Source organism: Pipistrellus hanaki (genome assembly GCF_964339955.1).
Source record: "Pipistrellus hanaki genome assembly, chromosome: 1".
NCBI classification, from domain to species: Eukaryota; Metazoa; Chordata; class Mammalia; order Chiroptera; family Vespertilionidae; genus Pipistrellus; species Pipistrellus hanaki.
In genome coordinates this window covers 44,547,302-44,790,659 of record NC_140503.1, presented here as the reverse complement: position 1 = coordinate 44,790,659, position 243,358 = coordinate 44,547,302, and the positions used below count along the sequence as shown (strand labels likewise).

The 243,358-nt window shown below is 44.6% G+C and overlaps 5 protein-coding genes and 1 long non-coding RNA gene across 10 annotated transcripts; 4 read left to right on the top strand and 2 right to left on the bottom strand.

Moving 5' to 3' along the window:
• Window positions 1-22,357: 22,357 nt before the first annotated feature.
• LACTB (lactamase beta) lies at window positions 22,358-40,769 on the top strand. 2 transcript variants are annotated; one of them, XR_014795274.1, is made up of 6 exons: window positions 22,358-22,811; window positions 23,246-23,312; window positions 24,949-25,139; window positions 25,409-25,760; window positions 27,467-27,628; window positions 35,932-40,769. XR_014795274.1 is itself a non-coding variant. In XM_084887214.1 (6 exons), the coding sequence occupies exons 1-6, from the start codon at window positions 22,440-22,442 to the stop codon at window positions 36,461-36,463; spliced, it is 1,680 nt and encodes a 559-aa protein (XP_084743340.1). In that variant the 5' UTR covers window positions 22,361-22,439; the 3' UTR covers window positions 36,464-40,769. The 2 variants fall into 2 exon arrangements, 1 of the variants encoding a protein (XP_084743340.1); XM_084887214.1 differs by having other exon boundaries at window positions 22,361-22,811; window positions 27,463-27,628.
• Window positions 40,770-42,338: 1,569 nt separating this feature from the next.
• LOC311624781 (small ribosomal subunit protein eS27-like) lies at window positions 42,339-45,460 on the bottom strand. Its single transcript, XM_084888398.1, has 4 exons — window positions 45,248-45,460; window positions 44,373-44,481; window positions 43,633-43,743; window positions 42,339-42,538 (listed from the first exon to the last, which is right to left on the bottom strand). Exons 1-4 carry the CDS (start codon window positions 45,251-45,253, stop codon window positions 42,510-42,512), a joined length of 255 nt encoding a protein of 84 aa, XP_084744524.1. The 5' UTR covers window positions 45,254-45,460; the 3' UTR covers window positions 42,339-42,509.
• LOC311624843 lies at window positions 45,302-71,175 on the top strand. 2 transcript variants are annotated; one of them, XR_014795390.1, is made up of 5 exons: window positions 45,302-45,401; window positions 49,815-49,987; window positions 58,927-59,050; window positions 68,434-68,657; window positions 71,110-71,175. It is a non-coding gene; the product is annotated as an uncharacterized lncRNA (long non-coding RNA). The 2 variants fall into 2 exon arrangements; XR_014795391.1 differs by lacking the exon at window positions 71,110-71,175 and having other exon boundaries at window positions 68,434-69,354.
• A 1,584-nt stretch (window positions 71,176-72,759) lies between these two features.
• RAB8B (RAB8B, member RAS oncogene family) lies at window positions 72,760-133,914 on the top strand. The gene is made up of 8 exons (XM_084890837.1): window positions 72,760-72,993; window positions 114,017-114,077; window positions 116,832-116,892; window positions 123,059-123,136; window positions 124,056-124,145; window positions 125,399-125,464; window positions 128,641-128,691; window positions 129,677-133,914. The coding sequence occupies exons 1-8, from the start codon at window positions 72,870-72,872 to the stop codon at window positions 129,767-129,769; spliced, it is 624 nt and encodes a 207-aa protein (XP_084746963.1). The 5' UTR covers window positions 72,760-72,869; the 3' UTR covers window positions 129,770-133,914.
• Window positions 133,915-137,831: 3,917 nt separating this feature from the next.
• On the top strand, window positions 137,832-172,474 carry APH1B (aph-1 homolog B, gamma-secretase subunit). 2 transcript variants are annotated; one of them, XM_084894240.1, is made up of 6 exons: window positions 137,832-138,015; window positions 139,272-139,442; window positions 150,963-151,033; window positions 152,119-152,241; window positions 164,457-164,584; window positions 169,225-172,474. In XM_084894240.1, exons 1-6 carry the CDS (start codon window positions 137,903-137,905, stop codon window positions 169,390-169,392), a joined length of 774 nt encoding a protein of 257 aa, XP_084750366.1. In that variant the 5' UTR covers window positions 137,832-137,902; the 3' UTR covers window positions 169,393-172,474. The 2 variants fall into 2 exon arrangements, with proteins under 2 accessions (XP_084750366.1, XP_084750367.1); XM_084894241.1 differs by lacking the exon at window positions 152,119-152,241.
• Window positions 172,475-178,968: 6,494 nt separating this feature from the next.
• CA12 (carbonic anhydrase 12) lies at window positions 178,969-234,126 on the bottom strand. 2 transcript variants are annotated; one of them, XM_084889318.1, is made up of 11 exons: window positions 233,875-234,126; window positions 228,054-228,074; window positions 199,645-199,824; window positions 198,696-198,838; window positions 195,996-196,091; window positions 194,878-194,941; window positions 194,547-194,704; window positions 193,746-193,872; window positions 184,246-184,278; window positions 183,313-183,400; window positions 178,969-182,143 (listed from the first exon to the last, which is right to left on the bottom strand). In XM_084889318.1, the coding sequence occupies exons 1-11, from the start codon at window positions 233,957-233,959 to the stop codon at window positions 182,068-182,070; spliced, it is 1,071 nt and encodes a 356-aa protein (XP_084745444.1). In that variant the 5' UTR covers window positions 233,960-234,126; the 3' UTR covers window positions 178,969-182,067. The 2 variants fall into 2 exon arrangements, with proteins under 2 accessions (XP_084745444.1, XP_084745445.1); XM_084889319.1 differs by lacking the exon at window positions 228,054-228,074 and having other exon boundaries at window positions 233,875-234,106.
• Between the last annotated feature and the right edge of the window lie 9,232 nt (window positions 234,127-243,358).

Below are 243,358 nucleotides of genomic sequence, written 5' to 3'. Positions count from 1 at the left end.
TTTTGTCTTCACTTTGCTGGTTTGGAGATTTCCCCTCAATTATCGGCTGAATCGTCAGCAGTGGCCTACGCACGCATCAACAGACTGTGGGTTGAGCACCAAATCTGCGCGCTCTACCAGCAGTGTGGTTCTACGAGGAAGTCTTGCTTTAAGAGCCTTTATGATTTTTTTGCTTTTCTAACAGTGAGTTCTAAATTCCAATTCGTCTTTATTTCCTCAGACTTGGAAACTGAAAATATCCTAGGCTGTTTGACTTGAAGCAAACAAACAAACAAGGTTACAAGCACTGCTAGTTGGCCAGACTGGTGCTGCAGGGAGCAGAGGGACATCCTCACGAGAAGCAAACATGGTAAACTAGAAAGAGCACACATTTGGATGCGGGGGTAATAGTTTCACTGGAAAGTATTCAGCATCTCCGTAGCTGCTCTTCCAAGCCTTTCCATCAGGTGTTTTCACAGAAAAAAAAAAAAAAAGTGTAAGGTGAATAAACGCTCTGAGTCTCAACCTTCCCACCTCTTCTCCACCCAGCACTGTAGGCTTCCCCCTGCCAGTCCTCACTAGACACCTCTGCCTACCCTAGTCAAGGCCTTTCCTAAACCCAGCACTCGCACTGTGGGAGCCAGATCCGGCTTCCTCTTTGCTAGCTGCTCCAGCTTGTCAAGTCCCTGGATCTGAGATTCTTCATCTGTGAAAGGGGAGATGAGTAGCTAGCTAGCTCTTTGGTGATTATTGTGGAGTTGGAATGTATAGCCCATGCAGTAATGTGCACAGCACAGCCCCTGCGCCTGCTTGATGACCATTAACTGCTGCTGTCCTCAGCCTGCCATGTCGGTAGGCCTCCACAAACGGTATTTACTATTCCTACTTGGTGAAGCTGGGGCAATGCCAACCTTGCCCCAAATGACGATGGGTTTTTGTTGTTGTTCGAGTGGAAGGAGAAGGACAGAGAGAGACATCGACTGGTTGTCTCTTGCACTCACCCAAGTACGTGCCCTTGCCTGGAATCAAACACGGGATCCTTCAGTCCATGGGCTGATGCTCTGTCCACTGAACCAACCCAGCGAGGGCCAAATGATGGTGGTTATTCATGCTGTCCTCAGATACCATGTGCCAGAACCTGTAGTGAGCACCTGGCAAGTGTTACTTCAGCTTCACATCTGTCCCCACTTTACTACCAAACAGGTTCGGGGAAGCTGAGGGAACCTACTCGGTTCCATAGCTCACACGTCGTGGGGTTGGGTTCCAAACCCAGAGCTGTGTGACAGCAAAGCCCCGGGGGGATCCTTCCTCTCCTGGTTTCAGACGTCTTACAGCAGAAGAAAAGCACCAACTAGACATAGAGGCAGACGAAGCAGCAGGGATAGTTGGGGGAGGGGGAAGCAGTGACCACACGTGGGTGGTTGAACTTCCTCCCTGGGTCCCAGGGCTCAGATGAAATCGATTAATGAAACTTCATGCCATTTCAAAGAATTAGTACCTGATCTTCCTGATAAATAGAAAAGGGAGAACACCCTGTCTCCACATGACGCACACCTTGGGTCTGACCCAGTGAGATAAATGGAACACGCCGCTCTGGGAGGTCAGGGGGGAGAGATTAGGGCTCTTCAGCGTGGCCATGCCAAGGCTGGGAGCCCGCGTGGTCACCTTTAGAGAACCATGAAGTACAGAGAAGGAATTCGGGGTTCATACTCGAAATTCCTTTGCTGAAACCAGGCAGGCCCAGACTTCAGTACGAACAGCTGGAAGGTGCCCTGTTGAGAGTAAAACACTGTGGAACTCTGCAGAGAAAGGCTTAGGGGAAGAACCTAAGCATCTTCTGAACGTTTAAATTTGTGATGAGAGTTCTGCAATCTGTTGTTAAGGATGAAAGAAAAGGGCATTTGTGGATACAGTCTGAGACGCATGGAAGAGAACAGTTCCCCCACTTACTGATCCTAGAGGTGCTGGTAGCGTTCACTAGTACCGCGTTTCCCCGAAAATAAGACATCCTCCGAAAATAAGACCTAGCGCATGGAAAGATAAGACATCCCCTGAAAATAAGATCTAGCGCAACTTTGGGGGGAAAAATTAATATAAGACACTGTCTTATTTTGGGGGAAACAGGATATGTATCCTCTAGGATTTAGTACATTTAGCTTGTCTTTTTTTCCTCCAGAAAACAGAAAAGTCTTTTTTTTCTTGAACAAATATTTGAGTGCATGTTAACCATTTTTTTCTACTTGTCAACACGATTTGTAGATGTGACTGTTTTTTTCAACCTACAGTCAGTTGTACAGAAAAAAAAATCTGAATTACCCAATTTAAAAAAAAAAAAAAAAAAAAAGGTGCTCAGGGAGCCATCGTTTCCAGAATTGGAGACGGGGGTTGGAAAGAAATTAGCAATGTCGGGCAGTGCAAGAAATGTTCTTTCCATTATGTACACGTTTTGACACTGAGGGTTTTCAGAGCTCCATTCCTCCAGCAGAAGTCATAAATTCTGTGTGTCAAACCGAGCATGCAGCTATGCTGAGGTTTCACTAATACGAATGCAACGTTTGCCAAGTTTTTGACAAATGGGTATTGACCTGGAGGGTGGAACTGGTTCCTCCTGCCTGTGAGTTTTATTTGCCAAGGCCGTGGGGAGCAGAGTGGAGTGCAGACCTTATCAGGGCCTGCCAGAGCTGATGCCTAACTGAAATGCCGATTCAGAGTGGGAAGAAGGCTTATGCTCATCGAGGCCTAGAGATGGTTAGCTGGTTAGCGGCTTGCTCAAGGTCATTCAGCTGATTGGGACAACCCCATGGAGTTCAGCTCTCCTGAGGGGCAGGCAGCCTCTGTGGGGGTTGGCAAGCAGAGGGGCCAGCTTTGAATCCTGCCCCAGCACTCACTGTGTGCCCTCGGCTCATTTTACCGTGTGAGCAGCAAGTTGTTTATCCTTAAAGGAGATGGGTGGTTTGCCTCATCACATGCTTGTGTGCTTCTTCGAAAGGCTAAGAACAAAACGAGGTGAGGTGATATGAGTAGAGTCCCTCTTCCCCTTACTCTTCCTCCACTTCCTTTCTGCTCCTCCACCCTGAGCCTTCTTCCCACACTGCCTTGGGTCTTTAGGGAAATTGAAAGTAACTTTTCCTCTTAAACGTGAAAAATCCCCAGTACTATTCCCCCAGAGTGCACTCATTGCATTGCACAAATTCAAAATACATTGGTCGCTCTGACCAGCTTGATGCAGTGGATAGAGCATCGGCCTGCGGACTGAAGGGTCCCAGGTTCAATTCTGGCCGAGAGCATGTACCTTGGTTGCAGGCACATCCCCAGTGGGAGAAGTGCAAGAGGCAGCTGATCGATGATTCTCTCTCATCGATGTTTCTACCTCTCTATCCCTCTCTCTTCCTCTCTGTAAAAAAATCAATAAAATATATTTTTAAAAGAAAAAAAACCTTTAAAAGAATTATTGCAGCACACCAGTGTGCCATGACACAGGGGCTGCAAATCACTGCTTTAACCTTTTAATCTGCTCACTTCCTCTTAAACACAAAAAGGACTTTCGTATTGTCTTCTAGTCACTAGAAAATATATGGAAATTAAGAATACAAATGATTTGGCCCATGGGACTAAGAATTAAATTCTAGTTCCACTTAAGAAGCACATTATGTCAGTAACTATAGGTTTGGGGTTGTAGGACAATATAGAAAAAGCATAAAGTAGACTCCTTGCCCTCAGGAGACTTATAATCTAGAATAAGCAATACACACACATTAAAAAATAGCAGAACATGTATGATAGCATGGCAAGTTGAGAATCAATGACACAGGAATACATTGGGAACAGACAGTGTGCCCCCTTCCTGGAAGATTTTTAACCACCTGAAGTCAATGGAAACACTCTCTTGGGCATGCTGTATAATTTTCTCCGGAGTCTCTAGCCACGGGTCACTCTCAACTCACCCTTACCTGTCCAACCTTCGAAACAAGATCTCTGCTGGGTAGTTTGGTTTTGCTATTTACCCTAGCCCACCAAGCTTTTTGTTCTTTTTTTTTATGTTTTTATTTTATTTTATTTTTTAGAGAGGAAATGAGAAGGAGAGAAGTAGAAATACCCATCCGCTACCTCCTGCACACCCTGCACTGGGGATCGAGTATGATGCCCGGGCATGTGCCCTGACTGGGAATCGAACCAGCAACCACTTGGTACATGGGATGACATTCAATCCACTGAGCCATTCCAGCTGAGCAAGCTTTTTGTTCTTTATTGTAGGTTTCTTCAGCTGGCCTTAATTTAAGATTTCTCCCCTCCTACCTCTCCCCACCCCTTGTTTTATGCCATTTCATTGGGGGGTGGGGAGGAGATCTTACTATATACTTTTGCTTTTATTCTAGAGCACCTGTCAATCTTCAGGGAAAAAAAAAGAGTAGAGTGTAATAAACAATTACATAGATGCTGAGAGACTATAAAATCTGCCTTCTACTCCCCCAGGGAGGTGGAGGAGCTGAGAGTCACCTCTACATGTCCACCCTGGGTAGACTTCCCTGGGTTCTTTCTTGTCCTTCGAGAAGACAGTGGCCTCATCGGCTGGGTCACCAGACTTCAGCCTCCCTAATGTAAGGAGCCCTGGGGATCTCCCGATAACCCCTTTTCCAGCCTTCCAGGAAAGATGAAAAGTGAGGTGGTGTGCCAGACAGAATTGGGTTTCACGACTGGGTAGATAGGAACAGCCGGGGCTGGCGAGGTCTTTTGCTTTTCTGGTTTTGGTTCCCACCCAGGAAAGATAAAGTATTACTGATAAATGTAGCACACTAAAATTTGGATTGAAAAAAACTAACCTGGAGGATGAATTTCAGTTTGTATGACAGCAACAAAGATGTGTTAGGTAGTTAAAGGAATATGTAAATTTCATGCATCAATTTGCAAGTTCAAATGAAAAGCTCTTTGGCACATTTGGATACAGTGTTCAAAGTAAATAAACTGAAATGTACACATAAAGTACCAGCCACCATACCACGATATAGCTGAGTTTATGTCACAAAGCATTGTAAAAACAATAGAGAAAATCTTTAAAGTAAAAGGTCACTGATGATCTCAGCACAATTTAAAATATTTCCCATGGATTTTGCCTGTGTGCAGAGCTTTTTATTGTAACTTGATTTTTTTATTCAGAAACTTTTGCATAAGCCCTCCCTTTGTTGCTAACTTAGTGGTATCATTGTATGATATTCCATCTGGTTACTGTGTCATAATTTTTTCTCCTATTTTTGTTCATTTAGATCATTTCTGACTTATGGCTTTCATAACAAGAACTGATGTGAATTCTTTGTAATTTGAATATGCTCTGACTCATAGGAAATGAAAGCATACATGTTTTCTAAAAAAGTTTTTTTTAAATGTAGGCATACCCTAAATATAGGGTGGGGCAAAGTAGGTTTAAAGTTGATCGTATGGAAAATAATACAAGAATTAATAAATAATACCAGAATAAACTCTGTGGTTTGCAAACTCACCACTGTACGCCTACTTTTGTCCCACTCGGCACAGTGCTGAACTCAAACTGTGTAGAGATTCCTGCTCCATCCTGCACCCGACAGCCCATTTGATTTCCAGACTTCGGGTTCTTTAAAACAGAAACAAAAAAGCTTTCTCCGAACTAGCTGAAATAGAGATCTTTAAGAAATCTCCCATGTTGTCCGTTCCTCCCTGCCCCCCTTCCTCCCACCGACAAAACACACAAACCTGAACTTCAAGACCTGCTTGCCCAACAGCCAGCCCCCCCTTTCCTGTACCTCCTGTCTAGACCCAGAGCTGACAAACGTGAATAATGGGTGTGTGGGCTCAGGCGTGAATAATGGGTGTGTGGGCTCAGGCGTACTGCCCAGGGCCACTCTTGCCTGGGTTTTGAGAAGACCCTTCATTAGTGGTAATGAGCAGTGACCGAGGGAAGAAAAGATAAAACAAGCTTAGGCTGCTCACCGGCTAAGAGAGTGGTTAAAACCCCAGGCTTTGCAATAGACCAGCATTGGAAAGCCGCCTCTGCCACTTACTGGCCGCCTGACTGTGCCTGAGCTACTTCCCTGCCTTCCCCCATCGGCCAGAGGAGGACGGTGGAAACAGGACCAGTGTCCGGGGCATGACTGACGGTGCGTGGACGGTGTTCAGTGCCGGGTCTGACACAGCCAACTCTCGAGGACGGACAACTTCTTTTGTTGCGCTATTGTTTAAACACACCTGGGTCTTGTGTTCTTGAAATCTGCCCTTAGACCACTCCTCCCCAGGCTTAAAGAAGAGGCTGCCCTTTGTTGCTTCCAGCCTCACCTGTGAAGCGGCTGGAGGGGCTGTCTCTGCTCCCTCAAAGCCGCCTCTGATGTTGGCGGCAGCAGGAAGGTTCAGGGCCCGGCACCCAGATGGATCTCCCCGGTGAAACCACCAGGAGGCGAGGCTTCACGGCCCATCGGGACTAAAAGCCGGTGTTGGTGAGCGGTGAGAACAGCCCCTCCAGCGGGGAGGGCCCTGAGGAGGCTCTGACGGATGGAGGGGATGCCCCGCCATGGCCAGCTGCCTGGGCGGCTTCCAGTGGAGAGTGCCAGCTCCTGGGTCTCCCCCAGGGCAGGGTGGAGGTTTGGTTTCCTGGGGACTTCTCAATGACACTGTGAAAACCCAGCTCACCTGCGTGGCGATCCTATTCTCAACACAGGACGGTTACCTCGGGCCCTGGGCGTTTTCTTCAGACAGTAACAATGTCCTCCTCCTCCTCGGGTGAAATCCTTAGCATCCGAGGTCCTGCTTCATGGTAGCCTCTTTGGGGATGTGGCTCGCTCCTGCCTCTGAACCTTAGCCTTGAAACCTGGGGGGGAGGGAGGGGGTGTCGGCAGGAGGAAGGAGGCCGGGAGGACCTTGTTTGTCAGAGCAGGTCCTGGATCCAGCGGGAGCCCAGCTGCATAGCTGTGCCTTTTGTCCAGAGGGGTCCGGGTGTGGGGCCAGGCACAGGGGCCCAGCCAACACCGGGAACAAAAGCCAGGCACCTGCTCTGTGCTTTTGGATCTGGTTGGTCAGGATATCCGACACCGGGGGAACATCTTTCCTTTCACTCTATTGTCCTGAGGCTTCAATTACATTCTTGACTCGGAGCCCAGGGAGGGGATAGCAGGCACTCCAGAAATCCTCAGAGCGGGGACTCCCTGGAGTTCTCAGCCGCCCCCCTCCTCACCACCTGCCTCCCCCTGGTCTTCCGGGAAGAGGGTCTCACGGCCGCCTCCGCAGAGCTGGGTGAGCATCTCTCAGCCTCAGAGCCGGCACTGAGCTGGTCCCACGGGGCCGCATACTGAGTGTATCAGCAAAAGCAGGGCGCCCAAGAGAATGAGGGGGAAAGATAGAATTGAATGTTTTACATTTCCAAAAAAAGTATTGAAGTCATCATTAGAAAAACAGCTGAGTATCCTTGCTCTACTTCCGCTTATTTTATAGTGAACTTTTAAGTTTTATTTTGAGTTACAAATGTGTAAACAGTGTCCCTAAACAGACTGCAAAGCTCATCAATGCCACGGCCCGTCTTGGGAGGGGCAGAGCCAGCCCTGAGCGCCCTGGAGTTGTGTAATTCCAGGAAAGACCCCTTTCCCAGGACCCTGCGGGTGTGAAGCTCAAGACAGCAGCAATGGAGAGCAGTGGGGGGTTGGAAGAAGGTGTAGATTTGCACTTCCCACACATAAGTGGGCGCAGGAATCACCTGAGGGTCTTGTCAAAATCTGGTTCTGACTGTGGTGAGGGCTGAGGGGCAGGCTTGCAGTTCTGTTAGTCTTACTGGACCCCAGGAGTGCCAAGGCTGCTGGTGCGGGGACCCCACGGAGAAGTGGGGCTCCCCTCCAGGGTGTGTCTTGGTGTGTAACACGGGCACCACTCAGAAGCTGGAGCTGACATGTAGGCAATAAGAAGAAACAGAAACCAGCCCAATTCAACTCAGGAGTCACAATCCAGAAAGGGAGCATGAGATGCCCACACCAGCCTGGGGGAGTTCAAGACAGTGAGAAAGAAGTTAAGCCATTTTTGTGGGTGTCTGAAAGCATATGGGCCGTGGGCATCGTGCCTCCTGTGCCTGATGGAGCAGTTGGCCCTGACGCCCATTCTGCACCCTCTGCTCTGTCTCTCCCACCAAGGCCCCGTTTGCCTGTACCCGGTATTTGCTGAAGGAAAGTCACAGAGCAGTGCATTTCTTCCCTGAAGACAGCCAAGTAGTAAAGACAGCTGCAGGGGAGAAGAGTGGGGAGATCCTGAGAAAGGCCAGGAGCGGCAGTCCAGAGGCCTGAGTCTCAGGTGGGACATTCCCACTTGACTCCTCAGTTGTCTAGGGAAATACAACTCTGCCTCTCAAGGGTATATTGAAGGTCAAAGACGCCAGAGGCAGGACAAGGAGCAGAAGTGAAGTTTCAATGAACTAGAATTGCCACTGTTCTTATTACATGCTGACAAAGACAACAAGCCAAAGGCCAGCCAAAGCCTTGACCTGAAGGGTGGGGAGGTCCCCTTGCTGGGATGTGTCCTGCAGGGGCGCCTGCCCGGTGCTCTCAGGGAATTAGTGCATCAGATAATGCTGTAGATCAGTGTTTCCCAAAGTGTGGTACGCATACCCGCAGGGGTAGGGGAAGAGTTTGGTGGGGGTACGTTGCACCGGAGTTTGGTGTGGATATGCACTGCACCGTGATTAGCTGCGCCTAATTCTACATTCTCATGAGTATGAAGGGTACTCAGCGTTACGAAAATTATAGAAGGGGTACACATATGTCAAAAGTTTGGGAAACACTGCAGATGGAAACCATTTCAGGGTGTGGGGAGTGTGGGCATTCCTGGCCTGTCTGCTCTTTGAGGGAGAAGGAGCCAGAAAAGGGAAGGGTCACTGGGCACAGGCTCCCTGGAGATCAGGTGGCCACGTGCTGGCACGGTAGTTTGGAGGACATGGGGGGAGTGAAGGCGGGTGCTGGGTGGAGAAGGGTGGAGGCAACCGGATGGCAAAAGACTGTGAGGTGATGAGTGACCTCTGTCCATGGCCCTCAGCTTGTGTCCAGTTTCCAGCGCGCCCAGTGCGGTTGGGTATTTTGTAGGAGACGGTGAAAGCGCTGAGCTTGGGACTGTGTTGGCACCGGCTGAAACCAAAACATGAGCACCTGTGCAGGAGCAAGGAGTCAGCACGACACTGGAAGCCAGGTGAGCCCGGGCCCAAACCTCGGGAAGGGCTCTCAGCAGCCATCTGGTCGGCAGCCCCACGGCGGGGCCTCCGGCGCAGGAGCTCTCTCCAAGGCCTGTGAGAACACGTGTGATGAGAAAAAAAATTTTTAATGGATCTAAAACACAAAGAGAAAAGTAATACATTTCAGTTAAATGTCTATAAAATACATAATGATGTCAACTTCATTTTAAAACGGTGTTATGAAATTTTTATATTTGGAAATAGTACTACAGTTTGATTTTCTCACTCTATAAAACTTCCTACGAATTCATGATGACAGCCCAGAAATCCTAGCCAATCGTGGAGTCCATGAGTGACTGGTAGCTACATAATTTCAAAAGCAAAATGTTATACTTGACAATTAAATATCACCGCAAAAATGTGCTGTGTAATGTGACATATGGGTTTATACTAGTGTTTTATATAATGTGGAATGTGGACACCATAATTAAAAGACTCTGGGGTGAGAAATGATCTGAAACCAACCCTATTCACAGGCCCTGGGATTGGGGTGGGGGGAGGCCCACGTGAACCCAGTCTCTGGGGGGTAAGACAGGGACCCAGCTGACATCGAAAAATAGCTGAGTCGGGTGAACTCAGAACCTCCCAATTCATAGTCTCCTGCACACAAGGGCTTTCCACCCTGACGGGCTGCGCAGATGTTTTGAGAGGAAGGAGCACCGTACTAGTGTAGTCAACTGCTATGTCACATCTCCACCGTGAAAAAGAAAGTGGGCAGAATAAGTGGATCACTGCTGGGCTGGTGGTGGTGGCCTGCCCAGGTCAGGGGGCCTGGGTGTGAGGCCAGGCCGCCTCAGCCTCGTTTAGCAGCGGCAGGTCTGGTGGCAGCTGAAAAGTGCTGTCATCTACTCAAGCGCTAACAGCTGACGCTGCTCACACTAATTCCTCTTTGAAGGACATCTTTTTTCCCTAGCGGATTTCACTCTCACGCTTGAGAAAGGGGAGGAGAAGTAACATAGTGCTCCCAGTCATCTCTCTCTTCCTCATGTTTTGCCTCTGGTCCTGTCCCCAGGTTTATACCATTGCACGCCCTCCACTGTCACACTCAACTGTGTGCTCCCGTCTTCCCAGTCCTCCCAGTCAGATCTCTTTGAATTCGGGTTTCTTTCTGTGAGGCAGCAAGAGCAGCTGGCAGACACGCCCTCAGAACCCTCTCTGGCTGGGTCAGAGCTGTGAGTGGTGGACAAAGGAGAGGCCAGGCTGAGGAGGAGGTCACAGCCTGGCTGTGTAGGCCCAGGAGTGGCTGTGGGAGAATCCAGACTCCTGGCGACCTCAGCCCTGCAGTGACCAGAGAAGAAGTATGGCAAGGCCACTGGTGTTTGCCTGCTCTCCGTTGACTGTTGACCCGGGGGAGGCAATCTGCTAGGTCTGTGTGTCTCTCTATCAGAGGTGTCAGTGACCGGAAAGGCAGAGGCTAAAGAGCAAAGGAGAGGAGTGACCCTGCGGGCCATCCTGCCCCAAGGAGACCCCGCCCCCGTCCAGTACTCCCTGCACTGCACCCACAAAGGGTCACTTCGAACCCTGAAGTCTGATAGTTTTAACAATAATGAGCTTACATTCATCTAGTCTTCCCTATTCCCAGAGAGTAGCTACATATTTTATTTGATCTTGACAGCGATGCGGGAAAAGGTAGGCTTCAGAATTATGCCAAATGTATTGATGAAATAGTTCAAGGGCAGATTGACAGACCAGCGCTCTGCAGCTAGTACTGTGTTTCCCCGAAAATAAGACATCCTCCGAAAATAAGACCTAGCGCATGGAAAAATAAGACATCCCCTGAAAATAAGACCTAGCGCATCTTTGGGAGCAAAAATTAATATAAGACACTGTCTTATTTTCGGGGAAACAGGGTAGATGCGTGAGCCAAGGAGACAGGAACCTGGTTCTTTTGATTGCAAGCCTATAGTGTGTGGGCTTTGACCTTGAGCCAACAGGAAAGCACTAACTCTCACTTAGAAGCCAGCCAGGCTGTGAGCATGGATTTGGAGTAAGGGTACTCACACAGTGAGTATGAGTGTCACAAACGAGAACCAGAATTGCTGTCGAGGCTCTTTAAATGCTGACATCGGGTAGTCCTTGATCTTCAAAGGAAATATCATTGCGTTTCTGGAAAGATGTGATACATTCATTCATTCATTTATTCATTTATGTATTCATCAACTCAAGTAGATATATTGAGGACTATCCCATGTCCAATAGATGCAGGGCAATTTGCCAAAAATCAGTGCACCCCAAAACCAATGTGCTAAGTAATTAGTTCACTTAATTTATCAATTTGTCAAATGATTAGTTTATTGCTTTTTAAAAAAAAAATTTTTTTATTGGTTTCAGAGAGGAAGGGAGAGGGAGGGAGAGAGAGAGAAACATCAATGATGATAGGGAATCACTGATTGGCTGCCTCTTGCACACCCCGTATTGGGGATCAAACCCCCAACCCAGGCATGTGCTCTGACTGGGAATCAAATCATGACCTCCTGGTTCATAGGTCAACACTCAACCACTGAGCCAAGCCGGCCAGGCTAGTTTACTGCTTTTACCAAATTTACCATTGTAATTAAAACAACTTTGAACATTAATGTTTTAACAATTAGATCGTTTGCCAAACAGAAATACAATATGTAACAAGTCAAAAACTTTCCCCCTCAAAGTACTACTTTGCCAGACAAAATTCCAGCCTCTAACTATGTGATCAGATTGTTTTGGCTACAACTGGTTTCTTTATACACTTTTGAATGTAAGTGTGTGTTTTCAAACTTGAGACATTTGAAGGCTTTTTTCACCAGTTTCTCAAAAGGGCTTTAAGCCTGAACTTTACAGAGGCAATGTAAGGAGTGGCCACACACCAAAGCCAGGACCCGGAGCCAGTCTCCAGGTGCGTGAGCCCGGCTCAGCCACATTCTTTAGAAGCAGCACCTGGGTCAGGTTACTTGTTCATGTCTGATGTGATCTTAGCCCTGTTACCCTCAAACATGGGGCGGGGGGACAACAACATCCCAACATAATTCCTGGGCGGTAGGAATTTTACTTGCCTTTCTTATAACGTTTTTATATGTCTTACTTTAAGACATCGTTTTAGAAATTGTAAGTGTTCACTATAGAAAAGGAACTACACCAGATGGTCTCATGTACGTTATTTTATTTACTTCTCATAATAAATGCACAAGTTAGATACTATCACCATTTTACAAAGAAACCGAGGCTTGGAAGTATTAAGTAACTTGCACGTGTCCCCCCCACAAAGAAGTCTGACTTCCAGTCTGCTTGACTTCAAAGCTCATGCTATATTGTTCTTCCTCTGCCTCAACCTAAGAGTCCTTTTCTGTTGAATCGGTGTGATATCTGCATCTCAGAATATGTGAGGATGGAATGAGGTGGTAGGTATGAAAGCCCACTGCAAAGGAGAAAGCTGCTATAAAGACTGATACCACAAGTAGTATGGGTTGTACCCACTGTGCTAGCCAAGGGTTTTGTGTGTATCATGTTCCTTCAGTTATCTCAATGACCCCGTGAGGCAGGCAGTCATTATTACCACCATTTTACAGAAAAGCTATTGAAGAATACAGATGCTAATATGCCAAGGTCACATCACTATACATGACATTAATTATCTAGATGGGAGTCTTTCCATTATGAATGACTTAAGGGTCATCTTTCCCAGTCTTCTCCCCAAAGCATTCTTCCAGGAGACACCCTACAGGAAGACAGGCAGTCCCCTGGATCAATAGGGAATGGATGCGGGGTGGGAGACAGGTTAGAGATCAGAGGTCAGGTGTTAGATCCACCCCTTTCCGGGTACATATTGATCTTGCTTTCTAGGGACTGTAGGGTTCAACCTCAAACTCCAAGGACACTGCTGCCACCTGCTGTTCACACATTCTCCATCCCAGGGTTTCTCCCAATGCCAGGCCATTTTGGGGCAAGGCCTGTTGCTTTCTTGAGTCTGTCTTCATCTGTAAAATGAAGACAACAGTAATATCTACGTCAGACAGTTGTCTTAATGATAAAATAAGATTATATTTCTTTCTCTAAAATCTTCTTTCCTAGCAGAAAAAAGTTAGATATGTAAAAGGCAAGTTAGGATGGGAACAAACATAAACTTCTGTTTATATTAACATTTTTAACAATTATAAAACATTTTTTCCTAGTAAAGCATTTCCCTTTATATTTTTTTATTGATTTTGAATTTTTCGAAGTTAAGTCTCAAATCACTCTCTGTGCATTTTATTAAGTGTTTGAACCAGAATATGAAATAGTGAAAAGGGTATATAATTTTTTTTTTTAACGGGAAAAGCTTTCAAGCTATAATTTCCCCTTGCATCTGAGGCTGTCAGAGCTATTTCCAAGATTCCAGTTCACAAATTTCACATTACTTTTTTCAGGTAAGGCATCCAGCAAAGGGGCAATATTTGATACCTACCATTTATTCCATTTGGCTCCCAATGGCCTGAGTCTCATTTATGCTAGTCTCATTAATTTTGTATCTATGTCTTTTTAATTCTCACCATCCAAGGAAGTGGTTAATTATTTTTTTTTTTATGTTTTACAGATAATATTAGATAATGAATTCTTCAGATTGCAGACTCAAAAGCAGAAAAGCCCAGAGTTCGGTGGTCTTATGTAAATCACTTACCCTTTCTGGGCATTAATCTCCCCATCAGTAGAATGGGGATCCCATTAGTTTCTACTTTACATTGCTTATGAGGATCTAAGTAGCTGCCCAAACCCTTTCACCCCCCCCCCCCCACTTACCTCCCATGGGAGGTGTAGGCACTGACCAAGTGGGTCAGAATCAAGAGCTGGTTCCTGGAAGCCAGGATTAGGGAAAGCCAGAAAGGAGGGAGCCAGAGGGGTGAGTGTCCATGTTTTGAAACAGCATAAGGTTCCAGTGCTAATACAAGGGTTCGGGGACTGGGCTCAACCAGGAAACACGTGCAGGTGCCTTGTTGTTATTGTCATCTGAACCAGTAGAACAGATGACAGAACTGAACGGAAGTGACCACAGCTTGCCATATGGGCCATCAGGTAAAATACAGATGGAGTGAGTTGGGGTGACTCACATCTCATGTGGTAATGAGTGAAAATCTTTACTCAAGGGGTGTTTGCTTTTTAACACCCCTACCCTCATGATGTAGATTGAGAATCACAGAAGTTAATGATGAAGTAGAGGGTGTGGTAGGGGTCAGGGGTCAGGTGTGCATAGATCTCAACTATGAGATGCTGGAGCCTTACATGTGCATTTGATGCAATAGTTGAAATTAAGCATTAATTTGCTTTCCTCATTCCTTCCCCTTTTTATAATCTGTAATGGAACAAAAAATGAATAAATAAATAAATAAATAAATAAATAAATAAATAAATAACGGCCCAGTTCAGAGCTCACCAGCCATGCTCCGGGTCTGAGAGCCTTCAGTCCTCATCCCAGGGTTCACACGCCTTTCCCCACTGCCCCCTGCGGAACTGGGAGGCCAGATCCCTGGCCCTCAGGTAGCAGAATCTCACAAGATGTTCCAAAGGACCCATTTGCTTTAACCAGTGACTTCAGAAAATCCATGTGGTGCCACCCAGATACTTACCGTGTTTCCCCGAAAATAAGACATCCTCCGAAAATAAGACCTACTTACAGGTTTCCTTCTGAGTGAAATATAAGCCATCCCCCTGAAAAAAAAGGCCCCCCCAGGCTCTGTCTCAGAATGCTATTGCTAAACATGAGAGATTTGGTCCACTGATTCTGAAAGAAATGGAGTCACAAGAAATTCACCAGGAAATTCAGGAATTGGATTGTTATGATGATGTTCCAGAAGATGATGACATGATTATCAGTGAATAAATGAGTAAATTCTTGATACTGTAGGATTCACAGTTTGTCTGGTTTGTGTTGACAACTACCATACTACTGTACCGTATACAGGTAATAATCAATAAATTTCCTTTATTTTCATTTAACAATAAATGTGTACCGTATTCTTCTTCATGGAAAAATAAGACATCCCCTGAAAATAAGGCCTAGTGCATCTTTGGGAGCAAAAATTAATATAAGACACTGTCTTATTTTCGGGAAGACAGGGTAGGACTAGAGACTCAAGTTTCAAAGCTTGGCAACTCACTTCCAACGAAGCAGCCGACTGCCTTGAAATAGAAAAGCATGCTGAGAAGAGAAAATGTTTATGCAGATTCTCATTATCCCAGAGAGTCCATGCTAACTGAAAAGAGCAAGGATTCTGAGACATACCCGTTCAAGACATCTAGTCTGAAACAATGAGGCAGAGAGAGTTCTAGACTTCTTTGGCTCTTGCACCCTAGAGTTATTTGGTTTGAATGGCTGCCAATACTAACGTTCAAGAGATAGTTGCAAGTGGGAAAAGGAACCAGCATTCTTGAGGTTGGATTCCCCAAATTCTCCAGTTTATTGTAAGCCTCTCACTCTAAGCCTAGTGGTTTGGCTTTAGAGACAGCTCCTCCTCCTACTAGGAAGAATGTCTCCTAAGCATCCATCTTTGCCTGCAGCCACACTAATTCCAACTTCCCATCTCTCCCCTCCACCCACCCAATGATCACAGTTCAGATGGCACTTCCAAAGGAAGTTTCCCTTAAGGACCCCAATCTAGGGCAGATCTCATTGTTCTAAGTTTTCATTAACCATTTTTCTTTTCCTAAGAGCAATTACCTTCATTTTTAATTACACATTAATAAGTGTGATTATTTGATAAAGATCCATCTTTCCTACCATTCTCTAGGCTCCCTGAGAGCAGGGGCAAGTCTGCTCACTATTATATCACCCTTTCCCGTGCCGGGCACACCACCGAACATTCTTGGAATGGAATGCAGAGAGGTAGATACTAAGTAGGAAACAGACAACTGTGAATCCGAGGGGTTTTGTTTTAAAGATCAGCACATGTGTCGCTAAGGTAAGTTATCCCCCAAACTTGAAGACAAGGTTCCTCATTAAAATCAACACACATGGGTGAGATCTGTGCACGGAAGGCAGAGGAAAAGCAGTCCTAACATCTTGTCAAAGCCACAGAGGAAGGGCAGAGCAGATTCTGGAACCTGGAGTTAAAATTGAGAGCAATAGGGAGGAAAGGGAAAGGAGCAGAGAGGTCCTGGGTTGAATATTGTCTCCAGAGACTAAGGTGTAACGTGGTCTGTCAGGCCACATTAATGGGCACAGTTAAAGGGGAGGTAGGCTGAAACTGGTTTGGTTCAGTGGATAGAGTGTCAGCCTGCAGACTGGAGGGTCCCGGATTTAATTCTGGTCAGGGGCACGTACCTTGGTTGTGGGCACATCCTCAATGGGGGGTATGCAGGAGGCAGCTGATCGATGTTTCTCTCTCATCTATGTTCTGATTCTCTATCTCTCTCCCTTCCTCTCTGTAAAAAATCAATAAAATGCCTTAAAAAAAAAAAAAAAAAAAAAAAGGGCAGACAGATCCCATCAAGCAACCATGAAAGATGATTTGTACATGTGCCAGGGGTAGGGAGTTGGTAACCCCAAAATCAGTAAATAAAGAGCAGTAGCTGCCTTACCAAAATGCACGTCTCCACAAGAAGTCCCATTGCCTGTCTTGGGATGCAGGGTTGGTGCCCAGCCAGCGCACAGTCGACTGATGACCCTGTCCATGGAGATCTCCACACCCTCTGTCTGGCCCCAGGTTCCCCAAGCAGCCCCTGACCATGGACTGGCCTTACCCAAAGTCTTTAGGGGAGAGAAAAAAATTGGCCAAGTGTGGTAGGTTGAATAATGGTCCCAAAGGTTCACACTTTAATCCCTGGAACCAGTGGATATATTACCTCACATGGTAAAAAGGACTTCGCTGATGTGATTAATAAGAATGTTGAGCCCTAACTGGTTTGGCTCAGTGGATAGAGTAGGGGTGTCGAACTCAATCAGAGAAGGGGCCAAAATCTAAAATCCAGCCTAAATCGCGGGCCGAATGGTTTACTGAACAGTCATAAACTAACAATGTCATAAACTGACAGCGGAGTGCAGTGATGACAGCGCGGTGCGGGCCACATTGCAAGGCCTGGCGGGCTGGATTTGGCCCGCGGGCCTTGTGTTTGACACATGTGGGATAGAGTGTCAGCCTGCAGACTGAAGGGTCCCGGGTTCAATTCTGGTCAAGGGCACATGCCCGGGTGGCGGGCTCAATCCCCAGTGGGGAGGTGAGCAGGAGGCAGCCAATGAATGATTCTTATCATTGATATTTCTATCTTCCTCTCTGAAATCAGTAAAAATATATTTTTTAAAAAGAAAGAAAGAAAACAGAATGTTGAGACCGGGAGATTATCCTGTATTAATTAGATACACCAAATGTAACCACAAGGGGGAAGCAGAAGAAGAGAGAAAGAGGGAGGGAGGGAGGAAGGGAGGGAAAGAGAGAGAGAGAGAGAGAGAGAGAGAGAGAGAGAGAGAGAGAGAGAGAGAGAGAGAGAGCGCGAGCGCGAGCGCCAGCGCGAGCCAGCCGTGCTGCTGGCTCTGAAGACCGATGAAGGGGCCGGAGCATGAGGGAGGTCTCTAGATGGTGGAAAGTCAAGGAAGCAGATTCCCTTCTAGAGCCTAGAAGAAGCACAGCCCTGTCCATGCCTTGATTTTAGACAAGTGAAACGGATTTCAGACTTCTGATCTCCAGAACTGTGATATAATGGATATGTGTAGTTTGAAGCCACATGAATCTCTGGAAATTTAGTTGTTTTCATACAGTTCCCCTGGGTCAAATCATTGCAGGGGGCATAGATCAAATTTCTGGATCGGCTGAGAACCAGCGTGGCTGACCTCAACTTTCTTAAAGGCCATCTACCTGGGAAACATGGCCTGGCCTGGAGAATTCCTGTTCCTTTTCCAAGACCCCCTGAAATGTGCCTCCTCTCTGTCACTCTCCTGAACTCCTTCCCTAGGCAGACTCGCCTGCTCTCTCCTCCCTTCACGTAACTATTGCTATCTGCCTCTATTATAGCACTCACCTTACTGTGTTAATGAGCTCTAAGTCTGCACCTCAGTCCAGGACTGCTAGGCACACACATGGCTCCTTTGTGCTTGTTAGAAAACGCTCTCCTTCTTCCAGAGGAAGTGGATTTCAGCCCTCGAGTCCCTCCCCCGGCCCCCTCCCAAGCACCCTTGAGCTTGTGCAGGGCTTTTCCACCTGTCTTCTCTGCTGTGAGCTCCTGAGTGTTTGTTTGTTCATCTTTGTGTGTCCCCAGCATAGAAACCAGTCCCCTTGGTGACTCTCTGTAAAAGGTTTTCTAAGCAGAAATGAATTGAATGCAGCCTGTGAGCACAGACAGGGTTGCTCCACCAAGAAGTCATCACCTGCTGTGAGCTGCCGACGGTTCTCAGAGCAGCAGAGGCAGGAAGAATAATGTCATCTGTTCTGCTCTCCATGGATTCTGGATATTTTAACATCTGCAGCTGGAAATTGTTTAGGGCTGTGGGACTAAAATAGATGCCTATAGCATTCTGTTACCTCATTCTTTGCTTTTGAGACCTAAAATCAATTCTTTTCCACTTCCCCAGGATGCTAACCTACTTGGGGCCAGTTGTTGTTAAGGCCACAAGAGAAACTGTCTGATTGAAAGGCCCTCTGATGGACCCCTTCTGCTGCACCACTTGCTCATCAGTGAAGTGTGACACCATCACTCTCTCCTGGCTTTTCCAGGACACACAGTCAGCTGCAGCAGCAGAGCTAAAAGCAGTGTTTCAGATTCCCTGTGGATCTGCAAAGATGTGGCAAGGGAGAGCCTCAAGGGTTTGGTTTGGTCCAGTTCCCAAGAATTAAACATTCCCATTGCTACAGTGAGAATGCACTCATGTATGACTTGATCGCCTTCTTTCAAAAGGTCATTCTGACATTTCAGGGCAGGACTGTTTGTGAACTTTGCATCGGTCCCAAAGCAGGACAGGCACAGACTGGCTCTTCAGATGACTGGAATTAAATTCCTATTTTGTCTTATTCACTGAGGCAGTGACCAAACAAGTTGACAAGTTTAGGGGAAGAGATGTGGGGAGGAAGACAAACTGTACAGTATAAACTGGAAGATCGTTACCTATAGCAGGAAAAGAACTAGGGACTTTAGTAGTTGACATATTGTTTTTTAACTGAAAATATTATTAGAATGGAACAAACAGCTCTAATCTCTACTCCTACTAAGCCAGAATATTCATTAAAGTTTATATTTTTACAGATTGAAGCACACTTAATCTTCACAACAAATCTTTGATGCCTTTATTATTAGTCCTAATTCATCACCCAAACCCATCAGACAACAAAATAAGTCCTGAGCTTTGTATATGAAGAACATAAACATGTGTAAAACAAAATTATGTCTTCAATAGTTCATAATCTAAATTAGTATAAATGGGAGAAACCAAGATGGCAGCATAGATAAACACCTGAAATTGCTGCCTCTCACAACTACTTCAAAACTACAACTAAAAGACAAAACAGACATCATCCAGAACCACAGGAAGGCTGGCTAAGTGGAAATTCTACAACTAGAAGGGAAGAGAAAAGCACACTGAGACTCAGAAGAGGTGTGGGAGTAAAGGCAGAGGTACAAAGGCACACTCGGAGAGGGCTGGCAACAGAGTACACGGCTGTCTTTTTCAAGTGAGAGGGAGACAAAAACTCCTGACTGCAAGAGGCTGGACTTGAGTTGGGCTTTGGAAGTTGTGCTATAATCCCATTCAGGAAAAGACAAGAAAATGTTCTGAAGGTGGCAAGGTTTGTTTGGTGTTTTTACACAGTTTGTACCAGAGTAGTGATTTGAACTCATTTTAGTACTCATCGCTATTTTATTTCTACCCTACATTTTGAAACAGACTATTTTCTAGAGCTGCTTTAGGCTTACAGCAATATTGAGCAGTTACAGAGATCTCCCTCACTACCCCTGCCAACACACATGCATAGCCTCCCCCACTATACATCCCACACCTGAGTGGTACATTTGTTACAATTAATGAACTTACATGACACATGATTATCACCCAATGCCCACAGTTTACATTAGGGTTTACTCATGGACAAATGTATAAGGACATGTATCCACCATTACAGTATTATATGGAGCGGGTTCATTGCTCTAAAATCCTCTGTGCTCTATTCATCCCTACCTTCGCTCTAACCTCCGACAACCATTGATTTTTTTTTTTTTACTGTCTCTGTAGTTATGCTTTTTCCTGAATGTCATATAGTTGGAATCATACAGTATATAGCCTTTTCAGGTTGTCTTCTTTCACTTAGTAATATGCATTAAAGTTTCCTCAATATCTTTTCATGACTCAATAGCTCTTCTTTTTTTCTTTTCTTTTCACTGCTGAATAACATTCCATTATCTGAATGTACCACAGTTTATGTATTCATTCATCCTGTTTGCTTCCAAGTGTTGGCAATTATTAACAAAGCTTCTGTAAACATCATGTGCAGGTTTTTGTGTGGACATAAGTATTCAACTCCTTTGGGTAAATAAATACCAAGGAACATGACTGTTGGATCAATGGTAAGAATATGTTTAGTTTGTAAGAAATCACTAAGCTATATTCCAAAGTGGCTGTACCATTTTACACTTCCACCAGAAAAGGATGAGAATTTCTATTGCCCCATAGCCTCACCAGCATTGGTATTCTGGATTTTGACGACTATAATAGGTGTGTAATATTATCTCATTGTTGTTTAAAAAAATTGTTTTCTATTAACTCGTCTTTTTGTTTAGCCAGGAAATGGTCTCTTTTTTTTTTTCCACTTTCCTATAGATTGTCCTACTGCTTTCCTTTGTCTAAAGTGATTTCACTTTTTGATTATTGATTTTGTTGCCAATCTTCCTTAGAAATATTTTCCTTCATATGTTTTGGAAATTTATAGAAAAATACATAAAATATCTATGTACAGTTTTAAAAATAATGATATAGTCAACACTTATTATAAGCACCACTGGCTGTCTTCTATATTTTTCTCTTTAATATTTTCTTTTCTTTCGCTATCACGTGCTTGGAGTAGAGGTTCCTAGAATAGGAACCTCTAATATTGATACCATTCTGACAGAGTGCACTTGTCCACTCAAACAGCAGGTGGTGCTCCAGAGACCTTTGTGAGTTCCTTTGCTAAATTCTCTGAATCCTAGGAGACCCTGATCTCTTGGGGGCTGTGGCCTTTGTTATTACTTCACCTCCTGACTAGGTAGGTGTGATTACCATTATTGCCATTTCCTCCAGTTAAACAATTAGTAGCTCAAGATGTTCACAGTTTTCTCTCCTGACAACAGCTGTCAATTCAAGTCTATAAACTCTCTATATATTCCAATTGCAAGAAAAGACAGGATCATTTTATATATTGGGTAATAGTGCCCCAGTACCTACGGCCAAAAGCTTTCAAAAATCTTTCAGAAACGTGTGTGTGTGTGTGTGTGTGTGTGTGTGTATCCCAAAGTATAAAGATAAAATTGTAACATTGGAGTGGATGTTTAATCACCTTCAAAATTAACATTATGTCACTGTTTAGTTAGGATTATACACCTTTTACATTTTGGAGCAATTTGAGGTTAGAGTTCTTACTTCACAAGAATATCTGATCATCTCCAGATGCCAGAAACCATAGCTCATACATTATATGAGTTATTTTGGATAAAAATTTTTCAAGTGCAAAATGTTTGAATCTTTTTTTCCAACAACAAATAATGTAAGGCCTGGATATAACTTAACATATTTGATGTGTGGCGCTAGACTTCTGGAAATAAGAGATTTTTTACAAGAGACCTGTGAGCTGAAATGAGACACAGAATGTGGGGAAGGCAAGAGAGAGGAGAGGGTTCTGAGGGAAAAGGAGGTGCGATGCTACCCCAGGAGCAGAGGACCGGGGGTCCCTGCCTAGTGAGGGCTCAGGTGGGTCCAGTGAAGCAGTGTGAGGTGGTACTGTGCGCCCCGGCGTCCAGGGGAGGCGCGCACTCCGAGGGAACAGGGACTAGGAAGGCTTCTACGAGGAGGTGACACTGGATCGGAGAGGGAAGGAGGTGGAGAGGATGACACATCTAGAGACACACCCTGGGGAGGGAGGGAGGGGAGGAGGAAGATCTCGATGCGCTCGGCGCTCCGCCCTCGGGCGTCGACTGCTCGGGCCTGAGTGCGGTCGCCGCCCTCCGCCCGGCCCTCCGCCTCCCGCCCATCCCTCCCTCCCCTCCCTCCGCCCCCAGCGCCTCCGCCGCCGCCCGGCCCGCGCGACCGCCGAAGCTGCGGGTCTCCGGAGACGCCATGTACCGGCTCCCCTTGACCGTGACGGCCCGGGCCGCGCCGCCGCGGGGCTGGGCCTGGGGCTGCGGGCGGCGCGGAGCCCACCATCGCGCGGGGCCGGGGCTGCCGCGGCTCGGGCCCGGCTGGGCCGGGGGCCTCGGGCTGGGGCTGGGGCTGGCGCTCGGGGCGAAGCTGGCGGGTGCGCTGAGGGGCGCAGCCCCCGCGCCGCCCCCCGCGGCCCCCGCCCCCGAGGCGCCGCCCCAGGCCGAGCTGCCGCCGCCGCCGCGGGAGCAGCCCCTCGCCCCTGCGTCTCCGCAGACCCCGCCGGCGTCCACCCCCGGGCGCTACGCCAGAGCCATTGACAGCAGCCGCGACCTGCTGCACAGGATCAAGGTGCTGCGACGGGGGGCGTTGGCGGTGGGACCCCGGAAGGGGGCCCCTCGGGGGTCATCTACCCGGGCCGGGCCGACCCCAGCCTGGGCGGTGGGATGCCCACGGTCAGCTCCCGAGGAAGACTTCCCGTTTCCCGACCGTCTGGCCGTGGTCAGAAGCTCTTAGGGGGTTGCCCAATTCCGGGAGGAGGTCACGCCCCGGCTTGGGGGCCGCCCTTTCCCTTTCGGGGTGCCAATCCGTCACACCTCTCCGGGTAGAGCAAGATTGCAGCCGAGGTGGGCGGGGCGCAGCCAGGGTGGGCGGGGCGAAGTCAGGATGGGCGGGGCGCAGCCGAGGTGGGCGGGGCCTGGAGATGCCCGGGTGACAGTGCCCATGGCCCCTAGAGGTGTCTCCGCGAGTCTCTGAACTGTCTGTGCCTCTCCCCTTGCTCTCAGGATGAGGTGGGCGCCCCTGGCATCGTGGTCGGAGTCTCTGTAGATGGAAAAGAAATCTGGTCAGAAGGTAGGCTCAGAAAAGGGTCAATGAGTAGCTTGTTTTTTGGCCAGTTGGTGAATGAAATCTTGATGTTTTTCCTGCTTGGAGTGAATCTCATGAAATGATGCCCTTCAGCTTACGTGAAATTACCCATGTTGTGGAGGGGGGGGAAAATGTGTCCAACAGAAGAATGTATCGAGTTTTCTGTCCGTAAGATTTGAAATGTAACTAATGAATAAATCGGAGTCTTCAAAATGGCTTATTTCTATACCCACTCTTAAAAGGACTGAATTTGTTGTTCTGAAAGTTGTGTATAGGACAACCTGTTGCCTGCATGTTTGTAGATAACCCTTATCCTCCTTTCCTATATAATAAAAGGTAATTAATATGCAAAATGACCGAAGCAAAGGAGCAGAGCTGCCCCCTGGTGGTCAGTGCGCTCCCACAGGTGGAGGGCCGCTCAGCCAGAGTACCTGAGCCAGGCTCACAGCTGACGAGCCAGCGCAGCATGGATGGTGGCAGGAGCATCTCCAGCCTCCACCGGGGACATCCTGGACTGTGAGAGGGATGTCCAGCTGCCGGCTTAGGCCGCTCTCCATGGGGTCCTGGACTGGGAGAAGGGGCAGGCCAGGCTGAGAGCCGCCGCCTCAGTGCAGGAATTTCGTGTACCAGGCTTCTAATGAGTAGGTAAAACGTCAGAATTTTGTGTTTTTCTTTTTTAATTCAGTCAACAATTTGAGTCGCCTATTCTGTAAAAGGCACGTGATTCCTGTCCTTAATGAGTTTATGATCTACTTTATTACTTTTTTGAGTAGGTAGACATTTAAATAAAGTAGTACTTATTCACTCTTACTATGGGAAGTGAGTTAAAAAAAAATGATTCTTCCTCCAAATATAAGTACAGCTTAATCTGAATGCCTAATTTATGAAAAATATTGTAACAAAAGTTATATAAACGTTAGGTTTCTGGGTGGGGGCTTTGTTTTTATGCAAATATTTTAGTATAATCCCTTTACGATTTAAAAAAGGTCGTTGTACCCCCTTTTTTCTTTTCAGATTTCAGTTCTTTATGTGTCTTAGGATTCCACTTTCAGCCTGTCCAGAAGATGAAATCAAACTTAAATTTTCTCTAGAATGAGCTTTAAATTGGTGGTACATTATTGTGGTGGGTTTTTCCCCCTGATTTTCTGATTTGCAGCTGAATTGAATTGATAGTTAGCTAAAGTGGATTTGCAGGACCTCTTTTCACTTGTTTTTAATTGGATGGGTATTTTAAGGAATTCAGTGGAAACTCACTCAAGAATAAATATAATCTAAAGAACAACAATGATGTTTTCTTTAAAGAATGTAGAATAATTTATTTGAAATTTAGAATAACCAAATTGCTTAGATAAGCTGAGAAAAATTAGTGTTTGAATCAGATGGAAAATTACTATTGTGCACAAGGCACAATTCTGTTTAGTTACAGGGTTAAATTGTTAGACTTACTGTTATCCATGTTAAGACTTATCCCTTGCATGTTCAGTTTTCATTAACTTATAAAAGTAGAATGTCTTTCCTTCAGATGAATATACAGGAAATTTTAAGATAGTATTATTTCAGTTTTTCAAGATTCCTTTCACCTTGAAGGTTATTAATGGTGACTTTTGACTTTTTTTCAAAGGCTTAGGCTATGCCGATGTTGAGAACCGTGTACCATGCAAACCAGAGACAGTTATGAGAATTGCCAGTATCAGCAAAAGCCTTACCATGGTTGCTATTGCCAAATTGTGGGAAACAGGAAAACTTGATCTTGATATTCCAGTACAACATTATGTTCCTGAATTCCCAGAAAAAGAATATGAAGGTGAAAAGGTAATGAAACTCACAGTTCATATTACAAATGGCACGTTTAATGGCTTAAAAGGTTGCATAGTTTTCTTTGGTTTGTTTTCAATTATTGTTAATTTTTTTTATCTAGATGATAATCGAGATTTTCTGAAATTTAAACCTAAAGATGTCTATATTACATATTTTTTCAATAGCAGTTTAAAATGGAAAATATTACTGAGTCATTATTCTGAGGCTACTAACTTTCTGTTATAGTTCAGTAATGTAATTAATTTTCATGTTTTTACAATTAGGTTTCTGTTACAACAAGATTATTGATTTCCCATTTAAGTGGAATTCGTCATTATGAAAAGGACATGAAAAAGGTGAAAGAAGAGAAAGCTTATAAAGCCTTGAAGATGATGAAAGAGATGATGGATTCCGACCAAGAAAAAGAGTTAAAAGATAAAGGAGACAAAAATAATGAAAAGAAAGACTTTGCTAAAGCTAAAATAGAGCAGGATAATGAAGCTAAAGGCCGGAATGCCAAACCTGTCAAGAAAAAAAATGATTTTGAACAAGGTGAATTGTATTTGAAAGAGAAGTTTGAAAATTCAATTGAATCCCTAAGATTATTTAAAAATGACCCTTTGTTCTTTAAACCAGGTGAGTGTTAATTCCCTCTCGTAACAAACTCATCATTATTGAAGTGTTAATTTTCTGAAAATCGAGAATAGCATCCTGAGTGCTTTAGGTGTGGTAGATGATTGTGGCACGGATCTTGTTGACAGTGCTTGCCTTTCGTCTGCATTTCTTAAGAGTAATTAAGAGCGCAGAGCATAGTTCCTGCCGAACATCCAGGCAGCTACTTGTTTAGGTTTAGCTCATGGAGGCTATCCAGTCATTTAGTAGATTCTAAATATCAAAATATTTGTGAAAGATTATGGAGAAATGTTGGAATAATAGTTCTCCAAACAAAATCTAGTCCAAAGTGGATGTGATAATGTATTGCTATTATTTTGGTTTTTTAAATTAGACTTTATTTTTTAATATATCTTTTTGATTTCAGAGAAGGGAGAGAGGGAGAGAGAGAGAGAGAGACAGACACATCAATGATGAGAATCATTGATTAACTGCCTACTGCATGCTCCCCACTGGGGATTGAGCCCAAAACCCGGGCATGTGCTCTGACAGGGAATCAAACTGTAACTCCTGGTTCATAGGTTGATGCTCAATCACTGAGCCTTGCCGGCCGGGCTTAGTTAGACTTTAAATTGCTCAACTTATTTTGTGCCTTCATTTCTTAAATCAGTGTTCATCAACTTAATTTTATTTCCAAAAAAATTAATATATAAAAATAACTCCCTTCGTTTTTGTATATTTTTGTATGACACCTACTGAAACCACTTCTTATCTTTAAACTTACCATAGATTTATTTTTTATTCCATTTTCATATTGAAAGATGCTTCTACCATTATACCATTATGTAGGTATAATCAGTATTGGCAAAGAAATGTGATTATGGATTTTGTCTTTAAAAATAAGGTTCTCACCCATTTTTAGTACAGATGGTACAATCTACATTTCCAGAATCCACAATGAGATAAAGGTATATATTTGAATGTGTATTTGAATATGTATTTGAAATAAGGTTTATATATTCCTGCACCTGTGGGGTCTCTTGGCCTGGCCTGTGTCCTCAGGGGATGTTGGAGAGCTGGTTTTAGCCTGATTCCCATAGGCCAGGCTGAGGGTCTCCCACTGGGCCTCTAGTACACATATAAGATCTTTGGTTAATCTCTTTCTGCCCTCTCCCTACCCCCTTCCCTCTGAGATTCATCAGTTTGTTCATGTTCCCATGTCTGTGGTTTCCATTCCTGCATTGAGCGTCTGCCCCCTGGTAGTTAGTACATATCATAGCTACCGGCCAGTTGGCCAGTCAACCAGTTGGTTAGGCTTTTATGTATATTTAGATATGTTTTATTAAAATAACTTGTATAACTACTTATGCCATAAGCAACTTGTATAACTACTAATGCCTTAAGGTACATTAGAAACAAGATAGTTGACTAAAGAATCCAAATTTGCTTTTGTTTCTCTTCCTAGTTTGTTGCCAGTTTGTAGAATTTTTATGTTTGAGGTAGGATCATTTGTTTACTTTTTTACAATATCATCATTTTATTCATGTTTTAGGCACATGGAATAAGTAGGGCCATTACAGAGCTGAATAAGATATCATCCATGATCTTTTATAAATGCTGAACTAAAATATTCCAGTTTTAAGGTATATACCAGTTTTTAATGGAAAAGTATTTTACATGTTATGAATTATTTTCTCTTTTTTCCTCCTTGCAATGATGTCTCAAGGTAGTCAGTTTTTGTATTCAACTTTTGGCTATACCCTACTGGCAGCCATAATTGAAAGAGCTTCAGGATATAAATTTTTGGAATATATGCAGAAAATATTTCATGACTTGGATATGCTAACAACTGTGCAGGAAGAACATGAACCAGTGATTTACAACAGAGCAAGGTAAATGAATATTTTTTGGTGTGTCTAGCTATATCACATCTTAATACTATGTTATCAATTAAAACTCAAATTTTATCTTCTTTACAAAATCAACTTGTGTGTCACATTTTGGAAGCTTTTCTACATATCTGTTTTTCCATTTATAAAGTGTGTTTGTAAAATATTCCCAATATTCTTAGATGAAAGACAGCAATAATAATTTAACCACATGAATAATTAAACCAAAATTGCACCCCTCTTTGGCATCTATAATTTGCTCTTCAACCATCTCTTTTTCATGTTTATAAACTAATGTTTTATTTATCGTTTGTTATTTTTAATTGTTTTAACTTTTATTTTGAAATAATTTTATACTTATAGAAATGTTATTGATAAGTTATATAAAGAATTTCCATATACTCTTCACCCAGATTCTACAAATGTTATCATTTTACCACATTTGCATTATCTATCTACTAGAGCAGTGTTTCCCAAATTTCTCTCATGATGAGAATCACCTGGTGAAGTTGTTAAAATACAGATTCCTGAATCCCAACTAAGAAGTGCTAAACTAGAATTTTTAGGAACATATAGGTAACAGTCCCCCCACCCTCCTCCGCTGGCCTGGTCACCCCTTCCTGCATATATTCCAACTTAACTAGTAGTTAAGTATACAATTTTACCTATATGTTCCAAAAAATTCTAGTTTAGCACTTCTTAGTTGGGATTCAGGAATCTGTATTTTAACAACTCCACCAGGTGATTCTCATCATGAGAGAAGTTTGGGAAACACTGTACTAGAGGACCGGTGCATGAAGTTTGTGCATGGGGGGTAGTCCCCTCAGCCCAGCCTGCACCCTCTCTAATCTGGGATCCCTTGGGGGATGTCTGACTACCGGTTTAGGCCTGATCCAGGGTGGTAGCAGGAGTAGGGGGTTGCCAAATTCGGAGATGGGGCCTAAACCGACAATCGGACATCCCTCTCATAATTCGGGACCGCTACCTCCTAACTGCTCACCTACCTGCCTGCCTGATTGCCCCTAATTCCCCTCCCCCCCCCCAGCAGCTTGATCACCCCTAACTGCCTCTGCCTGCCTGCCTGATCACCCCTAACTGTTCCCGACCACCAGCCTGCTCACCCCTAACCATCTCTGCCTGCTAACCTGGTCATCCCAACTGCCTCCCCACTGGCCTGGTCGCCCCTAACTGCCCCCCCCCCTCTGCTGGCCTGGTCACCCCTTACTGCCCCCCTGCTGGCCTGTTCACCCCCAACTGCCTCTCCACCAGCCTGGTCATACCCAACTAACCCCCTCTGCCAGCCTGGTCACCCCTCACTGCCCCCACTGTCGGCCTGGTCACCCTCAACTGTCTCCCCCTTCTTTCCACCCCCTCCCCCCCCCAACCTCCGGCCTAGTTGCCCCATGCAGCCTGCTGTTCAGTCATCCACTCAGTTGTTTTGGCAGTGATGGCTCCTGGTGTTTTATATATTAGGATATGTTTTTGGTTTTCTCTTCTTGAATCATTTAAAAATAAGTTGCAGGCATGGTATTCCTTTACTGGTAAAGATTGAAATGTGTATTTTCTAAAAACCAGGATACTAAGGAAATTAACATTGACACAATGCTTTTATCAAATCTACAGACCTTATTCAAATTTTGCCAATTATCCAAATAATGTTCTTTATAGCAGAACTGTCATGATATCAGTTTGCCCCATTATTGGTGATGGCAATTTAAAAAAAAAATTTTTTTTTAAATATATTTTTATTGATTTTTTACAGAGAGGAAGGGAGAGTGATAGAGAGCTAGAAACGTCGATGAGAGAGAAACACCGACCAGCTGCCTCTTGCACACCCCCTACTGGAGATGTGCCCGCAACCAACGTACATGCCCCTGACCTGGGACCTTTCAGTCTGCAGACCGATGCTCTACCACTGAGCCAAACTGGTTTCGGCAGTGATGGCAATTTTAATTGCTTTGTTGAGATAGTACCTGCCAGTTTTCTGCACTATAAAAATTTGAAAGTAATTTCATTGAAATATAGAAAATGAAAAATTTATTGTAATGTTATTAGTAACCTGTAAAGGGGCATTGAGAGAACGTTTTGAAGCTAATGACTTTTCCATTTTACTCTAATTATTTGATTTGTTAGAAAAGTACACTTTAATCAACTGTTGCCTATTTCCATTAGTACATGCTTTATTTAAATGGTTTAATGGCACTTGAAATAGATGAATAGTGGAATATTTTTAGCTTTATCCTCCTATCTCCACATGAGTTTTATTTAATCTCCTGTTGTATTTAGTTAAATTATCATTTTAAGTTATCAGCTTAAAGGACTTAAATGTGCATTGCTAGTCAGACTGAAGGAGACTTTTTTTGGACCTAAAAGAATTTGGGTTAGTAGCAAGCAATGAATTTTAATTTTTTTAAATGGCCTGTAGTTCTCAACCAGTTCAGAGACTCTTAGTGTTTTTTTTGTGGAGGTTTTTTGTCCAACATTATATATTACTGGAATACATAAGAAAAATTGACAAATGCCATAGGTTGTCAATTGAATCTAAAAAAGATTCTCTAATAAAGATGGCAGAGATGCATGACCTTATTTTGATTTAGATTTTGGCATTTAATAATGAATGCCTAGACTTTTATATAAGGGAGAGGAGAAAATTATGTGTCATTGGGCTTCTTTTATAAACTGAAAATTACTGATCTATGATTGTATAGACTGCAGAGCAGCTATCATTTGTTTAATGAGTGATTAATTTATGATGAGGCCCAGTACACAAAATTCGTGCACAGAGGGAGAATGTCCTTCAGCCCAGCCTGCACCCTTTCTAATCTGGGACCCCTCAAGGGATGTCTGACTGCCCATTTAGGCCCGAACCACCAGGATCAGGCCTAAACGGGCAGTTGGACATCCCTTTCACAATCCAGGACTGCTGGCTCCCAACTGCTCACTTACCTGCCTTCCTGATTGCCCCTAACTGCTTCTGCCTGTCAGCCTGATCACCCTCTAACCACTCTGCTGTCAGCCTGATTGATGCCTAACTGCTCCCCTGCCAGCTTGTTTGCCTCTAGCTGCCCTCCCCTGCAGGCTTGATTGCCCCCAATTGCCCTCCCTTGCAGGCCTGGTCCCTCCTAACTGCCTTCCCCTGCTGGCCATCTTGTGGTGGCCATCTTGTGTCCACATGGGTGCAGGATCTTTGACCACATGGAGACAGCCATCTTATGTGTTGGAGTGATGGTCAATCTGCATATTACTCTCTTATTAGATAGGATAGAGGCCTATTGCATTTGTGGGGGCTGGCTGGTTTGCCCTGAAGGGTGTCCCAGATCAGGGTGGGGGTTCCCTTGGTGTGTGGGGTAGCTTGAGCGAAGGGCCTGTGGTGGTTTGCAGGCCAGCCATGCCCCCTGACAACCCAAGCAGAGGCCCTGGTATCTGGGATTTATGTATCTTCTACAATTGAAACTTTGTAGCCTAGAGCGGAGCCAAGCTTCCTGCAGCCATTTCTGTTGGAATTTGTTTACCTTCTATAATTGAAACTTTGTAGCATTGAGTGGAGGCCTAGGCCTACAAGGGCAGGCGGAAAGCTTGGCTTCCTCCGTTGCCAGGGAAACCCAAGCCTCCCTCCTGCTCTCTGTGGCTGTAGCCATCTTGGTTGGGTTTATTTGCATACTTGCTCTGATTGGCTGGTGGGCATGGCTCGTGGGTGTAGCTGTGGTATGGTCAATTTGCATATTACTCTTTATTAGAGAGGATGAGACCAAAACCAAATAGAATGTTTTTTGAAGTATTGCTGTATTTTGACAGTATCGATATGGCCTTTACTTTCTGGTATTATCTTTTTTTTTATTATTATTTATTATCTTTTATTTTCTAGATTATCTTCTAAAAATAAGTCTTGCTTCTTATGCCTTCAGCTGACAGACTCTAGTAGTAGATTCAATCCAGATGTTAAAGCTGAATGTTAAAGTGGGATCGGTTTTTTAATATGCATTTTACATTCTTTGGGTTTTTTAACTTCTCATGACAATAAAATACAAAGTTACTGCATAATTGTTTCCAAAGGCATTTAAGAAGTATTTAAAAAATAAAAGTCTTAAAATTTTTAAAATATATTTTTATTAATTTCAGAGAGGAAGGGAGAGGAAGAGAAAAATAGAAACATCAATGAAGAGAGAGAATCATTGATTGGCTGCCTCCTGCACACTCCCTACTGGAGATCAGGCCTACCACCCGGGCATGTGCCCTTGACCGGAATTGAACCTGCGACCCTTCAGTCCGCAGACTGACACTCTATCCACTGAACCAAATTGGCTAGGGCAAAATAAAAGTGTTCTGAATTTCTAAGTTTGTAGGTGTAGATTTCTGTGGTTATGTAATGTTCTTGTGTGGAAGCTAGAGGTTCTTAAGTAGGATGAGGCTGCTAGTCACCTGGCATCATTCCATCAGTGATTCAGTTACAAAGGTGTCCCAGTTACTGACTAAAGAACTTATCTCTATCCCACTCTTTTTAAAGCAGAAATTCCTTAAGAAATTAAAATAAGGTTATCCAGCTGAACAAATTACTTTTATGAAAAGCCATTAATTTTTCCTCTGTGAAAAGGATTCAAGGGATTAAAGTCTAAAATCTATTTGAAGTTTAAAATTCTATAATAAAGTCTGGAATTCTCCACAGTTTTGTATTTTAAAGGATGAATGACTGAGAAATTCTTATTTCCAACTTTGAAATAAGTGGTTTGAAATGCTTTACACAAAGCTGATTATTAGCCAAAATATATTAGTACTTCTCTCCTAGTTTACAGACTTGGAGCTCACTCTAAGAACTATGCTTCTCAATAAGAAAATGTATTTCTGTTGCCAGTGAGGAGCTTTTCATGTCCCTATCAGTTGTCCCTGAAAGTGGGGTTCTTGCGATGTCACAAGAAAAGGAATTTTCTGAGACTTGCACAGGAGAATGAATGGCATTTATTTGCATGAAATTACATCCCTGAGTTTCCAAGGCTCCATTTCCCTTCGTCCTGCCAAGGAAGAAGTCCAGCTGTGTCTTTAGCAGGGCTGAGATCAAAGCCGTTGCCCAGAGTTTCCGTTCCATATTTGCATAATCCAATCCAGCGTTAGGCTAGTTTAGCTTGTGTTCCCAGCTGCAGTTCATCAGTCCATTGAGTTTAAGATATCCATGGCCGCCGAAACCGGTTTGGCTCAGTGGATAGAGCGTCGGACTGCGGACTAAAAGGTCCGGGTTCGATTCCGGTCAGGGGCATGTACCTTGGTTGCGGGCACATCCCCAGTAGGGGGTGTGCAAGAGGCAGCTGATCGATGATTCTCTCTCATTGATGTTTCTAACTCTCTATCCCTCTCTCTTCCTCTCTGTAAAAAATCAATAAAATATATTTAAAAATATATATATCCATGGCCATGGGCCATGTGGCCTGTAGGACCACATGGCTATGGAGGAACACTGGCAAATGCAAGGACGCAGGAGCAAAACCAGAGGAACAAGAGAGCCACAAGATCTAAGAGAGAGAGAGAGAACTCCTTTGTCTGGGGGTTATGTATTCCCACATTTTCACAGGCTTGCATAGGCTCCATCTCCTCTAGCCAATGATCTCTAACAGGCACCCCAACTTACCTTCGCATGCATCCATCTCCCCTTTGCCCAGTCTCTTCCCCCGGTAATCTGCAGGGAATGGGCCAGATGGTTCCCTGGGGAATACTAAGTTGCAGCTTTCTGGTGAAACTGCCCAGATGGCCAAGCTTATAACGTCTGGCCTTTCTTTTGCTACTTTCTAATATTAATGACTAGGGACCCAATGCATGACATTTGTGCACTGGGGGCAGGTCCCTCAGCCTGGCCTGTGCCCTCAGGCAGTCGGGACCCATCAGGGGATGTCCACTGGCTGGTTTAGGCCTGCTCCCAAGGGGTCCTTAGCGCTGCCAGGAGGTAGAAGAGTCTCCTGCCGAGGTACCTCCCCTGCGCTTGCCAGCTGTGAGCCCAGCTCAGGGCTTCTGGCTGAGCGGTGCTCCCTCCGTCGATTTGCATATTAGCCTTTTATTTTATAGGATTAGCTAATTACAGCAGTAACATTTCTATTATTTGGCTTTCTTTAGATTTGATTGGCCTGGAATTTCAAGTGTAATCAGTGTTTAGGCCGAATGTTAGAGTTTAGCTTCTTATTGTATATAAGAGTTGAGGTCAAGAGAGTCAACCAAGATTTTAATGGAGAGGAAAATATGAGAAGGTTTGGAAGAGATTCACTTGGTTTAATTCCTTTTGAGACATGAAAAGACCACATATCAAGTTATTGGTTCTCAAGAGAGCATATTAAGATTCTCTATAGACTTTTTCTTTTAAAAAAAAATATTTTTATTGATTTCTGAGGGGAAGGGAGAGGAAGAGAGAGAGATAGAAACATCACTGATTGGCTGCCTCCTCAGGTCCCACACTGGGGATTAAGCCTGTAACATGGGCCTATGCCCTGACTGGGAATAGAACCATGACCGTCTGGTTCATAGTTTGATGCTCAACCACTGAGCCATGCTGGCCGGGCTGTAGACTTTTCCTTTTAATCTTTAAAGCACATACCTATGGCCACCCCTGCTTCACTCAATAGTATGACTTGGGCTTTTAGGGGACATATAAGAATCTTGAAGGAAGAAAGAGGAGTTACTTTTAAAAGTATACCCACAGTCCCTCCGAAGTTATGAATTTTTAAGGGAGGGGAATAGAGGGAGGACATAGAGAGCAGGTTCATTGGAGAGCTGGAAGAATCGAAGTCCTAGGAAAAAATTTCTGAATCTGAGACCTTAGAGATAAAACAGTTCAAAGTAATGGTGAGATCCAGGTCTGACAGTGCTTTTGCATAGCCAAAGTAGAATGAACACAAAGATCATTAGAGTGAGACAGTTAGGATACTAAAAACCTAAGAGCATCATTTTATTATGAATCTTGAAAGAAAGGATTCTCCTGAACCACATTCCATTTTTTGTTTAATTATTTTGTGATTTCATTTTATTTACCTCATTTATGTTACAGCCTCCTCATATTAGCATAGAAACCTCATGAGGTCAGACACTGTCTCTTTTGTTTAATGCTTTATCCCAGCATCCAAACAGTCCCTAACACAGAGTGAGTGCTCCATCAATAATTGTTGAATGAATGAGTAAATAACAACCATCATCTATTAAGTACCTGCCAGAAATATGCAGTGTTTAGAATACATATATTCCTAACTCTGCAAATAGATATTTTTGTCTTCATTTGACAAGATAGGATGCTAAAGCAGTGAAAAGAAATGCCAGACTGCCTGGATTTAAATTCAGTGTGCCACTTACAAGCTGTGTGAATGTGGTATAAGCTATCCTATATAATAAAGCCTAATATGTAAATTGACCAAACAGCAGAACAATCAGTTGCTATGACATGCACTGACCACCAGGGGGCAGACATTCAACACAGGAGCTGCCACCTGGTGGTCAGTGTGATCCCACAGGGGGAGCGCTGCTCAACCAGAAGCCAGGCTCACAGCGGCGAGCCAGCGTAGTGGCTGTGGTGGGAGCCTCTCCTGCCTCCGCAGCAGCACTAAGGAGCAGTGAACTGAACTGTAAGGAGTAGTGAGCAGGCAGGCAGTAAGGAGCAAGGGGTCCTGGACTGCGAGAGGGATGTCTGCTAAGTGCTCCTGGACTGCAAGAGGGCACAGGCCAGGCTGAGGGAACCTTTCCCTCCATCCCCCCTCCCCCGTGCACAAATTTTGTGCACCAGGCCTCTAGTGAGAGTATAAGCTATTTATACTCTCCATGTCTCTTTTTTTTTAAAATTTATTTCAGAGAGGTAGGGAGAGGGAGAGATAGAAACATCAATGATGAGAGAGAATCATTGATCGGCCGCGCCCTGTGCACCCCCTACTAGGGAACAAGCCTACAACTCAGGCACGTGCCTGGACCAGGAATCAAACCATGACCTCCTGGTTCATAGGTCAACACTCAGCCACCGAGCCATGCTAACTGGGCATGTGTAATCTTAATCATTACATTTTTTGCAGTTATTTAAAGTTTGATATACTCAGTAAGGACAAGCGTGAAAATGGAAAAAACAACCCACTTTCGATGCTTTAATTCCCGAGGCAATTAGAGTAGTTTACTCAGTTATTTGTATTCATTAAGATCTGAATCATACTGAAAATTAGTGGTTAGTTCCTGCGAGTGTATGATTACTACAGTGAAATGCAATCTGTCTCGTGTACATTTTCCTATTCGTTTTCATGTGTAAAGTCAATGATAGAGCATTAAATTTTTTAATCACCATTCTTATTTTATTTTAGATTTTACGTTTACAATAAAAAGAGACATCTTGTCAACACACCTTACGTGGACAACTCCTATAAGTGGGCTGGTGGTGGCTTTCTGTCTACAGTGGGTGACCTTCTGAAATTTGGGAATGCTATGCTGTATGGTTACCAAGTCGGGCTGTTTAAGAACTCAAATGAAAATCTTTTGCCTGGATATCTCAAACCAGAAACAATGGTTACGATTTGGACACCAGTCCCTAACACAGAGATGTCTTGGGATCGAGAGGGTAAATACGCAATGGCCTGGGGTGTCGTGGAAAAGAAGCAAACGTACGGCTCCTGTAGGAAGCAGCGGCATTACGCCTCACATACTGGGGGTGCTGTGGGGGCCAGCAGCGTCCTGCTGGTCCTTCCTGAAGAACTGGATGCAGAATCTGTACGTAACAAGGTTCCTCCAAGAGGAATAGTTGTGTCCATCATCTGTAACATGCAGTCTGTTGGACTCAATAGCACTGCTTTAAAGATTGCTCTGGAATTTGATAAAGACAGACCAGACATGCCTTAAGGTCACAGGTGCAAAATGAACTGTTTTGCTTTTTTAGACATTAACTAAAGTTCCAAAATACATGAGGTTTTTAAGAATAAATTTGTAACATAGTATAATTGAATGCAGAAGATATGTACCTCTAATTGTTTAATTTTGTAATTGTCTTTTATTGTAGGGTAAGTTAGTTTATACTCAGGGAAGTAATATTGTATTTACTTTTTGAAAAAAAATTCTTGAAATAAAATATTCTGATGAAAATATATACTTTTTGAATGTGTAAAATAGAGAAAATCTCATTTAGTAGGAACCTCCAAATATTGCTGTTTTTTTTCCCTTTTTTAAAAATCCATCCCCTCACCAACTCCTCTTTGATAACCATCATCTTGTTCTCTATCTATGAACCTGTTTTGTTTTGTTTATTAATTTGTTTTGGTTGTTTTAGATTTCACATAAAAGTGGAATCAAATAGTGCTTATATTTCTCTGTGTGATTTATTTCACTTAGCATAATACCATCTAGGTCCACTCTTTTTTTATTGCTGCATAATGTTCTGTTGTATACATATGCCACTTCTTTAGCAACTCATCTATCAATGGATACCTAGATTGCTTCCATATCTTGGCTATTGTAAGTAATGCTGCAATGAACATAGGAGTGTATAGATCTTCTTGAATTAGTATTTTTATTTTATTTGGGTAAATACCCAGAAATGAAAGTGCTGGGTCATATGGCAGCTATATTTGTAATTTTTTGAAGAATCTCCATGCAGTTTTCCATCTGGGTGCACCAATTTATAATCCCACAAATAGTGCACAAGGATTTTTTGTTTTGATGAAAGCTATTCCAACTGCTTGAGATGATATCTCATTGCTTTTTATTTGCATTTCCTTGATGATTAGTGATGCTGAGCATCTTTACATATGTCTGTGGGCCATGAGTATGTACTCTTTGGAAAAATGGCTACTTATTCTACTGCCAACTTTTTAATTGGATTGTTTGGGGGGAGGGGATTTGGCATTAAGTTGTATGAGTTCCCTATATATTTTGGAGGTTAACTCCTTATCAGATGTATCATTTATGAATATCTGCTCCTATTCAGTAGGTTGTCATTTTTATTTTTGTTGATGTTTTTCTTCACTATGTAAAAACTTTCAGTTTAATGTAGTCCCACTTGTTTACTTTTTGTTTATTTGTTCACCTTGCCCGAGGAGACATATCCAAAAAGATATTGCTAAGACCATCAAAGAATTTACTGTCTATGTTTTCTTCTAGCATTTTTATAGTTTCGGGTCTTACATTTAAGTTTTTAATTCATTTTGAGTTTATTTTTGTACATAGTGTAAGAAACTTGGCACTATTTGTTCAGTTTTCACACTGCGACCTATTGAAGCAACTATCTTTACCCTAATTGTATACTTCCCTCCTTTGTTGGAGATTAGTTGATTGTATCAGTGAGGATTTATTTCTGGACTCCCTATTCTAGTTCATTGATCTATCTATTTTTATGCCAGTACCATACTGTTTTGATTACTGTAGCTTTGTAATATAGTTTAAAATTAGGCTTGACTGGTTCTGGAGGATCTGATTCCAAGATGGCTCATCCATGTGGCTATAGGCACAAGGGCTTACTTACTGGATTTTTGCAGAAGGTCTATTTTTCATCACATGAGCCTCTCCAGGGTATGCTTGACTATTCCATGGCTTCCTTCAGATTGCATGAAGAATGAAAAAGGCAAAAGCCACAATGTATTTTATAATCTAGACTTGTAAATCATATACCATTATTTATGCCAAATTCTGTTGGTCACAAGACCAACCCTGATTCAGTTTGAGAGACGACTACACAAAGGCTAAATACCAGAGGTAGGGATCATTGAGAGATATCTTGGAGACTGGCTCCAAAAATAGCTTATTGTAGTGTGGACATATGGGAAATTTTGTTGTAACAGCCATACATATGTATATTGGAAACTAAATTGAATTCAAAAAATTTCAAAAGAAAATTGTTTTTTATACACTCTAATAAAAGGAAGGTTTTCTATCATTCTGAACCCTAAGCCTGTTTCTTCACTTTTCACTTCAGTATACAAAGGTAGATGGACATCTCTAAGTTGATTGAAATATGAAAAAATCTGCTAAAAGATCCATTTCACCTTTTTTCTTGCTTCTCCTGATCCACAGATCTTGTATTCATGTTTGTAAACTTTTTCAATTCATGCTCTCTTTGATAAATATAAAAATGTCATACCTATTTTTTAATGTTATTTTAAATGTTAAACATTAGATATGTGACTAAAAGCAAATCAAATATAATTTTTTTAATTTATTGGGTAACACTAGTCAATAGGGTCATACAGGTTTCAAGTGTACATTTCTTTTTTTTTTTTTTTAATATATTTTATTGATTTCTTTACAGAGAGGAAGGGAGACAGATAGAGAGCTAGAAACATCGATGAGAGAGAAACATTGACCAGCTGCCTCTTGCACACCCCCTACTGGGGATGTGCCCGCAACCAACGTACATGCCCCTGACCGGAATCGAACCTGGGACCTTTCAGTCCGCAGACCGACGCTCTACCACTGAGCCAAACCGGTTTCGGCTCAAGTGTACATTTCTATGATACATAACCTATATATTGCATTGTGTGCCCACCACCCAGTCAAATCATTCTCCACCACTATATATTAGGCCTTCTTTATCCTTTATTCTCCCCATCCCTTTTTTCCTTTGCAACTTGATTTGCTGCTCTTCCCAACCAGTGGTGGAACCTGTTTGTCCACGCCCTTGAGTCTGGGCTGACTGTGTGGCTTCTCTGACCCACAGAATGTGGTGGGAAGGGTGCACAAGTTCCAGAGCATAGGCTTTAGGAGGCCTTCAAGCTTGTTTTCGCCCTCTAAGAACACTGCCCCGGGGCTGCCATGGAATACAGAAGCTCTAATAGCTTCCTGGGACATGAGAGGCCACCTGGAGAACTGAGGTGCCCCAGCTGCCAACCAGCACCAGCTGCCAGCCAGCACCAGCTGCCAGCCATGTGACTGAAGCCATTTTGGACCTTCCAAAGCAGTTAAACCTCTAGCTGAATGCAGCCACGTGAGTGAGTCCAACCCACAGAATCATGAGAAATAATAAATCATCCTTATTTTAAACCACTAAGTTTTGGGGTGGCTTGCTTTGTAGCAATAGTTAACACAACTATACTCTGGTGTGATAACAGGTGTGTAAATAATTTGGGAGAAAAAGTAGAACTTGAGAGTACTTGATAAGATCTTTTTATTTAAATAAACACTTAAAAAAATTAATCCTCACCCAAGGACATGCATAGAGGAGAGAAGCATCCACATGAGAAACACCAATCTGTTGCCTCCAGGAATTGAACCAGCAACCTAGTTATGTGCCCTGACCAGGAATCGAACCTGCAACCTTTGGGTGCATGAGACAACACTCAGCCAATTAAGCCACCCTGACCGGGCTAAATTCTATTAACAGCACTCTGTGTCAGGCACTGTGCTAAGCATTCTGTATATGTTGTTTCATTGCACCTTCAAAACAACCCTATAAAGTAGAAATTAATAACATCTTTTTGCCCAAGATCACATAACCATTGACCATTTGAACTTGTTTCAAACCCAGGTATACCTGACTCTAAAAATTGTTTAACCATTATCTTGCCTTCCTATAAGATAGAAAAAAAGTCTCAAAAAATTAAATGAATGGAGCAAATTACAAATGGGCACTGTACAATTTCTCAAAAAATTTACAGATCTAATAAAAGGCAAAAAAAATACGTATTGGGATTTTAGTAAATCTGGCTGCAAATTTTAAAAATTGATACCTTTTACATTAATATATAAATATGAAGGATGACATAGTAGTCATGCTTTTATGCATCCACTCTTTTAAATACATAGCATGATCTATAAAATGGGAAATAAGTGCCTGGCCAGGTGGCTCAATTGGTTGGAGCGTTGTCCCATATACCAAAAAGTCATGGGTTCAATTCCAGTGAGGACACATACCTAGGTTGCGGGTTTGATCCCCAGGGAGGGCACGAATGGGAGGCAATGGGTTGGTATTTCAATAAATAGGTGAGGATTAAAATGTGAAATAAGAAAATGAAAAAGAACTGAGCAGGACTAAAGCTAATGTCTGCTGAGCTCTTGGTCCAGAAGGCAGTGGCAGCTCCCCCCCACACCCCCTTCCCCGTGACCAAACCTCCACAGGCCCCTCGTCCAGGCCATCCCATGCCCCAAGGGAACCCCCACCCTGATCAGGGACACACTTCAGGGCAAACCAGCTGGCCCAAACCCGTGCACCAGACTTCTATCTAATAATATAATGATATGCAAATTGACCATGGTTGATATTTCAATAAATAGGTGAGGATTAAAATGTGAAATAAAATGAAAAAGACATTTATGGACTTAAGAATACAAACACAAAACACAAAAGAATACAAATACACAGGTACAAATACCAACACACAATATGGCTACCCCCATGTGGACACAAGATGGCCAGCAAGGGAGGACAGTTGGGAGGAAACAGGTCTGCAAGGGAGAGCAGTTGAGGGAGATCAGGCCAGCAGGGGAGGGCAATTGGGAGGAACCAGGCCTGAAAGGGAGGACAGTTGGGGGCGATCAAGCCTGCAGGGGAGGGCAGTTAGGGGTGACCAGGTCAGCAGAGGGAAGTTGGGGGCAACGGGGCCTGCAGTGAAGGGCAGTTGGGGGGACCCAGGCCTGCAGGGAAGAGCAGTTGGGGGGGGACCAGGCCTGTAGGGGAAAACAGGCTGGCAGAGGAGCAATTAGGCATCAATCAAGCTGGCAGGGGAGTGGTTAGGGGGTGATCAGGCTGGCAGGCCCAAGTGGTTAGGGGCAATCAGGAAGGCAGGCAGGCGAGCAGTTGGGAGCCAGCAGTCCTGGATTGTAAGAGGGATCTCAGATTGGAGAGGATGCAGGCTGAGGTGAGGGATCCCCCCACCCCCACCCCCTGCACCGGGCCTCTAGTTCAGTAAATAATAATGTATAGGGGGAAATCATGAAGTTTGGAAAATTCCTAATGTTCCATTGAAATACTCAATAGTAATACTGTTTAGATTAATAATGAAGTAAAAGTTAATATGCCATTCAGTTCCCAGTACCAAGTATTTCTATAACAGCCCTTAGATATTTTCTTTAAAATACAGTGCTTTCCATCCTGATACACCAAGGTCTTGGCTTTGATCTCCAATCAGGGCATAGACAAGAATCAACCAATGAATACATAAAGTACAGTCCTTTCTTTCAATACTTCCACTGCTCCTTCTAGCCCAACGTTCCCAAATTGTGCACACTGAGGTGCCTGTGCACCCCAGAAAAAAAACTGGCACTTGATATCTTTTGAATATCATGCAAAATTCTAGTTCCAGGTAGTTACATTAGTTGCACTACATTCCCTTTGATGACATCATATCTCTGCGAAGTTGGTTTGGAACCATAGCAGTGATAAAAACTATTACACAAAAATCAGTGTGGCTGAAACCGGTTTGGCTCAGCGGTAGAGCATTGGTCTGCGGACTGAAGGGTCCCAGGTTGGATTCCAGTCACGGGCATGTACATTGGTTGTGGGCACATCCCCGGTAGGGGGTATACAGGAAGCAGCTGGTCAATGTTTCTCTCTGATAGACGTTTCTAGCTCTCTATCTCTCCCTTCCTCTCTGTAAAAAATCAATAAAAATATATTTCAAAAAATCATTGTGGAAGAAATGAGGATGGCTGTGTCCAATCTGATCCCAATTTTGAGAAATTGTACAGTGCCCATGGTAATTATTTAGCTCCATTCATTTAAGCCAAGTTAACAAAATATATATTAATGTAGAGCATGCACATATACTTTGAAAAAAAAAGGAAAAAGAGGTAATTTTCCCATAATCAAAACTTTATTGAAAAATTGACACCAAAATAGGAGATCACTGTTGTATACTTACAAAATTAAATGTAATTACATTATCCTGGTAGATTAACTAGAATTACTAAACTGATAAGGCTTTTTGTGATATAACCCAAATTCAGGAAGCTGTGTAGATCATTAGTGTTGCTTTCTTCTAAATGAACACCCTGCAATGGAATTACAAAAGCATATTAAACACAAGTCTGTTCTATCTTTGGTATACTTTTTTGTTTGTTTTCCTTTGGTACAGTTTTAATCGCAAAAAACACAAGTAAAAACATATTTTAGGAATATTACATTAATATACATATTTAGGTTATTTATCCTTTTATACCAGAAATTTGCTATAATAAATCATTTATATTTGAATTTCCTCTAATATAACTATAACTGTCACTCCTGTTTCTCAAATGCTATAATGGAGTCTATTTAAGACCAGGAGCTTGAATTTGTTAGTTAAAACTTTAATATTGGCATGATATAAAGGTTTTTGAAAATCTTGCAAGTATGTTGACTTCATACTTATTTATCTTACCAGATCATATCATATAGATCTTGCATCTGTTGCCAATCCACTTATAACTCTTCCAGTGAGAATAATATAGAATTCACAGCTCCCCAAAATATCACAAGCAAATTTCAAGTATCATTAAGAATGCTAAGTCTACAAGTTGTACTACAGAAAACTATGTAATTATTTTCTTACTACATGAAAATGAAAAATGATTAAAATTTGATTTTCTTATATCAACCATTAAGTACTCAGAGATAGCATTTATTATCTCTTACTTAGCTAGCAATAAAAACTGTCTTGAGTCTTATGTACCATATACATATGAAACAAAATATTTACAAGAGAAATCAGTCCATGGGCCCACACTATCCACTGAGCCAAATAGGCTAGGTGGGCAACAGAGAAAATTTTTATATCCTGTTTTAAAAAAACCCCATGTCCTATTGTATATACTTAGTATTTTGCTCCATTTATGTTTAATATCCCAAGTTAGGCAAACTAAATGATTAAATATAGCAAAATAAGGTGTTCTATCCTAAAAAAAAAATAATAATAATAATATTCAAAGGAGTTCTTTGCAAGGTCAAATTGAAAAGGACACCCTTTACTGAAAGAATACACAATGAAAAGACAAAATTATTTTGGTAATCATAAATTTGGGTTTCTTTTAAATTGGCTTTTAGTAAAGATAGAGACATTTACAATCATGAAATCTCATCACGGGTTAGAAAATCCCGGGTGATATACCTTCCGTGAGTCTAGCCTTTCCTCCTGTGGGCTGGCACAACACTGTGGAACAGCCTACGCAGAGAACCACTGTCTGGGCATGGCTGAAAACCGTGGTGATCTTGTAGCAACCTAGAAAAAGGGCACTGTTAGAAGTGAAAAGCAGAGGACTACACAGCACTTGTTCAACTTATTTCCAGTAAAGACCTTGTAAAAGATTACTTTAATGCTGTGCAATAGCAAGCCACATACCTAACCAACTTTTCTAGGAGCCACAAACTTGTTAAATATTATCATTTCAACATGTAACCAATACCGTGGGGGGAGGGAAGCTACACCTTCAAAACCTGCTGTGTATTTTGCACTTATAGAGTATTTTCATTTTGACTAGCCACATTTCAAATGTTCAGTAGCCACATCTATAGCTAATGGCCACACCACTATACTGGGCAGCACAGCTTTACACTAAAAGAATCAACATACTTTTCATTGCATGATGAAAAAGAAAGCTCATCATGCAATGAAGACTTAGTAAATCAAATGTCATATTCCCTCCGGAGTCCCATCTTCACCCCTCACCCCTTAATACCCCCTCCCCCCAATGTTTCCACAGTGGTCTGAATACGTTTATTATGAAAATATCCAATTCTGTAACCCCACTTCTACTCCACAGAAGGTCCTAAAAGTATCAAGTATACACTCCATACCGGTGATTCCCACAGAAATTTTCATTAGGAAAAGAATTAAATTTGAAACTTTACCTGGGCATTTCACATCCATAAAGTAAGAATTTGGACTCTGAACTAGCCGCTTCTTTTTATGTTTTTTCTTTTCCTCTTCCAAGGACGGATGTAGCAAGTCTCTAGCCAACTGGAAAAAAGAGCATATAGTGTCACTACTAGAATGAAACGCACAACGCTGGCAGATGCGACCATGCGTGAACTATACATGCAAAAAATCAGTCATGCTCAGCAGAGGCCACGCCTCGGGTGTTATTTTTTTTTTAAAGGTCGTCAACTCTCATCAGTACTTTCTGACACGTTTGCGTCCTCCCGGTGCCGGAACCGCGGCTCTCGGGCCATCCGGAACCATATGGCAAGGTTGACCCGGTTCCTCTGGGCTCAACCTAGTAACAGTCCCCATAAAAACACCCTGCGGTGCTCAGTGAGGGCGTGACCAGGGCCCGCCGAGGGTCCGAATCGCCGAGGGTCCGTGGAAACCGGGGTTCGGCATCTGACCCGACAGGGGCCCCGCGTGGCTGAGGCGCGACCACCCTCGGCGGAGCTCGTGGGAAAGGCAACAACAACCAAGTTCGGTTTTACAAGGGAAACGGGCAGAAAATCGCTTCCGAGACGAGGCAGCGGGGGCGAAACCCAGAGACATCCCCGAAGACTGCGCAGACACAGCCCCGCGGGCGCCCACCCAACACCCAGAGGCTGGGCTCCGGGAGCGGCCGATCCCCGCGCCTCCCCACCTCCCCGCCCCGCGGGCCCGACAGGCGCGCCGCCCCGCAGGTCCCGGCGAGTCCGCCACGCGCGACCCGGGCCGCGTGGCCGCCAGCCGCCGGGAGCCCCGGGCCGCCCGCGCCGGCCCCTCGGCCCCCGGAGCCGCCCCGGCCCCAAAGTAAACAGCTCACAGGCATGGTGACCCTCTCGCAGGCGCAGCCCGGCCCGATCTCCGCGGCGACACCCGGGGAGCGGCACGCGATCGCTGGCAGCACCCACTTCCGGGGGAGAGGAGGCCGAGGGGGCGGGGCGGCGCGGCGTCCGCTCTAGGCGCTCCTCTCGGTGGTGGGTGCGCCCGGCCCGCGGTCCCGGGCGGGGGCTCCGAGCACAGGGCCAGTCCGCGGCCCCCGGCTCCGCGGACCTAACGGGCCCAGCGGCGCCGGGGTCGGCCAGCGGGGTGTGCCCGGCTCAGAAGCCCCTCGGGCGTCGGCCGCGGGGAGAGGGGGTACGGGCGGTGGCGCGGAACCCCACGGGCCCGCCGGGGCGGGCAGGCGGGGCCGCTGGTCGCTAGGCCGCCCTCCCCTGTTGTTTTGTGAACTAAAAACAGTATTATCAATTAAAACTATTACCCTGCGCCAGCGGGGTTATGCAAGAGGCTCCTGTACTCGTGCATCCGGCTTCCCAGGCGCCGGGTACAAGTTCGTTGTGGGAGGAAGCTGTGCCTTGGGTTTGCTCTGCCCTGGAAAAGTTTTTAAGCGCGAGTTGCTGCCAGTTCGCTGCCCGACTTTGTTCACTAGACTAGAGGCTCCTTCCTGACCCCTGGAGGAGCATGCACTTTCCAGAGCGGATAACTCCAGCCTGAAAAAAACACACCAGGCAGGGGTCACGATATAAAATACTAGAGGCCTGGTGCAGGAGGAGTTGGGTCCCTTGGCCTGGCCTGTGAGATCACCTGAAACCAGCTCTCCAACATCCCCTGAGGAGTCCCAGATTGCAAGAGGGTACAGGCCAGGCCGATGGACCCCACGGGTGCACCATGGGGCCAGGGAGGGGTAAGGGAGGGCTCCAGGGCTTGTTAGGCCTCTCTGGCTCAGCCCCCATCCACCGGATCCCAGCAGCAAGCTAACCTGCCAGTCAGAGCATCTGTCCCCTGGTGTGGTCAGTGTACAGTCATAGTGAGAGGTTGAGTGGCCTTAGCATATCATTAGCATGTTATGCTTTGGTTGAATGGACAACTGGACACTTAGCATATTAGGCCACTTAGCATATTAGGTTTTTATTATATAGGATTTTTGATGAGGAGGACAAGCTTGAAGGATTGAGTGTGAGGGAATGTTATTGAAAGCTAAGAAACCAGGGAGACGCTTGACCAGAAAATGGTCCTAGATACGTGTTCTTAATCACCTATTTCTCTATTTGCAAAAATAAAATATAATACACATTTTGGAAAATGCAGAGAAACAGAAAATTAAAACCACTGTGCAGAGATAAACATCTTAAACATTTTGACCTATGTCCTTTCAAATATTTCTTTATTCCCTTACAAGTAGGTTTGTTTTGGGTTTTATTTAACATAATTGATAGCTTGTGCATATTCCCTTTTAGACTTCATCTCCCTACACTTACTGTATAATGAACATTGTCCCATCTTACTACACATTTTCCTAATGATGACTCTTAATAGGCACATAGTATTGATCATATGAATATATATCCTCCTTTCACCCATATGCTAAATTGGAATTAGGTTGGGTTTTTAAATATTTAGTATTTTAAATATTAATAAATATTTTCAGATGGATAAGTATCCCATATTATAAAAGGTTAATATACAAATTGTCCCCTTGACCAAGAGTTCAACCAGGAGTTCAATCTGGAGTTTGACCAGGGGTCAGGGCCAGCCAACCAACCACCTGTGGCCCCTCTTCCTGGCCAGCCCCATGCCTGATCGGCCCCCCACCCTGATTGGGTCCAGCCCGATTGACCCCAATTGGGGTAGGCCAGCCAGACCCCACTCGTGCACAAATTCATGCACGAGGCCTCTAATATAGAATAATACAATTGAGTAGGCCAAATCGTAGCACCCAAAGTCTTCAATGTCCTAATCCCCAAGATTTATATCGATAGTTACACTAGAGGCCCAGTGCATGAAATTCATGCACAGGGGGGGTCCCTCAGCTTGGCCTGTACCCTCTCCAATCTGGGATCCCTCAGGGGATGTCTGCCTCTTGATATCCTAGACCGCTGTCTCCTAACTGCTCACCTGCCTGATCACCCCTCACCTCTCTGCCTACTTGATCACCCCTAATCACCTCTGCCTGCCTGCCTTATTGCCCCTAACTGCTCCCCTGCTGGCCTGATCACCTCTAACTACCTCTGCCTCACCCTGTACCCAGGACCTGGGTTTCCCTTCCTCTGGCCAGCCACAAGCACCCAGGACTCAGGCCAGCTTCGCCCAGGCCAGCCACAGCTGCAGGGGACCGTGGGCACCCAGGATTTCAGGGAGGGCAACTTGTCCCTTTCCTGGCTGCTCTACATTCCTCTCTCCCCAGTGTTGAGTGTCTGAGCCATTATGGCATGATGCCGTGAGGGCATGAGGACATGATGACTGAAGTACAGAACTGTAAGAATAAATTTGCATTGTTTTAAGCCACTAACATTTTGGTAATTTGTTATAGCAACATTAGAAAACTAATACAATAATGAAGACCCATGTACCCAACACTCTGTCAAATCTTTATTTGATTTTTTACAGAGAGGAAGAGAGAGGGATAGAGAGTTAGAAACATCGATGAGAGAGAAACATCGATCATCTGCCTCTTGCACACCCCCCACTGGGGATGTGCCCACAGCCATGTACATGCCCCTGACCCGAATCGAACCTGGGACCCTTTAGTCCACAGGCCGACGCTCTATCCACTGAGCCAAACCAGTTTCGGTTCTGTCAAATCTTAACAGTCAAGACAACCGATCCCCAAGTTTTCACTATTAAAATAACACTGTGGTAAACATTTCTGTAGATTAGTCTTTGTGCACATCCTTGATTATTGTCTTAGAATAAATTTCTAGAAGAGGAATTGCTGAGTTAAAAGTTATGCACATTTTAAGGTTTACAATATTACCAAATTACCTTCCAGAAAAGTCAAACCAATTTATATTCCAGATGGATTGAAAATTCCCCTTTTTTACACCCTTGGCAATATTGGATATTATGTTTTTTCTCTATCTCGGACAATCCAGAAAAACTATATGGTGTTTTGCCATATTTCACTGTTGTGTTAATTAATACTTCCCATATGCTTATTGCTCATTAGCAGTTTTCTGTCGGAATGATCATTTATTTCCTCCTTATGTGTTCTTCTATATTAAGGATATTAACCAAATATTTTCCCAATTTATTTTCTATTAATTTTATCCTATTTTATTTTTGTGTGATTTAAAAATCATACAATAAATTGTAATTGTGTATGCACACACACACTCACACACACACACACACAGTATAATGCAGGCATACCTCATTTTATTGCATCTTGCTTTATTGTGTATCACAGATGTCACATGTTTTATAAATGTAAGGCAAGACTCTCCACCAGCAAAAGATTTACATATGTCTTTAATGCAATACTTGCTTTATTACAGTGGTCTGGAACCAAACCTGAACTACCCTGTTTCCCTGAAAATAAGACAGTGTCTTATATTATTTTTTTCTCCCAAAGTTGCACTAGGTCTTATTTTCAGGGGATGTCTTATCTTTCCATGTGCTAGGTCTTATTTTCAGGGGATGTCTTATCTTTCCATGTGCTAGGTCTTATTTTCAGAGGATGTCTTATTTTTTTCAGGGAAACATGGTATCTCCAAGGTTTGCTGCATATTTTAAACCTGTTGGGTTTTCCTTCACAGACAGGCCTTGGACACCTTAGAATTGGCTAAATATTTGCCTATATTTTCTTCTAATTATTCTTTAACTTTTTAGTTAACCTGGAATTTATTTTGGCACTTGATGGCACCTGAACTTCTAATGATCAGGCCTAGTTATTGCTTCCGTTCCTTAACCAATGCCCAGTACAGTGTTGAAATCCTCCAACTTCTGAGAAGCTGTGATAACATGAAAAATAAAACTCTCAAGAAGACCTGAACTGTATTTATAACTCTGCCTCCCCCTCCAGAGCTCAGTTTTTCCTATAATGTCCCCTAGGCCCCTTGCACTGATGGCAGATGAAGGGACCTGGAGTCCCTCTGCCTTGGTGGCCTATTCTCAGGCATCCTGCAGGAGGAGCGCCCACCTGCTTCCCAAGCCCGAGAACAATCCAGCTGTCTCTCCAGGTCTAAGAAAGGGCTGCTGAACCCCCAGTCAGCACCTGGTTTGCTTCACCTCAGAAGTGCAGTCAGCTCCTCCCTTTCCCCTTTACCAACTTCCGAAGCTGGGAAAACTCACAGCTGTTTGGGATAAGCCAGGAACTCAACCCGTGCTAAATTTCAAGCCGGCCAAGACTGGTTCTAAATAGGTCAGCTCCCACTTTTCCCTGGGTCAGAGTTCCTCAGGCTCCTACCTTTCTTTCCCAGAAAGATGGTCAGAGGTTTTGTTTTTAAGCAACTTGGGGTGAGAGGTGGGGGCCTAAATAACTTTTCACACTCCTGCCTTTCTGAGTATTTTTTTTATTCTAAGAAGCTCAGAGAAATCTGTGTCATCAGCAAACATAACAAGGCTGCATTCTTTTTTTTTTCTTCTTCCTTCTATTGTCCACCTGTTGGCAGGTTTCAAAGCACATGTGACTTATTCTCAACACATTCCCGAAATCAGCAGCAACTTCTGAAAGTCCACATCTTCTCTGCACACCAGTTCAACAGGGTCACAACCGTTGTCCCAAAAGCTCCATTGTAGGGGTTCAAATCCATCTGTCATTCATGAAGACGTTTGACACTCTCAGGTAAGCTCCCATCTGTTAGGGGTAAGAGTCCCAGATGCAGGCTGTGCTGTCCTTTTCTTTATTTTCCGTACCAACCTAATTTCTGACTGAGGCTGAGCCCTTATTGGGCTGGTGCTATAGACTGAATGTTTGTGTCCCCACACCCCCAAGTTCTTATGTTGAATCCTAACCTCCAATATGATGACATTGGGAGGTAGGGCCTTTAGAAGGTGGACAGGTCACCAGGGTGGAGTCCATCAATGGGATTAGTGCCCTTATACATGAGGCCCCAGGGTGCTTCCTTCCACCTTGTAAAGACTGAGAGAGACTGTCACCTATGAACAAGGAGGATGGCTCTCTCCAGACACAAAATCTGCCAGTGCCCTTGATCTTGGACTTCCCAGTCTCCATAAATGTGGGAAATAAATAGCTGTTGTTTAAACCACCCAATCTGTGCCCAGAAGGCTGACTCTGATGGGCTATGGCAGCTGGGTTCTCTTGCCCTCTGGTTTCTAGTTGGTTAGGCCCATGGGAGGCATCAGTAGGAAATCATGGGGTGGGACAAGAGCTGAATTGGAGTATTTATTCCCCAAGATTATCCTGGACAGGCCATTTTCTCCCAAGTGGCCCTGTTTCTCTACAAATAACAGTGGTTTCAGGTGTTTCCCACAGCTCTCATGGGATTCCAGTCACTACTCCCTCCCCTTCTGCCTGAGAGGTGGTGCCTCAAATTTTGTGTTGGTTTCTGCTAACCCTGCCCCAACCTTGTACATCGTCCCTGTAGGATTGAATGGGCAGTCTGTAATCTGCCAGGACCCGGACATGGGCATGCCCTGCTGGGATGTGCTCCTTTTCATTTTAGCCTGGAAGGCTTTGCAGATGCGCTCCATCTGCTCCTCAGCCATCAAACCCGGTTACCCCAGGGATGTCCCTTGTCCTTGCCTGCGGAACCCTTTGGGTTTAACAGGTCATGGCTTGAGATGAATATGGGAACATTAAGGGGTCCTAGCCATGCAGATCTTTGACACTCTGTGGAACAGCAGCCCTGGGAAATCCTAGAAACTTTTTGGAAACGCAGACCTTCTGAGTCAGAATCTGCATTTTAACAAGATGCCCCGGTCATTGGTGTGCACATCCCAGTGTGAGAAGTACTGGCCTAGATTCTCCGCACTGCCATCTCTCTGGAGTCCTCCTTCCAACACCTGTGGGGCTGTCAGGAAGCCGGAGTCCAGATTCCTACTGCTCCAGGGTAGCAGGTCAGGGCTGTTTTTCTAAACTGGACAAGGAAGCACCCCTTCCCTTCGTCTCAAAGGCATTTTATTCATTGCAGCAAACCTCATTCTCTCTTGTGTCTAGGAACCCTTTAAATCAGTGATACGTCGACTTGGTTGCACATTAGAACCCCCAAAAGAACATCCTAGGTCAAGTAAATTAGAGTATTTGGGGGTGGGACCCAGGCAGCAGAGCTTTTAAAACTCCCCAGGTGGCATCACGAGGAGCCAAGTTGAGAACTACTGCTCTAAGTTCTCTCGAGGCCTCAAAATTTTCAAAAGCAAATCCCAGGAAGAGCCGGGACCGGTTTGGCTCAATGGATAGAGCGTTGGCTTGGGAACTGAAGGGTCCCGGGTTCGATTCTGGTCAAGGGCATGTACCTTGGTTGCGGGCATATCCCCAGTAGGGGGTGTGCAAGAGGCAGCTGATCGATGACTCTCTCTCATCGATGTTTCTAACTCTCTATCTCTCTCCCTTCCTTTCTGTATAAAATCAATAAAATATATTTTAAAAAAAATCCCAAGAAGAACTACAGTCCATTCCTGCTTCAAGGGAGAGGTAGGAAAAATGCATAGAGGAAGAAAAAACATTAATATCCAGCCTTAGTAGTCAGGTGAGATCTCCCAGCATTGTCTTGGCTGCCTTGACGATCAGCTCTCTGGTCTCCTCATCTCTCCACCTATTGCTTCTTGCAAATCCTCTCACTACCTGCCTGAGTCTCCAAGGAAGAGTGAGCTGCTCAGAGGCCAGATACTCTCTCAAACTACATTGTCTTCCCACCGCTCATAGAGAAGATGTTTTATGAAGATGCTGAGGTAAGCAAAAATTTATACAAATGTAATTAATCTCTCCTACTTCTGAACTCCTGCAGCTCTTACATTCATCATTGCTTAATAATCATTGCTGTCTTGCGTGTTTTTCATTTTATGCCTTTGTACTGTAACTTCAGCTTCTGTGTCTATGGTTCTATGTCTTCTCTTCCCTAAAAGTCCACAGGCTTCTTAAGTTGAGGATTTGGTTTCATCCCCCCACATGCCTAGTGCCATGCATAGTACGTTCAGGGATGTGTCCACTGAGTGCCATACTCAATGTAGCTAACTGGATGGCCATTCTTTAAGGACTGTTGCACCGTGAGTTTACCTACACCCTCTAGTTCAGTTGTAACTTCACTAGGTTCTTCATGATGCATGCCTTTGACCTTTTTCCTCTGCCACAACCTGGTGTGATGAAAAGACCACTTAATTCTGGCTAAGCCTCAGTTACCTTGTTTCTAAAACTGGAAAACAATCCTAAGTCATTTTGGGGTTGGTCAGATTTTAAAGTGAGCTCTTCCCTTGGAACGAGTGTACAGGCAAAATAAGTGAAATCATTCTGTTTTACCATTAGATGAAAGCTGGTTAAAAGCCTAATGAGCCAAAAGAGCTCAAAATATTAAGAATGGTATTTTATTTATTCACATTAAAGAACTTATTCAGCTATTTATGAAATGTTTGCTATATACAAAGTAGGAGGTAATAGAAATGTTGTTTCTTAGGAACACAGAAACTTTTTAATTCTAACATCCACGTAACCCCTTTAAGCTGTTTCTCCATCTGTAAAATGAAAATATTTATACTGGTTTCATAAGGTTAAATGAATATAAAGAGATAATACTTGTAAAGTGTATAGTATGCTATAAGTGCTCAATAAATGCTTGATTGTAATTGATAGAGCTTGTTGATAATATAAACATCATTTGGCTCTGGGAATCTTGGGCTGATGGTGATTTCCTTAAAAGCAATTGGTAGAGCTGAAATCAGTTTGGCTCAGTGGATAGAGCATCGGTCTGCGGACTGAAGGGTTCCAGGTTTGATTCCTGTCAAGGGCATGTATATTGGTTGCAGGCACATCCCCAGTAGGGGGTGTGCAGGAGGCAGCTGGTCAATGTTTCTCTCTCATTGATGTTTCTAGCTCTCTATCCCTCTCCCTTCCTCTCTGCAAAAAATCGGTGGAATATATTTTTAAAAAATAATTGGTAGAATGCAATGTTTTTTTTACAGAAGATTGTGTATACATTCCATCTGCAGAAAGTTTGCAGGAGTCTTACCTTAGACCAAATGCTGAGAGATTGCGCTTTCAAAATCCAACAGGTGGCACAGGAGGCACTTGTGCAGGACAAGCGCTGGCCTTGGAGAGCTGTACCTCTCTGCTTCCAGAGGGCCTTTGTCTTGGAGGTGTCTTCCTCGCCTGTCACATGGTCACTCTGAAAGTAGCTGTGCAGACCGTGATTATTTGGGTTTTCCTGAAGGAAAAGGGTGTGGCCTAGAAGGCAGTGGAGAGTGAGACTAGTCTTCCACAAATATTTTCTCCTAAATATTCCACTCATCTAAAACTAGTTAACTATATTTAACTACTTACATTCCAAATTACCCTTACATGAAGTAAATACCATTGGCTCTAAATATATTTTTTATGGAAACATTTAGTCCAAAATATAGTACAAGGTCTGTCTTCATTATTACTCGTGCCAACTTGGTAGTCAGTGGGTAGCAGAGGCTGACGCCATGGAGCCCTGGGAAATGAGCTGGGGGGAGAATTGTGCTACTGATCTGCAGTGTTTGCTAATTTCCATAAATGTTGCCACCATGGCCAAAGTCAAGTACTAGGATGAAGTTAGTTTACACGGAATGGGGAAGAGATGAGCAGAAACTCCTCTTTGGGTAATGCCAAAGTGTTATTTTAGGAATATTGCCGTTATCATCAGAACTACTGATAAAAAAAAAAAATCCATATTGACAATTTTGGGCTTTCTTTTCTCCTTTTTTGGGTCAAAAATCAAAGAATGGGAATGAGAAATATGAGAGAGAATAGACTACTAGACAAACCCAAACTGGATGACCTTGAATAAGGAAGAGTTGACTTACTTTATCATTTTGCCCACCTGAGCACAACATATAATAGAGTAAGAGCTCTCTAAGATGTTGCTCTTTGACTTACAGATAAAGAGATTTATATTAAATATAGAATTTCCGGTTAGGAAGGAACAATTCATTCCAATTTTAGATAGCTCTAATTGTTCCTTAAATCATGTAAAAATCTGCTTTTTAACTTAAATTCACCTATTGAGGTTCCGGTCCAGGAAGGGAACATGGAAAATGCCTTCATTTATTTTCCAAATGACACCCCCAGCACTAATTGAGGATGGCTTTACTTCTTTGGGATGAATATCACAGGCTCCTGCTCTTTGCAGTTTCTCATCACCCTTTTCATGTTTCTCTGGACATGCTCCAGTTTGTCCATATCTCTCTTAAAATAGGCCCAATGACTTAACACATTGCTAGCTCAGAATAACATGGCGCCATTGCTTGTCTTATTCTGCTCATCATATCTGTGTCAATATACCCCAATATCACATTAGCTTTTTGGGCAATGCAATGGCACCACATTACTGATTTACATAAACATAAAAAAAAAAATCCTTAATTTTTAAACTGTTGCTAAATCTCATGTCCCTTATGCTATAATTGCATTTTAAGGAATCTAAGTCCAGGGAATATACTAAAAACCATTGAAGTCTACCCTTTAAACCAATGGGTTGAATGATATGTGAATTATATCCCAATAAATCTGTTAAAAAACGTAAGTGCAGGAAAAAAAAAAAAGGCAGATGTATCTTATTAAATACTAAATTTTGTATTTTATTAAAAAACTAATAAATTTTGCCAGATACATTATCTTATATAATCCTTTCAACAATCCTTTGAGTTCTAGCAGAATTAAGAAACTTATGCAAGTGAAGGAGGAAGGATTTGAACCCAGATCTACTCAGGATGCCCATGCTCATTCCACCACACCACACTGTCTTCCTGTCACCCTGCTGTGAGGTAGGCTTTGTAATTGGCGCCCAGTCCAAGTGGTGGGCAGAAGCCTGCCAGGCACACAGAGCTGCAGGACCATGTGGCTCCTCAGAGTAGTAAAAGGTGACATGGTGATTTAGATCTGGAAGGTAGTAAAAGGTAGATGTCTCATAAGTGGAGCAAATATGATTTTTGGCAGTGGTGAAGTGGGGTGGTGGAATGGTGGGGAGATATTGGGAAGAATAGTGTAAGTGACCCAGACTGGCAGTGTGGATCAGACAGGACAAGGGACAGGCAGTAAACGCCCTGCTCGGTCTGCATTTCAGATATGTTATGGGGAAAATAGATGTAATCAAACTGGACTCCTGATTGTGAAGAGACCAGGGTTTTGGCCAGGTCATGGAGGCAGGGGCGGAAGCCCGAGCAATCAAGGACTCAGGTCCTGCAAGAGGGAATCAGAACTGAGACTGTGTCAGGATAAAGGAAGAAGCCCAGAAGCCAGAACCAAATACCCAAGCCCACCGTATTTGGTCAGAGCAAGACAAGCCACAGGGAAACCTAACTGTGTCCCTGAACTACTGAAACAGCTCCTCAAAGCCTTCAGCCGGAGACAGGATTTGTCGCTGACTCTGGTGCAGGGCCAAAGCTGTGGACGAGTGTCAACTGGCCCAGCAACAGGGACTGACAGATCATTAGAAGAGACCAGTGCCTGTCCAGTGTTTTTGTTTTTGCTGCCACGGCATGACCAATGACAGCCACAGACACACATACCTCTGTAGAAAGATTCAGGGATGACAAAATTCTGGGTGTGCTATCTGTACTGCCACCTATTTACCTTACTATACAAGAAAGTATATCAGGAAGTGATTACGAGAGAACTTTCAGGAATTACTCTGAATCTGTTCCATTCAATTTTATCATCAGCAAAAACTGCTTGTGTGCATGTCTGATTCTGGCAGGTCAGTGTGAATGGACCATCTAGATGGTCCTCATCAGGCAGACCCTGCTTGTGAAACCAGAATCCCTGGCTTTTTTTTTTATTTTATTTTTTTATTTTATTAATTTTTTAGAGAGGAAGACAGAGGGATAGAGAGCTAGAAACATCAATGAGAGATGTTTGATCAGCTGCTTCCTGCACACCCCCCACCGGGGATGTGCCCGCAACCAAGGTACATGCCCTTGACCAGAATCAAACCCAGGACCTTTCAGTCCGCAGGCCGATGCTCTATCCACTGAGCCAAACCGGTTTAGCGCCAGCTCACTCTTAGCCAAGGCTCCTTGGGTTTCATGTAACAGATACACCTTAAGCTTGCCTGAGCTAAAACGGAGAGTGCACTGGACCTGGGCCAGGACAGGAAGGGTAGCCGGGCTTCCTGGGGGTCAGAACAAAGCCCCGAGCGGCCATGGGAATGGAGATGGCTATTCTTTTGCCACTGCCCTTCTGCCCTCAGGGGTGACCTGGTTTCTCATCTCTACTTCTCCCTGACACCATTTCAGTCTCCTTTCTCTACATCCCAGTTTGTTCTGCCTCCCAGAACACACAGTGAGAATGGCCATGCCAGCTCCCTGTTATATGCTGTCCTAGTTCCTGGGCCAGTAGTGACTGACCGAAAGGCCCGTGTCCTGATCCTAGATACTGTGGAAAAGACTCTGGTTGTCTCAGCGTGGGTCAGACGTATCTATTCTAATAATCCATGGGATGATAGTGACTCTTGGGGCCCGCCCCTGTGGGCGGGACTGGGGAAAGCTCTTAGAAAAGGAAGCATAGACTGAATGGAAATCCTATAGGTGACTACTCCCTCCAGCGGTCTAAGTCTTCACCCTTCTCCCTGAAACATTGAACATTAACTGGACATAGCTTGATAACTGAAAACACCTTCGTGAGTGTCAGCAAATCGGTGATGAATATATGCAACAAAAAAACTATTTTTTTTTTCATGTAGAATAATCAAATCTAGGGAACACACGGTGAGGGGAGAAGCCAGTTTAAACTAAAACATACGAAATGTATTGGAACTGAGCCTATTTACAAGGATCCACATTACCTAACAATATACTTTACAAGCAACAAAATTACTTATGCATAGACACAAGTAATTAATTTACAAAGTGCCTTTTTAAACAGCCTTCAAACTATGTCTGAATGAAAACTGTCTTATACTTTTTAAATATATATATATTTTATTGATTTTTTACAGAGAGGAAGAGAGAGGGATAGAGAGTTAGAAACATCGAGAATCATCGATCAGCTGCTTCTTGCACACCCCCTACTGGGGATGTGCTCACAACCACGGTACATGCTCTTGACCAGAACTGAACCCGGGACCTTTCATTCCGCAAGCTGACACTCTATCCACTGAGCCAAACCGGTTTCAGCTATACTTCTTAATTATCCAAAGAATAAAATCTGAAATCAAGGGCTAGAAGCAGAAAATTTGGAGGTTCTGACCTTAATGGATCGTGCTTCAGATTCATAGGTGGCAAGAAGGGAGCTCTGGGGGCAGGTTGTTAAATCTGAAGGCTTACTCTTAGCCTCTGAGAGCAACCCTACAGCCTGTGATGACCACAATATCATGAGTGCTTACTTTGTGCCAAGAACTGTGTGAACCACTTTATGTGGATTATCTCATTTACTCTGTACAATGTCTCTATAAGATGAATAGTAGTATTACCCTCATTTTACAGATGAGGGGACTAAGGCACAGAACCATTCCCAATGTCACACAGATGGTAACCTGCTGAAGCAAGATTCAAGTCTAAGTCTGGCTGAAAACCTTTGCTTTTAATCAATATAATATACTTAGATCTTCCCACAAGATATTATGAAATATTTGAAAATGAAGCTCCCTAATGGGCATTAGACCTTCCTAATGTACGGATTACTCTGCACTTTACTCCCATTATCATTCCTGCTATTGTTCCTCACTCATTAGGTCTTTTTATTTTAAATGCATTTGAACAAGGTTTGTGTGTGTGTGTGTGTGTGTGTGTGTGTGTGTGTGTATGTGTATGTGTATGTGTGTCCTATAAGGAAGGCACTGATGTCAAGGGCAATGAGAAAATGATTAAGATCTTGCACTGATGTCAAGGGCAATGAGAAAATGATTAAGATCTTCTCAGGGTTTTCAAGCAGCTCAAAGTCATCTAATATTAAGGAAGAAGCTGTACAAATCTATATATATAAAAGGCTAATATGCAAAGGGTCCCCTCAGAGTTCCACCAGGAGATTGGGAGTTTGATCAATTGCTATGATGTGTGCTGACCACCAGGGGGCAACATGAAGGGAAGGAAGGCCCTGATCAACTCTGATCACCAGCCAGACCTAGGGACCCTACCCATGCATGAATATCTTGCACCGGGCCTCTGCTATAGTTATAACATAATATGAATGTTATGCCATCCTAGGAACACAAAGGCTCCAGGAGATTAAGGGAAGCAGAGATCATGTCTACTAAGTATATAAAAGTTATGATTTTCTGTATATGAATGTTGTTAGATGAATTGTGTGAGAGAGACAGAAATCCAATATTAGCCAAAGTAACCAAGAATTCTTAGGTGTGATTCTCACCAGGCTGGGTATGACTTCTGGTGGGTCATATAGCCATGTCTTTAAGTGAACTGTGGAATGTTCCCCCTAAGGATAAGACAAGCGTGATCCACACTGCTGCAGAAGAAAACACCTCTAAGGTGAGCTGTCCGCCAGCAAATCACAGCAGGGAAACAGGAAGAAGCTCAGCCAACACCTTCGGATAGAGATCTCCCTTCAGTGTGATACTTCAGATCTCAAGGATCTTGCCAGGACAATGCCAAGAGTGAATGGGTACACACCTATTCTTTGTACTTTGATTGCAGAAACCATTCCATCACCTGCCACCAGCTGGACCCAGTGGATCCTGGTGCCACCAGAAATCTGAACTGTGCACTGCTTACTCACTCTGTGCTCCACTCCCATTACCAAACCCTGCTTTCTGTCCAGGTAACGTGAACCCAGGCCTGCTTTTCGGCACCCCTGAAGGCTGTAGCAGTCTGTGATCAGAACTTAGGCTTAACTGTGGCCGTGGAAAGCAGGATGCACTCCAGACTTGAGATAATATGGCTCCAGTGCTGCTTTTCATGTATATACAACTTTACATTACAAAGCCTGTCCCCATCATCATTAATTAAACCTGCCACTCTGCGGGAGGGTCGAATTAATCTGCTCATTTTACAGCTGATAAAACAGACAGAAAGGCTTAGGGATTTGCTGAAGTGAAGTGGCGTTCAATCAAGGACGCCTGGCCCAATTCCCTTTCTAGTTTCTCTTTTTTTCGCTTGGAAGAGGCCTTCAAAGTGCCCAGCTCTTAACTCCAAGCAGCTTAAGGAAGTCAACTGGGAAGAGTTGCTCAGCAGGGAAACAGCAATAAACTAAACCATGTGGGGTTTGAATTATTTCAAAATAGCTAAGTCATATTTTTCTGGTTCTTAATGGATGTTAAACACACACATGCACAATACGCACACACATACACATATGCACATATAAGCACACATATTATTTCTCCCCTAAGGCCAGGGAACAGGGCCACTGAGACACAGTTGGAACATTGCTTGGAAGCTGTGCTACATTTGACCTAGTGAAAAGCAGCCCACCCACTACTCACACTTCAACCCTCTGTTACCAAATCCTTTATATTATATTATATCAGTGCATGAAGTTTGTGCACTGGAGGGGGGCCGCTTAGCCCAGTCTGCACCCTCTTGCAGTGTGAGACCCTTCAAGGGATGTCTGACTGCTGGCTTAGGCCCAGGGGACCAGAGCTCTCACAGTTCGGGACCCCTTTCTCCTTACTGCCTGTCTGCAGTGGAGGTGGGAGAGGCTCCTGACACCACCGCTGTTCTCGCCAACCATGAGGTGCTTGGCTGAGAGGCGCTTCCCCTGTGGAAGCGCACTGACCACGAGGAGGCAGCTCTTGCATTGAGCGTCTACCCCCTGGAGGTCAGTGTGCATCATAATGACTGGTCGTTCCTCCATTCAGTTGATTTGCATATCAGGATTTTATTATATAGGATGTTAAAATAAACTCAAAATCAAACCTATTCCAAAAGCAGGTCTAGTCTCATATTTATGAGGCCCAGGGCAAGAATAAAAATGGAGGCCCATATATCATGCGTCTAAATACTTAAAAAATTGTAGCTGGAGCTGACAAGCTAATCTCCTACCTTAACAGAAAACAGGATGTTTCAAAAGAATATATATACACTTTAACAGCTGATAGCTCAATTTTGAAAATGAAATGTATTTTAATAAACACTGATTTTATAATTAGTCAAAGTGTACATGCATTTTTGGGGGACCCTATATGTTTATAATGACCTAGAAAATAGGTTTGGATTTAGAGTTTTCTGGCTCCTCAGAGCTTCACACCAGAGTGGGCTGGTTTGTGCAGAGCAGTCCTGGCCCGGACCTATGTCCTTCTTTCCCACTGCAGACCAAGCCGACATCATGACAGGCCTCACACACACACAATGAGAGCCCCTGCCCATAAGCTCAAACTCTGGCCACATCACAACCTCTTTGGCCACTGCTTGGGCCTGTGGTGCCAAAGCAATGACATAGTCCAGCCTTGGCAGGATAGATCAGGGTAAGAGGCCCACATGAATCTTGGAAGCAGGGCTTTTGGCAGGAATTCTGAGGTCTGAATTCCTAGAGTGTGGCCGAAGAGGGGGGCATGGCTCTGAGTAAAGACGTCCACCTGGCCTGTGGATTCCTTGCCCAGTGGGGAGGAGTGGCCAGAAGAGGGTAAGGGTGGGGTCTCTAAGGAGGGGGCCTTGGGAGAAGGATTCTTCTTGCCAAGACCTAAGAGCAAATGATATCTGGCCAAATAATAAATAAGCCAAAAGTGTGAGTTAATCCTGGAACCTGTACAAATCTGGATAGCATAAGTAATTGTTCGACTGTAAAACACAGAGGCAGAGCTGTTTCAAGTGTTTTGTTTGCTGCCTTTCACAGATAACTTTCTTATTCTGAGCAGTAGGCATGGTCTCTAGTAGGTATAAGGGCTAGAACCCAAATGAATAAACTCCATACTTAAATATTTTACTGGAGAGGTGGAGCTTCCATGAAAAACCAGATACCAAAGGTCTAGATGGTGATCCTAGGGTGAGTACCCCTGCTGGTGTCTCCCCAAATGGGACCAAGTGGGAGGAAGGAGAAAAGCATGACTCTCTGGGCCACCAGGTGGGCGTGTGCTGCCTGGCCTTTGTGGAGGGGGTCCTTGCATCAGCCACGTTGCAAGGAGCTATGGGACAAACCACTCCTTGTGTCCATAGCATTCCCCTCAGAATCAGTCATAATCACAGTCCTGGCTTGACGTGCAAAGAAGTTAAAATTATGAGCTTCCTTATTAACTCAATTTTTAAAACAATGATTCGCAACATTTAATTTTAAAGGAACTATGGCCACACACAAAAATTATATTTTATCATCAATTCTCAAGGCAAAAATGTCAATAGGGAAAGGTGTAAAGTGTGTACTTTGATGCTAATTTGTTGTGTTATGCTAACTTGTGTTTATGTTAACGATGCTAACAGAATTCTGGTGGCTAAGACCAAGGCTTTAGTCCCACCTTCTCTGACAGCATTGTTGCTAATATATAAAGGAGGCATTTCCATAATGGTCTTCACATGTTGGTTATATAAATTATTTCTTTACGTTTTTCTTTTTGCTTTTTAAGTGGAGACAAAAATATGGGCCAAATCAGAATAAAAGAGTCAACTCCCAACATCAGGTGACTTCCAGGGTGTGGAGAGACAGGTCTTTCTCCTGCCCCCATAGTCTTTTCACCCACAAATTCCTCTCGGTTCGGTCAAAACCACTCTGCAGAGACAGCAACAATTTGTGTGCCTCTACTGACCCCATTTCTGGTTATCACTTGACAGCTTAGCCCGTCTACTACTGCATTACTGCCCACACAAGTATCCAGCTTCCTGAAAGCATACCCACAGCCTCCTCCCCACAATTCAGGTTCCCATGTCATCCTCTTTGCCCATCCAGTTCAGGTGAGTTGTATGTCCACAGTAAGGGACTTAGTGCTGGTCCATAGATCTTGCTAGGACAGTCCCGTCTTGCCATGGCTCTTGATGGTGCTGGTGACTGCTAGTAAAATCTAATATCACTGATAGCCAAGTGATGTAACCTTCTGTTTATCCAGAGTAGCTAAGGAATGGGGCGTTCTAATACACTGGGTAATCTGCTTAGCTGTAGACTACCAGTTTTGTAAGAAAAATAAACTAATTTGAAAGAACCATAAACTAACACAATAGCACATTACTTGCCTATCCTAATTTCACCCACCTCTCCTTCCAGAACACAGGCTTCTTAAGGGATGGTCTGTATAAATCTCATCTTTATTTCCTTATAGTACCTGGTGAATTGCTCTAAATATTGTAGGTACTAAAAAAGTTTTTATTAAATTAATGAAAATATAGAATACAAACTAATTTACCAACATGACTTTATTCGTCTTTGATGACTCAGAAGGCCCTCCAGGATCACACATTTTTTCAGATTCATGATTATGTGCAATGTCTCTGAGGATGCACTGCAGTCCAAGTGGCTGAAAGGGGAATTCTACAATGACTGGAAGTTAGGACTTGTTATCTACTGGCTCATTCCAGTTAGAGGTCTGTGTGCATGTGTTTAAAAGTCAAATATTGACGTGAGCTCATTTATTGTTACCTAAAAGAAACATCACATCACAGTTTATTGTTTATTAAAATAAAAGATTACAATAAGGAGTATTAACCAGTTTATAAATCTCAACCAGGTCAAGGAATTTATTTTTGAGATTTTTTATTTTATTATTTATTTATTTATTTATTTATATATATTTTATTGATTTTTTACAGAGAGGAAGAGAGAGGGATAGAGAGCTAGAAACATCAATGAGAAAGAACATCGATCAGCTGCCTCCTGCACACCCCCTACTGGGGATGTACCCATAACCAATGTACATGCCCTTGACTGGAATCGAACCCGGGACCCTTCAGTCCGCAGACTGACGCTCTATCCACTGAGCCAAACCAGTTTCGGCAATCTTTGAGATTTTTTATAAGGTAGGATATCATTAATATATTATTATCATTATTAAAGTTGAATCATCAGATTATACTTTACTAATTAATGCAAAAATATTTACCACCATGTGCGTAATATATGCCAAGCCCTGTGTTAGTCATTAGGTATATAATATGAATATAATCCATGCCTACAAGAAATTGAAATAGTTTATCTTGAAAAACATTTTATTGTGCAAATCATTTTACAGAAATTACATGTCACTCTAGGAAGTTAGCCTGGGTGTGATGTGACCCTCTAACATCCTACAACTCATTCAAAATACAGACTAATACAAAAATATTAGCTTAATTACTACATTCATGATATTTTGTTTTGTTTGTTTTTTTTCAAACAGCATCCAGAATGTTCATTTAAGAATCTAGTTGTTTTGCACTTTCGGAATTCTGGGTGAATTTGCCTCTGCACGTAAGATGACTTTCACTTCAGTTTAAAACAATGTCTGCCAGTCCCCCAGGACTTGGGGGTAAAGCAGCTGCCCCAGGTAGGGAGGAAACAGCCATCTTGTGCCCGACCACCTTGGCTGATGGCTCTGTGGACGTGGTAGTGACAGAAGCTGCACGAGATTCAGGAGAAACCCGGGAGGCAGGAACGGGTGTTCTGGGTCCAGTAGGACTTCACAATGTAGACCTTCGTATCTAAAACGAAGGGTTTAGATCAAATCAGAGTTTCTCAACATATATTCTGCAGGATACAGTCCCATAAGATGCTCAAAAAGGGGCCTAAGGCAGGAGTGTGGGGAGAGTGCACACCACACCTGGTTGTGTACACACTGCACATCAACATATTAAGGGTTCTGAGAAGTTTACCATCAAAACCCTATGGTAGCAGCATTTTCCCAAAGAGTTTGGCCATGAAACCCTTTCTTCTAGTTTCACCTACTAATATCTACTGACTCACTCAGTATGCTGAAGAATGAACTTTGGAAACATTACAATAAACGATCTCTATATTTATTGGTTTTATAGCATCTGAAAGCAGAAGCTAGTCTTAGAAATCAGAGGCCCCTGAGGTAGGATCTCACAGCTGGTCTAGCCAAACTAAGTCCCTTTCATTTGTCAATTCCTTACAGTCCATATGTTTAATAACTCCAATGAATTAAATTTTATGGTGAGGAGGGCTAGAAAAGGCATCAATCATAGAAATCTACAGATAATCTGTAAGCTCCAGGATTTCTACCTTTGGTTAAACTCTGTCATTTGAAGGTACTTCTGATTAAGCACAACTAATAATCTGTATCCATAGGCTAGTGGAGATGTTACTGAGCAGAGAATTATCTACAATTCAAGAACGGGGGAGGGAAAAACAAATGGCACAGAGTCCAAAGCCCAGGTTATTAGCTCCTGGGTGATTAATATGAACTTACCTTTTCTTTGATACTGACTTCAAGGAAATCCTTTAATTATTTTTTTTAAATATGTTGAGTCATATATTTCTTTGTTCCGGTCTCAGAAAAGAGAAACTGATGCTTGGCGAAACTGGCCTTAAAGTCCAGCGTCCTAGATAGTGTCTCTCTAATGACATCTTAAAAAAATCTCACATATCACTTCACAATGGTCTTTGCATTGGGTTAAAAGGGCAATGATGATATTAGGCTTCCCTGTCTTTTCATGTCAGTTGCCTGTAAAGAATTCTTTAAGTTGGTGCCTAAGCAAACAATGGTATTCTCCCAGTAGTGAATTGACTGGCCCACAGTCCCAACTATCACATAGCCTAACCTCAAAGTAATTAAAGAACCAAGCGATTTGTATTCTTTTTCGACAAAACTATTCTTGAGTAGCAGATAGCAACCACAAATGTTTTGCTCTAGAGACATATGGAAACCTCTCTGCTTCATAAATGCCTTAACGAATATTAAATGTCCAGTGATGTCACTCATTGCAGAAAAGAGATGTTGTGATAATCCCCCAAACAGGTCCCGTTAGACCATCTAGCTGCTTCAGTTTCAGAAAGCAGTAAGTGGGAAATTACCATGTGATTGGAATTTCATTAGCAGTCTTTCTTAACCTGAGCATTCACCCTCACCCCAAAGAATCACCTATTCTGCCTTATTTGTTCAATATTCTATTAGGTTGTCACCATCATGTATACATAATTGTAAATCTTAAAAGTGAGCAATCAAAGAGTTCTGCTTAACTTCATATTAACTCTTCAGTTCTGCCTGAGCAGTGAGAGCAAGGAATTTCAAGAGAGAGAGTGTGTGTGTTTTATCCTAAGTTCTGGGTACTCAGCCTGCTCTCTAATAAACTCCATCTATAAGTCCTTGATGTTAAATTGCAGGCTATGTTTTAAGATGATTCAGGAAAAATTATTAAGCTCAAAATACAAATCAGAATTTCATTTTTCTCTTAACTCTATAGATTGGCAATCCAATGAATTGTTGTTGTCAGCAGAGAGGACTAAAGCTTTGCATTCCTCCGAAAGAGAGAAGTGCTGGTAACTGAGTCATAGGGCGAACTGAATGCTATTTAGAACAAGGAACTGGGTGTCTTGGGCTCCTTTCCCAGCACCACACCCTGCCTGGCCTCCTGGGATCCTCTAGGCCTGGAGGCTGTTGAAAAATCCCTTTAATTCACCAGAGTGTTTTGGTTTGTCTGTAAGACTAGAAATCCCATGGCAAACTTAAGTGACCTGTTATGGGAGCTTAGATTCGAGAGCCAAAGGGTTTTATAGGCAGAAAAGGATTATCTAACCCAGTTCCCTTCCCCCCATTTTACAGATGAGGAAACTGAGGCACAGAAAGGTTGTTCTTTTTTAAGGTCACAGAGCTAGTTAATGGCTGAGCTGGGAACTGAACCCAGGTCACCAGATGCTTAGTCTACTCTTCTTTCCATTGTAGAATCTCAGGGCAGACTTGACAGAGCCTGATAGTCTGCAGGAGATGTTGTTCTAGGCTGCAGAAGTGTTTAACCTTAGCTGGTGGCTGAAGTAGGGTAGGAAAGGGACCAGGTGTCTAAGCGCTTATGTTAATTCTAGCTTTGGACCACACCTCCTTTCTTTGTAAAACAATGTTTCTTTTCAGCCCCTTCTTCCCAGTTTAAGATTTGTTTTAAGAGAATGACAAGTCAGAATGTTCCTGTATTCAGCTCCAGGACTTCTCCAGAAATTTCCACATAGCCAACCATTTAGCAGTACTTGGTACAACTATCCATATGCACTTGACACTGAAACAGGTGGAGGTATTCATTTGTTGCCTCTGAAGCCTTGTCTCCTCTGTTTCTAACATAACCCAGTGACTCAGGGTGAGTCTGACGCCACACTCAGCTTCAGTGGCTTAAGCCAATTGGCCTGTGCCCTCTTCTTGGACCCTGGGGTTGGTTCACAGAAGGGCAGTCAGGGCCCAGGGAACTTAGGTGGTTCTAGGGTACTTATTTGAACTCTTGAAAAAGAGGATGCTCTACATTTTGCTGTTTGTATCTGGAAACAAGGAGTCCCAGGAGTTTCAGAAAGACATTTTGCAACCACCTGGGGCCAGCCTGTTGAAATAAGTATTACTTTGAGGAAGCATTGCTAAGAAACCAAAAGAGAGACACCGGGTCCCCTGCATGTCATTTGAGCTGCTTTATTACTCACCTGTCCCTAGCTCTATTTTTTATTATTTCAGAATGTGATTAAATAAATAGTTTTACTAATTAAGCCATTTAGTGGTTTATTTACTATCATATGCTTCCCAATACCTGTTATGATGCTGATTGTGAGTTTTGGCACATTTTGACTTTACCATTGGGTCAGTGTCCATTTTAAAGTTGGTCCCAAGTCTTTTTTTAATAACTTAAACTTATATGAAACTATACTCAAAACTCCTAAAATTTACTGAATATCCCCTATTGGACACAAAATCCTATATAGCAATGCCGAGGATAATGAAAGGAATGACTTTTACTAACAAATTTTATTGTCAGAAACTTTATTATCAGGGAAAGAAATAATATAAGAATGGCTAATTCCCATCCACCCTTTAGTGGAATAATATGCAGGCTAAGCTCTACCTTCCCTTTCTGTGGATTGGACCCTACCCAGAAATGGAGCCACCCAGAATATTTCTGGGTAGGAAATATTAACTTGCGTGGTTTCTTCTGTATTCTGGATGATAAGGTACCTACCCCCAAGAAAATAATTTTACCTTCATCTGGGCATTGACCATGGCCTTTGCCTATATTCCAGGGCCCATGCCATAGATAGCCTCCCATTCAGTTATGTTCATTAACCCAGGTCTGAGGGAGGCAGAATGTCCTTACATCCTCTCTATGCCTTGCTGACTTTGTTACAAGAAGTTAGGCGTAGAGAGATTTGTTGCTCAAGTGGATTCTGTACTTTCATGTAGCATTTTTTTTTTTTTGTATTTCCATGCCATTTTTATTTAACTTTTACATCCAGAGGGTGATAAGCAAAATGTTTTACTATCAGTTTTGCATGAACATTTGGCCAATCAGATTGGAAGTCTACAATCATAGCGTATGTGCAAATAATTAAAATGGATACCCAACTAATCCGAATGAATGCTTAATCAATCTTAATTAAAACCAACCAATCAGAATGGACACCTGACCCACCAGAATAAATGTAGTGTGCACCAGACAAATATCTGCCTCCCATTTATCATTAAACTTTTCACCTGTGTGTTCTCAATTAGCTGGGAAATAAACTGAGAATAGGGACCACGTGATAGATCTCCATATCCTCCAGGTGGCCTAGCTGAGCTGGCTATATAGCGTGAGCTTAATGAATATTTGTCTGAATGGACATTATTCACCTAGTGATTACTTGGGAAACATCAGTGGGCAGAAAGAGTATAGTTTACCCCTCCCTGATAAAGATAATTACAGAATTATCCATTGGAACATCACTAAACAAATAGCATGTTTTTTGATGACACAAAGGTGATAAAGAGAAATTGATGTTTTTGAGGAGTTATCATTCAATATGATCTTGACAAGCTAGAGAAATAATATATAATAACACTAATTTCTTAAACACAACAATGAATAGTGTACTTAATAAATACAAGCTAGAGTACATACAGAAAGGTATTGGTGAGGCCAAAAAATACCCAAGTCTTGTGGCAAATAATAAACTGACGGTGTCCCAGATGTTTTTAAAATACCTTGACGGCTGGCATGATAGTCAGTTGTCCATCCATTCAACAACTCAATTGGGTACCTAATGTGTGTGAGGCATCATGCTAGGCATGCTGGGAACAAAGTGAAAAATTAGCAATGTCTTTTTTTTTTTTCCCCCATCAGCTCAAGTTTTAAGGGAGAAGACAAAGAAGCACACAAACTATTATTAGATAACAGAGAGACAGCTTATTCGACGGCTGAGTCACCAGTCAGTGAAAATAATCTCCGTGAAGGACATCTTTGTAGCCCACCGGCACAGCTGTGCTCGACGGATGGCAGAGGACCAGGACTCAAGAGTGGCTGGACAGAAGCGTCAACACTGATGGGTGCAGACTGATGGCCAGAAGGTACTTCGCCCCTAATTTTTCAGGACCACATAACTGCCGGGACTCTTGTAGGATATAATTCAAGGGAGTAAAAATCCCAATGACACCTGCTACCAGTTGTGCCAGCCCTTGACAAGTAGGAGTCTCAGCCAAATATAATTTCATTTAAGCAATTAAGAAAGGTGACATTTCTTGCACTCAAGTGTCATGGAGCAATTTAAACCAGTGAAAGAATGCCTGAATTGATTTGAAAATTTGCCTAGAGAACACATCCACCCTCATGAATATGTTTGTAGATGCTTGGAGGTCTTTAACCTCCTAGATGAATAAACTACTGTAAGAAGTGAATAATGCCTTTGGGATTGTGCAACATATCAGTCTTTCCTGCTATCATGAGTGAAGCTAGCCTGAGTAAAAACTAAACATATCGAGGAGGACAGCAACAAGAGACTACAGAAAAAATGAACTAGAGTCTGATAAAAAAAACAAAAACAAGAACGAAAGCTCAAAGAGACCTTACTCACACCTCACAGACTTCCCTTCTGCATCATTAGAAAATTCACAGGGAAGAACTCAAATTAACCCAGCCTGGTCATATGCCCATCTCTGTGGCTGGAGGAGTAAAGTACCATGATTCATAGTCACCAGTGGGGGAGGAGCAACTTCTAAAAAGCAGGAAGAAAAAGTGCTGGCTTGACAAAAAACACAGAGGGTAAACTACTTGGACAACTAGATTTCTGTAAGTCAAGCTGCCATGTGCAAAAAGCTTCAATAAACATTTCCAAGGTCAAATGGGATGTGCTGGTCGGCCTAGTGCTCTGCAGTGATGTAGTATTTCAAGGGTAGACTTGGGTAACTATCACAAGAGTGTTGATGTGGTTTCCTTTAGAAAGAGATCTGAAGATGCCATTTGGAGAAAGAAAGTGGTGGCTGTCACCTTTGGTACCCTTACATCTACAAATAGATTGTCCAGTCTTTTGAGCAAAGTGCCTTGATTCAATAGTATTGTTACTACCACCAAAACCTCATTTCTAAGTAACATGCTGTTGTACAAAATATGAAGATTAACAATGCATAAAAGAAAAAAAATGGGATTCTTCGAAGCAATATCAATGCATCAAAATGCTTGAATGGGTCAGTGGTGGTGCACAGACTTACCTGTTAGAAGGTCAGTGCTATATACACTTGGTAGCAGAGAAAAACCAGGGAAGTGAGAATAAAACAGAATTAAAAAAAAAAAAATCCCATCAATTATCAAAATTCCCCTAAGGAAATTTAGGGACTTTAAAATTTCTAACTCTAGCTTCTTTTCTGACCTTAGGTATTTTTGGTGCACGAAATTCATGCATGGGGCGGGGGAAGGAGTCCCCTTCAGCCCAGCCTGAACCCTCTCCAATCCGGGACCCCTAGGAAGATGTCTGACTGCAGGTTTAGGCCCTGTGGGATCGGGCCTAAACTGGAAATCGGACATCTCTCTCACAATCTGGGACCACTGGCTCCTAACTGCTCACCTGCCTGACTGCCTGATCACTACTAACTTCCCCCCCTGCCAGCCTGGTTGCCCCTCACTGCCCCCCCTCTGCTGGTCTGGCCACCCCACACTGCCCTCCCCCTTCTGGCCCGGTTGCTCCTAATGCCTTCCCCCCCGCCCCCCCCCCCCCCCCCCCGGCCAACCTGGTGACCCCATGCAGCCTGCTGTTTGGTCATTTGGTTGCCCCTCACTGCCCCCCTTCCTTGCTGGCCTGGTCTCCCCACGCAGCCTGTTTGGTCGTTTCGGTGCGATGGTTGCTTAGGCTTTTATATAGAGAGATTTTTTTAAATTGTCACCTTAGGATACATTTTTATTGATTTTAGAGAGAGAGGGAGAGAGAGAAGGCGAGAGAGAAACATTGATATGAGAGAAACATGAATAGGTTTCTCTTACACACTCCCATACACACTCTAATTAGAGATCGAATCTGCAACCTGGGTATGTGCCCTGACTGGGAATTGAACCCAAGAGGCTTGGGTGCATGGAGGGATCTTTTAACCAATGAAGCCACAAGGGCCAGGGCAGTGCGTTCTTATTCACACAAAAAGAGAATACCAACAGTTGCATGCAGATGGTGGGACTAAAAGTTACTTTAATCAGCACACATTTTATAAAAAAGATCCCACTGATCTTGGCAGTTTTTTTTTCTTTTCCAGAATAAAGATGAACATGTAGAACTGAGTTGTCCACACTTGTTCAGCCTTGGCTCAGGCAATGTTCAAAGACTTGCCCAAGAACTGGCTGGGGCAGGTAGGGTCCACTTGGGGCAGAGGTCAGAAACTATCTCATTAGGCAGCAGAAATTGTGACTTTTGACCTCCTGAGAGCTTTGTTCCCATGCAGTGGGCTGTAGGGATCAGACTTTAGATTGGCAGCAACCTTCTGGGTACTATATGACCAATAGGTGAGAATTAATGATACATTTCATCTTCTTTCCATGTAGGTGAAAGTCAACACTAGGGCCAACTAAATCTTCCTTCATGTCAAGCCTCAGAATGAAATATCACTGTCATTGTACATGAAGATCCAAAGATGTGTTTTATAAAAGCCTTCTGTCTTGTTCAAATAACTGTCCATGTTTTTTTTCTTATTCCACTAATGGTTGAGTCCACTGGTTCCCTTAGTAACCTCATATGACCTACCAGAACTTGTTTCCTTTGATCTAAGGTAAATGCCTAGGCAAGTTTCTCAAATATTTTGGCCTCAGGACCCTTTTATCCTCTTAAAAATTGAGGACCCTAAGGAGTTTTTGTTCATGTGGGTCTTATCTGATGGTATTTGACATATTATTAATAGAATTAAAACTGAGAAGGACAAAGAAGAGATGAGAGACAGAGAGCCCTGACGGGTGGAGCTTCTGGTGCAGACCTCCTCAGCTGTTTATTTGTCCTTCACCTTTACCTGAGCCAGTAAACACGCCTTTCTGGAGAACCTGGTCTGATGGGGTTTCTGCTACTAGAGAATGAAAGATACCTGAATGGTAGTACATCCACAAAAACAAAGAATAGTCTAAGATAGTAAATAAAAGATTGATTGGGTATGACAGAATGTTACTTCCCCCCTTCATTTGTCATCCATTGAGTGAGGGCCTGTCTTCTGAGGGCTGAAGAAAGGAACATCACTACTAACATTTGTACAAGGCCTTGTGGATTTCAAAGTGTTTTCACATTCAGTATCATTTAATTTTTCCCACAAGCATATGAAACAGTTTGTTTTATACCCATTCTACAGATGAGAAAAACAAGGCTCAGAGAGCCAGTGTGCAATTAGCAAGACAAAATCCAAATAATAGGTTTTAGATTCCCATGGTCATAATTCCTGCTTCGCATGATGCTTTAATTTTTAAGGACATAGACCTATAGCACAATCCTATTATGTTCAATTTCAAGTTTTTATTTTTTATTTTTTATTTTTTTATCCATCCTCCAGCGGGGAGAGGGGAGTGATCTGCATAGCAGATCCTCTAAAATACCCATCGTATTTGGCTTTGGTCTGGAAATCTGAAGAAGAGAACAGGAGTGTGGTTCAAGTTAGAATGGCAATCATTCTTTTCCAGCTCTGTAATTGAAGGGCTGCGGGAGGGGGCTTAGAGGTTGTGCAGGGCAGGAACTGGAGGAGAAGCCAGATAATGCACTGCAGATAATCCACAGGCTGTGCCATTGCGGCGATAAGGAAAGAAAGCATCTCAGCTCTGAGTCCTGGCGGCAGAGCTGCAGGAACCGCGGGGCTCAGATTCCGAGGTCCTGGATTTGAAAGCCGCCCGCACACAAAGAAATGACGAAGTTGAGTACCCGATAATGCACTGCAGATAATCCACAGGCGCGGTACGCAGAGTGCGAAACTGAGCCTCCCTTCCTAACTTGGACGGAAACGCCTAGTCCACCGGGGCGCCCCTCCCAGAGCGGACCTTCTTTTATCCTGCGGGGCAGTCAGCACAGCCAGCAGCCAGACACGCCAGGCACGCCCGAAGCTCCTCGGAAGGAACTACAAGTCCCATGAAGCCCTGGGATTCGGGGCGGTGATGACAAAGCCGCCGCGGATTGGCCAGGCGGGGCGGGGCGCGCAGGCCTTCTCCGAGGGAAGGGGCGGGGCGAGGGGCGGGGCGCGCGGCGGCTGGGCGGGCACGCCCCCTCGCCGCGGCCCCCTCTCCGCCTCGCTCCGCCGCCGCTCTCGCTCCCGGGTCAGACGGGCCGGAGCGAGAAGATGGCGAAGACGTACGATTATCTGTTCAAGCTGCTGCTGATCGGCGACTCGGGGGTGGGCAAGACCTGCCTCCTTTTCCGCTTTTCGGAGGACGCCTTTAACACCACCTTCATCTCCACCATCGGTGAGGGAGGGGCCGCAGCCGGGGACGGGGAGTGAGAAACGGGGGGCGAGGGCGAGGGGGCCTGGAGCTGGGAGGGGGGAAGACTTGGGGGCCCCCGGGAGAGGACCCCCCCCCCTCCCCCGGGGACGGCGGGACTGCGAGAGCAGTGGGAGAGCGGAAAGGGGCGGGCGGAGATGCGAGGCTGGGAGGTGAAGGGGAAACTTGGGGGCAAAGAAAGGGAAAGGGGAACCAATGGAACAAGGACTCAAGGGAGGTGGGGGAAACGAGCGGGTTGGGGGGTGACTGGGGAGGGTCTTAGGGGGACAAAGTGTGTGTGTGTGTGTGTGTGTGTGTGTGTGTGTGTGTGTGTAACACAAGAAATCTCACGGAGGGAGAGAAAGGGATAGTGGGTGTGAATTGGATTAGAAGACAGGAAAGAGGAAGGAAATGTGAAGGGGAAATGAAGGGTTGGGGGAAGTAGAGGAAGAGAAAGACTCGGGGCAAGAATGGTGCGAGTCCCGCCGCGGGAGGGGATGCAGGGGAGTGAGTGGTCAGGAGCGGAGGGGCAGGGTCCGGGCGGAGATGTCCTGGCCGGGGCAGAAGGAAACTGGGGGGGCGGGGGGGGGGAGGAATAGCAGGGTTCAGGGGACCAGAGGACCGAGTGGGGGTACGTGGCGGGGAAAGTGAAGGGGAGCTGGTGAGAGAGAAAAAGGGGGGAAGGAGGCTGGGCACTCAGCAGAGAGGTTGAGCTGCGAAGACAGAGGAGGTGGGAAAGGGGGGGGAGGGTGGGGGAGAAAGCAGGACTTTCTTCAGGAACCGGGAGCACTGTTAGCATTTTCTGTCCTCACTTCCTCTGGATCAAGTGCAGGGAAAAGAGAAAAAGTGACTACTGATAGGATGAGGTCTACTGAGCATTACATTGCTCTGCCAGTGCTAACGGGCATGAAGAGAATGGGTGACTTTGGGGAACGGTGTGGTCAGGAAACTATGCGTCCTTTACTACCATCTCCTGAAAAGCAGCACTTGTCAATTTTTAAATTCTTGGGCTTGCATGTTTAGTAACTTCTCAGCTGCGGATTCTGCCTGGGTCCCTGTATATTTTGCTCTGAATCACCACAAGCAACCTACCCCTGGTTATTTTCAGTTGATTCAGGGTTGTTGTTTTTTTTTTTTTCTGATCTGGTGCTGGCAGCTGTCCTTCCAACTTTTGTACTGGAAGACTTTGTGTTCAAGTAACAAGTCCTCTTAACTTACTGTGCACCGAAGAGCAAATCAAAGCTGGTTTTAAGCTGCCTAACCAAGTGACCTTAACACCCTTTTCCTTGTTAAATAGCTGCAGTTAATTAAGTGCCTTCAGGATCTTAACTTTGGTTGTGGCTTCTGAGAGTAGCTCACTTAAGCGTCTTTCAAGTGAATTCTTACAGCACATTTTACCATGAATTTCTGGGATTACTGGGGGCTAGTGCTATGGTAGTATTATTTGATTATTTGTATGTTTTAAGGATAATTTATTATTATTTTTTAAAGCATAATTGGGTATTAGAGCGCTCTTCAAATCAAGTACCAGGCAAAGCTATGTGGTTGGCTGGTTGGTTCTGGCCTCTTTCATAGGAATTGAGTGGTCTGAAACCTCCCGGGTGTAATGATGTCTGGGCTTAGGGAAGTTTGAGTTGCAAGTTCTTGGCAGTCAGTCTTGAGTGGGACTTTTTCTTTTCTGAGGAAGCAGATTTTAAAATGTCACGTCTCAAATATATTTCCGAGAGATTTGGTTGGAGCTGTTACAGCAACGAAAGGGTGTTAATTTCGATGCTGGTACTAATTTCAAAACCTAGAGTGGCCTTTTTACATTGTTGAGTGTATGCTGCAGTCTAGTTGGCAAAGGACAATTTCTGACACGTTGAGTGGGCAGTCTTTTGTCCATTCTATGCTTCGCGCTCCCAGAAGCAGCCTCCTGCTTTGAAAGTGAGTGAGTCCCTTGGATGCTATTTCTTTTAAGCTCCTTGGATGGCCTTTGCTTATTTATAGTAGTTTTATTAGTTTTCCCTTTTTTTTTTTTTTGCCTTAATTTTTGTCCCACATTTCCTATAAGTGTGACTACTTTCTTTTGGTCTGCTAAAATACTAGCTTTTAAAAATTACTTTTCATTCTAAAGTAGGGGTGTCAAACTCAATCAGAGAAGGGGCCAAAATCTAAAATCCAGCCTAAATCGCGGGCCGAATGGTTTACTGAACAGTCATAAACTGACAATGTCATAAACTGACAGCGGAGTGCAGTGATGACAGCGCGGTGCGGGCCACATTGCAAGGCCTGGCGGGCTGGATTTGGCCCGCGGGCCTTGTGTTTGACACATGTGTTCTAAAGGATTAGAATTCTTTTTGTGTAGATTTTTTTTAATGATTGCAATTCAGTTCAATGGAGGGCCGCAGCTATTAAGGCCTGAAAAACAGTGTCCTGACGCTGTTTGGAACAGGTGGTTAGACAGATAAATGGGGTGAATCTCATGAATAATCTTAGTCTTTGTATTTTCTGTGCGGTGGATGTGGTAAAGAGAGGCGATGAGCTGTGTCTTCGGTTGACATGGAGGAGGGGAAAATCTTCCCTGCCTCTACTTGTCTCCCCCACCCCCACCCCAGAGCCCCAACAGGAAGCGGTAGCACACTGTCTTCAAGCAGTACAAGAGTTTATATACCTGAAACCCAATGCTTTGCAATTGAAATGAAGGTAGCAAAATAAGGTGAATGTTAATACCATCGTAGTAAAAATTTCCACAAGCATGGGTTTGGAGCGTCCACATCCCTAATAGCAAAACCCCACTACTCCCTCAGCACCCCCATCCCACTCCCAGGTGATAGGAAGTTGTTGAAGTGAGAGTTGGTGGTTCTCCTCCCAGTCCTAGGTATTTCTTGATGTTCCTAGGTGCGTAAGTTCCTGGGCTGTTGTAACTGGGCTTTGACGAGGTCTGCCAGCCACAGCGTTGCTGACAAACCTTGATAAGGTCTAGGCCACAGGAAAGACGCATTTCTTAACGCCTGGGGTTTGTGTGCATGTGGTTTGGTAGATAGGTGTACCTTGTGCTTGTTTCTTCTAAAGAGGGGACCTTTTAAGACTTAGTTTTGGTCTGACCAAGTTTAAGTAGTTTTCAAAAGGGCCTCTTGCCATCTTTAGACACTTTTCATGAGGCATCTGCCATCAGGAGAGGAAGGCGACAATTATTCATTTTCATAGCAGTTGTCGCCCAGATACTTTTCCTTACTTCTCTAAGGTCCTGCTATTCTCTCAGCTGTTCTGGCTCCCCTCATTTCCTTTTTGCTCTTTGGGTGGTGGAGGATATGTTTTCTTTCAACTGACTTACCGGGAATCTTCCAGCCTATCAGTCAGATAATATTTGTCAACTATTGAGTAAGATTGTTTCACCCATTTGAAATGATAGGCCCAGTGCCTAGGAGCAGGTAGCTTTCAGTTCAAATATTTGAGAATTGAAAAAGGTTTTTTAATTGGCTTCCCAAACCTCTTACATAATCATAATTAATGCTTAATTAAATGTCTATAAAATGTAACATTAAGACAACCAGGAAACGGATATACAGTTAGCTATGTGTTATATTTCCTCCAGGATGTGGGTGCATTTTAATATTGAAAGGAGGGCACATGGACATATTGGGATGACCTGCACTGAATAAGGTGCTAGTAGAAGAAAAAGAAAACCAGATCCTGTTCTCTAACAAGACAATCTAAGCTTCTTCCTTTGCTTTCTTTCCTCCAGCCTGCCCCCAACCCTCACCGACCCCCCCCCCCCCCCATCTTCCGGTTAGGGTATTTCCTGAGTGGTTTCATTTTAGTATAGACATAGTTTGACAGCAGAAAAAGTCTTAGAGATTATCTACTTTATGCCCCTGCCCCAATTTTATAAATAAGAAAACGAAGGTTAAGTTGACATTGTCAAGTTCACAGCTGGTTGTAACAGAGCCTCCAGAGCACTCCAAATCCAAGTCTGTGTCACTTTTCACAGTCAAGCTGCTGCTATATCTAATCAGTATGACCATCTCCATAAATTTGTCACCACCTTTTCTAGGAAGAAATTAGATTTTGCTGCTTTATGGGGAGAAAGTTAAATATTCCTACTTTGATTAGCCAGATCTGTTCCGGGAAATAGTACATGCCCATACAGTGGTTCAGAGTGCTACAGGAGTGCATACAGGGACAGCTCAGCATCCTGGAGCTGCCCTTTGCTCTGTCTATGGTTTCAGGTTAGGAGATCAAAGGGCACCCTGTCATTAAAATTCCTTCCATGTGCAAAATAACTAATGCAATCATATTAATAAGGGGATGCTGGCAGTTGTTGCTGCCTTCTCTCACCAGAGCACGTTTAGATGTTTTCTTCTGTAACATTGCATTTTTTTTTCTTGGATTCAGTTTCCTCAAAATCAGGGGTTGACAAACTGTTGCCCATAGGCTAATGTGGCCTGCAGCCTGTTTTTTTGCAGCCCACAGTCAGAGTAGTTTTTTACAGTATTAAAGGGTTATTAAAAAAAAAAAAATCAAGCAAAACAAAGACTACCATATGCGTTCCACAAAGCTTAAAAATATTTACTCTTTATATAAAACGTTTGCTGACCCCAACTTTATTAAAAACTGTTTTTCATTGGTAGCAATTCAAAGCTTTTATCAAGACTTATTGACTGAAAAAACAAACTTTGTCATGTTTACATTTTTAGCCAAGATGATATCAACATTTGGCCGAGCGTAATCCAGATATGTAGAGCAAGTTGATTTTAATTTTCATAGTTGTTTTCATTCGTTTCATCCTCGCAAACAAAAATATGCACGGAACATTCAACTTCAAACTGAACATTTTGTACATGAAGCCTCATTTCAACGTCATGTGTTCTTTCAAAGCTGTCAGTAGACTTCCTATCTTTTTCAGAAAAATGTAGAATTTCATACTTGTTAGTAAAGGGTTAAACTCATCTCCTCTGTTTGTGTCCTAGCAAATGAAAAAAAAAAAGAAAAAAAAAAAAGCCACCCAAAAATTAAGGAGGAGACCAGGGAAAGTGTGTCCTGGCTACAGATATTGATATGTCTTAAGCATAAGTGTACTTTCATAAAGAACTTGGCCAGCTGTTCTGCATGGCAGCAAATCAGGGAGGAGATTCTCTTGGCAACAGCACCAAGATTGTTTGGATCCACTGAGAAAAGCTGGAGGGAAATTGGTTTGCATATTGTGGTAGAGGGAAATAAGTCTAATCTGTGAAGATAAGGCAAACCAAGGAAAAAAAATAGCAGCTAGTTTTTTAACTGAATCTGAATCCGAGCAGAACTGTGGAATCAGAAATGGAAGGCCAGGATGCTGCTGGCATGGCCTGAAGCTGGTTCTAGTTTAGGTTTGACTGCCTGCACACTGAGCGGTCCTGGGACCAGCTCCCTTGCATGTGGTGGCATTGCTGCTTGGAAGAATTTGGTAGGAAAGAGTGTTTCATAGTAGGATGAGAAGGACATTGTAGTGGGGATGAGGTAGTAGATTTAGGTTGTGAGTAATCATATTGTGGAACATAACCTAATGTGGATCTTCCGACATGTAAGTAGCCAATGAAGTGGACTTGCTCATGTTTGGTGCTAGGGAAATGGCGTGGCATGTTAAGAAGAGCAATGGGTTGGGAGTCAGATCTGGGTTTATGTCCTGACATCTGCCTTTCCTGGTTTTCTGGCCTTTAGGGAATCAGTTGTCCTTCTCCAGCCTTCGTTTTTTCATCTGTAATAGAATGTAATAATATAGTACCATTTTTTCAGGGTTGCTGTGAATTCCCTAGGGCGGGAATCAAGTCTTATTCATCTCTTAAATCTCCTATGCCTGTATTAAATGACAACTCAATTGGACAGATGAATGACTGGATGGATGAATTGTGAAAGCACTGAATAAGTTGTAAAGCATTGCTTGGATTTTAGTTATTTTCTTTCATAGTTATAGATGATTAGATGATGTCTGAGGTAAGATTAAAAGTGCTTACTATGAATTCTTTACACAAGAATGGTATTTACCCCAGTATAAAATGTTGTATAGCCTTCTATGATCAGTTTTAAAGGGATGTTTTAAAATATGCAAGATATTTCACTTATCTTTCAGACTCTATAATAAGCTGTTTAACACCATGCTTCCAACCCCCCACTAACATAAATACCAAAGAGAAAATGAGTGAAATCACTGGGTTTGCTTTTGAAGAGCCATTTCAGCTTTGTCTCTGCCCATTAGATTCAAACAATGCAACAGATGCCTGTTAACAGTTTTGTGCCCAGTTTTAATTAGCAGATGGAGCTCTGTTTGTGTCTGTGTTCTGCCCAGCACTCGTTTGAGTGACAGGATAGTGAGTGGATTGGAATTCACTGTTTGTGTTGAATAAAGCCAAATTCTATTTTTAAAAGGAAGAATATAAACCTTTATTATATAGAACCACTTGCACATCTCACTGGAATAGCATAGTGTCTGGGCTAGAACTAATGTTTGCAGTTATGTTCTCTGCTCTTATTATAGGAAAACATTACCATTTTATTGTTTAAGTTAAGGTTTTACTATATCTCCAAACTATCAGGAAGTGGCTGACGTTGAAGATCCATTTCAATATTTTTGCGTTGTACGTTGAGGAATATGCAAAGCTGGGCTGAAGTAGGCTTTATTATTATGAATGCCAATACTGACAGGTTGTTAGGGGCCATCTGGAATGCTGTGTTGTATAGAATCCTGAGGTCCTGTCTGAGCTTAGCAAGCTTGAAGAATCACATGGATTCCTGATGTCTGCCGTGGCAGTGGAGGGAGAGAGTAGGTGGCAATATCATACACCAGTGGTCGGCAAATGGTGGCTTGCGAGCCACATACAACTCTTTGGCCCCTTGACTGTGGCTCTTCCACAAAATATGTCTATTTTGAAGAAATGGCATTAGAAGAAGTTTAAGTTTTAAAAATTTGGCTCTCAAAAGAAATTTCAATCGTTGTACTGTGGATATTTGGCTCTGTTGACTAATGAGTTTGCCGACGACTGTCATATACATAAGCTGTCTATTTTCTAAAGTGAGTAGATATCTATCCAATGCATTGTGTCTAAATTTTAATGTCTGGAGATATGTCCTTTTCTCCTTTTCCTACTGAACATAGAAAAGTCCTAAAATTTGTGTTTTTTTACTTTTCTTATTTTGATTTGAATAACAAGAACTTTAAAGGAAGTGGATGCCTGATTGTAGAAGAAGAAATAAGCCTGCTGTTTGTTTTATTTTGTGTTACTTAGTTACTCAGGACTTCCTTTGGGAGGCCACATCCAGTGGTAGAAACAGTTTGGGAACAGATTCCGAAGCAGCCCTGCTTCTTGGCTGTGATGAAGTATTTGCTTGCAGTCCTACCTGTAGCATTCAGCATCAGTTTAATAAGTCACCTGTTGCTGGACATGAATTTTAATTCTTTGCTCCCAGGAGAAAATGCTAAAGCTCTGCATGTCCTTAATGTTCATTAAATATAGGCTTACCATCCCTGAGGTAGACTGGATGACAGCATTGTAGAATTTCAAAGCACTCGTGTTGTGAAATCTTTGGACTCTCTCTTCATCATGATATAAACCAGCCACAAAGCAGTTAAGCAATGTGTGTAGTGTTGCACAGCTTTCTGTTGGCAAAGCTTAGACTGACGTGACTCCCTCCACATCACACTATAATTTTGCCTGTTTTGGCAAAGAACATGGCAATAATTATTTTAACAACTCATAGATATTTTCCTGATGTATAAAGTGATAGAACAATTTCTAAAATATGTGATCAGGTTTTAATATGAAATATAGGTGGTCTATCTAAAAGTTGAATTTTTAGAGTTTTTTTCCTTAGGATCTTATACAATATTTATTTATCTGGAATTGCAGAATTCTAATGTCATACACACTGACAAGGAAAAAAATTCTGAAATGTGCTTGATTAAGTTACAGTGGGCCATAGAGTGAGAGAAAGAGCAGTTAGGCTGTTCATAGCTGTGGCCAGCTAACAAGACTGCTCACATTCCTGAGCATATGTCAGAACTTTGAATTAACATCCAAGTGGCTATTATGTAAAGAGAAGATAGCCAGATGCCATCAAACCCTGGTGCCTTCGCATCTGTTTACACATGAACTTTTCATACTGTTACCCATAACCAATCCAAAGGAGCACTTCTCCCAGAACTAGTCCTGCTTTGCCTTCCTTCTCCCACCCCCTTTATCTACAGCCAAAGTAAGTTCTTTCACAACAATGTACACGTTTCTTCCCCTACTTCATGTATGAAAAGGCTGGCCAACCCCAGGATGGCCAGCATGTTGCTGGTGGTGGTTTAGACTTTATACCCCCAGACCTGATTTTTTTTTTCTTGCTAGCAATGGCCCAATAAACGCTTCCTTTGAAAAGGACTTTTAGCCATGGAAGTTGACATTTTTGTTTAACAACAAAATACACAAAATCCATTACAAAAAAGGGCTTGTGTTCTGAGATGTCAGTGACTAACTCTACTGTAATTTGTTAGTTGCTTATGAATTTGGATTGAGTAGCTGTTTTATGGTTTTCAATAAAGAATATTTAACTTTGTTTTCTTCTGGAGGTCCCTGAATAAAATCTTGAGATGGCTTAGAAAACAATTCTTCCATTTTTTGAATGGCCCAGACCACTTTCTCATTCCACTCTCTTCATTAACACCTCACCCATACCGAGACTTGGGGAGAGGGAATTGGATTGGAAAGAGAATAATGAAAACAACATTGTACTCTCCTCTCCTATTGATTTCTTTGTCTACTTGTTCAGTCTCTTGCTTTTGCTTTGGTTGGCAATTGGAGTGAACTATTGTGTTTAGAAACTTGTGCTTAACGCAGTATGAGAATTAATAATGATTTCTGACTGTATTGCTCTCTTTTGTTGTTTAGAACTAGAAGATTAAAAACTGGTACTGGTACTTGTCTCAGTTATTACCAGTAGCAAACAGTGACGTACTGATAAGGGTGCCAATCAGAAACAAAATACATGTGCCATTTTCTCTATTTACTATTGTTTTGAAGATCTCCAGTTCTTATAGAAGCATGAAATATTCATGGGACAATCTAACTAATTTCTTTCACTTTCACAAAATTTCGTTATAATTAAAATTAAAAAAACACGCATATGCAATATAATCAGAGGTGTGTATCATGGCCCTTTAGATTTTAATTTTAAATATATGTTGTGATGTCACTATATGATTTACCACATTTTAAAATTATCTCTTTATTATTGCAAAATAGAATATATAGCACTCTGAAAAACAAGCGGTGCATGCTTCCAGGCAGTCACGGCACAAGCCCCTCCCAAGGACATCAAACTAGGCCTGCTTTCTCCTCATGCAGGCAAGTGCCGGCTTCTATAGTCTTTCGAGTTTCTTCTGGCCCCAACATTCTGTGAGTCTATGAAATCAAGCAGTATTTGTAAAGAAAAAAGAGTGTGGCCTGCGCCTGTGTAGCTCAGTTGGTTGAGTATAATTCCCTGCATTGAAAGGCCGTTGGTTTGATGCTGGTCAGGACACCTGCCTAGGCTGCTGAGCTCAGTCCTCAGTCTGGTGTGTATGGGAGGTTACTTGTCTCCTTGTCTCCCTCTCCCTTCCTCTCTCTCTAAAAAAAAAAAGGGGGGGGGTTGTACTTTTCATTTTTCAATTAATGATGATGGGCAAGGGTTCTTTTTGCAAGTGGACACTAGCATTTTGATGACATGAAGACGGAAGGAAGAAGCACTGTAGTAGTATTAGTTCATTCAAGCCCAGCCTGTGTTGATCTTGTCAGTTAAACTTTTTGTAGTTCTGTTACTGGACAGGGGTCTTGGCCCTGAGTGGGTCCGCCTTGGGCCAGTCTGTAGTTTGAGGGTGCTTGACTTCGTGCAGAAAAGATTTCACAGCACAAGTCCCGGTGACAATGAGGGTATGTTTATTAAAGCTGGGGAACGTGAAACAAAGAAGGACCTAGCATAGAAGCTACAGGAGAGCTTAGGCTTGGCTGCCTTAGCTCTCTGGGAAGCCAGAGAAAGGGGGCCTTGGAGACAGGGTTAGGGGGTTAGCCTGGGACAAGCTGCCACAGCCCATTGCTCCTCTGTTTGCAAGTTTTGTGGATTCCCTGAGAGTTTTGTAGTGCGTGCCTGTGGGGGACGAAGTCAGGGAAGCAGAGAGAGCAGGGAAAGCCACAGATGTGCTTTCCAGAGGGAGAGCGGGTCAGCGTTCCTTTGATTTGAGGGTTTTTATTTGTCTTGCAGGCAGGGACTGTAGGGGAGGTCTCAAGGGAGAGTTTCAGTAGCATACGCATCCTTTTTCCAGGTGTGCTCTTTCGGGGTCGGGAAAGAGCTATCAGGGCAGGGGGTCATTACTCACTGCAGCTGATCCTGGCCTTGCCCACCTGGCTTTGCTGCTTTTCTGGGCCTGGAGCTGAAATACAACTGAGGCCTAGATGCTATCTCTAGGGAGGTGACCTTCATCTGGCAGTAAACTGCTCAGCCAGTCTGTGCAGCTCTCTGTCTCAGTTTCCCCATTCCACTTGGTCAAGGAATTTTCCTAGCTTCTTACTATCCTGTCTCGGTACTAAAGAAACCACTTAATGTTTTAGAATCTTGTCCTTTAAAAATGCCTGGTTTCAATAATAAAGCTAAATGTCATCAGAAAAATAAGGACTTGAAAGTTGGGAAAATATTACATCAAAGGAGATACATAAAGTATTTTCAAATCATCTTATTTTCTTCATATACAATATGGTGAAATAGATGAAAGATCATCTAAAATAATAGGAAGCCTTTTGCTGCTTAGGTAGGCTGATGCTAAATTTCCCTTTGACAGATGCGGGGCCTGAGGTTCAGAGAACTGTGTGCCTGAGGTCACACAGGCCTGGCCTTGAGCATTGGTTTTCTGAATACTCGTCTCTTTTCTCTTATTCCTCATCTGCCTCCAGTTCTCTTGCCATGAAAAGACGTTGATGATATAGCATAATGTCTGGGCATAGTCAACATTTTGTGGGAGAAGAGTCAGAGATTGAACTAGGAGATATAAGGTCCAAGTACATGTCCGCCTTTGAGTAACCATTTGCTTTGGCCAAGTCTTCAATCCTCTCATGGCCTTTTTTTTTTTTCCTTTTCTTTATTGGACTTTGTTGTTTTAATTGGTAAAAAGCAGAGGCTGGGGAGGGAGCTTCAGTGATTTGTCCAGTAGGTCACTAACTTCACTCATTCAATGAGCAACATTATTTAGTCTTTGAGAGGGGAAAGAGTAACAAGTATCAAGGCAGTTTTAATACAATGATGAAACGGGCCACAAGGGATAAATAGAAAATGATATGAAAGTAGAGAGGAGAGATAGAGGAAAATTTCTAGCAAGAAATGACACCTAATCTAAAATCAGAACCAGAAGGAATCAGTTGGGTAAATGGGCCAGCCAGTCCAGCCTCCAGAAGAATTCGGAGAAATCCTGCTTGGCTACAGCCTCCAGGGAAGGGGGGTATGTAACAGGGGGTAAGGTGGGAGGGTAGTAGAGCGCAGACTGTGGAGAGATTTGAAACCTGTTCAGGATCTGGACCGAGAGCACAGTCACCAGGGATTTTACACCCCGAGACCAGTTAGGAGATTAGCAGACTATCTCAGGGGACCCTTACCTTCACGGGGACCTTTACTGTTTACAAAGTACTTCACTTAAACCTCTCAATAATCCTGCCCATGGACAGATTAGTATCTCCATGTTCTAGACAAGGAAGCTGAGGTTCTGAGAGGGTCATTAATTTGATCGATAGGTAGAGGAGCCATGACTCAAGCCTCACACTTCAGTTCTGGACCACAGTCCGTCCCCGACAGCCTGCCCCTCTCAGAATGGCTCAGGAGTGTGCCGTGGGACTTCGTGCACTGGCACGTAGCCTGTGGTAGCGGTCACCTCCAGGGGTCTGTGAGAACTGTGTAAACTGACCAGGGAACTATGGAGAAGTGTGTTGGGTGGAAAGATGAAATCTGCCTCTTCTTAGCCAGGCCCCAGGAACAGCCATTGCAAACGTGCATCTCACTGCCTGTCAGCCCTAGGAGGTCAGTGGAATTGTGGTTTCAGGTTGTCTCCTGACCTCTAACACAGTCCCCTAGGAAGCAATCAAATAGATGCACAGCAAAATGTGGGCAGGAGGCAACAGCATTTAATTATGAATCCAACTCTCTACTTAAAGGAAACTAATTATATCAGAAATCTCAGCACTGCCTCTCCACATGGGGCCGTTGGCTTGTTAAGCTTGAATGCTGTTGGCCTTAGACTGGAACATCACTAGGAACAGCGACTATAATTGTGAGCCTTTTTCCTTTGGCAAATTAGGCTTACACCTCATGTCAGCTTGTCCTTTCCTTTTTTTTTCAGGGTGAAATTTTCTCTCCACTGGGTTTTGTTTGGCAGAATTTTCCTCACAGTGCATTAGAGACTAGACCAGTGGTCGGCAAACCTCGGCTCAAGAGCCACATGTGGCTCACGAGCTGGAGTTTGCTGCTCTATTGACTAATGAGTTTGCTGACCACTGGAATAGACTAACATCCATTTGCTAAACTTGGGTCTCCAGAATGGTACAGTGAGCCAGAAAGCATAAAGGCCCAATCAGCTGAATTATATAAGTCCATATGCTAAAATTCATAAACTTGTCACAGAGGGGAGACCCTGGATCTTCTCTTAGCTGTTGCATTTTATTTTTTATTTTTTTTAGAAATCTATATAATTTTATTTTTAAAACAAAATAATTAGCCATTTACATGCAATAAAAATTAATATTTCAAGAAAGACAATTTTATATGATATTGCATGCACTAAACATTCATATTTCAAGAAAAAATATTTTAAATATAATAATATTACCAATACTGTACTAACCTAGAATAATATTACAAAAGTTGTAGGAAATATTAAAAATCTGCAAATAACAGGATTACATTCTAAAATATTTTTTTCCTCTGGCTCTATTTTTGTTCATCAGTTTATGTTGTTTGCTATATTCCACAAATGAGTGAGACCATGTGATACTTAACTTTCTCCAACTGGCAGATTTCTCTTAGCATGATGCCCTCCAGGTCCGTCCATGCAGTTGCAAATGGTACATGTTTCTACATCTGTTGCATTCTTAATGTGTACAGTGGTCATTGGTTTCTCTGAGCCCCGAAAAGATTAGGAGCAAGGCTGAGGCCTCCTAGAGGCAGGCCACCAACGTGGGAGAGGAAAGAATAGTGGTGTGCCCCCAGCGATGGCATTTGTCATAGGACTTTGCGCACAGTAGTAAACTTCCTGGGCTTCCATTTCTTCATAAGCAAAAGGGAATGTTGTGCCAGGTTCACTCAAAAGTGAACTCTGCTCCTAAATGATAACCTGTGACTCCCTGACGAAACAGAAAAGTAGAAATAACTCAAAATAGCATTGTATGGAGAAAAGAACCTGGATCTTTTAGATAGAAACTCTTAAATTTGAGTTCCGAGTCTGCTACTTCCTATTTGAGAGCCTTGGTCAGTTTTCCTTATTGACAACGGGAGGATAGTAACTCCCTTGCCAGATTTTTGTTTCATTTTGTTTTTGAGAATGAACAAATTATTGTTTGTATAACATCTTTGGCACATGGGAGATCCCTCTCCCCCCCCCCCCCCAAAAAAAAAAAAAAAAATGCATGTGTGTGTGAACGGATGTGAGTGAATTACTCAGTTCCAATTCACTGAGGGTAAGTCCTGGGCGCTTTATTGTTAAAAACTTGCTTTTAATGACAAGAGCTGACATTTATCGACTGCTTACTGTATACCAGGTACACTTCTAGGCATTCTATATGAATTAGCATTTTTTTTTATGGATTGACTCCTTTGATTCTTACAACAACCTCTTAGGTGCGTTCTGTTGTTATTTCCATTTTCCAAATGAGGTAATTGAGGCACAGAATGGTTGAATACCTTCTCAAGGTCACACAGCTGGTAAGTGGTTGAACCAACTCAGGTTCTTTGGTTCCAGAGTCTGTGTTTTTAACCACTGTGCCTTTCTGTCGTAGACTCAGAAATATTGAAAACAAAAGATGGACTATCGTTAAGGAGGTGGTGTGCTGCAAGGTGCACAATGACACTACTCCTTATCAGCTGGGTGATGTCCCAGCCCCCTCTTCTGCAGAGGACTGTTGCCCAGCAGTTTAAGGAACTGTAGTAAAGCATTTAGGACAGGGCCTAGCACGCAGGCTCAATAAATTGTGAAGGGTTTCATTTATTCCCAGGTAACTTGTTAGAACAAGTTTCATAAAAAAATGCCAACAGAAACATTTTGTTCACATAATAGGACGTGCTTCAGTTTTTTTGAAAATTAGTTCTTAAAGCTTAGGACCATGTGCATTTTACAAAGCTAGAATGAGAAGTATTTGTTTTTAAACTCATTCCCAGAGTGAAGGTGACTGCCGGGGCTCCCCTGGCATAGGAGGTGTCCAAGAGCAGCCCTCCGGCGCAGAATGTTAGTGTAATGTAAGAAGCAAGCTCTCTGCAGCCTTCAGCTGCTGCACACTCTCAGGGCATTTTTAATTCCTCCTTCGGGTGAAAACAAAAACAATAGTGGAGAATGTCCTGTCTAGAAAAGACAAATGTTTCCATTAAAATCTCCAGTTGGATGTCTTCTGTTAGAGCACTGAATTCTAAGTGCAGTGAGTCTCTGCAGGAAGGCTTCTGAATCTTAATGAGTTTGTTTGCATACATGAATTTGAACAATACATTAAATCTTGAAACACCAGACCCTGTTTTAATGGAGTAAATTACCCAACTTGAAAGTTAGTTAATAGGCTTTTCTTTACCTAATGATCAAGATGATGACACTTTAATCTCAAAAAGTCATTAATCATATTTTTATATCGACACATGCTATTAATTTTCTTTTTAGTCACTAAACTGTCTCATCAAGAGAATTGGGGAAATAAATGTATCAGTATAAGCATAAAGCATGTCCCCTTCCCCCTTTTAACACTTTTCCTTTTTGTGGTACGTAGTACATGATGATGATGATTACATGTACATGGTAGGCATAAATCTGAAACTGGGTTTGGTTTGGACCAGGAAGATGAATTGAGATGCTTTGATGCTTTTCACTAGTTTAAAAGTGTTTTTAAACATTTTTTTAACATATATTAATAAGATAGTATAAGAGGTGGTAGGGATGAGATCATGAAGGGCCTTAAAGGTCCATGTGAGGAAGGTAGATTTTATTTGCACATTTGGTTTATAAATTTAAAAGCTGCAATGGTTTTAAAAGAGTTCATTTTGAGGTTGAATGGCACTGAAAAATCATCCATGGAACTCTCTGGTCCAGTCCACTCCCTAAAATTAGGTTGTATCCAGAAAATACGTTGTTAAAAATGTTCAGATGGCCAGACTCTTGCCTTCTAATGAAGCATAAAGGTTGTGATGGTGGGTCAGTTACTGCTCCAAGCAATGCAGCGGGCCCCACTGGTGGGAAGCACAGAAGCATCAATTGGCTGAGAACCTCTGGGGAGCAGAGACACGGTGACGTGCTTCCTCAGAGCTCACTTATCTCATGCTCAGGCACACTGAGTCTGTTTGCGGGATAAATGAACTAACACCATATATTTTCTGAGGAATGGATTGTGGGCTCCTGCAACAGCAATATCTCATCCATGAGCACGCACATAAGCTTCAAAGGATGTGCAATTATCACCTGTTAATGCTTAGGGTCTTTTTCTAGATGTGAGAGCGGTAAAATCAAACTGTTTCTCTTTTACCCAGAGTATTTATAATAACAATTTCTGGGGCACGGCAGGCCCTCAGTAATTGTTTGTTGTACACTTGACGGCTGTTGGTACTCTCCTCAAGTCCAGCTGTTCAGGTCTCACTCAAATCGCAGCAAATGGTTTCCCTCTGCATCTATTTTCCAGAAAAGACCACACAACCCCCTGACAAGAGCTTTCTCACCTTTCTTACTCTCTCTCATTTCGGGGTATTTTCACCTTCTCCCCAAGGAGCCAGTGTTGACCTGTTGGTGGATGTTCTTAATGTGATACCTTCCTACTGTCCCGGGACCCAGCTCTGGCAGTCGTCCCCCTCCTTATCTTCCATCTTCTGGCTTCTCTTTCTCTGCTGGCTCTTCTATTCTTTCAATCCTGTTGAAACTGTCCCCATTCAAATAAGCAGGTCCCTTAAATTCACTGCTTCCTCAAGTCACTCATCTCCCCAATCTCCTTTTCTTTGTTGTTTAATTTCTTGAAAGACAAGTCTTGTCACCTGCACTTTTCTGCTATCTCCTTACTCGTCAGCCCCTTAAAATTCTGTGCTGCTTGCTTCAACATTGCCCAGGTCATCCTGTCTTCACTGCACAGGGCAGTGGCCTTTCCTCCCTACTCACCCCCCTCCTGCCTCCTCCCCCCCTCCACACAGCTTTCCTCTCAGCAGCATTTGTAACTATTTGTTACTTGCTCCTTGAAACTCATTCCCCCACCAGCTTTCCATTCCCCCATCAGAATTGTCTGCTCTGATTTACTTCCGGCTCTTCTAACTGTGCTTTTGTTTCCCCTAGTAGTCTCATTTTGTCTTTTAATTAAAGTCATTTTCCAAGTATCTGTTCTCTATTTTTTCTTCTTTTCTCTTTTAGACTTTAGACACTTTAATATAATTTGTGATCACACTAATCTGTGTGATTTGCTGCTTTAGTGTCTGTGTCTTCTGCCAGATTGCAACTCCATGAGTGCAGGTACCTGATCTGGTCCCCATTGTATCCCTAGCCCCTAGGACGGTGGTTCAGAAGCCCCCAGGTAATGAAAGTAGCAAGCTTGATCCTCTGCAAGCCTCTCACATATGACTCTCCAACTTTGTCTCATCATATTCCAGCCCTTCCCAAAATTAATTCATTTCCTACCCTTATCTAATACCCTTTTGTGATTTTCATATATCTATTAACACTACTGATATATATGTAGATAGATAGATAGATAATTTTTTTATTTACCTACATTCAAAACTTTTTTTGACTTTTTTCCCTCTCCTTAAATCCTACATATAATTTGTTGCCAAGTCCTTTCCATTCTTCTATCCCCTCAACTCCTCTTCCCTAATCTTTGCAGTATCCTCCTTGGTGGCCTGAGCATGTCCAGACATGGGCAGCACTCCTCTCACTCTCCCTCATTCCAGTCTATACACTTTGATCAAATTAGTTGTAGAGTATATCTCTGATTATATATCATAGTCATTCCTTACCTCTCCCCTTAAAAGTCTTGTTTTTCACTTTGGCTAATTGAATATATCTTCCTCAGTTTACCATTCCAACTCCCTACCATGTGGCTTCATCTGTATTTCCTTCTGCTCCTTACAGGAGTCCTAGACTCTTGCCCACAGCCTCCTTAAACAGGTGCCGGGCCAAGTTTTGCCTGACCAGTGTAAGGTTACTAGCTGCCCTTTCATGAAAGAAATGCCATTTTTACTTTTCTGAGATGATATGCTTCTGACATTTTTTTGGAGTTAAAATGTTTCTTATAAAGTGATGGTGTTAATAGATGGTCATTATTTATTTAACTATCATTTGCAACATTTAAGAAATTGCCATAGAATTCTTGCTATTTTTTTTTTTTTTTTTCCTCAGAGGGTATTTCTAGCCTGGTTTTCTCCTAGTAAATTTATGGAATACACAATTCCTAGCCTAGCATATTCCCTCTTTTAAATCCCTTTATTCTCCTCATCACAACCACTTTTTGTTTGTTTCTGAAAATTTTGCTAATTCACAAAGTTTAAAAGCCTAGGGATCACTGTACTAAGAATAATGGTTCCATGATCACACCTCATATTTGCCTGTTGGCATCCTGCCTCTCCTCCCTGATGTTCCCCAGATGTTCCTTTCTTACGATGCCAGGTCAGAGTCTTCTCCTTGCCCCCTTCCTGTCAGAAGATGTGTTCTTTTTCCTCAGTGGCACTTTGATCCCTGCAGTACTTTGGACTTTCGCATGGCATTTCCCATGTTCTTCCTGTGTAAAAGCGGAACTGTCTTCTTCCCTCCCCACCTTCCCTACCTCCTACATGGTAACTTTCTTCAGGGCAAGATTTATTTTATCTTTTATATTCTGTGCATTGTCAAACACTGTAATTGGAACCTATTTGGTGCTCAAAAAAAAAAAATTGTCATTGAACTGAATTCCAGAGTGATACTGATGAAATAATTTGACAAAATAAAGCTTTGGGGGATAGAGTCCTTTAAAGGTACTTGTTTAGAAATCTTTTTCATGATTCTGAAGTTAGACTTACCATTGTTTACTCAAACATATTAAGAATGGTTGCCCATTTATCTTTTAAAGATAAAATAATCTTGGATCCAACTCTAGATATTGGATTAAGGCCAGCTGTGGTTGAGGTGGCTAAATTGAGAAATTACCTTTTTCATTTGAGATTCTCCTGTGAAACCTTTGTTGAAGTGACTTCATTTTGACAGAGGAGGTCCTGAAACTCTTTCCCCAGGTGATAGGCTACAATTTCTTTGCCTTTGGCCTTCTCTTGAGCTGTAAGCACCCTGTGAACCTTGATAATAAGGCTTTCTTTGGGTCTATGAGAAAGCCATCTTTGAGCTATAGGCAGACCTGCCACTTTCATTCTTTTAAAAAAAATTGTGTGTGTGTTTTTGTGTGTGTGTGGTTTTGTTTTTTTTTTTTTTAAATTGCTGCTTTGTCTAGTTATCCCCTCTCCTCCAAAATCTTTCGTTTCTGAGTTTGAATTGTGCAGAAGAAAGCCCGGAAGGGAGATGGTAGCACCACAGCTAAACCCCAGTTCAGTGCAAAGTTACCTCTACTTTTGGGAATCTGACCTTTTGTGGTGAAGCCATTTTCAGCTTCTTCCCCTGAAGCACTGAAGTCATGTTGGACTTGGGGAGCAGGGCAGGGCTTCTGCCATGAAGACTCTGACTGGAGAAGGAAGAGTGTGCCAATGCCTCTTCTGTCTTGTCTTTTCTACTGAAAAGGGGGTGGGGAGCGTGGGGAATAGTGATGGCAGTGGTGGCAGTTGCAGCTGTGAGCAGTGACCAGTCTTGGCCCTTTTCTAAATTGTAGGCTAGTTTTGTGTTATGAGTGACTGGTATTTAAATAAAGGATGAGAAATTGAATTGTCTCTTGAAGAGAATGAAAGCTTAACATTATATACAGTCATTTTCTAACAGCATGCTAACAATACCTACTATGTGGTGTAGTTTTAATTAGCTTTGGAGAACTGGGCCTTAACTCAACCTAAGGAAAGTTCTTTCGTCAAAAGATACCACTATGCAATGACCCATTGGCACCTTTGTAATATCTGAAGATTGAAGCAGGAAAAGAGTTCAGGGGAGGATTCTAAGGTTTGTTTTGAGTCATGTGTCTTATCTGCAAAAGCCCAAATAAAAATGAATGGTCAACTTTGCTTTCATTGGCTTAAGTATTTGCATTAAAATCTCTTTTGGCTTCTCTGACCTAACTTTTCTTTCTTGACAGGGGAATAAATAATAGAATATCCATTGTAGATCGGAAGTATAGAAATTACTGAGATTATGCAGAAATGTCTCACAGATGTTCCCGAAACTGCAGCCAAATTGAGTGAATTCTTGCCCCTTTACGTGTTGGGAGGTTGGGAGATTATTGTCTCACTTAGTGGGATAGCATAACTGTGCTTCATTCCAGGCTGTGTGCACACTGTATCTCTCGTTGATAGCCTAGTTTAACCCTATTGTACCTTAACTATCATGACCATTTGAGCAGAAAAGAATGTGCAAGACTAGAGGGAGCATTGGCTTGAAATTTTCTTTATAAAGCTTCTTTGCACTATATTGAGCAAATACTTCCTTTAACCATATCTTGTTAAAAGTAAAAATGGGTGTGGTAGAGCTCAAAATTAATCTCCAGTTAAATCCAGATATGGTTTTGGCGGATTATTTTATTTTTATTTTTTGCCAACCATCACAACATCCTTACAGACCAATGCACCTCATATAGCTCAGATTTGAAGGCAGAATGCGCCTCGTTGGTTATTCAACATCATTCCAAGCCCTGTCTTCCTAGCACAACGCTGCCTTCTGAGCTGGTGGAGTTGGTGTAGAAGCACCCTTGGTGCATAACAAGCAGAGCATGCCGAACTAGTTCACAGCGAAGACAAACAGCAACTGACATCCAGGTTGTTGTTGCATAGATAGGTCACTGTGTTTATCATTTTTAAACATCCGGGGTTGTGAGATAAGGCTTTTAAGGGAGGGATTTTACCGGCACGTTTTCTGTTTCAGTTCATGTTCAGCTATGACTCATGTTTATTCTAGTCTAACCCCATTTTGTTTGGAAATTTTTGTACTAGAAAATGTCACTTTCAACTAGGGGAAGGGAAATTCTGATTGAGGATCAGAAGAGTCAAGGTATTGCAGTGGCAATTTGGCATCACTTTTAACTCTGGAAAAAAATAGAGAATCCTTACAAAGAAAAGTGTCGTCAAGTACAAATGATTCTTATAAACAAATAGGGGAAAGGAGATGTCCTTTGAACTTTACTGTCAGAAGGAAGATGGGGGAGTCAGAGACACTATTATAAAATTATCATGCACGTTGGAGAGTTAGCCTCTGGATTTCCCCGCCCGTTGCCCTGCTCACTAAAGCAGTTCCAGTAAACTGCCTCTCAATTAAGGTCTGAAGAGAAAGATACCAGAACACAAACTGATCTTGAAAGGCCCACCTTCACATGTAATCACTCACAGATGTCTGCATGTGATTATATATTCCTATAGTGAGGGAATGATAAATGTAAATGAGAATCATGATACAGTTTTGCCTTGCTTGCTTGCACATTTCCAGAATATAATTAAAAGCACATGACACTTTCAATAGTTAGCTATGAGGTTTATGTAGGTTTTTATAAGACTTTGGCAGAAACTAAGGCATGTTTTAGTTTCTAAGTTTTCCCTCCCCTCTCTTTCTCCCCTCCTTACTCTTTCCTCCCCTCTCTCTCCCTCTCCCTTCTTTCTTTTTCTTCCCTTCCTCCTCTTTGGAATCAAAAGGATTTGACTAGCCCTAGCTGGTTTGGCTCAGTGGATAGAGAGTCAGCCTGCAGACTGAGGGGTCCCTGGTTCGATTCCAGTCAAGGGTACATGCCCAGGTTGTGGGTTCAATCCCCAGTGTGGGGCGTGCAGGAGGCAGCCGATCAATAATTCTCTCTCTCTCCCTCCCTCCCTCCCTCTGAAATTGTAAGTAAGTTAACCTATATAATTATATCTTCGAATAAGATCTAATAAGGATAAATGTCTTCTGGGCACTGTTTTGCCAAAAACAGGTGGATATGTGTGGATTTGGGATGTGGCAAGGGAGGCAGAGGTTAGATTAGGGAGCAATCATAATATGACTTCAATCAGTGAATTGGTGCTTAGCAAATCATGTTCCTCCAAATAAACAAAAGAAAAAACAAATTTTCTCTGGTTAAGGGGAATTTTTACATGAGTTCTTTCCAACTGCTTTTGTTTATGACTGTGGAAACTTAAAATGGGTAAATTCTGTTTTCCAAATAGCTTTGTACATTTTCATTTATTCCATATGTCATATCTGCTCTCAAGAACAAACGAAAATGCCTTCCTTCTCTCCAACTTCGTAAAATATAGAAATTTCCAGTGCTTAAAAATTCAAATTGGTCATTCCTTTCCAGATATTACAGTGTGGGAGGTAAAGGGTTCTCTAATGCAGTTATTCAAGAGCTTGCTTTTAGTTTAAAAAAGAGTTCTGCAGGGTGTTGAGTTCCTTGGAAATGGGTGTGCTTGGTTTTGAACAGTTTACAAAGCTGTGCGCCTCTGACAATGTACGTGACTAGGGCGGATTGCCTGCCTCCAATTTTAGTTTGTGTGTTTCATCCCTGGTCAGGGTGCATACAAGAGGCAACCAATCAATGTTTCTTTCTCTAAAAGAGCGAGAGAGAGAGAGAGAGAGAGAGAGAGAGAGAGAGAGAGAGAGAGGAAGAGAAAGAAAGAAAGAGAGAAAGAAAGAAAGAAAGAAAGAAAGAAAGAAAGAAAGAAAGAAAGAAAGAAAGAAAGAAAGGGGAATAAATAGCATGTAACCTTTGGTTGACTTCCAGAATGTTCTTTAGGCCAATGCTTTTCAGTGTGGGCTTTGGGTAATGAAGTCAATTTAGGGTGTGCAGACCAACTTTTTTTTTTTTTTTTTAAATGGAGGAGAAGGGAACAGACCAGAACAAAAGAAAATAGATAAGAGAATCGCATGAACAAAAGTAACAGGCAGTAAGGGTCAAGTGTTATTTTTTGAAACTTTTGTTTCAGTTATTTAAGTATGTATATATGTGTAATGTGCTGTGATATAAAAAAAAAACAACATAGAAAACTACTGCTGTGGCTGGATTTATTGCTGAAAACTTTAAAAAAAAACACAACAATTTTTTGAACCAATTCTATAGAGGCTGTACTTAATGGGCAAATCTCTTTTTTCCATGAAAGAAAACTGGGCCTTTTAATTATCAAGCCCTTGTTGATGGAGGTATTGCTGCTGGTTTGACTTGCTGTGGTATTACTAGGGTCTTTGGGTGTAATGAGCGTATTGTCTCTCTCCTCTTTTGGGTTTCTGCTTTTTCTCTCTAAGTGGACCCTAGATGTTGGGAGCAATGGTAGAAGTTCCCACACAGTGGAGACGTTTGCAACATGAGGTTTTGTGATGATTGCCAAAACTTTAAGAAAATTAGGTTTCTGAAGAAAGTAAAACTCTCTAACCAACATGAAATATCCACTTCTTTTTTCCTCCCCTTGTGGTAGCACTTGTATCGGTCCTCCTAATATAAATACAGAAGTGGCATTTATTTCATTGTGTGTGGATTTTTAAAAATCACCCAGTCTCTTAAGCCTGTCTAAATTAACATGTGATTTTAAGGATTAGATTTGAGACAATGGTAACAGAACCTTTCATTCAGTTCCATGTTGTCTTTTCACCATTCTAAAAGACATTTATTTTACATATGCTTAGTACTGTGTTTTGTAATTTGTTCTCATTTAAATATTTTAGTGTTTCAGATAAGTAACTTAAGTTGTCAGTCATTAAGATGCATTGCAGGATCAGTTTGGAGATACGTGAATCTGATTTTATTCAGAAGTAATTAATCACTGTCAGAAGTGTTTATTGAATGCCTGTGATGTGCTTTGGCAAACAGGAGAGAGGCTCCAAAGGCAGTACTCTTAAGTAAAATATAAGGCTCCTGCTTCTAAAGGACTTATTTGCATTCACTCCTTAAAACATCTATTGAACAACACCTATTTAATCAATGGAATGCTGCGCTAGATTCTCTGCCTAAGTCTAAGTGGGAAGGCAAAACTTACATGAAACAAGAATAATTAAATGCCATGCCTAATGATATTTGTTAAAAGTTCTGCAGGAATTTTGGGTAGAGAGTGAGCAGTCATCTCACTGGAATATCTAGAGGACAGAGGAGGTGGAATTACTGAATCTTAATGGAAGGATGGAGAATATTCCAGATGAGGGGGGAAAGTGGGGAAGGGGTTTTGAAAAATGCTTAGAAGCCCTGGCTTGGTGATTCAGTTGATTGGAGCATTGTTCTTTGAACCAAAAGGTTGCAGCATTGATTTCTGATTGAGCTGCATTTGGGAGGCAGCCGATTGATGTTTCTCTCTCACATCGATGGGTTTTTTGTTTGTATTCTCTCTCTTTCTCTCTCTCTCCCTTCCCCCCCATTTCCTCTCTAAAAATCAAAGCATATCCTCTAGTGAGGATTAAAAAAAAGAGCAGGGTTGGCTATGTTGGGTGGGGCCATGTATTTTAAGGTGGGTAATTGTAGAGTTCTGTAAGCTATAAAGGTACCCCACATCCTTTGGGTGCTTCCAGTCTATTTTGGGACAAGGGTGGGATTATAAATAACTAAGGAGGCTGAACTATGAGTACTGTGATGGAGGTAATATAAGCAAAAAGCTTGGAGTCACCCTGTCAGTGGCTAACCTTGAGCTATATTGATACTGCTCTGGCTTAAGGCTTGGCCACATTGCTGACTTAGTGACAGACTTCCTTTTTGGAAGGCCTGGCTCTGGACTTGCCAGCATATGTATGACACTCCCAGTTCACCAGGTCATGCGTGCTGAACGGCCCAGTTGATTGTGAAGCTGCAAGATAGTCATGGCCAGGGAGGGCTACTCTCTGCCTCTAGCTAGACAGGTTCTCAAAGGTGCTGCTCCTTCAGGGCCCGGCATGGTCAGGGATCTGTACAGGTGCTTGCCCGCTGCCCCAGGCTCCCAAATGGTGGAAATGTTTTCCTCCAAGCAGTTATTGAAAATAATTATTAATATTATTTCACAGTTAATTCTTCACTTATCTGATTTTTCTACCTGCTTATTTGTTTACCTACTTGGTGTTTGTGGCAGTATCTACTAGTCAGCCTTTTGCTGTTACACAGCCCCAAAATCTCAATGGCTTACAATAGTGGCACACATTTAATTCTTGCAGCAAAGGTTAATTGCGTCCTTAGTCAAATTTCCCTCTGATCTATTCCCCGCTTCCCCTGCCCAGATTCCTGGTCAGGTGGCTGCAGACTGTGTTGAGCCTGATTAGGGATACGGGCAGATTGGAAGGAAGGAGAAAGTGAGAAACCAGGGTATTTCTGCTTCTCCCTTTCTGCTTTTAGGTGACTTCTCTGGGGCCCTCGCTCCCACTGACCAGGCCCTCAGTGTTTCCACCCTCTCATCAGGTGACTCTAGAACTTCCGCTCCAATAACACCGTCTCTTTCTGTCTCTCCTAGGAGTGGGAGTGGCTTCCTGCTATTGCTAAACCTTTATTATCTCCAACTTCATGACTGTGTAACCAATTCCCTATATCGAATTCCTTCTGGTGTAAATTCTTGAAGTGGTTCCTTTTCCCGATTAAACCCTGACTGGCTCATTGCTTCAGAAAAGAGTTTTGCTTCTGTCTTTTATGTTGTTTTTTCCTATGGTACAGCCTCAGAGATGGTATCAAACAATCCATTTTATTATCCCACGGAATGTCTCCTAATGCAGCAGTGTGATATACTAAGAAGAGCGCTAGGTTTGGAGCCCCATCCTACAAGCTGATCATATTTTAATTTTATGATCATTTATAGTCATTTTCAATATAATTTCTTTCTCATTATAAACTGAGGATTGGAAGATAGAACGATACTTAGAAAAAAAGCATCCATCTTATAGAGGAAGAAATTTACATGTATTTAAAAGGTATCTTCCAGATGGCCAAGAAGTACATTTGACCACTGATAATACCCTCCATACCCTAAATTTTCCAATAGAATGAACAGCAAATTCCTTGGTGTAAGGTAAGTGGCACAATGTGTGTCTTGCCCCTTCACATGCCCTTCCCTTGCTGGAGCCTTATCCTGGCGGAGAAAGTTACTTTGGTTCAACACAGACTTGTAGTGATGGAGTCCTCCAGTTTGAAAGGTGCTAGGATTATCAGATCTCTTTCAGATTAATCTAGTAGAAATTCTTTATGGGATGGTTCAACTAAGCATTCTGAGAGGATTCAAAGAATCCCTGACATTCAGGTCCACCCAGAGTGGACCCATTCTCCCTTTGTGATGTAGAGATGACCTATAGCTAGGTTCAGCTTTCTGCACTCTGTTGGAAACTGGCTTCTCACAAATCCTTTGTAATCTGAGTTAGTACCTCCAGGGAGGACTCTACAAGGAAATTCCGCTTGAGTCACAGAATTCTCCTCCTTTAGCTAATATCCCAGCTCCGCCACTTGCTAGCTTGTCTTCTTGGACCAGTTAACCTCTTTAGGCTCAGGTTCTTCACTGGTGAAATGGGGATAATGATGACTATTTCCTAGGGTTGTACCTGGTACATAGTGATACACCATAAATGGTAGCTCTTTAATAGGTTTTCATCATGTTTATCAGACAAAGGACTTTGGAGCCTGGGACTCCAGACTCTACACCTGAACTACACTCGCGGCACTCGCTAGCCTTTGCTAATAATAGCTTAACAGTGACACATTTTTAATATGACCATCCTTTTTCAGTGTGATGTTTGTTCATTTCAATTTTCATCTAGACACCAAAGCTTTTAGAGTTCAGAGAGAATTTCAAACTTGATTAAGACAATAGTTTATGGGAATTTGAAGGTGATACGATCATGGGTGCTTAAAGAAAAAAATACAACCTCTTAAATCATAAGCCAAATTGATTTCTAAACAACAGTGAAAAATTGCTGTTAGTTGCTATTTTTGCCATTTGTGATAGACAAATGCCACTTCTTTATTCTCAGCCTTTGGGGAGATAATTATATGCTTGCTTGTGGGAATAACAGAATTAAAGCAGGCAGTTTCTTATCTTAGAAAATCATGTTTTCTTTCCGTTCGTCATCTGTTGTTAGTTCCTGCTCCTGAAGACATTCAAGTATGGTGTAGGATTTTCACGTTATGAAATTTTAGTGACTGTTAGCCTAGGAGCTCCCCAGGGCCCATAACTTGCCTTCTTTGTATTTCTTGGTGCCTAGTACAGGGTCAGGTCTATGTTGGCCTCAATCTTCTTGTGAAATTAAATACGAAAACTTGTTCTTTCATTAGTCAACTTGATTTTCATTAAGTGTGACTATATCTGACTAAGCTGAACCTCATTGCATCCTATGTGGTTGAGAAATCTTCACCCGTTTCTTTTGTGGAGTCCAAGTAAAGCTTGCCAGTTTCTATTTCTCAGTCAGTTCCTGTCTATCATTTGAGAATGGACTGTTACTCGCACGAAGGCTGAAGTTGGTTGCTAAGTTAGTATCATAATCTACAAGCATGGACTTCAACCTTGAGACCTGCAAAGGCTTATCTGAAGTAGATTAAATATCAGTTTTTCTGAGTGTACAATTTTTTTCTGCTTTCTCCTGTCACTTTTCAGAAGTTCATGCAAAAAGCAGCAGCCCAATAGTTGTGATCTCTTCTATGCCCAAAAGGGCCAGGGACATTTTCCCTCACCCTCCTCATTTTACTGACAGACCATCTGGGGTTAAAAATACACAGTCATTGTGTGTCGTGTTTAACTTCTTTGCATCACTGTCGTATGCGTTTCCTGACCTAATGACTGCTCTGTCCAAATTGAGAACATAATGTTGTGACCACCAGATGTGGAAATCCTGCCCTGGGCTTGTCTGAGGACATCCTTGAACTGACAGTGTGTCTGTGAAATGATCATGTGAGTAGGTCATTCTGGTTTTATTTTTCATATTAGTAATTGAGGATTACAGTTAGGGTACTATCAGTATACTTTTGTATCAGTTCAAAAACTGAGTAGATAAACTTAACACTGTAAATTACCACCATTTTGACTGCAGAAGTAAAATTTTCAACTTGACGGTCATTTGTTTTGTTTAGTTCTTTTCTCGGGCAGTTCTCTGGCTCTACTCATTCCTCACACACTTAAGAGCCCAGGATTCTGTACCCCTGAGTTTACTTTTTAAATATATATGCCTGCTGTTTCTCTTTTCTAATCCACATTATAATATGGGTCCTTAGGACTAGAAAGATGAGTTAAAAATAGACAACGCAAATTATTCACCAAGGCCACATTTGCCCTTTGGGTGTGTGGGAATTCACCGGGAGCCTCAGCTGAGCAGCTTCCAAAGTCCAATGAGCTCACTTTATTAAAGCTTGCACTGTTGCCCTCTCCTGTTTTAAAACTGATTAGATTAATTAAATATGACTAATAAATTATAGTATGGCAAACTCAGATTTATCTGTGTTAATTAGGGACCGGGATAGCATGGAAAATACAGATGATGCCTTTTCTCCTGGATTTGTGTTTGCAGATACCACAAAGACACATCCTGTGAAAGCAAGCTCACATTTCTTTATCCCTTTCTTTCTCTTCCCACATGTTCTTGTTCAGGTGACAGCCAATAAACTGGAACTGTAGGAATTAGAGAAAAAGGGAAAAATTTGACAAGCTATTTGGTAAATAATTATTGAAATCTTCACTTAGCACAGGCTCTTTCAGATGGAGTGCATGACCTGTTTGTTTAGTGTGCTTTATCAATGCTTTCCTCCCCATAGAAACAGCATTATACCCAACTAGAGGCCCAGTGCATGAAATTTGTGCATAGGTTCCCTAGGCCTGGCTGGTGATCAGGGCCATTCAGGGGCTTCCTTTCCTCAGCTGCCGGCTGCCAGCCGAAGTCTTGCTTCATTCCATACCGCCCCCCTGGTGGTCAGCGCACATCATAGCAAGTGGTTGAACTCCCAGTCAGGGATAACTTGCATATTAGCCTTTTATTATATAGGGTGATAAGATTTTGCAAGAGCAGTCCCACAAAGCTTCTTTAATCCAGAATTTGAAGTATAATCATAGTGAGTACTATTTCAACTTTAACATTTTCTTCCAAATTGCTTACTGCAAAAATAATAGAAGACTAGGTAAAAATTTTAAGTTCATGATTTAAAAAATCACCTCACAACAACATACCCTAATATAACTACTTTACTGTTTCACATGTTGCTGTCCATGTTCACATGTTTTCTACCTAGTTACAGAGACAGAACACATTGTATTTTGCTTTTATAACATAAATACTTTCTAAGTTTCTATATAATCTTGATATAATCAAGGGTTACTTTTCATAATATTCTTTCATGATGAAAAAGCTGCAAGGATGGTGTGTGTGTGTGTGTGTGTGTGTGTGTATGGGGGGGCGGGGTGTGGTGTGTATTTTCAAGGGAGCATGTCTGTACTTACCTAAGAGAAGACATAGCTCTTGGGCACTCACTCCCAGGTACTCTGTTGAGGAAATACAGGTCACTGCCCTCCAGGACTCAAGGTCAGGTCAGATACTTCCAAATGAGTCTTTTGTATCTTATGTGTTTGGCAGTTGGAGCACTGCCTGCCTGATTATGGTGTTTTAAAAACATTTTGTATTTGTAACTTTGTAAAACTTGCCTGAGAAAGACAGATGCTAACAGTCATTCAGTGGTCCTTGACGCTTCTCCAGGCAGGGCTCTTACCGGCTGTTGATGCTTCTCTCTCTCTCTCTCTCTCTCTCTCTCTCTCTCTCTCTCTCTCTCTCTCTCTCTCTCTCTCTCTCTCTCTCCTCCCCCCTCCCCTTCCATCCATCCCTTTCTAAAATCAACAAACATATCCTCAGGTGAGGGTTAAAAAAAGAAAAGAACTATATGTCTTGAAGGAAGTGGGTAAAGGGGAACATAAGGTGAATGATTTTCCTCTCCAAGATTTGCCCATTCTCAGACAGGGAGCTGAATCCTGGGTAATCTTTGCTGGCTCTAAGCTGTCAGTTAGTAGAAGCTGCATTAAGTGTCTTGCATTAACACCTGAGGCCTCTATCTTGGTGTTGGGAGTGGATGGGGTAAGGACTTAAATAGTATGTTGCACTTTGAACTTGGTTTTATAAAAACAAGCTGATAAAATATAACTTGAAATAATTTTTGCTCAATTTTGGAGAAGTTATTTTGTGTGGCACTGGCTGATTTTCCAGTATCAGGATGGCTTTTAAAAAAAACGGTCTCTTGTCAATACTGTTTAGGTTTTCTTCTTCTCCAACCCCCACAAACACTGGGATTTAGGACTAGGGCGAATAATGGTCCAATGTGAAGTCCACTATAGCATATTTTGACAACCCTCTCATTTTATGCTTTGAATGTAATTATTACTAATTCTTTGTTTATTTAAAGTGGCAGTTAGTTAGAGGACAGTGGGGATCGGGAAAAAAATGAAGTATTCAAGCTCCTTCATTAGTCGGGATGCATTTGAAAGTCTGAAACATAGGTTAGAGAAAATCTTGGTTTTCCCAGCCCAGCTGAAACATTGTATTCAGTTTTACAAGGCAAGTCAAGGAAGTAGTTAGGCAGTGGAATTTTTTATCACCCTTATAAAGTTAGAAAAATGTCTTAAATATTTAGAGGTGGATGACTATATATGTGAGATGCATAACTGGCTTGTGGAAGTGTTAACTGTATACATGAAGGTTATAGAGTGCTGTCAACTTTAACCTGTTGTATTGCAGGGAAATGGGTTTACAGATGAGGATGATGTTATCCTTGGTAGACGTTTTTCATTTTTGATTGGGAAAAACTGTAATCAGTGTCATTTTTGTTGATTTTGGTCTCATTCTTTTACTTGCATACACTCCCATCTGTTTACTTTAGCCCTCCTCATTGGCAGTAGCTTATGATCGTTATCCATCTGTCACCCTGGCTGCAGTGAGCGGTACGTGCAGCCTACTTTTACTACACTTTTTAGTGGCATTGATGTTGCCGCTGATCAAGAAAAGCCTTTTTGCTCACTAGATTCTGAGCACTGTGAATTTGCAGTTATATTTATTTTACTCTCTCTGATGACTTTCCTTTTATCTAGACACAGTCAGCGGGAGAGAAGGGTGGGAAGAGGTGAGGTGGGTATTGCAGGAGAGTCTGACCTAATGAGTCTTCTCTTCCGCACCAAGTAGTTTGTTACAGACACCCCATCCCACCCTAAAAGAAAGTTGATTTGCATTAACTGAGTGAGGAAAGTTGCTAAAATTTACAGCTTGCACCACTATAAGCTGAAATCTTTCTAAAGACGTGATTTGGAAATTTTCCTGGAAAATAATAAGATTGTAGCCAGAGTTTGTTTCAGCCCTCAGTTGCTAACTTTAAGCTTTTGTTATGGGAAAACCCATATGTATTGTATTTTACATTGGTAACAATCTTTTTTGTTTTTCCTCCTTTAAGATGTCATTCTCAAAGGGAAACATATATATCACTTGTTTTTAGTTAGTTGCCCCATGTAGTATTGTTACCTAGTTCTATTACTTTATCGTTTGCTTTACTTTTTTAGTTTTCACTTACCTCCAGATGAATGGAAAACATGATACATGGTCATACTTGGAAGGATCTAGCAGATCAGTTTCACTGCATTTTTGGTGTAACATCATTGGAATGTGGCTGTAATTTTTTCCGGTGGTAATTTCAGTGAGTTAGCAGAATGATTTTCCCTTAACAATAGTTATGGATTTGCCTTTTTATCGTCATCTTTTGAATAACCACAAAATTCCCTTCACCCTTAACTGAAACAGTGTACTTTGACCCTCAGTTGTCAAAGAACAAGGGAATTCCAGGTTTAGGAAGGTGTAGTGACTCATACTGGAGGGGTTTGCCTGCTATGAAGGTACACCTTCTCAGAAACCATAGGTGGAGCAGAGGAGATGCACGTGGTTTCATTTAGGAGCAGTTTGGTTCTTGAGATGATCATGAATTAATAACAGGAAAGAAATGTAAATCTCAGAGGTATTCTGAATCTTTATTCTTCAAGAAAGTTTAGTTAACAAATTAGGCTCTTTATGAAAAGACTAGAGGCCCAGAATTTTCATGCACTGGAAGGGGTGTCCCTCAGCCTGGCCTGCCCCCTCTCACAGTCTGGGAGCCCTCAGAGACTGGAGGCAACCCAGGTGATCAGGGGAAGGTGACAACCCCATCCACCTCTGCTGTTGCCACTGCAGGCAGTGCAAACCTCGGCCGGCTCTGGTTACCTGAACCTTGGGCTGGACCTGGGAGGCTGGGCAGCTGCCATCAGCGGCTTGCCTCTGCCTCAGCCAGCCCTACTTTCCTGAGTCTCAGTCAGTGGGGGATGCAGGAGGACCCGAGGCCTCTGGCAGCAGGAGTGCAGAGCGGCCGGCCCCAACTAAGGAATGGAGGATACATGAGTTATAACTTCCAATTTATTGGACACCATAGTCAGGCTTCAGTTTCAGGGCAGGGAGGAAGAGAAGGATGGACAGCTCATTGGTGGAGCCTGGGCAAGCTGTCAGTCAGTGGGATGTGCAAGAGGACCAGACGCCCCCAGTGGGGCTGAGGGGACTCTGGCAGCAGGTGTGAAGTGCAGCTGGCCCCACCCCCGCTGTGCACACCTCCATCTTGTGACAATGTGATGGTCAATTTGCATATCACCTCTTTATTATTATAGGATTTTATTGATGGTAAAACATTCCCTCTTTGAGAACATTTAGAATCTACATTTTGACAACTTTAAGCACATTGCTTCTTCCAGATTGAGTAACACTTAAAGCACATTTCCGTTTGAAAGTGCAAGATTTGCAAAAGAGACTTGTCATGCATTCTTTTGCCCATTCTCAGACAGGGAGCTGAATCCTGGGTAATCTTTGCTGGCTCTTCAATCAGATTTAAAATTCTCAATGCTTCCTAAGATTGTAGCTGTATTATTACATTTCCTTTGCTATTTCTGTTTTTCTCTCCTGATATTTTGGTAGTTCTAGCATTTTAAAAACCTTTTATTTGTGATTCAAAACATAGTTATATTTTTGGTAGTTTTTTTTAGTATATAATGATTTGTCATTTTGCCCTTTTATTTTCCCAAATACATTTAAAGGGTTAATTAAATCTTTATATTTAAATCTTTAAACCATTGGAGATTCTCAAATATAGGCATTACTTAAAACTATTTTTAACTGTACTATTTTTGTATCTGTCATGCATATGTTTATGGCTCAACTCAAAATTAGTAAATCCTTCCTAATTTCCTGAATTAGTTTGAGTTTGTTAACTTTTGTTAGTGTGATTAGATTTTATAGGTACAGTTATATAATAAAGAATGCCAAGAGTTGAATTTAATTCAGTAAGAATTAGAGTATTCTAAGAGTGTCAAGATGTGCAGCTTTTTCAGCAGGAAGTGGTAATATGTGTCACTTGATTTACACCATAAATGGGGCTTAGCATATCACTTCCTAGTCACAGAATGTACGAGCCAAAGAAATCTGAAAAATTCTAGTTTTCTTTCTGTCTTCTTTGTTTAAAAAGTCAGGTGTCTTTTTTAAGGACAAGTTATATTCAAAGATCACTTGTTAGTTTACTTTTGAAAATTCCCCCTGTCCAATTTTGGATTAACAAATCTAACTTATTTGGTTGCCAGTGATCATTTCAAACTGTTGTTAAAGTGTCTCTTAAGCTTACTTTTAAAGTGTTTTCCCGTCTAAACTTTAGACTTTCTAATTTCCAAACAAACAAACAATAGATTGTAAATTTGAATATAAATAAAACAAAAAATTAAATGGTTCTAACTATATGCCACATAATTGGTGCTTGAGAGGAAATATGCTTTTATGAACTTACAAAATGGGTATTTACCAAAGAGCAATGTCTTGAACTCCTTTTTCTTTTTTTCAACATAAGTAACATTCTTACTTTTATTTCTAAATTTGCATACTTTTTCCAAGACTTTATTTTGAAAAATATGTATATTAAAGCTTCAATCTATAACTCATATTTTTTCTTATTTCAAGAATCTGTTTTTCTAATTAGAGATTTTAGCTAATTACCCTAAAATCAGCTACTCTAAAATTTCATTAATCTCCAATTTAAAAATCCACACAAAAAAGCATAAGCAAAATGTGGGTGTTGAATTTTCTAAACTGGCAAAATCCATCTACGTTATATCTTTATCATCTATATATTATATATATATATATATATATATATATATATATATATATATATATATATAAAAGCCTAAGTGACCATCAGACTGTTTGATTAGTAGCTATGAGGAGCACTGACTACCAGGGGGCAGATCTCAATGCACAGGGATGGAAACATAGAACAGACTGATGAATCTCAGAGGGAAGGGGGGAGGTGGGTGGATGGAAAAAGATTAACCAAAGATCTTATATGCATACTAGTCGCCCGGTGCATGGATTCCTGCACCGGTGGGGTCCTTTGGCCTGGCCTGCGGGGATTGGGCCAAAACCAGCAGCCGGACACCCCCTGAAGGGTCCCAGATTTCAAGAGGGTGCAGGCCAGGCAGAGAAACCCCATCTGTGCACGAATCCATGCACTAGGCCTCTAATTAATAATAAAAATCTAAGTAAGGAAGTGAGCATACCATTTCTTAAAGTGGGTTTTAATATTTAGGAAACTTCTTTCTGTTTCTGGGGTATCTCTGAAGTGTAAATAGAAAAACCACATAACCCACATTTGGATAGCCTGGGGTCACAGATGTTGTTTCCAAATGTCTGTTTGAAACAAAGTACATGTTTTGATTGTAAAAGTGCAGTGTTAACTTTCTGCTTCTTAATGTAGGTCAGAGGGGATCAATAACCTAAGTTTTTTTTTCACTGATGTTAAACTCAGCATCTTGCATTATTGTCATTCACTGGGAGGCTAAATATCCCAGAAATCTGAATTATTTTTTGTGTGTCTCTCCTGACTGCATCTAAATTGGATTTTCAAAAGAATTTCAGTGGGAACAAGGTATTTAAAACATCAGTTGAAGGTCCCTGCTGTTTCTCCACCCCTGATTTTCCTGGGTCAGGCAGCAGACTTTCCCTGGAATAAGCCCAGCAAAGTACACAGGCAGGAGACAGAACTGTGTGTGCTGCACCACCCACAGGGCAAAAATGCAGCAAGTCACAGCTTATGCTGAAGGTCAGGACAACTGGCTGGCCCCAGAGAGTTAGTCTTAAGGCCAGGAAAAGTCCTTCCCACTCTTTCCCACACTGCAGCAATGGTATCCTTTCTTTCATTCATTCACTCACAAACCCAGAGGAAACCTCCCTATTCTCCTGGACAGAAAAGGTTAGATCAGTGGTCGGCAGACTCATTAGTCCACAGAGCCAAATATCAACAGTACAACGATTAAAATTTCTTTTGAGAGCCAAATTTTTTAAACTTAAACTTCTTCTAATGCCACTTCTTCAAAATAGACTCGCCCAGGCCATAGTATTTTGTGGAAGAGCCACACTCAAGGGGCCAAAGAGCCGCATGTGGCTCGTGAGCTGCTGTTTGCCGAGCACTGGGTTAGATTATTAATATCTATTGGCTAATTTGACTTTAGTGTAAAATAATTTTGTGAATCTGTTCCCTTTCCATGATAAATTATATCAAATTTGTGGAATGCCCACTACTGGTCATTCCAAGTTCCTTTTCCCTATTAGGTCTGTTAGTTGTGGGAGTGAGTCTGGTTCTGTTTCTTTCCTATGTTCTGCTGGTCCAGCCCTCCCTCCAGTTGCACCGCAGGTTTCTGAGAAATATCTGATAAGCTGTCTTTTCGTAAGTGCTGACTTCATATCCTTCACTAGAGCCTCACTACCTGGTCTCTGCCAGCTCTTGTTCCTGTGAATCGCCTGGACAATGCGCAGGCCTCCAGTCCAACTTTATCTTCTCCTCAGAGGGGCAGGCAGAGGCCCCCTCTCCCGCTCCCTTGTCCCGGCTCCCTCCTTCCAGCCTTTGGAATGAGAAATCAGAACTCCTTTGTTCCCCAACCAGAGTGCCACTCCCAGCAGTGACCAAATGTGTCTTCTTCCTGTTGCCCTTGGCCCAAATGGAAGCGCCTATTCCTGCAGGCGGGGAAGGAAATGGCCCTGAACCCCTGCTTAGAATCTGAGTAGTCAGCACTTCTTGCTCTAGCACCAGCCCTTGCTCTGCCCCCTTGTTTTTTGAATTTGATCCAGTCTTGCTCTTGATCACAGGCCCTCTTTAAATGGAACAAAGGCAGGAGGCCTGCTCTGCCTCCCCAATAAATCTAGAAGGTACCTTTCATCTCTAAAATTTGGTTTGATTTTTCTACCAGGAGTGAATGAGTGCTCCATACCTCATTTTTCTAGATAAGTAGTCATTGCTTTTTAAAAATTATGAACAATTCTAAGAATCTATACTAATAAAAGCCTAGGTGGCCCTTGCGCCCTCTCGTCATCACAAGATGGCTGTCCCACATGCCATCACAAGATGGTCACCCCCACATTGTTACAAGATGGCCGGCAGGGAAGGGCATTTGGAGACAACCAGGCCAGCAGGGGAGCAGTTAGGCACCAATCAGGCTGGCGGGCAGAAGCAGTTAGGGGCAATCAGGCAGGCAGGCAGGCAGGCAGGCAAGTGTTTAGGAGCCAGCAGTCCCAGATTGTGAGGGGGATGTCTTACTAAACCGGCAATCAGACATCCCCCAAGGGGTCCCAGATTGGAGAGAGTACAGTCTAGGCTGAGGGACACCACCCCTTACCCCCAATGCATGAATTTCGTGCACCTGGCCTCTAGTACATAATATAAAACACTTCCACATCCACGTACCACCATGTAGTTTAAGAAATTATTACAGAGTTAAAGTGCCTTCCTAATCTCTCCTCTTCCATTTCTCTCCAAAGGTAACAGTTATCTGGGTTTTGTTGATAATCATTCTCATGCATATTTTTATACTTAAATTACATCTGGGTATATATAAAAATGATACCTACTGTTGGCTAGCTGGGAAAGCTGCATGCAGCCTAGTGGCTCATGGGTTGTTATGAGTTGAAATGACTCAGGGTCATGATTTTGAACATGAATTATTGTATGATGTGCTGCCAGAAGACAGCCATGCTTTCTAAAAGGCGATTGAGAAGGGCATTTTGGCCCAAAATGTAATGCCCTTCAAAGCTATGTGGTTGTTGTTGTTGTTGTTGTTGTTTTTTTTTTTTTTTTTTTTGAAGTTATATAGTCCTCTTAAATAGAAAGAAAGAAAGAAAAAAAAAAAAAGCCACTCCCTTACTGCAGGATAGGCTGTAATGTAGCTCTTGCTGCTGTTGATATGACAGCCCCTCCTTTGTAGTCTAATCATTTGGGCTGGAGCACAAGCCAGGCCATTGGGACTGACTGTGGGCTCGAGGACTCTCCTGGGAGTGATCACAGTTTAACCACAGAGATGTCGTCTTTGCTCATTGTCCTTTTTTTCTTCATATTTTCTGCTTTGTGGCTGAAGACGAGGTGAAATTACCTTCCGAGAAGTACTCTAGTTCATGAAATTTAATGACATGAATGGTAATAGGGATAGCTGTAATGATTTGTCTGTTTCATATGGCTATGAATATAAAGTATTAATTAGATATATTTGAATATTATTCTAACAGATATTATGACTGATTCAACAGCTTTTCTGTTCTCCTAATTTTAGTAGCCTGTGGATCTGGAGGAGTGACCCAGCTCTGGGGAATGGGACGTGGTTAATCTAAATTTAGGATAGGCTTTGATTAATTTAATCTTGCTAACTGACTAGGCAGTGATTGGTTCAGGAACTCAGCCTTAGTCCCCAGAGTGTGACATGCCCGTGGTTATAAACCCAACAATGAGACTTGAAGGAAAGGTCCCTGGAGGCTTTGGGGAAACAGTTCTTCGCTTTTAAGAAAGAGACACAGGAAGATGATCTCTTTTCTTCTCGGTATTGCTGCTGTGGTCAGGAACTGCTATCAGTCAGAGGATGCAGTTGATACTCCCAGGAGGGGAGAGCCAAAGGAGATGCAGAGAAATGAGCCGGAATTACTGGATCGAGCCATCTCCAAACCCCAACTCACCACCAGGCTTGTTATATGAGTCAACAAATTACCTTAAGATAGTTTGATTTGCGGTTTCTGTTGCAGTAGAAAGCATCCTAATTGATATAATTGTCTTATTATTCTTATGAGTGGCTATTTTTTTCAATCTTGGAGTAGCCTCAGAAAGTTATTTTTCCTTTAAAAAAGTTCCTATATATATATATATATATATATATATATATATATATATATATATATATTTATTTATTTTATATATAAATGTCTATTATATATTCTACTGATATTATTGTCAAACTAAGTGCAATATAAAGATCTTCATTTTTTTTACTGTAATAACATTTCTCAGCATCTTTACTCTTGTTACTGTAGTATACTAAGAACACTTTGGACTTCCATGGTTTTCCTAGCTCTCTCCACACTTAGTAGAATTTAACCTTTCTGCAGTGTTGTTTTAAGCATATTTAACCTTTCACTTAGTATCTACTATATGCATGTTTCTCTGTGCAACCTGGCTGGCAGAGAGGATGGCGCTTTTGCTTGATGTGAGACCAATTCAGAGCATGTTAATAAGCCAAATGACAGGGTTGAATTACTGGCCAAAGGCAGGCCTGGGAGAAGTGATGGACACGGCTGAGTAGACAGCTGGAAGGAGGGAGGGAGAGAGGAACCGCATGGGTGAAGAAGCATCCTCAGAGAAGGCTGCCCAGTGAGGTGGCCACGCACACGCCGAGGGGAGGATGGGTGCACGCCCCTGAGAGGAGCAGAGGCCTAAGGGAGGGCAGCTCGGAGGCAGTGTTGGGAGAGCAGTGTATCCAGTGGAATAGCTGTGTTGCCAGGCTGAGGAAGCTGGAAATTGGGTCCACAGCCTCTTAAATAGTGAGGTGGCCTTACCTCGGGGATTGCTAAAAGTGACTCTTAGTGTGTCGGGCAGGGGAATGAGACCAGGGAGAGGTGGGCACAGCTTCCTGGGAAGCTATTATTATAATCCGTGCGTGACGTGACAAGATCTGCAGGATAATAGAATCTGGATGAGTAATATCTTACACTTATTTTGAGTTTTAGAGTTTCCACAGCACAGTCATACACATTATCTAATTTACCTGTTAGATCCTCTCAATCTCTTTTGAGGATGAGGAGGATATAGAGATTCAGAGCAATTAATCAACCTCCGAAAAGTTGTAAATGACAGGCCCTAACCGACAGTCTGGCTCTTTTAATCTCCAGGTTCTGTGCTTTTCAATAATAAACAACATTTTCCATTTTTAGTGGAATTCAAGTTGTGTTGATTTGACTGTGCTCTCCAGCATTTGTCTGTCAACTGGCTCCTGACAGCCACATAAACAAAAGCTAAATACCAGTTCACAACTCTTACAAACCGCTGAATAGTGAAAAGATGGTTAGGTTTCCCAGATAATGGTAAAACCGTCTCAGATAACAGAAAGGTAATCCTTCTAACAAATACAGAAAACAAAAGGCTAGGTCAGTAGAAAGTTTCCTAAATGTTTTAAATGAATGGGGAGTAACTGAGACGTAAGGGAGCTTCAAAATGGCTTTGTTGAATGAAGGTGGAAAAGTTGCGCCTGAATCCCAACTACAGGCAAAAACAACATTGGAAGAATAGGAGTTACCATCTCAATGAGCCAGAATAAGGAAAGTATTCATATGAACAGGCATTTGATACACATCATCTCACTTAAACTGTGAATGAACTATTAAATGATGGAATGTTGATAGTAGCTTTCCAATTGAGAAAGTTAATTTTCCAGCTATACAATCTATATTTTAAAAGTCATGTGTTTTTTCTTTTTCTTTTTTATTATGGTTTAAACACACACACACACACACACACACACACACATACATACACACACACACACACAATTTTTCATTTTAACCATATTTGTAAGTGTATAGTTCAGTAGTGTACAGGACAGTAAATATAGTCACATTATTGTCAAACAAGTCTTTATAGAGTTTTTATCTTTTGCAAATCCTGAAGTATGCCCATTGAACAGCTACTTTCTTTTCCTCCCTCTCTGTATTGCCTGGGAACTACCACCCTATTTTCTGTCTCTATGAATTTGGAAAACTATGAATTTCTTAAAATGTTAATATCAAGAAACATTAACTGAATACCTGTTGGGCACTGTTCTTAATGTCTGGACCAAAAAACAAAAAACAACCTATAAAAGATAGCTGAGAATTCCTAGAGGGTCTTTGTTACACTGAACTCAGAAATGTATGAAAAGATAAATCACAATAAAAATCAGTGCGTATTAAATCTTAAATGGATGAGGGCCACAGTAAAATCTGTGTAATGCTAACAATAATATGTATGCGGTTTTGCTAAGTGTCGCTCCTGCCACTGCTGACCCTGCAATAGTGAGGTATCCGGAGGAAACATGAGCCAGATAACCGGGGATATTGCGTCTCAGATTGTACTTGCTAACAGTAACGGTAGTTATTAGTGAGGGAAACAAATATTGAGAAGCTGCCCTACTAGATTAGCTTGGGTGTGATAGTTGTCTATTTCAAGATACACAAGAACACCTAAAGCGGGGGTGGGGGGCGGGGAGAGTGCCACACGAAGAAGGGGAGACCCCACTCGGGTTAAGCCTCGGTATTATATGAAGCTGGAGCTGGCAAGCAGCCTTTTGGGGTGCTCTCAATGTTGATATATAGAAATGTTGTGGCAACATAGCCATTGAGGGCTCTCCCCACCGGCTAGATAACTACAGTTAATATGTAATTTAAGAGGATACATAATTGACATGTGTGCTTTTTAAATGTCTTGGAAACCACTTTACATGGTTCGGTATAGAATGCCGAAGAATAGAAAATTTTAAAATAAAGCTTGAGTAGCCAGATAATGAGAGTTCAGCAAACTGCAACCGAGTTGTATTCACTAACAGGCCCCATTAGAGAAAGAGTGGCAGCTTGTTCCTGACAGAGCATGCCGATAATCATCCAGGACTTTGTGGTGATTTGTAGTTGAAACTGCTAAATAAGTATTGAGCCGCCATAGTGGGGAAGAAATAAGGGTTTTTTGTTGTTGTCTTTTAAAGTTTCCCAAGTAATTCGAAATTGCAGCCAGGGTTAAAACTATTTTAGTTATTTCAGCTCTAGCCAGTAAGATGTGGGGAACATTTATTAAAATGTATGTAAAATACTTCTTAACTGTATAAAATAAATATACAGGCTTTCCCATCCCTGCCCTCAGACAAGGTTTTTATTTGTTTGTCTTGGGGTTTTTGTTTTGCTTTTTGCTTAGCCAGTTGCAGATTCTAGAAACACAACTGGAAGGAGGAGATGAGGAAGACATTGTGAAGAGGTCCCATGGCTGACTTTAGGGACAGACCGAGCATGGGGTGGGGTGGGATATGAAACATTGTTTATATGTATTTCAGGAAGTAGAAAATAAGGCATGTTCTCAATCTAAATTATGTAACTTTGAGGGTTGTCATCTATTTATCCTATATAACAAAAGCCTAGGGACCCTACCCATGCACAGATTTCGTGCATCGGGCCTCTATGTGATAAAATAATGACACAAATAAAACATAGCATTTAAATGTGTAGGAATTCTTTGCAGAGTAGTTCCTTTCTTCAGCCTGTATTCAGAGGAAACATACCATTCACACCCTCTTCTGTGTTCACATTTTCCAGGGCGTTGGAGAATTTTTTTTTTTTCAATAGAAATCTTTGTTCTTTTTCTAATAAGACTTGGATTACATTTGAAGAAATTTAGCATGTCTTTCTTTCTTTTTCTGGCAGGAATTGATTTTAAAATCAGAACGATAGAACTTGATGGAAAGAAAATTAAGCTTCAGATATGGTAAGTTAATATATATATATACTATATATACACATAAGAGTTTCTACTTTAGTTAGGAATTGAATGTGAGAATTAAATGTGCATTGTGATAAGTGAGAGCTATTCTGTGATAGCTAAAACATCTTTTCTTTGCCGGAACCAGGGGGAAATGGGTAAGCATTCAAAGGTCTCTCCACCAAGAGTGGGAAGGTAAGGAATGATATCCTCACTAACGCACAGCCAGAAGAGATCTGAGAACTCATTCTTTACAAATGCTAATTTTACCGGGGAGGAAACTAAATTCTAGAGTGTACGTTACCTCTTCACTGTGGTTGTTGCAGCTGTGAAATCAGATAAAGCTTAGTAGTCAAGTGGTAGGAACCCTAAACAGGAAGTGCAGACCGAGGTTCTTGCCAGGACTACCTCTAAATTGAGGACATGGGGCCAGTTGCTTCCTAGGGCCTACTTTCCTTCGTTTGTCAACTGACTGATTCAATTGATGGTGTCTGAGTTCCCCTCCAGCTCTGATATTTTATCATTTATTTGTATATGTCTTCTCATTAAATTTAAAAAAATGAGGAACACTAGACTAGCAATAGGGAGAAAAAGGGCATACTTTTCATCCCTCATGCTGTAATATGCAAGGCAAAGATCTCCTTAAAGACCACTCAAATCTGACTGGTTTATTCCTGAAGAATCTCTCAAACTACAGTGAGTAAATATGGTTCTTCCAGATTGCCAGGTTGAATATTTTATACTTGAAGTCAGAAATTCCTCATAGATTTATTTTTTTAACCTCCTATAAGCTGGTTGAACTTCTTTCAGTAAGGGCCTTCCATGGTGAGCCATATAGAATTGGAGCCTTGGGGAAGGTTCTTGATGTGCACTGGTCTATGGTGTGATATGACAGTAGCAGACATAGCTCAGAAATTGAGAGCTCCACAGACTATACAGGGAAACTAGTAAAGCAGTATATATGAACTTAGGTTTTAGGCTGATTTTCATTCTTGAATCTCAGGATGGGAATAGAATGAGAACACTGTGCTGAAATATACTAGGACCTCTTTTATAAAGGAGGAAACTAGGGTTTAGCGTGGATAGTGATACAGCTCTGACAATAACCCAGATCTCCGGGCATTGTGTCAGTTTCATAATATTAGCGTTGCAGTTCCCAGGACCTGTCATTGGAAAACACTGTGAAGGTAGCCACCGGCTACCCTTTTCATCTATCGGTATTTAGTAAGAAGCCAAATATTTTAAACATATAACACAGTGTTTTAGGGAGAAAGTAAAGAGAATTTCTGATTCTGTGCTTATGGTCCTGATCATCACAATAGGGAGTGTTTCTAGGCGCCTGTGGGTGATCAACAAATTAGAGTTTAATATAACATCAGGGCACTGCTTATAGATACTCTCAGTAAATGGTCTCTATTTACTCTTCACAACCTGCACTTACTATGGAAGGGTTTTCCCTCCAGCCTCACTGCAGAGCTGGTTCTAAATCAGGTAGTGTGTGAGAATCAAGAATATGTTGGTCTGCTCAAAGATGCTTGGCTTGTATTTTCCTTATGACTTCTTTGCCATGTGCCAAACAAGTGCCCTTTATAGGTATTCTGATCAGTGACAGAAGGGTTAGAAAAGATGACTGAGGTGAGGCCCTGCACTAAACAGCCGAGATGTCGGTGGCTTGAGTCTCATTCAAGGGTGTGAGCTGGTTAATGGCAGAACTGGGACCATAGCCCACCCCACCCCATTCCTTCTACTGCAGAATAAAGATGCTGGTAATCACACACACTGGGTTGTAGTGGGCATCATCTGAGACTATCTTCTAAGATTTACATAAATAGTAAGGAATTTTATTAATGTTTTTAGTTTATTATATTTCCCTTGGGCCTTAATCTCTTGTTTGGGTTTGGTATGCATTAGATTTCTAGTGTATTTTCACAAGTGCCTCTGTCTTCCCTACAGTTAAATTGTACAGTTTAGTTTGTCTTAGTCGCACAGGGAGTGAATTAATTCTGCTGGTAAGTAGCAAATGTAGGAGTATTGACTTTCCCAGATACCAAATAAATTTGATCTGCTTTATAGGGACTTACTTCAATAAATGTAATTGGAAACATTTGTGTTTTTTTTTTAGAATGTATTCTAATGGTACCCATCAGCTAAAAAGCAAGACTATATGAAAGCTTATGTAACTTTGCAATGTTGTTCATATTGGAAAGTCTTTGGAAACATTGTCAACCATTATGTGTTAAACTCCAGGTTCCCGTTTAATTACGGGTTCCATTGCTGAGAAAGTTCTTGAAGAGACCCATTTTAGTGTGCTTGGCTGAGCAGAACTTACACAGTAGTGAGTCCAGCCCAGTTGCTTTCTTTGTACAGAAATCAGACTTTCACTCAAGAGAGCAAAATGCCATAATCATTAGGCATTTATTAAAACGATTATAACTACCTCTAGGAGTCCAAGAATTTAGAACTGTTCTGTTCTCCCCAATATGTATCTGACTAATTCAGCGTGCCGGTTCCTAGCAGGGCCTGGGTTTCCCTGTTGCTGCTTTTATCATCAAAGTCCAAGTTCTTCGCACAAGTCATTGTGAGCTCTTGACAGGCTCCCGTGGCCACCACCGCCTCCAGCTCACAGACACACACAGGCTCCCTTTGTCTCCTGTTCCCCTCCCCTGAAACCACTGCGTTTGTGAGAGACCAGAATGATCTCTCCTCAGTGTTGCTGGTGATGTCTTTTAAAACCGCTCTCTGTTTTGTTTAAAACTTTAGGGACACAGCAGGCCAGGAAAGATTTCGAACCATCACGACAGCATACTACAGAGGAGCCATGGTGAGTGTGTGTGGGGGTTTTGCAACTCTTCAGGTGAAAGTAAAACATGAATATTCACTTGTCAAGTTTATAGGATTCAAGCTAAAGTCTAGTGCAGGGGGGGAAATATTGTTTTTATTGATTTCAGAGAAGAAGGGAGAGGGAGAGAGAGAAACATCAACAGTGAGAAAGAATCATTGATTGGCTGCCTCCTGCACGCCTCCTACTGGGGATCAAGCCTGCAACCTGGGCATGTGCCCTGGACCAGAATCAAACCTGGGGCCCCTCAGTCCACAGCCCGATGCTCTATCCACTGAGCCCAACCAGCCAGGGCGGAAAATAGATTTTTTGATGTGAAAAAATGTTTTCTGTTTAGTAACTATATATTTTGCCATTAGTCTTTGTAATATTAATAGGTAATTGGCTTGTAGGTGTTTTAGAACTCCTACAAACATCCTGAGTGATTGTGTTTTTGTGATTTTTTCCTTTTGTTAATACCTTTGCCACATCTTAGCAAGCCACAAGCTTTGTGACTAAGTATTCATTGCTTGCACCCTCTCATCATTCAGCCTTGCCCCATCATTCCTTACCTCTCACCAGGTACCTCCATCCACTCCTAATGGCTTAGCTCTCTGGATGCTCCTCCACCAGTGTTTTGCCAGCTGGCCAGGAAGTAGCTGAATGATATGTGACTCTTTGAGTTTTAGAATCTGATGAATCTTAACTACCAAGTCCTTCTTTTGCTACATAGTAGTCTTATCCTTGTTATCATAACCTCTCCCCTTGACTAATTTCCATCCTAAGGCCTCATCTATACAACCCATCATAATGCTTGTTGGCTCAGAGCAGATTCTGTGTGTTCCTGGAAGTACAGTGGTGAATAAGGCAGCTTAGAAGCAGAGCTATACTGACCAGGGCTTTCCTTCTGGCTTTTAGGCCTAATCCAAGCACTAGTTGGAGTTTGAATTTTGATGAAACTCTGTCCTCAGAGAGTCTTAGAAGGCCGAGTAATTGAGATCATGAAGCTCAACTTAGACAGACTGTGGGGTACCAGCTCATTATCTAAAAGACTTGTGTTCCTGGGAGTAGTTAGGGTGACAGCTGTAGGGGCGAGAGCTGTCCCCTTTTTTAGGAAGATGTGATAGGAATCCACAGATCCCTTTATTATCATGCTGCCCTCCATTCCTCATCCACTGCTACTCACCCTCCATTTGAGTACCAGTAATTCATCCCCACAGAAATATTGGGGATTCCTTTCCAAAGCTTTATCACCTTGACACTGTACACCACTAAGCACCTTTATAGGTATGTATTCCTCACACTTCACCATATAATACTTCCATGATTTTTGTAAGATCATCATTTTAAGAAAGAGTTGTCAGTTACTCTCTATTTTGCTTAGATTATAATCAAAGGGGAGGGACTTATCTTGTCCTGCCAGGAAGAAATTTGTTTGTTGTTTGTTTTCCCCAGGAAGGATTTTAGGAATAAGTAAGAACATTTAGCAGCAATGATTTAAAATAGTTTACAGGTAATTTTGATTATACATACACATACAAGCTTTTCTATTGGCCAATTTGTTCTTTTCAATGAGAGATGCTTGTTTTCACCTGAGAGTGGGCAGGAACTCTTGGAGTGTGGAGCTCTAGTTCCTTGGATGTCTAACTCTAGTTTATGGTATTGAAATGCGTTATTTAATTTAGATTTGAGGATTGCCTGGCTTTTTCATTTATCTGTTGCCTTGTCTTTCTTCACATTACTTCAAATAATTAGAAATTGTTGCTATTCTCAGAATTGAAAGAGGGCATTGAAATGCGTTATTTAATTTAGATTTGAGGATTGCCTGGCTTTTTCATTTATCTGTTGCCTTGTCTTTCTTCACATTACTTCAAATAATTAGAAATTGTTGCTATTCTCAGATAGAATTGTCTTTTCCACTTTTTGAAGGTAGGGATTTTTGTCTTTTTGTTCTGCTGTAATGCCAGTGCCTGAAACATAGTAGATGCTCTGTAAATGCTTGCTGAGGGGGTGAACCAGTGGGAAATTTCAGACCAGAAACAATGTTAGATAAATCTTCAGGGAATTCTGCTGTGCTGAGTCCTGATCTTGCAGGTCATCTGTTGCAGTGGCTTGTGGGGCCATCATGTTCCTGTGGGGGTATGCTCTCATTCCAGCAAGTGGTGGTCCTGGCAGATCTAGTGTGTTGGTTTAAGTATGCAGCATGTTGATAAGCACTGCATCGGAATCTGCCACCATCAGAGATTTTAAACTATTGGTCTATTTCAAACTACTCAGCAACATTTGTAGGCTTAGCAGTAGCCCTGATGGACAATTGGACTTTTGGAGAAAAGGACCATGTTATTGCATTGTCAACACTTCTCATAGACGAACACTGTCCTAAGAACTTAAGGAAACTGTTATTATTATAAGTATACTAGAGGTCCAGTGCACGAATTCGTGCACAGATGGGATCCCTTGGGGTGGCCTGCAGGGATCAGGCCCCAGCTCTCACCCCCAGGTCATGCCTCCAGCCTTACAGTCCCTCAGCCCCGCCTGGCACCCCGCCATGGCCTGGTGCTGTCCCCTCACCTGCTCCACCATCCCACCTGCAGGGTGATTGATCAGGGCCAAGGCCCCCACCCAGCTCTGTCAGTGCCTGGGAGCCAGGCAGCAGTCCCCCCCCGCCCCCCCCCCACCACCACCACCACTGGTCGCCATCTGCGGAACAATCAGCAGGGCATTGGGGCTCCTGCTTTCACCCATCTTGGCCTGGCATCACCACTCACCTGCTCTACCATCCTACTGCATTCCTGCTCTCATTGGGGCTTCTCAGGGCTGGCAGCACCTCCATTGCCACCCACTGCCAGCACCACTGCTCAGACACCTGCCACATTCTACGCCACCCCCTGGTGGTCAGCACACATTATAGTGAGCAGTTGAACTCTAGTCTCTTGGTCAAATGATGGCCCAGGGGACAATTTGCATATTAGGCTTTTATTATATAGGATATCAGATACATAAAGTTTTAACTAGTACATTTGAGTTTGTATTTCCAACTGATTCATAATGCCAGTTTGTTTACATAAGAAATAGCCAAAGGGTTTCTGCTATTGAAACCAAAGATATAAACTAGAAATAGCTAGCTGTCATATACTGAGTCCTCACTGTGTCCTGGGTTCTAGGTTAAGTACTTTATACATAATATCTCAGTAGATTCGCAAAAGAATCCAGTCTGGAAAACATGCTGTCCTCATTTTACAAATGAGAAATGGAGACTGGGGGATAAAATAACGTCTCTGGGATCTCTGAGGAGATGCCTCTGATCAGAGCCTGTTTCTTTAACCACTACACTGTGTTCACACTTCCCGTGCTCACCATCTAGAGTGCCACCGGCAGACACAGGCAGTGAAGATCAAGGTTGCCCACATAGCCCAAAGGGTCATAGAGTGATGGCAATTATTTGGTTAATGTTAATATTATAGGCAGCTGAATACTTTGAATCAGAAATTATTCTGTTCCATTTTGAGGTGGTTTTTTTTTGTGTGTGTGTGTGTGGTAAAATATACATAACATAAAATTGACCATTTAAGTATATAATCCTCCACTTTCATTTTTTTTTAAATTATTTACATTAACAATGATAAAATCTTCTTTACTATATATCCAAGTGAAATATTTGCATTCTAGGCTGGGAGGAGAGAGGGTAGAGGATATTACTGTTTGCCATTTAAATAATAATGTATATTTTTCTGATTATCAAAAGGTTATATGTAATATAGGAAACTTTGAAAATCCCAATAAATTATTCAACATTCCACCTCCCTGAGATAGCTTCTGTTAAAATTTCATTGTTTCCTGGGTTCTTTAATCTTTGTGTATATGTGTGTTTTATATGATTTATTTTTGTATTTATTTACCAAGTTGGAAACCAGACCAGAGCACTTTGCATACCATGTTAAGAAATTTTAGTTTAATTACGAATCCAGTGGAGAGGTCTCAATAAAGTGGTATCTCTAGTGTCCTTATGCAGAATGGATTAGAGGTGATTAAGAATGAAAGCAGAGATACCACTGAAAGACTCTGATAGTAATCCAGGTAAAAGTCAATTGCTGAGAATATAATAAGTGCCACTCATGTGTGTGAGGCAGGGGTGTCATATTCGGGAACCATTGAGGTTGTTGTACCTGCAGGACCAGCTGACTCTGAGAGAGTACTCACAAGGGTCTGCTTGGGCTGGCTGGCGGGATTATGTCACCCTTCATCAAAACGAGAGCACAAGAAAGAAGGGAAATTTGGAGGGGATGAAGACAACCTCGTATTTTACTTAGTTGAGTTTTCAGTGACCACACAGGACATCTGAGAAATGATGCCCAGTTAGTGGTCTCCAAGTCACATCTGACCTCTATTTGTCTATCTCTTTGGCTACATTTTTATGCTCTCCAATAGGATCTGTGGATCTGCGCACTGACTTTCTTTCACTCAGTCCGGTGGGTGCTGGGCCTTCCTGGACAGCAAGATATTTATAACGTTTCTCCTATGAGCCAGGCACTGTGGTCTTTCCCTCTCCAGCCCAGCCTCACACCTTTGGCCAGTCCTCAGACCTTGGCTTTACTGTCATTTTCTCAGGGAAGACTTTCCTAACCACCCCAGCCCATCAACAGATTAGCATTTGTACTGAGCTCCTAGTACTTCGTAGCAATGATCAAAATTATAATTATTTGCCTAATTATTGGGCTATTGTTTTCATGAGAGGAAGAGGCCTTGTCTATCTTGTTTACTGTTGGTAATACTTAGTGTAGTATCAGGCACATTATAGATATCTACTAAATATTTGGTGAATGGGTGGGTCTAATCAGAAGTGTGGTCTGTGATATAGATTTTGGAATGTTAGCATACAGGTATCAGTTGAAACACTTACCAGTAGAAGTCAAACTCTTTAGAAACACCAGCCATTGGGTCTTTTAAAATATGGTGACAATGCCTTTCATTAAACTTGCGTAATAAATTTATTGTATTTTAAATGCCTATGATTTACTTAGGCATATAGTTGACATTTTTAAAAATATATATTTTATTGATTTTTCACAGAGAGGAAGAGAGAGGGATAGAGAGTCAGAAACATTGATGAGAGAGAATTATCAATCAGCTGCTTCCTGCACACCCCCCACTGGGGATGTGCCCGCAACCAAGGTACATGCCCTTGACCTGAATCGAACTTGGGACCTTTCAGTCCACAGGCCAACTCTCTATCCACTGAGCCAAACCAGTCTCGGCAGATAGTGACATTTTGATCAGCTTATGTAAAAAGACATAATTTTAAAGTGGTATGGTTATAATCTTAGAATAGGAGTAAGAAGCAAGGCAATTTCTACTTGAATAAAATAGTACACAACAGAAGTGATTGCCTCTTACTCTCAGTGCTGTCTCAGTTTTAACTTAAACACTCTCTCAGCTCCAGTTTAGTGCTGATTCTTATCACAGGAGGTCAGGTAGAAAGGGTGTATCATCTTCACCATAATCACTAATTCATTAAAGGTTAACAGTGAAAATGTTAAGAGAGTATTTAATTACCTGGTGAGGCAATGGAAGAATTTATTTATTTTTGCTTCTCCAAACTTTAAAATATTATGAAATCTATATATATAAAAGCCAAGTAACCAGAACGCCGGAATGACCAGAACAAATGGAACAACCAGTCACTATAGCGAACACTGCTGCAGCCAACTGGCCTGATCAGAGCCCTTATTGGTGCCCCCCAACCTCCTGCAGCCCCTCCCCCTGGCCAGCCCGGATCCCAATCACTCCCCCCACTATTTGGGCAGGACCAGCCAGCAAACCACCCATGGCCTCTCTCCACGGCCGGCCCTGCCCCTAATTTCTCTCCACCATCATTGGGGGCAGGGCCAGCTGGCCAACCTCCTATGGCCCCTCCACCCCCCAGTAGCCCAGCCCCAATCATTTCCCCATGTCCCCTTCCCCCACCATCACGGCCTGATTGGCCCCCATCAGGGTGGGCCAGCTAGACCCCACCCATGCACTGATTTGTGCGCACGAGGCCTCTAGTATTTCATAAAGACCCAAAAAAGCCACAAACAAAAGCTTTCTGGAGGGGAGGAGTACATTTACACTATATTTTATAACTTTAAATATATACTATACTAAATGAAGATCTGTTTTTCTCTTATAGGGAATCATGCTGGTCTATGACATCACAAATGAAAAGTCCTTCGACAATATTAAAAATTGGATAAGAAACATTGAAGAGGTATATATGGAAAGAGAATGATGGTATTGGAGATGACCATGATGATACTGGAATGATGATACTGCCGGTGCTTATAAAGGCTCCCAGTCTCTGGAAGAGGCAGTTGAGCTGCTAAGAAGTAGGGCAGGGGCAGGGCAGGCCCTCGCTTAGCCGATGGAGGGCAGATCTCCATCTCCAGTCAGACTGCCCTGCTGGGTATGGATGGGGACGGAGGCAGAGGAAGGAGCAGTTTCACAGAATTTTAAACTTGGGCCAGATCTTGGAAGTAATTTAATCTGAGTCCCCATTTTGCACAAGAGAAAACGGAGGCCAGAAAGAAGTGACTTGCTTACGCTAATATAGCCTTTAAAAAGGAGAGCCAGGATTAAAACATCTGATTCCTGGGTTCTATCTGTTCCATCATCTGATTGACTGGCAATAGTAAATTTTTATTCCAGAAACTTATCATTTTGCCCTTCTAACAGTTTTTCCATCTTCAATATTTGAAGTTTGGTTTAATTCTATGTTGATTAGCATTAAGATATTATATTTTTAACATTTCAAAAAGAAATCTGACTCTGAATCCAGAATACCTTCTCCATTGGCTCACTCAGGACCATTTTATTTCTTCTTTGATACAAACTAATACTTGGAAGTTTCGTTGTTAGCTAACCATAAGTTTTATTTCTGTTTGTTCATGTACCAAAATACACGAGAATGACTGTGAGCCTTTGCGAAGAAAGTTTGCATAGCCTCTTATACTATAGTTTTCCCCCTCCTCCCATCTTTTAAAATTGCTCTGAATCATGTCCTGTGTCCAATGAAAGGTGATTAGTCTAATTATTAAATTTCTGGGTATGTTTCTGATAGGTTAAGATTTATCTATTGAATAACTGTCCTTTTCAGGCTGTTTTTATAACTTTCTGTTTTCTTCCTATAGCATGCCTCTTTAGACGTGGAAAGAATGATCCTGGGTAACAAATGCGATATGAATGACAAAAGACAAGTGTCAAAAGAAAGAGGGGAGAAGGTAATTTTGAACTGAATGCACAAAAATTCAAATCTACTCACATTCAACATTTATCTTTTTAGTATAATTATTGATTTAAGTGTTTAAAATATCTATATTTTAATTCTTTAAAAATAACAAAGAGATGTAATCCTTCCTTGAATGGTACGAATTAGTATTCGAGATCCAACTCTATATACTGTGTAGTCATGACTCATTCTTAAAGAATTTGCTCTTTTCTGGGAGATACAAATTGGTTCTTTTTCAGATTCCTGCAGCTTCAAGTTCAGGCTATTTCTTCCATGTCCATAAGTTAAAGTAATTTATTCCCTTTGGAAAAAAATTAAGATAGGTGAAGTTCAACAGTAATTATTCTCCCATTCATTTTTTAAAGAATATTGTACTGCACTTTAAATATAGGTCATATGGACAAACTCCTTATAACTTATCAAGCTATTGATTTCATTTATTAGTCATTTATAGGCATTTCTCTGTTTTGTGTCATGCAAAGCAAAGGAGTTTATTATATATACATGTTTATTTCTGTTTACTAAATTGATGTAGAAGCTTCAATTTTTAAAAAGGCGAAAGATTTATGCGATCTGAAGAGAAACCAGAGCATGAAGCTTCAATTTTTAAGTCTGGTAATTTTGTTTTAGCCGTGTGTGTGTGTGTGTGTGTGTGTGTGTGTGTGTGTGTGTGTTTTCTCAATCTGAAACTTTTTTTCCCTGAAAACATTCTCTTAATCTTGTTGTTATAAATGAACTGGGAACTCTTTGGGAGTAGATGGGAATATGGAATAGTTCACATTTGTCACAATCAATAGAAACCAAAGCAATGAATACTTAGCATTTTAAGCTTTTCTGTTAAGCACCGATTTATTTTTTTTTTAAATAATGAAAAATCAGTGTAGTCGCTGTTGGAGAACTATACTTTCAGAGCAGATAAAAGGGGTGAATGAATCCCAAATTAATGGTAGGGGATGAGTGTCTGTCACAGTTTTTCTTGTAAGTATAGAGAACTAGAAGTGTAACAGGAAAAAAAGAGACATACTGTATTCGATACTTAAATTGTGAATGGGAGTGGTGCCATGTTGCTTATGATGGTTAAGTTAGATCTCAATTCAAACTCAGAAGGAAGCAAAGAGATTTGAGAACCACAAGAGTTCTGAACTAGATACTCTATCTTTGGGGCTTGGAAACCCTAGAAAATGTAAATGTTTTATATGTTTAAATAACTTGCACTATATTTAAATGTTTCTGTTTGCCTTTCAGTTAGCAATTGACTATGGGATTAAATTCTTGGAGACAAGTGCAAAATCCAGTACAAATGTAGAAGAGGTAAGAAAGAAAGACCGGTTTGGTGCCTTGTTAGACAGTAGCATGGTGCTAATCTGCTGATGTCCAAGCAATTCTCAAAGCCTTGTTACTTTCTGACTTAGTGACGCCTGGTGTGAACTCCACCTCCATGTTGTGAACTGCTGTGCTTCTGACTTTATGTGGATCTGATTGTTGAATTTCTAGCATCCAACCTCCACATAGAATATATAGGGTGTACACACTTTGCGTATTATTTATTAATATATAGTTCATTTAAAAAAATCCACAGAAGTGAGTAATGTTTTCTGTCATTGCCTGTTTCAGACTAATGACTGATTCTAGTCCAGGCACTGCTGATAATGCGAAGTAAAGGAATCGCAAACATCAAGAATCATTTTGATTGTATTTGTGTGCCCTTAATTTGTTGCTTGCTTTGGACTGTAAACTTTTATCTTTTATGTACCCATATAAAAAAGTCTAGTGGATAAATTTGTTTTGTTCAAAGCTTGCTTATTATTTCAAATCAGTTAAACCTGAAAAGAAGTGAAAATTAAGTGAGTTATCAGCTGTTCAAGTGTGCATACGTATTTTTGGGACACCCTGCACTCAGATACAGATGTGAATATAAAGATTCACTGAACAGAAGATAGATGCTCAGTTTAAGGTCACTTCTGTCCTGTTTGGGAAGCTGGAACTCCTGCACTAGCTGACAAAATTCAGTGTCTTCCTCTGCTCATCTATCATTCATGTCATACTATAGCGGCCTATAGCAGGCAAGTCTTAATTACTTTCCTGTCGAGAGAGAGAGGAGGGGTGGTGGTGGTGGGGAATTAAACTTAGCTTATTAAACAGATTCCCTTAATGTACAGTTTAAATAGATTAACATGATATATATGATATAGTAATCTGATGGCATTTGGTAGAAGTAAGAAAGTGTGTTTACCAAAGAGTACTTTAATAAAATTTATTAATAAAGTTAACTGTTAAAGAAAATCTAACCATCTGAAGTCTTTTAAGAATAGATTTTCTTTACCAAGGGAAGAATTTTTTTATAATATTTTTGTTGTTGTTGTTAATCTTCACCTGAGGATATTTTTCCACTGATTTTTAGAGAGAATGGAAGGGGAGGGGAGAGAGAAAGAGGGAGAAACATCCATGTGAGAGAGAGAGACATCAATTGATTGCCTCCCAAACATACCCTGACTGGGCCGGGGAACAAACCTGCAACCTGGGTACGTGCCCTTGAATTGATCCCGAGACCATTCAGTGAGCAGGCTGACATTCCAACCATTGAGCAATACCCGCCCTGGTGACAATATTTTCTGTGTAAAAATATTTTAAAAACTGATCATAAAAATATTACATGTAATATGTTTTAATATAGTAATTCACTTAACACAATAATATTGATGATTTAATAAACATTTAATTTCTTAGGCTACTCACTGATCACCATATCTTTCATCATAGCTAAAAATTGAGGTTTAAATGATTATTGGAGAGTGGACAATGATCATAATTTCTTTTTTTAAGTAACTAAAACTCATATTCACGTTGGCTAATGGGTGTGAGGAAACAGTAAGTCTCTGCTGATTTATTTAGATGAGCATGGATAAGCAGAAAAATGCTTCCTCCTGCTTGCCACAAAAGGATTTCCTTCCATCAGAAAGAGGGGAACCTCTTAAGTCGGCTCTAACGGCGGAGGCAGGAGGAAAGCTTGCTCACTGAGCTGGCCCACCCATGGTTTCTCTCGCAGAATGAAGGCAGTACCTGGCTTCCTGGAGTAGCTGGGGTCTCCGTTAGCACCTGTGCCCTGGTCACCCCTGTGGCTTAGAGAGAGCACTGAGCTATGGAAGTGTGGAGCTGGGTGCTCCCCAGTTGCTTAGTCTGGCCCGGTATTCTGCAGGAAGTGAGCAGTTCCCCAGAGCTCTAATTTAGTGTAGTTAGTTAGCCTCATAAAAACTGGGATGGGTTTATTTAGAAATTTAGCCTTAGTAATAGCTAAGTATTGTTTCTGTTTGACTGGACTGGAAATGATTTCTTTTGCTAAATATTTTGGGGGGCATCAAGCATGGTTGGGAACAAAGTGACTGACATAACAGTGGATTTAGCATGGACACAACTGAAGAAGCTTTAAGAGTCTTGGCTCCCTAGAAACAAAGTGGGGATGATAGGGTTAAAAAATGTTTGGATCACAAGACACTAAGCATAAAATGTCACTAAGATGAATCAGATTTGTCCTACCTGCGTTTGAACTGATTTCCATGGTGGGGGATTGAACTGAGTTGTAGGCACTGTTGGGATTTTGGAATGTTACGATTATATAAGGTATAAGAGTGAAAGTGATTTCAAAGAGGACATTGGCAATAAAAGACAGATTTTTGTAAAAATATATTTTAGAGCTAGAGGGTAAAACATTTGTTCATTCAATGATTAAACAGATATTCAGCATCTTCTGGATCAGGCCCTATGCCCTGCTCTGGGTGTGCAGGGGTGGCTTAGACAGAGCTTCTGCCCCCCAGGTGCTGTGGGTGTTCTGAAATAACCAAAAACCTGCCATATTTGGAAGTTGGGCCAGATATTATGTACAGAAAATAGTTGACAAATGAATGACAGTTAGATAACATTGGAAAATGTGTGTGATGTAATTGAAAAATCTATAATAATACAAGTGTAATATGCTAATTAGACTGGACAGTTGAATGACCTTCGGGACATCATTCTGGATGAAGCCATGGTGGCAGGGACTAAGGCAGTTAGGGGTGATCAGGCAGGCAGGCAGAGGCAGTTAGGGGCGATCAGGCAAGTAGGCAGAGTGATTAGGGGCAATCACTCAGTCAGGTGAGTGGTTAGGGATGATCAGGCAGGCAGGTGAGCAGTGAGGAGCCAACAGTCCTGGAGTGTGAGAGGGATGTTTGGGCCTAAACCGGCAGTCACCCCCGAGGGATCATCGATTTCGGGAAGGTGCAGGCTGGGCTGAGGAACAACTCAAACCAACCCCCCCCCCTCCTTGTGCATGAATGTTATGCAGTGGTGCTCTAGTAAGATGTAATAGTCATGATTACAATTATATTCTTTTCTCAATTAAAAGCTTTAAAGTAATATATTTATAATGTAATAGTGAAAACATTCTACGTTTCTATTTTAAAATATATTATAATAAATATATAATAATGCAATTTTTGGTTTACCTTTAGGCATTTTTTACACTTGCACGAGATATAATGACAAAACTCAACAGAAAAATGGTTTGTATCACTTATAATTTTATTTTCATTATACTGTTTGTAAATTTGTGTTATTCTCTGTATTTATATGATTAAAAAGAAGCTCTGATTGTAATATATTCACATTAAGTTTTTTTTTTTCTTGACTCATATAATCAGCTGGTTGAACTTTGATTCTTATTTCTGCTTCTTCAGGTTTCATATTTATTTTTTTTTAAATATATTTTTTATTTCAGAGAGGAAGGGAGAGGGAGACAGAAACATCAATGATGAGAGAGGATTATTGACAGCTTGCTTCCTTCATGCCCCCTCCTGGGGATCAAGCTTGCCCTGACTAGGAGCCAACACTCAACCACTGAGTCATGCCGGCCAGACCAAGTTTCTTATTTCTGAACTGCAGCTATTTCAGTTCTGTCATCTGGCTCTTTAAGTGGACTTCCATTGAATTTTGATCCAAAATTTAAAATAATGCACAAATTAAATTTTTGCCCTAAAATTATCTAGTTTAGTTTTGATGTGACATTTATATTTATATATAATTATGATTTTGAAGTTGCTAAAGTTTGTTTATATTTGAAATTATCTTAGTGATGAATCATTAGGGCAACCTAGATAGTTTATTTTAACCTGAATTCTGAATATAATTATATACCCTATGTTACCAATACTTCTTACCTCTAATAACAAAATTGTCTGTACTGATATCTTAACATTGTTTCCATCATTACCCTTGAAAGTTTACATTCCACTGGCAGTAATTTTTTTTGATCTGGAAATAGGAGCTTCCTGATAGTAATCTGTATAAAAGGTGCTATGCTAAAAACATTTTTCTCAATCCTCATTTTCCAAATAAACCATTAACATCAGAGCTTAATGAGTTCTTCTTCTAATAAAATACCCTGCTGAATGCACCTTTATGATATGGCTTGATATTATTTCTTTTATATAATCGGGGTCAAACCATGAAGCTTTTGTTCTCTTGGTAACTTTGTCTTTTGTTTTTCAGAACGACAGCAATTCATCGGGAGCAGGTGGACCAGTGAAAATAACAGAAAACCGATCAAAGAAGACCAGTTTCTTCCGGTGTTCGCTACTTTGATGAACTTCTTTCTGAGAGACTGCAGCACACCCAGAGGACCCTTTCCTGCTTCTCTGAAAGCACAGGTCACCCAGCCTCAGAACCACACCGCCAGGCTGCTGCTGAGAGCACCACCGAGCCTAGACTCTGGACACAGAACACCTAGTGGATCCAGCCACAGCCTAGCGAGATACAGGCTCCTTTTTTCAAACACAGAAGCAATGAGATGGAGACACATGCAAGACTTGTTTTTTTCTTTGTTTTGTTGCCTTTTGCAGAAGCTGCTCTTTCCTTTTTCACTTTGCACATCAGTGTTAGCCTTTCCCTGTTATAGCACAGTCTTAGATCTCACACGCACACTTTTGTCTTATCAGGTTCTAGACAAATGTGTGCTTTGGGGAGGTTTAAAACAAGAGTAGAACATTTAAAGCAGAGGTCAATAGAACTAAAGTTAAAGGACATTTGGGCTGATGTTCATATGGCCAGATGTTATTGCATTCATGGCATTTATTTTAAGGGCTCTGATTTGTGATTTTCTTAAATAAGAATCATTCAATTCTGATAAAATTTATCTTAAAAATGTCCACCTATTCATCAGAGGCGGTAATTTTTTTGTTTGTTTCTTATTGGTTAGCACTTTGCTTCATTCTTGACTTTTTAGCCAGTCTGGGTAGCTGAAGGAAGTCACTTTTCAGTTGATTCCCTCTGCCTAACCTATAAAAACTGCATTTGGAAATGACCTTAATCTCCTTTTTTCTGGGGTTCATAATTACTGTCTCTTTTTATGTTTGACCTATTGTAATCAGTCAGTCATCTAAAATGTAACATATTTTACCATTGTTATCTGTTTCTAGTTGTGAACTTTTGAGCTGAAATTTTACATGGACAGAGAAATGTACCATTTAGGGTTTTATTTCAGTGTCTAATTGTGGTTCCATCACATGAGCATACATAATATATTTTGTCTTAGGTTTACTCCCCAGATTGCTGATTTCGTTGTAATACCCAATTCCTACCACGATCCCTGTGTACAAGAGTTAATTTAAATTTTAGTTCACAGAAAGCTTACCTAAAGGAAGAGATATGACTTGTTAACATAAATTTAGAAGAAATAGCTCTTGGTAATGGTGAAAATAATTATTTTTGTCCTGTTTTTTACTTGGGTTTTTAAACAAAATAAGGATAAATAGACTTAGTGCGGCCTCTAGGAAAAGTCTTGCTATCTCATTAGAGAAAATATGAGCAAGGTTTCCGTTTTCAAACAGCTACTGTTGAATGGGTAGAACCCAGTTCCATCTGTTCAGGTTTGTTGTTTGAGAACTTTGTCCAGTCACCTGGGCCGAAGCCAACCAAAAGCTTAGCTGTCTTTCTCACCAAACCCTGGAACTGGGGTACCTTTTGTTGATGAAACCATCGCATAGGAAAAGAAAGGGATTTAGTGTTAACTATGTGCCAAATTAAGGTCATTATGTCATTGCTGTTATCCTAGCCTTCAGGGTCATAACACGGAGGGGAGTAACAAAGAGGTGATGAAGGAAATGAATCTTGTTGAGGAGTATTCTTCCTCCTAGGCCTGTTTTGTTTCACAGAGTTTACCATCATGCTTGAAATTAAGAATTGGAAGTGGAAGTGGAAACAGATTGCTTGTTACCACAGAGAACTCTGCTTCAAATTAAGATGTATCATAGAATGCTTGAGCCATTCAGACTTTTTGAAAACTTATGCACAATTTTGCTACGCAAATATAAATATTCCAGAGCTATTTTTGAATGGGACACTAAACACTGTTAACAAATTTTTTAAAAACTTACCTATAGGCTTAACGGCATCTGCTGGTGTCCGAGGATAATCAAGCGGTTCCTTGCTTGAAAGTCTTTTCTAAGTCTACCATCTTAAAATTAGATACATCTTTGGAAAGAAAAACAATTTCTTAGGAACATCTTGTATTTTCTGAAAAATATTCCAAGCAGTTCAGCTTTCTGGAGGGTAACAAAGTCGTTCCTAAAAGGCAAGTGCTATGACACCATGTATGAATGTAATTCTCTTAGTAATTTACCTCTGACTATTTGGTGTCTTAACACTTTGGTTTATATCTCAGGGGTTATCTGCAAACCAAAACTGACATATCCTATGGTTAGCTTTTTTTTTTTAGCAGAATGCTTTGCTTTTGTTTTATTCTTTCTCTCTTCTTTTGTCTTATATGGATTAATAACTAGTCTCCATGAAATTCCTTTGAAAGAGCCGTGAAAGCTAGATGAGTCTAAAGGTGCTCTTTGAAGTAGCAGCAATTTGAGGTATATGCTCTGTTGTATATAAATAAATCGTCCTTGCTATTTTCTTACATTTAGTCTTGCTAAATTGTATATAATTTGAGCTAAGACCATAGGAAATTCACCTTCTGCATGGTAAAATGACCCAATAAATATTCCAGTTTGCTTAATAATGTACATATAGTGCATTATTTTTTCTATTTGTAGATGAATTTAGTGAGAGATAATTGTCTGTTCCCTGCTGAAACTGAAGAAATCTAGTTTGAACGTTTCTGTGGTCTGTGGATCAGGTACATGAAAATTGTGCAGCAGTACCAGTGGCATTCAGTGGCTGCACTTTATTATCAGTGTGCTCATTCCCGCCAGTGATGGACTAGACCTTTTCAAATAGCGTCTGAGGGTATCAGACAATGAAAATGTGCTGTAACTAAGTAGCTTGTAAATCAGTTGATTGTAAAACGTTTCACTGGGAACTTATTTTAGCTCTATTTTACTTCAGACAGATTCTAAGAAAATAACCCACCTGTGCATCAGTTAGGGGGTGCAGCAGGGTTTCTTACTATTTACATGAACATTTTGTGCAGTCTTTGTTATAAATTTTCAGAAGACTATACTCTTTACTTTGAAGGACTATTTTTTATTATACCTCATTAGCTTACTAGTGTTCAAATACCTGGTAGAAAAGCAGTGAGCCAGCCTTTATGCATCCAACACGATTTAGATGATATGTTTTGTTTTGAACTACAGGCATCATTGGGAAAGGTAGGAGGTAGTTTAGAATAGAACATACATGTCATATCCACTAGTGCAAAAAAGAAGTATTATCTCCCTATCTCCATTAATAAATTTAGCTGTGCAATATAGATAAATGTTTGCAGAAATTTCTAATAAGAGATTATAACTCCGTTTTACAGGTTCTAATGTTGGGAATCTGTATTAAGGCTTATATAAAGTTTTTCCTGTGAACAGTAAGTGATACATATAAGCAGACTTTCTTTTCTAGTTTGACTTAGATTTCTCTATAAATTTAGTTCTTAATCTTTAAAGATGAGCTTCTAAGCTTAAAATTTTAAAACAGCACTTCATTATGTTGGTGTAATTGTGTCAGATTGTAAGCAGTCATTTCTTCTGTCAGGTTTTATAATTTTCCTTTTAACAGAAAGTACATTCCATTTTCCTTCTTATAGCTAAAGAAGGGAGAAAGGAATGTCTAAAAACGAAATTCCTTGTCCTAGAGAAACCTAGAGAGACAGGATATGCTAATAAAATTTCAAATGCTAGCACAATTTTACAATAGAATTGGTCTTTTTAAAAAGACTAATAAAATGAATGGTTGTCATGCTCACTATGAAAAATAAATCTAAGTGACTGAAATTTACAGAAATAAAAATTAGCAAACAATTATTTTAGGGGTATTTTCAAATTTTACTTCATTTTTTTGAAATAACTTATATTGTATGTAATTGCATTTCGTATTGCCAACAACTAATAGAACTTTTTTCATTTTCTTACATTTTTAAAAAATGTGAACTTATTAGAATTCATTCCTATGGCCTTACAGATGGGTTTTTATTTTGTTTGCAGCAGTTCCTTTAATTCAGAATATCATAACTCTTTGACTAAAATCATGCCCCAAATGAAAAATACCTAGTTTTTCCATAGAATTTCCCACTGCATATGTTTTGGTGATTTTATTTTTGTTCCAACAGCTTAATGTGAAAAGCTCATGCAGATAAAGTGGGCCTGTCATGTGGTTAGTCTTGTTTAAGCCAATTCATTAACTGTGTACTGCTACTATTGCTGTGTTTTTGTTGTTTTTTAAGTGGATTTTACTCCAGGTGAACTTTTTTTTTTATAATAATGTTCGTCTAAAATAAAAACTACATACTGAAAATATTCATGACTCTCTGAAATGGGTTGCAGATTTTGAAAATCTTTCTTTGAATTTATAGGTGTGTGACTCAAACCATGGCTGACTTGGGATATTTTAGCAAACTTTCTGAATTAGAGGTGTTTAAAATGGCCAGATCGCCTGCTCATACTTAGTTCAGAACACATTGAGATTATTCTGTGATGGCACTCCAGCCCTGCCTTCCTAGTCCTTGCAAGTTTACTTTTTATTGTTTTGTTTTCATTTCCAAATAACTCCGTTCAAGGGCCCAGCTCTACCCATATTCCACCATGTGCTTGAGCGCGTCCCCAGTCATAGCCTTTCCTGCTCCTTCCCACCACCACTCTGACCTTCATTATTCTTCTCACACACCCTGCTTCTTTCCTTTCCCTCTGGTGGACCGACCTCTCCTCTCCTGCCTCACAGGAAAGCATCTTCTAAAACCACCTTAATTGCCTCTCCCTCCCCAGCTCCATGGTCAGCCGTCCTCATCCTCAGCTCCCTCCTCTTGTAGCAGAGGCATTCCTCCTAGTCCATTCTTTCTCTCTGCCTCTTCTCTGGACTCATCCCTCCTGCCCCTTTGTCCTGCTTCTCAGGGAACTCACTGCTCTTATACCTCCAAACGCTTATCCTGTGTGAGCCCTTTCCCCTTAGTATCTAAGCATCCTTAACTCTCCCCCCCTTTGCCTCCTGTCCTTCTCACCTATTGCTCTTTCTCCTCTTCTGGCCATAGCTAAGCTTCACCCAAGGGTTGCCTATACATACTGTCTGCACTTTCTCATTTTGCATTTATTCCTCAGCCTACTCCAGTCTGGCTTCCTCCCTATCACCTCACAGACATCATATTTATAACGGCCTAGTTGCAAAAGTAGTTGGCAGTTTTCTGTCCTTCTCTTAACTAACTTGCCAGCATTTGATGAGTGTATTGCTCCCTCCCAGAAATGTTCTCTTTTAATTTCTGTGACAGTCTTCCTCACTTTTCATCTTTTTTCACAGCTCTTAAATTTGTTTCTGTGGTAGACTGAATAATGGCCCCCAAAGACATCCATTCTAACCTCCCGAACCTGTGAATGTTACTTCATTTGCAGATGTGATCTTGAAATAGGAAATTATCTTGAATTATCCAAGAGGGCCCTCTGTAATACCAAGGGTCTTTAGGAGAGGGGCATAGGAGGAGTCGGAATTAAAAAGTAATGATGTGATAACAGGAACAGGGAGAAAAGGTGTGATGCAGGACTATGAGCCCCACTAAAGCAAGATTACCTAGCAAGACCATAATTTAGAATAAAAGAAAAAAAAAATAAAGTTTCCCAGACAAGAAAAAGTTAAATAAGTTCATCACCGCCAAACCAATATTATAAGAAACTAGAGGCCTGGTACACAAATTAGTATACCATTCGGGTCCCTCGTCCTGGCCTGGGTAATTGGGCCAAAACCGGCTCTCCAGCTCCCCCAAAGGGTCTCAGATTGAAAGAGGGAGGAGCAGCCTAGTGCACAATCAGGGCCAAGGGAGTCACAGGAGGTTGGCCAGTCAGGGAAGGACTGTGTGAGGGCTCCAGGGCGTGTCTGGCCGTCTCACTCAGTCCCAATCATCTGAACCCCAGCAGCAAGCTAATCTACCAGTCAGAGTGTCTGCCCCTTGGTGGTCCATGCACATCATTGTGACTGATCAAAGAGTTAACTGCCACCTGGTGGTCAGTGCATATCATAACAAGCGGTTGAGCACTTCTATTGTAGCATACATTAGCATATTATGCTTTGATTGTTGGATGGCCAACCAGTCAACTGGACACTTAGCATATTAGACTTTTATTATATAGGATGTTCAAGTGGCTTCTTTGAGAAGAAGAAAAAAAATATGAATAAAAATATTGCTAAGAAAATAATTCTCACTGACAAAGGCAAACACATAATAAAAGCAATGAGTCAACCAACACTAAGGCCAAGTAGAAAGGCTCAAAGGCAAAAGTAGGAAAGGAAGATCATGTGTAATTACAACAGTAAATTAAGGGATACACACAAACACACAAGAAAAACATAAACATACTGGTAAATGTGCAGGGGGTGAGTAAAAATGGTAGTGATTTTAGAGTGTGTTCAAACTTAAGCAACTATCAACTTAAAATAGACTGCTATAAACATAGCTTGGTATATATGAAGCACGTGGTAACCACAAACCAAAATCTACAAGAAATAAAGAAAAAGGAATCCAAATAAGACTATAGAAAGTCATCAAGAAAAAAGAGCATGCGGAAACCGGTTTGGCTCAGTGGATGGAGCATTGGCTGCGGATTCAATTCTGTGAAGGGCATGTACCTTGGTTGCGGGCACATCCCCAGCAGGGGGTGTGCAGGAGGCAGCTGATAGATGTTTCTCTCTCATTGATGTTTCTAACTCTCTATCCCTCTCTCTTCCTCTCTGTAAAAAAATCAATAAAATATATTGGGGGAAAAAAAAAAAGAAGAGCAGGAGAATAAGAAAGGAACAGAGCCCTAGCCAGTTTTGCACAGTGGATAGAGTGTCAGCCTGAAGAATCCCAGGTTCAATTCTTGTCAAAGGCACATGCCTATGTTGCGGGCTCAATCCCCAGTAGGGGGCATGCAGGAGGCAGCCAGCCAATCAATGATTTTCATCATTGATGTTTCTTTCTCCCTTCTCTGAAATCCATTTAAAAAAAAAAATTTTTTTTTAAAGAAAGGAGCAGAGAATTACCAAAAAAAATCAAACAATCAGAAAACCAAAAAAATGGCAATAACTACATACTTATAAATAATTACTTTAAGGACAAAGTGCTCTAATCAAAAGGTATTATTATTAATATTCACGTTAAACATGGAGAAAAATCTTAGATATGAATGATCAGAAAACATAACCTTCTGGTTTTAATGTTTAAATATCTTGGAAATTGTTAAATTAATATAAAATAACAAATGTTTGTAAGTTCCACTTTTTAAATTATTTCATTAATCGAACAGATATACTAGGTGCTGAGGAAATAAAAAAGAACAAAACCTCCGCCCCTCCAAAAGTTTATTTTTAAGGGTGGATACCAATGAGCAAGTAAAAACAGAGCAAGGAGATACTGCCCTTACATAGAGTGATCAGAGAATGCCCTTAAAAACAACTTTTTTGAAGAGTTGGAGTGTGGGGTTGGGAAACAAATCAGCTGCCAGCACAACTCCGAGAAGGACAGCATGTTCCACCACTATTTCATCCTTTGACTTATCATCTGGGTCACCACTATCCCAACTTGGGTTTTATATATGAGTGATGAAGCACGAAGTTCCCGCAACTATGCAAATAAAAAAATTTTTGCTTTAAAAAATTCCTTTATTTAGAAATGGAATCCTGTCTTTGTCGGGTACCGTTTTATTTTAGTTGATCTGGAATGTTACCCGGCTCTGGCCCCAAAGGGAACCGGACCTCTCCTGTCAGCCTTACAGCAGCCGGCACCGTTAGACTGATCTCTGTGTACGTGTAGCGAGACCTAAGGGGGGCGCTACAGCTCCGGCACTAAAGTCGCCCTCAATGCAGCTTGGGGCCCAGGTGGGCGGTAGAGGATGGGTGAGACCAAAGCCGGCGTTTAGGACCGCGCCCCTACCCCTGCCTCCCTCCCCTCCCTATTCGCCCCGCTCCTCCCCATCCCCTCCGCCCCGCCCTCTCCCTACTTGCCTTGCCCCTCCCCGCCCCCTCCCCACTCGCCCCGCCCCATCCCCTCCGCCACGCCCCTCCGCCACGCCACGCCCCTCCCCTCTGCCCCTCCGCCCCGCCCCATCCCCACTCGCCCCGCCCCTCCCCTCAGCCCGGCGCCCCCACTGCAGCCCAGCCCGCGCTCCGCCTCGCCCCTCCGCCCCTCAGCCCCGCCCCGCCCCTCCCCTCCATCCCGCCCCGCCCCTCCCCTCCGCCCCGCCCCGCCCAGCGCTCAGCTCAGCTGCGCCCCAAGCTCCCCGCGTCTGTGCCGGGCTCGGCGGACGCTCGGCGGACGCGGTCGCCATGACGGCGGCCGTGTTCTTCGGCTGCGCCTTCATTGCCTTCGGGCCGGCGCTCGCCCTCTACGTCTTCACCATCGCCACGGACCCGCTGCGCATCATCTTTCTCATCGTCGGGTGAGGCGGTTGCGCTGGGAAACCCGGAACCGGGCTCCCCTCTCCCCGGGGGTGTTCCGACCCCAGGCTTCCCCGCCGGAGGGCTCGACCTTGTTGGGCTTTGGAAGGGACCAGGGTTGAGACGGGGAGAGCCGAGACCCGCTCCTCCGGACGCCTCGCCCGGCGGGAAAGGCACGGGAACCCGCCACCCCGCAGGGCAGGCTCTGGGGAAGGAGCGCACCCTGTGGGTCTCAAAAACCCTGAGCCTCGGCTCCTGAGTTTCCGCTTAGGGTCCGTGGGTGGGCTGTGGTGAGTCCTGAAACCACCTAAATTGCATGAAAAAAAATGTGGATACGTTCAAGTACGCATCTTTTATTTTTCTGCAGAGGGGGGTCCCAAGGTAACTTCAGATTATGTAATCCCAAAGGAGTTAAGACCCTGGGCATCTGTGCTTTAAAACACACTGATGCCCAGCCCCTACCCCAGGTCCTCTGAATGGGAATGTGTAGGGGGCGGGGCTCACCTGCCCCGACACTGAAGCACCTGCCAGCGCTCCTCTCCGGGGCTTGGTAAACACCGAACCCTGGCGGTGAGTGTGGTCACAACCCGTTTTCCTCTGGCAGCTCCTGCTGAGGCTCCCCTCATCCCCCTACACCCCAGAGTCTCCCTTGGCACCGGGAGAAACAGCCAGACCAGGCCAGCGATGCCCACTTTTTCTGAGTCTCTTCACCTCACCACTGTATGGAGAGTGCTGCATCCCGTCACCGTTTAAAAAGCGATAGAGATTGGGCAGAGGGTCTGTGAAGCTTGTTAGCATCATTAGAATCCATAAGAATGTTGCAGAAACCAGGCCTGGGAACCTGACCTAGATCAAAGTGCAGATTTCCAACTCCTGGATTTTATACCAATCACTCTATTAATAGAGATATAGACTTTTTTTTTTTTTTCTGGGAAAGACATATTTGCACATCAGTGAGCAAAGCATTAATTGGGAAGAATAACAAATATTTCCAGCTCATCAGTGCTTGATGGATAGTCTGCAGATGTACTTAATAAATAGCAGGGTCACTGAAAAAGAGTGATTGCTAGGAAAAATCCTAAGTTCCTTTTGGTTCACATGTTCACCTCAACAGAGGAAACGCACCACTGACCCCCTGATTAAGGACAATGGATCCAGAGCATCACTTTACGAGCCCTTAAAGTTGTTTTTTTTTTTTTTAATTAATTCTGTACTTATGCTTATGTGTGGCTTTCCCTTCTCTCCCCCCTAATTTCAGAGCTTTCTTCTGGTTGATATCTTTACTCGTTTCCTCCCTTGTCTGGTTCGTGGCAAGAACCGTTGCTGGCAACAGAGATGGACCAATAGAGAAATACCTGCTGATCTTTGGAGTGTTGATCTCAGTTCTCATCCAAGAAATATTTCGGTTTGCATATTACAAACTTTTAAAGTAAGTTAAACATTTGTTTACCTTTTCCCCCAGTTAATTTGGATTATGATTTTAGTAATTTGAAACATTAATGCTGTGTGGTATTTGAAGATCCATGCCTTCCTGCATAGTTTGTAGCCAAAGGATTAGAACATGGCTAACCTGAAAATATTGAGTATTTTAGCTTGTGGATACTCCTTCCTTCATTCACTCATTCAAAAAATATTTTTCTGAGAATTCACTCAATGCCAGGCATTATTCTAGGCACTGGGAATAATACATCATGATTAAAAGACAGTATCTGTCCTCGTGGAAGTTGTATTATAGTGGAAAGAGACAGGCTACGAATGAATAAGAAAGTTCATTGTATATTAGAAGATAACTGCTATGAAGAAAAATAACAACAAAAACTGTTTCATTTTAGAATTTATACCAGCTTTCCTTTGCCACCAACTAAAATAAGCAATTCTTATAGAGATTATGCCTACCATTATTTTGATTGTATTAGGGAAAATAAGGGTTCATTTTGTGATAGTTCATGTGATTTCATATCTGTAATAGAAAAATTTGAAAAAAAAGAAAAAAGAAAAAAAAGAGCTATGGGCACGAGTTCCCTTTAGGGAACTTTAGGCCAGAAAGTAGGTCATCTAGGATTCATGAGGCCCTCACATGAAACCACTGATTTGAAACACAGCTTGACTTAGAATCATGCTTTCTTTCAGGCAGTCATGAGACTGGCTTTGATTATGTAGTAAGATTTAGTAGAACGATAAATATACTCTTCCTCTTTTGGCACATGAGATAGTTAAGCTACTCCATGAATTTCATGGATGTAACCAAGACAGAACATCAACAATATCTCTTATAATAACTTCTGGTAATTTGTTCTTGCCAATATGCTAAGCTTTCAATATTGTTTACTTGTTGCTTTAAATAACAGATATTGAAATTAAATAATGAAGCAATTGATATTACAAATTGAAAACCGTGAAGCCATTGATTACAAGCAAAAGTCATATCTTAGAAAAGGTTTTTAAATATGAAATTTCCATTAGTTCATGGAACTATTAAAAAGCAACCAACAACTGTCAAAGATAAAATTTAAGTTTCCACAGGAATACATTAATTAATCTCTGGTTGTATGGAGCATTTTTTTAAATCTTTATTGTTCAGATTATTACAATTGTTTCTCTTTTTCCCTCTGCATAGCTCTCCTCCACCCGGTTCCCATCCCACCCTCTGCCCTTACCCCCACCCCACTCCCACTGACTTTATCCATAGGTGTACGATTTTTGTCCAGTTTCTTCCCACACCTCCCACAGCCCTTTCTCCCTGAGAATTGTCAGTCCACTCCCTTTCTATGTCCCTGATTCTATTATATTCACCAGTTTATTCTGTTCATCAGATGTTTTATTCACTTGATTTTTAGATTCACTTGTTGGTAGATATGTATTTGTTGTTCATATTTTTTTATTTTTACCTTTTTATTTTTCTTCCTCTTCTTAAAGAATACCTTTCAGCATTTCATATAATACTGGTTTGTCGATGATGAACTTCTTTAGCTTGTTCTTATCTGTGAAGCTCTTTATCTGACCTTCAATTCTGAATGATAGCTTTGCTGGGTAGAGTAATCTTGGTTGTAGGTTCTTGCTATTCATCCCTTTGAATATTTCTTGTCACTCCTATCTGGCCTGCATAATTTCTGTTGAGAAATCAGCTGAAAATCGTATGGGTGCTCCCTTGTAGGTAACTCACTGTTTTTCTCTTGCTACTTTTAATATTCTCTCTTTGTCTTTTGCTCTTGGCATTTTAATTATGATGTGTCTTGATGTGGTCATCTTTGGATTCCTTTTGTTTGGGGTTCTCTGTACTTCCAGGACTTGTAAGTCTATTTCTTTCACCAGGTGGGGAAGTTTTCTGTCATTATTTCTTCAAATAGGTTTTGTTTTGTTTTTTTTTTAAATCAATCTTTATTGTTCATATTATTACAAAGGTTCCTCATTTCTTCCCCCCTCCACCAGGTTCCCACCCCACCCTCCGCCCCCTCCCCATCCCCCATTGTCCTCATCCATAGGTGCAGTTTATGTTCAGTCTCTTCCTCCTTCCCTTTCCCCGATAGTAAATCCCTTTTCAGATAGTAAATCAGTTACTTAGCATTTTCTCATATCAATAATACCTCCACATGCCCAATGATACATTTCACACAAAAGACATTTCCAAATAGGTCAACCAGCCTCATCCAGGCCCCACCCAAGGCACTCACAGATCAACACCCCAGCCCTATACTAACTCAACACATCCAGATCTAAGCCTTCATCACTTGATTCAGCAGACCCTCAAGTTCCCACAAAAGTTTCCAGCCATGTCTGAGAGGCAGCCGTGGGGCAGGGGCAGGCGAGGAGCGAGCCGTTCCGGGCCTGGCTGCTCCGGGCCTGGCCTCTGTTGCTCTGGTTCGTTCCATAACCAGCTGCTCCGGGTCTGGTCACTGCCGCTCCCGACCTAGTTGCTCTGGACTTGGCTGCTGCTGCTCTGGGCCTGGCCGCTCCGGGCCTGGTCGCTCCCAGCCTGGCAGCTGCTGCTCCGGGCCTGGCTGCACCCGACCGGGCTACTCCGGGCCTGGCCGCTCCCAGCCTGGCAGCTGCTGCTCCGGGCCTGGTTGTACCCGACCCGGCTGTTCCGGGCCTGGCTGCTCCCAGCCTGACAACTGCTGCTTCAGGCCTGGCCGCACCAGACCCGGCTGCTCCGGGCCTGGCCGCTCCCAGCCTGGCAGCTGCTACTCCAGGCCTGGCCGCACCCAACCCGGCTGCTCTGGGCCCTGCTGCCCTGGGCCCGGCCACTCTGAGTCTGGCCGCTCCCAGCCTGGATACTCTGGGCTTGGCTACTGCTGTTCTGGGCCTGGCTGCTCCCAACCCGGCTGCTCTGGGCCCGGCTTCTCTGGGCCCGGCCACTCCGGGTCTGGGTGTTCCTGGACTGGCCACCCTGGGCTTGGCTGCCTCCGCCTCAGGCCTGGCTGCCACTGCCCCAGGTCTGGCTGCTCCAGTGCTGGCTGTTGTTGCTCTGGTTCTGGCTGCTGCTGCTCTGGGGCCTGGCCGTTGCTGCTCCGGGCCCGGTTGCCACTGCCTTGTGCCTGGGCACTCTATGCTTGGCCGCCGCTGTTCCAACATTCTGTCTTTTTTTTTTTTTTTTTTTTTAAACGCATATATGTTGCAATGTTGGCTGGTGAGTTGAGATCTGACTTAGTCTTTGATTTTTCAAGATCTTCTTTGTATTCTTTCTTAAGTAATTTTACTATCTTTTGCTCTCACTTGATTTCTTCACATTGAGAACTTCTTTAGTTTCTTCTTCCTTGTCCTGTGAGCTCAGCAGGTTGGCCTGTGGCACCCCTTTGTTCTCTGCGGGCTCCTGCGCTGCTCCAGCCTGTTGCCGGGGTCGGTGCTGCCCAGGAAGCAGCCCACGGCCTTGGCTTCATTGCCCGCGCTCAGCGATCGAAGGCTCAGGGGCACCCCGCCCCCCTGGGGGCCCCGTTGCCTGGCTCCCTGCCGCGCCCGGTTGGCCGGTGTCCGGCAGGGGCTCCTGCTCCCTGTCGCATTCCTCCAGTCTGGAGCTTTTTTTTCTCTTTCCCGCTAGGGGAGTCTAGGATCAGAGTCAACAGACTGTCCTCTGTGCGCAGTGCGCGCGACTCTGGGGGCTCCGCTTTTCGCCACTCCCCTGGGATTCCGCCTCACAGCCCCTTCTGCCCCTGCTCGAGCCTGGGTCCCCAGGGTCTGGTCCAGGACTGGGGTTCAGAGCAGTCGAAACTGGGCCCCAACACAGCCGTGGCTCCGGTTTCCTTCCCTCCAGGGCAATCCCGCATCAGAGTCAACATTCCTTCCCTTGCAAGCAATATGCACGACTCCGAGGGCTCGGCCTTTCGCCACTTACCCAGGACTCCACCTCACAGCCCCGTCTCCCTCTACTTGAGCCTGGGTCCCCAGGGATTGGCCCAGAACTGGGGTTCAGAGCAGTCCGGACTGAGGCTCAGCGCCGCCGGAGGCCCTGTTCCTTCCGGCTAGGGTAATCCAGCATCAGAGTCAACATTCAGTCCTCTGCGCGCAATGTGCACGCAACTCCGGGGGCCCTGCTTTTCGCTGCTCGCCTGGGATTCCGCCTCACAGCCCCTTCTCCCCCTGCCGGAGCCTGGGTCCCCAGGGTCTGGCCCATAACTTGGGGCTCAGCGCTGCCGGTTCAGGGGTTCAGCCCAGGCTGGGGGTTTTATTTCCTTCCTGCTAGGGAACGCCGGGCAGCACCCAGCCCTCTTCTCCTCTCCAGCTGCGACCTCTCCTCGCGCGTGCCTGCGAGCGCGCAGCATGTCTCCGTACCTTAGGCTTTTTTTCAGCTCCTCTGATTTTCCTTCTGGTTTTCTCTTTCCTTCTTGTATAATTTTCAGTCAGTCAACTACCTGTAGCTCTGGGCGATGTCCACTCTACATTTTAGTTGTATTCCATTGAAATTGTTGTGTGCTGCTGCGGTTAGGTGTCTACCCGAGCAGCCATCTTGGATTCTTGTCCATACAGTTTTATAAAGAGAAAATGCTCGCAATAAACCCCAGGGGGAAGCACAAACCTCTGTTTTTGCCGTCCTCTTCCCGGTCTTCAAAACCCACCTATTCCCTCCTGTTCCTCCGGGTTTTTGCTTAGCTTCCCGCCATCTTTTCCAAGCGGGTCAGGTTCAGCGCCCCCTAACCTCCCACCGCCCGCAGGCTGACGGGGCCCCCGCGGTCCTCAGCCTTCAAATAGGTTTTAAATATCTTGCTCTCTCTCCCTTCTTCTGTCACCCCCATAATTCTGATGTTAGTATGCTTGTAGCTGTCCCAGAGGCTCCTTACACTATCTTCATATTTTTGGGTTCTTTTTTCTTTTTGCTTTTCTGGTTGGGTGCTTTTGCTTCTTTGTATTTCAAATCTTTGACTTGATTCTTGCAATCCTCTGGTCTGCTGTTGGATCTCTGTATATTATTCTTTATTTCAGTCAGTGTATGCTTAATTTCTACTTGGTCCTTTTTCATATCCTTGAGGGACTCACTAAATTTATCGGCTTTTTATAAAAAATTCTTGAAAAACATTATAACCATGGTTTTGAACCCTATATTCAGTCGTTTGCTTTCTCCATTTATTTCATTTGTGACCTGTTTCTTTGTCTCCGCATTTTCACTGCTTCCCTGAGTTGATAGAGTGGCTTTGTGTCCTAGGTGTCCTATAGGGCCCAGTGGCTCAGCCTCCCCAATTACCTGAGGTGGACATTATTTATGCATCCCTTTGTTGGCTGTGTGCACAGTCTTGTTATAGTTAAGCCTTGATTGTTGTTGGTTTTACTGGAAGGAATTGACCTCCAGGCCAATTGGTTGTGAGGATCAGCTATGTCTATGATGGGAGAACTTCTGTGCTGGAGACAACCATATGTGGCAAGACTTGCTTCAGTGGGGCTTTGGTGCTCACTGAGTCTGCCTCCTGAGTGTGTCCCTTATGGATCTGAGTAGTTGTAATCTGGATGGCCCCACTCTGACTCCTGGGTACACTGGCTCTTGGATCTCCAAGGAGGTGCTAATTTAGCCTCTGCCTGGGCCCTCCCAGCAGGAGCTACAGAGAGATCTGCAGATTCCTCTTCTTTGTTTGGGTTTTGGAGGTGCCCAGACGAGGCCCAGCTGTGAAGCAATGCAAACTGCTATGGGGCCTTGGAACTTTTTTTTTATATTCTGGGTCTCACTGACTCAGCTGCAGTTTGTTAGGTAAGTTTAGAATTCAAAGGACCAGGCCATTCATATGCAAAAGCCTCTGCACTCAGCTTGGATGAGGGGGAGTCTCAGAGGGGAGCAATCAGCTAAGGCTTCCCATCAGCCCTGCCCTAAGAAGCCCCTGGGTCTCAGTGTCCGTGGTAATCGCTGCAAACCCTCTGAGAGAAAGCCATCCTTGAGTTTCGCCCACTGCCAGACAGTCCAGTTTCTCCCCATATGAATCTGGGTCCCCAGAGTCTCGCCCGGAACTGGAGTTCGGAACAGTTGGGAGCTTTTGTCTCCCTTCCAATTGAGAAAGCCAGCCGGGTACTCAGTTGCCAGCCCTCTCCATGCACATGCCTCCGAACCTCTGCACTTTGCTTCCGCAGCTCCTGTGAGTCTCAGCGTGCTTTTCTCTGTCCTAATTGTAGAATTTCCACTCAGGCAGCCTTCCTGTGGTTCTGGATGATTTCCATTTTGTCTTTTAGTTATAGTTTTGAAATTGTTGTGCAAGGCAGCAGTCTAGGTGTTTACCTATGCCTCCATCTTGGTTTCTCCGAATTTTTCTCTTAATCTGGAGCATTTTAACAATAGAATATTATTAAGGTAATCAAAATCTCCCTCTTCCTGACCTCTGCCCCATTCAAGAAACATACAAATGAAGTCTCTGTCACCTGGTGGTTATCTCTTTCACAGCTAAATGTTCCTCATTTCTTCACCTATTCCTCAGAAGACTTGTCTGTGGCTTCCAAACCTTCTCCAGTCCCTGTTCTCTTATGTCAGTGGATATGTTTCTTTTTGTCAGTGCCTGGAGCTTGCCTGAGCTCAGGACCTGCAGAGCACCCTGTGTGACCACAGCAGTGTGGAGGCCAGTGGCCCTTTCCTCTTTGACTGGGCACCGTTCTCTTAAGAACTCAGCGTCCAAGGCTGCTCTGGGTTTCCTGTCAGCCTAATTTTTGGCTCATGTTGGTTTTGCATTTTACAGATGATGATTCTAATGTTGAAGCAAAACTTTGAGTAGATTTTCACAGTTTAAGACATGGATTAGGTAACCCTTTAGGGACTTAGGGTATCTTATTTCTTTCACAGTTCCTATCTGAAATGCAACCCCCTTTTTTTTTTTTTTTTTTTTAAATAAGTTTTTATTGATTTCAGAGAGAGGAAGGGAGAGGGAGAGATAGAAACATCAACGATGAGAGAGAATCATTGATTGGCTGCCTCCTGCATGCCCCACACTGGGGATCGATCCCATAACCCGGGCATGTGCCCTGACCAGGAATCAAACTTGACTTCCTGGTTCATAGGTAAACGCTTCAACCAGTGAGCCACACAAGCCAGGCGATATGCAACTCTTTATTGTACTAACCTGTGGTTCCAATGGGCTACCCACTGAACATTGGTTGACATTTTTAATGAGGGTAGTGAGGGAATAGGGCCACATGCAGAAGGAATTATGGTTGTCAATCTGCATGCTCTTATGCCAGCAAGTTCAGAGAAGCCTTTTGGCCTTCCAGAAAAAGCACGTTTACTGCTCCAGAAGGACCTTTGAAAATTTGCAAGTAAGATATTAGAACAAATACATATTAACAGGAGCCTTTGTAATGCATCTTTAGCAAGCCTTTGGAATTTTGTACAGTATCTTCCTAGAAGATTCTAGAAATATTGGATGTTATATAGTTATGTATTAAAACAAGTTTGAGAATTATTATGATATTTGATTCATGGCTAACATTTATATAGATGCATTTAAATTCTTCTCTTATGCAGCACTATCTTCAAATATAGGAACTTTGGCTTAATCAATATTTTAAGTATTCCATTGCCAACGTGCATTTTGAACATTTAAGTTTTAAGTATGTCCTCAAATTTTTGTTATCTGAAGTTGATGCCAAGATGAAAATGTGGAGAGTTTGCACTGGTATATTTTTTTCCATTTATGGTTTTGAATCAAAATATTTATCATTGCAGTCTACCTCAGTTTATTTATGGTCAGGTCTTCAGATCAGTACTTCCTCTTGAGTGAATGAATTCTAACTTTCACCCTGGCAAAGAGTTGCACTGTGAATATTGGCTACAAGTGGCAGCACTTTCTATCTTAATTTATTTTTTAAAATCCAAGTTATAGTCCTGTACATTGCCTAAAACCTACATTCGAATTTTTCTTGGGTTGGATTGAAGCTTTTGTAGTTTATTTCAATTTTGTCTTATAATGCAAATACCACAAATATTTGGCAATTTGAGAAAAATTTTCATTTATAAGATAAGTTAAGACAATCATTGCTATAATTTTTAAAAGGCATATTTTTTTAAATTTATACAATAATGTATTTAATTTATATGCATATTCCTTTGTACTGTCCCTTTCTTACACACACACACACACACACACACAGAATCAAAACAAAGGAGAAAGATGGAATGATTTATCAGTACTTTTTTAAAGTTTATATTTTAAAAATCGGGCCTTTTTCTTTATTGTTCTTGGAAACTATAACAAATGAAAACAAAGAATTTCCACTTCAGTATGATGGTCATAAGAACATTGTCCCTTACTTACATCATCAGTCGTGTGTTTTGTCGGGAACACGGAAATTGGCGGTGTTTTGTACTTTCTCACTTCCCACTCTTAATATGAAGAACTATCAATGCCACATACCTTTCCTCCCACAGACTTGTAATATAGAATGAGGAAGTTTATTAACTTCTGAGTTTATGTATTTAATATATTTGGGGTAGTACTTTGCTATTCCAGATAGCAAAAATCTTTTATTCATTACTGAGCAACTTATATAAAACAAAAATCCTCCAAAATTTATTGATTCTTTTATACCATTAAATTCATTTGTTGATGGAGAGTATTACTGCTATGTTTCTAAGCTTTAATTGGCCTTTAACAACATTCCTGTGACACGTAAGTTTGTTGTTTAGGAAAACTGGACATGTTAGTTGGTTATTGCTGCGGAGAAAGAGGTTGACAGCCATTGGCTCCTGATCCTACCAAACGGTGGTTTGGGCAAATAGTTTCTTTTGAGCCTAGAAAAACAAAAGACCCTTTTTAATTCTGCTTATTACTATTTTGGTTGTCCTCTGCATGGCCTTTAATTTAATGATATTTATACTAAATATAACTTAACTATCCTTAAATCAGGATCATTGTTGCAGAGATTCTAGCCAACAAGGGTTAGTAATAGTGACCATAGAGGAACTGACCAGCCACACCTTGCATTCCTAGCACATCGGTGTGGCAGCAGGGAAAGTCTGTGAATTGTGCACAACAGAAGCACAGATGTGATCACTCTAAGGATCGTTTCTTATTAAGCAGTTTTCTAATCTCTCAGGTATTCATTTAGTTTCTTTTCTGATGGTAGCTTTCTATTCTCCCCTGATTATTTTCCCCCTGAAGCCTGTTTAGGGGTGGGGGAGATATGAATCACATATGTAAATATTTTAGAATCAGACAATCAAGTGATTAAATGCCCATATAGGGATCTAGACCATCATTATTGTACATTTAAGAAAAAAGAAGAGATAGTGATTACCAGTCATTCGTAAAGATAGTTTTTTTTGAGAAATTCCTGCTTGAACTAGACTGTGAAGGTCGAATACAGTTGAGGTTCTAAGAGTGGAAGCTAGAAGGGAGGGTGGCAGAGTAAGTATAGCCAGGTGGAAGATATAACAAAGTACCAACACAGTGGGATTGAAGATATATCTCTCTGGGAAAAGGAAAAAGTTCAGTGACAGCCCTGGATGGTGTGGCTCAGTTGGTTGAGCATCCTCTACTAAGTCACTGGTTCCAACCTGCTTCAGGGCACATGTCTGGATATCCAGCTTGCTTACCAGTAGAGAGTGTGCAGGAGGCAGCTGATCAATGATTCTCTCTCACTGATATTTCTCTCTTCCCTCTCCCTCTTTTTCTTAAAAAAAAAAATTAATAAAAAGCATTTAAAAAGTTCAGAGTGGCAAATGCCATAGGATATATATATTCTCAAATTACATTGCTTAATAGAATCATATAGATCTCAAGTGTACATTTCTATGATTCAAGATCTGTATATTGCTGTGTGTGTCCACCACCCAAAGTCAAATCATTTTCTGTCACCAAATCATTAGTCCCCCTTAACCTCCTGCCCCCCTTCAGCCCCTTTCCTCTGGCAGCTACCACAGCGCTATTTGTGTCCACGAGTTTCAGTTTTATATCCCACATATGAGTGAAATCGTACGGTTCTTAGCTTTCTCTGAATGACTTATTTCACTTAGCATACTATTCCCAAGGTCTGTCTAAGCTGTCACAAATGGCAGTATTTCATCGTTTCTTATGGCTGAGTAGTATTCCATTGTGCATATGTACCACATCTTCTTCATCCGATCATCTATCATCTATCAATCGAAGGACACTAGTTGTCTCTATGTCTTGGCCACCATGAATAATGCTGCGATGAAGTTAGGGGTGCATATATCTTTGTGAATACATGTTTTTGAATTTTTCGGGTATATACCCAGGAGAGGGATTGCTAAGTCATATGGTTACTCTACTCTTAATTTTTTGAGGAATCACCAGACTGTTTTCCATGGTGGCCATACCAGTTTACACTGCTCACTCCCTGTTCCTCCCAGCCGAAGGAATTGCCGGCTACTACTGGTTTCCTCTCCTCTTCTGGCCAAGCGGGCTGGCGCAGGGAGCTCCCCTCTGCAGGTGCCTCCATCTGATCTGAGCGCTCCTCCCTTCTCGCCTTCCCATCAGTTCCCATTTGCTCACCTTTACCTGCTTCAATGTGTGGATCTTGCAGGCATGCCTCTTTGTTGAGCAGGAAGGCCTTTGTTGAGTGATAGTCGATCGACTTGTTAAAGTTTTAGGGGGAGAGACCAAGATCCTCTCTCACACCGCCGGTCCTCTGATCACCATAGGATATTAAACTAAGTATTTGCCAATCTCAGGAAGTAGTCAGAAGTATTGCTTTTTTCCTGATGTCTTGTTTACTTATGTTTTTCTTATTTTCCTCTTTTATGTGAAAATTAGATAAAATGTAAAAATGGGTTGGAAATTTTGGTTGGTTTTAGATAATTGCAAAATTTAGAAAAATATATATTTTATTGATTTTTTACAGAGAGGAAGAGAGAGGGATAGAGAGTTAGAAACATCGATGAGAGAGAAACATAGGTCAGCTGCCTCCTGCACACCCCTACTGAGGATGTGCCCGCAACCAAGGTACATACCCGCAGTTGTACTGTTACCTTCTCTGGGTGGTTACCATGACTCTAGCTATACTAGGAGGACTCATCATATTGCTATAGTTAATACCGCTGCGTATTTTTTAGAATTATGTTGTGTGTGTGTGTTTTTTTGGGGGGTGGGAGCTTGTTAATCCTCACATGAGGTTATTTTTTCCATTGCTTTTCAGAGAGAGTGAAACGGGGGGGTGAGGGGGGAGACAGACAGACAGACAGACATAGATGTAAGAGAGATACATCGACTGGTTGTATTCTGTACACACCCTGATTGGGGTGGGGAGCAAACGGCAACCCAAGTACATGCCCTTGACCAGGAATCGAACCCGCAGCCTTTGGAATCGAACCTGGGACCCTTCAGTCCGCAGGCTGGTGCTCTATCCATTGAGCCAAACTGGTTAGGGTGGTAATTGCAAATTTGCTGGGTTTTTGTTTAAATGGATTTTGGATTTAAAGTATAGCTTTTTCTAAAGCCTTATTAAGTGTCTGGATTTTGAAGTATCTCCTGTATTTTCCTGATATACGACTTTTTCTTTTAAAAACATCACCTGTGTGGTTTCATTTTAGAAAAGCCAATGAGGGTTTGAAGACTATTAATCCAGATGAACCAGGGCCTTCCATGCGCCTGCTGGCCTATGGTAAGTTGGAATTGCATGGTGTTTTAAGAAAGAAAGAAAATTTGGCATGAAAGCCATTTCTGTCCTTTATATCTTTGTGGATACAATATTTTATTGCTGTCTGGTCTCTTGGTGTATATTGTTTATTTTTCTAGCTTTTCGGGGCCCTTATATAAAGGGGGAAATAATTGCAGGTGACGTTTATCTGTGTGTCCGTTAAATATTAGCCAGGTTTGGGAGAGTTAAGTGTTGAACACTCCAGTTAACTAACGATTTCTAAATGAGGTACTGTTACCTTCTCTGGGTGGTTACCATGACTCTAGCTGTACTAGGAGGACTCATCATATTGCTATAGTTAATACCTCTGCATATTTTTTAGAATTATGTTTTGTGTGTGTGTGTGTGTGTGTGTGTGTGTGTGTGTGTGTTTTGCGGGGGGGGGAGCTTGTTAATCCTCACATGAGGATATTTTTTCCATTGCTTTTCAGAGAGAGTGAAGGGGGGCGGGCAGAGAGAGAGAGAAACACAGATGTGAGAGAGATAACATTGACACTGCGTACTGCACACACCCTGATTGGGGTGGGGAGCAAACGGCAACCCAGGTTCATACCCTTGACCAGGAATCGAACCTGTAGCCTTTGGTGCTCTGGTTGATGTTCTAACCTCTGAGCCACACTAGCCAAGGCTAGAATTATGTTTTTAAAATTGGATCTAGGTCTGTAAGTTGAATCAGCCAATTTGGCCCAGGGATCAACTCTTACACTGCAGTCACACTTCAAGGACAGTTCCTAGTTCTAAGCCATCAAACTTAGGCTCTGTTATAAACTAAAGCCCGAGATTCAGCATCGTATCCTTCCCATTTCACCTATTGCTTCTGTGTAGATCTTCTTCATTTCTCTGCTACCTCCCACTCTTCATTCCCTTTCCTCTTCTCACTCAATTCATCATTTAGCCAAGCACCTGCCTCTTCCGAGCCAGCTTTCCACTCTTTCCCCAATAGCATGTGCACCTTTCCCCCTTCCACAAAATAGTATGTCCCAGTCCTTGGAAATCTGAAGACAAATCACAGTGTGAAAGGGTTTAACAATATTTTTCTTCCTCTTTAGTTTCTGGCCTGGGCTTTGGAATCATGAGTGGAGTATTTTCCTTTGTGAACACCCTGTCTGACTCCCTGGGACCAGGCACAGTGGGCATTCATGGAGACTCTCCCTACTTCTTCCTGTATTCAGGTATGTGCCTGGTAGCTGTGAATGTTTAAGCTTCTGGTCTAACTGATCATCCTGTTAGAGTTCTCTGGCTTAGGAATTCAAGTGAATAGAAATTTATGTTATATTTTCTAAAGGCAAAATACTGTTAGACATCACAAAATAAAGGATAGGAAATTAAAAACTTTGAGAGGAAGAGATCACACAAAGAATTTGTATGCATACACTAATAATCCATGGGCACAGGCAATAGGGCGGTGAAGGCCTGGGACAGGCTAGAACTAGAACATTAGCAGAGAATGAGAGTCCCATGTTCCTCACCACTCCTTCCTGCAGGTAACCCGATTCTGAATTATTAATTTCCTAGTTTAATCAGGTATGAAAGTTTAACATGTACACATGTTTAGTTTAGAAAGTTTTACCTTCATGTATGTATCTGAAAGAAAGGTAATGTTTTGTTTTCCTATTTTTAGGAAAACACATTTCCAACATTTAAAAATAAATCATACTATATTTTTAAAAAGAAATTGAGAGGAAAAATGATAATAGGTGAGTTGACTTTTAAAACTCACAGATGCAGTATAAAAGGACCAACTCATTTCAAAGAGCTTTTTTATCCACAAGAAAAAAATTGTCATCATGATGCAGTGATCACATTTGAGAGTTGGTAATGTACACAATTAACATAAAATTTCTCCTTAATTTCACAAGAAGAATCTTTTAAAAGTACTTTTTTAAAAAAAAAACAAAAAAAAACTCACCATATGTTTTTTTATCTGCACAAGTTATATCATTGAAATAACATTTCACACATTCTTCAAATTAAATAATTATTTATTGTCTTCCCTGAGGTAATTTCTATCCTCAAGGAAGTTACCTTTATAGTAAGAACAAGACTAAAAAAATGATTAAGCATTTTAGTACAGTTTAGGAATAGAAAAGATATACAGAGGTATGACCAAATTTAAAAAAATATTGCTGCAGAAGTTTAGAGACATTCTGCATGTTGTTGTGATCCTCAAATCCACTGGACACTTGTTCACCATTTCGATTCAGGCCTGGGCATCTCCTGTCTTGATCACTATCATCAACCTCCACTTTCCATGTGAATCTATCCTGTATGCAGCCACCAAACTATAGAAAAATGTGTAATGGTTCCCCAACGTCTGCAGGATAAAGTCAAGGCCCTGTGCATCTGACTACATGATGACGCTGGGAAAGTGGATTAATGGGCCATACTTATTTAGTGGTGCTTCCAACATAGCAAACGATCTTTTTAAAAACATTCCGTAATTAGAATATTTTTAATGATTATAGTACCGAGTGCCAGTTTCTTAGAGTAAATGTGATATTAATAGCTAAAGTATGTTAGGTTCTAATATACTAGTAAAGGAACAAAAGCCAATCAGGAGAGGGTGTTACTGTACCAGTTTTCTATATTTTCTTAAATTGGCCTGTTATAATGCTACATCAACAACCTTTAGATATGAAATAGTGTTCTTCTGCCTCCTTTTCTCACTAGAGGGTGCTAATTCACTTTAGTGAGCTAGGCTGTTTTCCTTGGACTAGCTTTCAGTAATTCTTCTGGGAGAAGGTAAAAGAAACATATGCTAGTAATTTGAGGATTGTATTTGTAATTTCTATAAATTCACAGAAATTTTTAAAGAAAAGAAAATATTTGGTTGGTTGGCCTGGCTAGGTGGTTGAGTGTTGACCTATGAATTAGGAGGTCACGGTTTGATTCTTGGTGAGAACACATACACGACTTGCAGTTTCGATCCCCAGTATGGGGCATGCAGGAGGCAGCCGATCAATGATTCTCTCTAATCATTGATGTTTCTATCTCTCTCTCCTCTCCCTTCCTCTCTGAAATCAATGAAGATATATATATATTTTTTAAAAGAAAGTATTTTAATGTCTAAGTTTATGGTGGCAGGCTGACCTGCTGTGAATATGGACCTATAGACTGAAAGAACAGCTGTTACTTTATCATGTGCAAGAGTTTCTTATTTATTATAACATTGTTCTTAGTAGCATAAATTTTGAGTTATACATTTAAGAAATTGCCTTTTATCGTATTTTAAAATAACTCCTAATTTGTATATTTTTGTATTTGTTATTTATGATTGCCATAATTACCATTTATTTAGGCCTGAGCTCATTTTGAATTTTTCAGTTAAATCTATAAGCTTATATGTTGTTTAACATATTCCAATATCAATAAGGAATATGGGGGCCATTAATTAGTATACCTACATTAGTGTAAGATATAGAATACATGATAGCTGTATGTGCATAGGTTTTCATGTTACAGGTAGGTATAGTTTATTAATAGCACATGCATGTATATGTTTTTTCTTTTATTTGTAATTGTGTAGTAGGCTAGCATTAACTTGGTAAAGCTGTATAGAGGCAAAAGTATGGGAATCTGAGTCCTAAGCTCAAGTCTTATCCTGCTCATTAATTTCATATTCTGAACAAGTCCATTTGGTCATTTCAAAAATAATTATTAAGCACTTTTATTCAATAGGAGTTATACCAAGCTATGAAAAGACAGCCCAGTAAGTGTAGCAGGGAATAAGGACAACCAGCTAATTAAAGTGCGATAAACACTATGATAAGAAAGTTCTATAAGCACACAGAACACAGGCTCTAACCCATGCTCAGATGCTATTGTACTTCTCCTTTGTAGTACTGACTGCAGTTGTATTAATTGGTCAACTGTGGAGTCATTTCTTTAGTTCTTTCTCTCTAACCAGATGCTAAGGACTATCTGTCTTATTCACTGCAGTATCCTCAGCACCTTGTGGAATATTTTGTTTTTAGGTAGATCCATAAATATTTATTTTATTCTTTAACTTTATTTTTTAAATATTTTTATTGATTTCAGAAGGGAAGGAAGAGGGAGAGAGATAGAAACATCAATGATGGGAGAGAATAATTGATCGGCTGCCTCCTGCATGCCCCACACTGAGGATCGAGCCAGCAACCTGGATATGTACCCTTGGCTGGAATCGAACCTGGAACCCTTTAGTCCACAGGCCAGTTCTCTATCCACTGAGTCAAACCAGCTAGGACTCTCTTTACTGTTGAAAGTATTACAGATGTCCCCTTTTTTCTCCATTGATTCCTTCTAGCCCATATCTGCTCCCCTCCCAGGCCTTCACCCACTAGGCACAGCTTATGGAGGAAATGGTATTTGAGTAGAATTAATGGATGAATACAGTCATGCACTGGGGATTATGTTCTAAGAAATGAGTCGCTAGGCAGTTTTGTCCTTGTGTGAATGTCACAGACTGTACTTACACAAACCTAGAGGATGTAGCCTGCTACACACCTACACTATACGGAATAGCCTATTGCTCTATGGCTACAAGCCTGTACAGCATGTTACTGTACAAAACAGCAAGAGATTAAATCAAGCACAAGAGAAAATGATGCAATCAGGAGACACGGTAAACATGAGAGGCCTGAGGCTGCTGCTGGCGCAACATGGCACAGAAAGATCACCGGCCTTTCTGGAGGAGAAATCAGTATGGTCTGAGCACGTGTGGAATGTTGAGTTTAGTTCCTAGCATTGTATTTAACAGGTATACTGAAGAACTAAAATTGGTACAGAACATTGTCAGTACAGTGAACAATCTGGAAGCTGTTTCGTATGGGGTATGATTGAAGGAAGGAGAAATATTGAGCTTGAAGAAAAATGAAAGTGTGAGGAATGTGGGAGATTCCATTTTTGTTCCAATTTGTCATTTCTCTATAACAGAATTATACAGCCACATCCTTGCCTGGCCTCATGGTAGCCAGAATGTATTTCCCTGACCCTGACTTTGAGCTCATACATGTGTCTTGTATTGGCTGATTAGTGGAAGTGATGTAAGTCAGAGTCTTAAAAATCACTTGTATGGTTGGCCTGCCCTCTGTTTGAGCCTGGGTCCCCGGGGTCTGGCCTAGACCTGGGGTTCAGAGCAGTCGGAACTGGGGCCCAGCACAGTCCGGAGCTTTTGTCTCCTTCCTGCTAGGGAACGCCAGCCAGGCACTCAGCCTCCCTCCTCTCCAGCTCTGTCCTTTCTGTGTGCGCCGCGTGTCTCCGTACCTTCGGCTTTTACAGCTCCTCTGCTTTTCCTTCTGGTTTTCTCTTTCCTTCTTGTTGTAGAATTTCCAGTCAGTCGACTTTCCTGTAGCTCTGGGAAATGTCCATTTTATATTTTAGTTGTATTTTATTGAAATTGTTGTGTGCGGCTGCGGTTAGGTGTTTACCTGTGCAGCCATCTTGGATCCTCCCTCCAGATTTTTATTTTATTTTTTATAGAATTGATTGGTGTGACATGGGTTCACAAAACCATATAGGTCTCAAATCTACAACTCAACAAACATTATCTGCACACTGCATCGTATGCCCATCACCCAAAGCAAAGCCTATTTCTATCCCCATTTATTGCCCCTTTGCACACCTCTACCTACCTCCAACCCATTTCCCCTCTGGCTGTCACTACACTGTTGTGTGTGTCTTTGTGTTACATGTATGTTTTTTATTTTTTTATTTTTTATTTTAAATATGTTTGATTGATTTTTCACAGAGAGGAAGAGAGAGGGAAAGAGAGTCAGAAACATCGATGAGAAGAATCATCGATCAGCTGCCTCTCGCACACCCCATACCGGGGATGTGCCCGCAACCAAGGTACATGCCCTTGCCCAGAATCGAACCCAGGACCCTTGAATCCACAGGCGACGCTCCATCCACTGAGCCAAACCGGTCCCGGCAACATGTATGTTTTTTAAAATCCCTTCACGTTCTTTCATCCAGCCCCCAGCCAACTCCCTTTCCTCTGACAGATGTCAGTCTATTCCATGTATCCATGCCTCTGCTTATATTTTGTTTGTTAATTAACTTATTATTATTCTATAGATTCCACATATAAGTGAGATCAGATGATACTTGTCTTTTTCTGACTGGTTTATTTCACTTAGCGTAATAATCTTCAGGTCCATCCATGCTCTAGTTTCTTATAATAAATGATCACAGCTAACTGCACTGGCTTTGACACAAGGATACTCTATATGCTGTAATACGTTATCAATTTTATCATTAAATGTATTTTTTCATTGTGTGTTTTCATTACATCAGTCATGTAATAGTCTTTTTTCAAGCTGTTCAAATAGCAGAATGGAAAACGATACTTCTAAAAAGTCCTTTCACTAAACCGTGGCCTAGTGTAGTCTCCAGTAGTCTGTGATAAACCATCAAGTCTGCAGAGACCAAGTAGCCTTCTCAGTTGATGCACTTCCATCCCTTCTGTTGCTCAGGTCAAAAACTTTGGAGTAATTCCCAATTCTTTCCTTTGTCTCCTAGTGCACATTCAGTCCCACTACAAATCTTATCTCCAACTTCTATTTAAATCTCCACCCAAGTTCTTATGGGCTTGCTTTTGCTTTACATATGACAGGAGGAATAGATAGTTTGAGGGCTACTTTGGAACAGACATTTAAAGAAAAGTTAACTCTGATGGTGCTGAAACTATTCCAGACCTGAATAAACTTGGGAAAGTCCTAGTTAATTTCAAGAAGTCAATCAATGAAGCATGAATACAAAGGAATAGAGAGCCCACACTCACTGTCAGTGAGCACTACTTTAGACCCCATGCTCCCACTGGCAACTCGAGCCAATGAGTTTAATGTGGTTTATTATGTAGCATTTTTGTGACAATAACTGACTAATATAGAGTTTCAAGTATTTTTAAATGTGTCACTTATGGAAAAAAAGAGTTGACTTATGATTCTTCAAGAGCTTTCCTAGGATCAACAATGATCCTAGCCTTTCTTAGTTCTATAGATATTTGGGTCAGATGATACTTTGTTGGGGGGCTGTCTTGTGTATTATAGGGTGTTCAACAGTACCCCTGGTTCTATGTACTATATGTCAGAGGCACCCCACCCCCAGTTGTGGTGACCAAAAATGTCTACAGACATTGACAAACGTCCCCTGGGGGCAAAATCATCCTAGCTGAGAATCACTGAGTTAGAAGGCAGGTTTGGGTTCAGTTTGAGAATGAACATTCCTACAGAGACTGTTTTAATGAAACAAACTTCTAAAATGGAATCATTTGAAGTGGACCCTGTGGGATCTACTTTTTTCATTGCATAGGTGTTTAGATCATTCAACTTCTAAGGGGCTTCCCCCTGACTCCACACTGATGAGCTAATTTGAGGAGAGAATTTCTTTATTTTCAACATTTGCCAGAGGGATTTTAAGCATAAAATTATATCCTTGGTAGTCTTTTTGGCTCATAAACATACTTTAGGGGCATATTCATAAATATAAAATATCAACTGCTACTTAAAAACCTGTAGTCATTCAAATTGTTTTCAGGACGTCTCCTTTATGATATAGTTGGTATTAAGAGACAGTTCTATGTCTTTCTTATGAACAATGTATTATCATATGATTTTCAAAATGTCTCTTTAATCTTGGAGAATGTTATTTGACTAGTAATAAATGTACGTCTATATTACAATAAAGCAGGTCATAAAATTCTCTTACATTTGTTAAAACAAAGACTTCAAGTTAAATCCCTGTTACAGGAAAGGCATTTTCATTTAATTTAGTTTTGTGGCCTGACTTCTACTTGGTCTAGGTCATTAGAGACTGAATCCAGAGAGATTTTGTAACCAAGAGGGATGGAGGAGTGTCACAGAACCTTGACACTCCAGACTCTTCTCTTATTTAGAAGAAGAGTCTGAAGCCCATTGTTAGTGACATCCTTTCTGTTGCTGCCCTCACCCAGCAACAGCCCTTGGCTCTTTCTGGCATGGTGAGAGATTCTCTGAATTTGTACAGGGAGCCAGAAGATAGCAACTTCCGTGCTGGCAGGATACAGTTATAGGATTAGTTGCTATCTTAGGTGATTGTCTTTGCAGGGACAGAGAAGTAGAAATCAGGAACGAGAAAGGGGGAAATGAAGATATTTACGAATCTGTGTATTTGGGGTATATTCAGGAGGGACAAAAGAACCAAACAGCTAAATGTAGCCTCTTAAAGATAACACTGAAACATTTTACTTAAAAATAGGTTAGATTGAAATATTTTGTACCAAGAGAATTTGATTTTTAAAAAAATTATCAGTACAGGAAGTACATTATCAAACCAGACAGCTACAGTTTCACACATACAATACTTATTAGAATTGTTAATCTTTTAGTGTTTCAAAATATTGCAAAAGCAGGAAGCTCCTTTCATTAATCTGGATTATAAGCTAATTTTGATAATCTTACGGTTAATTTAGAGAAAAAATTTTTTTTTTACTTTTAAGAATATTAGAGCAAAATAAATTTTAGTGTTAGATTCACTGAAAGACCTTTAGAATTTTATATTTAGGAACAGAAATGAGAACAGTTTTGTAATTAAAAGATAGTATCTTATAGATACTCTTTGTAAATATTCATTTCTAGTTGGAGTTAATTCCACTTACTAGAGAGACATATCAAATGGTATGTATGTATGTGGCAGAATAGTTTAGATATCCAGGTCCCATTTCTGTTGGACCTTGAACCAGTTGTGGAGAGAATAAATAATAAAATCCCAGTATTCTAAATAGCACATTGCAATAGTAAAGACTTATGATGACCAAGGGAGTCTGCCAGAAACTAGTGCTAGCTGAATAAATAAGCAGTCAAGTAGAAATGTCTGTTTTAATAATTGCTCAAGAGGTCAGATATTGTGTTAATAAGACAGTAAACGGTAAAGGTAGGGAGAGTTCCATGAGACTGTGTTTTTGTTTTGTTTTAATATATTCTTATTGATTTCCGAGAGGGAAAGAGAGAGAGAGAATGATGAGAGAGAATCATCAATTGGCTGCTTCCTGCATGACTCCTACTGGGGATCGAGCCCAAAACCCAGGAATCAAACTGTGACCTCCTAGTTTATAGGTCAATGCTTAACCAATGAAGAATACAGCCAGGCGAGGCTGTGTTTGTGCACCATGATACCCCCAGTGCTTAGATCAGTGCCTGCCACAGACAGGCATAGATGTAGGCTTGACTTTGGAGATAGGGCCAATCCATCAAAGGTATGTTTTTAGCAGGAAAGGGCCTTGCAAACAGAAATGTGGGCTTGGAATTTGGAAGGAAGGTCAGAGCTAAGGATCTTTGTGTGAAACTCACGGAAGGATGCTCTTTTGGATGAGAATGGACTGAAAATTCCCTAAGTTGGAGCATTTTCCCAAGTAGCTGTAACTCCAAGACTTGGGAGCATGATTGGCTGGTTTTAATGTTTGTGGTAATGCATAGACAGAAGGGCAAACATAAGCTGACAAACAGATGACACATTTATGGTGTCATTGCTTTCTCTTGTCATTTGATTGACATCTAGGTTTTAGAAAAACAGAGTGTGAACATTTGAGCCTGTGTAGATGGTAATTTCCGATATAATCTTGACTTCTGAGTGTCTTCAGTGGTTTCAACTCTGCACCATCCTTCACCAGACATCTGTCTTCAGGGCAGCTTCCCTTTCCAGGATCAACACTGGGATTAAAAGACATCATTTTAGTTTAATCAACCTTGTCCTCAGCTTAAAAAATCCCTCTTCTTCTTTAAAGTACTTACCAGCATTTACAGAAAGGATGGCATACTATCACTAGATGTAACAACTTGCTTTTCTCAAAACACAACTGTTAGATCTTTTTAATATTGTTTTGTGTATATTTTACTTTGTATAAGTGAAATAATAGTCATTTTCCCACAAAATGTTTTTCCCCCACTCAGCATTATATTCTTGAGATCATTTATATTATAGATCATATAGTATTCCATGTGTGAATATACTATAGTCTATGTATTCTGGTAATGAGGGACATTTTTTGTTATTACAAATAGTGCTGATGTAAATAGTCATATACTAAAGGTGTATCGGCTAATAATTCGAATTTTATAATAAAAGAAAACACGATAACTTCAAGAGAAACATCAAAAGTGCTTTATTCAAAGTAATGCCCATCGCTAGCTACACATTTCCCCCATCTTTTAGGTAATTTGTGGATACCGTCCCAATAGAACTTGCCTTGTTTTGAGGCAAACCATTCAGAGACCCAATTTTCCACTTCTTTGTACGTTTAGAAGTGCTGCTCAGAAAGTGCATGTGCCATCCATCCAAACAAGTGGTAATCTGAAGGAGAAGGTCTGGTAAATACGGTGGGTGGGTTACTATTTCCCAGGCAAGATTTTTTAACATGTCTTTAACTGGTTTTGAAGTGTGTGATGGTGCATCATCATGAAGCAAAATTACTTTGCTGTGTCTTCTGGCACATTCAAAGCATGGTTCAAATTGATTATTTGTTGTCAATAGTGATCAGTATTAATGGTTTCACCTGGTTTTAGAAGCTCATAATACACCACACCTCCCTGATCTCACCAAATGCAGAGCATTGTCTTCTTTCTGAAGTGATTCGGCCTTGCAGTTGATGTTGAAAGTTGACCTGGGTCAACCCATGTTTTTGTGCATTTGAGATTCTCAAAATAAATCCACTTTTCATTGCCAGTCATAATCCTATGCAAAAAAAAAAAAAAGACTTTCTTTCATGCCGTTGAAGCAACATTTTACTGATGACTTTTCGGTTTTCCATTTGTCTTTTGTTCAGTTGATGTGGCACCCATTTTCCTTCCTTTAAAATCTTTCCCATTGCTTGTAAATGATTGGAAATTGTTTGCTGAGCAACATTTAATCTTTCTGCAAGCTGCTTTTGATTTTGACATGCATCTTCATTCAATAATGTTTGTAATTGTTGGTTTTCAAACTTTACGGTTGACTTGGATGTTATTTGTCTTTCACATTGAAATCATTACTTTTAAAGTATTTAAACCAGCATTCACAAGTATCTTGAAATGGAACATGTTCACCATAAGCTTCCTGAAGTATACAATAACTTTCAACAGCACTTTTCTTCAAAATAAAGTGATGAATTAAAACTTCTTTTTTTGGCATGAAATTTGACATTTTTAAATGTAAAAATATCTATGATGTTAACACCTTCAGAAAATTTGACATATGAAGTTTTGAAGCTTGCTATCAATACAACAAAATAACATACATATCAAATCGCATATATATCAATATATGTGTAATTCCATCTATTGAAAAAATCTGCATTATTAACTGTATACTTAATCTAAATTAATAAAAGGGTAATAGGCTAATTAGACCAGGTTACCAGACATCTTCTGGATGTCCAATTTCCTTCCAGACAGTTAGGGGGCAACCAGGCTGGCAGGGGGGCAGTTAGGAGGTGACCAGGGTGGTTTAGGCTGGATCCCACAGGGATCCCTGATTGGAGAGGGTACAGGCCAGACTGAGGGAGCCCTCCCTCCATACATGAATTTCATACACCAGGCCTCTAGTGTGTGTGTGTGTGTGTGTGTGTGTGTGTGTGTGTATACCTTGTGCAAATATATGAGAGTTTCTCTAGAGCAGTAGTTCTCAAACTTGACTGCATCAGAATTAACTGAAGGTCTATTTAAACAAATTCCTGGGCTCATCGTGTCTAATTCTGGAAGTGTGGGGTGAGTCCCAAAAATTTGCACTGCTTGTTTGTTTGTTTTATTAATCCTCACTGGAGGATATTGTGCCATTGATTTTTAGAGAGATTGGAAGGGATGGCGGAGGAGGGGAGAGAAACATCGATGTGAGATTCATTGATTAATTGCCTCCTGCACACGCCCCAAAGGGGTCTGGGATTCAACCTTCAATCCAGGTACATACCCTTGACTGGGAATGGAACTCAAGACCCTTCAATGCACAGACCGATGCTCTAATCACTTAGCAACACTGGCCAGGGCCCAAGAAAAGTTGTGTTTCTAATAAGTTCTCAGGCGCTAGTGATCTATTGATTTAAGAACTAACTGCTGTGGAATTGCTGGAGTGAAATAGAGTGTGCAAATTTTTAACTTTAGGAGATAATGCTAGATTGTTTTCCTACCAGCAGTGTGAAAGAGAAGCATCAGACCTGAGTTTTTGCCAAACTGGTAGGTGTTAATGGTGTCTTATTACATGGGAAAAAAGGGGAACTCTGTTTGCCTTTTCTTTTTTCATGTTAAAACTTTCAGAATATGTGGAACTTCATGTTTTAAAATGAAGAATGTTATCCAGGTACACACACCCACAATATTCCACAGGAAAAGCTATATGTGCTAATCAAATTAAATTTCAGTTGCCTCAGAAGAATTTTAATTATTGCAATGTTGAATATTTTTATTCTTCCATTTGGTATTTTTAAAAAATCCAAGGAGAAATTTTATTTTAGTGAAAACTTGTTTAAAACAAAGATATTCCTGCCCTAGCTGGTTTAGCTCAGGGTAAGAGCCTTAGCCTACAGACCAAAGAGTCCCGGGTTTGTTTCCTGTCAAGGACACACTCCTTGGTTGTAGGCTCTTCCCTGGTCTGGGCCCTGGTCAGGGCTCATGCAGGAGGCAACCAATTGATGTGTTTCTCTCACATTGATGTTTCTCTCTGTATTTCCCTCTCCCACTCTCCCTAAAAAAAAAAAAAAAAAAAAAAAAAAAAAAAAAAAAAAAAAAAAAAAAAGGGAAAAAATAACCTCGGGTCAGGATTAACAAAAACAAACAAATAAAAAACAAACAAAAGATATTCCATTTAATTGAGAAAAGTGTCTCTTAATTAGTGTGGAAGGCTTAATTTAGAAAAAGCTGATTAGATATTACAATAGTTTTATTTCATTCCTCAGAGAAAGTTATTATTTTTGTTGTTAATCCTCACCTGAGGATATTTTCCCATTGATTTTTAGAGAGAATGGAAGGGAGGGGGAGAGAGAGAGAGAATTGATTGGTTGCTTCCTACACATGCTCCTCAGGGATAGAGCCTGCAACTGAGTTACGTGCCCTTGACTGGAACTGAACCCAGAACCCTTTAGTCCCCAGGTCAACACTCTATCCACTAAGCCAAACTGGCTAGGGGTCAGAGACACTTCTTGAAAGCCAGATTCAAGTTGACTTTTAACAGGTTCACATTCTAGAGAAGCTGCTGCAGAGATGACCCCTGGCTTAGAAATGTTGTTTTCCAAATTACATTTGAGCAAATGTGTGACCTGGTCCTTCTTCGGTCAGGTGTCAGTGAAGCTCCTCCAATGGTGTGGAACCCCAAGAGCCTGTGTACCATGGCCGGGTGAGGTGTTCAGTGGGCTTTGGCGTCTGCTGGTCCAATGCCTGAGCACTAATGGGTGGCTGTCTTTCAGCTTTCATGACGCTGGTGATCATACTGCTGCACGTGTTCTGGGGCATTGTATTTTTTGATGGCTGTGAGAAGAAAAACTGGCACCCCCTTCTTGCAGTTATTCTGACCCACCTGCTGGTGTCAGCCCTGGTGAGTACGGCCACTGTGCTCAAACTGGTTTTTGGAGCTCAAGTCCACCTGTCTGCAGGGGTAGATTCCACCCTAAATGAAGTACATGCTCATGGGAAAATAAGGAAATTCAGAAATGTTACTTGAAAGAATGGATGAATGATAGATAAGTCATCTAAGTCTTACTACAGAAAGACAACTATTATTTGTTGATTGATCTCATTAAAGATTTTTCCCTACTGTCTGTCTTTTTAATGACAGTCAAACCTGAAATAGTCTTGAATTATGCTTTGTTATGTAACACATCTTAATCTCCATGTTCTTATAAATATTTTAATATATAAATTTTAATGGCTTTATATAATAAAAATTGCATCATAGATTGCTTAACTGACTAATCCCTCCTGTTTCTACTTTTGGTTATTTTAACGCTGTCTTGGACATCTTTGTACATGAAATTTTTAAAATATATTGTTCCACGGAGTGGAATTATAAAGTTAAAAAAATATTATGAATATTTTTAAAGCTCTTGATGCAAATTGCTAAAATACTGTCTACAGGGTTGTATCAGTTTTACTCTAACTGATCAATAACAAGAGTGACAATTTCAATCCCTTCTCTCTGACATTATAATAATGCCAGTTTTCAAGAGTAATAATGTTTAACAAGAAAACTTGACCAGATACATTTTTTTAATATATTTTATTGATTTTGTACAGAGAGGAAGGGAGAGAGATAGAGAGTTAGAAACATCGATGAGAGTCATCGATCAGCTGCCTCTTGCACACCCCCTACTGGGGATATGCCCACAACCAAGTACATGCCCTTGACCAGAATCGAACCCGGGACCTTTCAGTCCCCAAGCCAACGCTCTATCCATTGAGCCAAACCGGTTTCGGCCAGATACATTTTAAAAGTAATTTTGTATGTCTTGGGCCTGACTTTTATTACAGTTTGTCCGATATTTACATCAGAATCATTCTCATCACTGCCTTGTCCAGACCCTTCTTATTCCTCATCTAAAGGATGTAAAAGCTTTCTTCTGATGGTGCCCTGTCTATGTTTCTCTCCTCCCCATCCATTTGGAATTTGTATCAGGTTTTCTTATTCTGGCCTCTTTGTCTTCTGGCCCAGTCTTACTGCCTCTTCTACCTCAAACCTTCCAGTGGCACAGGATACTAACGTTACCCTTAATACGATGGCAACTGTCTAAAGTCAAATCTTCATGAAAAAAAAAAAAAAGATTGGAAAGAGAGTACGTTAAAATATCAAATAAATTTATCTCTGGGTAGATTCTTTTAATTCTTTATAATTTTTGGCATGTTCCAATTTTTTTACAACATACATTTTATAACCAGAAAGGAAGTTACATGAAAAAGCAAATGTCCTTCTTATGAATCCAATTGACTGTTCATTTGACAATTATTAAGTGCCTTCCATGTTCCAGGTACTGTTTTAGGCGAACAAAACAGTTTAGTGACCAAAACAAAGATCCCTGCCTTTATAATCTAGTAAGGATTATAATCTAATAAGCAATAGACGTAATGAGAAATTAGATAGTATCTAGAAATTGTTAGGTACTGTGAAAGAAAGGAGAAGAGGAGGAGTTAAAAGGGATCCCGAGTGTGGGAGGTGGAGGGGTGCGAATTTTTGAATTAGGTGGTCACCATAGGCTTCAGTGAAGGTGACATTTGAGCAAAGACTTGAAGTAGATGTGGTTCTGCAGCTGGTCTGGAGAAAGCATCCTGGACTGAATGTGAGGGTGAGCATGTCTTCATGTCGTTACTGGCCATTTGGATAATCCTTTCGTGAAGTGCCTGTTCTGGTCTCTTGCCCATCATTCTATTATGTCGTCTGTCTATTTTGTTTGGATTTTTTTAGGCGGGGGGAGGTTCTTTATATATAGAATGTCCAAAAAAATGTATAGACACATTGAATTTGTATCAGGTTTTCTTATATTGGCCTCCTTGTCCTCTGACCCAGTGTTACTGCCTCTCCTACTTAAAACCTTCCAGTGGTACCGGCTACCAATGTTACCCTTAATACAATGGTAACTGTGTAAAGTCAAATCTTCACTTAGTAAAATATATTTCCTTTTCAGAATTGGGCTATCAGCTGTTAAAGAGTGTATACATTTTTGGGGGGGGACATCCTATATTCTTTAAAACAGGACTTTGTCAGGTTTATGCATTGCAAATAACTTCTTCTACAGTGTAGTTTGTGTTTACAGTCTCCTGATGTGGTCTTTTTATGAACAAAAGTTATTTAATGTAGTCTAATCAATTTTTTCTTTATGTTTTTTACTTAAAATTCAGTGGACTAGAGGTATAGAATTATTCTGAAGAAGAATCCAGAAAATGTTCAATGTCTGCCATGCCCACAGATGCCTCTTGAGAAAAGCATTCTTTTTACATGGGTGCTACCTGCAAAATTAGCTATTTCCCCGGCCAGAGCTTAGCCAGAGCCATGTGCAGGTAGGGTGAGGGTGAGGAACTTGAGGAGCTTTGGAGACACAACCCTAGCCTCTGATTCTCAGAGGTGTGCAGTGACAAACTGGCCAATCAGATGCTCTCTTTTGTTAAGTGCAAATGCTAGGCTACATCGGAACCTATCTCCCCACCTGACCCTGGCCCAGCAGAGAATCCCTCCTCCTATCAAAGGTCAGTTCCTCCACTTGGGTTCTAGACCTAATTCTTTCCTATTGAAGACTTCCCTCCTTTGTCCTCTGCCCCCTCCGACGGCCTTTCCATCTCTGTATCAGCTTACAGACATCTCTTCATAAAACTTCATTATTGCCTTCTCCCCTCCCAGCACCACCCTCGTTTCCCCTGTTCCCCATCACAGCAAAACTTCTCAGAGTGATCCCCCCAAATTGTCTTCACTTCTTCACCTCTCATACTTCTAGCCCAATCTAGTTTCTGCTCAACCACCTCTTTAAAACTGCACTTGTCAAGGTCAAAAAGGACCTCCATTTCTCCAAATCTAATGGGCAATGTTCTGTTTTCATCTCAGCAACCTTTAAAAAGAGCTGACCACCTTCTTTTTGAGACATTTTTCTATTCTGACTTCTGCATCACACTGTCCCCATTTCCTCTTACTCCACTGCTGGCTCCGAGTCCTTGCCGACTCTTTTTTAATAAATCAGGCCAATGAAATGGTGTTGACACTTCCAATTTGCTCCTGTGATACTGAACAACACAAACAATTTACAAATGTTCTCAGGGCCTGATCTTGACTTTTCTTTTCCCTTCTCTCTACAATAGCTCCATGGGTAATTTCATTCATTACCATGGTTTTAAATACCATCTATGGATTGTGTCTCTATATTCCTATTTTTAACCCAGGCCTCTCCTCTCCCCTTCTCGTATCTAACTGCTTACCTGACATCTGCCTTTTGAAATCTCACAGGCATGTCACCCTTAACATGTCCTCTTTGGACTAGATTCTCACCCACGACTCAAAGCTTGGTCTTCCTCACGTCTTTATTGTCGCATTAAATAGCACCACCATTTACCTAAAGCCAGAAGCACGGCCTCTCACTGCCCCTCAAGTCCTGTCAGTTCTTATCCACTCTCCATCTCTGCCTCCACCTACTCTAAGTCCCCATCCTGTACTCTCCTCATCCAGTACAGGATGGGGACTTAGAGTAGGTGGAGGCAGACAAAACCTTCCTAACCAGTCTCGCTGCTCTCACCATAGCCCCCTTTAATCTTTTTCTGCAGTTTAAAAGTCTAACTCAAGTCCTTCAGCTCCCCTACCAGAAGGAAACACTGTGGCCCTCCACTGCACTGAGTATAAAATCCACACTCCTTACCTCATGTGCTGCCCCTCCATCCCGACACATGATTAACATGGACTCTCCTCAGGGACTCAGCTGTGCCGAGCTCCTTTGTTCCCTCCCTTGGTCTCCACTAGGCTGGCTCACTCCTCCTCCTGTGTGTCTCAGTTTAAATGCCACTTCCGCAGGGCCTTCCTTGACCACCCTAATAGATCACCTCATTCTTACCTGTCCTGTCACCATCATAATTATAACTGTTCTGATCTAGTATTCATCATAGTTTGCAATTATGTAATTAATTTAGTTTTTTCTTCATTCATTACATATCTCCCTCATTGTGTATGAGCTCCATTAGGATAGAAAGTAGGGTCTTCACTATTGTGTAGCCCAGTACCTCTAAGCACCCCATCCGTGTTTTTCAAATGAACTTTTGGGACTGACAGCAGTTGTGCTGCTGAAGAAGAGATGCTGCTGTTCCCTCAAATACTAAGGACTCATACTAAAGTAATTTGGACTTGTCTGGCTTTCTTCCATGTTCTTGCCCTGAAGGATTATAAATTGGGCCCAGTTATATGACATGTATCATCCGTTGGGCATTCCAGTAGGTTCTGGCTTCTCATTACCTCCTAGGGTTGCCATTGAAATTCAGCGCAGCACAGATCTATAGGCCAGTGCCCGCTGACTCGGTGAGTCTGTGTGTCCTTATACTTCATTGGCACCTGTTTTATGAGAACATGGTCCCCCCAGGACAGGACATACATCACATGTTTGGTGAAACACATCCCAGCTATTAAAAGTATTTCCTACCTCCCTTTGTCTTTGGTTACTCGCATGTTTAATATGCCAGCCATCGTTACCAAGCTGGTTTATTTTTCGTTTGCAGACTTTCCTTAATCCTCAGTATGAAATAAGTCTGGTGTTGGCCTATATGATCATGCCGCTCATGGGCACCTGGGCATTCTTCGTGGCCGGAGGCAGCCGCCGAAGCCTGAAACGATACCTGCTCTGCCAAGACAAGGACTTCCTCCTCTACAGCCAGCGCTCCAGATAGCCTCCCGCAGCCGGCGCTCCACACAGCAAGCTGCATCTTTAGAGGAAACATCACTGTGCCTTTTTCTAAAAATTCCTCCTCCTGGCGGAACTGACTGAAAACAAAACCATCTGGCTGTGCTGCGGCTCTCATGCAGCAGCTCACCCTGCCTGCACGTGTGAACGGCCTGGCGGGGAAGCAGAGAGGACACTGGTTTCCGGGCTTCCGCCTCCAGGTGTAATTGGTCTGGGCATTGGGTGATTTTTAAAAGCTTCTCCAAAGAGCCTGATGTGCAGCCAAGTTGAGAACCATCGGTGTCCAGATAGGGACTTGCTGAGACCACCAGGAGTGAATAGAACCCAGATGTCTAGCTGTCTCCTGACACTTGTGCTGAACGGCAAGTCCTGGCCAGCCTCTGTCCTTTCCAGTTCTGAAGTCACAAAGGCCATGAAGTGTTTTCATGTACTTCATTAGTACCCTGTTTTATTGGAACATGGTAGACTGTGTCTCTAAATGCAGTGATACATTGCACTGGAGTACTATGATAATTAGCCAAAGTAAGCTGTTGACTAACAAGCTGTATCAGTCTGTAGCCTTTCTATTCTAGATTTTGCTTTCTGAGGCATTACATTGTTTTTTAGCACAGATTCAGTTTAACTAAAACCCAATCATTTTCTGACTTTCTGGGAAGATATAAAGCCAGGAATTTTAATGCAATTCTATGAGTCTTCTGAGTTTAAGGCTTTTTGTGGCCCCGCAGCACAGCGGACTGCTAGCTGCTGGGCTGGTTGAGGTGAATCCCTTTGTTCTGCCTTTGAGCAGTGAGGCAGGCTGCTAAGTGACGTGCCTGCGCCCGGTTCCCTGGGGCTGGAGGAGGTGTATGAGGAAAACCAACCAAGAGGGTGGTGTGGACCGATTCGCCCCGGCGGTACTAACCAGCACTTGCCCCTGAGCGGTGTAGTGGAAAATTGAAAATATGTTTTCAACTGCCAAATTCATGCTTTAATGTAATCTGCCTAGTCTATATGTAAATCTACTAAATGTCTCTGAGTTTTGGTAGCAGATACATAACTCCATTTATAAGATCACCCAAGGTGTTTGTTCAGCTTCTAAACAACGCTTTTGATTTCCTTTCTAAAGAGAAAATGCCAGTGAGTTGTGCCTTTACTCACTTGAAATGGTTCCCAGTTGGTGGCTTTTAGGAAGCTGATGGTGTGAAATGGAGGTTTCCTGCACATTAAAGTGATCCTCAGCGAATCCCGTATGTGCAGCGGGACACCCAGCACTGGGGGGCTCACCAGGGATAGGACATGTGGGAGAACTGGATAAACTGCAGTGGGGAAAGAGTCACGAACACGTTCGAAATGGAAATGTGGCCAGTATTTTGGGCTGCCACTCACCGTCATTCTGGGGACTAGAACCTTACCGTTGAACCAGACCTTTTACAATGAAATTCCTTCATATGTTTAAATTATTAGAGCTTCTCAGTGTAGGGATTTAAAAGCAGTTGTGTTCCTAGCAAGGCTACAACCTTGCTAGAAACAATTGCTTAGTCCCCTAAACAATTACAGTTTTTCTCCTAAAGTCTGCTTCAGTCCTAATATCAATGGTTCTGCTGGAGTTTGCAATTTTCCACCTTAACACGAGATTTCCCTTAGACTAGAAGAGTCATAGGAAAAGCCAGTGTCGTAGAGACCAGTGAAATTTATTGTGCAGAGTTGAGGGGAATAAGATTCCCACTGAATTGAGCTTTATTCCTATTGGAACATGATATTTTTTGATGAACGGAATAAGAAAAATACATAGTTGATTATTACTATTGACTTAAAAGTCTCTTAAATGGTTAGTCTGAGAAAGTATTTGCTGGCTTGTAAAGTGTAAAACAATCTGAGAATGTTAATATTATTCATACTTGACCTCTGAGGATGTCCCCTGTGCATTGATAGTTTCAAATTAAATAAAGAAGCTGAGATATTGTAAAATCTCACTTATACAAACTTCCAGGTGAGAAGAAAATGTTCTTTGATGGTGAGACTGTTGTCTTAGTTCAGGAAGTTACTTAATAGTCCTTGATTACCTATGAATAAAGGAACCCTGTAATCCGGATTTCTCATAGAATGTGAGCATTGTCATAGTTAGCTTCGGCACTGTTGTTGCAAATAGCCTCAGAGCCTTGCTTTGTCTAATGCCAAGGAAGCCCAGAGGGAGTGCACAGTCTTCCTCTGTTGCTGTATATACACTGAGATGCAATTTTTAAAAAATGTGTTATCTGTGATGAGCTTTCTGAACCCTGACAGTATTTGGAGAGGGGGAGTGGTGTTGATGTTGAATGTTCTCCACACCGAGCTTCCTCGGTTTGGAGGGAAATGCAGTGGACCTTGGAATGTGACTAGTGTTGCAGCTCTTGAATATGTTGCCACGTGAATAATAGAGATTGATTTTGTTGCTCTCTATACATTTGTATTTATTTTTAATTCATTTAAATTAGTAGTAGTAACTGGAGAAGTTCTGTTACCTCGATCCCGGCCTGGCTGTCTGGCCAGGACAGCCTCTGTTAGTGCATCTTAATGAAAACATGGCTGAAAGGAAGAAATGATGATATCTGCAGACTGCGCAGAAAATGGCATTTGTTCCTGACCTTAATATCTTTATTCTCAAGCACATTTCAGTGTTTGCAGAGTGTCAGATTCATTCATAAATACTAGGTGTTCTTATCCATAGAGTCGATAGCACTCTCAAGCACTTCTTAAGAGTTGTAGTTTTTGTTAGCCATGTTTTTCCTGGTCCCCACCATTCCTGACTCCAGGTAGACTGAGTACATGTCACAACAAACGATTTTAAAGTGCTTTGCTTAGAGCACTTTGTTTATTATTGCAATGTTTACATTTTTCATTTTATGAAAGGCTTTTTTACTTTATTCTATTAAATATTAGTGTTTAGAGAGGTGGGTATTATCTCTATGTACAATATGTATCATTTAATATGTTATACTATTGTTATATATACTTGCAATATCAGACCTTGCAGTCAATACACAATGCAATAGACTCTTTCCAGACCTGTATTTTTCGGTGAACAATAAAAAGATTGTTTGGCACTACCCATTTTCCATGTGTCCTCTTTTTTGGAATAATGTATCCTTTGGTATCTGTTGTTATAGCTTTTGTCCTTTATAAAACTTGGCTGTACATTCTGTTGTTTATGACTGTCAGCTCTGAGACTTTTTTTTGAAAGACAAGCCTTTGTTATCTGGTCTAAAATCATAAGGCCTCTTTTCATTTCTGTTGTTCAGAAGCAGTTTGATGCATAGAAGTTCCTTGAGATGTGGAGGAGAGTCCTCCAAAATCTTAGAACCCCACCTTGAAAAATATAATGTAAAATAGTGAATTTATAAAATACCATGTTATTGTGGCTAACGATGGGAGTTGATAGACAAGGAGAGTGCAGATTAGTTTCTTCGCAGTGACCCTGAGCGGCCTATAGAGTCCCTTTTCCCCTTCCGCTTGGTGAGGAGACAGGACAGCTAAGAGGTCGAGCGTGGCCTTTGCCATCGGAAAGGCTGGGCAGATTTTTGTGGCTGAAACGGAGAACCATGCAGTGCCTGTTCACTCTGGTTTGAGATGAGGCCCCCCGTCTGTGCTGACTGTGTTATTCGATGAAATATCCCCAGGACCGAGGGCTCTTTGCTCCTAACTGTAAGCTAGCGGGGAGGGGGTGTCATTCCTCTGGTAACAGACCAGATTTGTGTACAATTTTGTCGGTCTTTCCACACTGAAATGGTGGCTCTAGTTTAATTATTATTTCTGGTATTTAGTTGGGACAGGGATTTCCCTGTGACCAGCCTCAACACATGAGAAACCTCCACTGGAAAGAAGTGTATATTTTACCTTCACCTCATTGAAAATGCTAAATAGAAGGAACATCTCAATTGGCTTATGGTCTCTCTCATCGATGTTTCTAGCTCTCTGTCCCTCTCCCTTCCTCTCTGAAAAATCAATAAAATATATATTTTTTAAAGTTATCAAAGGCATAAATGTAATTCACAGAAAAATGCAGTAGTCAATACTAGTAAAATAAGATAAAATGCTGAATCATTAATAAAAGTAATGCGAAACAAACACATAATTTTTAGATTCTAGGTTGTCAAAGATGAAGCAGATTGATAATACCAAGGATTGCTGAGCATATGGTGGAAACAGCATATTGTGACAAAGCAAATTAATACAATCCTTTGAGTGGTCACTTAACAAAATCTATTATATTTATAAAATTTTGAAATATGCATGTTTTGAACCAGCAATTCCTTTTCTAGGAATTTATCTTATGTAAATACACCCAGGCACACAAGGATCTTAATGGTCCTGCAGCTGTAAGGAATCTGCAACAAATGCCTATCAATAGAGCTTTGTCTCAAAGAGCAGAACACTTTACAGTCATTAAAGAGTGAGGATATTTGGAATATGTTTGAAGCAAAAGCAAAGTATAGGCCATTCTTCCATGCAACAAATATTTCGCATGCCAGACGTGCTAGATTTTGAGAATACGAAAGTGAAAATGTGATCCTGCCCTTATAGAGCATACGATACGTATCCTATTCGTCTATTTAATTACAAGTTTAAGCACTGGCGATGCGACTCACTGGTTGGAGCATTGGTCCAAGAACCGAAGAGGAACGTTTTGCCTTTGGCTTTATACCTAGTTATTTTTATTTTTTTCCCCAATGAGTATATATTATCTATATAATCAGATAAAACCATAAAAGAGGCACTTTTTGATTTTTTGTCTTTATTAGAAAGTGTGTGTCATTGAAAGTCTTTCACAATCTGATCCCAACAACTTTTTCTTGCCTCCCAGCATTTTCTGTTCTCCCTTCCCACACATTCTCAAACACAGCCCAGAGGCCTCTGCTTACCATGCACCATGGACTCTCAGGCCTCCACATCTTTGCCTTTGGTTTTAGTTCCAAGCAAAAGAAAACATCCTATTCCTCCATCAAGGTCCTGCTCAAATGTCACTGTGAAGTCTTCCCTGATTAGACTCAGAAAAGCAAAGTTGGCTTTCTCCACTGTAATTTATTAGCATAATTTTTGAAAATCAAAGAATAATTACTTACAGTAAAATGCACAGATTTGAAGAGCATAATTAGATGAGTTTCGACACACGTGTAAGCACCATGGAGAAGAGAACATTCCCTTTCCCCAGATGGTTCCCTGCCTTCTGCAGGGACCACGGGCTCCACCGTCTGTCAGCACAGACTGGCTCCACTTGCTTTGAACGGCGTAGAAATGGAATAACACGGTGTGCTCTTTGGTGTCTGACTTCTCTCACCCAACATAACTTTCTGAGATTGACTCATGCTTTTGTGTGTATCAATAATTCGCAACTTTTTGCTGAATAGTATTCCATTTTATGGACATACAGTTTGCTTAGCCATTCTTCCGTTGATGGACACCTAGCATTCTCTCCATACCACTCTTCTTTTTGATGAGTGGTTTCTGTCTATATCCCCAAGTGAGATTGTGATACCAGTGATCACTGAAAATGGGGACTCATGGTTGCATCCCGATCATGTAATCTGTGCTCAGCAAACAGTGATGTTCATTAAATCTTTGCTTTCGAATAAGAACATATGAGAAAGTTCGTTGGGAGCTACTTTGAATAATAGATGTGAGATGAAAGGAAATGCCTTTTCCTTTATTCATAACTCTTCTGACACCGATCAATTCTCCAGTTCCTGGTGGACGCCCGCTGTGGATATTTTACAATTTAACGCAGTTCTGATACTAACTGCCTGAGATAAGGGCTCAATTCCACAAGACTCTCTCCACTTCAGATCCCAACCCCCAGGTCCCAGGCTGTCACCGTATTTCTTTTCTTTATAAAATTTTTACATATGCACATAGTTTCATTATTTTTTTTTAATTTATTGTGGTGGCATTGGTTAACAAAATTATATAGGTTTCAGGTTCTACAGTACACCATCGGCATATTATATTGTGTGTTTACCACCCCAAGTCAAGTCTCCTTCCGTCACCATTTACCTCCCCGTTACCCTCTTGTACCTGCCCCAACTCCCTTTCCTTCTGGTAATCACCATACTGCTGTCTGTGTCTAGGAGTGTTTTTTTCTGTTGTTGTTGTTGTTTTTGTTTAATCCTTTAATCTGGTGAACCAGCTCTAAATTGTGGGTTCCCATGATCTCTCCCCAAGTCTGATAATTGGTCAGAACAGCTCACAAAACTTAGACTAGCTCACATTTACTTATAGTTACATGTATTATAAAGGGTACAGATGAGTAGCCAGATAAACAGGAATATAGATCGAGGTTTGGAGAAGGAATTCAGAGCTTCTTTGTCCTCCTGCGTGCACCACCCTCCCGGCACCTGCCTTTATTGGAAGCTCTCTGAACCTCTGGTTCTAAGATTTGTATGGAGGCTCCATTATGAAGACATGATTAATTAAATCATCGGCCATCGGTGACTGAACTCCCTGGAGGTCGGGGAGTGGGGCTAAAAGGTCCAGTTCACTCTGATGGTTGGTCCCTCTGACAAGCAGCACCCTCCCATCTAAGCATCAGCTCCTTAGCATAAACTTAGGTAAGGCTTAGGGGCTTATCGTGAATAATATTTCAGAACTCTGTGCCAGGACCTGGGGACCAAATACCTATTTCTTGGTGTATAACGGTATCGTAGGAGATCAATCCACATTTCACGCAGCGACTGGGAGGGAACGATGAGTTCCTGGCCATGCAGGCTCTCCGCAGAAAGCAGGGGCCGTGTTCAGGAAAGGTTCTCAGATGGTTGTGTGTTGGGTGGTCAGGAAGGAGGGGAGCTACGATGCCCGAGAGCTGCCGTTGGGTGTCTGGTAGCTCGGGAAGCCAGTTTCAGCGAGGCGCTAACTGGTGATGTCGCTGCCTCTGCAGGAGAGCCTGCTCCTGCCAGAGGAGCCGGGCGACTCTGTCGTCACTGACACGGAGTTGCTGGCCAGTGTCAGTCTGCCCTTGAACCCAGAGGCCCTAGGTTTGTTGTCTTCGTTGCAGGTAATTAAAAGTTAATATTTGAAATGAGTGAACTCAGGCAGAAATAATGACTTTGACTTAAGAGTATCGAGCGGTCATGTCCAGCCAGGTGAACAGCGACCATGCTGCCTGGGTGCCCACCACGTTTCCAGATGGACCAGGAGGATAAGGTCTGGATGGACTTGCCAGAACAGGCAGGGTGTCATCGGGCTGAAGGTGGGGGAGTATTTCACTCCCCCCCTTTTTTTTTTTGCAGGTTATCCTTTTTTTTTTTTAATATATATTTTAATGATTTTTTACAGAGAGGAAGGGAGAAGGATAGTTAGAAACATCAATCAGCTGCCTCCTGCACACACCCTACTGGGATGTACCTGCAACCAAGGTACATGCCCTTGACCGGAATTGAACCTGGGACCCTTCAGTCTGCAGGCCAATGCTCTACCCACTGAGCCAAACCAGTTAGGGCGGTTTATTAAGTTATCATTGATATAAGATAAATGGCACATATTTAAAGTATAAAACGTGAACAGTTTTGACATATGTGGAGAAACCATCACCACCATCAAGGTAATGAACACATCTTCACCTCAACAATTTCTCCTGCCCCTTCGCAATCCCTTCATCCCCCGTCCTCCCCACCTCATCCCCAGCCAACCACTAACCTGTTTCTGTCCCTGGAGTTTGCATACTTTGGAATTGTATACAGATGGAATTACACTGTGTAGGTGTGTTCCTTCTCCCCAGTTCAGCCTTAGGAAAAGGGAGGGTTCAGTGAATGTGTCCTTGGGAATCTGTTCTGCTGAATCTGCACCTGCCCAGTGCTGGGCTGACTCCTTTGCTCGCTTTCAGTTGTCACTCCTTGGTCAGACTTTCCTGACCAGAGGCCAGGGTTTAATGTTACCAGGCAGATTGGAGGCAGGGGGTCGTTGTTGACTTTCCAGAAATCATTGGCAGAGACTCTTTAGTGCCTTCAGCCTGTGGGGTTTTATGAGGTTACAGCATGAGTGAGATCTGCACAGTAAATTCTATTACAAGAAGGTGTTTCCATGCCACCGGAGCTGTGGAAGGTGCACCCCACACTGTCCCTGGAGATCCTGGCACCGCAGGAGCTGTGCAGCCTCGGCTTAGCCCAGAGCCAGAGCCCTGGATTCGGTTCCCACCTGTAAGACGAGGGCCTGGCTCCCTCTCCCCTGGGTTGTTGGAGGGAAGGTAAACAAGTGAGAGGCAACACTGAAGCCCGGGGCGACCTGCAGTCACAATGATATGCTGACCTCTGGTTGCAATAAATTGTTATGGCGAGTCATTCCATACCACAAAGCACTTGGGCCCTTACCTCTCTGCCCAGACATTCAATAATGAGAGGGCCCGGGTGAGGCATGGGGACCCTCCACACCTTCCCCCACACCCTGGGCCATGTGTGCCTGCCAGGCCATTTCCAGTGTGGACATGGATGGTGATGCCAGAGCAGTGCCCACTGCACAGGTGACACCCCGCTTCCCCGCGGGCAGCCCCAGAGGTCTGGTTTCCTCTTCTAAGTGGGCCTCCAGACTTCTCCCCCCGCCTCGAAGGAAGCAAGGTGACTTGTTCTAACAGAGGCACCACTGACAATCCAAGAGGTGCTGGTCCCCTTGGAGCTGGAGTGGAGACTGCCTTGTCAGGTGCAGGAATGTCAGGACCAAGGAGGGGGGGGTTGGGTGGGGAAGCAGATAGCCCTGGGTCAGGGTCCCACATCATCAGGTTCCTGGCAATTAACCAGGCGCCCTTGTGTCCACAGCCAGAACTTTCCCACAAGGCACTGGGGCGCCCCAGGCTGGAGTCACTGCCGAGCACCTGGATTCCGGGGCATGGCCCAGAGGCATGGCCAGGGCAGGGAGGGCTGGGGCGTGCTCCTTCCTGAGCCAGGGAAGGAGGTGGGAGGAGGCCTGCAGCTGGTCTAAGGTCAGCTGGTCTGTTCGCCTAGGCCTGATTTTCCACCTGCCCTCTTTCCTACCGCCCTCCGCCCTCTGTATCTGCCTCCCAGTCCTCCTATCCTCTGTCTCCCACCCCCGCCCCTCACGCCCTTCCAGAGCTTTCTGCCAGTGTCTATCTTTGTGTGAAAGTCCTCTGGGTCTAACCTCTCAAAGGAGGAGGTCAGCGTCCCACATCCGCACAGGGCCGTCCTGCCCTGGCCACATGGGCCGCCTGAGCACTGGAGGGTGGTCAGTGAGACGAGAGAGACTCTATTTATTTTATTTTCAGAAGTTTAAATTTAAAAGCTGACCATTGATTCAGTTATTTGGAAAACTTCTGGGTGTATTTGGAGCGAGTATGTAAATCTGCTTTTCCAACTATAAATTTTATGTAGTCTAAATATGGATAAAATGTTTTCAATGAAAATGGAGTCTCTGAATTGTGATGTGCTAGAAGTGTAAAATACACACTAGATTTCAGACTTGCTATGAAAAAACAATACATGAATGAAAATCTTTCATATAAAAATATTGGTCACATGTTGAAACTATAGTATTTTGGATCTATTGGGTTATATACAATATACTAAAATTAATGTCACTGGTTTCTTTTACCTTTTTTTTTGGTGTGGCTACTAGAACTTTAAAATGTCACGTCTTGCATTATATTTTATTGTATTCCTGCTGGGCTGTGTGCTTAGCTTGTCCATTTGGCTGGATTTCGATGAGGAGGCAATGGCCACGCTGAGGGACGACTGGGGTCTCCTCGGCCAGCCTGTGGCTCTTGTCACCACACTTCCCGTCCTCACTGCCAGGGAGCTGAGAGCAGGGAGCGGGGCAAGGGCTGTGGGGGGACATGGGGGGTGACTTCCACGGCACCCATCTCCACCCTGGGGCGACTGAGTGAGAGCCGGGAGCTTTCCTAAGAAAGTCAAGTACACCACGGTGGCCTGGCTTCTTCAGCAAACCGGAATCTGAAGTCTGGACTTAGACAAGAGATGGCAGGAGGGGGACAGTGTGTTTTGTAAAAAGGATCCAGAATGAGGTCACATTCAGGCAACCAAGAGAGGCTGCCACCCTACGAGGTAGAATATCTAGTAAAGGGACATGCGACCCGTTTCCCGTGCTCATGGCACTTTGGTGAAGAATAGCTTGCTCTTTTCTTCTGACTTAGTTTTCAAGGCTCTTTCCCTCATCACTTCCGGGGAAGCGGCTGTGACCCTGGGCTGCAGGCGCCACAGGCCTCCCCCGCCCTAAAGGGACGAAGGACCTCCGTGTGGGACCTTTGGAGCCAGGTGCTAAGACCCGGATGCAGACGGCTCTGCTGTTCATTCTGATTGGTTACTTGTCACCCTACCCTGGGAACTGCCACGTGCTTTCCCCTCACCTCCCAAAATCAGTCTCCTGTGAAAAACTTTATTTATAATTTCTCATATTTACAGTGTCTTCATTACAATCATCCTTACAATAAAAACATAAGTGCTGAACAGACCTTCGTCACAGTGGCCGTGCTCCGTCCCAGGCACGGGGACAGAGGGGTGCTGCGGACCCCGGTGCTCCCCAAGGGCCAGCCAGGAGGCGCTCGGAGAGCTGAGTGGAAGGGGGAAGAAGTTAAGGTCTGAACTTGAAATGCAATGAATAGTCCATGCGGCAAAATCTTAGAATATCTATTAAGAAAACAGGTGTCAGTTTTTACTGTTTTATCAGATGAAACTGAAGAAACGAAATGGAGAGACTCCTGACCCCCACGAGTGAGAGGCACGAAGCCAGGCCACCCCCCACCCCTTCCCTCGCACAGGTTTCCCTCCCTCCGTGGCGGCCGGGCCAGTGGGGTCCGTGAGAGCCGGAGGGGAGGGTCCCAGTCCCAGAGGGGAGGATTGGGAGGGAGGGCGCCTGCTGGCTCTGGGAGCCTCTGCTCACTTCCCTGGCTTGGTTTTTCTCAGCCGGGAGGCCAGGGACGCCAGAGCCTGGGCTGTGTGTGTGTGTGTGTGTGTGTGAGTGTGTGTGTGTGTGAGAAAGAGAGAGAGAGAGAGAAATGCCACCGCTTTCACTGCCCAGTGAGTCTTTCTTCTTATGAAAGCCATTGCCAGGCACAGTGATCTCTCTGTTCTCAAAATGTATCTGCCAAAGGCGCAGAGAGCTTTCTGAGTGGGCCCCACTGCGCAGGGGCGGCTCGGGTTGGTTTCTGAGGGCCATGTTGGGCCGAGGCCAAGAAAGCATTGCCTCGTTCACGTCGCTGGTCCCACAGGGTTGTCCCTGCTGTCGGTGGACCAGCGTCAGGTGTGCTGGCCGCAGCATGCGAGGCCGCCCAGACCCCGGCCCTGCCAGAGGCTCGCGACACCCACGTCTCCCTGGCGCCGCGGGGTCAGGGGTAACTGCCAGGCACACGCCGCAGAGGCGCAGGCCTGCTCACGAGGGCGGCGGTGAGAGTGGAGAGTGGCGAAGACCTGTGGGGGTCAGGGGGAGAGCAGGAGGGAAGGGAGGACAGAAAGGGACCCGTGCTTCAGGGGGACATTCCATGCTGTCAGATGAGGCTGGGAACCAGCGGGTTCTGGGAGCTGGGGGTGCTGGCCCCAGAGGCTGCAGCGGGGGCCCCTGCTCGGGCCTGGGCTCTTCCATCGGAGGGGACGGTGGAGGAGTTGTCTCCTCGGGAGCTGCCTTGGGTCTTGCGGGGGAGACCGTGAGGGGTCTTGAGAACAGTCCTTTCGTTTGTTGACAGCCCGGCACAGAAAACGCCCTGCTGTCATGCCTTGAAAATGCCTTTTGACTAAGCTGTGCTCGGTCCTCAGAGAAGTAGCCAAATCCCAGTCCCACGAAGGAGTGAGAAATGAAATTGAAGCAAAAGAGTCAAAGCTCATCAGTCACTTTGCTTCTGCCTATTTCCTAGATTCTCAGAACTCACGTCTGCTCAGGAGAGAGAAAGCAACAGCTCTTGTTCCAGGGGCGGCCCAATTATGGGTGACATCTACAGAGCATCAACCCGCACTGCCCCCCGGACGGGCATGTGGGCTCGGGCTTCCTACTCTGTCCTTCTCACCTCACAGCTCCCAAGATCCCTCAGACCGTGTCTCCCATGCTCTCTAAGGTCTGGTCGGCCTGTCTGACTCAAAGGACAGGACTGCGAAGATGCCCTTCCATCTTTCAAAGAACATCTCCTTTCTTTCATCTCAGGGACCCCGACCCTGTGCCTGTGCTTCCCACTCCACCATCCCCCCCAACCCCCCCCCCCCCACTGCCCAGGTGGCAAGGTCAGACTAAAGGTCGTGTCACAGCAGGAGGGTCAGAGGAAGACAACACCGGCTTCCCTGAGGCAAGACCTGAGTCTTCAAAGCAAAACAAAGCAGAGGGTGCACATGGGCACGTGCTGGTGAGAAAGCTTGGACAAGGAGCTGACCTTTGACCTGAGTCAACCCCTGGAGAAAAGTGACTTCCCATTATCGCAGCCCCCACAGCGACGTGGTGTGTGTCCCCAGAGCCCCGACCTCTTCTGGTCTCACACAGATGAAGCACACAGCTCCGAGTCCCCGCTCCCGGGCGAGCTCTCCCATCGACGATCGCCCTGGGAGAGGTCGCGCATCAGGGTGGGGGGCACCCCACTAGAGGCCCCCACGGGTCTGGGGTGTTTGTGGGGTGAGCTGCACAGAACCTTCAGGTAGCTCCAGTGTCCAGGCCGCCGCCGTGTGAAAGCATCCAAAGCAAAGTCCGTCTGGGGCGCCTGCAGTGCCGGGCCTCAGGCGTGGGCCTCCGCCTCCTTCCTGAGGGCCGGTTTGTAAATGACGCCTTTATTGCCACCGCCTTTCTTACTGCTGGAAGGAGAGGGACACACACAGCTCATTAGTCAAAGGGGGAGAGAGGCCGAGCACAGCTTTGCTCAGCTAGGAAATGAGGCGAGTTTTAGGGACCACATTCCTGTCTCGGGACCTTTTCTGTCTGTTTTCAGCGGGAATGGCTGCATCTAAAGCATGAACCAAGATGGGATCAGCTCATTGTCCAGCTGTTCCTTTTTAATGCCTGGCAGTGCTAGGCCTGCGTTTTGAAGAAGGTCTCGTTACCACCCTTGCTTCAAACCTTTGACTCCATTGCAGGGTTCCTGGCAACCTTTTTTTTTTTTTTTTTTCTTTTTTCATGCCAGGAAACATCCATTGGGTTTTAGGGGGGAAAAACAAACATAACAATGAAATATGAGCAGAGGGCACTATAGCTAAAGTGAGTGGAAAATGAAGTTTTCCTTCGTGTTTCTTTTGGGATTCATAAAAGGCAAATACCATATGATTTCATATGTGGAATCTAACGAACAAAATAAATAAACAAAATGGAAACGTACTCATAGGTACAGAGAACGACTGACAGCTGTCAGGAGGTTGAGGGGCTGGGTGAAAAAGTGAAGGGGTTAAGAAAATCAAATTTGTAGACACAGACAACAGTACCAGGGGGAAGGGATGTAGAAGAGGGTGAAAGAGGGAAAAGGGAGGACAAGTAGTGATGGAAGGAAATTAGACCCTGGGGGGTGTACACACAATATTCAGATGATGTATTACAGAATTGTACATTGTACAGAATTAACCAATATAACCCCAATTAATTCAATAAAAAGTATATATATATATATATATATATATATATATATATATATAAATTAAAAAAGAAGAAGAAGAAGACACACCAGATGTAAAGGTCTTGGAAGACAGCCTTGCTGCTTACATTTAGGCAAATGGGACTCCCCCCCCCGCCCACCACCACCACCACCCAGAGCCCCATCCAAGGTTTTAGCCACAGCAGCCAGGCTGGCAGAACCTCCAGCGTAACGACCCTTGTACGACCAGCATCTCATGCAAAGGAGGCTGAGCCAGGGGCGTGTGGGAATCAGTGCTCCCAGGCCGTGTTGGTACCGGGGGCAAGGGCTGCCTTCCCAGACGGATTCCTCCTCATGGACACATAGGCCACCCACCCCTGCTTCCCAGCAAAACCAGCTCACCTCTTCTTCCTTCTGAAAAGCCAGATGGACACTGCCAGGACGATGCAGATGCCGAGGATGCAAGCCAGGGCCACCGAAAGAATGATTCCTGGTGAAGAGGCAGTGAACACGTGTTAACATGCCTCCCTCCCCTTCCTCTTTCCCCACAGCACATGGTGTGACAGCACATGGCAGGAACATAATCATCCACTGGAAGGTGTCATTCCCCATTTCTGGTCTGAGCAGGACTGGCTGGAGTACTGAGAGGGGCCACTTGCAGACTGTGGTCATTGTCCAGCAGGGGTTCTCAAATGGGCACCAGGATCGTCTGAAGAGCTTAACACATAGACTTTTTTTGAGTCCAACCCTCAGAGACTCCAATTTAGTCTGGGGTGGAGCCCAAGGATCTGCCTTCTTATTAAAACTCCTCAAGCTGATGCTGATGTATGTGGTTCATGTACCAGCCTTTGAGAAACCCTGGGCTACAGAATAAGAACTTATTCCACCTTTGCTTATTGGACTTAAGGCCCACTGGGGTGCCTCTGTATCAGGGTTGCCCCCCAAGTTCCATTGCACAGCTCTAAACAGTCCAAAAACAACCATGGGCCCCTCCCCGAGGTCACCTCGCCAACCCCCCCACCTCCCCCTGGGGCCCAGGCATGTTGTCAGGCAATGGCTTTCCACCATGGCCAACCGAGATCGGAGACAGGCTCTGTGAATGCACACGTGCTGTACGGAGTGATTAGGTCTTTCATTAGGGGAGCGTTTGATTGGCGGTGCCCCTTTGAATCAGAGAGAGAGAGGGGTGAGGGTGAGACCCACAGTGGGAAGGGCCGGAGCCAGAGCAGCAGCACAGAGGAGCACAGAGGAGGAGCAGGAAGAGCCGCAGGCCCAGATCACACTGAGAATCACAGCCATCACCCGCGGCAGCATGCACGGCCGGCGGCCACGTACCCAGGCTCAGTCCTGCGGAGGTGAGGTCTCGCTCTTCGAAAGGGAAGGAAAAGATGGGAAGTTAACCGAGTCAAGCCGTGGTGGGCATGGCCAGTGTGTGGAAGCTCTACCTGTTGTCGGCTTGGTGGTACTAGGCGGACGGGGTGGAGGGCATGGCCTGCCGAGGGGATCCCACAGTGATCCCTCCTCCCGATGTTCTCTGATCACAGCAGGCTCTTTGCCTGGGCCGGACTTCAGCTTCTCATACGAAGCGGCCCAGGTGGCAGGTGAGGAAGCTAAGCGTCCCCCTCTGCATGGCAGGCTGTCACCTGGCTCTCTGGTACCCGCCCCTCTTCCCCAGCCAGGAGCCGGCCGTGTCTGGCTGGCGGGGCTGGCAGAGAGTGGTTGGAACCTGTCCCCACACTTCTGCTCCGTCCCCAGCCAGGCCTGTTGTCCTGGTTTGGTGCTATTATTTATTACTCCGGCCCCACTGGATAAACGAGGAACGCCTCCGCCCCAGCCTCCCTCCTGTGCCACGTGGGACCAGCGGAGTGCGGCTTCTCTCAGCAGCTACTGTGGCAGATAATGGGGCGAGTTAGGCGTCCTTAGTGGGGCTGACATAGTGCCCAGTGCCTAAGGTGAGATCCTGTAGTCAGCCTATCGTAAGGTGACCAGACGTCCCGCTTTTGGCAAGACAGTCCCGATTTTTAACAATTTGTCCCGTGTCCCGATATCAGGACTTTTTTTAAAAAATGCCTCGGGACGCGGGACAAATTGTTAAAAATCGGGACTGTCCCGCCAAAAGCAGGACATCTAACTACCTTAGCCTATTGGGACCTCCCCAATGGAGGGACATGGTGACTCCATCTGCTCCGGTAGGACAGGGAGCCCAGTCCTGGAGCCTCTGGCTGCCCAGCCTGCTCCTTCCCGTTCTTAAAACCACCCCTCCTCCTCCCAGCAGGGCCTCCGTCTAAACCAGGCTCTGCCTCCACCCCTCTTGTCTGGTGCTTCTCTGACTCGGGAGGAACGAGCGGCCTGTGTGTGTGGATGTTTGCTCCAGTTCTCGGTGGAGGCAGGGGTTGTGCAGGAGGGGCCCACCCAGCCTGGCACTAAGGAGAGCCCGTGTGGCCCTGAGAGCTGGCCGAGCCCTGGCCAGGTGCGAAGTGCCCACAGAGGGCCAGGTCCTTGTCCTGGGGTCACTTGACACCCTAGGGAACCAGACCTGAGACACCGTGAGGCTCTGCTCACGCCTTCTGCCATGTGGCCAGAGTCGGGCTGATTCCCTCGGGCCATCTTCCTGTGTCCTTCCCTGCGATTCTGCAATCTCACACTGAGTCTGCAGCCTCCTCCCGGTCCAAGGCCGGCCCTGGGGTCTCTGGTCCGGCTTCCCAGGTGGGCCTGGGGGCCGTATGGATAAGCGGCAGGTGTGGGGAGGAGCTGGCCACAAGCACAGGGTGACCTGCTCTCGGGACTCGTATCAGCCACCACCGGTAGCCCATGGCCTCCCAAGTGGCCCCCCGCCTGAACACAGGTCCGTGTGTGGCCCGGGAGGCCCTCAGGACCCGACTTTCCCCCGGGAGAGTGTCGTGTTTGTGCAGCTCATGCTTGTTCCCTGCTCGGCTGTGGCCTCCGAGCTCTGGAATTTGGTATTGGGTGTGTTTTTCCTTTTAAGGAACCTGGAGGCGACCGAGGCCTCTAAGACCTTAAAAACATCAACCACCCAGAAAACCCCAACTAGTCATGGCTTTCTTTCTAGGCCTTTCGATGAAATACACCTTTGTTCTTTGTTCCTAAAACTCCAGATGCCTGTGGTACCAAACCAGTTCTCACCACAGGAGACTGTAACTAGGAAGCCCAACCTCTTGGCTGAGCTGTTCAAACATGACAGTTTCTATCATCACCACCTTCACAGTCACCTCACGTGTCCCGGGAGCCACAGGCCCCGACAGCCGACAGGGCTCCGGGGCTGGAGGGGGTGACGGCCCCGTGGCCTGGGGAGCTGGGCAGCCTGCAGAGGCCGGGCCTCCGGGAATGGGCTTCTCTCAAGAGCCCCGCTTGGTGGCTGGTGTGGAGGGAGAGTCCGCCTGCCTGGCTCCCTGAGCAGTGCCCCTGCTGCATGGGGCCCGTGCACAACGGCCTGGTTTTCTCCTTGTGAGGGCCAGGGGGCCCCTCCTTGGGAACAGGGAGAGGAGAGCCAGCACCACAACCAGGGGCGCCCCAAGGCTGGGCCAGAAGCTTTCAACCGCAACTTCGATGCAGCTTCAGCAAAGCAGCCTGACTGAGCAAGTACAGAGCGTCAGCCACCTCTGAGACGCGCCTGCAGAAGCCCAGGCAGGAAGGTGTCGGGATGCTACGCCCCGCCTCCTGCAGCACCAACCCTCACGGGAGCAGGGCTTTTCTGCGGAGCGGGGCGAAGCCGCGGGCTGGGGTCCCATGGGAGGCGGACACCAAAGCATCTACGAACTAAAGGGCGAGGGGGAGCCGGGAGGCTCTGGGCCGCAGAGAGAGCTGTTGGGGCGACCGGAGAACCAGGCCCAGAGAGAGAAACCAAAGCCTGCATCACAGCAGCCTCCGGGATGCTGCAGGGACCCGGCATCGAAGATGATGCGGGAGAGACAGAGCTTGAGAAATTCATCTGCAGATTCAACAAAGAAATGGTTTGGTTCTGACGGTGAACTAGACAAGCAGTCCCCGTTGAAGGTCAGTGGGACGGACAGGAGAAACGGACGCAGGCTTTGTGGACAGAGACGGACATGAGAGCCCCTGGATGAGAGACAAGGGAGGAGGCCCCGAGCTGCGGGTAACGGGGCACGCCGCACTGACATGAGGAAGCCATCTGTTCGAATTCCGTAATGTGCTCCGGTGCATGTCAGGGCGAGCAGAGACAGGGCGATCCGACACTCACAAGGAAACCACACAGATACGTGACCGTCACATGCCTCGCCCAGAAGGGACAGCTTCGGAGGACGGGCAGGCTGCCTGCCACGGGGGCACTGCTACCTGGTCTGGCTGGCTCAGGAGCTGCGGCTTCCACGGGCATCGTGCTGGGCCGAGGGCTGCGGCTTAACTGCTTTTGAGGTCTTCTGAGGCCTCAAGCGCAGACAGAAAGGTCCAGCTGAGGAGCAAGCGCCTCGTTGACACAGCTCCGAGTTCCTGGAACAAGTCCAGCCTTTTCCAGGCCATTGGCAATTCTGTTTACTCAGACAGAATTCTGAGTCAAAAGGAATACAGTCCTTTTCTAAGGATTATTTTAAAGTATGGACCATGTTTTGGTAGGGGCCATGTCACGTAGTGAAAACAGAAAGAGGCAGGGAGCGTTTGGGTAATCCCATTCCGAATGGTAAGATTCTGACTGTCCTGCTTCAGACAAGTCACGGACTCCAGTCAGCGACACGCTAGCCCTCACCGGGATGATGCTTTGGTAAGAAGGGCTCAGTCATCGCAGAACATCACCATCCTTGGAGGACCTACCTGGGGACTTGTCCTTAAGAACACTATGAGGAAATAATCCAGGGAAGAAGTCATTTTGACAAATAAATCAGCCGAGAAGATACTACGGGATCACATGAGAGAACTGGTTTTCTACAACCATGATAAGGGACGGAGGGAGGGCTTGCAGGAATTCCAGGTTGCAGGAATGCAGGCCCAGGAGAGGGAGCCACACGGCTCTAGGGTCAGTAGGCGCAGGTTACAGTGCCGGCCTCGGGTGCGTGGCCCTCTCCCTGCTGAAGGGAGGATGGTGAGACTGGACATTTATCCTGATCAGGCCGTGGCCCCGGAAAGCCTGGCAGCATCTCCAGGCAACTCCCCCCCCCCCCCCCCCCCCGCAGGCCTTCAAAGCTTGGCAGCTAAGTTCCCATCTTCAGTTTTTCATAAATGACTTGATTTTAATGCTGTTGGCAAACTGATAGCAAAGCAAAATTAAAGATAAAACTAAATGGTAACAATCCGCCAGGCTTATGTTCAAATCATTCTGCAGAGAAGACGCTGGCGAGGTGTGGGGAAGGGAGACTGGTTGGTTACATTCTTTCAAACTTGTCATGAGCGCCTGGCACAGGGCCAGGCACAAAAAGTGAGAAAGACTCCCATCGTCCCTTGTGAGGACAAGCTAGACATCTTTCTGTTTCTGTGCGGCAACAAACCACCCTGCGGTGAACTCAGTCACAGAGACAGCACGTGACTCCAGCTTCTCTGAAGGAGACTTAGTCGCCGTCAGGGGGATGGGAAGACTTCTGGGAGGACATGATTGCAATTGGGCTTTGAAAGGGTTTTGCAGGTGGAAGAGGCGAGGGGCCTCCCAAAGGGAACAGTGTAGGCAAAGCAAATGGGGTGTGCACCCAGAGACAGCCGCCAGGCTAGGAGGGGGCTGACAGTGTGGGTGGTGCTGGGGATATGGCGTTGGGCAGGTCACAGGCCACCTCGCCAAGGCAGCTCCAGCTCCCGGCCGGACTCTTTGCCCACTGTCGTTTCTGAACACGGTCTGCTCTGGGCCAGGGGCTTGTTAGGGGCAAGGCAAGGCCCACGGTGGGCTCTCTGTTCCCCACTGAGCTAGCCTGGCTGTGTGCGGAAAGCCCGAGGGGTGGTGAGCTGCCTCGGATGAAGGGACTGGGACTGGCTGCTCAGCCCGTGGATGTTACTCCTGACCCGCCAGCCCCGCCCCCAGGGGCAGCTGGAAGGCAGGCGCTCCTCTGGGCTCTCATTGGGATGCTCTGGAAGAACTGATCCTTTCCCGTCTCATGGAGTTTATTTATAAACAGGAACTTTGAGAAACACAAGGTCAATAACCACACAGCATACATTCCAGTCTCAAAACATTAGATAATTAGCCATCTTAGCATTGTAAGCTTTTGGTTCTACCTCTTTTTTAAAGGTTTTCTAAAACGACCCGGTTTCCTTAGGGTCAAGAAGAATCTGATCAGGCTACTCCACAGATTTGCTGTGGGTGAGACCCCTCCCACACTCCCCCTTCCCCCACCACCACTGTGTCTCCCTGCACCTCAGCCCGCTCTGCTCCTACTGCGGGGACATGCAGTTGCTCAACGCAGGCCCACTAAAGACAGGATTATAGAAACTTTGTGGCTTCCTCTTGTCCCTCAATGTTGAAAATAGAACTAGACAACTCAGGCTGGACGAGCTCTCTGGACCCAGTGTCGGTGTCTGAGGCTAAGAAGAGTCAGTTTGCAGGAACCAAGAACTGGGCCCCTGGACTGCAGTGACTCCGCCTCTGCAGGCCTTCCCTTCCTCGCGGGGGCATCTGGCTTCCTGTGAGGCGGGAATGGTCCCGGGATGTGCTCCTCTCTCCGGATCCCGCCGTAAGGACATTGAGCCTGCTCTCCCCTCCTCAGTCCAGCTTCCGTTTGTGTCACTCAGTGGAGGCACCTTGCAGGAGCCGTGGAAAGTGCCCGGCCTGCCTGTCACCTCTCCGGGAAGAGTGGGCATTTTCACCAAAGGCAGCAACGCGAGAAAACCTTGCCCTAAAGGGAGGGAGGGGAACTCCAGAGTTTTACACCAGGAGCCCTGGTGGTGACTCTAGTGCCACATGGCATTCTCAGTCTGGAGAAGGAAGGTTACCCTGAAATAATAAGCTTGGGGTTTCTCATGCCAAACAATCAAACCCAAGAGGGACTCTGGGCCTCGTGTTCCTGTAGAACTTGAGTATCTTTTTATATAATGGGGTATGTCCAAGGCTAAGAGAAATGGGTGAGAGAACTATTCACCCCGAAGATTACAAACCTCCTTCCCAGGGCTCGTGGTGTAACACTCTGGAGTCCTGTGACAGAAAAGTCCCTGTCCACGCCTGGGGCAGTAGTTCTCCATCAGGGCAATTTTGCCCCTCCGCCCCAGAAACATCTGGCCACATCTGCAGACAGCTGTGGCTGTTACAGGTTGGGGTGCTGCAGGCATCTGGTGGGCAGAGACCAGACACTGCCAAAGCTGCAGTGCACGGGACAGCCCCACAGCAAGAACCATCCAGTCCCAAATGCACGGGCTGGGAAGCCCTGCCGTGGGGCTCAGTCATGGTTAGATGACACGCCCTTGAGCACAGAACCCAGGTCCGTCCTCCTTTCTGAGCACAGCCGAGGAAGAGGCAGGCTCACGTTAAATCGTTCCGCTCTGGCTAAGTCTCAGATCCTCCTCTCAATGTCCATGTACTTTCTCTCCCAGAGGATTTCCTTCCGGTGACCTTTCTTCGGGCAGTTTTCCAACTCCGCTGTTCCTGACAACTTCCAGAGAAAACCCCGAGGGAACCACACCTAATTGCAAACACGCCTCGGAGACAGTGTGCAAATAATCAAGTCCAAACCGCCCCGGGCTCTCACTGACCAGCAGGCTCACCCACACACCTGCACCCCCTCACACCTGCACCCCCTCACACCTGCACCCCCTCACACCTGCACCCCCTCACACCTGCACCTCCTCACACCTGCACCTCCTCACACCTGCACCCCCTCACACCCGCACCTCCTCACACCTGCACCTCCTCACACCTGCACCCCCTCACACCTGCACCCCCTCACACCTGCACCTCCTCACACCTGCACCTCCTCACACCTGCACCCCCTCACACCCGCACCTCCTCACACCTGCACCTCCTCACACCTGCACCCCCTCACACCTGCACCCCCTCACACCTGCACCCCCTCACACCTGCACCTCCTCACACCTGCACCCCCTCACACCCGCACCTCCTCACACCTGCACCTCCTCACACCTGCACCCCCTCACACCTGCACCCCCTCACACCCGCACCTCCTCACACCTGCACCCCCTCACACCTGCACCCCCTCACACCTGCACCTCCTCACACCTGCACCCCCTCACACCTGCACCCCCTCACACCTGCACCTCCTCACACCTGCACCCCCTCACACCTGCACCTCCTCACACCTGCACCCCCTCACACCTGCACCCCCTCACACCTGCACCCCCTCACACCTGCACCCCCTCACACCCGCACCCCCTCACACCCGCACCTCCTCACACCTGCACCCCCTCACACCTGCACCCCCTCACACCTGCACCTCCTCACACCTGCACCCCCTCACACCTGCACCCCCTCACACTTGCACCCCCAGAGAGGCAGCCGGTGTGAGAGGGCCTCGCGAACACGGAGCCCTGGTTTGGGGCCTCACTCCTGGGGGGCTGCCTCCTCCTTACTCCTTGGTACCAGCCCCATTTGCTGCCCGCATCCTCTGGAAGTGAGAATTCTGGCCACGTTTCTATAATCAGCCTCCAAATGAGCAGGTTTGCCGGGACTGCCATGGAGCCTCCCTCCAAGGAGAGAGCTGGGCCCAGCCTGGGCTCTTGCCAGCGGCAGCTCTGGATGAGCCCGGCGGTGCGGGCAGTGGCAACGCTGCATTTGGGCCTTGATCTTGACGTCCTAAAAGCTGGGACTCGGTCTGGGGGCCACTCCCTTCACCACCTGGGCGGTCTACGAAGCACCCCACTACACCCCGACGGCACCGCCCGCTCTACAAGCGCCAGCTTAGACCCGCGCCGGTCTAAGAAGATGGCTAATTACTCCCAACACCACAGTTTTATCGTTACACGCAGGGGTTACTTTGGGATGTCAGCCTCAAGCTCCTGCATGGCTTCTTCTCATCCTCTGTAACCGCCCTCAAACACTGTCCCTGCAACGCAAAGTCAGGATGGGAGGCCGTTAGTGTCCACTCAGGGTCAGCACACACCCCTGGAAGGGGGTCAGCTCACTGGGCCAGCCTGTGAGTCCACGGCCTAGAGATCCAGGGCCAAACAGGGACATCGTTTGCCCACATCATGTGGTCGGGAGGAAACAGAGTGAGTTCTTAAACCTACGTCTTCTGACCACAGGGGAGCGTTTGTCACCCTGGCCCCTGGAATGTGTTTAGACGAGCCCAGAGAACAGAGCCGATTGTCATCTCAAATCACAAGCCAGGTCCGCCCAGTCCACGTGGGCAAGTAAGTCCCTTCTCCGCAGGCAGAGTTCTCGGTTTTGGTTAAGAGATGAGGAATTTCTGTTTCACCTTTGACCCCATGTACTCGGTTTAGAGGAACAGGAAAGGAGAAGGTTACATCCAGGTTGGGTCCAGGGGGAGAATTCTGCACAACTGAGGTCTTTAAGAGCTCTCTTAGTCACATCACACACATTCTCAACTTTCAGGAAGGTCTGTGGTTCACAGATTCCGTTTTCAGGCCAGAAAATGGAGGGAAAGGGTAAGGTGACCAGACGACCCGCTTTTGGCCAGACAGTCCCGATTTTCCAATAATTTGTCCCGCGTCCCTCGGCGTTTTAAAAAAGTCCCGATTTTTTAAAATGCCACGGGAAGCGGGACAAATTGTTAAAAATCGGGACGTCTGGTCACCTTAGGAAAAGGGAAATTACCTTAACGAGTGGTATCTGGAGGGGAGAACACAGAAGATAAGTTCATGGGCAGTTCTTGATCAAGCAACGGACAGAGGAGGACCTACTAGTGACCGGAGGTACGGGTGACTCAGAAGGGCGTGCTTCTACAGCTTTCTAACCAGGGCTTTGAAATACAATCTGCATATGTTTACTAAGCTTAGTAGGTGACATTTAGAATCTCACACAATAAGAAAGGAACAAAGCAAGGCGGAGAGCTGGCAAGGAGAGTTGGCACACGTGGGCGCAGGGGCCATCTCTAAATATGCACACCTGGCCCAGGTCGGCCCCTGTGATGTGTCCTTCCACCGGCCTCCCTGACCACTTGAGACTCCCAAGGTGGGGAAAGCTCAAGCATCTGCAGGGAGAGAGTAACCTTGGAGGCTTGAAGAAGGGCGTGCGTCCCAGGAGTGCTCCCTTCCCCCCTTTTCCCAGACCCTGCAGTATGGAAGTAGGTGCCCAGCAAGTCGGGATGGGGAGTTACAGTTCTGGGTTTAAAAGGGAGAGTGGGCTGTCACAGCAGCGGGGGTAGGGATACAGCGAACTGTTAGTTTCCTTCAGTAGCTGCTGTGCCGGTGCCTGAGCAGCTTCCAGGGGAGGAGGCAGAAAGGCAGTGAGTGCCGGCGCTTGCCTGCCTGAGGGGCCTGCCACCCTGGACCATGAGCTGCTGTGCCCAGGGATGCGCCTCCTCCCAGAGGGCACCCTGGACATTGATGGTGCTGGTGGCAAACCACCCAGCAAGGCTGGGGATGGGCCTTGGGGCTAAGAAAGCCTGGAAGGAGAAGTGAGCGGTGTGATCCCATGAAACAGGGCTGCCCCATGCCTCAGGAGGAGGCGTAGGTCTCCAGAGCAGAGTCCCCGGAGCATTCTCTCTCTCCCAGCTGTGGGAGACTCCCAGGCTTAACGAGGACTCCGGTCTGCGCTCCCCACGAAAGCTCAGGGAAGGCGAGAGCACGAAGGGAGATCTCAGTGAACCCCCCACACAATAGCTCCTCATGCACCCCGGTTCCCGCGGTGGCCACAGTGCTCATAACCCACCCAAGGGCATCGGGACAAAGCCTGAGGGGCGGGGAGAGGGGGCGAGGGGGAAAGAGCAAAGGATGCTTGGCACCACATTCCCCCCACGCCCTGCAGCCCTCACCTTGTTGGAAGGAGATGTACACCAGCCTCTCATCAAACTTCTGCACCCGCCGGAAGTTGTTGACCATTTCCCTGGGCGATGGGTCATTCTCGCGTGTGCAGTACAGAGCTGTCTCCAGACCCAGCAGCTGCGGGAGCGGGGCACACACCCTCAGGCAGAGTGAGGGCCCCTGGCCTGACCTCATAGGGGACTTCCCCCTCTCTGCCCCCAGCGCCTTGGCAGAGAGAGACTCAGCAGAGAGCAGCGGGAAGGCCAGAGAACGGCCCCCTCCCCTGCAGGCCTCTGGGTGACCGGGCCCGGGGGGGTAAGGTGATCTGTCTTCCCCCCTCCCAGGCTTGGGGAAGGCGAGTGCAGATACCTCCAGGGTGTGCCTGCCACCTGTGTGCAACTCAGAATCGGTTCAGAAACCGGGGAGCTGGGGCTGATGCAATGAGGAAATGGGAATCTCTGCCCTCTAGCTTACAGTCTATTGCGAGACGGAAGGCCAGGAGCCTCAGCAGCCACCTCTGCCCCTCTGACCGCACAGGTGATGAAAGTGAGGGTTAGATTTGAAGAGACTGGTGGTATCAACGCTGGCTAGTGACAGAGCCAAGAGTTCCAGCAACTCTTTAAAAAGCAGCTCTTTTAAAGGACGGTGGTGACGGGTTCGTGTCCCTTTGACTTGATAGCCGCACACGGTGCTCCCGAGGCACCCGTGACATTTGGGCAGTTGGAACAGGAGGAGCCAGTGAAGCTCTAAGTGAGGACAGCAAGCAGCTGGGGAGGCTACGGTGGTGCCTGGCGGGGCCGGCGCTCACTCACCTGCTCCCGGGAAATGTGCACGGGGTTCCGGAACACCGTCCAGAGCACCGTGGGGCTGCAGGGCGGCGTGGTCAGGGAGCCTCGGTAGCGGTAGTACTCAGCCGGCCTCTCAGGAAGCATCTCCTCAATGCTGAAGCCGGGAATGTGCACTTCCTGGCCTGGAGAGACAGGGAGGGGGATGCGGAGCCGGTGACTGAGCCGAGAAACGTGAACGAGCCCCTTTCTGGCCCCAGGCACCTGCCCTCCGCATCCGTTTTCCTTCAGGTCCCACGGGAGTCACTGCACCCGTCCCAACAGAGGGCGACGCGGCAACCCAGGACCCCTCCCTCACCTTTGTACTTGACGTGCTGAAGGTGACTGAAGATCTTGTCATAGGAGGGATTGAAGGAGCCCATCTGCAACAGAGACAGGGATGGACTGGGAGAGATTCCTATAGGCGAGCCTGGGCCGACAGTGGTGATGGGAGAGCTTGGCCGGGGCCATGGTCTCTCTGCCAGGCCTCCCTGAAGAATGCCCTTCACGAGGACAGATACGATGGGCCTCCCGGCTGATACGGGGTTGGTAGAGCGATCCTGCCTCCTGTAGCTCAGAAGGTGCTATTTCCACCCCGATGCTGGGCGGGATGTAGCCCGCGCTCCCGGTTACCCGCTGCCAGCCCGAACTCGAGGGAGCCAGGTCAGGCGGTGCGCGTGTTGAGAAACAAGGCACACACTATCTCATTAGGGCAGTGGTCAGCAAACTCATGAGTCAACAGAGCCAAATATCAATAGTACAACGATTGAAATTTCTTTTGAGAGCCACATTTTTTAAACTTAAACTTCTTCTAATGCCATTTCTTCAAAATAGACTAGCCCAGGCCGTGGTATTTCGTGGAAGAGCCACACTCAAGGGGCCAAAGAGCTGCATGTGGCTCGCGGGCCGCAGTTTGCCGACCACTGCATTAGGGGAAAATGATGCCGGGGAATCAGGAGATGTTCCCATTTTTTGGGATTAGGAAAGAACTCATTCCAGGGTCCCTAAGGATGGACCTTGGGTGCCTGGAGTTGTGTCAGGAGTTCAGGCACAGAACTGAATGATACCTACTTCGCCACACCACCACACACACACACACACACACACACACACACACACATGCTCACACTCATACACAGTCACACTAGTACACACTCACACTCACATGTCCTGTCCAACTGGGCAATTCCATCCCTTATGCATTGGGGCCGGGGACTAGGGCGCATTTTCCCGTTGTCACAAAGGACACGCCCCTTTCTGCTGCTCAGCCACAGGACGTGCTGCCTCCAGGCCAAGAGAGAAGGAACTCTATGGGGAATACTCCACCCCCGCCCCCCTGCTCTGGGGGCAAGACACCGGTGTGCATGGAACCAAAGGCCCAGTCTGCTATCATCCCAGCTTCAAACTTCACTCAAAGCCCCTCTTAACCTCTCTTACCTCTATGAGAACAGCGAGGACGGCGAGGCCTTCTGACTTGTTGCTGGCGGTGCTGGCGTTGGGGTACAGGTCCGAGTTGTAATGGACAATGTGCAGCTGCAGGGGGCGAGAAGCCGCGTATGAGGGATGGGCGAGTCCTGGGAACTTCCGGCTTTTGCAAGAGACTGGAGCCCCATGGGGAGGACCGACCTCCCTCCTCCCCTCCAGGTAGATCACACCTCTCAGACCCTCCCTGCATGGCTCCTCAGTTTCCCTTTTCCCTCATTCCCCCTGCAAACTGCCAGGCCAGACTGTCCATCTTACTCATTCATTGCATCCCCGTGTCTGCCATCCTGCTTGCACAGTACCAGGTGCACAGTAATACTGAAGGAAGTATGAGTGAACCATCAAATGGGTTTCTATACCAGCCTGGTACTTGGGAACACTTCTCCTTTCTAATTTCCCTTACTTGTTCGGGAGCCAAGGGCAAAATGGCCTCATGTGTCTGGCCACCATGCACTCGGTCTGGAAGCAGTGGGGGCTGGGGCAGTAAACCTCTAACTGTGCTAGTAACTTAATTGTAATTGTATCCTCAGTACAATTTTATCCCTCAGGTAGAGAAAACCACAGGTCTAATATTTGGTCTCAAGTGAAAACAAGTCTAGGTAAGCATTGAGACATTGTTGGGGCAAATTCTGACAACATTTATAACCTGGTTTTTAATCCTAAAGGTGGTGTCATTTGTTCTCCCCCCAAAAAACATATTAGTAAATAGATCTACAGGTTGACACGTGCATTTTTGTTGATTCTTTGCCACTTTTTCCATCTTATATGGTTATATTTAGAATTCAAGAATATTTTATTGAGAACAGCTCCATGTTCCCCACTTTTTAAGTGGCCCTTTCTAATTTTTAAAAATTACATCAAATTACTGCTTTTTTTTTTTTATGTGGACCTCTATTCAAAATTTCTTGGAAGCTCCTAATTCATCATTTCCCCTTCTCACCCCTTTTCCTCGAAGGATGCAGCCTCCAACACCATCCTTGCCTGGCATGGCTTTGACAAACAGAACAGAATCCTATGGCTAAGACCCCGGAGGTCCTAGAGACTTATTTCTTTTTACCTATGACCCTTGAGCTTGTGGACACTGTGTTCAGACTAAATAGAGAGAAGGTGAAGACTAATACAAACAGAAGGGAAGCCCCTGCTGAGAGGATGGAGTTGTCTTACACACACTCCATCCAGAAGAACCTCCAACTCCCAAGGACCCTCCATAGAGAATCTGCCACTTTAGGGTTAACCTGGTGCATTTTAAAAAATAGATATTTTATTGATTTTCTTTAAAGGAAGGAAGAGAGAAAGAGAGTTAGAAACATTGATGAAAAAGAAACATCGATCAGCTGCCTCCTGCACACCTCCCACCAGGGATGTTCCCGTAACCAAGGTACATGCCCTTGACAGGAATCAACCCAGGACCCTTTAGTCCACAGGCCGACGCTCTATCCACTGAGCCAAACCAGTCAGGGCAACCTGGTGCATTTTCTGTTATTGACATCTATGGTCCATCTTCACCAGGCTCTTGGCCTGATGATGTGGCTTAATAGCAGAAAATACAATAACTAGAAGTATTTTTAAATGTCCAAGCCCTCCCGCCTACACCCTAACTCCTCTGTTCCCCATGGGAAAGTAGGAGCCTCCACCCGGCAATTAGCCTGGAAGAACTCAGTTGTGGGGGTTCAGAGAGGGGCCTGGCCTGGAATATGTGCGCCTCCAGCAGTGCCTTCCGACGGGGCCAGAATTACAGTCTTTCCACATTCGCAGCTCAACCTGTCATTAGCCTGAGGCATTAAGCAGCTCAGCAATTAAGAACAGAGAGCGGTTATGTCAGTGTTTACTGTGGGCTCCGCTGGCTGATCAGTTGAATTTACCTCCTCGTATTGCCCTGTAAACATCCAGAACACACCCCACGTTCAGGTCCGTGGGAGCTCTGATGTAAAGCAACTCTCCCCTCTCCCACCATCACACGCGCCGCGCCTCCTCCTGTCTTCCTTTGGCATTTTGGGTTAGTGCTTCAGGACTACGTAACACAAGGCTCTGTTGACACCCCAAGCTGTCCTTGGTGAGTCTCTGGTTGCCATGACACCCTGCACGTTACGATGCCAGCCATCCCTTGGTTTGTGGCCAAGTGAAAGAGTAGCCCTGGACTTGGGTCCCAAGTTCCAAGCACAACCCCTGTTCAGGGAAAGGAAAGATGGGACGGGACAGACCTGTGCCCACAACGTGGCATGTGGAGAAGACTGAGAAGTTGGGGAAGCCGTTAGCCCCGTGTAATTCAGCAGGGGGTGCATCAGCTAGACAAGCTGGTGGGATATGTGCCAACCGAAGAGCGATGTCTAGAAAACGGGCATATGTGTCCCGCTGTGCCCGCTGGGAGCACTGCCTTCTGAGCAGCATGGCTCAGTAAACGATATAGAGACAAACTCAGCCTGTTTAGGAGAGAAAGGGGACTGGACACCACAGAGGAGCTGCAGGGTGGCCGGAGGAGTGCTCACAGGGCTGGGTGTGGCTGTGGAGAGCATGAAGGCAGAGCCCCACACCCCCACCCCATCACTGATCTTACAGTCTCCACCCATGCTCTGGTCTTCCTGCACACCAGCCCAGGGGAAGAATGCCAGATCACCCACCGTGGGCAGCTCCTGCCAGCCCAGCCACCCCACTCACCTCGGCAGCAAAGTGCTTCCCACCAACAGTGTGCTCGGAGCCGTGGGGGTCGTTCTGGTCCCCCCAGTGCAGGTGCAGCTGCGTGGCGCTGTAGCGGGATGGCAGCCCCTGGATGTGCATGCCCGGGGGCAGCGTCAGCTGCACTGTGGGGAGGGGAGAGGGGACTTTCAGAGTCAGGTAGACAGCACCTGCTCGGGTCCCCTACAGGGGCAGGTGGATGCAACAAGGTGGAGACCCGAGAAACACAGCCTGTGTGTCAGGAGCCTCTTTCCCTGAGAACATCCCTGTTTGACTGAAGCAATCCCAGCGGCAGCAGCACCTTCCTGGTTCCCCTTGGGAAATGGAAAATGATGGCGGAACACTGATACCAGACCAACGGGTGGATGCTTGTTCACATGTCCATGCATCGCACACCTGACCGTGAAGATAGAACCTTTAATGAACGCCTGCCAAGCTGTAGAATTCTATCACAGCAACATTAATAATTGCCATTTATGGAGCATCTACTGGATAACAGATCCCAACAATATACTTTCTCATCTTCATAATACCCCCCTCCTCATATGCCCATTTTCCAGGTGAAAGCTCAAGCCAGAATTCAGATCCAGGCTTGTCTGACTCCAAAGCCTGGGTGCAGGCCTGCAATGAACTGTGTGGCTCCTTGAGTCCATGATGCCCGAGAATTCACTGCCACGCCACAGCCAATGGCCAAAGGGGCCCGGACCTGTCCCCTTTCCCACCCCAAACCATGTGCTTCTTCTGACAGGTGCTGCCCTGGCAGAAGGGGCTGAGCCCAGGACCCCCAGCACCCCTGGAGGGAGTGGTCTGAGCCCCTCGCCCACCTCCACCCCCGTGCCTCAGTGGAGCCCCCTCCCCAGCAGATGGACGAGGACAGGCAGGCAGCTGAGGGAAGCTAGACACCTGCGGATCTCTGGAGTCTCTCCCTCACCTGAGTGGCCATTGTTGGTCAGGGTTAATTGCTCGTTGGCAGACACGTTATAGCCCTGGAACTCGAGGGGCCCCAGGCTGGCATCGTACTGAAGGATGTCACTGTGCAGGTCGATTGGGGACTGCATCAGGCCCCCACAGGACGGGTAGTTCTTGGGCCAGCTCGTCTCCCCAGCAGGACCTGGAAGGAGAGATTCAAGCCCAAGGTTTAATCTGGTTTCCACTAACAACTTTTTTCTAACCTTGTAATTCTGCGTTCAATAGAATTACACCTTTTATCTTCTTACTCCCCAGAGGTCTATTCTCCGAGGCCCAGAGAGCTCAGCCTACAGAACAGGTGCAGCCACTGCCCAGACCAGTGCTGGTAGTGATGTGGGGAAAGGACTAGAGCAGCAGACAGGGACGTGGGCCCACCAGCTCTGCTTTTCTCTGTGGATTGTTCCTATTTTGATTCAGCACATCCTCTCCACATGAAGATCTGCTGACTTTCACCGTCTACCTGTTGTGAACAGGGCTCACTCTGGGCCTTGGGGCTGCCAGGTTGCACACCAGCTGGAGCCCCTGCTGGCCCAAGCTTGCATTCTAGTGGGAAGAATTAATGAGTCTGCTGGGACGCCCAGGTGGGAAAAATGGGTGTGGGGTGACTGCAGCGCCAGGTAGTCTTTGAGGCTAATGGATTTACAGGCATAATCTTTCTGAGAGGAAACCCTTGAGGACATTGGCACTTGATACCCACATCCAGGGTAAATATAGAACCCAACCAGATAGGGATACTTTTCAAACAGTAATTCAGGCCTGGAATCGCAGAGCAAAGTGCAAGGTTTACACTGAGAAAAAGTATGACAGTATTACAAACTAATTATTACAACCTCATTGACAAACTATCAGTGAGGAGGTAGACTTAAAATAAATCCTCCAGGTCACAGGCCCCCTGATGACTACCAGGTGATAGTCCTTCCTGGAAATGAAAATGAATAATCCCATCCTAAGGTCAGATAAACCTTCTCACTCCCACAAGGAAAAGTCTTTAAAGAATGTAAATGCTATGTTTAAAAGATTATCTCCATGGCAATCAAACAGATTTCAGGCTGAGGTTTCTCCAGAAGAGCAAATAATTGGCATGTCATGGCTTGTTAGAGTAGATGGTGGTGCCCTGTGGGCCCTCTCAGAGTTGGGAACCCAGCATTGCCTTTGGGGGTCTGTTCATCAGTGTTCAGCATGGAGAAGGGTGCTCACTAGAGCAGAGGAGGAAGGAGCACCACTTCTTCTGGGGACCCTTCCACAGACAACAGTGTGAGAGTGTGTCCTGGCCCTCAGCACCCCGTTCCCTGCACTGCCGTCTCTAACCAGGAGACCTCTTCTGAGAGTGGGAGAGTCAGAAGCAAAGCTCAGTGCCCACATTCATTTAAAATGCTGTGAGGAGTTGGTGCTAGGTCTGGACACACACGGTGGAACCCTTCTAAAACCTTCAACCTTTGCATGTACCTTTTCAGAAATGCTAGAGCTGGAACGGACGTCAGATCTCCAGTCCAACCTTTCACTGAACACATTTCCTTACCTGTACAGTCAGCCAGAGTTCCCACTGAACTATGCTGTTTTTGTAGCGAACGCCTCAAAGCCCTGGACTCAAGGCAACTCAACAGCACCAAGATGGTGGCTGGGGAGAGGCTGGAGGAACCAAAGCAATGGGCAGACTGGGGAAGACAGCGATTCAGCTGAGGGCAAAACCAAATTCTTCAGGGGCAGGAGAGAGCAGGGAGGAAGCAATCCTAAGGTGTCATCATGCAAACCCTAAGGGTCAGGAAGAGGTTCATGGAGTGGGACAGGCCCTTCAGAATAAGGCCTTTTCTCTGCTCACTACACCGCCTGGGCACACGGTCCAGGTGGCAGAAGCTGCCAGATGGGCATGAATGGAAATTCTCAGGAAGTAAAGAGGCCACAAAAGGACGGCTCCATGCACCAGTGACTCAAGGGAACCAGGTTAAAAGAAGGACTTTCTCTCCCTAGAGCAGAGGTTTCACGAAGAGAGCATTTTAGTGCTGACGGCCCCAGGAGCTCCTTAGACACCTCCTTTTCATCTCTGTGAACCCAGGTTGTGACAGGGACCACACACATGACAGGCATTTAGGAAACATTTTCCAAAGAATGAATAATCCCGGAGAACAGAGAGCTTGGGAAGAATTTTTCTCCTTTATTCTGTTCTAACTACTCTTCCTTGGACATTAGGATGAACGAGGTATTTGGAGACAGGAAAAGATCAAGGTTATAAAAGGCAGCAGTGGTGGCCAAACCTCCCAGGAAAGAGAAGCAGCTCTCTTGGACCAGGACAGTCGGAGAACCAGATTCCGGCACCAGCTGTCCCACCACTTCGGTGACCTCAAACCGGTGACATCCTTCCTAAGTCTCCTTTGCCCTGCATACAAATGGGAGGATTGGGCAGCATGTTCCAACATCCCTCTGGCTCTCAAGCTCTGGATTTATTAAGATTATTAGAACTAAGCGCCTTCATCCTCTGAATCAGGCGAGTTTGAATGAGTTGGAAAGGGTTCTCATGTCACAGCAGCTCCTGGGCATGTGACAAGGAACTAATTATGAGAATGAGGTTACAGGGCGCTGCTACTCAGGGCTGGCTGGAGAGTGGGCAGCATCTGCATCAGGAACCTGCCCACGGTCTTGGCTGCCGTTCACAGAGGGCACTCGTCCATGAGCGCCAGTCACTGGCGCTACTGCTATAGCTGCTGATGCTTTTTTATATATAAGGTATTTATTTAAACACACGTGCGCGCGCGTGCGCGCGCGTGCGCGCGCACACACACACACACACACACACACACACACACATACATATAATTGATTCAGAGAGGAAGGGAGAGGGAGAGAGAGAAAAACATCAATGATGAGAGAGAATCATTGATCACTGCCTCCTGCAGGCTCCACATTGGGGATCGAGCCTGCAATCCAGGGCATGTGCCCTGACCAAGAATTGAACTGTGACCTCCTGGTTCATAGCTCAACACTCAGCCATTGAACCAGGCCAGTGGGGCTACTGAAACTTCTTTATTTATCGTTGTTGTTGTTGTTGTTGTTGTTATTTTAACGGTCTAGCTTCTTACAGCTCTACAACTCTACCATGTCAGCAAGGCAAGAATTGCCCCATTTTATAGATGAAAATTAGATGAACCCGATTTGCCCAAAGTTAGACTTTGGCTGAGTTACCCTACCTGAGTCACAGGACAGACATGCCCTCTGTTTCAGCACTTTCCCAGGAAATTCTGCGCACCTGTCTCCTCCCTTCCTGTGCTCTTCTTGAAAACAAGAACCATGGCTCACTCATCCCACCTTGACTGCAATGCCTGACACAGAGCAGGCCCTAGCGTGCTCACTGCGGGGCATTCTCATGCTAATTGAGTGCTTGTTTGTCCCCCAGGGAAGCACACGCCTACATTAATCTCCTAGCGTCCCACTCCCAGATATAATTCCCCCCCGCCCAAGTTCAAAATTTGCCCTCCTAGCTTTCTAGTTAACATGCATGACAATTTGTTCTGTCTGGGACTTTCATTGAAAAAGAAACGTGGCCGCTGCTCTGTAGCTTGGGAGGTGGTCTAGCAAGTGTGGGTGTCATGGCGATTCCTGGGACCATCCCCCAGCTTGTGATGCCTGGAGTCCCCAACTCACACGACTGAGGATGTTGTCAAAGCAGCCTCCATCTTTGTGGCTTATGAGAAAGAGGTGCCATGTGGGTGGGCACAGGACAACTAGTATCAGGGTGTCGGTGGGAGGCTCCTTTCTGCCCCCAGGCTCTGCCTGGCAATGTGTGACCCACCTCCACAGTAGCACCGGCCTCTTCACTGGCAGTTGAAGCTCAGGCTGTAATTTTTCAACTCAGTCTCAGCTTTCACACTCATGCCTGTGTCTGCTGCCAGAAGACTTCCCTGGGGACCAACTCTTCCAAAAGAAGCATTTATTTCCAGCTACCTAAAAATGTGGCTTTTCTCTCAAGGGTTGGCTTTGCCTCTTCGATTGGTTGGATTCCTCCCATGATCAAGATAAAGGAGATCATGTGTATCTCCCAGTTTGTTTCCACATAAAAGCAAGGCATTATTTCTTCCCAGTTCATGACTTGAACTGCTTTAGGCAAAACAGAAGAGGACCGAATTTCTGTTTTGAAATGTAACAAGAGATTAGAATGGCACAGTTTGAAATGCCTCTTGTGATTTCTGATTGGAAATAATCAGGCCCAGGGTATAAGACTTGCATTACCTGAGGCCCAGAATTTTTTCATGGAAAATTTCATATTGTACAACAGTAGGGAGGAGAGCACACCCTAAGCTTTAACAACTAACAATGCATAGTCAATCTGGCTTCATCTATCCTATACCTACACTCCCCTGTTCTTGGATAATTCTGAAATGAATCCAAATATATGTCATTAATACATATTTCAGTATGTCTCTTCAAAACATAAGGACTCAAATATGACTCAAGGACTCAAATATGTCTCTCCAAAACATAAGGACTCAAAAATTCCTTAATGTTATCAAATCCAGACAAAATTTAAAAAAATTTATTTTTCTCAAAATTTGTAATGATTTATTTGTAAAATTCAGGATTCAAATAAGATCCACATATAGCAGCTAGTTGCTGTGTTATGACCTATATCTGAACCGAATGAAGCAATGCCTCATCAGAGAACAATTGGACCCACTCTTCCAAGACTCAAAATCTCAGAGCCAGGCTGACTCAGTCCATTCTTTGCCCTCATTTGATCCTGGAGTCAAGTTTCCATCACCACCACCACCTTCACAAGGTCTTGGAGTCAAGTTTCCATCACCACCACCACCTCCACTAAGTCCTGGAATCAAGTTTCCAACACCTCCACCACCTCCAGTGGGTCCTGGTGTCATGTTTCCATCACCACCACTACCTCCACCAGGTTCTGGAGTCAAGTTTCCATCACCACCACCACCTCCAGTGGGTCCTGGTGTCATGTTTCCATCACCACCACCACCTCCACCAGGTCTTGGAGTCAAGTTTCCATCACCTCTACCACCTCCACCAAGTCCTGGAGTCAGGTTTTCATCACCACCACCTCCCCCACCAAATTTTGGAGTCAGGTTTCCATCACCTCCACCAGCTCCACTAAGTCCTGGAGTCAAGCTTCCATCACCACCACCTCCTCCACCAGGTCTTGGAGTCCAGTTTTCATCATCACCACCACCTCCACCAGGTCCTGAAGTCAAGTTTCCATCACCTCCACCACCTCCACTAAGTCCTAGAGTCGTGTTTCCATCACCACCATCACCTCCACAAGGTCTTGGAGTCAAGTTTCCATCACCTCTACCACCTCCACCAAGTCCTGGAGTCAAGTTTTCATCATCACCACCACCTCCACCAGGTCCTGAAGTCAAGTTTCCATCACCTCCACCACCTCCACTAAGTCCTAGAGTTGTGTTTCCATCACCACCACCACCTCCACGAGGTCTTGAAGTCAAATTTCTATCATCACCTCCACCACCTCCACCAGGTCTTGGAGTCAAGTTTTCATCACCTTCACTACCTCCATTAAGTCCTGGAGTCAGATTTCCATCACCACCACCTCCTCCACCAGGATTTGGAGTCAGGTTTCCATCACCTCCACCAGCTCCACTAAGTCCTGGAGTCAAGTTTTCATCACCTTCACCACCTCCATCAGGTCCTGGAGTCAAGTTTTCATCACCTCTACCACCTCTACCCACTCTTGGAGTCAAGTTTTCATCACCACCACCACCTCCACCAAGTCCTAGTCAAGTTTCCATCACCTCCATACTCCAGGTTAGGCCCTCACCAGGTCACACTGCAATAGCTCCCTGCAGGGACCTTGCCTCAGTCTTTCCTGTGAGCTGCCAATTTCCTTTCTTATAACCTGTTTTAACCAGGTGCAGCCCCGCTTCTGTGGCCCTACTCCATCTCTCCACTCCCTTTCCTACAGCATGCCCTATCTTACCTCAATAAAATAAGGCAGAACCATAGCCGTCTGTCATTACCTAAAACCTGTCAGACAATCAAGACCTCCCCGGTTGGCCTCCATCCTCAGAACAAGCTGTGCTAACCAACCTTCCCAATTGTTCTTGGGCTAAAAATTTGAATGAAATGCTTTCTTCTTTCCTCTTCAGCTTTCCAAATCTTGTCCACTCCTCAAAGTCCAGCTCAAATTCTGCCAAAGCTACTCCAGTGCTTATCTCTACCCTGAGCACCTTAGCCAGCCTCCGTTGGTACAGTGACTGGAATTGTCATTTAACCTGTTTCACCCAGGACTGCCATCTCCGGGAGAGCATAAACCTGTTCCAGACTAGAACTCCAAGTCTGCAAGCTTCAAAGACCTTTTGAAGACTGGAACTTTTGTCACATCTCTCCCCAAGTCTGAGCACATAGTGGCACTTACCAATGCTCAATGAATTGATTTAAAGGATTTCTGAAGCTCATTTCAGAAATCTAGCCGTAAAGAGATGAGAGAAGCGCGTGGGTGCATACACGCATATGCAATATAGGAAGATGAAGGCAACAGTAAAACTTTGATGTTTTAATGGAGAGATTTGAGCATATTTCCACACAGAAGCAACGTAGAGAAGGGCATAGAGACGGAAGGTGGATCAGGAGAGAGAAGCTCATTAATGGAGTGTGGCTCTGAGCAGATAGTAGGGGCTAGATCCAGCCAGCAGAGGTAGAAATTAACTCTGGGCTGAAGGAGGCACTCAGCTAATGTTTGCAGAATGGATCAGACCAGAACACGGAAGCCTGCACGGAGAGGAAACCCTGAAAGTGAAAACCCATCAGAAATCCAGGAACTCAGCAGGCCTTGCAAAGGTGATTAGAAGGCAAGGAGGCCAGCAGGGGAGTGGGTTAATGATTGATGGACAAGGTCTTATGATTTTATTATAAACAAGCAGAAGCCAAGGAACCAAACTGGTGTTGAAGCTTTTCCCCCATTAATGCTACAAATGAGTCGGAGCAAGAACAATGAGCACAGGCTAGAGGGTCAGGGTCACTTATTACTGAGAAAGCTTCGAGCAGGACTGTCACTGCAGGCCCATCAGTCTTCCTGGGACTTTGTGTTACTGACCAATACAAATGGAAACATTTCCTAAAGGGGCTTTAATCCATACTTTATATCAACCTTTTTCTTATTTCAGTTTTTGTTTGGGTCAGCTGGAGAGTGAGGACAGGGACTGGGATTGGGTAAAGTCCTACCAAGCCACTCGTGGTATTATTTCCGGTTTAGCCATGGCAGTGGGGGCCAGTCTCATAGGCTGGAGGTGGGAAGATGTACACCACAAGCCCGGAGCTATCAGCTTAACTCTGAGAGTCCTTGGGAAGTCCTTCTCCACCTGGCAATATCTAGAGTCCGTTCCCCCCCTACTCCTCCCCGCAAAGTCCATCTGCAATATTGTTGGGGTGGAGGGAGAGGAGAGGTCCAGGGAGTGGGTAGAGAACAGGGGACTCGGTTCTTTCTGGAGGGAAGGCATTTTATATATATATATATATATATATATATATATATATATATATATTTGAGAGAGGGGAAAGAGATAGAAACATCAATGATGAGAGAGAATTATTGATGGGCTGCCTCCAGCACACCACCACACACTGGGGATCAACCTGGGCATGTGCTCTGACCAGGAATCGAACCTCAACCTCCTGGTCGATGTTCAACCACTGAGCCCCATCAGCCGGGCTGGAGGGAAGGCTTTTATGGGGAGGAGCATGGGGTTTGCAGGCTGCCAAAGGCAAATGGGTGGCAGCTGTTTGCTTCTGCTCCTCCATCCCTGCCACCTTCTTTGAGCGTGTCCATTGTGGAGACGCTCTGCTGCCCACCTCTCTCCTAGAGAGCCCTTTGCATCTTTCTTTCCTAGCAGCACTACATTTATCAAATCATATTTTATATCTTTCTACCCCAGTAGACCAGTGGCTCTCAAAGTGTAGTCCCGGGACAAGCACCATCACCATCAACATCACCCCTGGGGAACTTGTTTGAAATGCAGATTGTTGGTCCCCACCCCAGACCTGTGAATCAGGCATCTGCCATTGAACAAGCCCACGGGGTGATTCTGATGCTGGATGAAGGTTGAGAACCACTGCACGAGGCTCTCAGCTCATTCATTCTTGTATTCCTGACTCCTACACAGAGCCTGGCACACTGAAGGGTTCAATGAACGGTTTTTGAACAACAACAATGAACCAATAATAAGTTAGAGAGGTTTCTTCAGTGGTAACGGCCTAATCCCAAGAATGAAACCTAGTCTGGCCCTCGTCACCATATTCCCTTTGCTCTTCTCTGACTCGTTCACGAAGAAATCATGGTTGAGGTGGCAATGCTAAGTCCACAGGGAGCCAGACCTCCTGCTCTGTGCTCTTTAAAAAGACTACGGCCCTTTTGACTAAGTGGAGCACATGTGTCAAACACAAGACCCGCGGGCCAAATCCAGCCCACCAGGCCTTGCAATGTGGCCCGCATCGCGCTGTCATCACTGCACTCCGCTGTCAGTTTATGACATTGTCAGTTTATGACTGTTCAGTAAACCATTCGGCCCGCGATTTAGGCTGGATTTTAGATTTTGGCCCCTTCTCTGATTGAGTTCGACACCCCTAAAGTGGAGCATAACTTGCTTTTCTAAACCCATTTTTTTGGCTCTTGTCATTAATAAATTTTATTGTGGTAAAATATAAATAACAGTATTGACTATTTTAATTGTTTATAAGTGAATTCAATGGCATTAAGTACATTCATGCTGTTGTGCAACCAGCACCAATATCCACTTGCAGAACTTTTCCCATCATCCCAAACACATACTCCTGGTGGGAATATGTACTATAAAGTGGTACAACCACTGTGAAAAAGTTTGGCGGTTCCTTAAAAAGTTACAACGTACACTTATCACGAGATTCAGCAATTCTACTAGGCATAGACTCAAAGGAATTGAAAGCAGGGGACTCAAACAGATAGCAACTTATACATTAATATTCACAGCAGAATTACTCATCATAGCCAAAAGGTGGAAATTACCCATCAACATCTAAGTGCCATCAACATGTGAGTAGATAAACAAAATGTGGCATACACATACAATGGAATATTATTCAGCCATAAAAAGGCTCATCTCAGTTTAATGTACAAGTTCTTTTCTAAGAATCTAAGTCATTATATAGAGCAGTGTTTCCCAAACTTCTCTCATGATGAGAATCACCTGGTGGAGTTGTTAAAACACAGATTCCTGAATCCCAACTAAGAAGTGCTAAACTAGAATTTTTGGGAACATATAGGTAAAATTGTATACTTAACTAGTGCTCTAAGACAAATGTTATATACAGAGCACTAGTTAGGTATGCAATTTTACCGATATGTTCTCAAAAATTCTAGTTTAGCACTTCTTAGTTGGGATTCAGGAATCTGTGTTTTAACAACTCCACCAGGTGATTCTCATCATGAGAGAAGTTTGGGAAACACTGGTCTAGACTCTGAAGAGAGGTTGTCAAGCTTGTGTGTGCATCAGAGTCCCCTGGGTGGCTTGTTAAAACACTGATTGCTGGGCCCCACCCTCCGAGTGCCTGACCGAGCAGGTTTGGGCTGGAGCCCCAGAATCTGCATTTCTAACAGGTTCCCAGGGGCTGTTGCCGGTCTGTGGACCATACTTTTAGACCCCTGAGTCTAGAGCAGCATTTCTCAACCCTGGATGCACACTGGAATCTCTCAAAACTCCGAACTTTGCCCTGGGCCCAGACCCTGAGATCTGGTTTAATTGGTCCCAGGTGAAGCCCAAATACAGAGGCTTTATTTATTAAAGAGCTGCCAGGTGAGTCTCACGTGCAGCCCCAGTGAAAAGCCCTTCTCCGCAGGCGTGGCTTTGTGGGGGAAGCCAGGGTGCCGTACTCTCCGGTGTCAGGTAAGGTTGCTTTTTTAAAAGTAAAAAAAAAAAAAATTATAGTTGACCCTTGAATAACTTAGGGGCTAGGGGCATTGACACCTCCTGGGCTCCCCCGTGCAGTTGAAATCCTTGTATAACTTTTAACCCCCCTAGAACCTCATCGTCCCTCCGGTTCCTCAGGGACACCCCTCCCCCACACCAAAATCCCAGATGTTCACGCCCCTCATATAAAACGGCGTGGCACAGTGTGTTCTGCTGGCCGTCCACTTCCCTGGATTCCCAGCCGGGGGTGGAAAATACTGCTTTTGATCTGCAGTTGGTTGAATCTGTGAAGTCAGATTCAACCAACCGTATGTATTTTTTTAATATTTTATTTTATCCATAATCATTAACCCCTCTATGCCCTCATCCACTTCCACCCACCCCTCCCCCACCACCCGAAATCACCATACTGCTGTCCATGTCCATGAGTTCACTTTTTTCTTTTTTGCTCAATCCCTACACACACACACACACCAGAGCTGTCTGCCCTGATCTCTATGAGTCTGTCTCTATTTTGCTTGGTAATTCATTTTGCTCATTAAACTCCACATATGAGTGAAATCATATGGTCAACCCACCATATATTCAGCCCTATGTTTATTTACTGGAAAAAAAAAAAAACACTCACATATAAGAGGGCCTGTGCAGTTCAAACCCGTGTTGTTCAAGGGTCAACTGTAATTCATTTTTATTGTAGTAAAATTATGTACATTTTAATGGACAGATACATATATCTAAAGTAACCGTTAGTGGTATTCACAGGGTTGTGCAACCATCACCACTGTTTAGCTTGGAACATTTTCATCACCCAAAGGAAACCCCACAGCCATTAAGCAGTCGCTCTCCATTTCCCCTCCACCCCCAGCCCCTGGCAACTGCAAAGCAACTGCCTTCCTCTCTGAGGGTTTGCCTGCTCTGGATATGTCATTTAGAAGGAGTTATACAATTTGCATCTGGCTTCTTTCACATTGTTTCCAAGGTTCATCCAGGTGGTAGCATTTGTCGGTATTTCATTCCTTTCTATACCTGGGTCATATCCCATCGAATGGCTACTTGTTGCTTTTGTTGTAGTTTAAATATTTAACTCTGTACAACAGCTGTGGACTGAGATTGAGCACTGGTGTTCTCCTGTGTGGGTTTTAGAAACGAGTTGTGACTGGAGCTGGCAGAGAGGAAGACGGAGGGACTACATCCTCTTCCTGGAAATGGGAGTCCAGGGGTCACCGAGGGTGTTACTTGTAACAGGCTTCTGAATGAAAAGGGGAACTTCCAATAATTCTATATAATAAAGAGCTAATATGCTAATTAGGCCGAACAGCAAAACGACTGTCCGGACATCCTTCCCGACGACCGTCCAGACAAAGCCAGGGTGCAGGGGTGGCTGAGGCTAAGGGGCTGCGAGGGAAGCCCGGGTCCGGGTGCCGGAGGAAAGCCGGTGCTGGCAGCTGGGAGAAGAAAGGCCTACTCCCGCATGAATTTCGTGCATCGGGCCTCTATTAATAGAGGGCATATTCTGTACAAGAAAATGGAGTAATGTTCCCTGGCACTAAAGGAACTGGGTGGGAGAGCAAATACTGTGAGCAGAGCTGCCCCGTGACAGGCTCCTTCCTGGGCAGAGAGAGATTTGAAATCGTCACAGGTGCTTTTAGTCGCTGGCATAGCTGTCTACCCCATCCATCTCTGGGCCCTCCACCTTAGCATGGGGAGGGGGAGGGGTGGCTGTGTGTGCGCCGCTGTGACTGGCTTTGGCAGTCACACAGCACTCAGGGACGATCCTGGACAGCTAAGATGACCGTGGTCCTGAATAAAGTATTTAGCTGTGGACTTCTGCTAGGACCCCTTTCTTCACTCTGACTTCTCCTCTCCTTTTCCCAGCCATGCATCTTCCCATTCGAAGCTCACAGTCTGGGACTCTGACCTCCCAGCCTACATCCCTCGGCCATAGTACCTTCTCCATCCCACTCCCCACCTCATTTCTGAAACCTTTCCCAGTTTCTGGCGACATGGCTTTGTCAGTTGTTCTACCATTTCTTCTGCCCCTTCTGAGCTCTATGTAGCTCCCTGCCCCCTCATGTCAGCTGTCCCCGAGGTTTTGTCCTTGGCTCTTCTCCTCTCACATGCACTCACCTGGAACAATCCCTTCCCCCGCCTGCCCAGGTCTCCCCCTTCTCCCCGAGCTCTAGACCAGTTAGATGCCTACTGGATGCCCCCGTTGGGTGCTCTGTGGGTTTCTGAAATCAAACATGCTGGAGCAGAAGGCAGGTAGACAAACAAATAATTTTTAAAAATAACCAAACTTGCTTGGCTGGTGTGGCTCAATAGTTGATTGCCAACCTGTGAACCAGAAGGTCAAGGTTCAATTCCCTGTCAGGGCATAAGCTCGGGTTGGGGGCTCAATCTCCAGTGTGGGGCATGCAGGAGGCAGCTGACCAATGACTCCCATCATTGGTGTTTCTATTGCTCTCTCCTTCTCCCTTCCTCTCTAAAATCAATAAAAATGTATTTGAAAAAATTAGATGACCAAACTCACCATCTTTTCCCCGCTCACCCTCCTCCCTCCAAAATCTCCTCTACCTCTTCCAACATTCTCTGTGTCAGCTGATGGTACCCCCGCCACACCCAAAGCCTGGAATCCAATCAAGACCTCTTTTCCTCTCCTTGGGCCTTCACTTCCAGGCACAGAGACATGACAGTTTTACTCTTACAGGTATCTTTTCAAAAACACTTTTCATTTCAGAACATTTTAAATACACAGAACATTTAGAAGAATAGCACAATGAAGTCTCATTACTCTTCGCCTAGAATTACTAGTTGTTAACACTTTGCCACCCCTGCTGTGTTACCCTCTCTATATATACGTACATACACATGCTATACTGTCATTTTTTCTGAACCAGCTGAGAGAAAGTCATGCCCTGTCATACTTAAATACCTGAGTGTCTATTTCCTGAGAACAAGGACATTTTCTTACATAATCACAATATTTATCAAAATCAGGAAATTGAACAATACTGTCATAAACCATCAATGTTCAAATTTTTACACCCAGTATCAAAGGATCTCCCCCACAGATTACCTATTCTTTATAAAGCAGAAAATGGTGGTATTAAAGTGGAGAAAGTCAGACATCAAAATCATCACCAATAATGGGACAAGTGGCATCATTCCTCTTGAGGAAATGCATGGTGAAGGACACATCATGTCTGTGGGATTCATGCCAAAACCTACAACCTGAATCTCATGAGAGACCATTCGAGGAACCCAAGCTGAGGGACATTCTATATCTATAGGATACCTGGTCTGTATGCTTCAGAAATGTCAAGGGCATGGGAGATCCAAAGAGATACCCAAATAAATGCAAAAGGCTATCTGGATTGACTCCTGGGTCAGAAAAAAAAAGATAGAAAGAAGGAAAGAAAGAAAGAAAGAAAGAAAGAAAGAAAGAAAGAAAGAAAGAAAGAAAGAAAGAAAGAAAGAAAGAAAGGAAGGAAGAAAGAAAGGAAGGAAGAAAGGAAGAAAGAAAGAAAGAAAGAAAGAAAGAAAGAAAGAAAGAAAGAAAGAAAGAAAAGAAAAGAAAAAGAATGCTATCAAGGACCATTTAGACTTTAAAACACACACACACACATACATACACACACAAAAAACAAAACAAAACAAAAAAAACACACACCAAACTTGGCCTCCATCCGTCCTCCCCGCCACAGCCCTTGTTCAGACCCATGGCTCCATATCTACACCCCTCAAGAGTCATGTTTCTCCAGCTTACCTCACAGCCATCTGCTCTCCACACTAGCACACCAAATCCAGAGGTTTCATTACTGAGCATTCTTCAGATTAATCGCAAGGTCTGTAGTTGAGCTCCCAAGACCCCCATGATCCCACCCCCTCTCCACCTGTCAAACACTGGGTAGGGGATAGGGGTGGGGGGAGGGTCTAAGACCTTACCCAGACTAACCAGTGAGCCTGCCAGTTTCGTGGATGCTGGCAAAGACACAAGACCCCTGAGCCAGAGACAGAGGACAGTTTAATGTAGTAAATTCTCAATGTCATTGACATTGGGTTCTGCAACTTAAAGCAAAACAACATAGAACAAAATCAATGTTACTTGCTATAAACAAGAGTGAGGTTCAATCTTGCAGCACCTTCAATGTTATAACAGAACAACTTTGAACAAAATGAAGTTATTCGAGGGCCTGCTGGCCTCACAGCAGTGATAGAGTGACATCTGTGCGGGTTTCCCAGAGGGACGGAATGAGGGCCGGAGGACTGCACATGCTAACTCCTCTGCCTATGGCCAGCCGGCCAGGGGACTCAGAGTTTAGGAAACCCTAAGCTTTTAAAGGGGGCAATTAGCAAGCCTGCCCCACCTCCGATCCCAAGGGAGACATTATCTTTATTTAACTGGGTAGGAAACACAGCTGCTCTCCGCCCTGCCAGGAGACACACTCTCTCTATCTTATAAGACCATTTGCTACATACACATCCTTGGAAAGATAGTCTGTAACAGAAGCCGCCAGCGCCTCTGCTCACACAGGATGAAACGGGACACCCAGGGAGAACTGTCTGCCAACACTCCGCAAACACCCGGCTGCTGCCGCCCTGATTCTCTAACGGTGCCCTCTGCTCTCTCTCGCCAGCTTTTTGGACTTCTGTTGCCCGACTTCCCATCCCTATAACGCACACACAGGAACACACACACTCTCCTTGCCCGATAGCTACCTTTGCCCCCACATTGAGACTGTTTGTCTCCCGTGTCCCTAGAACCAGTGCGCATTAGCATAGCACTTAATTTGCTCCATTGTGATTTCTCATTTATACGCCTGCTAGCCCCTCAGCCATCAACCCACTGAAGGCAAGTGCTGTGTTGTCTTGTTGATCCCCACTGGCCAGCCCACAAAGGACTGGTCGACAGAATAAGTGAATCCGTTAATAAGCTGGTATGTATAAGCTCTCCAGCAGTTTCTTCCTGTCACTTGGGATGGATGTAAAAACTGATGCACCTGGGGAACTGGCCTGGAGTCGGGGGCAGGGCAGGCTGGGTTCCTAAGCATTTCCGGCATCCTGGGGGAGGGACCAGAAGTTGTCCTTGGAGAGGTGCTACCCGTGTGCAGGAAGGAGCCCTTGGATCAGCCTCCTCAGTTACGCAGACAGAAGGAGGCAACTGCCCGGGGATTCTGCAAAAGCACAGCCCCGAATGCGGGTGCTGCGGGCTGAGGTGCTGGGCGTTTCGTTTAGCCCTCCAGTGGTGCAAACTGGGGCATCTTTCACAGGTCTGCGCCCTTACAGGGAGTGTTGTCTTTCTGACTAAGGATTTCATTGTCCTGGACAAGAAGGCTGTAGCCCCCATGATACTTCAGAGTAAGCCGGTGGTTCTCCAGGGGAGCGATTTTGTCCCTCGGGACATTTGGCACTGTCTGCAGACATTTTTTTTTTTTGCTACTGGCATCTGATGGGCAAGTGGTGAGGGATGCTGCTAGACATCCTACTATGCCCAGGACAGTCCCTCACAACAAAGAATTATCCTGCCAGAATGCCAATAGTGTATACGTAGGCTGAGAAGCCCGGGTCTAGATTATTGTGACTGCATCATCTGGACCACAAGGAAGGCCGGGCCAGATCACACGTTGGGGAGGAGGTTCTTTTTAAAGGACTCGTGCCCTGTCTGTCAATCATCCCGGGACAGGCCGAGGCCTGGCCTCAGGGAAGAAGAAACACCATCATAAGGACTCCAGGCAGCAGAGCAAGGCTGGTGCCTACAGCATGGCGGCAGGGGACCCCCGGGAAAAGGGATGGCATTGCCCTCGGGGAGTACTGATGACACAGGGATCTGTTCTGGTTTTCCTTTTAGGCTGTAATTGCCTTCTGTCATTCCAGGACCTCCATCCAATCCAAGGCCTGATAAGTTTGCCAGGCTTTTCTAACTCACCATTTAATGAGCACTTACTATGTGCCATGCATCCAGAGGTGAGCTAGCATTTCTGCAAAAGGCCAGCTAGTAAAGATCTTAGGCTTGGGGGGCTGTACACGCTGTGGCCACCACCCAGCTCTGCTTGTTGTAACGCAAAAGCTGCCACAGAGAATATGCGAACAGATGAGCACAGCTGTGTTTAAAGAAAACTTTATTTATAAAAACAGATAGTAGACTGGATTTTGCCCATGGGCCATAGTTTGCCCACTCCCATTCTATATTCTTAACAAGTAGTCATCAATTTAATCTGCATTTCAACCAAAATACTCCCTCATTTTCCCTTATGTAGAGAAAACTTGACTTTTTAAGGTGACCAGACATCCCGCTTTTGGCAGGACAGTTCTGATTTTTAACAATTTGTCCCGCGTCCCATGGCGTTTTTAAAAAGTCCCAATTTTTGGAACAATTCTTTTAAATCTTTTGGACTTTTTTTTTAATATATTTTATTGATTTTTTTACAGAGAGGAAGGGAGAGAACTAGAGAGCTAGAAACGTTGATGAGAGAGAAACATCGACCAGTTGCCTCTTGCACACCCCCTACCAGGGATGTGCCCGCAACCAAGCTACATGCCTTTATCGGAATCGAACCCGGGACCTTTCAGTCCCCAAACCGACGCTCTACCACTGAGCCAAACCGGTTTCGGCTCTTTTGGACTTTTTTTAAAACGCCACGGGACGTGGGACAAATTGTTAAAAATCGGGACTGTCCCACCAAAAGCAGGACGTTTGGTCACCTTTTGATGGTTCTTCTCATGCCTGTAGACAAGTGTTTCCCAAGCTTTTGACATATGTGTACCCCTTCTATAATTTTCATAACGCTGAGTACCCCTCGTACTCATGAGAACGTAGAATTAGGCGCAGCTAAGCACGGTGCAGTGCATATCCCCACCAAACTCCGGTGCAACGCGTACCCCCACCAAACTCTTCCCGTACCCCTGGGGGTACACATACCACACTTTGGGAAACACTGCTGTAGTAAACCGTCATCCAGGCCGTCGCCTTGCCAGAGAGGCATGAAGTGCAGTGGGAAGGTCAGGCAGTACTGTGGGAAGGTTGTGAGAAGCAGTGGGAAGGGGGCTCTGCAGCCCTCTCACCAAGCTGCCCCTCACAGCACTGCCACCTACTAGCCGTGTGACCTGGAACACAGCTCTGAGGTGCCCTGAGCTTCACTCACAACAATGCAAGTGGCAGCACACACACCCCCCCCCCCCCCGGGCTGGCATGAGGAGGAAATGTGGTCGCAGGAGGTCAGCGTCCAGATGGGACAGACTCCCACGCCATGCCAGTCCCAGGCCTTTCTGAACTGAACAGCTTCCACTCTTCTTTTTTAGAGAGAACTCGCTCCAGGCTTTTAGAACAAGTTCCCCGTCCACCTCACAGGCGCCCTGTGTCTCCCTTTACTTTTAATGAGAAATGCACGGTGCGGTGGCCTTTTGTTTCCTCCTGGCCTCCCCTCTGAAACCCTCCCATCCCAGATCCAGTGCCACCTTCTCCCCGGAGCTCTCTCACACTCCCAGAGCCAAAAATAGAAGAATAAGACATTCTTTCCTCACCCACCCACGCCGAGTGTCCCCCCAGCCAGCCTCTGCAGCCAGGCTCCGTCTTGCCGTGTGCTGTGCGTACGTGCTATTTGCTCACCGCATGCTACCTCCTGCCCTGCAGCCCAGCCCACACTCTGATCCGCTTTTCTGGCACGCTTCTCCACGTAAGTGTCCCCGACTCCCCATCCTCCCTTCTAACACGGGTCCTTCCCGTTTGAATCACCCCTCTCCCCCCTCAGCTGCCCATCCTCTTCCCGAGAATCTGGAAGGGTCCTGATTCAGGATCGTCCCCACAGGAATCCGACCTCTCTCCCAGCTGTGCAGTGACAGTAACGAACAGTGGATTCTTCCCCCCACCCCCCTTTTTTTTCTCTCTCTCGTAGCAACCACACTGGTCTTTGATCCACATTCTCACAGATGTGTCACGAGGAACCATATCAAATATTTGTGTCAAGAGGTATTAAGTCCATTGTGTTTTCTTTCACCACTAAGCCTCTTATCCTGCTGTGGGGAAGAAAAGCAAGTTTTGGCATAATTTATTTCTGGCAAATTATATTATTTACTTTAAAAAAAAATTCACTGCAACCCTGGCCTGGTGGCTCTGTTTGGTCCTGTACACCAGAAGGCTTTGGGTTTGATTCCTGATCAGGGCATATACCTAGGCTGCAGGTTTGATCCCTGATTGGAGCACATACTGGAGGCAACCAGTCAATATTTCTCTCTCTCTCTCTCTCTCTCTCTCTCTCTCTCTCTCTCTCTCTCTCTCTCTCTTTCTCCTTCTCTCTCACTCTTTCTCCCTCCTTCTCTTTCTCTCTCTCTGATTAATAAAAATACATCCTCAGGTGAGGATTTACAAAAATTGCTGCATTCTTCAGTGGCTTTTGGACAGCCTGGTGACTGAGGTGTAGGGCACACAGCGACTGGCATAGCACAAGCATTCGCCAAAGGACCAGGAAAGCGCGTGAGACGGGAGCCAGGGGACAGTTCTGGTCCCGGCTCGGCTCCTTGTGCTCTCTTTAGGCCGACTACCTCAGTGGTAAGTGGGGATGGGGCTTGGCCACATCAGCACTGCCCCCACACACACACACACACACCCGGGGCCCCACCTAGGCAATGGTGTCAGTCTTACTGATACTTCGGAATACTTCGTGTGAAGCCCAACAGAGCCAGGCACTCATCCTCAGCCAGGCTGCACTGGCCAATCACACCGTTCGGTTGAATTATACCAACAGTTCTGATCCCCATTGCCCCTCCCTTTGTTCAGGTTTCTATCCCCTTCTCCACACCCCTCTGGTCTCCCTTCCTCCGGTGTTTCACACTCATCCACTCCCCACCTGCAGCCAGGATGATCCTTCTAAAGTGCTATTCTGATCACCTCACTTTTCTACTTGGGATGCTCCCGCCATCCTCCTGCTGCCCCCAGAGTGAGGTCCCAACTCCTCAGCTTCATGAGCTCCTCCCACTCTGCCCCTTCCAGCCTCCCAGCCCCTTCCCTCCTCAGTGAGGTCCTTGTTAGTCCCAGAATGTGCCAGTCTAGGTGACCTTTGCCCTCGTGCCCTTTCATCTCTTCCCGTTTGCCTTGCTAGCGCACATTGTCCTCCAGTTTGGAGGACTCAGCTTGGACATCACCTCCAGCAGGAAGCCTTCTTTAGTTCTTTCCCAAAAGCATGAGGTGAGGTCTCTCCGGTGCTTCATCTCTCTGTATCATAAAGGCCTGTCTAATGTATATTCTCTCACCAGATTCTCAGGCCCCTAACAATAGGCACCGTACCTTATTATTCATCATTCCTTCAGATCTGTCCAACACTTGGCATTTTAGTATTTACTCAATAAATAACTGTGGAATGAATGTGAGCCAGTTATCTTGGGATTAATTTGTACATGAAGTTGTTAAAACAAATCTTTTAAACAATGGCACCCATGAAGGAGATGGCAGAATAAAAGAGGGATAAAAATGTAGGGTGCCACTTCTGGAAGAAAAAAAAAAATCCTGAAATCTATTTGTCAGAACATTTTGGCTCAGGATCAGGAAAAATACCTGTAGACTAAAAGGGCACCAGAAGGGAGAGCCTTTAGATTTGCAGGTCCTAGGAGAAGAGACAGTTACTCAAGTTGGAGCCACCAATTTGCCTCTGGGCTCCTGAGCTTCCTGGTGGCCAAAGCCAAAAGGGACAACAGTTCTTTGCCTGACTGCCTCAGACCTGCTACAAAACCTCTTTGTTCTGCAACCTTCAGAGTCACCTCGTCTCCATTCTCCATGTCGCACACACTTCTCAGAAGACAGGGCACAGAGGAGGGATCACCTTCTGAAGGCACCGGGCGCCATTTGCCTATGTCAGTGGCGGGCAAACTCATTAGTCAACAGAACTAAATATCCCCAGTACAACAATTGAAATTTCTTTTGAGAGCCAAATTTTTTAAACTTAAACTTCTTCTAACACTACTTAGTCAAAATAGACTCACCCAGGCCGTGGTATTTTGTGGAAGAGCCACACTCAAGGGGCCAAAGAGCTGCATGTGGCTCGCGAACGACAGTTTGCCAACCACTGGCCTATGACACTGTTCCCTGCTATATGCAAAGCTCTCTCTCATCCTATCTGAGGGGCCTCTCCTGAGCTACCTGTCCTAGGAGATGGGGCAACATGAAACATTTGCCCTAAACCTGCAAGCATCCTTACAGAATCGGGGTGGGTCTCAGCCAGTTCACCCGGCAGTCACAGCTGATCTAGCCACAAGTTAATGATGGAAAAACCATTTAAAGAGTTAAGATGAGCTGAATGAATCATTCAGACTTACAGCAGTTCTGTCCTAGCCAGTTTGGCTTAGAGCGTCTGCCTGCGGACCGAAGGGTCCCGGGTTTGATTCCAGGTAAGGGCATGTACCTCAGATGCAGGCTTCTCAGGGCGCATGCAGGAGGCACCCGATTGATGTGTTTCTCTCACATTGATATTGTTTCTATCTCTCCCTCTCTCTTCCACTCTCTCTAAAAACCAATGGAAAAATATCCTCAGGTGAGGATTTAAAAAAAGGTAGAATTTATACCAGTTCTGAGTCAACCTTTTCAGACAGGAGGAGGTGGCAACTAGTATTTGTTCCTTCCTGGTTGGCATAAGTCAAATGCTTGTCTGGTCCCTGGAAAGCTTGCCCTTAAAGGAACTCTTTAGTAAATGTTTTTTAATGGCACCTAAATGACTTTGTTCATAAATACTTGGAATACTGATCGAACACCATCAAAAAGGTATATGTGACCTATGAAGTGATTGAAAATTGGAAAAAGTTGTAGTTAAAAATCTAATACTCCCCATCATTCCTATATGCTATATTGAACAGTATGCAAACGAGCCATTATTTTTAGACTGTTTTGCCACCACTGTCTTCAGGATTTAATTCTTGAAAGGAATCATTTCAGCTCCTTTCTTTGTGCTCTGAGCATCTAACAGGTGCTCCTCTGTGAGTAAGTGTGAGACAACTACCCTATTTCCCGGCTTCTAGTTTCATAGAGGATACATCCCAGTTTCCGAGACGCTGACAGGCAGAAAAGTGTGTGTCTGAGAATCGGTGACACACGGTCTTCGCCCGCAGCACACGGGGTGGCCCAGAAGAGTCTGGCCGGGCTCCTGGGCTCCACTGTGGCCTTCACCCCCGGGCCTGCCACTGCAGGGAAGACAGTAACCCGCCAGGAAAGAAGACCCTGCTCCCTCCACAGAGCCCGAAACAGCCTCTGCTCCATTCTCTCCCTCCTGGAAGCCAGGCTTTTTAGCCCATACCTGCCTGGAGCTGCCTTCCTCAGCCTGCTTTGAATTGAGCCTCTTAGCTTTAAACCTTTCCTTTGAGCTGGTAAACTGCAGGCCTCCTCTGCCTCTGTGCTGCCAAGGGCATTACCTGGTTCCTGGGAGCAGTGACCTGCCCTCCCCTGAATGCCTGGCTCCAACTAGCAGGAAGCAGAAAGGGCAAGTCTGAGCACAGCCAGCGACCCAGCAGGGCTGTCCCAGCCCCAAAGCCGGCTCTCACCTGCAGGCCAAGGCCCCGCTCTGCTCAGGGAGGTGAGGCCCCGGCATCAGGCGGGGCTTAGGGAGCCCCGGGTTTCTTCCCGGGTTCAGGCCTCCACTCCTGAGCCCTAAGTCAAGGCTTAGCCTCGAGGCTCAGGCGGGAGGGGGCCCAGCGGCCATGGGCTTGGTGGGGAGGCCAGGACTGGCCTCCTCTGACTTCAGCTACACAGCGGAGGTGCCCACGGCCAGGGAGCCAGATACCCAGTCCCCAGAGGCCAGGAAAGCATCAGGGAGAGCAGATCCGACTCCACCCTGCCGGGAGGAAGGACGAGCCTAGAAAGAACATCCTGGCCTCCGATGTCCTTGTGAGGCCGAGCCCTTTCTCTCTCACACAGGAATGCCCTCTGTTTGTTCAGACTGTGAGTGGAGTACCTTCTGGCTGTTAAAAACCCAGGCAATGCCAAAGGCATAGAGAAGCAGATCCTCTCTAACAAAACCCATGCTATTGGCGCGTTCACAAAGCATTTCTCAATTGTTAGCAGGTAAAATTCTACCGTAACTGGGAGGTGAAGGAAGGAAAACGATGATTAGCGTTGCTGACTGTCTGCAGTGCGCCAGGCACATTAGCCTCTCTCCACGTACAGGAAGGCCTCACCTAATGTTCCCCAGAGGTCCTGGGAGGAAACAATTCTACCGTCGGCTAACTGGTAGGAACAAGTTGGTTCTAAGGCATCTTATTTGATGCACATCTTATTTAATCCTGCTGTGTTCTTGGTCAATCCTCACCACACCTCTATGAGGCTGTTGGTTCTCAAACTTGACTGAGCATCAGGATCACCTGGTGGCCTGTTAAACTAGGCTGCTGGGCCCTGGCGGGTGGCTCCGTTGTTTGCAGCATCGTCCTACGCGCCATAAAGGTTGTGGCTTCAATCCCTGGTCAGGGCATGCATGGGAGGAAACCGACAGATGTTTTTCTCTCCCATCGATGCCTCTCTCTCTCTCTCTCTCTCTCTCTCTCTCTCTCTCTCTCTCTCTCTTTCTCTCTCTTTCTCTCTCTCTCTCTCTCTCTCAAAATCAGTCAACGTATCCTCGGGTGAGGATTTTAAAAAGCGAGAAAGACTGCTGGGCCCAGACCTCGAGTTTCTGAGTCATAGGTAGATCTGGGATGGGCCGAGAGTGGATTTCTAACAAAGTCACACACAAGATAGGCTTTGGCTATTTCCTCCCGGCCTCTTTCTTTGTGTTTCGCTTCTGATTCACTGTGTTCAGGAAGGGCTTCTGAGGGCCCAGACAATGCTGCTATTGCGGTCCGGGGACCACACCTTGACAACCATTGAGGTAGCTGCTATTGCTCTCATGCTCAAGTGGAGAAAACCAAGATTCGGAGCGGTCCTTACTTTCCTCAGTCAGTCCGCCAGAGAGGGAGCCCGCAGGTATTTCCAAATGGAGGTCCGCCTGGGTGCGGGCTCTGTGCACCTCATACTTCTCCGTCCTGGTCTCCTGCCTCGTGCTGCCCCTCCTGACACTGCGCCTGCCTTCAGGAATACTGCTCGCTTTCCTAGCTTTCTCCCCCGCTGGGAAGGCCAGCTAAATGCAGGCCTGTGGGCAGCCACAGGCCAACGTCCTCCAGAACAACGAACCTCAATGCTGCAGCTCAGGGCAGATGAGAAACAATTCCCAGGGCGTGAATCAGACCACAGCTCAGCAGACCCAGGCGGGCACAGCGCCCGTTAGAAGTAACTGGAACTACAGCTCAGCGTTAATAAATGGAGGGTGGTTGGATTGCCAGCCTCAAGGGACGTCCCCAAGACACGGGGTTAAGGATTTCCTGGTATGAGAGACATGTTCTGGCCTTTCTTGCTCTCTCTCTCCAGGAGTGCCGGGCGCTCTCCTCAGTCATCCTCAGGAGAGAAGTGTTTGAGTTGGCTAACCCTTCCTACCTTGGGGGAAAACAAGTGCTCGCCTTCTTTCAACCGGCCTTTCAATCGCACGCGCTCCCGACTGCCCGTGGCATTCACCGGTGAGGTCTAACTCCGCCTGCTTTTCACACTGCCTTTGCCTGTGAGGCCACGCGGCACCTTTTTCGCCTAAAGAATAGGAGGTAAAGGGGTTTTCCTCCTAGCCGCCTTCCGTGTGTTCCCTGTCGCTTCTCAGAGTCCGGGCAGGCCGCAGGGGGATGTCCCGATCCCAGGGAAAGGCCATGGATAGCAGTTCCATATTCCAGTAGATTCAGGCCAGAAGGTGGGGGAGGTGGAAGGCGGGAGCCTGGAGAAGCAGCGTTTGCCCCGTGGAGGACCCCTTCTGTGTTCCCAAAGACAGTTCTCTAAGACAGAGAGGTCTACAGTCCGGGAGGAAGGAGAGCACACGAGGAAGGCTGTGGCATTCCCGGGTCATAGATCACATGGGTGCTCCCAGAGCTGAGGGCTGCCCAGCCTCTGCAGAGAAGAAGGGCCGGAGCCTGGGGGTAGCTGCAGGCTGCCGCCCGCACCCTCAGGCCCGGCCACGTCATCCCAGAGCTCCTGCAGCTGCAGGAACGCTGGGCTGCTGGTCGCCTCGAGGGCCCGGACCAGGGAAAAGGTGGGCCTCAACCTCCAGGAGGTGGACTTGGCTTCCATGTTCCCTTTTCATCCCTCCTCCTCGCAAGGTTTAAGGGTCTTATTTCCCCCAAAATCTCTAGCAGACTGTGTGGGTGTTGACTTCTGAGCTAGCCCCAACCCGAAGAACACCAGAGCAGCGCCCAGGTGAACAGAGGACCTGGCACAGGTTTCCAAGCAGAAGGGCTGCCCTGAAGGGGGCCATTCCAGCCAAACAGCACGTGGCTGGCCCGGGATGGAGCGCGCGCCCATTCTCTGCTCACATGACGCGTTCTTGGGTTGTTCGTTCAGACAGAGTCATTCTCTTTGGTTGCTCTGCTGTTTTGAACACACTGAGGAATTTTTGGGGTTTTCTTGGGGAGGGCTAAAAAAACTGTCAGGGGGAGGCTGACTGTCCCGGCCAGCTGGAACGGTTTAACTCTTCTCTTGGCTACAATATACACCCAGAAAGGGGCTGTATCATAGCGAACAGCAAGATGAATTTTCACCACCTGAACCTGAGCAGCTCCCCTCCTGGCGCCTCCTTCCATCACCTGACTTGACCGGCATGGACTCGCTTCAGCAGCCAGAGTCTATCCTCAGCTCACATGACAGCCTGACCTGCAGCTGCCCTCCAGGTCGGAGTCGGTGAAGCTGCTGGGGCTCAGCTGGGTTGACCTGGGACTGGTTTCCAGTGGGAAGGAGCCCATCTAGCAGTTCTCAACCCAGCACATGTCCAGCTGCTGCTTCAGCCACTCGAGCAGAATGCATGGGGGACGATTAGCCCCATCTTGGCTACCAGATGGCTCTCCTATGTCCAGGGAGGCATCTGAGAGGTCAGCCTGGTGACTCAATGTGGACAGGGATGGGGGTAGAGTTCTCTTTCCACATGTTTCTAGAAGTCCTGACACGTGTCCCAGGCAGTGGGAGGTCCCCGATCAGGATGATTCAGCAGCATCTACGTGCAAAATAGCTGAGTCTGTGCCCTGGGCAAGCCATGTGGTATTTGGTTGCAATTGCCCCATTCAGGGCAGCCCTTATGCTTGGAGACCGTTCTTCCCCAGCACCTGTGCCAGGTCCTCTGTTTACCTGGGCGACTCCGAGGCCCGGTGCCAGCTGCCGGCCGGGACCTGTTTGCCTCCTCAGTTGTCTCCATCCCGTCTTCCTTTACTGGCCCCCACTGAGAGCTCACTCCACATCACGTGCTCATTTCACTAATGGAAAGCCAGATTTGCCTTTATGCTCACTGTCCCCCCCCTCCACCCCCCACCATGGCATGCACCATTAGACTCTACCCTCTGCTTCCTCAGCAAATAGCTGCTCTAACTGTGCGGAACAGAGGGACAGAGGGCCGGCCAGAGCTGGTGGTCAGGGGAAAATGCTTCTGAACTGGTTGACGTGGCTGGACAGAGAAGCCTCCTTCGGGGAACACCATGTCATGACTAAGGGGCAGAAAGATTTCCCTCCCACACCTTCTCAACCCTGTTCTCTGGAACTATCTCACTCTGCCCTGGGGGGAAGGGAGCTGTCACACAGAGGCAGGGAGCCCTGGAGAGACTGGAACTGTGTTTCCACTATAACCTGAGAGGCTAGTATAGGAGGTGGGGCAAGCTACCCCATCTGGTCCTTGGTTCTCTCACTTGGGAAGTGCATGAAATAGACGAGCTTTTGAGGTTCCTCCCTTCCCCAGGTCCAGGCTAAATCCCGGCGATCTGCATCGCAGGAGAGCTCTGATGGGGGTGACCCCGAGCCATAGTTGGAGGTTCAGTGACCTAGACAGCAGCACCGTCACAGGTTACAGAGGTGGAGAAAGCGAGACTGAGAGGACTCAAGTGGCTTTCTAACGATCACATGGAATAAGGCCCAGGACCTGGGTCCCGCCGTCTTGACGTGCCTGCACTGCTCTTGTCACATCCCACACATTGAACTTGCCCATGGAGCCCCGAGGCCCTGAGGCCCTGACCTGTCCAATCTTCCTCTGTGGGGCCTCTTGCCCTGCTCTTTCGTTCTCTCTCACGGTGTTCACCATTCACTGGGTGTTAAGACACAGGATGGGATGTCTTCTACAAAGGCCAAACTCCTTCCTGCTTCCTGCTTATCCTTCCTTCTCATCCTCCCCCCCCCACCCTATTACTCTCCCTAAAACGCAGTTCACTCCCTGCCCTCCCCTCCATCGATGGGACAAAGTCAGAAGGGCCTGCCCTGCCCTCCCATGCTTCCCTTGTTTGTCTCAACCTCTCTTTTTGAACTCAGAGCCCATCACTCCCTTGTAACTCCTTCTCTACATGATTCCCCTCAAATACCACTTTCTCCTTTCTTGCCTCCACTCACGTGATGCCACCGTCATCTCGGCCCACAGCACCTCTGCCCCGTCACACCGAATCCTCCAACCCCCCAAGGCCGGGGTGAAAGCCGCCTCCTCCATAAAGCCTTCCGTGACCACGCAGCCCTAGCATGCTCATCCTTCTCTGAACCCTCAGAGCACCGAACCACTTATTATATCTTATTACCGCCTATTATATTCTGCTTTGAATTGTGAGCCTGAAGTAATTCCCAGCCTCAGATCACAGCCTCCCCTTCTAGTTACCCACCCACTTAGCAATGGCGCTTTGCTCATAATAACTACCTAAGGGATGTTAGTAAAGCTGGAGGCATCAATGCCAGAGCCACAGAAACCTTGGCCTGTAGGTAGCTGGCCAATTAGGTTGATGACTTTCCTATGCCTCCTGGGCTCACAAAGGCTTTCACAGATTTCAGCCAGGTCTTCCTCTGGGCTCTGCTTTCACTGCAGGAATCAGCTTCCCTGCTTGTCACACACAAACACACACACACACACCCCGCCGTGCCCACAAGGCCAGTTCCACTCTCCCACCTACCATACAAGCTATGCTGCAAATCCCGTGACTCTGTCCTTAACACGACAGAATAGTAATTCTCCCTTGAGGATACATTCCAAGAACCCAGTAGATGCCTGAACCTACACATAATACCGAACCCTACATATACTGTGTTTTTATAAGTACATACATAGGTACCTAGGACACAGTTTAATTTCTAAATTAGGCACAGTAAGAAATTAACATCAAAAATAATAAAAGGGAACAAGTATAATGTGCCATATTATAGGCTGTGTGTGCGTGGGGGGACCTTCCCCTCGCCACCCGCAGAACCACGGCGGCTCCTAAGTGACTCGCAGGCGGGGAGCATGGGCAGCATGGATGTGCAGAGCAAAAGCGATTATTCACGTCCCGGGCAAGACGGAGTGGGACGGCTCGCAGTTTCATCACTCTACTCAGAACGGCGCAGAACATGAAACCGATGAATTGCTTATTTCTGGAATTTTCCATGTAATATTCTTAGACCGTGTGGTTGACCTTGGGTAACTGAAACCACAGAAAGCGAAACTGCAGATAAGGGGAGGACTGGATTCACATTCGGCACTTGCCAGGGGACCCAGGTACGTGGCCTCCCGTCCCCACTCCAGCTGATGACCGAGTCCCGAATTCAGTGAAACACACCAGCCACGCTGGTTTCAAGGCACGCGTCTTGCAAGCCTGCCGGAAGCGGCCAGCGTCGTTCTGGACCCAACCCCACAGAAACCGCATCGCACGACGGGTGCCCCTCTCTCCCCGTGTGAGACAAGCATCTCTTTTCACGAAGGATGGGCCACCTCCACTTTGCCTATTGCTTGTTTACAAACAGGGCAAGAAGTTAATTCTAGACATGCCGACAGCTTACGTCTTGGGGCCTGAGCCAGACTTTCAGAAAAGGGCTCTTTCTTCTTTGTCTGTTGTGCGGTAAATGTCCCGCAAGAGAGAAGGGCTCTCCTGCCCGGGCCCTTGCAGAGTGGAAGCACCCTGGGCCTCCTCACCTGGGAGGTCTGGTAGAAATCCCTGCAGGAACCTGGAAGCCTTAACACTGACTCAAAGTTCAAGGGCACAGAGCTTGCTCGTCTGCTAGGAGCAAGTGTAGCATGCAACCCCGGTGGAGCGATTCCTCAGAGAGGGCTTTGTGCCTTTTTAAAAAATATATATTTTATTAATTTTTTTACAAAGAGGAAGGGAGAGAGAGTTAGAAACATCGATGAGAGAGAAACATCCATCAGCTAGCTGCCTCTTGCACACCCCTCACTGGGGATGTGCCCACAACCAACATACATGCCCTTGACCGGAATCGAATAGGGGACCCTTCAGACTGCAGGCCGACGCTCTATCCACTGAGCCAAACCGGTTTCGGCCCTTTGTGCCTTTTAAATAATATCAGAGCTGCCCTCTACCACCCCAACCCACCCCCCCGAAAAAAGAAAAAATCTCCAGAGATCGTGACATTTCTGGCTTTCTCATTAAACACAGCCATCTCCTAAAAAGCATATATACATGTAAGATCTCCACTTACCGAGATAGGTCCAGTCGAACCCTGCAAAGAACAAAACAAAGCAAGTTAAGTACAACTGTGCTTGAACAAGTTAGAGAAAAACACAGATTTCACTGTGAAACGGGTGAGACGGACACGTGGTGATGCCCAACACTTCTTCAGGAAAAGCCTCCCCAGACATCTGAGAGAAGCCACATTTCATTAGCTGAACGGGAAACACGTTCACAAGGCTCAGAACCCAACAGCTGTTGACAGGTCTACAGCAAAGGCTCTTTCTCCTGCCAGATCTCTCTGTTTCCATGGGAGGGGCTGGTTTCATCAGTTGATGAAATCTTTTATGGTATGACTGCACACACTCAGGTATTGTATTCTTTCTGCCCCCCCCCCCCTTTTTTGTTAATCCTCACACGAGTATATTTTCCCCATTGATTGCTAAAATTAGAAGGGAGGCAAAGAGGAAGGAAGAGGGAGGGAGGGACAGGAGAAGGAAAGGAGAGAGTGAGAGAGAGAGAGAGAGAGAGAGAGAGAGACATCAATATAGAGACACGTCGATTTGTTGTCTCCCACATGCACCCTAACTTGGGCAGGGGATGGAACCCACAAGCCAGGTACATGCCCTTGACCCAGAATCCAACGCATGACCCTTCGGTGCACAGGCTGGCACTCTAACCACTGAGCACTCTGGCGAGGGCTCCCCTTTTCTTCACACAAAGGCTGGCATGTTGGAAACACTGTTTTGCATCTTGCTTTCCCCCTACCTAACAACATATCCTGGAGAACAGTTCACACCGCTACATAAAGAGGAAAACACTGCTCTCCAAAGGAAGCTGCCACGCGCACACTCACACACACATACACACACCACACACACATACACACACCACACACACACACACACATACACCACACACACACCACACACACACACACACCCCACACACACCCCCCCCCACACACACACACACCACACACACACACCACACACCACACACACACACACACACACACACCACACACACCACACACACACACACACACACACACACACCACACCACACACACACACACACACACACACCCCACACACACACCCCACACACACACACACACACCACACACACACACCACACACCACACACACACACACACACCACACACACACACCACACACACCACACACACACACACACACACACACACACACACACCACACCACACACACACACAGACACACACACACGGGCTAGATCCCAGGGGCGGGAGGAATGTGTAGGAAAAATTCTGCCAGGAGTACAACGGACAGAATTCCACTCCCCGCACACACCAAAGCCCTTCATTCCTACATCAAAACACGCGGTTTGAAAGCTGTTGCAGACCTGTGCTGTCGTCACCCTGCCTGGCACCTCCCTCTTCACCGCCCGAAGGAGACCAAGACCCTGAATTAAAACGCGGGGTGTCTCAGGGACACATCCCAGTGAGGGGACGGCCCAGCGCCTAAGTCCCTGTCTCCTGGCTCCCCACCCCCGCCCCGCCCCGTGTTCTCAGCGGCCCACCGGGGACAGCGGGAAGAGGAACGCTCTCCCACCCCCTTCCTCTCTCGGTTACTGATTTGAGTCAAACTTAACTGGTCACTTATCACAACTAGGCATCTCCTGCTCGAGCCAATGGTGGATTTTAGAAGCTAAAAGAGGACTTTGCTTTTATTTTTAAAGCTGGTGTGAGCTCATATTTTTGCTGTTGTTCTGTTTCATTTCTGTGCCTCAGTGCTTTTAATTGTTTTAATTCTCAATATTAATTGGTAATCTTATCAAAATACACTTGTACATGGTTTAGAGAGTCAGGTGGTTCTAGCAAGGCTTTAAAAAAATAAAATAAAATAAAATAAAATAAAATAAAACCCTGTCCCCTGACACCCCTATGTTTTCCTGCTCCTTACAGCACCCCCTTTAATACTCTTCAGTTAATTCTTTGGCATTGTCTCCACATCGCTGTAAGACATGCCCCTCTATTGCTCTTTTGTGATCTGTTTAGGCTTAGGTCTTTACTGATGTCCTACCCTAAATTCCCACAAACTTAAAGGAATCTTTGATTCTTCTTCTCAATCTTTAGGGGCTGAGGGGAGACCAGATCAATCCAAGCTATGGGCCTTTTCCTCATAAAAATACCTGAGCTCAGACACACAAGTTCAGGTACAATTAGTTTCAGGAGGTCCACGGAACCCCTGGAGCCTACTATGGCCTCCGCAGGCATCAGCAGTGCCAGGGTTCCCCTCCCCTGGGTTAGCAATGGGGGAGGACCGTCAGGACCACAGGCGAACGGGACCTTTACTCGGACCCCAAGTGCACACCAGCTCTTCACTGAAACGGTGAAAAGGGACAGAGGAAGCATCGCCTTCGAACTACGCTCCAGAAGACATCAAACCTCCTCCCGAACATGTGCCTTCAGCGTCTTGTTTCGGGGTTCACTGTTAAAATACAGCCACGGACTTCACACAGAGAAGCACATGGCTTCCACTCAGCCAGCAGAGCGCGCTCTCGGGGGCCTGGGATGTCGGCTGACAGGTCAGGGGAGTTCCCCTCCTGCTGCCCAGTGATCCTGGAGGCCGCCAGCTGCTGCCTCGGAGCAGGCCTGCTCTGGCCGGAAGTTTTAGCTGCACTTTCCCCAAAACTGAATCGTACCCCCAATATCCTGCGTCTTCTGCTCTGCTCCCGAAAGCTCCCTCCACTGAGGTTTCTCCTGTGATTGCGGCTCATGCTCAGATGGGGCATCGGCATGATGCTGCGGGCACTCAGGGACGGAGGATACAGGGCGGACATCCAGGGCTGCCACAGGACCACCTGAGGCCCGGCAGCCCTGGCTGGCCTTGAAAAGCAGCAGCATCCAGAGCACCCGTCACTGCCCTCCTCTCTGCCCGTGCCTGGCTGGTCCTCAGCACTCAGGGCTTTGAGTGCAAGTGACAGCATCTGAAGGGGCTTGGGAGCAGGAGGCTGGGGTTTAATTGCCTAACATGAGAGCGAGGTGATCTGAGTTGGGGGGGCGGGAGGGGGTTTCACCTATGAAGGTCAGGACTCAGCCTGATTCACCGTCAGCACAGAAATGGCCTCAGACAGATTTCATAAGGACGTGTGTGTCTGGGTGCTTTTTGTGGACATGGCGCCTCCTGACTCCCACCTTTAGCTTTAGGGACAGGCGTCTTAGGTAGCAGGACTAAACTGGCCCTGCAAGACAGGTCAGGCCAAGGCTGCTGCCGCTGCCCCTTCGCGGCCCTTCTGGGAGGGGAACTATTCCTTCCCGAGAAGGCCAGCCCTGGGAGGCCCAGCGGGTGCCTGTTGGAACCTGCAGCCCGGTGTGTCCGAGGCCGTAGAATGCCCTGGGTGCTCTCCGAGGAAGTGATATTTACAAAGATCCAGGTCAGGGGTTCCGGGCTTTGCCCACTTCCTGTCCTGGGTACTAGAACCTTCCCTGAGTTCTTGAGACTGCCCCGCTCGCCACACCAGGTTCAGACAGAGTGGGTGCTACAGAATTCACTGCAATATCCCCCCTCCCCACTCCCACCCTAAGAACCCAAGTTTTTCTCTAAAAAACCTTTCTTCCTCTCTCTCTCTCTTTCTCTCTTTCTCTTTCTCTCTCTCCCCTTTGTCCCCCCTTCTCCCCTCTACATTCTCCAAATTAGGGTGGTGTAAAAATTGCACTTTCACCCCCCACTGAGTAGCCCACCTGCCTACCCCTGGGTTTTAAGAACACAGTTTATATTCTATTATTCCTCATGAGATTCTGGCATCTTAACTGCCTTGGGGACAAGGTCAAAGCAAAAGTCACTGAAAACACCTAACTTCACCTTATTTTGCTCCTTCCCAACCTCCGAGTTTCCTTCACACACGCACCAGGGCCAATGCTCCGGGCAGAGGGCAGGCCACACTGGACCCCAAGACCCAGCTTAACCCTCTTCAACCGCCACCTTGGGTTAATATGGACACGCTACACCTCAGTGATTTGCGCTTTGACCTTGACCCCAAGGCAGTTAAGACGCCCAGAATCTCATGAGGAACAATAAAATAAAACCTGTGTTCTTAAAACCCAGGGGTAGGCAGGTGGGCTACGCAGTGTGGGGTGAAAGTGGGGTTTTTACACCACCCTAATTAGAAGGATGGAGAGGGGGGAAGGTGAGACAAAGGAGAGGGGGGAGGAAGAAAGGCAAGGAGGGCAGGGGAGGAGGGGAGGGAAATCGGGCAGGAAGAGGACAAGCCGGAGGAGCTGCCCCGGAGTGAGGGGAGTGACAGGCTCTCAGGAGCGCCAGCCAATGAATGGCTGCTTCTCTCTGCGGCCTTAGGACAGCCTGGAACTAAAAGGGAGACTTTCAGGGAAACTTCAGGTCTCCCCGGTGCAGCTTTCTCCAGAGGGGATATGTGTCAAAGTTTGCAGTTTTAACAATTAATTTCCACTTTTACACAGCGCCTTTCTCTCACCGGCCTTCTATATCTCCCTGGGGGTGTGTATATGTGATAATATTAAGTATATCATGCCAGCCAGTGGAGTGGAATTGAATTCAGAGTAACGGCAAAGCTGCTGCTAGCCCAGCTCCCCACTCTCCCGTGCCCTGTACCCCCTACTAGCGCCCCCCCCTCCCCCCCCCCCCCCCCCCCCCCCCGCCCGCAGAGGGCAAAATGACCTCTAAGAAGGAAGGGGCGTCTGGTTTCACATGCTGAACAGGACCGATTCCCCACCACCCCTGCCCCGCCGGGGAGTATACGTTGTCAGCCACTATGGTCCCTTGGGGTCCTTCTGTAAATGTTTCAGCCTAACGGGCTCAGGACTATCGCACCCACACAAGTCTTCACAACTGGAGACAAACTGTCAAGGGCAGGAGCCACCATCAGTGACCAGGGGGGGTTTCCACAAAAGTCACCATTCACTCCCTCAGAACAGCATCCGCCCAGCTGCTGGGGAGGCAGGCAAAGCGTGGCGCCCTCCTCACGTGTTACAGAGGATTGACTAACCTGACCTTAGCTACTCCCCGCGATTCATTGCACAGACCTGAGTCTACAGGCAGGTCCACCCACCACCTCCTGCCGTCTCACTCCGCACCCTCAGCTCCAGCCTCCCTCCGGGTGAAGGGCCCTAATTACACTCAGCAATGAGGTGTGTGTGCTCATCTGAGTGCACACACACACACACACACACACACCACACAGACACCACACACACACACACACACACACCACAGATACACACCACACACACACACACCACACACACACACCATACACCACACACACACACCACACCACACACACACACCGCACACCACACACACCACACACACACACACACACACGCTTACAGTAAGAGAGCCCTCCTGGAGAAAACCAATCATTAAGGATGGGATGCATCATCCCTTTGACTTGCAGGTAAAACCCCAGGGGAAGAGTCCTCCCGAGTGAAGCACCCACCTCGGATGTGGGAAGCTTCTGCCCTGGAGCCACTGCAAACCCTTCCCCAGCCTCGACCATGCCCGTGGTGCGGGAACTGGAGCGCAGCATTTTAAATCCCGGTTCCCAGGGGCCCAGGGAGCAAGTTCCCAAGCACCCACTCCGGAGCTGCAGGTGCTCGGAGAACACAGACATACTTCGGCCACAGACGCATCCCAAAGGAAACAGGAGCATCCCTCCTAACCATGTGACATGTGATTCCAGGCATGTCCTTCCCTGCTCCCCCTCCCGCACCACCCCCAGGGGTCCCCTTCCCCCTCAATGACTTTATCACCAAAAAGCCCCGCAGGAGACCCCGCAGCCCAGGTGCGGCTGAGTGCCCCGGACGGTTGGGAAAGAGGCGGAAACTTTACCGTGGAGCGGGGCTGCGCGGGAGAGCTGCTCCTTTAGGCTCAGGAGCAGGAGGACGGCCGCGGCGCGCAGGCTGCTGCGGGGCATCTTCGCGGCTCCTGCGGGGCGGGCGGGGACGGCCCTGGGCTCGGCTCCTTCTCGATCCGGTCTCCCGGCTGAGACCAGGGAGCTGGGTCAGGGAGCGCAGGGACCCCACACGGGGCACCAGGACACGTGCGCGCAGCGCAGCGCAGGCTCGGCGGCACTCGGCTCTGTGCGCTCAGGCTGCCTGCGGGCCGCTTTTATGGAGCGGCTCCGTGATGTCACCGTGCAGGGGAAGGACGCCCTGCCTACGGGAGGTCTGGCGCCCCGGCTCCCAGGTGAGCTGCCGCCCTGGCTTCAGCCACACTCCGCGGGGCAGTGGCCCGGCGCTCCTCCTGAACCCGGTTTTCCGTGGGAGCAGCGGGGAGGCGTGGTTGAGATCAGCCCCACGGGGAAGAGTGTGTCTGGGGACTCACTCCTGTGGCCCTGGCCACTCACCGCCCTTCATGAGAAGCCCCCTGAGTGCCATGCCACGTGGACAAGATCCTCCTCCAGGGCCCCAGGGGCGTGCCAGCCTGGACTGAGCACACGTTAGGGACTAAACAAGACAGCAGAGGGGTTGCATGCAAATTCAGAATTTCTGTGGGCTGGATAGTGCAGTCCTGATAAGGCGGTACCTTTGAAATGTAGATGCAAAGAAATTAATTAAGACTAGGTATGCCCAGCTCAGTTGGTTGAATCCACCGTGTGCACCAAAGATTGCTGGTTGGATTCCTGGTCAGGGCACATACCTGGGTTGTGGGTTCCATCCCCCCATCAGGGGATGTATGGAAAGCGCACGCTCGTGCGCTCTCTCTCTCTCTCTCTCTCTCTCTCTCTCTCTCTCTCTCTCCCTCCCTCTCTCTTGTCCTCTCTCCTTCTCCCTCCTTCTCCTTTCCTTCCCCTCTCTAAGCATGTCTTCTGATGAAGTTTTAAAAAAAAATAACACTAGGTAAATAGCACAGTGGGTACAAAGGGAACAGCTTTACTAAGCAATTAGATGTCCCTCTTGTATCAGGTAAGTAGACAAGGTTCATGCTGGTTCATGATGCCCATTCATTCTCTAGGAAGCGGACGGGTCCCTTCTCTGGGTCGCAGTGGAGGAAAAGGATTTCCGTCATTTGTGGAGCATCTAGTATGTGTCAAGCACGGCACTAGGACCAAGTCAGTGTCTGCGTTCTGTTTCCAGTGCATATATTATCATCGCCTGTTGCCCATTTCTGCCCACTTTTTTCACATACCTGTATTTAAATGTGTATACTTACATTTAGTCATACACACGTGGTTCTGATCCCCTTTGTGTGTAGTCCATGTTCAGTTGTTAGTCAAAGGCCTAAGTCACCTGCTACCCCAATTCTCCCAGATCTTCCTGCTGCATTACTGTGACTTGCTGTTTTCACCGCCCCTGTCACTAGTGTTTTGGCTTCCTGGAGCCCTCTGAGTGTCTCTGCACTGTTCCCGGTGCTGGGCTCCGTTTCCCTCCCGCTCTGTGACCAGGCCTGTTCTCTTGGCTCCCTGCTGCCCACCCCAAGCCCTGGTGCATGACCTCTGGTTTTGTGACCTGGCCCATCTTGCCCTCTTCTCTTGGCCACAGTGGCCTGACCAGCCTTTACCTCCCTCAGGTCTGTGCTGACCCTCAGCCTAGGTGGACTCTTGGACTGGCCTCAGTGACCAGCGAGGCCTTTTGTCTGTGCTGGTTTTGGGGGGGATAGAGAAAATTCTCTGCTGAGGGCCACCAGGAAGCACATGCCACCCACATTTCAAGGGGTGAAATTGTTCTGTCCCTATCAGTTCAGCTATTGTTTGGAATCATAAAGAGCTTTGAAGTCTGGTTAAGGAAGTAATTACAATGACAATCTTGTCACAAGCACTTCCCAACCACTGCAGGCTTAGAGATGACCTTTGAAAGAGAGCGAGCTCCTGAGTGGCGAGTGGTGAGTGAGCACTTAAGACATTCATGTCTCCGGTCTGTCACCCAGGGCATCAGGAGATGAATGTACCCATGGAACACCGGTGGGGGAGACGCTGCAGCTCAGAGGTGCACATACTGAACCCGTGGAGGTGGAGTCACTCGGCCCAAATCTCAAGACCAATTAAAGGTAAGCAATCCATGCACATGCATTTTGCTATTCCCACTCCAGGTGTTTTCCCATCATATCTGACTAAACATTAATTTCAATTCCTCCTGAAACATGCCCCTCTACGGTAGGTGTTCTCCAGGCACCCCTGGAGATGGAGAGGTTTTCTAAAAGTGGGCCAGAGTTAGTGGAACAGTAAGGCACAATTGTGAAGTGGGTTTGATGGGAAGACAGTGACGGGGTGATTACTGCATGTCTAGATCAGAGACCTGTTTAATGAGGAAGAATGGGTAGCAATTAAATGAGAATTGAGACTATAAACTGAGACTGATTGCCATATTTGTTTTGGGGTAATTTCTTTTTTAATCTCAGGGAAGCAAAGGGGGAAAGCAGACAGAAATGTATAGAATGGCCAAACTTCTAAAGTATTGAGGCTGAATGCCAAGGCCACTCCACTTCCCCCTCAAACAGCCCCCACAGCTAATCAGCTTAAGTTCCCAACTGTGGGAACTTTTCCTGCCAGAGGCTTCATCTGAGGCTGGTGTGGCTGAACGTGTACCAACTTGCTTTGCCATCATCAGGTGGGACTGTTGTCAGCCAATAAATAACCATTACTCAGTGGGTGAGGGTGGAAGGCAGACCTTCAGTTCAAAAGGAAGCCGTTGGCCACCAAGGGGCACACCCGTTCAGAAGGCTCCAGGGCACAGACCTCTTTGAAATGTCACCATCCGCCTGGCAGATGTGGCTCAGTGGTTGAGTGTCAACCTATGAACCAGGTCATGGTTCGATTCCCAGTCAGGGCACATCCCCAGGTTGGGGGCTCGATCCCCAGTAGGGGGTGTGCAGAAGGCAGCTGATAAATGATTCTCTCTCTTCCTTGATGTTTCTATCTCTGTCTCCCTCTCCCTCTCTGAAATCAATTAAAAAATATTTTTAAAATAAAATAAAATGTCTGATTGGAAGAATTAATATTGTTAAAGTGATCATACTACCCAAAGCAATCCATAGATTCAATGAATTTTCTATCAAAATTCCAATGACATTTTTTAAAATATATTTTATTGATTTTTTTACAGAGAGGAAGGGAGAAAGATAGAGAGCTAGAAACGTCAATGAGAGAGAAACATTGACCAGCTGCCTCCTGCACACCCCCCACCGGGGATGTGTCCGCAACCAACATACATGCCCTTGACCGGAATCGAACCTGGGACCTTTCAGTCCGCAGACCGACTGAGCCAAACCGGTTTTGGCTCCAATAACATTTTTACAAAAATAGGACAAATAATCCTAAAATTTGTATGGAGCCACTAAAGATTCTGAATAGCCAAAGCAATCTTGAGAATGAAAAAAAAAAAAAAAAGCCAGGAATATCACACTCCTTGATTTCAAACTGTATTACAAAGCTATCTTAATGAAAACAGTATTGTATTGGCATCAAAACAGACACATGGATCAATGGAACAGGATGGAGATCACAATAATAAACCTATGCATATATAGTTAATTTATGATAAAGAAGGCAAGAATATACAATGAGGGAAAGGATAGTCTCTTTAATAAATAGTGTTGGGAAAACTGCCACATGCAAAAGAATGAAACTAGACTACTGTCTTATAGCATAGGGACCCTAGTTGGAGAAACCCTCTTGCACTGTTAGTGGGAATATAAATTGGTGCAGCCACTATGGACAACGGTATGGAGGTTCCTTAAAAAGTTAAAAATAGAGCTATTACCCTGGCCAATGTGTTCGGTGGTTAGAGCATTGGCTTGCACACGGAAGGGTCTTGGGTTCGATTCAGACAAGGGCACGTACCTCAGTTGCAGGCTCGATCCCCAACCCTAGTCGGTTAGGGTGCATTCAGGAGGCAACCAATTGATGTGTCTCTCTTACATTGATGTTTCTCTCTGTGTGTCTCTCCCCCTCCCTTCCACTCTCTCTAAAAATCAATGGGAAAATATTCTTGGGTAAGGATTAACAACAACAAAAATTAAAAGCACTGGGAAAATATCATCTGGTGAGGGTTAACAAAAAAATAAAATAGAATAGAACTACCATATGATCCAGCAATTTCACTAGTAGATATGTATCCAAAGGAAACAAACACAAATTCAAAAGATATATGCACCTCTAGATTAGCATTATTTATAATAACCAAGGTATGGAAACAACCTAAGTGTCCATCAATAGATATATGGATAAAGAAGATGTGGCACAATATATACAATGGCATACTACTTAGCCATAAAAAGAAATTTATGACAGCATGGGTGGGTCTTGAGGAAATCATGCTAAGTAAAATAAGTCAGAGAAGAATAAATACGATATGATTTCACTTCTATGTAGAATACAAAAACCAACTCATAGATACAGAAAACAGAATGGTGGTTTCTGAAGTAGAGGGGTACAGGAGTGGCTGAAATGTGTAAAGGGGGTCAAAGGGTACAAACTTCCAATTACAAAATAAGTCATGGGAGTGTAATGTACAGCACGGTGACTATAGTCAATAATATTGTAGCCCATGCTTGAACGTTGCCAAGAGAGTAAATCCTGAAAGTTCTCACCATGAGGGTTGGGAGGGAAAAGGGGTGCACCTTTGTATGGTGACAGATGGTAACTAGACTTATTGTGGTGATCAAGGTACGGGGCATGCAAATATTGAATCATTATGTTGTACACCTAAAACCAATATGTTATATGTCAATTATACCTTAAGTTAAAAAAAAAAAAATGCCCCCATCTGAGTCAATATAAGGGTGAGGCTGATGAATCAAAGGGCAAAGGAGTGTGGAGGACAGGAATGTGGGGTTTAGTGTCAGGTGGTCTGGGCTGAAGTGCCTGTCCCACCACTTACCAGGTGGCCGTGAACCTCAGTTCACTATTCCCTACAGATTCTAAGAAGAAAGTGCTAAGCACGGTGTCAGGCAAACAGTAGGTACTCAATAAATGTCAGTTCTTCTCCCACTAGTCTTTTCTTTAGCCCCATACATATGTGCATTTCCATTTGAGTGACTGTATTTGAAGAGTTAATTCTTACCTAAAGAAATAAAATTCTCTGTTCTCTAACCCTACTGCCTGAAAGGTCAACAATTAGGGCAAATACTGCCAAATGGCACCAGCTTTGAGAAAGAAGAACCTTGCCGAAACGGGTTTGGCTCAGTGGATAGAGTGTCAGCCTGCAGACTGAAAGGTCCCGGGTTCAATTCCGGTAAAGAGCATGTGCCTTGGTTGTGGACACATCCCCAGTGGGGGGTGTGCAAGAGGCAGCTGATCAATGATTCTCTCTCATCAATGTTTCTAACTTTCTATCCCTCTCTCTTCCTCTCTGTAAAAAATCAATAAAATATATAAAAATAAAAAGTTTAAAAAAGAGAGAAAGAAGAGCCTGGTATTAGCTGTGCACTTCACAAAGAGGAAGAGAGAGGGATAGAGAGTTAGAAACATCAATGAGAGAGAATCATCAATCAGCTGCCTCTTGCACGCCCCCTACTGGGGACATGCCCGCAGCCAAAGTACATGCCGTTGACCGGAATCGAACCCGGGACCCTTCAGTCTGCAGGCCAACACTCTATCCACTGAGCCAAACCAGTTTCGGCAGAATCTAATTTTCACACCAATGTCCTCCCTCTCTGCCCCAGGACAGAATGGGTCCCTCCTGGTTCTACATCAACCTTGTATTACACTTATTACAATTGTAATTACATAGTTATAATGAGATTTTTTTAAAGATGCTTTTATTGATTTAAGAGAGGAAGAGAGTGGAAGGGAAACATCAATGAGAGGAAACCATCAACATTGGTTGGCTGCCTCCTGCATGCCCTCTGCTGGCGATCAAGCCTGAAACCCAGGCATGTTCCCTGATGGGGAATCAATCCAGCAACTTCTTGGTGCATGGTGTCAACGCTCAACCATACCAGCTGGGCATGAGGTTATTTGTTTTAAGTTGGCACATTTGCTCAGGACACGGACTATGCCTAGCACAGTGTCTGACACATAGAGGGTGAATGAACAGAGGAATTTCCAATCTCCTTATCTTATTCCAGTTACATATCAATTCTGTTAGTGGCCCAGGGGCCAGGATTACAGCCTGCCCATTACAGATGAGGAATCTGAGGCTTGGAGAAGTCAAATCCTTCCCATACAGGAGCTCATGAGGCTTTTGAGTGGGAGAGACTGAAGTGTCAGCCAGATGACTATCTTCAAGGCCCAGGCAGGCTCTTTCCCCAGGTGTCCTAATACGTGCGTCAAATGGGGCCCGTTTCTTTCTGGATCCCCCATTTTCTAGAGGCTGTGATTAGTTTTCTGTTGACCAGGAGCATAATGTGGCCATTGCATAAGGCCCAGCACGGGTCAAGGCTGTGTCCTCCTCCCCACGCCCCGTTACCGAGGAGCCCTGCACTCTGATCCCGGCACAGAGCAGCCAAAATGTGATAGGAGGAACCTGAGCCCACAGAGTTTTGATTAAGCACAGTAAAGGAGACAGAGAATATGAGCCCAGCCTCATAGTTCCGTGTTATATTAATGAAGTCTGCTTGAGGGTGTGGAGGGAGGTGCAGCGTGAGAGCTGGCAGGACAGCAGGGAAAGGGGAGGGGAAGAGGGAGAAGAAAGGAGAAGCCCAAGGGGTTTCTCCTAACTGGGCAGCGGCTGAGGGCTCTCTGGGCCAGGACTCGAATGGACCCACTGGTCCCAGTGCAAACTATATTGGAAAATAGTCAGTTTTGTAGCTTTCCTCGCAGCTCCTTCTGCAGCTGTGGCTTGGAGTCATACCCTCTGTGTGAACCCTCGCTGCCCTGCTCAGTTTCAGGCAGATCAGCTGAAGGGCAATGTGACCTGCAGGAAAAAAGCCAGACTCGTGGCTGTGCCAGGAGCCAGCTCTGGGTCCTTAGCAAACCTCTTGCCCAGTATGGCTCCGTTTTCTGACCCATTAAATTGAAACAAGAATGTCTAACTTCACACCGGTTGTGGGCGTGGCAGAGACCATACATGTGTACCTTATAAACCAACATAAAAGCTGTTGACATACACAAGACACCCCTAAGAGTGGGCTTGAAACAAAAGGAAAGGCGTTACTTTGATCTCGGGATTGGTTTACTAATCTAAGGAAATGAAAACTGGGTTCCAACAAGGGACTGTAAGTTTTCACCCAGCTCCTGCCACCACGCACCACAGTTACTGGTGATTCTGGTCCAATTACTTGTCCACCGAATTCTTTAGCTGCTGCTTCTGTTGAGTGGGGAATAATGGCCCGTCCTCTGGACTTTTATAAAGCACTCTGTGTGATTAATAAAAATTTACAATAATTCAAAATTCTACACGCAGGGAAAGTTATCAGTTTAAATGAAAATAAACCTTGTCCAATATGTTTTACCTTATTTCGGGTAAATTATTCTGAAAACCATAGTTAGCTGACACTGAAACTATTTAAGAGATTATCATTGGAATAGAATACTTTATGGTTTCTCACAGCCTTCTTCCCTTTCATACCTGCTGGATCCACTCTTCTCTGGGTTGGGGGGGTGGGGGTGGGGGTTTGGTCCAGATCCTGTTCTTCTTGTTCTTAGTCTGAAGCACTGTCATCTCTCACCTGCTTTTTATTTTGTTTTGTTTTGTTTTGCTTTGTTTTTAAAGTTACAGTCACAGATCACATTCTAGCAAGCTCACAGGTGCCAACCTAAAGCGAATAGTCTTAATATCAATTCTGATAACGTCCACCCAGGGTTAGGGAGGACAAGAGGTATAGGGCAGGAGATGTGGCAGCACATGAGCCTGGTTTTGAAACTCATCTCTACCAGGCATTACCTGTGGGACCTTGGGAAAGTCATGTAACCTCTATGAGTCTCAATCTTCTACTTTTTCAGAAGATGAGGGCCATAGAATATGTATAGCCCAAAGAGCACTAGGGAGGAATAAACATAATAAACTAGGCAGGTAAAGAACTTAGCACTATAGAAGAGGTAGCTCTCTGCTGTAGAAAGCTCTTGACTGGCTGAAGGGGGACTATTTCACCCCATAGTTTCTCGTTTGGGTGCTGGGAGGTTTTTCTGAGCTCAGAGATGCACATCTTATTGGAAAATGCTGGTAATTCCTTTTGCTTAATTCTCTAGTTCTGTACAATTGCAGAAATCAGCCTATACAATTTGTAAGCTGATCCCTCATGTCAGTCCTTACAAAGAAAACTCATCTCTGTTTGTATCCATCGCTATTGATTATAGAGTGCTGGGAGCACACAGTGTGGTTCTCCTGCTTCTCACCCACTGGCGTTTGCACCCTGAGCTGGGCCACCTTGCTTTGGCTCCAGAGCCTGACAAGGCCCACGCACTGTGCAGGCTTGACAAAGCCAGGTGCAGTTAACATTGCTGGCTGTGTGGTATGGACAAGTGAAGCTTCCCAACAGACCATTCCAGTTGAGTTGCCTCTCTGTCCAGAGGCCATCCCTGGCAAGGATCCAGCTTCTTCTTAATCCCTGAGAAAGGGCTGAGGTATATCCCATGACCAGCAGAGCAGGTAGGCAGCCAAGGATTCATAGAGTCCTATGACTCAAGACAACAAACAGCCAGAGAACTAGAGAGGCTTCCAGAGGAGAGAACCTGCATGGCGAGCCCACTGAGCCAGGCAAGGATATCTCACCTTTGGAGCTAATTTCTTTATGCCCACTCTGCTCCTTATCCTTAAAATAAGAGTTTGGGCTCAGTTTTTAATGGAACTAGTTATAACTAGACTATTTATGTATTCTGGGACACTATCTTTCTAGTAACTAGGTAATCCCTTCTGCCATATCTGAGTTCATTCCTCAGGTTCTCCAGGACAGCACTTACTCTAGAGTAGGGGTGTCGAACTCAATCAGAGAAGGGGCCAAAATCTAAAATCCAGCCTAAATCGCGGGCCAAATGGTTTACTGAACAGTCATAAACTGACAATGTCATAAACTGACAGCGGAGTGCAGTGATGACAGCACGGTGCGGGCCACATTGCAAGGCCTGGCGGGCTGGATTTGGCCCGCGGGCCTTGTGTTTGACACATGTGCTCTAGAGAACCTGTAGACCACAGCCCATGGATTCCTCATGCTGAAAGACAGAGAAAGTTGAAGGGGGGTGGGTGTCAATGAAATAGAGAAGAGAACAAAAGCAGAGCCAGAGTGAGTGTGGGGAGGATGGCTGGCAGCTGCCTAGAACCCTGATAAGGAATGAAATGGATGTCCAGCTCTGATGACTCCCCAAACATTTCTCTGCACTGAGGGTCCCGGTTCTCAGCCATGGCTCTTGGGCTCTTGGAAGAGCTCTGAGGTCCAGAAGCTTCTTTAGAAGCTTCTTTAGAGCCTATTGATGAAACACTAATCAGCATGAAAACTA

Bases quoted from the DNA above. Each gene is read 5' to 3' on its own strand.
- LOC311624781 (XM_084888398.1), bottom strand. The intron at 43,744-44,372 runs GTAAAGTTTCAA...CCCTTTTTCTAG, and splicing joins TATGGATGTGAAATGCCCAG to GTTGCTACAAGATCACCACG. The intron at 42,539-43,632 runs GTATATCACCCG...ATTCCATTGCAG, and splicing joins AAAGGCTAGACTCACGGAAG to GGTGTTCATTTAGAAGAAAG.
- APH1B (XM_084894240.1), top strand. From the start codon at position 137,903: ATGACGGCGGCCGTGTTCTTCGGCTGCGCCTTCATTGCCTTCGGGCCG. The intron at 138,016-139,271 runs GTGAGGCGGTTG...CCCTAATTTCAG, and splicing joins ATCATCTTTCTCATCGTCGG to AGCTTTCTTCTGGTTGATAT. The intron at 139,443-150,962 runs GTAAGTTAAACA...GTTTCATTTTAG, and splicing joins GCATATTACAAACTTTTAAA to AAAAGCCAATGAGGGTTTGA.
- RAB8B (XM_084890837.1), top strand. From the start codon at position 72,870: ATGGCGAAGACGTACGATTATCTGTTCAAGCTGCTGCTGATCGGCGAC. The intron at 114,078-116,831 runs GTAAGTTAATAT...TTAAAACTTTAG, and splicing joins AAAATTAAGCTTCAGATATG to GGACACAGCAGGCCAGGAAA. The intron at 124,146-125,398 runs GTAATTTTGAAC...TTTGCCTTTCAG, and splicing joins CAAAAGAAAGAGGGGAGAAG to TTAGCAATTGACTATGGGAT.
- CA12 (XM_084889318.1), bottom strand. From the start codon at position 233,959: ATGCCCCGCAGCAGCCTGCGCGCCGCGGCCGTCCTCCTGCTCCTGAGC. The intron at 228,075-233,874 runs GTAAAGTTTCCG...TGTTCTTTGCAG, and splicing joins CCGCGCAGCCCCGCTCCACG to GGTTCGACTGGACCTATCTC. The intron at 196,092-198,695 runs GTGAGTGGGGTG...CGCCCCCTGCAG, and splicing joins GGAAGCACTTTGCTGCCGAG to CTGCACATTGTCCATTACAA.
- LACTB (XM_084887214.1), top strand. From the start codon at position 22,440: ATGTACCGGCTCCCCTTGACCGTGACGGCCCGGGCCGCGCCGCCGCGG. The intron at 22,812-23,245 runs GTGCTGCGACGG...CCTTGCTCTCAG, and splicing joins ACCTGCTGCACAGGATCAAG to GATGAGGTGGGCGCCCCTGG. The intron at 25,761-27,462 runs GTGAGTGTTAAT...TGATGTCTCAAG, and splicing joins CCCTTTGTTCTTTAAACCAG to GTAGTCAGTTTTTGTATTCA.